This window comes from Lepidochelys olivacea, assembly GCF_965140295.1.
Source record: "Lepidochelys olivacea isolate rLepOli2 genome assembly, chromosome: 14".
NCBI lineage: Eukaryota > Metazoa > Chordata > Testudines > Cheloniidae > Lepidochelys > Lepidochelys olivacea.
The window spans coordinates 132,648-371,686 of NC_140424.1; the positions used below are offsets into that span (position 1 = coordinate 132,648).

The following is a 239,039-nucleotide window of genomic DNA, read 5'->3' on the forward strand; positions in this document are numbered from 1 at the left end:
GAGTTTGTGTGTGGGGGGTGTGTGTGAGAAAACCTGGATTTGTGCTGGAAATGGCCCACCTTGATTATCATACACATTTTAAAGAGAGTGGTCACTTTGGATGGGCTATTACTAGCAGGAGAGTGAGTTTGTGTGTGGGGGGGGGGGTGTGAGAAAACCTGGATTTGTGCTGGAAATGGCCCACCTTGATTATCATACACATTTTAAAGAGAGTGGTCACTTTGGATGGGCTATTACTAGCAGGAGAGTGAGTTTGGGCGGGGGGGGGGTGGAGGGAGAGAAAACCTGGATTTGTGCTGGAAATGGCCCAACTTGATGATCACTTTAGATAAGCTATTACCAGCAGGTGAGTGGGGTGGGAGGAGGTATTGTTTCATGGTCTCTGTGTATATAATGTCTTCTGCAATTTCCACAGTATGCATCCGATGAAGTGAGCTGTAGCTCACGAAAGCTCATGCTCAAATAAATTGGTTAGTCTCTAAGTTGCCACAAGTCCTCCTTTTCTTTTTGCAAATACAGACTAACACGGCTGTTACTCTGAAACCTGTCAATATTTCCATTGTTATTGCTGCTTGCTGTATGCTCCATAATATCTGTGAGCGTAAGGGGGAGACGTTTATGGCGGGGTGGGAGGTTGAGGCAAATTGCCTGGTGGCCGATTTTGAGCAGCCAGACACCAGGGCGATTAGAAGAGCACAGCTAGGTGCGCTGCACATCAGAGAGGCTTTGAAAAACAGTTTAATGACTGGCCAGGCTACAGTGTGACAGTTGTGTGTATTTCTCCTTGATGCAAAACTGCCCCCTCTGTTGAATTTACTTCCCTGTAAGGCAATCCCCCTCCCACCTTTGACCACAGCTGGAAAAAGAAAATAAAGTCCCTATTGTTTTGAATCTATACATTCTTTATTTTAAAAAAAGGGAGATCACTGACAAAGTAGCCCGGGTGGGGTGAGGGAGGAGGGAAAGACAAGGCCACATTGCTTATTGTAGCCACACTGCAAATCGAAGCTCTTTGAATGACAGCCTTCTGTTGCTTGGGCCATCCTCTGGCGTGGAGTGGCTGGGTGCCCAGAGCCTCCCCCGCCCCCGTGTTCTTGAGCTTGTTTTTCACTTGTGAGCCTTGTCTGAAGCCAGAACCCTTGCCGCCTGGAGCTGAAGCATGTAACTTAGCTGTGTGAGGCCCCGGGCAATTGCCCTGCTTGCTACCCCTAACGCTGGCTCTGCACTTGTGACCCCCCCCCCAACCTGTCCCATGACCTTCCTGTGGGTTGCAACCTCCAGATTGAGAAACCCTGCTCTAGATGAGTTGAGTACTCCCGGAAGACCTCTGTGTACCCCCAGGGGTATGTGCACCCCTGCTTGAGACCACTGAGCTAGTGTATGTGTGTAAGGGGGAGAAAGCAGTAGAATTGAGGAAGGGGCTGGTACTAGATTGCGGGATGGGGGTATAAAAGGAATAATATTAGGAGAGGGACATGTATGCTCATGTAATATAGAGTACTTGTGGCACCTTAGAGACTAACCAATTTATTTGAGCATAAGCTTTTGTGAGCTACAGCTCACTTCATTGGATGCAAATAAATGCTCAAATAAATTGGTTAGTCTCTAAGGTGCCACAAGTACTCCTTTTCTTTTTGCAAATACAGACTAACAAGGCTGTTACTCTGAAACCTGTAATATAGAGTGGTTTCCCAAACAGTGGGTCATGACTGTCATGATAGAGGGGTGACTGGGCTAAACCTGAGTGGCAGTGTGACCACTTGTGCCAGGTCGAAACTCCCAGAATGGGGAGCTGGGCCCAGCCCTGCAGGACAGGAGCTGCCACTGTGGGGTGAATGTGAAACAGGCTCACACTCCAACCCCTACCCTGCCCCCACTGGTCTTCCCCTCTGCACCAGGCTGGGATTAGGGTTATGGTGCTGGGATGAAGGGTGCTGCTGTGAGTGGTTTGTGCCCTCTCAGTGGTGAAGGAGGAGAAGAATCCTGGCCTATTGGCCTCCACCCACAAATCTGAACCCTGGTTAGGTCACAAAAAAAGACAACATGCAGTTGGTGCATTGCCTTACTAAACAGTTTGGGAACCAGTGATAGAGTGGAGGGGCTGATACCTGCCAAGGGGGAGGGAGAATTTGTGGAAAATGTAGGTAAAGGGGATGATACTGCATAAGAGGGGAGGAGCTAAGAGAACAGGGCTGACATCTGTTTGTTGGGGAAGAAGGGCAGGGGTGTGATGGTGATGTTTAATACTTCCTAATGAAGGTAGAGTTGGGGCAATTTTTGGGAAAGGGACTGATACTGGCTAATTGTGTGTGGAGAGAGGGCTGGTAGGAGGTAAAGGGCTTAAATTGGATAATGATGGGGGGAACAGCCAGTACTGAAAAAATGGGAGGTATGATGGCCACATGGTTCAAGAAAATGAAGGAAATTGTATGAAATTCCTATGGCAGAGCATGTTCATGGGGGCTTAGGTGATGTAGGTGAATAAGAAAATGGGACGTAGGTAAAGGATTGATAGATTCTGGGGGTTGATGAGGGATATGAATGGATAAAGCCTTGGTGTGGAATTGTTGGGGCACAGGTTGGTGAGGGGAACGGGTAGCTAGGGAGTTGGTGAGGTTGATGGGGGATGTGAGGAGTTGATTGAAGCATGGGTTGATGGTGAATGTGAGAGGATGGGTGTTAATGGGGGATATAGATGGGTGGGTTGTCAATGGGGACATTGGTGGATTATGCACTGGTGCAAGGTTGATAGGTGAATGGGGCATTGGTGGGGGTTGTTTGATAGAAGTATTGGAATGCGCTGAGCTTGACCGGATGTGGGTTGATGGGGTGAGGATGGATAGGGATTTGGTGGAGGGGCTTATGGGGTAGAGGGTTGCATAGGGTGGATAGTACATTGGTGGGGTGGTGATAGGGTGCAGCTCCCTCAGTGGGGACAGCTCAGGTCAATGGAGACATGGGATAATGGGGAGGTGTTGGTTTATGCTTTAGTGGGGGCTCAGGTTGATGAGGATAGTTACCGAAAGTGGGTAGGAGAGAGAGGCTGCAGAGGTAGGTGGACTGGGGGCTGGTGATAATCTCTGGGGATAAGGGTGGATAGTACAGTGGTGCGGTTCCTGCCACTATTTACATCACAGCAGCTGGTACAACGCCCAAGGCGCGTTTCAAAGCATTGGCAGGATGCCAGACCCCGGACAGAGGCCAAGGGCGGGCCTCAATTAGCGCGCGAGGGAAGGGGTCTGAAGCGGATCCCACGGCCGGTCCCGCTGGGGTTGGGGCCCGCGTTCCCTGGGGAGGCTTGTTCCTGGAGCACCAGCTGCAGCTACGGTTCCCATGGAGACGGGGCCTGCTCAGCAGAGACCCGCCGCCGCTTCGAGAGCAACTCGTGAGTTTCCATCGAGCCTGGGCGGCCAGTCACCCGCGCGTCCCCTCCAGCGAGTCGGGGCGCCCAGTCACCCGCGCGCGTCGTCGTCCCCTTCCGCACCCCATATCCCACCGGGTTGCTCGGTCACCCGCGCCTCCTCATCTCCTCCCCATCGAACCGGGGCACTCGGCACCCCACGCGTACCCCATCTGCTGCTCCCTGTCATCCCACCAGGGTGCCTTGTCATTGGTGTGCGTCCTGCTATCCCAGTAGGGAGCCCTGTGACGGTTGTAATCATCTAGTTTGATTTCCTGTGTAGTATAGAACATACCCAAACTAATTTCTAAAGCATATGCATGTTAGCAAAAAAATCCCATTTTGATTAAACATTGTAAGTTATGGAGAGCCTTGTACCTACTATCATTAACTTTTAGTTCTGTGATCAGTTCCTCTTCATCTGTTAGGACAAGGTCTAACAGGGAATTCAACCGTGTTGTTTGCAACAGTTTTTGAGTTAGAAAATGGTCATCTATACTATTTAGAAATTCCAAGGATGTTTTAGTACTGGCAGCATGAAACCTGTATCATATGTCACTCAAATTGAAGACCTCCATTAGCATAGTTTTCCCCCCTACCCATTATAGATAGGTACAAAGAGGGCATTGTGTTCCCTAGTATGGTTTGGTAGTCTGTAGCAGAACAATTAGTACTCCATTTTGTGCATTATCTGTTAGGACATTGATCCATAAGGATTTAAGATAATTTTTTTCTGTGTTATCTGTGACTTGGAAATAGCTAATGCCATTTTTGATGTAGAGTGCCACTCTCCCTCTCCTTATGTCCACTTGATCCTTCCTAAATACCTGATAACCATTGATTTTAACATTCCAATGGTGTGAATCATCCCGTCAGGTTTCAGTAATATCAACTAGATTGAATTTATGCTCATAGATCAGCAATTCCAGTTCCTCTTATATGTTAACCAGGCTCCTACCATTAGTGTATAGATTATTAAAGAATTTATTCTTTTCATGTTCTTTGGTTTCTTGATTAATTTGTTCTCAACATCTCTTAGTCTGCAGAAGAGAAGAGTGAGGGGGGATTTGATAGCAGCCTTCAATTACCTGAAGGGGGGTTCTAAAGAGGATGGAGCTAGGCTGTTCTCTGTGGTGGCAGATGACAGAACAAGAAGCAATGATCTCAAGTTGCAGTGGGGGAGGTCTACGTTGGATATTAGGAAACAGCCTTTCACTAGGAGGGTGGTGAAGCACTTGGAATGGGTTACCTAGGGAGTGGTGGAATCTCCATCCTTAGAGGTTTTTAAGGCCCAGCTTGACAAAGCCCTGGCTGGGATGACTTAGTTGGTGTTGGTCCTGCTTGGAGCAGGGGATTGGACTAGATGATCTCCCGAGGTCTCTTTCAACCCTAATATTCTATGATTCTATGATCTCAATTTAGTGTTAAGTGCTCATTTCTTTCCTCATTTTACCCTCCCCATTTGATACTAGTTTAATCCCCTCCTGACGACTCTAGCCAGCCTGTCCTCAAGGAGACTGCTCTCCCTTCTACTGAGTTGGAGGCCAGTCAAACTACATTGATCCAACGTCAACTGAGGGAAGGGGCTATGTTTCACTAAACCTTTACTTTAGTACTTATCTAGGTTGCCATTCGCTTCCAGAATCTTCTGACTTCCTTTACTTGTGGGACAGGAAGAATCTCAGAGAAGTTTGCGTGGACAGCCTTCTTCAGCGTGCATCGGAGTTTCTTGAAGTAATCTACTAGTTTTTGTAGTAGTTCATAAAAAGGATCAGATTTTGGATTAACATAATCTCTTCTGGTGTTCCATAGCTGAATCCTCTCAACTGAGAATACTTCATCCTTGGCTCTCATGTTCTTTGTTTTGGGCTTTGTGGTATATGTTGACTCAAAGAAAGACATATGTTTTAGCAGTTCATAGATTGAAATGCATTCTTTACATGCATGTAGCTGGTATTTAACTCCCTGTTTTGAGATTGGGACAAAGCCCTTAAAGTGGTAGTGGAACTGAATGGGGAACCAGTGGAGGACTGAAGTACGGTCTTGATGTGCTCATGACAGCCTAAACAATGGAGGACTCAGGCAGCCACTCTTTGTATCAGCTAGAGCAGGGGTAGGCAAACTACATCCCTTCAGGGCTTTGGATCTGGCCCACGGGATTGCCACCCCTGTGGTGCCACGGGCCCCGCGCCGCTCCTGAAAGCGGCCGGCACCACATCCCTGTGGCCCCTGGCAGGGGGGTAGGGAGTGGGGAGGAGGGCTCCGCGCGCTGCCCTTGCCTGCAGACACCGCCCCCCGCAGGTCCCATTGGCCAGGAATGGGGAACCGTGGCCAATGGGAGCTTTGGGGGAGGTACCCGCAGGTGAGGGCAGCGCGCGGAGCCCTCCCCCCACCCCCCGGGGCCACAGGGATGTGGTGCCGGCTGCTTCCGGGAGCGGTGCAGTGCAGGGCCAGGGCAGGCAGGGAGCCTGCCTTAGTCCCGCTGTGTGCCGTTGCCACCCCAGAGCCGCTCAAGGTAAGTGGCACCAGGCCGGAGCCCACACCCCGAACCCCCCCTGCCCCCCGCACCCCAACCCCCTGCCCTGAGCCCCCTGCTGCACCCCACACCCCTCCTGCATCCCAACCCCCTGCCCTGAGCCCCCTTGAACACCATGCACCCCTCCTGCACCCGAACCCCCTGCCCTGAGCCCCCTGCAGCACCCCACACCCCTCCTGCACCCTAACACCCTGCACTGAGCCCCCTGCCACACCCCTCCTGCACCTCAAACCCCTGCCGTGAGCCCCCTGCTGCACCCCTTCTGCACCCCAACCCCCTGCCCTGAGCCCCCTCGTACATCCCACATCCCACATCCCACACACCCCCTGCCCCAGCCCTACATTCATGGCCCTGAACGCAATTTCCCCACCCAGATGTGGCCCTTAGGCCAAAAAGTTTACCCATGCCCAAGCTAGAGCTTTGTACTGTTTTCACATTCTGCTTTAGATACACTGAAGTACAGTAATCTTGTCTGGGAGGTGACAAATGCATTGATCACTGTGGCCAGCTTCTTATCCGAGGTAGGGGTAAAGTTTCCTAGTGCATTGGAGATGGAAAAAAGGTGTTTTTAGCCACAAGTGCTACCTAGTGAGCTAAGCTTTAGTGATGATTCAAACAGGACCCCAAGGCTTTGAACCATTCTGACAAAAGGGGGCTGTCTGTCTTTGACAGAAAGGTAGAGGTGTGCAGAGTTCTAGCTAGTTCTTCAAAGTGCTTTTCCCCCTTTCAGCCAGTATCACTTGGTCTTGTCTGGGTTGGTCTGAGCTAGCTGCCATCTGATCTTTTATAGGCATTGTAATATTTTTAGTAATGGGAGTCACTGGACAGGTGACAAATGAGATAGACATTTGAGTGTCATCAGCATATTGTTGGCAGCTGAGCTCAGAGCATCTCACAATCTAAGTGGTCTCATGTAGATATTCAGTATGGATCCTAGTGAGATTCTTCATGATAGGGCCTTTGAGGAAGAGGAGCACTTACCCATCATTATTCTTTGGGTTCAACTGGAGAGAAGTGATTGGGACCATTGTAATGTTGTGATTTACCCTGGCTGTGTTATGCAGAAAGTTTAGCAGTACTTTGTTTCTTGTATCAAAAGTTGCAGATACATCCTGCAGTATGAACATGGAAATCTTGCCTATATCCATGACCATTACGAAGTAATTTTTGGTGCCACCCGGGCTGTCTCTTCCCTGTACTCTGAACTGAAGCTTGATTGTGAGACATCCAGGATGTTGTTCCAGCTGCTGTATAAAAGAATGCAGCAGTTTTCACAACACTGTATAAATACCTGTCCTAGTTTTAGTAACTCCATATTGTGAATACTGCTGCTCTCAGAAGCAAATGCTTTCTTCCCATTATTAGGTGCTGTATTTTTAAGCTTTCCTCACCCCCGTCAAAACCAAGGAAATACTGAGGGAATAGAACAAACCCAAAAAGAAATGACAATTTTTTCTGTTAATTACTATTTTCAGTTAATATTTTGTGTGAGTGAGATTTAACACTTTTTCTAAATGTAAAATGGAAGATCCTATAAAAGTAGAGATTGATTTACTCTAAGTTTCATGCTGTTCAACCTTCTTTTGAAAAATTGTGACTTCAGTTTGATAGATATTTAAGGGACGTGATAGAGTGGCAGTAAGATGGAAGATTTAATTTTTGCTCCCTTCTGACTGTTACAAAGGTCTTGTCTAAAGATTGTATGGCCAAGTTTAGCCAATGAAGCATGTGTGAGGTTTTATTTTAAAAGCACTTATGAAACTGTTTTGATACCACTTTGTTTATGGGCTGGCACAAAAGCCTCTTTTGTTTAACAGTTCAGTGAAGTCTGAAATATTTTGAGATAGTTCAGCCCACTAATGGATTTTGAACTAATGATAATATTGTTACCTTCTATGTATAAACTTGGCATTTGTTCCTTTGCATTAGAAATATTTTACTTAACATTTGGCTGTGTTAACAGCCAAATGCATTTGGAGTAGCAGCAGCAGCTAAAAGGAGTAAGAGGGAGATATAAAAGGAACAGACCTTTCTGTAATGTTGTCTGATAGGTACAAGTAGCACAAAAGAAACATTGCTCATAAATGCCCAGTAATATTGCTTTTGGTAGGAAGTATCCATCTCTACCTACTAAAGTAAAAAGAGAGATATTATAGTATTGTGAACACCTTCTCCATATATACACAACCATCAAATTTAAGTTGAAGAGAGTATTCCATTTAATTTTTCTTCCAGTAATGGAAACAGCAATGACAGTGGCAAAACTGAGCCACAGCAAATTTAAAAACCCATCCAGACCACTGATTCCTCTAACAATGGTCACAATGTGATTTATCAGAGAAAAACAGAGCTTCCTCCGAAAATTGTCATTACTGAGCAGGTGCTGATGAGTCCCTAGGTCAGACAGTCAGACAGTGAAAACTGCCACAGAGACCAAAAGTATTAGGAACATAAACTATAATTGACATTTTATGGGAGAAGGATAAGGAAGAACAGTCCAATAAAGAAGAAGAGCTCTGTGTTGCTCAAAAGCTTGTCTCTGTGTCTTCCACCAACAGAAGTTGGTCCAATAAAAGATATTATTTCACCCACCTTGTCTCAGTCCCATTAAGTAACAGGTTAATTAAAAAGAAGATCTTAAAATGGGCACTGTTAGAAATAGAAAATACTGTTGCCTCTATACATCAACGCAAGGGCCTTATCTTTACTAAAAAAAAAAAAGGTGTATTTTTAACATATGTTTCAGTTCTAATGTGGACATAAATTATAGTTCTAACATGTGTTATGTGGTCAACCAGAACTGCCTTTTGTTTTTCCACTGTACTTTTTACCCTCTCCCCAAGTCAATAAATTGCCAGTTAAATCAAGGTACTTAACATGTTTGCAAAGGCTAATGTGGACATTCCCCATGCATTTTATAAATTTGGTTTCCTGGTGCCCTACGCAGCTGCATACTTTGCATATGGTTAGGGATGGCCCTGCCCAGAGTAGTTATCAATGATTCAGAGTCAAGCTGGAAGGGCATTTTGAGTGGTGTCCCATACAGATCAGTTTTGGGTCCAGTTCTGTTCAATATCTTCATCAGTGTTTTAGATAAAGGCATAGAGTACACTATGAAATTTGCAGACCATACTAAGCGGGAAGGGGTTGCAAGTGCTTTGGAGGATAAGATTAAAATTCAGAATCATCTGGACAAACTGGAGAAATTGTCTGAAGAAAATAGGATGAAGTTCAATAAGAACAAATGCAAAGCATTCCTTCCTAAGTGGAGTAATCAGTTGCACACATACAAAATAGGAAATGACTGCTGAGGAAGGAGTACTGCAGAAAGGGATCTGGGGGTCATAGTGGATTACAAGCTAAATATGAGTCAACAGTGTAATGCAGTTGCAAAAAATGCAAACATCATTCTGGAATGTATTAGCAGGAGTGTTGTAAGCAAGACACAAGAAGTACCATAATTCTTCCGCATTGCTCTCACTAAAAATATTATTATTAATTTTTTTTAGTGAGAGCAAAAAGGTTTTTTGTACCGTTAATAAATAAATTTTAAAAATATTGTTTATTTCATCTTTATCTCATCGTTTTTAATTTCTATTTTTTGTGTATGTTTTATAATTTACACAATGTATTAGTACAGTAGCACATGTATATAATTTATACATAAATAAATATACATATTTTGGGGGTGCATGCTCAACATTTTTTTACTGATAGGGATAGATCAAAAAAATTTGGAGACCACTGGTCTACACTACAAGCACAACAGTGGCAGTGCTGCAGCCAGGCTGCTGTAGCACTGTAGTGTGGATGCTTTCTACAGGGATGGAAAGGGATGGAAAATCTACCCCTTTGAGACACGGTAGCTAAGTTGATGGAAGAATTCTTCTATCGACCTAATGGTGTCTATACTGTGGCATAGATTGGGTTAACTATGTCTCTTGGGTCTGAATTTTTGACACCACTGAGCCACATAGCTAGGTTGACCTAAGTTTTAGGTGTAGACCAAGCCTCAGTCTGGGCACATGGCTAGTGGGAGTGAGATTGTATATAAGAGGGGGTGCTCTTAGAGAAGTGGAGATCATTTAGTACCACATGCCAGAAGACCAGGCTGGAAAGAGAAAAGGAAGGCAGAAGAGAGGGACTCTGCATAGCCTGAGATACTGACTAGATCTCATATACTAGATACTGACAGATTTGCAGGAGGAGAGAAATCAAACTATAGTGTAACTGTAACTCTCTAGTGCTTTTTAAGAGTAGAGTGACTGTGGATAAGAAATTCCTTTGCTAAGTTTGTGTTCCTTGCCTTCATACCACGTTGTCCCTGAAGGGGTTAAACTAGGAGCCCAAAGTGTTCAGAACCACTGTGGAACTCTGAGGTATCATGTGGGGGGCTTAGGAGGGCTGAGGCACTGGTTCTGGGTCCTGGGGACCTCTGAACAGTGGAATCCCATATCCCAAAGAAGGGCTCAGACCAGGGGTCTGGGCCTGGAAGTATGCCTTACAGACCCAGAGCTAGGAATTGTGACTAGGTTCTGTCTAGACGTGGTGGTTTAGGAGCACGTGGGATTGAACAGTTGGGTCCACTCACAAGAGACATGTGTCCATTCAGAAGGAGACTGGACCAGGTTGTTACAGACACACCTGTAGGAATTTAACATGTTAGTTAACTAATGTTAAAAATACATCTTTTTTCCTACTGTAGACATGGCCAAGAAGTTTAAAAGCAAAAATGGATAAGATGGGATGTGTGGCATTGTGAAAAGAATCTCTGTATAGGGGTATTGCACCTGTGCAACATGGCCCTCACCTGCATAATTGTCCTTCACGGGAATTTTAACGGAGTTTGTGGGAAAATGCTGGACACCCATAATCTGAATTTAAATTTAAACACCTTCCCCCTAAGTTTCTAGCCAGTGATTTTGGTATCTTGTGGACTATTCTCATCCCAATGGACTTTTGAAATCCCAGTTAACATACAGAAAATGGAGGAAAAGAATAGATTGGTGAAGGGATGAAGTGGAACCCAGACACGAAGAATGGTCCAGTGGTTTGAGTGCTATCCTGGGATTCAGGACGCTTCAGTTAAATTTCCTGCTTCATTACAGGCTCCCCGTGTGCCATTGGGCAAGTCTCTGAGTCTCCTGTGCCTCAGTTTTCCATCTGCTTGATAGGTGATAATAGTACTTACCTATCTCACTGAAGTGTTATGAGGATAAATACATTTAAAAGATTGTGTGTGGGGGGGGTCATGTAAGATAAATAGCTTCCTGCTCTTAGCCTGACCAATATCTGCTATTTCAGAAAAAGTTAAAGTCTACTTTAAGTCCATAAGACATGTAACTAATTATGCAGTACAATAGATGCAGTGTGGAGAAGCGAATGCTTGGAGAGGAGACATTTGTCACTCATCAGGCTCCAATCAGTAACTTTCTTCTATCTTAGGCTCAACAATGTTACAAATGAAGAAAGAACTAAATGAACTTCTTGTGAGGAAAGAACAAGAATGGGAAAAGCTACAAGCTTGCCAACTCTGTTTTCAGAAGACAACGCTGCAGGATACCAGAAAGCAGCTCCAAGAAATGCATAAAAAATTCAACAGGTTAAAAGAAGATTTCACCTATAATCTGAGAGTTCTGGAAGAGAGAGACAGAGAGCTGGAGCGCTATGATGCCATGTTTACTCATTTGAAAATGGCTGAAAATGCTAAACAGGCAGAAGTTAGTGATCTTAGGATACAGCTGGATAAGCTGCAACAAACACTTGTCAAGGAAACCCGGAAACAAGAGGCTCTGCAGTACCAATATCAACAAAAACTTAAAGAACATCAGTTAGAGATGGAGCGGCTGCACAGGTAAGAGATATTTTTCATTATAGTACATTACTATCTTGGAAAAGTAGACATTCAGCCTCCCAAATAAGTGTCTGTGGATCTGATAAAGCAGTAGTTTCTTTAACACATTAAAAAGGAAGGTATGTACAAATTTTAACATATTAAAAGCTCCATTCTGGCTGAGCTATGCTTAGCACAAGAACAGAGTTGGGGTCTGCAAAGGTAGCTTTAAGTCACCTTTACAGCATCTGTATTCACTCTCTAGTGGAGAACTTCCAAACCTCTGGCATTAAGTTAGAGGAGCCCCAGTGTTGCTCTCAAATGGTGCACCATATCTCTAAGACAAAAGCTGCAAGATGTGGGAGGGAGGTTGGCATAGAGGTGGATTTCAGAGTTGATAGAGGGAAGGCTTTTCATAGAATCATAGAAGATTAGGGTTGGAAGAGACCTCAGGAGGTCATCTAGTCCAACCCCCTGCTCAAAGCAGGACCAACACCAACTAAATCATCCCCGCCAAGGCTTTGTCAAGCTGGGCCTTAAAAACCTCTAAGAATGGAGATTCCACCACTCCCTAGGTAACCCATTCCAGTGCTTCACCACCCTCCTAGTGAAATAGCTTTTCCTAATATCCAACCTAAACCTCCTGCACTGCAACTTGAGACCATTGCTCCTTGTACTGTCATCTGCCACCACAGAGAACATCCTAGCTCCATCCTCTTTGGATTCCCCCTTCAGGTAGTTGAAGGCTGCTATCAAGTCCCCCCTCATTCTTCTCTTCTGCAGGCTAAATAATCCTCGTTCCCTCAGTCTCTCCTCATAAGTCATGTGCCCCAGCCCCCTAGTCATTTTTGTTGCCCTCCGCTGGACTCTCTCCAATTTGTCTACATCCTTTCTGTAATGGGAGGCCCAAAACTGGACGCGGTACTCCAGATGTGGCCTCACCAGTGCCGAATAGAAGGGAATAATCACTTACCTCGATCTGCTGGCAGTGCTCCTACTAATGCAGCCCAATATGCCGTTAGCCTTCTTGGTAACAAGGGCACACTGTTGACTCATATCCAGCTTCTCATCCATTGTAATCCCCAGGTCCTTTTCTGCAGAACTGCTGCTTAGCCATTCGGTCCCCAGCCTGTAGCAGCGCATGGGATTCTTCCATCCTAAGTGCAGGACTCTGCATTTGTCCTTTTTGAACCTCAGATTTCTTTTGGCCCAATCCTCCAATTTGTCTAGGTCAGTCTGGACCCTACCCCTACACATATCTACCTCTCCCCCCAGCTTAGTGTCATCTGCGAATTTGCTAAGGGTGCAATCCATCCCATTATCCAGATCATTAATGAAGATGTTGAACAAAACCGGGCCCGGCACAGACCTCTGGGGCACTCCTCTTGATACTGGCTGCCAACTAGACATTGAGCCGTTGATCACTACTGTTGAGCCCGACAATCTAGCTAGCTTTCTATCCACCATTGGAAGACAGAATACTGGGCTAGATGTATCATTGGCCTGACCCAGTTACTTATGGTCTTAACTTATTAAAATCTAACAGGACAGAGAGAAGCCTCCAGTAATCAAAGTCCTTTAATTAGTCTAATCTTTTGAAACGTTTCTCTAATATTGAGACAATGAGAGAGTAATAAGAGGCTCCAGACAAGAAAACTTCCCACAGCATCCTCTCAGTAAGTTTATTCACTGATGTTTATTTGTCTGATGAAGATAGAAATAACTAAAATAGTTAAAAGTTGAAATAGTTAAAAGTGCTCTCTGATGCGTGAAACATACGTGAAAAGTACAAATGATAAAATATGCTTTAAGAAACAAAATCATTAACTAAATTTTACTTAAAACTAGATTAAAAGAAATTTTTTATAAAAACCATCACTATTTGAACAGACTCATGCAATCGCTCCAACACTAGATCACCATAACTGACTTTTCTCAACAGTATCTAGTTGGATGTTGAAGGTCTTTATTGTTTTTGTGAATCTGAATGTGTCTTGCTTAGTGGAAGATTTGAATATGAGAAGTGCTTGTTGAAGAAATGGAACAAGTAGCTAGTTCAAATGGCAAGTTGCCATGTTTTTGACTTATAAATAGTAGTGTCTGACTGCACTTGGTTCTTGGTTTCCAGTGCAAAAGATCAAGGATCCTCCAAGGACTTGGCTCTGCTTAAAAATGTGGCCTTTAGTAAGTTTGGTCAGGATTATTATTACTAACTTTAAAAATGTCACTTGAGTCGGTGATTTTCTTTCATTAATAGAAAATTTTAATAAGTAATAATAGACAACTGTGAATGTTCTGAGGCTTATAAACTTGGAGTAAGATTGTTTGTAGCAGTCTGTGACAGAGTGAGACCCTGCCCATCTTCTGCTCTGTCTACACAGACTATTCGGACACCTTCCATTGTTAAACACTACTGTGTAGTTTATGTACATGGTTTTTCCAATGACCTTGTTGGTCCATACACCACATAATTTACAGCATCAGGTTTCTCCTCAGCCCTTTGCCCAGGCGAGGGAAGAAAGCTGTTCACCCAGAGATCCTTCTTGGTTCTGGCTCCATTAGCTTGCCTCTCTCTTCATCACTTCCTTCTTGTGCCACCTTCTACCCTTTGTGGTAATGGGCTAATTAGCTCTTTAGTCCTCCTCAGTCCATTTTAATCTGTTAATTAGGCACAGTCAGGTCCACCCTGGAGTTTGGAGGAATAAATTGGTGTTTAAGTGATCAGAATGCTGGCTCAGCTTTTGGTTTCCAGCAGTCTGTCATACAGTCCCACAATTGGTCTTGGAAAGATGCCTATAACTGGATAGCTGGTTTATAGCTTTTTATAGAATTGTTGCATTTTTAGATACTTTCTATAGGGATAAATTGTACCTATAATCTTGGACCAACAGCCCGCAGTTGGATATTGGCAAGTTAAATGAAATAAAAAGACAGTAATGACTCAATATTGGAGTTTGATTTAATGGGTTAAAGAAGGGGGGACCTATGCTCTTCATGTTGCGTAAGTAATGGGGAAGAAGGATGAGCCATTCAAAACTGTTTTTCAGTAGATCATGTAAGGAACACTAGAGCAAATAACTTGGCTTTGCTATAACTAAGGTTATACGATTTTGTCATGGACATTTTTAGTAAAAGTCACAGACAGGTTACGGGTAATTAACAAAAATTCACAGAAGCCGTGACCTGTCCCTGACTTTTACTAAAAATGTCCATGACAAATAGCGGGAGGGAGGAGGGTCCAGCACCCTGCCCTGCTGTGGCTGGGAGCTGCGGGGGTTGCCTGCAGGGACTGGAGAGTTCTGGGGGATTTTCCCCACATCCGTGGTGGCTGAGGAGCTCCGGGGGTCCCCAGCACCCATGGAGCCTGGGGAGCTACAGGTCGATTCCCCACCACCGCCCGAAGTGGCTGGGGAGCTCCAGGGGATTCCCCCCACTGTCTGTGGGGACTAGGGAGCTCCGGGGGTCCCTGGCACCCATGGGGACTGGGGAAGGATTCCCCTGCTGCTGCCAGCTGAAGATCTGCCTGGGATCCCCCACCGCCCGTGCCAGCTGGGGAGCTGTGGGGGACCCCCAAACCCATGGCTGCTGGGGAGCTGTGGGGGACCCTCCCATTCCAGGTGGCAGGGGTACCCTGAAGTTCCCGGCCACCAGGGGAGGTGAGGGTAGCCTGCAGCTCCCAGCTGCCATGGGCTGAAGTCATGGAGGTTTGCTGAAGTCACAGATTCTGTGACTTCCGTGACCAAATCGTACCCTTAGCTATAACACAGAGTTGTTTTCTGTAATTAAAAGGGAGAGAAAAATGCACACTGAGCGAGACCCTCACTTGACTAGCAACAGACTTGTTTGCTGGGTGGAAGAGATGGAGAAGGAGACACTGTTACATGTAGGAATGTACTTATTTTTAATACTTTGAGGTAACAGTTTTAAGCTTTGTGATTTAAGTTTCTCACTAGTTTAGTGATATATTATAGATCCTGCTGCCCGCAGAGGTTGAGCCAGGAAGCCTGCTGCTGCCAATCTTCTGTATTATCACCTTGACTCTTTTTTTGGTGTGTCTGTGTGGGCGGCGAGACAAATAGTATCTCTGTTTTTTCATAGCCTGATCTTCAGTCACCTGTGCATAAGGATGTCCCTACCAGCAGGTAACATTGCAGGAGAATGTTAGAGAAATGTTTGCTATAGGGGGAACTCACAGCAAAAAAGTTTTTCTTTTCTGAAAAACCATTATAAAGATGATCTCCAGACATATATGCATAAATTTATACATGATTAATTATAGTTAAAATTAAATTACCGTGTACTGCTGATTTCTCATCAACATGATATCTTTTGGCAAAAAAAAGACAGAGCTAAGCTCCCTTCATAATTCAATTAATGATACTCTGTATTTTTTGCTGCTAAATAATACAATCATAGAAATGTATGGCTGAAAGGGACCTTGAGAAGTCATCAAGTGAAGCCCACTGTGCTGAGACAGGACCAAGTATACCTACACCATCCCTGACAGGTGTTTGACCACCGTGTCCTTAAAAATTTCCAATGATGGGGATTCTACAGCCCAGAGGGAAGAAAAAGCATGATAAAAGGGAGAGACGTTGGCCATGCTCTCTCTCTCTCCCACCTACATCTAAAGACACCACCACCAAGTGACTGAAGTGCTGATCAAAGAGGAGAGCCTGGCTAAAGGGCAACCAGCCAGCCTGTGGTGAGAAGCATCTAAGTTTGTAAGGGCACTGAAAGTGTTAATATCAGCTTAGAATGTGTTTTGCTTTGATTTCATTTGACCAAATCTGACTTGTGCTTTGACTTATAATCACTTAAAATCTATCTTTTGCAGTTAATAAATTTGTTTATTCTCCCTGAAGCAGTGTGTTTGGTTTGAAGCATGTCAGAGACTCCCCTTGGGATAACAAGCCTGGTACATATCAATTTCTTTGTTAAATTGACGAACTCATATAAGCTTGCTCCAGTGGGCATAACTGGACACTGCAAGACGGAGGTTCCTAGATTTGTGTCTGGGACTGGAGATATTGGCTAATATCATTCGGTTGCACAATCCAAGCAGTTTACATGCTAGAGGCTGTGTGTGAACAGTCCAGAAATGGGGGTTCTCACAGCAGAGCAAGGTAAGGCTGGTTCCCAGAGTCGAGGATTGGAGTGACCTAGCAGATCACCAGTCCGGGTAACACCAGGGGAACGTCACAACATCATGATAGGGGTCTACTATAGACCACCAAATCAGAAAAAGGAGGTGGATGAGGAACAAACAACAGAAATATCCAAAAACCACCTGAAGAAAATCTAAAACAATTGCTGTTATGTTTGCAGATGATAGAAAAATGGGTGGAGTGGTAAATAACGGTGAGGACAGCTAACTTATTTGGAGTCACCTGAATCAGTTTGTAAGTTGGGCACAAACAAAAAACATGCATTTTAGCTAGATTCAAGGTCATACATGTAGAAGCAAAGAATGTAGGTCATAGTTACAGCATGGGGAACTGTATCCTGGAGAGCAGTGACTCTGAAGAGCACTTGGGGATTCTGGTGAATGACCAGCTGAACATGAGTCCCCAGTGTGATGCTATGGCTAACGGTTTTATGTAATCCTTTGATGCATAATCAGAGGAATATCGAATAGGACCAAAGAGGTGATATTTCCTCTGTTTATGATATTGATGAGACCATTACTGCAATATTGTGCTTTAATAAGGATGTCGGAAAATTTGAGGGGGTTCATTAGAGATCCACCAGAATGAGTTAAGATCTGGAAAGCTGCCTTTCACTGACAGACTTTAGAAGCTCCATCTATTTAGCTTATTGTTGTGGGGCAAGCATGTCCCTCTTGGGTCAGGGTCGGTATAGCCCCAAGGCTGAATCCACCCATCCACCCTTAGCCTTGGGGTGGTGCGACCTAGAGACCAAAGTCAGTATGGCTGTCCTCTCCCTTAGGGTTGTGTGGCCCAATGGCCAGAGTCACTATAGTTGCCCTCTCCCACCGGGCTGCATGGCCTAATAACTAGAGTCAATATAGTTGCCCTCCCCATTGGCCATCAGACCACCCAGCCCCAAAAGAGAGAAGTGGGCTGACCCCTAGGGGTAGGTGGCTGCTGGGACCCAGGTCCCCCTGCTCCACCGGGTCCTAGCCCAGGGTCCTGTCAGTGGTGAGAGTATTTGCCACTGAGTCAGTGGGGATCTGATCAAAACACACTGCCGTCACTTGGCCCAATGGCTTGTCCTCCCCTGGGCCATTTCCTACCCTGTCTCTCGAAGCAGTTGTCTGGGCATCTCTGGGGTCTCCGGGTTCCTCGGTGTGTGTAGCTTCCGATGGCTCCAACCTCCCTTGGGCGTCTGTAGGCCTCTGGGTATCTGCCTGGGTCTCTGCATCTCTGCCTCCCGCGATTTGAGGATTCAGCAGCTACCGGACTGGAGCCTGCAATGTGCATCCTCCCTCCTTGGCAGTCAGCCCTGACTGAGGTTAGCTGCTCCCTTTTATACCTGGGTTCCAGCTGGAGCATGCCCAGCAGGGTCGAGGGGGCATGGCCTCCTCCACCCGCAGAGTAGGATTAACCCCTGCTGAACCCGTGCAGGGCATGCATGCCCCGTCTCATTTATCAAAGAGAAAGTTCAGAAATGGTTTGATCATGCTGTATAAGTACCTACACAGGAAGAAGATATCTGATGCCAGAGGGCCCTTTAACCTATCAGACAAAGGCATAATGAGATCCAATGTCTGGAAGTTGAAGCTAGCCAAATTCAAACTTGAAACTCGTCACAAATTTCTAACAATAAGAGTAATTAATCATTGGACAACTTACACGGGATGTGTTGGAGTCTCCGTCCCTGGAAGTCTTTTACGCATTAGGCCAGGTCTACACTACAGAGTTTTATCAGCCTAGCTATGTCTGTCAGAAAGTGTGAAAAATCACTCCTAACTGACATAGCTATGCTGGTAAATCCCCCCATGTAGATACTGCTTATATTGACAAAAGAGCCCTTTCAATGGCATAGCTTATGTCATTCGGGGAGGTGGTTTAAGTATACTGGCAAAAGAGTTCTTTTTGCTGGTATAGTCTGCATCTCAACTAGGAGACTTTGCTGGTATAGCTGTTTTGGCTTTGTAGTGTAGTCTAGCACGGATTAGACAGCTTTCTAAAAAATATGCTGAAGCTCAACCACAAGTTATAGCCTATGTAGGAGTTTGAATTAGATGATTATAAGGGTCCCTTCTGATCTGAATATGTATTAATTGTTAAATATTTACTTATTTGTAAGAGAATTAAAACAATTATTTTGTAATTCTATATTGTGAATAGAAAGTTAAGATGCATTTTTGTTTAAGAAATTACATATTTGCAAGTTATATTTCTATGAGTGCATTGTTGCTGGAAGAACCTTTCAGAAGCACCTATCAATAGTTCTTAATTGACCACATTTCATATACATTTGTTTGGTGTTGTTATAGTTTTAAGGTTTCTGACATTGATCATCACAGTGAGGAGTATAAGAAGCTGAAACAGGAGTTGGAGAGAAAACTCCAAGAAGTGGAAGGAGAATTGGCTTTGCAGAAACAGGTACAGAAGTCTATAGAAAACAACGTTGTATTAAACGAGCCACAGTAGGTGTAATTTCTACTTTACCGTCCATCCATTCTCATGGGAGAATTATGCATTATAGATGAATGCTCTGGGTAGGTGTAGTTATCTGATATCTGTTCAGGCAGTCCTTTTTAGCTCTAATGTTAAAATTAATGTAAAATGTGCAATGGGCAGCCCTGCATGTTGCTTTACAGGAATAGGTGTTATGTGGTATTTGCATACTTGCAGTTGCTTTACTTACTAGTCTGGCAGCCTCCCATTGGGAAGAATTGGGAAGATTATGTTTAGTAAACTGAGATGGTGTAAGATTCTTGTATATGGGGATACAGCTAGCACACTGTACTAAATTGGCTAACCTTGAAATTCCAGGAAAGGTCAGCTTCTATAAATCAGAAGCAGCTTTAGGCAGGCATATAGGCTAAATAAACACATTAACATGTGCCAGCATGCCGTACTTCTCTGATTTCACGACCTTCTCCTCCCACTTTTTATGCCATTGTTAACACACAATTGTCTGCTGCTATTAATATTCAGTCATTTCATAATGTGAGAGTACTTAGCAATGGAGTTTGTTTGAGCCCTAGTGGTGTCACCTGATTGAGGGTGTCTCACTACCCATATATTGCAAAAACAACATTTTTTAGGATAATTTATACTCATTTCACCTTTTAAAAAAAAATTTATTTAGGACGTTTTAAGTTTACAAATCATTGCCATGTAAATATCAGAAACAAAATGATGATCATTATAACAGTGAGCTTATTTTTTTAGCAAAATATGCAGTAATATAATAATCAAATCTCTCTATTTAACGGGGTTACCTTGACAGGATTATTGGCCTGCTGGATGGTGGGAAGCAGGAGATATGACATATTTTGATTTTCATAAGGCTTTTGACACAAGCCTTATGAAAATCAAAATTTATCTTATTTACTGCTTTGACACAATCCCATATTATGTTCTCATAAGAAAACTAGAGAAGTGTGGTCTAGATTCAGTTATTATACGGTGGGTGAACAACTGGCTGAAAGACTATGCTCAAAGAGTAGTTATCAATGGTTCGCTGTCAAACTGGGAGGGAGTAACTTGTGAGGTTTTGCAGTGGGTCAGTCCTGGGTCTGGTACAATTCAGTATTTTCATTAATTACTTGGATATGGAGTGGAAAGTATGCTTATAAAATTTGCAGATGACACCAAGCTGGGAGGGGTGCAAGCATTTTGGAGGACAGAATTAGAATTCAAAAAACTTTAAATTGGAGAATTGGTCTGAATTCAACAAGATGAAATTTAATAAAGATAAGTGCCAAGTACTTCACTTAAGTAGGAAAAAAATCAAATGCCCAACTACAAAATGGGGAATAACTGGCTAGGTGTGGGTCCTGCACCTGGGACCCCAGGTATGGGGCCAGGAGCAGAGCCCTGGGCATGGTGCCGGCAGTAGCCAGGACCCCAGGTGCAGGGTCAGGAGCGGAGCCCCATGCACGGGGCTGGTAGTGCTGGAACCCTGGGCGCAGGGCCAGCGGCCAGGACTCCGCACAATGCTCCCTTGGTTCCCATGCTTACCACCCCAGCCCTCTCCCAGGGCTGGCTGTAACCCTTTCAGGCCCAGAGTGGGTGACCACCCTGCTACAAGCTCCGGTTGTATTTGTGCCAAATTTTCTGAAGATTTAGATTTTTCTGGTAGTATTCGTAGCTCAAGTAACTAGAATATCATCTAATTTATTCAAGAATAGAAAAAATGGTCACACTTTAATATCAAGTTGCTTTTATAAAATATTAATAAATGATAAATATGCGTTTTAATAAATTGTTATAGATTATTATGAAGTCCAATAGGTCACTAGATTGTGTATAACCATTTGTAGCTCCTTTACTGATATGACTATAACCATCTATAACACACACTATTCATTTCTGTTAAAATTTGTAACATTTATTATCCCTTTATAAACTATTTATAAATGGAACATTAATACACAGTATGACCAAAAAAATTGTGCTGAAATAATTTATTCTGTGTTTTCACAGCTTGTAGTCTGCATGATTTATTGTCATTAGTAGTTGAGATTATTGCTTGTTTTTTGACAATTCATATGTCTAGAAGGAAAAGCCCACAATACTGGCAGAAACAGCACATTCTTAGATCCATATGAGGGTATAGTTTATTTCAGTGTTCCAGTAAGATTTAAAGCAAAATTCACATTTTCTTTTCAAAAGTGATAGGTTGCATAGTTGGATAAATATTTATTATAAAGGAATATGACTTTAATATATGTACATTTTTAGTTAAGAAATACATTTGGCAATTTCATCTTTTCTGCAACTGTGGATTGCTTTGACTTTAATACAACATGGAAGATGCCATTTTAGGTAACACAGGAGCCTTCTTTACATTGAGCTTTTTCTTTAAATTCCCCATTGTTGATATAGCATTGGCATAGCTCCACTGATGCAAGCAATGGTGAGAGAATTACTGTATACCAGACACAATGTTTAAGCCAGTATGTTGTCTAACTCTCCTCAGAGCAAACCTAGATATATATATATGATATATATATATATGATTATATATGATTAGATGAGACAGGTTTCAGAGTAGCAGCCGTGTTAGTCTGTATCCACAAAATGCTAGATGAGACGGTGGTTAAGACACAGTGGTTAAAACCCTGTGGTAGCTGACATATGGTCTATATTAGGATTCCCATTGTTGTTCCCATCCGTGGAATTGCATTAGAGGTAGCAATAATGGGAAGTTTTAAGTGTATGTCTTTCTTTATGCGCTTATTAACCCATTCCCTGTAATCCATTGCAGGAGCTGCTAGTGGAATTTGATGCAGAAATTAAAAAGAGAGAACATGCATTTCAACGTCAGGCAGATGAAATGAGTAATTTAGTTGTTTCTCATGAACTCAAGGTAATTTTGTCTTTAAGCTATACTTTCATTTTGTCTACAAAATAAATACACTTTACACAGGAAAGAATTCCGAACTGTTCCTTCCTGGGTTCTCAAGGGTTTTGGGTTTTTTTTGCACTTGGGTGGTGGCAGCATCTACCCATCCAAGGTCAGAGAGGAGCTGTGACTGTGGGAGTTTAATACCAACCTGGAGTGGCCAGTATTAATTTTTAAAATCTTGCGGGCCCCCAGCTTCTTCACTCGAAGTGCCAGAGTGGGGAATCAGCCTTGACAATGCGTAATGGTAGTACTGACCTAAATATGTGCATTTCAACATCTGTTCATGTTAAGTTTATTTTTTGAATGCCACCAGTGTGCTAAGTGCTGTGTAAATAGAGGAAGACACTCTGTCTATAGCTCAAAGATCTTTTCTAAGTAAAATATAGACAACACAATTCAGATACAAATAATATATTTGATAATGATGCAAACTTTAGGCAGTTAAGGGAGATTTTTTCATTAATGAGGCACATTGCTGAGGTAACTAGGATCATTGTTGAAAAGCTTTTCGAAGAAGGGAATTTTAAGTTGTGATCCGAAGGAAAAATGGTAGGTCATTTTAGTACACAAAAGAGGCCTAGGGTTAGCAAGGAAGATAAATGAGGGGAAAGGATACAAAATGAGTTTTTGGGAGGTGTATAAAAGGGAGAGGGTGAATGGAAAGACATGAGAGTGGAGGTTGAACTCATAGCGCGGGTTTTCAAATGAGCTCAGTGTTAGCCTGGAGTTAATCCCAATCAACGTACCAAACACTTCTGAAAATCTCACCCAGACAGATTTATTCTAGTATTTTATTGCATTGAACTATTTTATAAGTAGTTAAATTAGACCAAGCAAGTGTTTTGACTTTTTAAAAAATTCCTAACTAAAAAAAATCAAAATCAAAGAGGGGAGCATTGTGCCTGGCTGGGAAGAAAAAGAACTCTTTCTGGAGTAGGAATACATTTTCATGATCCAGTCCTGAGCCAGGAATTGTAATCTCTTCTGATTTCAAAAAGGGTAGGAGAAGAGGCGGGAGGTAGAGTTTTAGCACCCTGATATTATTTTGTTGTTCTTGAGATATTATGAGTTTATCTTGATAGGCTGATTATATGTGGTGGGGATTACAACCTCCCTGCTGTCGCCAGGAGCATAGTGAAATAGTTCTTTTATGCCCTTCATATTACTTTCTAATTTTGAGTAATTTGAGTAATTACTTTCTAATTTTGTTTCCTCCTTTGAAAGGTGAAGTTGTTGACCAGAGAACTGGAGGCTCTGAAAGAGGCTGGGATGAAAGCTGCAGAATCATTGCAAATAGCAGAAACTACTAATTTGAAGTTGGAGAAAGAGGCCAAATGCAAGGATTGGGAACTTAAAGATCTTGCAGCTGTGAAAGATGCTCAGTACTGTACAACTCTAGTTATGATTAAGAGCAACTACTTTTGGATTCACCCTTCCCTTCTTTTTCTTCCACACTCTTTTATAATCTCAGCAGCTTCATACCTCTTGTATAAACAATCACCTACTCTAATAGTACATACTGTCATATTCACAACAGAAGGAAATGTCCATTGATCTGAGTGCTCACTAGAGTGTCTCTGGGTAGTGTGGGTTTTAGACCAGTTCTGCTGCATCCTTTAATTTGTGTAAACAATTTTTAATTTTCTTCATTTTTATAAAGTATAAACACTGTGTTATGGTTCAGGCATGCAACGTATGTTTGAGCATTATCTCGGTCTCTCCTGAGGTCACCTTTTCCAAGTGACAGGTCTATACCTGCACTTCTTTCAGAGTGGAATCCTATGGTTCACCCCACTTGGTCGCCAGGTTACAGTACATCCTGTTTCACCAACTGTACTTACCTCCAACAGGCCCTTCTGGATTCAGGCCTGCTATATGCTTCCCCCACAAGGACCTCTGACCAGCTGGTAAACCCACCGATAGAAAACAGCTTACTCAAAACAGAGTATGGTTTACTTATTCATAGGAACTTCATGAACAGAGAGAACAGGATTAAAAATAACAAAAGCTTATATGCATATTGTCTTCCCTAAGCTTGGCCCTCCCTTGCCAGTTCAGGTTGGACTGCACTTATTCCTCGTGCCCCAACATCTGGGGACTGTGTTACTTTAGACCCTCCATCCTTCTTCCTCTCTCCGGACCTAGGTTTTTAACTGCTTTCAAGTTCTTTGTTGAACGTTCCTGCCTGGGCTTTCCCCCTCCCCTTTGGAGCCACCAACCTGCTTGCTGATCAGCGCATGGTGGGGGTGAATTTTCAAAGGAATCGATACTTCTGTTATATTAAGTATTGGGATTAGGGTTAGCTACATTTGTTGTCTGCCTTCCTGTAGTCCTACAGAGCCCAGTAGAACTGAGTTAACCCTTAGACTTCCATATATCTATCACCCATTCATAATCAAACAAATGGAGTTTCCTATAATCATCATAAAAATATTACAGATTGGTCCCTCATTTTTTACACACTGCTATGTAGAAACTTGGTGTAGATTATCACATTTTTACTGACATTTTTACTTTCATAAACTTCTTAAACCAGCTATTTGTCAGGGCTTCTAAACTCTGTAGGTTGTGCATGAATTTAAGAGGCAAAGTGATCTATGTACTTTGACACAGACAGGTTTACATCTGCAGGAGAGCAAATGGGGAGGAAAGATATAGGGGATCCGATACTGAAAGGACTGCATTAGCAGGTGAGGAAATGAGGAGAGGTGATGACTATTCTCTGGCTCACCTGCTGGGACATGAGTGGGGGGAAAAAGCAAGAGATTGGGCATGAGTTCTTTTATTCTCTATCTCCCTGCAGGGACACAGTTGGCTGATTAGATGCAACACTTCCCTTCCCTGGCCTTTCAGTGTACTTCTCTATAACAGGGTGGCAGTGCCCTCCATTGACCTATCCTAACAGGTGTGGATCTCTGAATGGAAATGCTGAGTGATTCCTGATGCTCATTTTGGAAGGTGTGGCTTGTTAACTCCACCCAAGCTATAGAGAGCCAGGGAAGGTCGGTGGGAGTGGCTCTATGATCAGTAGAGAGAAAGAACCAGGATCTCAGATGAGAGAGAGTAGTCTAAATCCCAAATAAAATTGCCTGTCAAGGATCTTATACCATGTCCATCACAGCTGTAGTCTTGCAAGACTCATAGTGAAGCAAGTTTGTCATGGTGCTCATGAAAACTAAGGATTCTATAGTTTTTGTCCTTTCTTTGAATTTTCTTAATCACACCGACATTAAGGATGTGCCACTGCTGTGGAGGGAAGAAAAAATGCTGCCACTTGTAAGAACCATAGAAATGTAGGGCTGGAAGGGACCTTGAGTGGTCGTCAAATGCAGCCCCCTATGCTGTGGCAGGACCAAGTAAATCTAGACCATCCCAAACAGATGTTTTTCCAGCTTGTTCTTAAAAACTACCAGTGAGGACGATTCCACACCTCCCTTGGAAGCTTATTCTACAGCTTAGCTATCCTTATAGTTAGAAAGATTTCTTTAAAATCTAATTTAAATCTCCCTGGCTGCAGATTAAGTGCATTAGTTCTTGTCTTACAGTCAATGGACAAGGAGAATAATTGCTCACAGTCCTTTTTATAACAGCCCTTAAAATATTTGAAGACTGCTATTAGGTTCCCCTCAGTCTTCTTTTCTTTAGACTAAACGTGCCCAGTTTTATAACTTTTCCTCATAGGTCAGATTTTTCTAAACCTCTTATAATTTTTATTGCTCTCTTATGGACTTTCCAATTTGTCCATCTTTCCTAAAGTGTGGTGCCCAGAACAGGGCACAGTACTCCAGCTGAAGCCTCGTCAGTGCCAAGTAGAGCGGGACAATTACCTTGCATGTCTCATATATGACACTCCAGTTAGTACAGTCTAGAATGATATTAGCCTTTTTCTCAGCTGCTGTTGATTCATATTCAATTTGTGATCCACTGTAATCTCTGATCATTTTCACCTAGCCCATTATTCCTCATTTTGTAGTTATTCATTTGATTTTTCCTGTCTGAGTGAAGTGTTTGGGACTTATCTTTACTGAATTTCATCTTGTTGAATTCAGACCAATTCTCCAGTTTGTCAAGGTTGTTTTGAATTTTAATCCTGTCCTCCAATGTGCACCCCTTCCCAGCTAAGTGTTATCTGCAAACTTTATAATCATACTTTCCATTCCATTATCTGAGTCATTAATGAAAATATTGAATAGTACCAGACCCAGGACTGATCCCTTTTGGGGCCTCAATAGATACACTGTCCCAGTTTGACAGTGAACCATTGAGTACGGTCTTTCAACCAGTTGTTCACGCACCTTATAGTAATATCATCTAGACCACATTTTCTTAGTTTGCTTATGAGAACGTCATGTGGGACTGTGTCAAAACCTTTACTAAAATCAAGATATATCATGTCTACTGCTATCCCCCATCTGCTAGCCCAGTAAACCTGTCAAAGAAGGAAATTAGGTGGGTTGGCATGATTTGTTCTTGCTTGACAATCCATGTTGGCTATTCCTTGTAAACGTATTATCCTCTAGGTGCTTACAAGTTAATTTTTTAATAATTTGTTCCAGTATCTTGCCATGTGTCAAAGTTAGGCTGACTAGTCTACAATTCCCCAGATGCTCTTTGTTCCTCTTTTTAAAGATAGGTACTATGTTTGCCCTTTTCAAGTCCTCTGAGACATCACTCGTTCTCCATGAGTAAGGCTGCGTGTCTGTCACGGAGGTCACAGAAGTCATGGATTCCGTGACTTTCTGTGATCTCCGTGACTTTTGCAGAGGCCAGTGCGGCTGACTTCGGGGCTGCTCGAGCAGATCAGGCAGCCCTGGAGCCAGCCACAATGGCCAGTGCTGGGGCAGTTTGGGTGTGGGAGGGAGCTCAGGGTTGGGGTGCAGGGTGGCATTTACTTGGGGGGGCTCCCTGGAAGCGGCCGGCATGACCCTGAAGCGCCTAGATGGAGGCGCCCACAGGCGCCGCCCCTGCAGCTCCCATTGGCTGTGGTTCCCGGCCAATGGGAGCTGCGAAGCTGGAGCTTATGGCAGGGGCAGCGCAGGGAGCTCCCTGGCCTTCCCTCCCCCTTGGAGCTGCAGGAACATGCCAGTCGGAGCTGGGTAGGGAGCTTGCCAGCCCCGCCAACCCTCCCCACCCCCGGAACCAGCGGGGGTCCTGTGCCATGTGCCGCCGCCTGCCCCCCAGCACCAGCGGGGATCCTGTGCCACCCCCACCCCTGCACCCACAGTGCCCCGTGATTCCCCCCCCCCAAACCCACGGCCCCCTGGCCCAAGTTTTAGTGAGGGGTATATAGTACAAGTCATGGACAGGTCATGGGCTGTGAATTTTTGTTTACTGCCCATGACCTGTCCATGACTTTTACTAAAAATACCTGTGACTAAAACATAGCCTTATCCATGAGTTCTTGAAGATCATTGCTAATGTTTCCGAGATTGCTTCAGCTAGTTCTTTAAGTACTCTGGAATACATTTCATGAGGCCCTGTTAACCTGAATATATCTGACTTATCTAAATATTTTTAACCTGTTCTTTCTCGACTTCGGTTTGTGCTCCTTTTCCATTGTTGTTAATATTAATTGTGTTGAGTATCTGGTCACCATTAACCTTTTTATTGAAGACCAAAGCAAAACCGACATTAAAAACTTCAGCCTTCCTGATGTCATTGGTTATTAGCTTTACTTCCCTGCTAAGCAGAGGACCTACACTTTCCTTCATCTTTCTCTGGCTTATAATGTATTTCAAGAAGCTCTTCTTATTGCCTTTTATGTCCTTGCTAGGTGTAACTAATTTTGTGCCTTAACTTTCCTGCTGTTGTCCCTACATAGAATCATAAAACTGGAAAGGACCTTGAGAGGTCACCTAGTCCAGTCCCCTGCACTCGTGGCAGGACTAATTATCTAGACCATTGCTGACAGGTGTTTGTCTAAAAAACGTCCTCTTAAAAATCTCCAATGATGGAGATTCCACAACCTTCCTAGGCAATTTATTCCAGTGCTTAACTACTCTGACAGTTAGGAAGTATTTCCTAATCTCCAACCTAAACCTCCCTTGCTGCAATTTAAGCCCATTGCTTCTTGTCCTATCCTCAGAGGTTAAGAAAAACAATTTTTCTCCCTCCTCCTTGTAACATACTTGAAAACTGTTATCATGTCCCCTTTCAGTCTTCTCTTTTCCAGACTAAACAAACCCAGTTTTTTCAATCTTCCCTCATAGGTCATGTTTTCTAGACCTTTAATCATTTTTGTTGCTCTTCTCTGGACTCTCTTCAATTTGTCCACATCCTTCCTGAAATGTGGCTCCCAGAACTGGACACAATACTCCAGTTGAGGCCTAATCAGAGCAGAGTACAGCGGAAGAATTACTTCTCGTGTCTTGCTTATAACACTCCTGCTAATACATCCCAGAATGATGTTCGCTTTTTTTGCAACAGCGTTACACTGTTGACTCATATTTAGCTTGTGGTCCACTATGACCACCAGACCCCTTTCCGCAGTACTCCTTCCTAGGCAGTCATTTCCCATTTTGTATGTGTGCAACTGATTGTTCCTTCCTAAATGGAATACTTTGCATTTGTCCTTATTAAATTTCATCCTATCTACTTCAGATCATTTCTCCAGTTTGTCCAGATCATTTTGGATTTCAATCCTATCCTCTAAAGCACTTGTAAACCCTCCCAGTTTGGTATCGTCCCCAAACTTTATAAGTGTACTCTCTGTGCCATTATCTAAAACATTGATGAAGATATTGAACAGAACTGGACCCAGAATTGATCCCTGCGGGACCCCACTCGTTTTGTCCTTCCAGCCTGATTGTGAACCACTGATAACTACTTCCTGGGAATGGTTTTCCAACCAGTTTTGCATGCACCTTATAGTAGCTCCATCTAGATTGCATTTCCCTGGTTTGTTTATGAGACGGTCATGCGAGGCAGTATCAAAAGTTTTACTAATGTCAAGATATACACGTCTACCGCTTCCCCCCATCCACAAGGCTTGTTACCCTGTCAAAGAAAGCTATCAGGTTGGTTTGACACAATTTGTTTTTGACAAATCCATGCTGACTGTTACTTATCACCTTATTATCTTCTAGATGTTTGCAGATTGATTGCTTAATTATTTGCTCCATTATCTTTCTGGGTACAGAAGTTAAGCTGACTGGTCTGTAATTCCCTGGGTTGTACTTATTTCCCTTTTTATGCTTGTACATGCTTGTATTATTCTTTTGTACTCCTCCTTACTAGTTTGTCCATGTTTCCACTTTGTGTAGGATTCTTTTTTGATTTTCAGATCATTAAAGAGCTCCTGATGGAGCCATATTGGCCTCTTACTATTCTTCCTATTTTTTCTTCACATTGGGATAGTTTGCAGTTGTGCCTTTTAATATTGTCTTCTTGAGAAACAGCCAGCTCTCCTGAATTCCTTTTTCCTTTTGAGTTTCTTCCCATTGGACTTTACCTACTCATTCTCTGAGTGTGTTAAAGTCTGCATTTTTGAAACCCATTGTCCTTATTCTGCTGCTCTCACTACTTCCTTTCTTTAGAATCATGAAAGCTATCATTTCATATTCACTTTCACCCAAATTGCCTTGCCTTCCGATTTCCTACCAATTCCTCCCTGTTAGTAAGAATCAAGTCTAAAATGGCTGTCCTCCTGGTTACTTACTCCACTTTCTGAAACAAAATATTATTCACAATACATTCCAAGATCTTATCAGAAATATTGTGTTTTGCTGTATAACTTTTCCAACATATGTCTGGGTAGTTGAAGTTCCCCATTATTATCAGGTCTTTTGTTTTAGATATTTCTCTTATTTGTTCTAGAAATGTCTCATCCACCACCTCTTCCTGACTTGGTGGTCTGTAGTAGACACCTACTATAATGTCACCCCTATTTTTTTCCCCCTTTATCTTTACCAGAGACTTTCAGTTGGTCTGTTACTCACCGCCTTCTGGACCTCTGAACAAGTGTGTTTTAGCTATCTAATACAACACTCTTCCCTTTTTATCCTGCCTGCCCTTCCTGAAGATCCCTTCTATACCAACATTTCAGTCTTGAGACTTATCCCACCATGTGTACCACTTCACATGTATGTCTGAAGATTCTGCCATCGCCTGTTCCCACTCATATTGAAAAAGGGATAGGTTGTTGTGCCTTTATTTCTGAAGGAGAAGCTCAAGAGTAGACACCCCAACTCCTTAGGGAGGAATGGGGAAGCTCTATAGCTCACAAGGACTGGAGAGGACACTGTCATTTCTCCTGCTAGAATTGCTGAGGGAGCCACTAAATCAAAAAGCAAGGGCCTCTGGGGCGTGGAGTGAGACCTGAAGATGCTGTGGCTGCTTGTTCCTCTGTAAAGGAGGAAGTGAAGGGTGCATGTGTACCAATGGCCAGTAGTAGGAGCACAAGACAGGAGCTCTGGTGGCTGGCAGCTGGTTGGGGATAATGAATACAGTTAAGTGAGGAGGCAGCTGTGGGGAGTACCATGAATAAATCTGTGTTTTAGGAGAAAGCAATCAGTTTACATTTTCAATATTTTTTTTAACAAAAAGGGCTGGGGTCTTTCCTGTACACTCGGCAAAGTGCTTAAGGCAGCCTCAATTAAAAGAATAACCAAGGGCCAGATCCTGCAAACAGTTATACATGTGTAATTTTACTCACTTTAATGGGACTACTGATGCAAGTAAAGTTTCACATGTACCGCAGAGCCTGCAGGAATGGGGCCAAATTGTGTAACTGAAAAGTTAATCACCTAACCTTACCCAAAATACTCAGAGGCACCAGTTCTTGTTAACTATAGGATAAACCAAATTTAGAGTTTCTAAGCCAAGCCATTTTTAAACAATGACATTAATTTAAAAATCATTTTACAAAAAGAGAAGTGCATCTGATTTCTTTTCAAGCTGTTGTATCTCATTAGCTCCTGTTATAATGGGCTCCCTTCACAGGGTCTGGCTCTCAAACACCTCAGTGAAGAACATGGTATAAATATATAAATAGAGAGAGACTGTATGTCCTTTTAAATTCACTGTCATTTTTTTATGGACAAGATCTCCTAAATGTACCTTTTTATTTTCTTTTTAGAAAATCATTGCTTTGACTTCAAATGGAATTGATTAAGCCAACTGCCCCAGCTTCTTTCTTGCTTCAGTTCCCATCTTAGCTACTCGTCTCACTTTATTCATAGAAAACAAATTCAAACATTCCTTTTGCTTTGCCTCACTTTTTGTCTAATTCAAGTTCTTACATATCACTATAATTCTCAGTCCCTTCTTCTTGTTACTCTCTCATTTTTACTTCTCTCTGAAAGCAATAAACTCTCGTACCACATGCCCATTCTCAAATATCTAACCACCTTTCAACCTTGTTCTAAATTCTGTCCATTGTCCACTTTCTGACTTCATCCCTCCTTTCCTGGCCATTTAATATTTGACCTTTTTCTGGTTTCATTTTCTTATTCTGAGTTGCTTAATCCCCACCATCTTCCTTCCTTGCTGTAACTAAGCATAACAATTTCAGTTACAAAATTGATACATCTTATTTCTTCCTTTCCCAATGTTTGCTAATTTAGGATACAGGATTTAGAATATAAACTTCATTTAGTATACCTGACCTGGCAAAAAGAAGAGGAAACATTTCAGAGAAAGTAAGTATTTCTGATATATAACATTGCATTTCTCAGTATTACATGTTTGTTTAAGGAAGCATTATTTCACTGTGTGACATCAGCCTGTATCAAAGTTCTATCTTAACAAATAGATTCCATGTAGATCAATGCCTGAGGGTTTCAGTATTCATTTGTAACTACTTCAGTTACTCATATGATTCCTTATTCAGTTCTGAGGTTTCCTATCATCAATAAGTACTACTGTGTAATATCTGTGGAACACCTGACTCAGCAGAATGTTTTTGCCACGTCTTTTCTCCTATATTTTAGCCAGACCTTCTCTGCCTCTCTTTAAGTGTATTCTTCTTTTGGCGTTCAAGTAGTGAAGACTGGTAAATGAAATGATGATGAAAACTTGATTATTCAGCTTGCAAGAGAAGTTCTCCTTCGAGTACTTGCTCACGTTGATTCCATTCTAGGTGTATGCATGCCCACGTGCACAGTTGTCATAGACTTTTGCTTTAGCAGTATCCGTAGGGTTGGCTGTGGTGCCCCCTTGAGTGCCGCACTCATGCATCAGTATATCAGGCGTGGCAGTTCCTACGCCCTCTTGGTTCCTTCTTACTGCCCGTGGTGGTTGGTCGGAGCACCTCTCTCCCTTGCTTTGCAAGTGGTCAGCGGTTTCTTTACTCTTCGAACTTTGTGTTCCAGCTGTAAATAGTTTTGCTTTATTGTAGATTAGTTAGTAAGTAGCTGTTAAGTACTATAGTTAGTCAGTTAGGGTCCTGGCAGGGACTTTGCCCCAGGCAGGGCTGCCCCAGTCCCTGGGTTTTAAGCCGTGTGCTGACTGTAATAGGCCTATGCCTGTTAGTGACCCGCATGGCAGCTGTCTGAAGTGCCTGGAGAGAATCCCACGTGAAAGAACGGTGTCGCATCTGTAAGAACTTTCGTCCCAGGTCACGAAAAGAACGTGACATTCGCTTGAGGGCCCTCCACATGGAGGCTGCTCTTTGCCCAGCCTCAGAGCTGGCCCAGCCGAACGCAATGCCCAGCACTTTGGTCTGGGTGCATAGCACACCCCCGGCACTGGGCTGTATCCGGCATTGGTCCCTTTCACTGGTGTCCAAGAAGAAGACCAAGAAGCGGGACCCAGCACTGAGCAAGTCGGACCAAGGGGCATTGGGCAAAGGACCCTGCTCGGGCCACCTGCCCATACCAAAGCTGCAAGGGGGCATGTCCTTGAGGGGACCTACCCTCCTAAGGGATCCACCTCCGACTCCAGGGAGTGGTAGGGGACTCAGACTGATGGCGCAGTCAACACCTTCTCAGCTCCCAGCACTCAGAGAGCAAAGAACTCTCCCACTGCAGCCGGCTCTGAGTGTGGCGATGGACCCGACAAAGGCTCCCTATGAGAACAAGCCAGCCGTGAAAGCCTCCCAGAAGGCGAGTGGGTGACGTTGGTTTCTGGAGCTGAGGCAGAGCAGTTTGTCGCCACCATAGGTGGCAGGTGGCGGACGCTTTGGGGAGGCTAGTCCACCGGCCCTGCCCCTTCTGCCCCCCCCCCCCCGCGCACACCAGAGCCCCGACCCCCGTAAAAGGAAAAGCCCTGAGGGGCCCTGTCATAAATATAAAGGAAAGGGTAACCACCTTTCTGTATACAGTGCTATAAAATCCCTCCTGGCCAGAGGCAAAATCCTTTCACATGTAAAGGGTTAAGAAGCTAAAGTAACCCCGCTGGCACCTGACCCAAAATGGCCAATGAGGGGACAAGATTCTTTCAAATCTGGAGGGGGGGAACAAAGAGTTTGGGCTGTCTGTGTGATGCTTTTGCCAGGAACAGATCAGGAATGCAAGCCTTACAACTCCTGTAAAGTTAGTAAGTAATCTAACTAGAAAATGCATTAGATTTTCTTTTGTTTAATGGCTTGTAAAATAAACTGTGCTGGAGGGAATGTGTATTCCTGTTTTTGTGTCTTTTTGTAACTTAAGGTTTTGCCTAGAGGGATTCTCTATGTTTTGAATCAGATTACCCTGTAAGGTATTTACCATCCTGATTTTACAGAGGTGATTCTTTTACCTTTTCTTTAATTAAAATTCTTCTTTTAAGAACCTGATTGATATTTCATTGTTCTTAAGATCCAAGGGTTTGAGTCTGTGTTCACCTGTACCAACTGGTGAGGATTATTATCAAGCCTTCCCCAGGAAAGAGGATGTAGGGCTTGGGGGGGATATTTTTGGGGAAGATGTCTCCAAGTGGTCTCTTTCCCAAGGCCCCAACTACACCCCAAGGAACACTCCAGACACCTTATTGTCCCACCACACCGTTCTCCAGCAACCCACCTCGCCCCAGTGACCAGTCAGCTGAGCAATGTTTTAAATGTAACAATCCAGGGCATGTAAAGGCCAACTGCCCCAAGAACCCCAACAGACTACAGATCCTTGCACCAGAATCACACTGGAGGCCCTCAGAGCAGAGGGAAACTGTGAGAGTGGGCGGGAAGAAGGTCACAGCGTGGAGGGACACTGGAGCACAAGTGTCAGCTATCCACGCTTCCTTAGTGGACCCCAATTTAATTGACCCAGAGGTCCAAGTGACGATTCAACCCTTCAAGTCAAACTCTTTTGACTTGCCTACAGCCGAGTTGCCAGTCCATTACAAGGGCTGGTCAGGAACGTGGACTTTTGCAGTCTGTGATGATTATCCCATCCCCATGCTTTTGGGGGAAGACTTGGCCAATCATGTGAAGCTAGCCAAGAGGGTGGGAATGATCACCCGCAGCCAGGCTAAGCAAGCTGTCACACCTAGCTCTGTTCCGGAAACTTCTACCAGGACCCGGTCAGAGGTGATGGAACCGGACCCCATACCAACATCTGCAACAGCAGTAGTGGATCCAGTCACAGAGACCCAGACAGAGCCAGTCCCAGAACTGGAACCGGCGGAACAACCAGCACCAGAACCATTGCCAGCACTGAATCCAGTACTTGCAACCCCAACACCTGAGGGACCCACTGAACCTGCACCAGCAGCAGCAGATAACCCTACACAAGAGGCTCAGCCGGAGCCTGAACCCCAACATAGTGCATCAGCGGAGAGCGGTTCACAGTCAACAGAAACAGCCCCATCACCTGCATCACTTCCAGAGGGACCAAGCCCAGGTCCACAATCCAATGAGGAACTGGTGTCTCCAGTATCAAGGGAACAGTTCTAGACCAAACAGGAAGCAAATTAAATCCTCCAGAGAGCTTGGATGGCATCACAGAGCAACCTACCACCTCTCAGCTCTTCTAATCGATCCAGGTTTGTTGTAGAAAGAGGACTTTTACACAAGGAAACTCTTTCTGGTGGACACCAGGAAGACTGGCATCCTCAGAGACAGTTGGTAGTTCCAACTAAGTACCGGGTAAAGCTCTTAAGCTTAGCTCATGATCATCCTAGTGGACATCCTGGGGTGAACAGAACCAAAGACCATTTGGGAAAGTCGTTCCACTGGGAGGGAATGGGCAAGGATGTTTCTACCTATGTCCGGTCTTGTGAGGTGTGCCAAAGAGTGCGAAAACCCCAAGACCAGGTCAAAATCCCTCTCCAGCCACTCCCGATCATTGAGGTTCCATCTCAGCGAGTAGCTGTGGATATTCTGGGTCCTTTTCCGAAAAAGACACCCAGAGAAAAGCAGTACATACTGACTTTCATGGATTTTGACACTCGATGGCAAGAAGCAGTAGCTCTAAGCAACGCCAGGGCTAAAAGTGTGTGCCAGGCAGTAGCAGACATTTTTGCCAGGGTAGGTTGGCCCTTTGACATCCTTACAGATGCATGAACTAATTTCCTGGCAGGAACTATGGAAAGCTTTGGGAAGCTCATGGGGTAAATCACTTGGTTGCCACCTGTTACCACCATCAAACAAATGGCCTGGTGGAGAAGTTTAATGGAACTTTAGGGGCCATGATACGTAAATTTATAAATGAGCACTCCAATGATTGGGACCTAGTGTTGCAGCAGTTGCTCTTTGCCTACAGAGCTGTACCACACCCCAGCTTAGGGTTTTCACCATTTGAGCTTGTATATGGCTGCGAGATTAAGGGGCCATTACAGTTGGTGAAGCAGCAATGGGAGGGGTTTACACCTTCTCCAGGAACTAACATTCTGGACTTTGTAATCAACCTACAAAACACCCTCCGAACCTCTTTAGCCCTTGTTAAAGAAAACCTAAAAGATGCTCAAAAAGAGCAAAAAGCCTGGTATGAGAAACATGCCAGAGAGCGGTCCTTCAAAGTAGGGGACCAGGTCATGGTCTTAAAGGTGCTCCAGGCCCATAAAATGGAAGCGTCGTGGGAAGGGCCATTCATGGTCCAAGAGCACCTGGGAGCTGTTAATTATCGCATAGCATTCCCCACCTCAAACCAAAAGCCTAAGGTGTACCACGTTAATTCTCTAAAGTCCTTTTATTCCAGAGAATTGAAGGTTTGTCGGTTTATAGCCCAGGGAGGAGATGATGCTGAGTGGCCTGAAGGTGTCTACTACGAAGGGAAAAGTGATGGTGGCATGGAAGAGGTGAACCTCTCCATGACCCTTGGGCATATGGAGCGACAGCAGATCAAGGACCTGTGCACTAGCTATGTGCCAACATTCTCAGCCACCCCAGGACTGACTGAATGGTCATACCACTCCATTGACACAGGTAATGCTCACCCAATTAAAGCCCAACGTTACCGGGTGTTTCCTTAAGCTAAAACTGCTATAGAACGGGAGATCCAGGATATGCTACAGATGGGTATAATCCGCCCCCCTGGCAGTGCATGGGCATCTCCAGTGGTTCTAGTTCCCAAACCAGATGGGGAGATACGTTTTTGCGTGGACTATCGTAAACTAAATGCTGTAACTCGCCCAGATAACTATCCAGTGCCATGCACAGATGAACTATTGGAGAAACTAGGACGGGCCCAGTTCATCTCTACCTTGGACTTAACCAAGGGGTACTGGCAGGTACTGCTAGATGAATCCGCCACGGAAAGGTCAGCCTTCATCACACATGTCAGACTGTATGAATTTAATGTGCTCCCTTTTGGGCTGCGGAATGCACCTGCCACCTTCCAAAAACTTGTAGATGGTCTCCTAGCGGGTTTGGGAGAATATGCAGTCGCCTACCTTGACAATGTGGCCATATTTTTGATTCCTGGGCAGAACACCTGGAACATCTACAAAAAGTCTTCGAGTGCATAAGGGAGGCAGGACTAACTGTTAAGGCTAAGAAGTGTCAAATAGGCCTAAACAGAGTGATTTACCTTGGACACCAGGTGGGTCAAGGAACCATCAACCCCCTACAGGCCAAAGTGGATGCTATCCAAAAGTGGCCTGTCCCAAAGTCAAAGAAACAGGTCCAATCCTTCTTAGGCCAGGCAATTTGTACTGTACTACAGCCAAATTGCCACCCTACTGACAGACCTAACCAAAAAGAAACAGCCAAATTCAGTTCAGTGAACTGAAGAGTGTCAGAAGGCCTTTAACCAACTTAAAGCGACACTCATGTCTGACCCTGTGCTAAGGGCCCCAGACTTTGACAAACCATTCCTAGTAACCACAGATGCGTCCGAGCATGGTGTGGGAGCAGTCTTAATGCAGGAAGGACCGAATCAAGAGTTCCATCCTGTCGTGATTCTCAGCAAGAAGCTGTCTGAGAGGGAAAGCCACTGGTCAATCAGTGAAAAGGAATGTTATGCCATTGTCTACACTCTGGAAAAGCTACTCTCATATGTTTGGGGACGGTGTTTCCACCTGCAAACCGATCATGCTGCGCTACCGTGGCTTCATACCACCAAAGGAAATAACAAAAAACTTATTCGGTGGAGTTTAGCTCTCCAAGATTTTGATTTCGACATACAACACATTTCAGGAGCTTCTAACAAAGTGGCTGATGCACTCTCCCGTAAAAGTTTCCCAGAATTAACTGGCCTATAATACCCGCAGCCCATGGTCGCCGCACCGCTGGTCTCCGCTTTAGCCCAGGTCACCGGTTCACCGCCACAAGTCGCTAGCACCGTGCTCCCAGTCTCTGCCCTCGTGCCAAGTCTCACCCAGAGGGAAGTGCCAGTCACCGTACAGTTGGCACTAGTCATCTTTGTGCTGATGATCACCATCACCGAGACCTCGGGGATGCTCCCCAATATGGCATCACTCCCCCTACTCCTGGCACCAGTTTGACTATTCGAGGCACTGGTCACCCACGGCGGCAGTTAGCCACCAGACTCAGGTGTCAATGGCCCTGCCCTGGTCACTGGAGGAGATTTTCTAAATGTCAGAAAAAACAGGAAGTACAAAGTTAAGGTACATGCCACCACTAGATGCAATCCAGAGGCTAGCCAGAGTTGGAGGAGGGGCCTGGCTTGGAGGAGGGGGAGACTGGTAGAAAAGGGGGGGCCCAACTGGGGGTGTGCAGTGGGGACTTGGGGTATGGTTCAGTGTGCAATAAAGTGATTCAATAAAGCACTGAAATATGTGCTTAATTTTAAGCATGAGTAGTCCCACTGTTGTCAAATGGGCTATTTTACATACTTAAGGGTAAGCACATGCTTAAGTGCTTTGCCGAATGGCTGCTAAACTCAAAATTATATAACATATTTTTGTCATTTTACTCCAGATTGCTTGGCTCCTTTGAATAGTATCGTTCTTTGTTGAAGAAAATATGTAATCTGTCCCATGGATAGATGAGTTTGATGCTAATGGTTTTAATACTTGTTCCAAGAGCTTTGACTTTTTAGTACTCCAGATATTCACAAACAGAAGTGATACAAATATTTGTCAGTCCCTCTGATACACACAAGTTTACTCTGTACTTTGTATCAGTTAGGGGTATGTGTGTCTTCATTTTAAATCTTGGACTTGAGGGAAAAACCCAAACAAACAATGGCCTTATTTTGCATATTTATGTTTCTAGACATGAGGTGCTAGATCGCTTTGCCAAGGAAAAGGATGCAGTACTGGTTTCAGTGAAAGAAGTCCATGCTGAGCAAATACAGAAGTGGGAAAATCAGATAAGAGAACTACAAATACGTCATGAAACTTTGGAAATGGAGCTGCATAGAAGGGAATGGAGGCATGCAGATTGCTTGAGAGAGAAAGACGCTGTTATTGAAAAGTGAGTGTGATTTGATTCATCTTAGTTCACTAAAATACAAGTGAAGATAGAATTCAGAATATCTTACATGAGCAGTGTTGTGTTTCATTACTTATATGAATCAAAAAGTGTACAATTATTGAATTAAGATTGCTTTAAATACTAGGTGCGGTATCTGACCAAAGGTGAATATTTATAGCATTTTGGGGAAAAAATGTTTTTGAGAGTAGAACCAGTGGAAAAAATGTATTTTTGCTATTACCAACATAAAAAGTTAAGACTTTTTTAAACCTCTCTATTGTTGAAAGTGAGAGGTTGTTGAAGGTAAAATATGGAATGGATATAGTGCTTAGGTTGGACTTCTATAGTCTGGTAAAATCTGTTTTGATTTGGCTAAATTATAACAGTTTAGAAATTGTACTACTCTCATGTGAACTAATATTTTTAAAAACAATAAGGGGTTTTAGGATTTGGGGGTTTTTTGTTTGTATTTTTAGTAATATTTTCCCAGCTTTATAATGCCAAAATGGCTGCATTGTGCATGTGTCCACAAGGATGTTTTGTTGTTACATTTAGTATGGTACTTCTAAAAACTGGAAGAAATCCTGTTTTATTGAGCAGCTAAATGAAAAGAGAATGAGCAGGGACTCTGAAGGAGCCCTCCCTTGCTGCATACCATATTAAAAGTGCCACATGAAATAAGGCAGGTCTCTGGAGGACCCCTTTCTCATTCATTGCACAAAAGTCAACAAGGTATGACTCTGCAGGATACTTTGCATTGCTGAGTTATGTGCAGGCATGCTGGAACAATTTGTACAGTGGGGGTGCTGAGAGCCATAGAACCAAACTGTAAACCCTGGATAGGATGGAAACCACTTCAAGCCAGGGGCTGCAGCAGCACCCCTAGTTCCAGCACCTATGATTATATGCATATATAGAATTACTCCTGAGGGAATTCTGCCCCCCAAAAATAAAATTTATGCACCCAATATTTTAAAATTCTGCAAAATTCAGCAAATTGTATTTGTCAATAAATAAATGTGGCTCCAGCATGCAGTGGGGAGCACAGGCCACTGGCTGCATTGAGGTGGGAAATCTTTCTGAAGCTCCCACCTCCCCTAGTACAAGGACTCAGCCGTGAGGCTGCACCTGACTCTGACACAGTGCAAGGGCTGGGCCTGCCCCAGAAACACCCCGTGGCCCTGGCCCTCTGTGCCAGGTGCACTAGGTGTGGGTGGGCAGGCTCAGGCCAGCAGGATCCAAGTGTGGAGGGGCTTAGTATGGGAGGATCCAGGTGTGGGATGAGAGGTTTCTGTGGGGGGCAGTCTGGGTGTGGATGGCTCAGTGGAGGATCTGGATGCACAGGGGCTTGTTGGGGGGGTTCCGGAGCAGGGGCAATGGGACTCTGCAGGGGATCCAGGTGAAGGTGATTGGGGCTCAGGAGGGGGGTCTGGGAGTGGGGGGCTCAGTGGGGGATTCCAGTTGCTGTGGGATTGGAGGTTGATGGGGTGGGGGTCCAGGTTCAGCTGGTTGGAGCTTAGAGGGTGGGTATCTGGGTGTGGCAGGCTTGTTGGGGGGATCCAGGTGTAGGGAGGTAGGGCTTGTCAGGGTGAGGGTTCGATGGCCTGCTTAACGGGGGAGTCCCAGCTGCTGCCGAGGGGACGCCGCATGCTGGACTCCTGCTTCCCCCCTGTGATTCCCCTATACCCTTTTCTTCCCCATCTCATCCCCCTCTCCCACTGCCTCTTCCCTCACCCCCTCGACCCCCCTTCCCTCATTTCCCCCGACCCACCTTATCCACCCCCACAGCGGGCACTTACTGTTGCATAGAAAACAGGAGGGCTCCCAGCACACAGAATGGAAACACGACTGGCACTAGGACCCAGGAGGTGGCATTCAGCTGCAGAGTCAGCGGAGGCCAGATGCAGTCCCCTTCAGTAGGGCAGCTCTGCGCTTGCAGAAATGAGGGAGGGCAGTGGCATGTAACCTCGTGTGCTCCCCTATGTCTCACCTCTGTTTAAGGGGAGAAATCCCTCTCAAAAAATTGCACCCGTGGTTGTCCCGCTGCCCCCGCATGGCTTCACTTTGCTTCCATGCCGTTTTCTGCAGGGAAGCACGGGAATTCTGCGCAGTGGGATATTTTCTGCAGGCACACAGTCGGGCAGAATTTCCTCAGGAGTAACAGAATGCATCTCTTGTCCAGGACAAAGCTTTCTAGTGATGCTTAGAAAATAGTTCAACAATATTTTCTTTATTTTTTCTGTTTTTTCTTTAGTATTTTATTTGAACTTCTTGTGTTAAAAGAACATAAAAGTTACAAATTGAAGTACTCCTGAGACAGGAGATGTCAAAGTTAAGATTGCATGTGCAACATTATTTCTGTCCTCTTGTTTGTATGCATAAGCCTGTACTGCATGTCTAAATATTGTCATGCAAAAATCATGCTGCTGCCAATCCTTTAGTATCTAAAATCTAAAGGCTTATTTATAAAAAGAAAGAAAGAAAGATGAGAGTTAAAATTGGTTAAAGGAATCAATTACATACAGTAATGGCAAAGTTCTTGGTTCAGGCTTGTAGCAGTGATGGAATAAACTGCTGGCTTGAGTCTCTGGAGTACATCCACAGCTTGGATGGGTCATTCAGTCCTTTGTTCAGAGTTTCAGTTTGTAGCAAGGTTCCTCCAGAGGTAAGAAGCAGGATTGAAGACAAAGTGGGGATGTTTCCAGGGGCTTTTATAGCTTTTGCCATGTGGAGGGCATCCCATTGTTCTTACTGTGGAAAATTACAGTAACAAGATGGAGTTTGGAGCCAAATGGGCAAGCCACATGTTCATGCCCAATTTCCCTCAGTCATTGCAGGAAGCCATTACCTACACTCCAGACAACACATGTCTCCCATGGTCCATTGTCAACCAAGTGTTTCTTGATGAGCCACTTAATTCGAATAGTCCCTCCAAAATGTGCTGGGCATTACCCTGTGAGCATTACCCCAGGAGCAAACATTTGAAATCCAAGTATAGAGCCAATACTTATAACTTCAAATACAAAAGTGATACATGCATACAGATAGCATAGTCATGACCAGCAAATCATAACCTTTTCATAGACACCTCACTTGATAACCTTTGCACAAGATTTGCTGCAAATATATAACAGTGGTTACAATGATCTATGTGGTCATATTTTAATCAGATAATGTCACACCATGTCACCCCTTTCTTTGCATCCCTCCATTGACTCTCTCCTCTCTATTGCATCAAATATAAGCTACTTGTCGTCACTTTCAAGCCCCTTAACCACTTATCCCCACCCTACCTATCATCTCTCATTCAGTATTAAAAGGTCAATGCCTGCCACAATGTCAGTCTCCATCGCCTGAAATGATAGCTCTGAGACATGTGAACTTATCTGTTCATCTCAGTGGGTATTTTCTTTCCCCTCTCCCCAGTGTCAGTGATTGAGAGCTTGGAATGTGCAAGCATTCTTAGGTCCTCACGCTGGTCTCAGCACTGGGTGTTGGTGCATGCTCCCAGCATGACTTTTTTCAGCTCTCCACCCAGAGAGGGTCATGCTGTCCTGCGAATGGCTAGACTCCATGATTAAAAATAGCTCCTGGCTCTCAGGGAGAATGGATTCCCATTCTCCTCCTCCTCCTCTTCTTCATCCAGAATGTTCCCATTGTTGCCTGAGGTGGCCCGGGACTCAGACTCATTGTAGAAGCCGCATATCTGTGGTGCAGAACCAGAACGACTGTTCGCCTCCCTTGTCTTCTGGTAAGCCTGCCGAATTTCTTTGATTTTCACATGGCACTGCTGCATGCCCCTGTTGTAGCCCTTCTCCCGCATACCCCTAGTGATCTTTTCGTAGATGTCTGTGTTTGGCTAGATCAGAGCTGTCCCTGCACAGACTCTTCTCCCCTCAGACCAATTAAATTCTGTGCACTCCAGTCTGGAGCACATTTGGAGCATGAAGTTGCCATGATCGGCTGGACTGGTGAGCTCTCCACGCTGATCAAACAGGAAATGGGAATTCAAAAGTTCCCATGGCTTTAACAGGGGAGGAACTGTTTCTTGTGTACCTGGCTGCTGTGTGGCGGAGTTGAAAATGATCTTAAGAGTGGTCATAGCAGAGCATTGTGGGCAGTGGCAGATTAGCCAATGGGGTCCATGCCCATGGGCCCCGGCCAATTGGGGGACCCCCGGAAAAATGGGCACCCCCGACCTGCTCTGCCTGCCTGGTGCTCCTGTTGGGGTGTGGGTTCGGGGTACTGGGGCTTGCCCTGCTTCACCCCCCACGCCCGGCACTCCTGCCAGGAAACAGGGGAAACCCCCATGCCCCGACCCCGCTCCCTGGCAGGAGTGCTGGAGGGGGCAGGGGGAACTGCAGGTGGAAAGGGTCCCCACGTGCTCTGGTCCAGGGCCCATAAACCCCTAATCTGCCTCTGATGTGTGGGACATAGCCTTTCAAGACATCAACATAGACTTATGTGTAGTGCTGGGGAGGAGCTGATGGCTGTGATACATGTAGGTACCAATGACATAGGGAAGGATAGGAGAGAGGTCCTGAAGGCCAAATTTAGACTGCTAGATAAGAGGACCTCTATGGTAGGATTCTCTGAAATATTTCCAGTTCCATGCGCATGGCCAGTTAGACAGGCAGAACAGCAGGGTCTCAATGCATGGATTAGATGATGGTTTAGGGAGGAGGGGGTTCGATTTATTAGTAACTGGGGAAACTTTTGGGAAAGGGGGAGCCTATACAGGAAGGATGGGCTCCACCTAAACCAAACTGGAACCAGATTGCTGGCAGTTAAAATTAAAAAGGTTGTAGAGCAGTTTTTAAACTAAGGGCTGGTGGAAAGCTGACAGGGGAGCATGTGGTTTGGACATCCTTTAGGGGAGGATCTATGAATGGAGATTCCCTATGTCTTAATAAGGAGGAGAGGATGGAAGAGGTTAAAATACAGGTAGGATCTGATGAGAAACAGTCAAATGAAAAACGTCTCATTCAATTACATCATGTAATGGCAGACAGCTAAAAAGTGACAAGTTTTTAAAGTGCTTATCAATGCTAAAAGTCTAAATAATAAGATGGGTGAACTAGAGTGCCTCATGTTAAATGAGGATATTGACATACTAGACATCACAGAAACTTGGTGGAATGAGGATAATCAATGGGACACAGTAATACCAGGATACAAAATATATTGGAAGGACAGAACAGGTCATGCTGGTGGGGGAGTGGCACTATATGTGAAAGAAAGCGTAGAATCAAATGAAGTAAAAATCTTAAATGAACCAAACTATGGATAATAATTCTCGAATAATAAGAATATAGCATTAGGAATATATTACCAACCACCTGACCAGGATGGTGATAGTGACTGTGAAATGCTTAGGGAGATTAGAGAGGCTATAAAAATAAAAAACTCAATAATAATAATAATTAATAATGGGGAATTTCAAGTATCCCCGTTTTGACTGGGTACATGTCACCTCAGGATGGGATGCAGAGATAAAGTTTCTTGACACCTTAAATGACTGCTTCTTGGAGCAGCTAGTCCTGGAACCCACAAGAGGAGAGACAATTCTTCATTTAGTCCTAAGTGGAGCACAGGATCAAGCCCAAGAGGTGAATATAGCTGGACCGCTTGATTATAGTGACCATAATATAATTAAATTTAACATCCCTTTGGCGGGGAAAACACCACAATGTCCCAACACTGTAGCATTTAATTTCAGAAAGGGGAACTACACAAAAATGAGGAGGTTAGTTAAACAGAAATTAAAAGGTATAGCACCAAAAGTAAAATCCCTGCAAGTTGCATGGAAACTTTTTAAAGACACCATAATAGAGGCTCAATTTAAATGTATACTCCAAATTAAAAAGCATAGTAAGAGAACCAAAAAAAAGGTACCAAGGCTAAACAACAAAGTAAAAGAAGCAGTGAGAGGCAAAAAGGCATCCTTTAAAAAGTGGAAGTTAAATCGTAGTGAGGGAAATAGAAAGGAGCATAAACTCTGGCAAATGAAGTATAAAAATATAATTAGGAAGGCCAAAATAGAATTTGAAGAACAGCTAACAAAGACTCAGAAAGTAATAGCAAACATTTTTAAAGTATATTAGAAGCAGAAAGCCTGCTAAACAACCAGTGGGGCCACTGGACAATTGAGATGCTAAAGGAGCACTCAAGGACGATAAGGCCATTGTGGACAAGTTAAATGAATTCTTTGCATTGGTCTTCACAGTTGAAGATGTGAGGGAGATTCCCAAACCTGAGCCATTCTTTTTAGGTGACAAATCTGAGGAAGTGTCCCAGATTGAGGTGTCATTGGAGGAGGTTTTGGAAAAAATTGATAAACTAAACAGCAATAAGTCACCAGAACCAGATGGTATTCACTCAAGAGTTCTGAAGGAACTCAAATGTGAAATTGCAGAACTACTAACTGTAGTCTGTAACCTATCATTTAAATCAGCTTCTGTTCCAAATGGCTGGAGAATAGCTAATGTGATGCCAATTTTTAAAAAGGGCTCCAGAGTAATCCCACCAATTACAGGCAAGTAAGCTTGACTTCAGTACCGGGAAAACTGGTCGAAACTATAGTAAAGAACAAAATTGTCAGACACATAGATGAACGTAACTTTCTGGGAAAGAGTCAACATGGTTTTTGTAAAGGGAAATTGTGCCTCACCAATCTACTAGAATTCTCTGAGGGGGTCAACAAGCATGTGAACAAGGGGGATCCAGTGGATATAGTGTACTTAAATGTTTAGAAAGCCTTTGACAAGGTCCCTCACCAAAGGCTCTTAAGTAATGTAAGCTGTCATGGGATAACAGGGAAGTCCTCTTATGGATTGGTAACTGGTTAAAAGATAGGAAACAATGGTCAGTTTTCAGAATGGAGAGAAGTAAATAGTGGTGTTCCCCAGGGGTCTGTACTGGGATAAGTCCTATTCAATATATTTATAAATGACCTGGAAAAAGGGGTGAACAGTGAGGTGGCAAAATTTGCAGATGATACAAAACTACTCAAAATAGTTAAATCCCAGGCAGTCTGCAAAGAACTACAAAAGGATCTCTGAGAACTGGGTGACTGGGCAAGAAAATGGCAGATGAAATTTAATGCTGATAAATGCAAAGTAATGCACATTGGAAAACATAATCCCAACTATACATATAAAACAAGGGGGTCTAAATTAGTTGTTACCACTCAAGACAGATCTTGGAGTCACTGTGGATAGTTTTCTGAAAACATCTACTCAATGTGCAGCGGCAGTCGAAAAAGCAAGCAGAATATTGGGAATCATTAAGAAAGGGATAGATAAGATAGAAAACATCATATTCCCTCTGTTTCATGGTACGCCCACATCTTGAATACTGCATGAAGATGTGGTCACCCCATTTCAAAAAATATATATTGAAATTGGAAAAGGTTCGGAAAAGGGCAACAAAAATTATTAGGGGTATGGAACTGCTTCCGTATAAGGAGAAATTAATAAGACTGGGACTTTTCATCTTGGAAAAGAGAGGACTAAGGGGGGATATGATAGAGGTCTATAAAATCATGACTGGTGTGGAGAAAGTAAATAAGGAAGTGTTTACTCCTTTTCATAACACATGAACTAAGGGTCACCAAATGAAATTAATAGGCAGCAGGCTTAAAACAAACAAAAGGAAGTATTTCTTCAAACAACATACAGTCAACCTGTGGAACTCTTTGCCAGAGGATGTTGTGAAGGCCAAGTCTATAACAGGGTTCAAAAAAAGAACTAGATAAATTCATGGAGCATAGGTCCATCAATGGCTATTAGCCAGGATGGGGTCCCTAGCCTCCGGTTGCCAGAAGCTGGGAATGAGCGACAGGGAATGGATCACTTGATGATTACCTGTTCTGTTAATTTCCTCTGGGGCACCTGGCAGTGGCCACTGTTGGAAGACTGGACACCTCCTGGAGGCCAGTTTAGTTGCCTTACACAATGCTGCATCCACATGGCCTCTCTGTCAACCCATCAACACTGAATTAAGTGCTGCACCTCTTGCAGAGCTGGATTAATTAAGTCGATGTTACCGGTAAGTTAGGTCAGTGGAAGGGACCTGGTAGAGTAGGCGCGTATGGTATTAGGTCGACATAAGATGGCTTCCGTCGACATAAGTTTGTACTATAGACCAGTATTTAATTTAAATACGATATATTTAAATTAATTAGGCTATGTCTACACCAATGTTCCCTCTATTTTTTTCCTTCCATGTGCACAATGAATTTTGTTATGTGCACCAAATTATCGAGATAATGTGCAGATGTGCATCACAGTAAAAACAAAAAACCTAGATATAATTTTTTTTTAAAGTTGCCATAGAGATAATTACTCCAGCCAGGAAAGGTTAGGCATTTTAGAACTCACTACTCAAGGAATAAAATTTAAGTGTAGAAGAGAAATAAAAATTATGAAATGCATCGATCAGTCAAAAAAAATCAAGTAACAGCACTTTGAAAGAATAAAATTACAGACAACATATGTGCATTGCAGGAAATATCAAGAAGTAACAACAACAACAATAATATAAGTATGTGTTGGGAGATGAGAGTGTGTGTGTGTGAGAGACACAGACCGAGACATACGCTGCCCTTTTAATTAGGTCGGCACTCACCAATCTGAAGCTTGCTTGTTCAGACACAGCAGCCACCAGCAAGCTCCATCCCACTTCTGAGCCTGTCGTGTTCCCTCCCAACCCGCTGTGTGGAGATGGGGTGCATCGGCAGGGTCGGGTGGGGGGAGGGGGACACTGTAAAGGCTGATTCTCCACTCTGGCACTTCGACTGCAGAAGGTGTGGGCCGGCAAGGATTCTAAAAATTAATACTGGCCACTCCAGGCTTGTATTAAACTCCCAAGGTTACAGCTTTTCTCTGACCTTGGAGGGTAGATGCTGCAAAAACCCCTTTGAGAACCTAGGAAGGTGCACTTGGGAATTCCTTCCTGTGGGGTACCTTCAAGCCCTTTCACCCCCCCCTCTGGGGAAGAACTGAGAAAGAAAACAAAGGAAATCAGCTGTTGCCACCAGCTAATTAAACAACATATGCACAAACCTCTTAGGGACACAAAAATCCAATACTGTTCTTAAAAAAGGTAAATTTTATTAAAAACAAAAAGAAAGAAAATACATCTGGAACTTAGGCTTTTTGCTAGGTTTTAAAAAAAAAAAACAGCTACAAGGATTAAGCATCAAGATAGCTTCTTGAAGTCCAGCTTAAAAGTTACAAGGAAAATGAAAGCACCTGGGGTTAGCACAGAGGAGTCCACAAGCCATAAAGAAATAAAAGAGATAAACCTAATCGCATCTTCCTATACATTTCCTGATTTACTTACATATCTGGGGTTTCAAATGAGTAGTTTCTAGATATGATCTGATGATTTTCTTACGTGGCTCAACGCTTTTTATAGCATAGTTCCAGCCCTGTCTCTACTCTCCAGGAGAACAACTCAGACAGACAAAGGAGGAAGTTTTTTCCCAATTTTAAAAAGTTCTAGCCTTCCCATTGGCTCTTTTGGTCAGGTGCCCCTCCCTTCCTTTTACCTATTGATTTTTTAACCCTTTACATTTAAAGCAAGTAGAGAACAGCTATTAACAGGGATTTTATTGCTAACTGGCTGGTTTGGTGTCCAGAAGAGGGAACTATCCCCTCCCCTTCATTTATCACAGACACCCTGACATAAGCTCCCCCCCCCCTCCCTTCCCACACTCTGCAAAGCAAGTTTGCTAGGGGTTCCAAGGCAGAGGGCAGGAGCAGTGCGGCAGTGGAGGGAGGAGCACCTGAAGAGCAGGCACTTGATAGACTGCTGGGCAGCCACACAGCTGAAAGGGGATTTAGGTCTACACTTAAAACGCTACAGCTGCAGCTGTGCTGTTGTAGCATTTCAATGTGGACACTCACTACAGCAATAGGAGGGGTTTCATGGAAGCTAGGTTGGCAGAAGGATTCTTCGTGGGCATAGGTTGGCCTAGCTATGTCTCTCTGGGGTGTGGATTTGTCACACCCCAAGAGACTTAGCTATGCCGATGTATGCTTTCATTGCAGACCAGTCCTTAGTCTTCAGGGTGGGTCTTCTCTTACACCTGAGGTTAGATGCAATTAATGTGACTCTCTTCTGAGGGAGATGGAGGCACCCATCTGTCGTCCTGACATGGCATCCCAGGAGGTATGCTGCCTGCCAGGGCCCTGTATCCGCGACATTACGGAGGGATTGTTTAGGATCATGTGGCCCTCTGACTACTATGCCATGCTACTCATCCATGTGGGCACTAATGATACTGTGAGGTATGACTCTCAGCAGATCAGCAGTGACTCTGGGAGTAAGGGTGAAGGAGTTGGGAGCGCAGGTGGTGTTCTCTTCGATCCTTCTGGTAAAGGGTAGGGGCCCAGGCAGAGACAGATGCATCCTGGAGGTGAATGCCTGGCTGTGAGGATGGTGTCACCAGGAGGGCTTTGGCTTCCTTGACCACAGAATACTGTTCTGGGAAGAAGGACTACTAAGCAGAGATGGGGTCCACGTATTGAGGAAGGGGAAGAGCATATTTGGATACAGACTAGCTAACCTCATGAGGAGGGCTTTAAACTAGGTTCAAAGGTGGCAGGTGACCAAAGCCCACAGGTAAGTCAAAAACATGGAGGCCTGAGTGAAGGATCAGAATTTGGGGGGAGCATGTGCTGTTATAGCAGGGACAAGGGAGAGATAGGACAGAACTGGGGTGGGGGTTCGGAAATCAAATCAGTATCTTAGATGTCTGGATACTAATGCGAGAAGTATGGGGAATAAGCAGGAAGAACTTGAAATGCTAGTAAATAACCACAATTTTGACATAGTTGGCATTACAGAGACTTGGTGGGATAATATGCATGACTGGAATATTGGCATAGAAGGGTACAGCTTGCTCAGGAAGGACAGGGAGGGGAAAAAAGGGAGGTGTTGCCTTATTTATTAAAAATGGACTGAGGTTAAGATGGAAATCGGAGACAGACTTGTTGAAAGTATTTGGGTAAGGATAAAAGGGTAAAAAACAAGGATGATGTCATGGTAGGGGTCTACTATGGACCACCTAACCAGGAAGAAGAGGTGGGTGAGGCTTTTTTTAGGCAACTAACAAAATCATCCAAAGCACAGGACTTGGTGGTGATGGGGCACTTCAGCTACCCAAACACCTGTTGAAAAAATAACACAGCAGGACACAGATTATCCAACAAGTTCTTGGAATGCATTGGAGACAATTTTTTATTTCAGAAGGTGGAGAAAGCTACTGGGGGAGAGGCTGTTTTAGATTTTATTTTGACAAATAGGGAGGAACTGGTTGAGAATTTGAAAGTGGAAGGCAGATTGGGTGAAAGTGATTATGAAATGGTAGAGTTAATGATTCTAAGGAATGGTAGGAGAGAGAACAGCAAAATAAAGAGAATGGATTTCAAGAAGGCAGACTTTAGCAAACTCAGGGAGTTTGTAGGTAAGATCCCATGGGAAGCCAGTCTAAGCGGAAAAACAGTTGAAGACAGTTGGCAGTTTTTCAAAGAGTCATTGTTAAGGACACAAGAGCAAGCTATCCCACTGTGTAGGAAAGATAGGAAGTATGTCAAGAGACCACCCTGGCTTAACCAGGAGATCTTCAATGATCAAAAAAGAATCCTACAAAAAGTGGAAACTAGGTCAAATTACAAAGGATGACTATAAACAACACAAGTAAGTAGGGACAAAATTAGAAAGGCCAAGGCACAAAGCGAGATCAAACTGATTAGAAAAACAATGAGGAGTCCAGTGGCACCTTAAAGACTAACAGATTTATTTGGTTTACAGAGTAACAGCCGTGTTAGTCTGTATTCGCAAAAAGAAAAGGAGTACTTGTGTCACAAGCTTTCGTCAGTAAAAAAACCCACTTCTTCAGATGCATGGAGTGAAAATTACAGATACAGGCATAAATATACTGGGACATGAAGAGAAGAGAGATACCTTACAAGTGGAGAACCGATGCTGACAAGGCCAATTCGGTCAGGGTGCATGTGGTCCACTCCCAATAATTGATGAGGAGGTGTCAATCCCAAAAGAGGGAAAATTGCTTTTGTAGTGATCCAGCCACCCCCAGTCCCTATTCAAGCCCAAATTAATGGTGTTAAGTTTGCAAATGAATTGTAGCTCTGCAGTTTCTCTTTGAAGTCTGTTTTTGAAGTTTTTTTGTTGAGGGATGGATACTTTTAAACCTGTTATTGAATGTCCAGGGAGATTGAAGTGTTCTCCTAATGGCTTTTGTATGTTACCATTCCTGGTGTCTGATTTGTGTCCATTTATTCTTTTACGTAGAGACTGTTCGGTTTGGCCAGTGTACGTGGCAGAGGGGCATTGCTGGCACATGATAATATATATCACATTAGTAGATGTGCAGGTGAATGAGCCCCTGATGGTGTGGCTGATGTGGTTGGGTCCTCTGATGGTGTCGCTAGAGTAGATATGGGGACTGGGTAGGCAACGGGGTTTGTTACAGGGATTGGTTCCTGGGTTAGTGTTTCTGTGGTGTGTAGTTGCTAGTGAGTATTTGATTTGGGTTGCGGGGTGTCAGGGTTCCCTTCCCACTCTGAACTTTAGGGTACAGATGTGGGGACCCGCATGAAAGACCCCCTAAGCTTATTTCTACCAGCTTAGGTTAAAACTTCCCCAAGGCACAAATTCTCCCTTGTACCTTGGATTAGGTAAATGCTGCCACCACCAAGTGATTTAACAAAGAATCAGGGAAAGGACCACTTGGAGACCTATTCACCCCAAATATCCCCCCAAGCCCTACACCCCCCTTTCCTGGGGAGGCTTGAGAATAAACAAGATGAGCAGAGACCAGCCTTGGTTTTTTTAGGACACTAAAAAAAATCAGATTCTTAAAAAAAACAGAACTTTATTAGAAAGAAAAAAGGTAAAAAAAGCACTTCTGTGAAATTAGAATGGGAGATAATCGCACAGGGCAATTAGATTTAAAACACAGAGAATTTCCCTCTAGGCAAAACCTTAAAAGTTACAAAAAGAAAAACCAGGAATACACCTTCCTCTCAGCACAGAGAAAATCACAAGCCAAAACAAAAGATAATCTAATGCATTTCCTTGCTAAATATTTACTAAGGAGTTGGAGTGCTTGCTTTCTTGTTCTGTCTCTGGCAAAAGCCACACAGAACAGACAAAGCCCCCGCCCCTCCCCTCAGATTTGAAAGTATCTTGTCCCTCTATTGGTCCTTTTGGTCAGGTGCCAGCCAGGTTACTTGAGCTTCTTAACCCTTTACAGGTAAGATGTTTTTTGCCTCTGGCCAGGAGGGATTTTATAGTACAGTGTACAGACAGGTAGTTACCCTTCTCTTTATTTTTATGACAGGGGCTGTCTGTAAGTAAGGACTGGACTGGCTCCCAAGGTCTGTGAGAGTGAGGGATCGTTTTCCAGGATAGGTTGTAGATCGTTGATGATGTGCTGGAGAGGTTTTAGCTGGGGGCTGTATGTGATGGTCAGTGTTGTTCTGTTATTTTCCTTGTTGGGCCTGTCCTGTAGTAGACGACTTCTGGGTACCCATCTTGCTCTGTCAATCTGTTTTCTCACTTTCCCAGGTGGGTATTGTAGTTTTAAGAATGCTTGATAAAGATCTTGTAGGTGTTTGTCTCTGTCTGAGGGATTGGAACAAATGTGATTGTATCTTAGGGCCTGGCTGTAGACAATGGATCATGTGATGTGTCCTGGATGGAAGCTGGAGGCATGTAGGTAAGTATAGCGGTCAGTAGATTTCCAATATAGGGTGGTGTTTATGGGACCATCACTTATTTGCACTGTAATGTCCAGGAAGTGGATCTCTTTTGTGGACTGGTCCAGGCTGAGGTTGATGGTGGAGTGGAAACTGTTGAAATCCAGGTGGAATTCTTCAAGGGCCTCCTTCCCTTGGGTTCATATGATGAAGATGTCATCAATGTAGTGCAAGTAGAGGAGGGGCGCTAGGGGACGAGAGCTGAGGAAGCGTTATTCTAAGTCAGCCATAAAAATGTTGGCATACTGTGGGGCCATGTGGGTACCCATAGCAGTGTTGCTGACTTGAAGGTATAAGTTGTCCCCAAATCTGAAATGATTGTGGATGAGGACAAAGTCACAAAGCTCAGCCACCAGGTGTGCCGTGGCCTCATCAGAATTCTGCGTGGACTCCTCCTGACAATCAAAATAACAGACTGGACTTCTACATAGAGTGCTTCTGCAGACATGCACAGGCTGAAATTGTGAACAAACAGCATCACTTGCCCCATAACCTCAGCCGTACAGAATGCAATGCCATCCACAGCCTCAGAAACAACTCTGACGTTATAATCAAAGGGATTGACAAAGGAGGTGCTGAAGTCATCATGAACAGGTCAGATTAAGAACAGGAGGCTGCCAGGCAACTCTCCAACACCACATTCCACAGACCACTATCCTCCTATCCCACTGAGGAGTACCAAAAGAAACCACACCAGCTGCTCGAGAAACTTCCTGCTATAGCACAGTAACAAATCTACACAGACACACCCCTAGAGCCCTGACCAGGGGTACTGTATCTGCTACCCAAGATCCATAAACCTGGAAATACTGGATGCCCTATCATCTCAGGCATTGGCACTCTTACAGTGGGATTATCTAGCTATTTGGACTCTCTCCTCAGACCCTACGCTACCAGCACTCCTAGCTATCTTCGAGATACCACCGACTTCCTGAGGAAACTACAATGCATTGGTGATCTTCCTGAAAACACCATCCTGGTCACCATGGATGGAGAAACTCTTTACACCAATATTCCACATGAGGATGGACTACAAACTGTCAGGAACAGTATCCCTGATGAGGCTATGGCACACCTTGTGGCTGAACTTTGTGACTTTGTCCTCACCCATAACCATTTCAGATTTGGGGGCAACTTATACCTTTAAGTCAGTGGCACTGCTATGGGTACCCACATGACCCCACAGTATGCCAAAATTTTTATTGCTGATTTAGAACAACACTTCCAAGAACAGGGTAGGCCCATTACTCAATGAGGAGGGGAAAAACAATAACAGAAAATATGGAAATGGCAGAGGTGCTTAATGATTTCTTTGTTTCAGTTTTCACCAAGAAGGTTGGTGGTGATTGGACGTCTAACAAAGTGAATACTAGTGAAAATGAGGTAGGATCAGAGGCTAAAATAGGGAAAGAACAAGTTAAAAATTACTTAGACAAATTAGATGTCTTCAAGTCACCAGGGCCTGATAAAATGCATCCTAGAATACTCAAGGTGCTGACTGAGGAGATATCTGAGCCATTAGTGATTATCTTTGAAAAATCGTGGAAGATGGGAGAGATTCCAGAAGACTGGAAAAGGGCAAATATAGTGCCAATCTATAAAAAGGGAAATAAGGATAACCCGGGGAATTACAGACCAGTCATCTTAACTTCTGTACTCGGAAAGATAATGGAGCAAATAATTAAGCAATCAATTTGCAAACATCTAGAAGATAATAAAGTGATAAGTAACAGTCAGCAGGGATTTGTCAAGAACAAATCGTGTCAAACCAACCTGATAGCTTTCTTTGACAGGGTAACAAGCCTTGTGGATAGGGCGGAAGCAGTAGAATCATAGAATATCAGGGTGGGAAGGGACCTCAGGAGGTCATATAGTCCAACCCGCTGCTCAAAGCAGGACCAATCCCCAATTTTTGCCTCAGATCCCTAAATGGACCCCTCAAGGATTGAACTCACAACTCTGGGTTTAGCAGGCCAATGCTCAAACCACTGAGCTATCTTTTTGAACATCTTGTCAATCTCCTCCTATGGGCACTGAGCTGTGTGTATATTGGGAGTGTGGACTGATATTGAGAAAATAATAGCTGAGATAATTCAGGGAGACAATAACTTACTGGTAGAAATGAGCCTCTTTGGCTAGGGAGTCTCTTTTAAGGCTTCCCCTGGCCTGGAAGACTGCAGCTGGAACAACATGAGCCTTTTTGTCTAGGGTGCCTCCATTTTCTGCACATTTAATAGTACACAATTTGCAAGCACACATTTCTGACTCAAAAAAGTGGGAGCTTCTGTGGTACTTAAAAAGATTTGTCATAAAACAGTGCTCAGTCCACTGAAAGTCTTCTATTAATTTCTGTGGGTTTTAGAGAAATCATCATTATTATTAATATTGCTATGCTATGTTTGCAAAATATAACTTTTAGTAGGATAATAGTTGACATGTATTTAATAGAATTGGTTGCTTTGAATAAGACTTGCTTGCTGTCTTCAAACAAAATATATTTTTTCTTTTTAACTAGTATATGTTTTTATATACTTTGTATAGGCTTCAAGAAGAGCTAACAACACTGAAAACAAGCTGGGATTCTCATCTAGCTCAGATCTCCAAAGAGACTGTTTCTAAAGACCTTCAAATTCAGTCATTGCATGAGGAGGAGGAGAAGCTGAGGGCAGAATTGGCCAGATTCCAGCAGGATATAGAAAGGTAAAGGATTCTAAGAGATTGCTAAACCTTTGACCCCTTAATGATTTTGTGTAGGGATAAATATTTAGAGTGGGTATTTTAAAAGCTCTCAGGATATGTCTACACTTTAGCTGGGAGCGAGCCTTCCAGCCCAGGTGGACAGACTTGCACTGGGGAGCTCAAGCTAGCACCCTAAAAATAGCACTGTGAATGCTGTAGCTTCAGCAAAGACATGAGCTGGCCACCCCAGCTCAGACCCAGGGGGTCAGATGGGCTTGAGACCCTGAGCTGCAGCCCAAGATGCAGCATCCACACTGCTATTTTTAGCACGCTAGCTCAAGCCCCCACTAGTGCAATTCTGTCTATCTGGACTGGGAGGCTTGCTCCCACTTGCAGTGTAGACATACCCCAAGTGATTGGACCTACCCTTGGTGCCATTTAAATCAATGGGAGTTTTGGCATTGATTTCAGTGGGAGCAGCATTTAGTCAATGCTGAGTGCTCTGGAAAATCCCACCCTTAAATTTGATTCTTTTACTTTCCCCTATCAACCATGTGTCCTGGTTCACCCGAGTGTCAATTATATTCCATTCTCAATGTGTCTCATTCTCCTTTTCTGTTATATTACAAATGGAGGAAAAATCACAGTTGATTAGTACTTCAATCATCCTGGAATTTCTCTATGTTGTTCTCTCCATTTTTGTTTAACCAGAGTCCTATTCCGTTTCCCACAACCTAGTTTGTTTCCATGGTTGTAATTTCTTCTCATTTTATTTACCCATTCAGCTAACAAATTTTTGCCATTTTTAATTCATTTCTACAAGTTGATTTACTATTCATGAATACTATACTCCTACCTTGTTATCTACAGTCCCTTTTCCCATTTCTTGTATAATACCAGTATTCATTTCAGCTGTATATATAACTATCTTCTTTAACAGGTTTCAGAGTTAACTATCTTCATGACACATTAGTCTTTCCTCTGTGCCTCCTTTGTGATACATTATCCTTTAGGATCTTCCATCCTTCATTTACTTCTTTCCCCATTAATACTTCTGTTCATGGGACCTCCAATAGTTCCCTTCATTTCTCCAGTTGTTCTTTATGGAATTGGTATAACTTTGACTAACTACTTTGTAATTTTCTTTCTCAGATTTGTAAATTTACCAATTGATTGGTATTTACTCCAAGAGTTCTCCTTTACTATCAATACCTTAATTAGCTCCCCTCCAAGTCCATATAAAATCCAAAATTGCCTCTCCTCAGATTGTCTTCCACACTCTTTGAAACAATAAGTTGCCCTCTACAGAGTTCAAAATGTTAGTTAATTACCCATTGTATGTTTCAGTAATTAAAATCTCCCTTCAGCACCAGAGCCTGAGACATAGGACATACTATGTTGTTTCCCCAGTTTGATGGTCTCTTAGTAACCAAACTAGAAATTCAGGGAACGGGAAAAAAACATTCACATTGGTCCTCTGTCATAGGTATAAGCAGCAACTGTCTCTGGCAGCAGAACGAGAGCAGATTCTGGAACGGGCTAAAGTGCAAGCAGAACTGGACTGGCAGCGGCGCTGTGAAAATGCTGAAAGAAATCAATATCACAAATCAGAGGATCTAATACAGAGCCTGTCAACAGCAAGGGACCAGGTCATTATTACATCAAATTGGCTTTCGTCTGTACTGAGTGGTTTCATCAGCACAGGGGGCTGGACTTGATGACTCTCAAAGTCCCTTCCAGCCTTACATTTCTGTGATTCTACAGACTACTCAGTTGGATTTAAAATAATAAAAAAGATACCCTGTCCAAGGCTGTAGGTACCTTAACATCATTAATAAAACAATAAATAAAATCCCAGCAGCATTAAAGTAATCATTTCAACAGGAATTCAGACAGCCAGACACCTACAAATACTCTTTTCTACTCCTTCATCATTATGGGAAGCTTACTTTCAGAACTCTCCCCTGATCCTATCGAACAGATTTATTTTGCAGTGTTTCCAGGAAGTCACCCAAATTCGGGATATTTTGGATCAATTGGGGGGAGCAAGTGCTAGGTCTCGGAGCCCTCATGGAGAACACTCTGCCAGCCACCCTTTCCTCTTTTCTAATGAAAGGGGTTCAGGTTGAACACCCCAGCTGTGTCAGTATGGCATGGAAAGAGAGGCGATTCCTCATGAACATAAACTCCACCTGGAAACCAATGGGGAGCCAGTGTAGATCTCAGAGCACTGCTGTCATATTCTTCCAGCAATATGCCCTGCTCATAAAGCAAGCCATTGGATTTTGCACCAGCTTCAGTCTCTGAATGGTTTTAAAGTGCAGTCCCATGTAGAGTAGACTACATTGCAGACACCCTTCTTGTTCAGAGATTTTACAGAATGTACTGGTGATGGTTATCAATGGCCAGTTGCCAAGTAACCACATGGGTATAATGAAATGACCTGTTTACTATTTTAAAATGTAAACAGTAATCCTGGTGTTTTATTACACCATTCTGTATCCCAAGTGTTTTATAGACATTAATGAATGTCTGTGAGGCAAATCATTATTATTGTCACTATTTCACGGGTTAGGAAGTTGAGGCACCGGGAAGTTAAGTGACTTTTTCAGGGTCACACAGGAGGTCTGTGGCAGACCCAGAAATAGCAAACATTTCAAAACACGTTTCTTGATTTCCTGTCATGTGATTGAACCAGAAGACCATTGTTCGTCCCTTCTAATAGCTCTATACAGTCTGCACTTAAGACACAGTAATTTTGTGTTTTGTAGGTTATAGCTCAGCTACAAGAGAAGGAACAGAAGCTGTGTGAAATGGAAACAGTCCTGTCTGCTTTGACCTTTGAAAGAGACCAAGCAGTGCACGCACTTCAGAAACATGGTATATTGCCTGAAGGAGAGAAACAGGTTAGACAACACTTACTGCCTTGTCTTGGGTTGAATTCATTCTGATACAACCAGCTATGTGGGGCTTGTCTTCACTAAATTTTTATACCTCAAGTTAATTGATTACATGTTAATTTGCGGTACAAACATTTGTAGCCTGGAACAAATGTATAGGGGGTGTCTACACTAGCCTTTACAAATGTGTTAAGTATGTGTACCCATGGTCAAAACAATGTATATCATAGAAGATATTTCATTTAACAGATGTAATGTATGCACTGGAAAGGACTGTTACAGACTCCAAAAATTCCATTTGGGATATTATCCTTTAAAGGAAAATGCAGTGATTAATGCTAACATCTTAGGTAACTAAGGACTAGATTATAATTGGCCTTATTCAGTCATGGAATGGACCCTCTTTTACTCTCCTGTTTGGTCCTGCTCAGATTGTGATTCTGGCCATAGGAAGGACAGAAGAGGCTACTCTTTCACTACTTTGAACAAGTGGACAGGGATGTGGAGGAGACCTGACTGCCCCAACCACTCACTGGCCAAAGTATTATGCCAGGTGTACGGGGGAGGTAAACTACCCCAAGAAAAGGGGCGAAGTAACTTTCTTCTTTCTCAGAGCAAAGGAGGAACAGAGAACGAATTGTGATTCTCTGTTCTGCTCCGGGGTTGGCACAGTGCGGATTTTAAGTTTATGTTAGTCTTAAATGAATATTTTAAAAATATATGAAATTGCAAAATCTTTTTAGAATGCCTGCTGCTTTTTGAATATCTCAGGGTATGTCTTCACTATCCGCCGGATTGGCGGGCAGCGATCAATCCACCAGGGATTGATTTATCGTGTCTAGTCTAGATGCAATAAATTGATCCTCGCACGCTCTCCCATCGATTCTTGTACTCCAGCGCCGTGAGAGGCGCAAGTGGAGTCGACGGGGCAGTGGCAGCAGTCAACTCACCACGGTGGAGACACCATGGTAAGTCGATCTAAGTACGTCGACTTCAGCTACGTTATTCATGTAGCTGAAGTTGCGTAACTTAGATCAATCCTCCCCATCAGTGTAGACCAGGGCTAAATTACTGTCTTCCGTTAAGAGCTGCCATTTTACTAAATCATCTCAGCAGGAAGTCCAATTTGCAAACATAGGGTTCAGTTGCAAATGTACTTTAGCACAATGGGACTTAGGGCAATAGTCATCATCCCATCCCGAGTCTGGGGGGTGGAGCCGCCCAAAGAGGAGAAAAATACCTGCCAACATACTTGGTGCACGGGGTTGCAGTGCCACTCAAATTTGGCCCAGATGCCCCCAATGCCACTCAAATTTGGGGTGTCCCAGTAAGTAATCTGGATCCCCTTTTCTGGTTGCACTCATGGCTTAAACATTGGTAGGGCTGGGCCTGCTTTCCAGAATATTGGTGTGTCCTTGTCCCCCATGAGCCCATATAGCCCAGCGCCTATGCACGGAAGAATGATTCTCTGCTGAGTTTTCCCTGAATCATAGAAGTATTGGACTGGAAGGGACCTCAAAAGGTCATAGTCCCATGTACTCAAGGCAGGACTATGTAATAACTAGATCATTCCTGACAGGTGTTTGTCTAATCTGTTTTTAAAAACCTCCAATGATGGAGATTCCACAACTTCCCTAGGCAATTTGTTACTGTACTTAACTACCGTTACAGGAAGCCTTTCCTAATGTTCAACCTACACCTCCCTTGCTGCAATTTAAGCCTATTGCTTCTTGTCCTATCCTCAGAGGCTAAGGAGAACAATTTTTCATCCTCTTCCTTCTAAGAACCTTTTATGTACTTCATGCCCCCCCTCAATCTTCTCTTCTCCAGACTAAACAAACCAATTTTTTTCAATATTTCCTCATAGGTCCTATTTTCTAGACATTTAATCATTTTTGTTGCTCTTCTCTGGACTTTCTCCAATTTGTCCAGACCTTTCGTGATAGGTAGCACTCAGAACTGGACATAATACTTCAGTTGAGGCCTAATCAGCACGGAGTAGAATGGAAGAATTACTTCTTGTGTCTTGAGTACAACACTCCTGCAGAATGTTTGCTTTTTTTTGCAACAGTGTGCTCCACTATGACCCCCAGATCCCTTTCCACAGTACTCCTTCCTAGCCAGTCATTTCCCATGTATGTGTACAACTGATTGATTGTTCCTTTCTAGGTGGAGTACTTTGCATTTGTCCTTATTGAATTTCATCCTATTTATATCAGATCATTTCTCCAGATTTGTCCAGATTATTTTGAATTTTAATCCTATCCTCCAAAGCACTTGCAACCCCTCCCAGCGTGGTATCATCTGCAAACTTTATAAGTATACTGTCTATCCTTGAGTGGCACTGCGACCCCATGCACCAGGTATGATGGAGGTATGGCAGGTATTTTCTCCTACTATGGGGCTTTGCCCCCGGACTTCCATTATAGAGGGCTCTGCCGCTTGTACCTCTGACCTCTGGGCCACACCAAAAATTTTACAAGGAATCATTCCTTTTGAGGATCTTAGGACGAATGTACTATATTTTCCTCAATTTATTTCTGCAGTTAGTTAGAAAAACAGATTATAAGTGAAAGTTAGTTTGTGTTTTCATTAGGTAATAATATGGTTTTAAAATTTGTTGTGGACATAGATGAAGTGGTTGCCTCCTCCCCAGTCCCTTTCTCATATCCTGTGCTTTTAATCTTATATTAATATGGCATTGTGGCTGTCCTTGAAGGACTGTATATTTCCTGTCCCTTGTTGAAGTAAAGTGGCCTTTTAGTATTTGCAAAATCATTCTTGCTGCCTTCTGTCCTTGAAGATTGTAGTCCACAGATACTTGACTCTGGCCCAGCTCATATATGACCAGAAATAGAAAGCAGGCACATAAATTGTATTTGGACAGAGATTTGGCTTCTTGTTTGAATATTTCAGTGGAAGGAATTATAATGTTCAGGGAATAATTTTTGCCTTTGAATGGCATGTGCTAAAGACCCAAAAGAAATTAAATTCTGTTGGAAATATTAAAAAATTACTATTTTATAAGTTTCATTGTGATGAGGTAGACAGAAAGATCATCCCACTGCTGGAGGTAACAGTCAAAGGACAGGCTTGTCATGTGTATTTACATAATTATGCCACCTATGACTGTATAAAAGTTTGGAAGACTGTCGAGAATCCCAGATTGAGAGAACAGAAGGAAAATGTGAAAATATTCCAGAGGAAAACATTTTTGTGGTTGCTGTACTCTAAATGGGGAAGCAGGCAATAAGGAGTCTTTCAGCAGTGCTTAATTATGCTGTAAATATTAAAATGGAATAAACTGGACACAAAAAACCATCATGTGGTGAAGAAATCTGCAGGTAGGATTTAGAACATTGGGAAGAGACTGGTCTATTAGAATATTGAAGAAGGATGGAGAACCATATCCCCAGCATATTTTTTCATAATGTAGCTGTATATCTAATACGAATAAGCAAGATAATACATATTTCCAAGATACATTCAGTTTGTGCATTAATTTTGGACTTTCATTTTTTTTTCTACTTTCACATTTTATATTGTGTTAAGGACTGCAGTGCAGTAGAATAGGATATCCCAAGCATAGTTGAATCCCTAAACACTACTTTCTGGCTATATGTGTAACTTTCAACACCTCCACCATCTGTAATACTGATCCCTGCTTTAGGTTTAAATCCTTCTAAAGAACTTGCAAATCACTGAGAAATGTGAAAAATTCCTTGGGGCTGGACAGGAGATTTCTGACTTTGCTAATATCTGTTGCTTCACCCCATTGAGATTTTGGCAGAACTGTATTCATAATAGGCCTTTCTGAAGGATGAAAGTGAAGAATGTATTGTGGTTCTAGGGGCAGATCCTCAGCTGGTGTAAATTGTCATAGCTCCATTGAAGTCAGTAGATCTATGGCAGTTTTCAGCTGCTGAGAATCTATCCCTTTAGGTTACACAAACAACCTTAACTCTGGCCCCACATCAATACTCATCGTTGCCTGTCCAACAACAACTTGTTTACACCCAACATACCACAGTGTCATAACATGTCTAATATGGACCACAAACCTTCTGCTGCAGACCACCTCTCATTCATCACATATGAGCCACAAACCCAGATGCGAGCACTCCCCAACTTCAATACTTAAATTTTACATTCTCATAACATTTCATATAAATATCATATAATAGCATAATTAAACCAAGCATTTTGTTACATTTATTAATCTTATGCTTTCTCAAAAATTCTCCTCTGGCAGAAATTTCTCTACACAAGAAATTTCAGGTGGAAGGAATTTGTTTTGAGGAAGTAGTAGGGTGAGGGGACAAAACTGGGCTGACTATGGAAAGCTAGTTACTGTGTAACCTTTCTTATAGAGTCACTTCAGCAACTTTATAAGAAAGTGCAAACTGCATAGCCATATATATCTGAAACTCACCTGACTTTCTATTCATACTGGCTGCTTTTATTTTTCCCTCATTTTAAGTTGACTGCAATAATTATTACTGAGCTATTTTCAGTGTTACATTTCTGTTTACATTTGTAATTTTTCCCTTTCTGCCTCTGAGAGACACTATACCCATCTGTGCAAAACGTTCTCTCTTGTCTCTGCTTTTGATGAAGGACCCTATTTAAATAGAAACTCCATTGAATAGAGAGGGAAAGAGGGTATTCCTGTCAGTTAAACTGATCTACGTTTTCTTTCAGTCATTTTAATAAATCTGACCACAGTTCTAACTGTTGTACTTTTCTCTCAGGTAACTCCCAGAGTTACCTGATTATTTTCCTCTTTCAGCTGTTCTCTTCCCATATGATCTTAATACTGTACTTTTTAACCTTGAGCAGATTATTATTTGCTGTGTTTGGAAGACACAAGACCCTGGTTTGTCTCCATCATTGATAACAACATGATGTCACTGTTTTATTTTTCAGACGTTTCTAGGTGATAATAAAGGAGTTCTTGGAAAAGATTTTCCTGCCAGAGAGATCCAAAGGCTAAAGGAACAGAACACCAGCCTGCGGGCTGCTGTTGCAGAAATGAGGAAAGAAATGGAGACTCTCAGTGATCAGACACCATCTTCGTTCCCCAGGAAAGAAAAGATACAATACAGACAGCAAACTGCCACTGATGCTAAGGCTTCTACAGTCATATTTACTCCTGGTAATATAGAGAACTGGGTTGAAAGTGCTACTGTGCAGCAGATGTGTATGGCATTTCACATTTTCCTCTTAAGTCACAGCTCTTGCCTTAGAATACCATTTTCATCTTATTTAACAGAAATACTAGTTATAAACAAGAAAAAATATTTTAGAATGTATCCCTTTAATTAATATTATCTGTCTATATTTTGAAACATTTTAGTATCACAGGTTACATTTTTCTTTTCCTTTTCACCTTACCTGTGAGAGGTGTATTTTAAATACTCATCACTCAGCAGGAAACCCAGAGAAGAATACATGGGTTATGAATGAACCAATACGTTACAGGGGGAACTGGTAGCAACCATTATAGTTAAGATTGGCCAGTTATTTCTGTTCGCAACCCCCAGCTCATTACTTGCTGAAAATTTAACCATTCGAGATACAGTTTTGCAGGCATAGTCCCTACCAAAAATTTTCTAAAATAAAGTTGGGCCAAAATTGTTCACTTTTTTGAGTATAAGGAGAATGAAAACTACAATTTCCCCTTCATAAAGAAATTCTTGTGACCCTTTTTGAACTTTGGGAAGGAAAGATGACTGTAATTTGATAGGGAAATAACCATCCCAAAAGAGAAGCATTTGAATGTTTTGGTGAAAATTTGACCATTTTTGAGCCTTTTAATGGCCCTTTTGCACATGCATGGTACAATTGGTATGGATTTTTTAAACACTTTTTTTTTGCCAATAATCTAAACATGTGCAGCTGAACTGCATATTGGCTCACTGCACATGCCTCACTTAGCTAAACATTCAACTTCTGAGTCCTCTGAATTACTCCAAAGCCAGCCTAGACCATTTTCTGGATCTGAGAAAACCAGACAGACCCAGCAAAGTAGATCCTCCTGCACCTGCTGCATTCCCCTCCAAAATGGCTGTTTATTCTGTCCTAACTTCGAGATTTCATTGTGAATAGTTATGAATAGTTAAGAATAGTTAACACAGTTATTTTAAACCTTGCAGTGCTAATTATTATGTGCAGAGGTGTTCATTAGACGTAAACTCTTACTTTACCTATTAATTTATACTCTGTTAGTGAAACAATTTGATTAATCAGTTCAATCAAAGATTTCTATCCATTAATTCTAAAGGACACTTCTCTCTTCAAGCTTCTATGCTCGTTCTGATATGTGCATATAGTTCTTCCCTGCTAATAGCTGAAGACAATACCATTGGGCCTTTTTGTTGATGCCATCCTCCTATATATAAAAAGTTTGCAGCTGCCAGAGCTCAGTTCTTTCTGTTTCCAGCAGTTGGAGGATATGGTACTCTTGTCAGCTGATTCAAGGTGGTACTGAGGGGTACTGAAGGAATTAGCTGAAGAAATCTTGGTGCCACTGGCAATAATATTTACGAACTTATGGATGACAGAGAGGTCCCAGAAGACTGGAGAAGGGCTAACATGGTGCCCATTTACAAAGAGGGGGAAAAGGAGAAGCCAGGGAACTACAGACCAGTCAGCCTGACTCTGATACCTGGGAAGCTATTAGAGCAATGTATAAAACATTCAATTTGCGAATACCTGGAGGATGAAGAGGTGATCACTAGCAGCCAGCATGGATTTATCAAGAACAAATCATGCCAAATCAGCTTGATTTCCTTCTTTGACAGGGCAACTGATTTGGTGGATGGGGGAATGTGGTGGACATAATATACCTGGACTTCAGCAAGGCTTTTGAGACAGTCCCATGTGCCATTCTGATAAGTAAGCTGAAGAAATGCAGGTTTGACAGAACTACCACTAAGTGGATACATAATTGGTTAAACAACTGCAAACAAAGAGTAACTATTAATGAAATGATGTTGGATTGGAAGGATATCTCAAGTAGGATTCCACAGGAATCTGTTCTGAGTCCAGTGTTGTTTAACATTTTTATTATTGAGCTGGATGTAGATATAGAGAGCACAGTGATCAAGTTTGCAGATGACACAAACCTGTGGGGGCCGCCAACACTTTGGAGGATAGAGCTAAAATTTAGAGGGATCTTGATAAATTGGAGAACTGGTCTATGGACAACAAAGTGAAATTCAACAAAGACAAATGTAAGGTGCTACGCCTCGGGAAGAAAAATCAAATGCACAAATAAAGAATGGGGAGAAACTGGCATGGCAGCAGCACTGCTAAGAAGGATCTGGGAGCTGTCGTGGATCACCACCTCAACATGAGTCAGCAATGCGATGCTGTTGCAAAAAAGCAAATACAATTTTAGGTTGCATTAACAGAGGCATAGCATGAAAGTCATGGGAGGTGATAGTACTGCTCTACTCGGCGCTGGTTAGGCCTCAGCTGGAGGACTGTGTCCAGTTTTGGTCACCAGTGTATAGAAAGGATGGAGAGAAACTGGAAAGGATCCAGAGGTGAGCAACAAAGATGATCAAAGGGATGGAATGTAACCCATATGAGCAAAGTCTGAAGGAAATGTCTCTCTTTAGTTTGAAAAAGAGGAGCTTAAGGAGGATATGTTTGCAGTCTTCAAATACTTGAAAGGCTGCAATAAAAAAGATGGCGAAACATTCTCCTTTTTCCACAAAAGGCATTGGATTCAAACTACAGCATAGCAGATTTAGATTAAATCTCAGGAAAAATTTCCTAACTGGTAAGAACAGTAGGACAATGGAACAGACTGCCTAGGGAGGCTATGGAAGCTCCTTCACTGGAGGTTTTCAAAAGGAGGCTGGATAGCCATCTGCCTTGGATGGTTTAGACACAACAAATCCTGCACTTTGGCAGGGGTTAGACTAAGATGACCCTTGCGATCCCTTCTAACTCTAGAATTGTATGATTGGATAAAAGCAAATTCTCTAGCAAGTGGTCTGCCAAACTCACTATGATTTAATTGCTTGTTTAAGTTAAAATACCTTTTCCAAGATCTTTTTTTATGTTTATAGATTATGTTCAATCCTTGGAAGAGGAAATAAGAAAGTTAAAGCACAAATGCTGGATAATGGAAGAGCAACTAGAAAAGGCATCTAAGTTTCCCAGAAAATCATCTGCTCCTTCTCATGACCCATCCAGCACTCAGCACCACTCAGCTCCACCCATCACTCAGCTCCACACCCACAATTTCAATGAAACTTATGGTAAGAGAAACATGTTTCAGCATTAATTTCCACTAGGATCCAGCTGATGCCTCCCTGCCATGTGGCCTTGGAGGAGAACTGCAAAGGAGAACCAGCCTGAGACTCCTGCTGGTAGGAGCAGAAACAGCCAAAGCATACTTTGGGCCCTCTTGACATTCCAGTTAAAACTGTTCTCAGACTTTTTCTCTGCCCTGTGCTGATTGGCTGTTTGCTCCAACCTACTGCTCCTCTATACCCTCCCTCACATCCTCCTCACTTCTGCTTCACTCCACACCTGCCCTTCCTGCCCCCTGATGTAGTCATATCATATAATTTTATTTTCCTGGAATTTAGCAGTGTTTATTTAAAATTTAATAAACAGGCAAAGAGGAGTGTAAAAAATTAACTTCACAGTTTTCTAGGTGAATATCCGGGTTAATATTGGGGAACAGGAAGAGAGAAAAAGTCAACAAATAGAGAAAAGTAAGAGTATATTGTTTATGAAATCATTATCTCCATTCCCCATTGGACAAATAAAACTTATTTTTAAAACAAAAATAGTTTACTTTTGGTGACTTTCACAGTTGCACTGAGGCCTCTTATATTAAGTATGAATTCCAAAAGTCCTAGGGAGTCCTAGGGAGTGTAGGAAAAGTGTCTTTTCCAAGGCTTGTTTTCCTGAAGTCTCGGACATGTCCCTGGGCCCAGCTACTCACACAGACTATCGCTGAGGTCTGTGGGTGGTGGGTAAGGGGTGCCCGGTGAGAAGAGGGAAGGTCCCCAATACTCATGGATCCCAAAATCATTATCTTTCCTGTTACAGAGGTGGCACAGGGGCAGGATCCCAGTCACTGACTTGCAAACAGCAGGGGGGCTGCCATTATCCTCCTCCCCACATTGTGTGCTCTGGAGCTCTGCTCCTCAGAGACACAGGGAGATTAGAACAATCTGTTCCTGGCCCAGGGGCAGGCAGGAGCTCTGCCTGGTAGGTGCAGTGGATGGGGTTTTGTGCTCTGGGGCTCCTCTCCAGATCATGACATGTCCCCAGACCGAGCTGCTCACAGGGGCTATCATAAAGGGGAAATGGGTGGGGGTGGCAGGGAGAGGGGTGTCTGGGAGGGAGAGGGGTACCTGATTTGGTGGCAGGGGGAGGAGGTGTCGGATGGGGGAAGGGGAGCCCAGCATTCATGGGGGGAAGTTGAAGAGAGAGATACCTGGTGGGTGGGGGTGGTGGATAGGGGAAGTGGACTGGTGGAGAGAGATGGGCTTCCTGGTACCCACAGAGGGAGGGGGAATAGGGGTCTGGAAGTGGGGAGGGAGATAGGGATGCGGGGAGCAGAGAGGAGTCTTTGCCCTGGGCCGTGCTGAAGGGCTGGGGTCAGGAGAGGGCCAGTACTCACCAGGTGCAGCCTTCCACTCCTTTTGGCCTATCACTGCAGCAGTCAGTGGTCTTAGCAGGCTCCCTGCCCATCTTATGCAGCTACACCGGTCACCAACTGGCAGTTACCCTCCCCTGTGCAGGTGCACTGTGCTTTCTGCTATGGAGTCTGCAAACAGGCATGGGGAGTTTGAGCAGGTACAAAATCCAGGTAGAAAATGGAAAAATCTGAATACTGGATTTTTCAAAACCTGCAGTTTTTTGGAGGGTAAAACCTGAAAACAAAGGGCACTACTTATAATGATGACACTCTCTCCATTCCAGTAGTATCTCAGGAGGATATTAAACAACTGCTACTAAAGTAGACATTTTTAAATTAGCAGGTCCAGATAACATGCATCCAGCTGATTATCCACTGAATCTTTTTCAGAGACACTGCTTCCCAGGATATATTTGGCCATATTTATAGGGTGGTCTACATTCTTTGTTCCGAGATGTATACATTTACATTTGGCCATATACAAACACGTATTGTTTGCCTCTGCCAAGTTTACCAAGCGATCCAGATCGCTCTCTATCAGTGACCTATTCTCTTTATTATTTTCCACTCCCTCAATCTTTGTGTCATCTGCAAACTTTATCAGTGATGATTTTGTTTTCTTCCAGATCACTGATGAAAATGTTTAATAGTGTAGAGTCAAGAACCAATCCCTAAGGGACACCACTAGAAGAAACACACCCGTTCAATGATGATTGTCGATTTACAGTTACATTTAGAGACCTGTCAGTTAGTTTTACTTCATTTAATGTATGCCATGTTGATTTTGTATTGTTCTAGTTTCTTAATCAAAATGTTATGCAGCACCAAGTCAAATGCCTTTAGAGAAGTCTAAAAATATTATATTTACATTATTACCTTGATCAATCACATTTGTAATCTCATCATAAAAAGATATCACATTAGCGTGACAGGATCTATTTCCCATAAACCCATATTTATTGGCATTAATTATATTACTCTCTTTTAATTCTTTATTAATTGAGTCCCATATCAGCCATTCTGTTATTTTGCCCAGGATCAATGTCAGGCTGACAGTCCTATAATTTCCTGAGTTGTCCTGTCCACCCTTTTAAAATATTGGCACAACATTAATTTTTTTCAGTCTTCTTGAAAAAGTGTTCCAAGGGTTATTGAAAATAAATATGCTGACTCTAAGGCTACCATCTCCTAATCATCCTATTTACATTTGGAACTAATTTTGGAATGTGAATACCAGGTGCCCAAGATTATTTCCACCAAAACAGCATCCTTTAAACAAAGTTATTGTGAGGTGGATGCTCATGATTTTTGAAGCATGAGCCCTGTTGTATTATCTAGAAGTATTTCTGTCTATCGAAGATAAATAATAAGCATATACTGTTAGGTTACCCTACTGTATCGGCATGTTCAAGACTGTCTACTATAAAATATTCATTACCTATGCTGGAACAATATACCTGTGTTGTAATCAGACCAGATTGTTGCTGTTTAAATCGCTCAGATAAAAGATTCTTGATCCATGGTGTAGTTCTTGTAGGTGCTAATATGTTATGGTGGGGGTTTTTTTTGCTTCATTTACCCTTTTCTTTCAGGTGCATTTTGTGCTGATGAAGTTTTCTCTGGAGCTCCTTTGAAGAACCTGGAAGCCAGAACAGCACACTCTGACTCCATGGTAACACAGCACATACAAAAGGTATGAAGAATCTTGAGCTACCCAAAGCTGTTATCCTTGCTATTTTATATATTTTTGTTATACACATTTTCTTTGCGAGCAAAATGTTCAGTATATGGAGCAAGATCTGTTGCACAGGCTGGCCTGTACAGGGGTGTCAGGGACCAGCCTACCTGTGACAGATTCCTGTAAAGGAGAATGAGCCAATTCAGATCTACCTGGAAGTAATGAAATCCCTAGGTGGCTGGTTGGCTAATGAGCCTGCTAAAGGATTACCAGGGCTCAGTTGAGGTGGTTCCTAGAGACAGGAAGCTCCTGAGGAGAAGTGCTCCCACAAGAACTAAGCAGGAGAACTCACCAAAGCAGGGGCTTGGAAGGTGTGCTGCGGGGGACAGATAACTCCTGAATAGTGGCAGGAAGCCCAGCCTGTTAGGAGCTATATGCTAAGCTGCAGCTGACAGATCTCCACAGACCTCTGGCACCAGCAAAAGATTCTCCCCACATAACAGGCAAGAGACCTGACTCCAGGGAAGGGACTGAGCCAAGAGAACCAATGTTGGAGGGGAGGGGCGGCCCCTGGTTGGAACGGATGAACTAAGACTCGCTCTGTAGCCCAGCTAGGATGCTGAGGTGAAGGTTTTCTTGTACTTTCATTAGGCCTTTCCTTAATAAACTAGACCCCTCAGAAGGGGCATTGTTCGCTATGTAAAGCCTTGTTTAACTTATTAATGATGTATGGGAAAACTGAGGCTTGGTGTGCTGGGGGTGCTATAGGGCAGGTACACCCTGTGACATCCTCCATCTGGCTAATCAGTGCTCAGTCCAAGACTGGAGAGGAAATAAAGGTGGCTTTAAGCCAACTTTATATTCCTCCAATCCTGGGGCAAGCTGGTGTCTGGTCCTGTCCCTGGTTCATGTCCTTTCCTGATGTTTATGCTTTTCAGATATTTTGTCATGCCCACCCCCTTTTGTTGTTGCTTGTCTAAGCTATGCAGATTTAGCTCTTTTAGTCTTTCCTCATAAATTGATTCTTCCATCCCGCAATAATTTTTATTGCTCTTTTCTGAACTCCCACAAATATTTCAATATCTTTACTCTAATGAGACACATAGAATTGAACGCAGTATTTTAGGTGTGATCTCACCAGAGTCCTAGAAAGAAAGCAGAACTATTATGTTGATGCTTCATAATGTGTGATGCTTTTTATGTGCAACTAAAACTACATTCACTGTTTTTTACAACTATATCACTTTGATAAACTCATGTTTGATTTGCTGTCTGCTAGAACCATAAAAATGCTGAAAAGAGTAGAAAACATGCCTTAATGGATAGACTTAAGGAGCTCATTTAGCTTAACAAAGAGAATGTTAAAGGGTGGTCTCTGTCTCTCCCTTTCTCCCCCGCTGCGGCAGCCCCCGAGCTGGGGCTGGAAAGGAGGGGGATCTCTCCCTCTCTCCTCCGCTGCAGCAGCCCCTGGGGCTGGGAAGGAGGGGGATCTCTCCCTCTCTTCTCCGCTGCGGCAGCCCCTGAGCTGGGATGGGAAGGAGGGCCGTCTCTCCCCGGCAGCCGCAGCCCTGGAGCTCGGGAAAGTCGCCCCTTTCTCTGGCCGCCGCAGCCCTGCACATCCCAAATTCGACCCACCCCCTCTTCTCACCCCACTGCCCCCTCCCTATTCTCTCCAAGGCCACCACCTCACCTTACATGTGCGTCTTCTCCAGGGTCCAGGCACCGAATTAGTGAAGCCACACCTTCATGGCTCCACTAATTAGGTGGGTGGCCCTTCAATCTCTTGTGTGCGGCAGCCCAGATGCGCACCTTAGAGGGAACTATCTGCGGACCACCTGAATGGAGCTCGGTCTGCGGACCACAGTTTGAGAACCTCTGATGTAGATTGTTTTGCTGTCAAGAACTTAGTTTTTATATGTTGAGTGGTTATGCTTGTGATAGGTTATGCCCTTTAGGAAGCCACCTGATGTGCTGAGATACCACTGACTCTTCCTGTTCTGCCAGTTTGAGCCCCCTTTAACCTGTCTTGCTGAGCCAGGCTATTAAAACCTCCTCTAACACACACACAGGCAGGGCCACACCCAGCTGCAGATCACTCTGGAAAGACTCAGTTTAAGGGACTTGCTCCAACACTCTGGTGCTCACTCCTTTTAAGGGGTACAAACTCAAAGATTTTATGAAATTCACCCCCTCCCTCAATGTGGAGAGAGGTATGCACACTTCTTGCCCCCCCAGTTAGAAATTACAGAAACTGGGTTTAATAATAAACAAAACAAATTTTATTAACTATAAGAGGCAGATTTTAAGTGGTAAAAGGGATAATAAACAGAACAAAGCAGATTACTGACCAAATGAAATCAAAAAGGCAAACTAAGCTAGTTTCACTAAAGAAATTGGTTACAAATAGTATTTCTCACCCTAGATGTTGTTGCAGGCAAGTTGCAAAGTTTCTGTGGTTCAGAGTTTCAGTTATATTCCTTTTCAGACTGGACCCCTGTCTCAGTCTGGACTCCCCCCTTGCATTCCCTTCAGGTGGCTTCTGTAGTCTTTTTTCTTGGCCTGACAACCATGGAGAGGAGGAGTCCAGTTTGCCTTCCTCCCCATCCTTAAATAGGATTTACATAAGGCGGGAATCCTTTTTTTCCCAAACTTGACCCTCTTCCCTTACAGTAGAAAGTTACAAGAAATCCCAGGTAATGTTTTAGTATCGGGTTACAAGACCACCTGACTCTGTAGTATCACAGTGTCCATGAGTCAGTGGCAGTTTGGAGTGTCTGCAGGAAGGCCAGGCTTTTCACAGTCCATTGCCATCGCTGATGGGCCAGCTGCCCTGTCTGGCTTTTCCATTGTTGTACCTGAAGTGTTAGCAGTGGGCGTCACCCAAAGTAGCATAGTTGAAATACAGATACATAGTCAATATTCCTAACTTCAGATACAGAAATGATACAGGCATACAGATTGGATAATCACATTCAGTAAATCATAACCTTTCCAATGATATCTCACATGAGCCATCTTGCATGAAGTATATCTCAGTTATGTCATATTCATATCATAAGTATATTTTCATGAAGAATATGGAATGACATGTCACAATGCTATACTTATATATAACATATTTTCCAATTGTAAGCATAAATGGGGGGGGGTCAATTTTATGGATTTGCTGAGTTGCCAGTTAGATTTTAAAGCTAAAATCTAACAGACTCAATTTGCCAATTTGATAAGTGTTTATGGTCACTATTGTGATGGAATTTAATCAGGATAACTTATTTTTATTGAGTTCAGGGAGAATTAGGGTATGTCTTCACTACGAATGTTAAAGTGCTGCCGTGGCACTAGTCCTAGGAGAGAGCTCTCCCAGCACTGTAAAAAAACCACCCCAACGAGGAGAGTAGCTACCAGTAGGTGTAGCCCCCTGAGCGAGAAAGTGTCACCCCCCGAACGAGAAAGTTTCAGCACTGTAAAGTGGCAGTGTAGACAAGGCCTTAGCTTATTAATTTTAACTCTAGGTTCTTTTCAGGTCAATTTTTACCTTGGACAGTATTTTTCAAATCAGGACATTTGGTGTTCTTAATCAACAGTTTATTCATTCATCCAAAAACACATAAGTATATACGCAGTGTATAGGTCAAGGTTACATACATCAAATTTTCTAGGTATGTACTGAACACACAAATACAGTCTCTTAAGCAATTGTCATAGGGTAAGGTTGAAGCTCGGTCATTATATGATATATCAATACAAATGATCAATATTTCTTATTACATTTTCTTATGCTTATCAATCATCAATTCTTTAACACCACTAACACATTTTTTATTCCAAGGAGTAAGGATGTTTATTTTAAAGACTCTTTTAAGAGTGAGGTCCCTGCTATGTGAATAGTTTGGTATGGAAAAACCAAGTTTAAAATGTTAAAAGCAATTGCTGAAAGTTGTTATTTAAATCGCTCTTAGGCCGCTTTGCTTGGGCTTACAAAGAGGAGGACGCATGTAACATTAATTAGCTAAAATCCAAAACATGAGGTCTCACTAAAGAGTGTGGACTCAACAAGAGAACTTTCAGTTATTTATATTCAAGAACAGAAAGAGAAATACAATCTTTGAAATGAAATCTTATAGTTTCTTCTTCGTCCTATTAACCCTGAAACTCGATCCACGTAGCTGGTCCGAGTGTTGGTAGCACTTCTGGATTCTGCAGCTTCTTTGTAAATTAATTCAGCTCTGGGGTCCACATGAGGGCAATCTTCTTATTTTCTATTGGGTACTGATTGTCAGGGCACTCTGATTTCAGCTTATTTTATCTGCTGCTTCCATTGATATCCAATAGATGGCGATAGTGTATAAGAAATTTCTTCCATATTTCTCTGAGTTGGAGGGTTTTCATGTTTGATCAGTTTCAAAAATTGCATGTCAGGATTAGCACACATTATTAATTGGAATTCCATCCCTCTCCTATTTTTAAGCAATTTCTCTTAATATTTCAAAGTTATACCCTGGTTATGTGATTATATCTTTCAATACCAGATAACCCAGGAGATCCCTTTCTGTTCTATGTAATATTCTTTTTCTCCTTGTGCTGCACAGTTCTTGCCACTTCTGTAGTGCAACAATCATATAGAAAGAAAACAAAAAATATTCCTTATAGTCTTTTAATTTAGTGGACATAGTCCATACATTCTTTGGTTGTATAAGCATTTCACATCTTTTAGGGCTTACAGTGGAACAGGACATGTTATCAACATACAGAAAGAGGGTTTAGAAAGAGGTACAGGTTCTAATTTGGGGTGAAGGACATACTGAAGAAACAAAGCACATGGTCAATACAAATGTATAGTTTATAATTTGGGGTGTAAACGTGAACTGGACTTCTTGGGACAACAAAGAAACTTTGTCCCAGTAACAAACACAGCAAGCTGTTTGTGATTGGTTTAAACTCTCAGCTTCCGGATTGCCCCTGAATTATTGTCACAGAATCAAGGCCAGGTTTCCCACCTAATCCTAAAGTCACTACCTAATGGCCTGGATGTTGGCTGACTGAGCACCATGGAAAAGAACTGTTCTTTGCATGGTCAGGAGATCTTAGAGCAGGAAATTGTCCTCAAGGAAAACCTGTTCTGCTAAGTGGAAAAGGTTCTCTATATGGGTGGCCCCAAACAGCCCAGAGCCAGTGCAGGCCTTGGTATCAAAGATTCTGGACTAACTGCAATTAAAATACACTGGACTCTTTCAGTTCAATTAAGGTCCATCTGGCAGCAATATTGGCATACTATCCACAGATACAATCACTCTCCATCTTCTCCCATCGAATGGTATACAAGTTCCTTAAGGCCTTTTGCATACATACCCATTGGTTAAGGACTCTGTTCCAGCATGGGACCGCAGTGCTATGTTTCATAGGTTTATGAAGTCCCCCTTTGGTGCAGAGTACTCCATCCATCATCCTAATCTCAAAATGGTATTCCTGGTTTCCATTGCTTCATCCAGAAGAGTTGGAGAGCTCCAAGCACTCATGGCAGAATCCCCATATACCATATTTCACTGAGATAAAGTGGTCCTGAGACATGGTGCAAAATTCCTCCCCAAGGTGGTTTTGGAATTCCACTTGGACCAATCCTTCAGCCTAAGTGTATTCTTTTCCAAAGCCACATTCCACATAAGGGGAGAAGAAAGTTCACATCCAGGGCTGTTCAATACTATATGGACAGGACCAAGCCTTTCAGAATGTGCCCATGTCTTTTGTGGTTATTGCTGGCCAGTCTAAAGGCTTTCCCTAAGGCTTTCAAAATGAACCACACTTAGCTCTCTTTGCTATCAGCTGGATGATATACGTCTCCCATTGACCTTTCAAGCTCAGTGCACCAGAGCTCAAGCGGTATCTTCGTGCTTCCACAACATACCAATATTGGAAATTTGCAAAGCTGCTTTGTGGAGCAACCCACTCTTTATTTGTCAAGCATTACACACAGGACTTGACTGGAGAGCTATATTCCAATCTTTATTCAACTGGTGCAGTGGATACATCTCTTGCCTGCCACCCTAAAGAGGATACTGCTTGCCAGTCACCTACAGTGGGAGCCACACTGTCACATACTTGAAGAAGACTGAACAGTTACTTACCCTACAATAACTGTGGTTCTTTGAGATGTTGTAGTCAGTGTGGATCCCATGACCCGCCCTCCCTCCTCATTCTTGGATTCCTCAGCTGAAATGGCTTCCAGTAGCAATGGAACTGAGTGAGGGTCGGGGGTGCACCACCCTTTATGCTCTTGCAGGGGAGCATGAGGAGTCACAGGGCAAATGTGTGACCTTTCCAGATATTGCTCGGGAAAAGATTCTGAGCTTGTGTGCATGGGATGCATACACACTTACAATGGGATCCATAATGACTACAACATCTCAAAGAACCAGAGTTGCTGTACGAAAGTAAATGTTCCTTTCAATCTAATAGGATTGAGTGATAACAATTCATAATTTACAGCCAAAAAAGGAGATTGTCAAATATCACTTGGGATAATCAGAGCCTGTTCAGTGTGATCAACAGAAACATTTGGATGTTCATTCTTCTTCAGAACCCTCAGTATCCAAGGGATATTAAACAGTGTTGTCTTTGAAATAATAGCAGTTTTCCTCAGTTTTATGGTTATAAATTGATTCACCTGTTTAGTTGCTTTAAAAGACTAAGGGCATGGCTACACTTGTGAGTTAGAGCGCATTAAAGCAGCCCAGTGCGCTCTAACTCACGATGCATCCACACTGGCAAGGCACATAGAGCGCTCCTGGTACTCCAACTCAGCCAGTGGAATAACATTTGCTGCGCCCCTGCTGGAGCGCTGTGGCGCCAGTGTGGACGCCCTGCTCTGTTAGTGCGCTCTGATCGGCCTCCAGAAGTATCCCACAATGCCTGTTCTAGCCACTCTGGTCATCACTTTGAACTCTACTGCCCTGCCCTCAGGTGACCAATCGTCAGACCCGCCCTTTAAATTCTCTGGGAATTTTGAAAATCCCCTTCCTGTTTGCTCAGCCAGGCGTGGAGTGCTCTCAGCACATCTTTCCAGGTGACCGTGCCTCCACACGCCAGGCGATCACCAGTATGGAGCAATGGCGAGGTGCTGGACCTCATCAGTGTTTGGCAGAGTTCCCCACAATCTACCAAGAATATTTGTTGACGGTAGCTATCTATTTAATTTTTATTATTTGTTGATCACTAACATTGTGCTTAGTACTGTATATAAAGCGTAGACAGTGAGGCTTCTGCTTCAAGGAGTTTACAATCCATATAGACAAACAGTAGCGATTATTTGGATACAAATAGCACAGGGTGAGTGTGACATTCCCCTCTGGTGTTATCTGGACTGGTGATCTGCTAGGTCACTCCAATCCTTGACTCTGGGAGCCAGCCTTACCCTGCTCTGCTGTGAGAACCACCACTCCTGGGCTGTTCACACACAGCCTCTGGCATGTAAGCGGCTCCTTGGATTGTGCAATCAAATTACACTAGCCAATACCTCCGGTCCCAGATACAACCCTAGGAACCTCCATCTTGCAGTGTCCAGTTATGCCCACTGGACGTTACAAGCTTATATGAGTTCATCAATTTAACAAAGAAATTGATATGTACCAGACTTGTTCTTCCAAGGGCAGTCTCTGACATGCTTCAAACCAAACGCACTGTTCCAGATAGAATAAACAAACAGATTTATTAACTATAAAGACAGATTTTAAGTGATTATAAGTCAAAGCATAACAAGTCAGATTTGGTCAAATGAAATAAAAGCAAAACGCATTCTCAGGGTATGTCTACACTACGGAATTAGGTCAAATTTATAGAAGTCGGTTTTTTAGAAATCGGTTTTATATATTCGAGTGTGTGTGTCCCCACAGAAAATGCTCTAAGTGCATTAAGTGCATTAACTCGGCGGAGTGCTTCCACAGTACCGTGGCTAGAGTTGACTTCCGGAGCGTTACACTGTGGGTGGCTATCCCACAGTTCCCGCAGTCTCCGCTGCCCATTGGAATTCTGGGTTGAGATCCCAATGCCTGATGGGGCTAAAACATTGTCGTGGGTGGTTCTGGGTACATATCGTCAGGCCCCCGTTCCCTCCCTCCCTCCATAAAAGCAAGGGCAGACAATCGTTTCGCGTCTTTTTTCCTGAGTTACCTGTGCAGACGCCATACCACGGCAAGCATGGAGCCCACTCAGGTAACCGTCACCGGATGTCTCCTGGGTGCTGGCAGACGCGGTACTGCATTGCTACAAAGTAGCAGCAACCCCTTGCCTTGTGGCAGCAGACGGTGCAATACGACTGGTAGCCGTCATCGTCATGTCCGAGGTGCTCCTGGCCACGTCGGCCAGGAGCGCCTGGGCAGACATGGGCGCAGGGACTAAATTTGGAGTGACTTGACCAGGTCATTCTCCTGCAGTCAGTCCTATTGAACTGTCTTATGGTGAGCAGGCAGGCGATACGGATTGCTAACAGACCTATTGCATCATCTTCTGCTGGGCAGCCATGAGATGTGGATGGCATGCAGTCCTTCTGCACCATCTGCTGCCAGCCAAAGATGTAAAAGATAGATGGAGTGGATCAAAACAAGAAATAGACCAGATTTGTTTTGTACTCATTTGCTTCCCCCCTCCCCCGTCTAGGGGACTCATTCCTCTAGGTCACACTGCAGTCACTCACAGAGAAGGTGCAGCAAGGTAAATCTAGCCATGTATCAATCAGAGGCCAGACTAACCTCCTTGTTCCAATAAGAACAATAACTTAGGTGCACCATTTTTAATTGGAACCCTCTGTGAACTCCTGCCTGAAATACTCCTTGATGTAAAGCCACCCCTTTTGTTGATTTTTAGCTCCCTGAAGCCAACCCTGTAAGCCGTGTCATCTGTCGCCCCTCCCTCCGTCAGAGCAACAGCAGACAATCGTTCCGCGCCTTTTTTCTGTGCGGACACCATACCAAGGCAAGCATGGAGGCCGCTCAGCTCACTTTGGCAATTAGGAGCACATTAAACACCACACACATTATCCAGCAGTATATGCAGTACCAGAACCTGGCAGAGTGATACCGGGCGAGGAGGCGACGTCAGCGCGGTCACGTGAGTGATCAGGACATAGACACAGATTTTTCTGAAAGCATGGGCCCTGCCAATGCATGCATCATGGTGCTGTGGAACTCCGATTCTGGGCTCGGGAAACAAGCACAGACTGGTGGGACCACATAGTGTTGCAGGTCTGGGATGATTCCCAGTGGGTGCGAAACTTTCGCATGCGTAAGGGCACTTTCATGGAACTTTGTGACTTGCTTTCCCCTGCCCTGAAGCGCATGAATACCAAGATGAGAGCAGCCCTCACAGTTGAGAAGCGAGTGGCGATAGCCCTGTGGAAGCTTGCAACGCCAGGCAGCTACCGGTCAGTTGGGAATCAATTTGGAGTGGGCAAATCTACTGTGGGGGCTGCTGTGATGCAAGTAGCCCACGCAATCAAAGATCTGCTGATATCAAGGGTAGTGACCCTGGGAAATGTGCAGGTCATAGTGGATGGCTTTGCTGCAATGGGATTCCCTAACTGTGGTGGGGCCATAGACGGAAACTATATCCCTATCTTGGCACCGGAGCACCAAGCCGGTGAGTACATAAACCACAAGGGGTACTTTTCAATAGTGCTGCAAGCTCTGGTGGACCACAAGGGATGTTTCACCAACATCAACGTGGGATGGCCGGGAAAGGTACATGACGCTCGCATCTTCAGGAACTCTGGTCTGTTTCAAAGCTGCAGGAAGAGACTTTATTCCCAGACCAGAAAATAACTGTTGGGAATGTTGAAATGCCTGTATGTATCCTTGGGGACCCAGCCTACCCCTTAATGCCATGGCTCATGAAGCCGTACATAGGCAGCCTGGATAGTAGTCAGGAGCTGTTCAACTACAGGCTGAGCAAGTGCAGCATGGTGGTAGAACGTGCATTTGGATGTTTAAAGGCACGCTGGCGCAGTTTACTGACTTGCTTAGACCTCAGCGAAACCAATACTCCCACTGTTATTACTGCTTGCTGTGTGCTCCACAATATCTGTGAGAGTAAGGGGGAGACATTTATGGCGGGCTGGGAGGTTGAGGCAAATCGCCTGGCTGCTGGTTACACGCAGCCAGACACCAGGGCGGTTAGAAGAGCACAGGAGGGCGCGGCACGCATCAAAGAAGCTTTGAAAACCAGTTTCATGACTGGCCAGGCTAAGGTGTGAAAGTTCTGTTTGTTTCTCCTTGATGAAACCCCCCGCCCTTTGGTTCACTCTACTTCCCTGTAAGCTAACCACCCTCCCCTCCTCCCTTCAATCATTGCTTGCAGAGGCAATAAAGTCATTGTTGCTTCACATTCATGCATTCTTTATTTATTCATCACACAAATAGGGGGATGACTACCAAGGTAGCCCAGGAGGGGTGGTAGAGGAGGGAAGGAAAATGCCACAGAGCACTTTAAAAGTTTACAACTTTAAAATTTATTGTATGCCAGCCTTCTTTTTTTTGGGCAATCCTCTGTGGTGGAGTGGCTGGTTGGCCGGTGGCCCTCCCACCGCGTTCTTGGGCTTCTCGGTGTGGAGGCTATGGAACTTGGGGAGGAGGGTGGTTGGTTACACAGGGTCTGTAGTGGCAGTCTGTGCTCCAGCTGCCTTTGCTGCAGCTCAACCATACATTGGAGCATACTGGTTTGGTCCTCCAGCAGCCTCAGCATTGAATCCTGCCTCCTCTCATCACGCTGCCACCACATTTGAGCTTCAGCCCGCCGCCTACTCTCTTCAGCCCACAACTTACTCTCTTCAGCCCGCCACCTCTCCTCCCGGTCATTTTGTGCTTTCCTGCACTCTGACATTATTTGCCTCCACGCATTCGTCTGTGCTCTGTCAGTGTGGGAGGACAGCATGAACTCAGAGAACATTTCATCATGAGTGCGTTTTTTTTCTTTCTAATCTTCACTAGCCTCTGGGAAGGAGAAGATCCTGTGATCATTGAAACACATGCAGCTGGTGGAGGAAAAAAAAGGGACAGCGGTATTTAAAAAGACACATTTTATAAAACAGTGGCTACACTCTTTCAGGGTAAACCTTGTTGTTAACATTACATACATGGCACATGTGCTTTCATTACAAGGTCGCATTTTGCCTCCCACCACCACGTGGCTACCCCCTCAACCCTCCCCTCTCCCCATGGCTAACAGCGGAAAAACATTTCTGTTCAGCCACAGGCGAACAGCCCAGCAGGAACGGGTTCCTCTGAGTGTCCCCTGAAGAAAAGCACTATTTCAACCAGGTGACCATGAATGATATCTCACTCTCCTGAGGATAACACAGAGAGATAAAGAACGGATGTTGTTTGAATGCCAGCAAACATACACTGCAATGCTTTGTTGTACAATGATTCCCAAGTACATGTTACTGGCCTGGAGTGGTAAAGCGTCCTACCATGAAGGACGCAATAAGGCTGCCCTCCCCAGAAACCTTTTGCAAAGGCTTTGGGAATACATCCAGGAGAGCCGCAAATGCCAGGGCAAAGTAATCCTTTCACATGCTTGCTTTTAAACCATGTATAGTATTTTAAAAGGTACACTCACTGGAGGTCCCTTCTCCACCTGCTGGGTCCAGGAGGCAGCCTTGGGTGGGTTCGGGGGGTACTGGCTCCAGGTCCAGAGTGAGAAACAGTTCCTGGCTGTCGGGAAAACCGGTTTCTCCGCTTGCTTGCTGTGAGCTATCTACAACCTCATCATCATCATCATCTTCTTCATCCCCAAAACCTGCTTCTGTGTTGCCTCCATCTCCGTTGAAGGAGTCAAACAACACGGCTGGGGTAGTGGTGGCTGAACCCCCTAAAATGGCATGCAGCTCATCATAGAAGCGGCATGTTTGGGGCTCTGACTCGGAGTGGCCTCTCTGGTTTTCTGGTAGGCTTGCCTCAGCTCCTTAAGTTTCACGCAGCACTGGTTCAGGTCCCTGTTATGGCCTCTGTCCTTCATGCCCTGGGAGATTTTGACAAAGGTTTTGGCATTTTGAAAACTGGAACGGAGTTCTGATAGCACGGATTCCTCTCCCCATACAGTGATCAGATCCCGTACCTCCCATTCGGTCCATGCTGGAGCTCTTTTGCGATTCTGGGACTCCATCATGGTCACCTCTGCTGATGAGCTCTGCATGGTCACCTGCAGCTTGCCACGCTGGCCAAACAGGAAATGAGATTCAAAAGTTCGCAGTTCTTTTCCTGTCTACCTGGCCAGTGCATCTGAGTTGAGAGTGCTGTCCAGAGCGGTCACAATGGAGCACTCTGGGATAGCTCCCAGAGGCCAATACCGTCGAATTGTGTCCACAGTACCCCAAATTCGACCCAGCAAGGCTGATTTAAGCGCTAATCCACTTGTCAGAGGTGGAGTAAGGAAATTGATTTTAAGAGCCCTTTAAGTCGAAATAAAGGGCTTCATCGTGTGGACGGGTGCAGGTTTACATCGATTTAACGCTGCTAAATTCGACCTAAAGTCCTAGTGTAGACCAGGGCTACGCTGATCTTAACACTGTCAATGCCCTTACAAACCTAGATGCTTCTCACCACAGGCTGGCTGATTGCCCTTCAGCCAGGCTCTCCCCTTTGATCAATGCTTCAGTTGCTGGGTGGTGATGTCTATAGATGGAGGTGGAAGAGAGAGAAAGAGCAAAGCAAACGTCTCTCCCTTTTATCATGTTGTTTCTTCCCTCTTGGCTTTGCGGCCCCCCCCCTTCAGAGTCAGGTGAGCATTACCTCATCACAGTCCCAAACTGACCAAAGAAAGGAGGGTGACTCACTCGAAAGTCCAACAGGTCCTTTGTTGTTGCCTAGGCCAGTGTCCTTTGTTCCTGTGAGGCTGGGCTGGGTTTGTCCCATACATGCCCTGATGAGGTGTGAACTGTCCCTCTGCTTCTGGAGAGTTTTTGCCTGGGCTTGCTTTAAGCCACAAGGACACATTTTCAGCCTCATAACTACATACATGAAATTTCAACCTATAACATTACCATAACAACAATGCTCAGTACATCATGAGCCTTCCGAAGACACCTGACCTGAAAACTTTGCATTATATACCGCACAATTATATTATAAGGATGAACATGGGGGTGCTGGGTGTTCCCCCGAGATACAGAATGTCACAGTGAGCAGATGTGAATTCCACACACAGTGCTACAGCAGTAATTTTTTATTTAGATTTACATTTCGCACAATTAAATAACAGCAGTTCTTGGGTGGCACACTAACAGTAATAGACTTTATGGGATAAAATGTTTTCTTCGGAGAAAGAGGAAATCCACTGCTCCAGGTTAGGATGGAGTTCCACATGTAAGAGGTATCTGCCCATCCATCTGCATACCAGTGGGTCTCTTTCCTTTGGTGGTTCTTTCTGTTTCCTTCTACCCTTGGGGTATTTTTTCCTTCATCTTTTTCATTGCCTTCTCTCATCCCACCCCCTCATTCCTCTTCTTTGGGATCTCAAAATAATGGAATTGGCATGGGTGTTAGGAGCACGGAATTTCTGAGTTCTATTCCTAACTCTCCCACTCACATGCTATGTGCAAAGCTTGAGAAAATCACTCTCTTTCTGTGTGTCAGTTCTTCGAGTACTTGCTCATGTCGATTCCAAGTAGGTGTATGTGCACTGCGTGTACAGTCGCTAGAAAGTTTTTCCCCTAACGGTACCTGTTGGGTTGGCTCAGGCGCCCCCTGGAGTCGCACCTTCATGGCACTGCATATAGAGCCCTGCCGACCTGCCGCCTCTCCGGTTCCTTCTTACCGTCAGTGATGGTCGTTGGAGTGTTCTTTTCTCTTTCGTTTTCGAACAATCCTCTAGTGTACTCGTAGTTCCTACCTGTAAATAGTTTCAATAGTTAGTTAATAGTTTTTAGTAGAGTGTAGTGTAATGTTTGAACCCCCTCCCCTTGTTAGCTGGGGATCTCTTCCCTGTTCCCTTCCCCTGCCCGGGGCCAGGGCATGCCTTGGTCCCAGGGGATTAAGCCTTATAGGGTCTGCCAAAAGCTGATGCCAAAGAGCGACCCACACACATCCTGCTAAAAGTGCCTGGGGGAATTGCAGCAGACTGATAGGTGTAAGATTTGCAGAGGATTCTGCCACTGCACTAAGAAGGAAAGAGACAACAGGCTAAAACTGTTGCTGATGGAGGCAGCCCTGTGGCTGCAGAGTCGAGCCCCATGGACCCAGCACCGGGTACTTTGGCATCAGTGCTTAGTCCACCAGCTTCAATCAGGGATGCTGTGGCACTGAGGAAGGACTCTGGGGTCAGAGACCCTCAGCATCATCACTCCCTAGCACCGAAGACTTCCTTGCATGCGGAAACCCAGCACTGCTCGCAGTTGCCGGTGCCTCTCAAAAAGCACAGGTAGACAGACAGAGGGCGCTCACCTGCTTGAATAACTGAGCATGAGCCTGCTAGCGGAGTGCGACCCAAGCCAGGCCACTCTGTCTTGTCTGTGCCTGATGCAGTACCATTGACTCCGGGCCTGCAGAAGGGTCCATTGATCCAGCACCAGTGGAAGAGGATCAAGTGGAGGACTTAGAACTCCCCTCCACGCCAGAGATCTTTGAGGCAGCCACAGACCTCATACCTCTAACGGGCCTGCGCTCTCCCGACCAACGCGAGAGGTCATCAGTCCCAAAGCCTCTGGCACAGCAAAGACCTCTGCTGCCATCAAGAGGCAAGCCAGTGATGATGCAGCACCACTCGCCTCCCCCTGGCACCAATCCCCGGCACCGTCAGGCACCCCGCCACCATGGTCTCCGCACTTGGACTCCTCAGCTTCAGAGTCAGAAGCGGAGTCTTATATATCTAGAAAGAGCCAGCACTGAGCAGAATGGCATCTTCAGAGGTCGGAAATGGGACAATCCTTCCCACCCATGCCGTGGCCAGCGCAGTGGCCCTTTTGGACCCCATGGGCATACCACCAGTCCCAGGTGTCCTTTTCACGGCAATCTCTTTCAGTCGCCCCAGATGGATGAGTCCCGTCCCAGGCCAGAGAGCTCTCTCGCGGTGCTGACGTCAGCACCGCTACCGGATCTGCAGTCGGCACCGCAGATGGCACAGTGGTTGGCACCAAGATGGGCGCAGATACCAACGACTGGGCGCTCATTGAGTCTGGGAAGCCAGACAAACAGGAAGGTCCCTTACCAGCCCAAGTCTCCTCCTCTTCCTCACCCAATGAGGCAGTGGCAGGAACATCCTTGGCGCCTGCCCCAGCTGATAGTAGAGCCCACCAGGAGCTCCTCAGAAGAGTGGCCCAGAATCTGGGGCTCCAGATGGAGGAGGTTACTGAGGTCTCAGACCCTACGGTGGACATCTTATCCCTCACGGTCCCCACCAGGGTAGCGCTTTCCCTTATTAAAACAATACAAGAGACCACTAAGACCCTGTGGCAGACTCTGGCCTCTTTAACCCCCACAGCGAAAGGGGTCAAAAGATGATTATTTGGGCCCTGGTTGAATTTACACCGTAGTCTACGTTGCTAATGGAAATACCAAAAATGGGCTCCAGTATTGGCTTCAGTTGAAAGTGTTACCATTCAACTGTTTTGTTTTGTTGTTGTTGTTTTTTTGGTGGGCAGGGACAACCAACTTCTACGTAAAATAGTTTGTATCCTACCCTTATCCTTAAATTAATGGAACTTTTATGCTGTCTCTTTCCCTTTCAGGATGCAGTGATTAAAGGGCTTCAAGAAGAGATTGTAGATCTCAGACAACAATTATCAGGGGTGGGGTCAGGCGATGGCCCCCAGCAGTGTATGAATTGCTCCACACAGGAAATGCAGAATAAACTGAAGGAAGCAGTGAGAAAGATCACTATTCTGAGCCAAGAAAAGCAGCAACTAATTGAAATGGGAAACAAACTTCGAGCAGAACTTGGTGAAGTATCAAAGAAAGGTAAATTCATTCTATATAAGGCTTTTATTCCTGATGGGAGAGTAAATCACAGGGATTTGAGACGGAGAGAGCCAGATGGGTTTGTCCATACTTACCGGTGGATCAATGAGTGACGATTGATGCATCGGTGGTCAATTTAACGGGTCTAGTGAAGACTCGCTAAATCAATGCAGATTGCTCTCCCGTCGACTCCACCGGATCAAGAAGAGTAGGGGGAGTTGATGGGAGAGCGTCTCCCATCAACATCGCATAGTGTGGACCTTGTGGTAAGTAGATCTAAGCTATGTCGATTTGAGTTACGCTATTCATGTAACTCAAATTGCATAGGTTAGATTGAATTTCCCCTGTAGTGTGGACAAGGCCTAATGTGAAAGTAAAGTGCGGGGAATAGGCTGATCCTTAAGACAGTGCATTTCTGTTCCTAATGTGAGAATTAGGTGCTAGTGCAGGGGTGGGCAAACTTTTTGGCCCAAGGGCCACATCTGGGAATAGAAATTGTATGGTGGGCCATGAATACTCAGAAAATTGGGGTTGGAGTGTGGGAGGGGATGAGGGCTCTGGCTGGGGGTGGGGGCTCTGAGGTAGGGCCAGAAATTAGGAGTTCAGGGTGCAGGAAGAGGCTCCGGGCTGGGGTGGGGGAGTCGGGTGTGGGGGGAGGGAGAGTGAGGGCTTCAGCTGGGGGGTGTGAACTCTGGGGTGGGGCTGGGGATGAGGGGTTTGGGGTGCAGGAGGATGCTCTGGGCTGGAATCGAGGGGTTTGGAGGGCAGGAGGGGGATCACGGCTGGGGCAGGGGGTTGGAGTACGGGAAGGGGTGCAGGGTCCAGCTAGGGGTGCGGGCTCTGGGGTGAGGCTGGGAATGAGGGGTTTGGGGTGCAGGAGGGTGCTCCGGGCTGGGATTGAGGGGTTTGGAGGGTGGGAGTGGGATCAGCGCTGCAGGGAGTTGGGGCATGGGGAGAGGCTCAGGGGTGCAGGCTCCGAGCAACGCTTACCTCAAGCAGCTCCCGGTAGCAGCGTCATGTCCCTTCTCTGGCTCCTACGTGGAGGCACAGCCAGGTGGCTCTGCATGCTGCCCTGTCTGCAGGCACTGCTCCTGCAGCTCCTTTTGGAGCGCCAGAGGGGGCCATTGGAGCGGGACCATTGGAGCACACAGGAGCCAGAGGGGGGCCATGCTGCGGCTTCCGGGAGCTGCATGGAGCAGCCCCCAACCCTGCTCTCCGGCTGGAGTGCCAGAGAGGGCCAAACCCCAATCCCCAGTGGGAGCTCGCAGGTCGGCTTAAAATGGCTCACGGGCCGGATCCGGCCCACAGGCCATAGTTTGCCCACCCCTGTGCTAGTGGTTGAAAACAAGTTTGTCCCTAATGCAGAAGGTGTTGGGCTAAAACATGACAAAGAGTTTGCCAGTCAGTAACTCTTGGATATGGAGATATTCAGTAAAGACCAGCCTAGTGCTAAAGTGTCAGTGGGAACTTTGTATAAGAGTGAAAATTTGTTTCTGTATTTATAAAGAGGTTATTCGTCTTATGGAATCATTGTTTGATTCTCATGGAAGAAGAGAAGAAAGCAGAATAACCTTATCATCAAATAAACTTAAGATGAATTTTGAGGTCATGTGAGAGAATTTCATTGTAGAGATTTTAATTCTACTGGAAAAAGGGTTGAAAAAAATCACCTGTAGGAAAAGATATTTCTAGGCCAGTTCTGACACGGCTTTGTGTCCCTATGCAATGAGAGGCTGACATGTTCTGTAACTAAATGAAGGGGAAATTTTCTTTTAGTTAAGAGTGACAATATAGAAAATTCCCTCTTCATAATTTATTTTCTCTCCTTTTTAGGACTTCAGCATTACATTAGCTCTAAACAGTGCCCTGTCCATACTGTCTATGGTGCTCTGTATCCTAAAGAGCTTGCCAATGAAGCACAGCATCGACTCTCAGCTTTAGAGCATCTACAGTACCAGCTTACAACACGGGTAATGATATATCCTCCATAAAACTAGGTTTTTGATCAGATTATTGAGACACTGTGCTAAACCCATATTTTCAGTTGCATATAACTTTTCCCAGAATCTTCTTGGATTGAAATTTCTCATGCTAGATCTCAGCCGAGAAGCATTTTTGGATCATTGTGAACATCCATTTGGCTGACTTTGAGTTAACTAAACCTAGAGAGGAGGGGAAATGTTTTTCACCTAAGAAACTTTCAGATTCATTTCTATATTACTATATTAAAATTTCAGTCCTAAATGAGGAGTATGTCTGTCTTTAAGAAATTTAGATTTAAAATGACAATTGTGGTCCATTTAACCTTTATTATTGGTGATATCAAAGCCAAAAAGAACCTAGTGTCACTTTCAATTTCCAGTCTGAGTTTGCAGTGTTGGCAGTTCGAAAAAAATAGTTTCTACTTGTAAACTGCATGAATTTGATGGATAATCCCTGAGAAATAACAAGTGTGGAATCTTTCAAAGCTCTTCTTACCATGTCACTTTTCTAGAATAAAACTGCACTGTAAATCCTGCCCTCTCAGCCTAAAAAATTACATGTCCTGTATTACTCTTATCCAGCACCATCTTAATCATGCTGGTTTCACTGTGGTGGATTCTGCTCACTTGTGTTTTAACACAAAACATGTTGTCACTTGCCCACTTAAAAGATACTGGACTGAATGCAAAGTCTGATCGCTACCTCTTAGCCTGAACCCTTCTATCCCCTAGCTAGCCCTACAGCGTTCTTATTTTCTCCTTAGTGGTATGTTTTTTTAAATTTGTGATCTTTAGATCACACACACAATTCAAATTTCTTGACCACTTCTTGACTTTTACCTACCAGAATAAAGTAAGTCCCCCAGAGTCCAGAAAATTTGAAGTAGCTGACTAGGGAGCTATTTCACAAGTTGTTACTAGGCTTCCTTGACGAGGGGTGAGTCCATAGGTATGTACCTCCTGGGTCGTGTCTACTTTGGCTGAGGATGTTGGCTAATACTTGTTTCTCTTCTTTCAGTGAAGAATGGGTCCTCAAGTTGTTCTCTGGATGATTCCTTGAAAGCACCCATGTGCTTTTTGCAAATACTGCAAAAAATCCAAAATGCAACATTTTTCATATTTTAAAATGCATAATGAAAATTAATTTGTTTCTGTAAGAAATTAGAATGATAAAATCATTATTTTTTGGGTTCAAGGGACATTTTGCAGTTAAGTTTCCAAAATTGGATTATTTTTGAAAATGCAAAAGTCTTGATTTTTTAAAAAATTTCCTTAATTTTTTCCCCAACAATGGGTCCTGTACTACTATGTGACAGTGACACTCCGTGACACTCTGTATGTATAGAGTCCTGCACTTAGGACGGAAGAACCCCATGTACCGCTACAGACTAGGGATCGAATGTCTCGGCAGCAGTTCTGCAGAAAAGGACCTAGGGGTGACAGTGGATGAGAAGCTGGATATGAGTCAACAGTGTGCCGTTGTTGCCAAGAAGGCCAATGGCATTTTGGGTTGTAGAAGTAGGGGCATTGCCAGCAGATCGAGGGACGTGATTGTTCCCCTCTATTGGACATTGGTGAGGCCTCATCTGGAGTACTGTGTCCAGTTTTGGGCCCCACACTACAAGAAGGATGTGGAGAAATTGGAGAGAGTCCAGTGAAGGGCAACAAAAATGATTAGGGGTCTGGAACACATGACTTATGAGGAGAAGCTGAGGGAACTGGGATTGTTTAGTCTGCGGAAGAGAAGAATGAGGGGGGATTTGATAGCTGCTTTCAACTACCTGAAAGGGGGTTCCAAAGAGGATGGATCTAGACTGTTCTCAGTGGTAGCTGATGACAGAACAAGGAGTAATCATCTCAAGTTGCAGTGGGGGAGGTTTAGATTGGATATTAGGAAAAACTTTTTCACTAGGAGGGTGGTGAAACACTGGAATGCGTTACCTAGGGAGGTGGTGGAATCTCCTTCCTTAGATATTTTTAAGGTCAGGCTTGACAAAGCCCTGGCTGGGATGATTTAGTTGGGGATCTGTCCTGCTTTGAGCAGGGGGTTGGACTAGATGACCTCCTGAGGTCCTTTCCAACCCTGATATTCTATGATTCTATGAGTCTATCTGGCCTCTCAGTCCTCATCCTCAAAGTAAACCTGCACAACACCTTCAAAAGATGAGCCTAGGAGTTTGAATTAATAACTTTGCTAGACACTAAAAATCATGGACTCAATAAGGACAGTAGATTGATGGCTCATTACAGCAATCTGTAACCCAGAAACCCCACTTTATCTTATGACTGCAGAGTTGTTGACTGCCCACTTCACCTTGAATGGTCTCTTGCAACATACATTAACTTCTTATGCTTAACAATCTGTTCAGCTTGTATTTAGCAATGACACTCTGAGTACCTTTCCCAGATCTGAGGAAGACTTCTGTTGTAAGCTTAACAGTTTGTCTCTTTCACCAACAGAAGTTGATCCCATAAAAGATATTATCTTACCCACCTTGTCTCTCTAGTTTCCCCATGTCAGAAAAACTCTTCCAGGGAATTAAAGCAACAAAACTGTCTCACTTGCCAAAAATAAATAAATAAAAATTTGAAATATTCCAAGTTTTCAGCTGCTTGGCCTAGAAGGGCAAAACATCCAAAAGCAAAGCCAAGGAAGAACAATATAGTCACATAATGGCTGCACTCATCACTCTGGCCCCAAATTACCATGCCCTCCCTCAAAGTAACAAAGATCTCTGTCATGTTTACTGACAAACTATGTTTAATTAAGGATGTAGACGGAAGACTAGAATGCAAGTGGCACAAAGTTCACTCTCAATCCATCCACCAACAGCCATATGCTTTTCCAGTAACAATCAAAGGGAATTGTCGTCATAGCTTCAAAATCATGGTTGGCAGAGCTGTTGCAAACCTATGACTGTTAGTAAGCTGCACTCCAGCTGCTTAAAGTGCTTGGGGGAAACTCATGTGAGGGACAAATGCCATATCTGTCCAGACTTCAGACCCTGCACTTAAAAGGACAGAGACATTAGGCTGAAGGTTGTCCTCATGGAAGCCGCCCTCAGATAAGTCTCAGAGCCAAGCTGCTCTGATTCAGCACTGAGTACTTTGGCATTGGTGCAAAGTGCTCCCTGGCACCGAGCTCATTCTGCAGAGGTGCTGGAACTAGGGGTGCTGGGGGTGCTGCTGTACCCCATGGCTTGAAGTGGTTTCCAGTTTGGTTCAATGGCTTTCAGCATCCTCCGCCCCCAACTATAAAAATTGTGCCAGCACCCCTGGAGGTTGTGGAAAGAGTTTGGGAGGAATTATTAGGAGTGGAGTTTTGGCCATTGACAAGGGGTGGGCATCTTGAGCACACCCCCTTGTGGCCCTACTAGTGCATTGCACTCAGCACCCCCTTGGGTTCTTTCAATCAAAAACCCGTACCTCCTTCCTGGGATCTGATTTATTACAATTTTCTACAAAGGATAACTTGCTTGTTCGTTGCCCCAGGTGACCCAGCACTGGATCCCTAGAAAAGACCTGGTCAGCTGTTCATGCTAATTCAGAAAGTTATTACCTCTCTACTTAAATAGGAGTGCTCAGCTCTCCTCCTTGGGGCTGGGTTATAATTTAGCCAGCTGAGAAGTCTTAGCCAGCTGCTTCCTCAGCTGGCTCCTTTTTCCTCAATTAATCTTCAGGCTAAGAGGATCCAGCAGGCAGCTCTCTCTTCCTGGTTTCTGCCCTGTTATGATGGAATAGCTAGCATATATGCTAGTCCCCATCTCAGATCCAGCTCATTCCCAATTGACTGGGTGTGAGGGGAGCCTGGCCACACCCTCTCTCCAAGGCTTCTGGCTCCAGGCCCCTAAAGATACAGTGATGGGATTTCATCCCAGGCACCATTCATTCCTGGGACTGCTTCCTCTCTATCTATATCCCCCTTAGGTCCTTATATGGAATATTTCAAACCTTTACAGGTCCATGTCATGTAGTGGGGTGGGCCGACCACTACATGCTACTGCGTGTGCAGGGCAAACTACCCCGTCATAGCAATACTGATCTTCTGGGTATATAACATAGTTTAATTTCCTACTTCATAATATCTCTATTTCTTGTGTATTACTGTAAGCACTAGACACATAAAACTCACCTGTAAATACAGTCTTTCCAGAGGCTCCGGAAACACATTGCAGGTTATCTGTAGATGCGTGTGTTAAATGAAATGTGCAATAATTTGGGCTGGCTTCTTTTCATAACAGGAGCTCCAGTATGCACAGCAACAACGTTTCTCAAGATTGACTTCTATGGTTGCCTTTCCCAGCTCAATAGAGAGCTTAAGTGATGAAAATGTTCCAAGTACCTGTGGTGAGAGAGCGGAATTACCCCAGATTCAGGTACAGTACAGGAATTTTTTACTAGTTTGATCTACTTTTAACCATGTGCTTTAGTTCTATATAACACTCATTTTCTATGAGATACTGAAAATTCATTACTTTACTTATTAAGTGCAAAATAGTATTTATAATACAGCTTTATTTTATAAAACATATGTTAAACAAGTTGTATCCCAACCACACTGTCCGTGTTCCAACCTCATTCTCTTTCCCCTTATGCCCTGTCTAAATTAGAAATAATAACACAGCTTGTCTCCCAGCTGCTGAAACTATCTAGCTATCTCACTGAGAAGCTCCCAGTCCTGACCCTCTCCTGTCCCCCTGCCATCTTTTGATTAAACCAATTTCCAGGTGTCATCCATCTGAAGAGTAGATATCCTCTTAAGGGGATGTTCTGATTCTTACAGGTTCAACTGGAATCTTCTGTAAGAAATTGCAGTCCAGGGCAACAAAAGGAAAGTACATCCTCAGAAACAAACCAATCACAGCAACTCAGTAGGGAAAGCCAATCCCAACAGGCCTGGATGTCATCATCTGGAGTACACAGCTCTCTGCAGGATATTTGGCAGATTCTAGATATGGGATCAAGCCCTTCTATTCTCAGCCCTCAAAGCAACATAGATCAAGGTAAGAATGACTAGGAAAGAATTCACAGTATGAGGAGTGAAGGTACAATAGTAGATTCTCTCTGTTTACACTGATTTTACTATATGAGAGGTTTCAGAGTAGCAGCCATGTTAGTCTGTATTCTCAAAAAGAAAAGGAGTACTTTTGGCACCTTAGAGACTAACAAATTTATTTGAGCATAAGCTTTTATGAGCTACAGCTCACTCCATCGGATGCATTCAGTGGAAAATACAGTGGGGAGATTTATATACATAGAGAACATGAAACAATGGGTGTTACCATACACATTGTAACGAGAGTGATCACTTAAGATGAGCTATTACCAGCAGGAGAGCGGGGGGGCGGGGAATAAACATGGGGAAATAGTTTTACTTTGTGTAATGACCCATCCACTCCCAGTCTCTATTCAAGCCTAAGTTAATTGTATCCAGTTTGCAAATTAATTCCAATTCAGCAGTCTCTCGCTGGAGTCTGGTTTTGAAGTTTTTTTGTTGAAGAATTGCCACTTTTAGGTCTCAGAGTAACAGCCGTGTTAGTCTGTATTCGCAAAAAGAAAAGGAGTACTTGTGGCACCTTAGAGACTAACCAATTTATTAGAGCATAAGCTTTCGTGAGCTACAGCTCACTTCAAGCTCACGAAAGCTTATGCTCTAATAAATTGGTTAGTCTCTAAGGTGCCACAAGTACTCCTTCACTTTTAGGTCTGTAATCGAGTGACCAGAGAGATTGAAGTGTTCTCCAACTGGTTTTTGAATGTTATAATTCTTGATGTCTGATTTGTGTCCATTTATTCTTTTACGTAGAGACTGTCCAGTTTGACCAATGTACATGGCAGAGGGGCATTGCTGGCACATAATGGCATATATCACATTGGTAGATGTGCAGGTGAACGAGCCTCTGATAGTGTGGCTGATGTGATTAGGCCCTATGATAGTGTCCCCTGAATAGATATGTGGCACAGTTGGCAACGGGCTTTGTTGCAAGGATAGGTTCCTGGGTTAGTGGTTCTGTTGTGTGGTGTGTGGTTGCTGGTGAGTATTTGTTTCAGGTTGGGGGGCTGTCTGTAAGCAAGGACTGGCCTGTCTCCCAAGATCTGTGAGAGTGATGGGTCGTCCTTTAGGATAGGTTGTAGATCCTTGATGATGCGTTGGAGAGGTTTTCGTTGGGGGAGGAAGGTGATGGCTAGTGGCGTTCTGTTATTTTCTTTGTTGGGCCTTTCCTGGAGTAGGTGGCTTCTGGGTACTCTCCTGGCTCTGTCAATCTGTTTCTTCACTTCAGCAGGTAGATATTGTAGTTGTAAGAATGCTTGATAGAGATCTTGTAGGTGTTTGCCTCTGTCTGAGGGGTTGGAGCAAATGCGGTTGTATTGTAGAGCTTGGCTGTAGACAATGGATCGTGTGGTGTGGTCTGGGTGAAAGCTGGAGGCATGTAGGTAGGAATAGCGGTCAGTAGGTTTCCGGTATAGGATGGTGTTCGTGACCATCGCTTATTAGCACCATAGTGTCCAGGTTTTCCCCCCGCCCCGCCCCTCCCCCCCGCTCTCCTGCTGGTAATAGCTCATCTTAAGTGATCACCCTTGTTACAGTGTGTATGGTAACACCTATTGTTTCATGTTCTCTATGTATATAAATCTCCCCACTGTATTTTCCACTGAATGCATCCAGTGAAGTGAGCTGTAGCTCATGAAAGCTTATGCTCAAATAAATTTGTTAGTCTCTAAGGTGCCACAAGTACTCTTTTTCTTTTTACTATATGAGAGTGGTCCTAAAGTTACAGTCACTCAATTATCCATAAACCCAGCTGTCATAGATGTTCCAAAAATTACTTAGATACTTGAATATTGGTGCTGGAAAAAACAGACAGTTAAGGGGAACACTAACCCTTCTCCCCAGTATTATCATCCTCATTAAGAATACTGTTCCCCTCTTAATAAAACGATTAACTAGAGGAATACAAATACCACTCGCCTTTATAGCAGAACTTTATTAGGAGAAGATATAAAAATGAGTCCTCAATAACTGAACAATTAATATACTGTCCTGCTGCTGTTGGAGCAGCATTGTAACTTGGTCAGTCTTTACAAAGCTATTACTGTGTGGCAGGTATACGCTCCCTTAATATTATTTATTTGTATTTTGGTAACAGATAGAGTTCCCAGATGAGATCAGGGCCCCATTGTGCAAGTTACCATACAAACATATAGTAAGGAACAGTCCCTGTCTGAAAAATGCTACAGTTTAACTAGAAAAAACAAAACAGACAAAGGGTGGAAGGAGAAATAGAGGCACAAAGAGCTAATGCAAAATGGCCAAGGTTACACAACAGGTCAGTAGCAGAGCTGGGAATAACACCCGTGTCTCCTGACTTCCAGCCCAGTCCCCTGTCCACTGGACCACACTGCCTCTCCCTAATCCTCCTATGCTAACAATTTATTGGCACAGATTTAAAGAAATCTCTCTAATTCTGGGGCACTGTGGATTAATGTTGTATAGGGTTTAAGGCCAGAAAGGTCCATTAGATCATCTTGTCTGAACTCCTGTACATAATAGGCCGGTACATTTCATCTAGATACCCCCTATATAAAAGGCAGAGACTTTGGTTAGACCAAAACATTTCAGCCCTCAGGAGACTTAACTATGTGAGAGAACATTCTGAGAACAGGAGAAACCAAGGTGGAACTAATACCCAAGGTCCTTGCAGTGGCACTGAATTGATTGAGATGATCCCAGCAGGTGAACCATGCCCTTTCCTGCAGAACAAGGTGAAAAATCCTCAAGGCCCCAGCCATTCTGACCTGAGGGAAAATTCCTTCCTGACCCCAAATCCAGTAATCAGTATGATCCTGAGCATATGAGCAAAACAAGGTGTGTGAGGTAATATATTTTATTGGACCAATTTATGTTGATGAGACAAACAAGCTTTCGAGCTTACACAGACTCTTCTTCAGGTTTGAAGAAACTAACTACCTGCAATGCATCTAGAAAGAAGATCCTCTGTAACTTCTCAGGCCACTGGTCCACTGCTTGGTGTCCCATCTCCAGCTGTAGCCCATCTCTGATGCTTCAGAGGAAGGCAAAACTGAAAACAGATTACATACAATTGTGCATCAGCAAAAAAAATTCCTTCCTGATCCCTGCAGGCAACTGGCTGAAGCCCTGAAGTATGAGATTTGATTAAAGAACTGCAAGTGTTATGAGCCTTTTGAGAGCGATGCAGGCAAACCTGTTCTCCCCATGGCCTTGAAGGAGGGGGACGACTAGGGGAGACCCAGTCACAGATTCCAAAATCAGAAGGGACCATTATGACCATCCATCCCTGCCCCCTTGCATACACAGGCCATAGAATTTCTCTTAGAAGCTTGATTAAAGTATATCTTTTAAAAAAATATCTAATTTCTTCATAAAGACTCTAAGCGATGGTGAATCCACCATCTCTCCCAGTAAGCTGTTCCAATGTTTAATCACCCTCACTGCTAGGAAATTGTCTTATTTCAATGTTGAATTTATCTAAATTCAACTTCCAGCCACTGGATCCTGTTATGCCTTTGTCAGCAATGTTGGAAAGGCTCCCCTCCCCATCAGATCTCTTTTCTAGCTGTAAGTGCCTATGTGCAGTGATTGAGTCACCTCTCAGCTGTATCGTGGATAAGCTGAGCTCACTAAACCTCACGTTTTAAGGCTTGGTTTTTCAGCCCCTGGATCATTTTTATGGCCTTCTGTTGAATTCTCTGTAGTATTTCCACATCCTTCTTGAAGAGTGGCTACCAGAACTGGACACAGTATTTCTAGTAGTGATCTTACCAATGCTATGTACAGAGTTCACTTACCTACTTCTACTGATATTCCCCTTTTTATTACATTCAAGGAGCACATTAGCCCTTTTTGTCACCGCATTGTATTGAGATCGCATGTTGAGTTGATTATCTATCATGACTCCTAAGTGCTTTACCAAGACAGAATCTTGCATCCTGTAGGTATAACCTCTGATCTTGGTTCCCAGATGTATCACCTTGCATTTGGCAGTATTAAAACACATTTTGTTGCATTGTAACCATTTAACCAGGCAATTCAGATCACCATGTAACAATAACCTGTCCTCCTCCTTATTTACTACCTCAGCAATCTGTCTCATCTGCAAATTTTATCAGCAAATGTTTTAAAATCATCATTTTATATATCATTATTATTTTATAAATTCATCTAGATTATTCATAAAAATATTAGTGTGATAGTATGATATCTCACCATTACCAACTACATTTTGAGATCTGTCAGTGAACCAGTTTTTAAACCATCTAATGTGTACCCTGTTAATTGCATATTGTGACATTCCTCAGGGTACAGTCTGGACGTTGAACAGATGCATCCCCTCAATTCTCCAGCATGGGGTGCCTTTTATACAGCTTCATTGTAAGAGCAACCACTCCTGGTCTGCTCACAAACGGCCTCCAGCATGTAAATCACTCCCAGCTATACTGTATGAGTACTATAGTCAGACACCCATGACTTACACTGCAGGGCAATACCAGGAAACTCTCAGTCCCAGACTTTCCACTCGAAATGTGGATTTTGTACTGCCCAGTACTGTCCTGGACAATACAAGCTCATTGAAGGTACATCATTTCATTAATAGAAAATATGCACAAATCCTGTTACCCCTGTCACTGGTTTAGATAAAGCAATAAAGCAAGTTTATTAACTACAGAAAGATAGATGTTTTTAAGTGATTACAAGTAGGGCTGTTGATTGATCACAGTTAACTCATGCGATTAACTCAAAAAAATTAATCGTGATTAAAAAAATGTATCACACTGTTAAACAACAGAATACCAATTGAAACGTATTACATATTTGGATGTTTTTCTACATTTTCAAATATATTCTATTACGACACAGAATACAAAGTGAAGTGTGCTCACTTTATATTTTTATTACAAATATTTGCACAGTTAAAAATGATAAACACAAGAAATAGTATTTTTCAATTCACCTCATACAAGTACTGTAGTGCAATCTCCTTATCATGAAAGTGTAACTTACAAATGTCGTGGGTTTTTTTTTTTTATATAACTGCACTCAAAACAATGTAAAATGTTAGTGCCTATAAGACCACTCAGTCCTCCTTCTTGTTCAGCCAACTGCTAAGACAAACAAGTTTGTTTACATTTACGGGAGATACTGCTACCTGCTACTTATTTACACTGTCACCTGAAAGTGAGAACAGGCGTTCGCATGGCACTTTTTTAGCTGCCATTGCAAGGTATTTACATGCCAGATATGCTAAACATTTGTATGTCCCTTCATGCTTCAGCCAACATTCCAGAGGACATGCTTCCATGCTGATGATGCTCGTTAAAATGCGGTTGTATTGTAGAGCTTGACTGTAGACAATGGACTGTAGACAGTGCGTTCATTGAAATTGTGACTGAACTCCTTGGGGGAGAACTGTATGTCTCCTGTTCTGTTTTACCTGCACTCTACCATATATTTCATGTTATAGCAGTCTCGGATGATGACCCAGCACATGTTTGTTTTAAGAACACTTTCACAGCAGATTTGACAAAATGCAAAGAAGATACCAACCTGAGATTTCTAAAAATAGCTACAACACTCAACCCAACATTTAAGAATCTGAAATGCTGTCCAAAATCTGAAAGGGATGAGGTGTGGAGCATGCTTTCAGAAGTCTTAAAAGAGCAACGCTCAGATGCGGAAACTACGGAACCCGAACCACGAAAAAAGAAAATCAACCTTCTGCTGGTGGCATCTGACTTGGATGATGAAAATGAACGTGCGTTGGTCTGTTTTGCTTTGGAACATTACTGAGTAGAACCCATCATCAGCATGGATGCTGGAATGGCGGTTGAAGCATGAATGGACATGTGAATCTTTAGCACATCTGGCACGTAAATAGCTTGCAACGCCAGCTACAACAGTGCCATGCGAACACCTGTTCTCACTTTCAGGTGACACTGTAAACAAGAAGCGGGAAGTATTATCTCCTGCAAATTGTAACCAAACTTGTTTGTCTGCGTGATTGGCTGAAGTAGGACTGAGTGGACTTGTAGGCTCTAAAGTTTTACATTGTTTTATTTTTGAATGCAGTTGTTTTTTTTACATAATTCTACATTATAGTACTTGTATGAGGTGAATTGAAAAATGCTATTTCTTTTGTTTTTTACAGTGCAAATATATTTGTAATAAAAATAAATATAAAGTGAGCACTGTATAAATAAATATAAAGTGATGCATCCGATGAAGTGAGCTGTAGCTCACGAAAGCTTATGCTCAAATAAATTGGTTAGTCTCTAAGGTGCCACAATTACTCCTTTTCTTTTTGCGAATACAGACTAACGCGGCTGCTACTCCGAAATCTCTCTACATGCTTCAGCAGTATTACTGGTTGGATCTTTCAGCCAGGATCCCTCCCCAGTCCAATGATGCTTCCTTTGTCCTTCAGGCGTTGTTGATGCTGTGAGTAGAGATGAAAAGAGAGATCATGTGGGGAGTCTGTTCCACCATTTTTATATCTTTTCCTCCTCTTTGAGAAACATCTCCAGGAGGGGTTAAGGAGACCAAGTCTGTGGGATGGGAACTTCCAGTGTTTCTTTGCCAAGATTTCTTGCTCACACTCTTTCCTGCCAAAGAATAGCTGCTTAACCAAGTGATAGTCCATTTAATTTTGTTGACACCTAGCTGAGGTGTCAATTTGCCTTTTGTTTTTGAGGAACTGGTTTGTGCCTGCTTTTCTGAACTTGGAATATGTCTCAGTAATCTTATACAGTAGAATCTTATAACTTTACATACAATGTTGTTGTCACACACATTTTACCAGCACAGTATGAGTTTTCCAATGATACCTCACAAGGCATACTTTGTAAAAAATCCATTATAGTTTTGTAAAAAGGGTGAACATAGGGATATAGACTGTCACACATATAATGCAAGTTTGTAAATCAAAATGTCATGTGGTACTAGGTCAAATACCTTGGAGAAATCCATATATATTCTATCAACACAGTTCCTTTTATCAATGCTGTCCAAAAAAGACAACAGATTTATTTGACAAGATCTACCTTCTGAGAAACCATGCAGACTGGCATCAAGTGGTTTTTTTTTTTTTTTTTTGCCTCTAATCCTATGTTGCTAGTCACAAATTAACTGTTCCATTATTTTACCCAGACTCTGTCTGGCTGATCGGTCTATGGTACCCTGGATCATCCCTTAACCTTTTTTAAATACAGTAACTCGCTTAAAGTTGTCCCGGTTAATGTTGTTACGTTGCTGATCAATTAGGGAACATGCTCGTTTAAAGTTGTGCAGTGCTTCCTTATAATGTCGTTTGGCAGCCGCCTGCTTTGTCCTCAGCTTCCAGGAAGAGCAGCCCGTTGCAGCTAGCTGGTGGGGGCTTTGAACCAGAGTGGACCGGCAGCCCCCCATCAGCTCCCCGCTCCCCTAAGTTCCCTTTGCAGCAGCTGCCCAGCAGGCTATCAATTGCTGTCCCTCCCCCCACTGCCATGTGCTGCTCCTGCCCTCTGCCTTGAAGCTGCTCCCCGAGCCTCCTGCTTGCTGTGCAGGGGCGGGGGCCGGAGGAGGGCTAATGTCAGGGTGTCTCCCTCCCCCCTGCTCCTGCACCCTGCTTACCCCATCTTCCATAGAGCAGGGGGGACACACACGACAGGGCTCAGGACGAGGGAGCTTCCTGGAAGCAGCTGTGGTCTCAGCTTGCTGATTAACTTAACAAGGCACTTAAGAGTGGGGTCAGCGTACTTAAAGGGGAAATGTGCATCTCTCTCCCTCTCACAGACACACGGTTTGTGTCTCTGTCTGCCATGCTGTCTCCTCTCCCTCAATTAGTACTGCCTTGTACAGTGTGAGGCTACATTAACAATGAGTTAACCCTTGAGGGCTCAGCCAATTGCTAGTTCATCATTTAGCAGTAAGGCATTCCCTGGGAAATATCCCACCCTCTGACTTCACCACCTCAACCAAGCTTCACAATCCTCATCGCTGTGTACAGTATTAAATTGTTTGTTTAAAACTTATACTGTATGTGTGTGTGTCTTTTGTCTGGCAAAAAAAAAAAAATTTCCCTGGAACCTAAACCCCCCCCCATTTACATTAATTTTATGGGGAAATTGGATTTGCTTAACATCGTTTCACTTAAAGTCGCATTTTTCAGGAACATAACTACACAGTTAAGTGAGGAGTTACTGTATTGGAACTATGTTGGTAATCCTCCACTCCTTTGGAATTTTCCCAATTTTTCAAGATTTTTTTAAATATTAACTTCAAGAGAGCTCCTCAGCTAGTTCCTTTACGAACGTTGGACGTAAGTTACCTGGGAGTGTTGATTTGAAAATGTTTCATTTTAGTAGGTGCCGTGTCACATCCTCCTTTGTTACAGATGGCAAACTTTCTGTTCCATCTACATCATCATATGGGTTTGATACATCTTCCTGCTTTGTTCCAAATTCTGAATAGAAATATCCATTAAACGTTTCTGCTTTTTCTACGTCACTGTTTACAATTTTACCATCTGCATCTAGATATGGTTATATACCTGACCTAGGGTTTTTCTTGTTATCTTTAACTCCTTTGGCCACTGATATTTCATTGATTCCTTTGGCTTCCCTTTTTTACGTCAGCTACATTTTTTTTAACTTATAACTTTATATTCATTGCCATTTACTTCCCTGTTTCCCATCCTTTATATATAATTGTTTTATTACAGGGGTTCTCAGACTTTTGTACTGGTGACCCCTTTCACATAGCAAGCTTCTGAGTGCAACCCCCCTTATACATTAAAAATACTTTTTTATATTTTTAATACCATTAAAAATGCTGGAGGCAAAGCGGGATTTGGGGTGGAGGCTGACAGCTCATGACCCCCCATGTAATAATTTCATGACCCCCTGAGGGGTCCCAACCCCCAGTTTGAGAACCTCTGTTTTATTACCACTTTTGCATCTTCTTTTAATCAGGTTGGCTTCTAGCCCAGAATTCCTTTTTGTCTATCTGTGGGATCATGGACATCCAGTTCTCAAACTTTAGCAACCTGAAAATCCTCATTTTGATTTAAATTTTTTTCGCGGACCCCCAAGTCTGCTGCTTAGCCCTAGGCCGCGCTCCCACTCCTCCTCTTCCCCGTCTCTTTCTGCCCCTCCCCCAAGCTCGCCTCATCCCTGCTCCTCCCTCTCCCTCCAAGCGCCTCCTGCACTCCACTGAACAGCTGTTCCCCAGCATGCTCCTGCTGGGAGCGAGGGGGAGGAGTTGATCAGCGGGGCCCTTGGACTCCCTGGAGTACCCACACGGACCCCAGTTTGAGAAACGCTGCAATAGGATATCCATGAACAAGTCCCAGTTTTCATTAACGCTTTCCATTTCAGATTTGTTTTCCCAGACAGTTATACCACTGTTTACATTAATCTTTGGGAAATTAACCCTTTTAAAGTTCTAAATATACATATTATTGATTGGTGCCATATTCTGTTTGCACAAGGTAAATGTAACAAGATCGTGATCTTTGGTACAGTGGCAACACTAATGTTTAGGTCAGTGATTAACTCTTCTTATGAGTTAATGAGGTACAACTATTGAATGTACCCATGTTGGGTGCAGGACTTCCTGTGTTAAGGAATTATCATCTATTATTTTGAGCAACTTTAGGGGAGTTTTGTAACTGGCTGCATGAGATGTCCAGCAAATGCACCTTTGTTGAAGTTACTCGTTACAACAGTTTTTCTTCTTACACTTTACAGACAGATGTTTAAGGAGCAGTTTGTCCTGTTCCCTAGTGAGATTAAGTGGTCTGTAACAGATGTCCCCCAGTACCCAATCCTTAGTATTAGTAGGTAGAACTTTTATCCATAAACATGTACTAGCCATTTAGCTCTCTAGACTTAGCTTTAAATTTGTATTGGGATTGTTGGTGTTAAATTTGTCCCTTTAGTCATTTATGTGCATTTTAAAAATACTATGCAGTTTGGCACAGAGAACAGTCTCTTTTCAAGGGAACTCCAGGACTAGGATTCATTAGTTAGTGTTTGAAAAAAGCTTTGAAAATGAAAAGTGCATCATAAATGGTACTTATTACTAGTACTTCCAATGGCAGGTATATTGCAGGATAAGATTAATGAGCATTGACAGAACTGCGGCAGAGGTGAACCCTAGGACTGGAATGGAAACAGCGCTGGTGGTTATAATTCATGTGTCTTTTTGTGGGTCCAGGGCTGGAATAGCAGGGGTACTGTAGGTCAGATCTGTATTGGCAAGATAAACAAAAACTGTGTTTGGTCATGTATAGGTCATGAAAATTTTGCTGATAATACCATGTTGTTTCATGCTGCTTAGTCTGGTGCAACACAACTGGCAACCTTACAAGGACACCAATTTCCTAACCTCTAGCAACTTCCAGCCAGAGTTGCAACACTTGCTGCAAGATTTTCAGGTGTCCAAAGCCTAGTGAAATAGAAGCAAGAGATGGGTTTCAGAGGGGTAGCCGCATTAGTCAGTATCAGCAAAAACAATGGGGAGTCCTTGTGGCACCTTAGAGACTAACGAATTTATTTGGGCATAAGCTTTCGTGGGCTATAACCCTCTTCATTAGATGCATGGAGTGGAAAATACAGTAGGGAGATATAAATACACAGCAAGAGAGACACCACTATTTCTGACAGAATTTCAGAGATGGAACAGAATGAAGCATCATTAGGTGAAGATATCCAGTTGTGATTACAGCCTGATTATCTGAGCATCTGGATTGATCCTGAGAATAGTTAACTGAGGAGGTTCTTATTCATCCCACTCAGGCTCCGAAATGAATAAGGACTGTAGAACATTGTGTTGTTTTTAAATTATTTGCTGCCTCCTTCTGAAGAAGGAGGAGGAAAATTTCTCCCTTTTGAAACTGCTTTAAGGGCCATCATGTACACTGAGAGTCATGAATAACTTGGGGTCCAGTTCACGATAGCATTTACATGGAAAAACTGAAACTTGAACAAGGAATTTGTGCTTTTGATCTGTTACTATGCTTAAATCTTTCAGGATGACAAAAGGAAGGCAAATTACTCAAAGAGCTTTTTCCATCCAAATTATCAGGAGACGAGCTAATTCAGTTCCACGCCTGCTTGAACCCATTTACAGAAATTTGTTAAAATAGTTATTTCTCTCAAATACCTCATTACAATGTGAGTTGAACAGCAGCAGCTACTAGCTATCTATATTCCTAGAATTAACAATTATTTTGCTATCATAATTAACTGGGAAATTAACAAAAGGCAGCTATGATAGCTTTCCACATGGACTCTTCCTGAGGGTCGAAATGACAGTCTGGACCTATACATAGGATGCTTCCGCCTATGTGCATATGCAGAAATGGTGGAAAAACAATATTGCTTGCCTCATAACCTAAGTCGTGCAGAACACAATGCCATCTACAGCCTCAGAAACAACCCTGGCATCAAGCATTCTTACAACTACAATACCCACCTGCGGAAGTGAAGAAACAGATTGATAGAACGAGAAGAGTTCCCAGAAGTCACCTACTACAGGACAGGCCTAACAAAGAAAATAACAGAACACCACTAGCCGTCACCTTCAACACCCAGCTAAAACCCCTCCAACGCATTATCAAGGATCTACAACCTATCCTGAGGGATGACCCAACACTCTCACAAATCTTGGAAGACAGGCCAGTCCTTCCCTACATACAGCCCCCCAACCTGAAGCGAATACTCACCAGCAACCACATACCACACAACAGAACCACTAACCCAGGAACCTATCCTTGCAACAAAGCCCGTTGCCAACTGTGCCCACATATCTATTCAGGGGACACCATCATAGGGCCTAATCACATCAGCCACACTATCAGAGGCTCGTTCACCTGCACATCTACCAATGTGATATATGCCATCATGTGCCAGCAATGCCCCCCTGCCATGTACATTGGTCAAACTGGGCAGTCTCTACGTAAAAGAATAAATGGACACAAATCAGATGTCAAGAATTATAACATTCATAAACCAGTCGGAGAACACTTCAATCTCTCTGGTCACGTGATTACAGACATGAAAGTTGCGATATTACAACAGAAAAACTTCAAAACCAGACTCCAGCGAGAGACTGCTGAATTGGAATTCATTTGCAAATTGGATACAATTAACTTAGGCTTGGATAGAGACTGGGAGTGGCTAAGTCATTATGCAAGGCAACCTATTTCCCCTTGTTTTTTCCTACGCGCCCGTCCCCGCCCCCCGCCCGTTCCTCAGACGTTCTTGTTAAACCCTGGATTTGCGCTGGAAATGGCCCACCTTGATTATCATACACATTGTAAGGAGAGTGATCACTTTAGATAAGCTATTACCAGCAGGAGAGTGGGGTGGGGGGAGAGAAAACCTTTTGTAGTGATAAACACCCATTTTTTCATGGTTTGTGTGTATAAAAACATCTTCTGTGTTTTCCACAGTATTCATCCAATGAAGTGAGCTGTAGCTTATGAAAGCTTATGCTCAAATAAATTGGTTAGTCTCTAAGGTGCCACAAGTACTCCTTTTCTTTTTGCGAATACAGACTAACACGGCTGTTACTCTGAAACCTATTATAATCAAAGAGGCTGATAAAGGAGGTGCTGTTGTCGTCATGAACAGGTCTGACTACCAAAAGGAGGCTGCCAGACAACTCTCCAATACCAAGTTCTACAGGCCACTTTCCTCAGATCCCACTGAGGAATACACTAAGAAACTGCACCATCTACTCAGGACATTCCCTACACTAACACAGGAACAAATCAACATACCCTTAGAGCCCCGACTGGGATTATTCTATCTACTACCCAAGATCCACAAACCCGGAAATCCTGGATGCCCCATCATCTCGGGCATTGGCACTCTCACTGAAGGACTGTCCAGATATGTGGACTCTCTACTCAGACCCTATGCCACCAGCACTCCCAGCTATCTCCGTGACACCACTGATTTCCTGAGAAAACTACCATGCATTGATGATCTTCCAGAAAACACCATCCTAGCCACCATGGATGTAGAGGCGCTCTATACAAACATCCCACATACAGATGGAATACAAACTGTCAGGAACAGTATCCCTGATGATGCCACAGCACAACTGGTTGCTGAGCTCTGTGACTTTATCCTCACGCACGATTATTTCAAATTTGGTCACAATATATACCTCCAGACCAGTGGCACTGCTATGGGCACCCGCATGGACCCACAATATGCCAACATTTTTATGGCTGACCTGGAACAACGCTTCCTCAGCTCTCGTCCACTCACGTCCCTTCTCTACCTACCCTACACTGATGACAACATCATCATCTGGACCCATGGGAAGGAAACCCTGGAAGAATTCCACCACGATTTTAATAGCTTCCACCCTACCATCAACCTCAGCCTGGACCAATCTACATGGGAGGTCCACTTCCTAGACACCACAGTGCAAATAAGTGACGGTCATGTTAACACCACCCTATACTGAAAACCCACCGACCGCTATGCCTACATTCATGCCTCCAGCTTCCATCCCGGACACACCACACGATCCATTGTCTACAGCCAAGCGCTGAGGTACAACTACATTTGTTCCAACCCCTCAGACAGAAACCAACACCTACAAGATCTTCACCAAGCATTCTCAAAACTACGATACCCACACGAGGAAATAAGGAAACAGATCAGCAGAGCCAGACGTGTACCCAGAAGCCTCCTGCTGCAAGACAAACCCAAGAAAGAAACCAACAGAACTCCGCTGGCCATCACATACAATCCTCAGCTAAAACCTCTCCAACGCATCATCAGTGATCTGCAACCCATCCTGGACAATGATCCCTCACTTTCACGGGCCTTGGGAGGCAGGCCAGTCCTCGTCCACAGACAACCCGCCAACCTGAAGCATATTCTCACCAGCAACTACACACCACACCATAGTAACTCTAACTCAGGAACCAATCCATGCAACAAACCTCGATGCCAACTCTGCCCACGTATCTACACCAGCAACACCATCACAGGACCTAACCAGATCAGCCACACCATCACTGGTTCATTCACCTGCAAGTCCACGAATGTAATATACGCCATCATGTGCCAGCAATGCCCCTCTGCTATGTACATCGGCCAAACTGGACAGTCCCTACGTAAAAGGATAAATGGACACAAATCAGATATTAGGAATGGCAATATACAAAAACCTGTAGGAGAACACTTCAGTATCCCTGGACACACACTAGCAGATTTAAAGGTAGCCATCCAGCAGCAAAAACTCTTCAGGACTAGACTTCAAAGAGAAACTGCTGAGCTTCAGTTCATTTACAAATTTGACACCATCAGCTCAGGATTAAACACAGACTGTGAATGGCTCGCCAACTACAAAAGCAGTTTCTCCTCCCTTGGTGTTCACATCTCAACTGCTAGAAGAGGGCCTCATCCTCCCTGATTGAACTAACCTTGTTATCCCTAGCCTGATTCTTGCTTGCATATTTATAACTGCCTCTGGAAATTTCCACTACATGCATCTGACAAAGTGGGTATTCACCCATGAAAGCTTATGCTCCAACACATCTGTAAGTCTATAAGGTGCCACAAGACTCTTTGCCATTAATTTTATTTATCACTTCCAGTGAATTAAGACTTAGTTAAAGAAAGAATAAGAACGTTAGAACTGCCATAGTGGGTCAGACCAGTGGTCCATCTAGCTCAAGATCCTGTCTCAGACAGTGGCCAATACCAGAGCTTCAGAGGGAGTGCAGAGAACAGGGCAGTTTTGGAAAGATCTTATCCCTTTCTTCCCCTCCAACTTTTGGCAGTCAGAAGTTTAGGGTTGTCCTGAGCATGGGGTTATAGTCTCTGACCATTTTGGCCAATAGCTATTGATGGATTTATCCTCCATGAACTTATCTTGTTTTTTTTTTTTAACGCAGTTATACTTTTGGCCATAACAACATCCCATGGCAATGACTTCAACAAGTTAATTGTGCATTGTCTGAAAAAATATTTCCTCAGGTTTATATTAAACCTGCTACCTATTAATTACATCAGGTGACCCCTGGTTTTTTATTGTCGAGGGAGGGAAGTAAATAACACTACTTTATTCACTTTCTCCACACCATTCATGATTTTATAGACCTCTATCACATCCCCCCTTAATTGTCTCTTTTCCAAGCTGAACAGCCATGCTCTTTTTAGTCTCTCCTTGCACAGAAGCCGTTCCATACCCTTGATCAGCTTTGTTGCACGTCTCTGAACCTTTACAGTTCCACTATATTCTGTTTGAAATGAGATGACCAGAACTGGTCACAGTATTCAAGGTGTAGATGCACCATGGATTTATATAAGAACATAAAAATGGCCCTACTGGGTCAGACCAAAGGTTCATCTAGCCCAGTATCCTGTCTTCCGACAGTGGCCAGTGCCAGGTGCCCCAGAGGGAATGAACAGAACAGGGTATCATCAAGTGATCCATCCCCTGTCACTCATTCCCAGCTTCTGGCAAACAGAGGCTAGGGACAGCATTCCTGCCCTTCCTGGCTAATAGTCATTGATGGACCTATCCTCCATGAATTTGTCTAGTTCTTTTTTGAACCCTGTTATGGTCTTGGACATCACATCTTCTAGCAAGGAGTTCCACAGGTTGAACTGTGTGTTGTGTGTGCATTATTTGTTTTAAACCTGCTGCCTAGTCATTTCATTTGATGACTCCTAGTTCTTGTGTTATGAGAAGTAGTAAACAACACTTTCTTATCTACTTTCTCTATACCAGTCATGATTTTATAGACCTCACTCATATCTCCCCTTAGCTGTCTCTTTTCCAAGCTGAAAAGTCCCAGTCTTACTAATCTCTCCTCATACGGAAGCCGTTCCATACCACTAATAATTTTTGTTGCCCTTTTCTGAACCTTTTCCAATTCCAATATATCTTTTTTGAGGTGGGGCGACCACATCTGCACACAGTATTCAAGCTGTGGTAGGGGAAATGAGGAGGAGATAGTTTGCAGGTTTATGTGTTTAGAGCAATGGGACTGAATACTGGCAGCATTTTCTATGGGCACTGGTGATTTTAGGCTATCTCACTCCTGAGGGGGACAGAGGCAGAGAACACAGATGCTGCCCAGGCTCGTATGCTGCTAGCTTGTGTATTGCAATGGTGCCTGCTGAAGTAATTACTGAGTGGCGTAGGAACAGAAGGTGTCCTACCATAGCAGAAGAAATAAGGCAGCCCTCCCCAGAAACCTTTCGCAGAGGATTGCAGAGTACCTCCATGAAAGTTTCATTGAGATGTCTACAGGATTTATGGAACATCCCGGTGCACATGAACAAACTGTTCCACATGGTCCCCTCCGCTTTTCATTCCCCTTTAGAGTTAGGCAGAGAACAAGTCTACCTCTCTTGGTTGTTTCAGTACTTTCTCTACTTTGGGGATTCCATCCTTGTAGTTTCAAGGCAAACTGCATACTCACTAGAGGTTCCTTCCTCTGTATGAGGCTTGCCCGTGCTCAACTGTTGGGACTTTTTGGACTGCAGTGAAGTCAGAAACATGTCCTGGCTCACTGTGCAGCTGGATCACCTGGTTGCCTGTCCCCCATAGTACTCTTCCTCTTCCTCTTCCTCTCCCACCTCCTTGCTGTTCATGCATGCACCTCTTTGTAAAAGCAGCAGGTCTGTTGTTCCACATTAGATGGATTGTTGGCCTCCCTGGCCTTCTGGTATGCCTGCTGCTGCTCGTTCGCTTTCATGCAGCACTTCTGCTAGCCCCTCTTGTAGCTGTTCTCCTGCATGCCACGAGCAGTCTGTCACAGATGTCCACTTTTCTATGTCTTGATTGGAGCTGTGCCTGCACAGCAGAGCCAGTCCACAACATTTTGGCAGCTGAGGCAGGGAGCTCAAATGATGCCCCCATGTCCCCTCACTTGGGCCAAAACTCTGAAAGGTCTCAATTCTGCCTTCTTCCACTTCTACTCGTCCCATGGTACTGCTCTGCTACCTACCCCAATAAAGGAGACCTAACAACTTAAAATGCCTTGTTCAAAAATTTTAAGTAACGCTTAACTTTCAAACGCCTGAACAGCTAATGTAACTGTTCTTTTCTGCATAGTAAACACTGGCATTTTTATCTGTTTGAATAATCAAAGTGGTGCTTTCCATGCCTTCTTGGTTGCAAAGATTTTAACTGCTTCCTGAAGGTCCACAGTCTGGGCCAGCCCATGCTCTATTGAGATGGTTGCAAGGCCGACCAGCCTCTCCTGTGTCATTGTGGAGCATAGATGTGTGTTTTATTAACTTCAGCTTGGAGAAGCTGCATTCTCCACTGGCAACTGTTACAGGAAGTGTTAGAAGTATGCACAGAGCAACAAAAGCATTTGGAAAGAAGGTGATCATATTATTTGTGCACATATATTCCAGAACAGCCTTTGGAGTTGATCCTGCTGAAATGTATCTTGAAAGGGCTTTCAGTTCATCACCTAAATCACTCGCATCAATATCCCGCATGTCAACATGTGTCAAACACTGTCTCTAGTGCCCAGCATTGCTGGTGTAGGTCTTCTTCAGATATAGTGAGGAGTTTTGGAATATCATACAACATCCTAAATATACTGCTGTGTTCCTTGAGCTGCATGAAACGTTCTTCAACTGACTGTATTGCACAATCTAGCACCTGTATTGCATAAAGCACCAACTTTGAATTGTTGTTTGGGGTCTCTAAGGGATTATCCCGTGTCTTGTAATCAAAATGTCGTCTTCTTCGGTGACTCTTGTATTCTTGAATGGGTGGGAAAATAGCTTCAGTGTGAAGTTCCTCTGCCAACTTCTGTGCACTCTTCAGAACGTTTTGAAATCCCTCGTCTGACCAGTAAGACTATAGGTATGACTTTGCTTTATCCAATTGTTCCATTGCTCCAGATATATCAAGGTCAACACCTTGGAGTCTCTTGCTTACAACATTTATTTCAAACAGTATGGCATGCCACAACACTAAGTCACACAGAAATTTGAAGTTATGTATGTTTCTGGTGATTCCATTTCCCTCTGCCACTGTTCTCCCATGAACAGTTCCTGTCATAGCATTATCCTCCATAATGGCAACTATGGCATCATCTATCGTCCCAATTTGGTGTTTGATAGGCTTTATCGCCTCCACTCGACTTTCCCATCGTGTGGCACTCAGTGGTTTCAGTGTCAGAGAGGATGTTCCCAGATGTTGCTTCAAAATTTGCCATTGATGAGTTGATGCAGACAAAAATACATAGACGCTTTGAATTACATTTAAAAAATTCAGCAGCCTCGCTCGAAGCTGACACTGCATCACTGACCACCCAGTTCAATGAATGAGAACTGCATGGGACAAAAAAAGCTCGAGAGTTTAACTCTTGGATCTGTGTCTGCTCTCCTCTGTTCTTGCCTCTCATGTTGGCACCATTATCGTAGCCCTGACCTCTCCTGTCAGCTATCGCAATTCCCGTATCTTCCAGCTTTTTAAGAAGCACATTTGTCATACCAGCTCCTGTAGCATCATCAATGTCAATAAATTCTAGAAAATGCTCTCTGACAGTCACCATTGCAGGGACATTGTCACTAGGTTCTGTTGTTGTTACAAAACGCACCATTAAAGTAGTTTGTTCTGTATGGCTGATGTCAGGTGTGCAGTCCAGAATAACCGAGTAATATCATGCTTTCTTCAGATCTGCCACAATCTTCTGTTTGACTTTTGTTGCCAGTAACTGTATGATTTCATTTTGAATTGTTTTTCTGAGGTAGTGGTCTGTGTACATTTCTTGGGTGGTGACTCTTAGATGCTCCTGGAGTACAGCATCAAACTCAGCCATCAGCTCCACATTTTTAAGGAAGTTTCCATACAGCTGATCTGAAGTGCCACACAGTGCTAGTTTTTGGGTAGCAAGCATTCTTACAATGGCAATGAGCCTTTTCAGAACATTTTGCCAGTAGAGAGAGACTGATGCAATCTTCTCTTGATGCTGATCATCTGTGGTGGCCTTTAACCTTATCTCAAGTTCTTTCCACCTATGGAATGCTCTCTGGTGATTTGCTGCCTTCTCATGGCATGCCAGATTTCTAGCCAGATTTTTCCAGTCGTTTGTTCTTGTAGAACCCAATGTGGCTGGAACATTAGACTGGAAGAGTTTGCAACAAAAACAGTATGCAGCATTCTGGGTTTTTGAGTACATAAGCCATGGCCTCTCCACTTTGTCACCATTGGGGATTTCACGCCAGTAATATGTTGGATGGAAACATCTATTTTCATTGTCTTTGGGGAACATGAACTTTTTCACTTGCTCTGGCCCATGCAGTACAAGGAAGTCCCTCAGGCTACTGTTCAAGTGGGTCCACAGTCCTGGATCATCTAGACTTAAGGAACTAAACTCAGCAGCAGCTGTTTCTTGCGCCTCCACCACACTCTTCTCTGATCTACACTTTTCTTCAGGAATGTGCAGGGTTCCATCTATTTGAGATGGAGATACGGATGCTGCAGTAACTGCCAGGTCACCTGCACTCTGACTAACTGGAAGATCAGGCATCTCCTCACCACTCACATCCTCACGGGGCCGGAAGGCTCACCATGAACATTTGTATCTATGTATCTCAGGAGAGCTCCTTTCTCCTTAGATAGAAAAGCTTCCTTTGCTTGCTTTCTTTTTTCTGAATGCTGCTCCAGAGGGACGTTTTCTTCTTTCACTCATGACTGCTGTTCTGTGCCAGTTATAGTGGCTCTCAAAACTCAATTGAAGGGGACAAATAAGCAGGCTGGTGGCAGGGCCTGAGTGAGAGAAGATATCAGCATCTTAAGGGCCTAACTGGCTCCTACTACTTCAGTTGACTGCCTGTTCTCCTCAAGTGGGTTCAGGGAAGCAGCAGGAAACAGGAAGCTCCCTGAGAAGCTGGTGTTAATCAGTCCAGGCTCCTCGGGTGCTAGAGAGGTACATAAGAGGCTCTTCCTCCTCCTCTCTCTCCCTGCGGCTCCTGCTGCTTTCTGTTATTCCCTCTCACCTTTTCTCCTGCCTGCCTGTTATGTCTCTTGTACCCTTCTTCCTCCAGCACAGCACTCCACCATCTCTGTGCATCAAGAGCAGAAAGAATACAGATGCACAGCAGCAGACACAATTTTCTACACTCTGAGTCCTAGTAGTGCCCCCCCAGTCTGGCACCTGAGGCAGCCGCCTCAGTTTGCCTCATGGTAAGGCAAGTCCTGCTGCACAGCCTCTACTCCCCACAGATCCAGGAGATCCAACACCTCCTGTGTGCTCCAGGAGCATGCCTGCAAGGTGTAGCCGCCATGGTCAGCTGGACAGTTGCGCACAACAATGGAGAGCTGCTAGCTGGGCAACTGGGAAAAGGAATTTCAAAAATTCACAGGGCTTTAAAGGGGAGGAGCTCCTTCCTGTTCACCTGACTTCTGGGCAGTGGAGTTCACAGCAATGACCAGAGTGGTCACTGTAAGGCATTGGAGTTCCTGGACGCCAGTAACAGTCGATGTAAGAGACACGGTATCTACACTGACACTGTTGACCTAATTACATCAACCCTGATTCTACACCGCTCAGGAAGGTGCACTTAAGTTGGTGTAGTGGGGCAGTTATATCGGCAGGAGCAAAATTTAAATGTAGACACATCCACACCTAGGTCAACGTGAGTTGCCTTCCATTGACCTAACTGTGTAGTGTAGACCAGGCCTCCAACTTCAGGCATGCGGCAGCAGCCTATCCCTGAGCAGAGCCCGAGTCAGATGACCCCCAGGCTCCCCAACCCTGCCAGAACTGCAGATCAGTCTGCACAACAGCAGTACCTAGCCAGGAACTGTCCTGCTGCCTTGCAGCATAACAGACTCTCTAGTCTCCCAGCCTGCTCTTGATCTGGTTCTTGATCCTTCCTGAGCTCTATTACTGACCTGCTCCAGCCTTGGCCTTGCCCTGCTCTGACCTAGCTCTAGCCCTGTAACTAGCCTACTCCAGCCTTGCCTCCACCTTGACCATCGGGGACTCTAACCACTCATCCTTGACCTAAACCTGGACTTGAGCTATAGTACTGATTTGGCTTGTCTACGGACTCTGATATCATTTCTGACTCCGGCCTGTCCCTGGACCCTGGTTCCAATGCTGCCCTCGGCCCAGTCCCAACCCTATGTCTGGCTTCAACCTCTGCTCCAACCACTAGGCATGACTCCTGTTACCCAGTGCTTAACATCCAGGCTCTGAGACCCAACCCTCTTCCCAGGTCTCAGAGCTTCAGGCTCCAGCCCAAGCAAGAACGTTTACACTGCTATTTAAATGTAGACACATCCACGCCTGTAGAGGCAGTTGACCCTGGCTCTGAGACTTTCTTCTCACAGGTTTGTTTTGCTGTGTAGACCTACCCTCTGGCCACAAGGGCTAATGCTTGGCTATATACAGGGAAGTCACTAGTAGGAGTAGGGAGGTTATCTTACCTTTGTATTTGGCACTGGTGTGACTGCTGCTGGAATACTGTGTCCTGTTTTGGTATTCACTAATCAAGGATGTTGACTGTGACCTAGTGGTGCTTGGGGCAGCCCTCACTGGAAATGCCAAGGTCAAGGCAGGCTGCAAAAGGGAGAGCAGATACTCTCAAGACTGGTGGGTAACACTAAAGTTAAACTCCCCAACCAGTCACAAACTGCGCTTCTGATCCCCCACACTGGTTATCAAGAAGCAAAAAGAAGAAATCACACAGCCCCCTTTATTGCATTCTAGTCTCTGGCACCCAATCAGCACCTAGGTCCAGTACAGTGAGAAGTTGTTTTAAACTCTGCTAACATATACAAAATGTTCTTCTGACCCCAAAGGGTCAGCCACGTCACCAGGTCAGTATAGGTTTGGATTTTACCCAAAATACCATGCTGCCAGCCAATCCTTTAGTGTCTAAAACTAAAGGTTTATTATAAAGAAAAAAGAACAAGAAGAAAGATGTTAAATGGTAAAACAGTCATATACATACAAAGACTTCAGAGTCCATATATCAGGTTCCTAGCAGTATCGGTGAATTTGCTGGCTTGAAAGTCCCTCTGGAACACATCCACAGCTTGGATGGGTCATTCAGTCCTTTGTTCAGAGTTTCAGTTTGTAGCAAAGTTCCTTCAGAGGTAAGAAGCAGGATTGAAGACAAAATGCAAAAGATGCAGCTGCCTTTGATAGTCTTTTGCCATGCGGCCTGTGCTTCCTTTGTTTCTAACACAAGCTGCCCAACATGTGGCTTGGAAGCCTTAGAGTTCTCTCCATAGGCATGCCCCTGCGTGCCTTGCTGAGTCACAAGGTGTATCCCTTGCCTTCTCTCAATGGGTCAGTTGTATAGCTGATGGTCCTTAATGGGCCATCAAGCAGGCTAGGCAGTGCTGAAACTGTCTGGGGGTGTCACCCAGAAACATAGCACAAGTTTTGAAATACAGACATACATACATATCTATAACCCATAATACAAAAGTGATACAAACATATAAACAAGATAATCATATTTAGCAAACTATAGCATTTTCACAGATATCTTACACGGCATATCTGGCATAACTCATTGCAATTTTACCATAGTGGTATTCATAATATCCTAAAGTGTCCCCCAGATTCCATACAGTGTCACACTGATAAATTGGAGAGGGTTCAGAGAAGAGTCACAAGAATGATTAAAGAAAGGACTTGAAAATATGCCTTTGTAGATACTGTACAGACTCAATCACAGTCTGTTTAGCTTAACATAGGGAAGGTTACGGGATAACTTGATCAGGTTTGTAAGTTCCTAAACAGGGAAAAAATATTTGATAATGGGATCTTCAGTCTAGCAGACAAAAGCATAACAACATTCAGTGGCTGGAAGTTGAAGTTAGACAACATTCAGACTTGAAATAAAGCATAAATATTAAACTGCGAGGATAATTAAACATTGGTACCATTTACCCTGGGTTGTGGGGCCGTCCCCATCATTGTGCATTTTAAAATCAAGGTTGAATGTTTTTCTAAAAGATCCTCTGTTCTTCAAATAGGAATTATTTGGGGAAAGGTCTATGGCCTGCATTATACAGGAGGTAAGACTAGGAGATGAGTGGTCCCTTCTGGTCTTGGAATCTATAAAAGCCATCTTTGATTGTCAGTAATATTGAATCTTCATTCATATACAATTCTATACATCTGAAGCCTGGGAGCCTTTAATAAGTTTAGATTTATTTGGGTATTAAGGGTGCCTGAATAATATGAAGTTGCATGGACTCAGAAACTCAAGTCACTGCTAGTACATGATTGCATGGTTTTGTGTTTCTTTATTTTTTATTTTTTTGCTGGCTAGAAAATCATTTTTTCTTTTGTTTTGTGTAAGATGAGAGAGCCTGAGCAACACTTCTTGACCTGAAGCTGAGAATAAGTTGTGAAAACAGAATATTTTGACAAGCCTAGAATTTCAAATAAAATAGTATGTTATAATAAAAGTGTTTTTTTGGGGGGAAGAGGGGTTTGAAGGAAGAGAAGTAAGACAGATGCTAAATGCAAAGGGTAAGGTACATAATTTATGTATGGTTTGTGCAAGAGGTTCCTGGCTGTGGCTGTTAACCCTGTCTGGCCACTCTCTGTACTGGTTGGAGGTCCCTGAGCTAAAACAGACTCAGAACTTGTTTTTTACACCTGGGAAAGGAAGTGGCAACTGACTTTGGGCTAAAGGAATACCAGGAAATCAAATTAATTAATCACCCAAAAGAACAAATATGGCAGCTGAGGAGCTCTAAAATGCAGGGAAGTCTGTAACACTAAACTGGCAGCTGGGGGAGGGCCTGAGTGGAATAGGAGCAGCTAAGTTTGGCATTATGTTTGAGTATGCATCGTGTGTTAAAGAGCAAAAGAACTGGAGATGCTTGGAACTTAAATCACTTTTCTGTTGCAATATTTGAACTTAGATATAGAAAACTAAAGAGCCACTTTTACCATAATCCCTTTTTTGCTGTTATTGGCTCAGCTGTCTGGCCAGAAATTCTACACTTTATGGGTCAGATGTTATCTTTTACTGTCTCATACTAGACAGAATTTCAACAGCTTTGACTTCAGACTGTTGGACTTTTAAGAGATATCCCTGTAGGTAAAAAGCCAACCATGGCAGGGATGTTGTGTAAAACTTTAACCAAGAGAGATTTCTACTTCTTTCTGGCTCTAGCCAGAAGAGGACTCACTATTTCTGATCTATGTTAAGTAAAACTTTTCATCTTCAAAGTGCTTTACAAATATTAACTAATTAGCCCTGGTTATGCTTTCTACGCTTAAACGTTCTTCCAACCTGAACTGCAGTTATTCCTGGTGGCAAGTGATTCAATGTTTCTGCAGCAGTGCTAAAACGTACATACAGGGCCAACATTTCAGCAGATTAAAAAGCCTCCTTTTTGAAGATTCAATTTGCATATACAAAACATCCACCCAGAATTCAACTGCAGGCACAAATCTCAGAATGTGGATGTGTAGCAAAGAGGCATGGCCTGCCTTGGAGATTGAATCATAGACTTTAAGGTCAGAAGAGACCAATATGATCGTCTAGTCTGACCTCCTGCACAACCCAGGCCACAGAATCTCACGCACCCACTCCTGTAACAAACCCCTAACCTATGTCTGAGCACTGAAGTCCTCAAATTGTGGTTTAAAGACTTCAAGGTGCAGAGAATCGTCCAGCAAGTGACCTGTGCCCCACACTGCAGAGGAAGGTGAAAAACCACCAGGGCCTTTGCCAATCTGCCCTGGAGGAAAATTCCTTCCCGACCCAAATATGGCGATCAGCTAAACCCTGAGCATGTGGGCAAGACTGACACCCAGGAAATAATTCTCTGTAGTAACTCAGATCCCACCCCATCTAACATCTCATCACAGGCCATTGGGCATATCTACCGCTACTAGTCAAAGATCAATTAATTGCCCCAATTAGGCTATCCTATCATACCATCCCCTCCATAAACTTATCAAGCTTAGTCTTGAAGCCAGATATGTCTTTTTCCCCCACTGCTCCCCTTGGAAGGCTGTTCCAGAACTTCTCTCCTCTGAGGGTTAGAAACCTTCATCTAATTTCAAGTCTAAACTTCCTGCTGGCCAGTTTATATCCATTTGTTCTTGTGTCCAGATTGGTACTGAGCTTAAATAATTTCTCTCCCTCCCTGGTATTTATCCCTCTGATATATTTATAGAGAGCAATCATATCTCTCTTCAGCCTTCTTTTGGTTAGGCTAAACAAGCCAAGCTCTTTGAGTCTCCTTTCATAAGACAGGTTTTCCATTCCTTGGATCATCCTAGCAGCCCTTCTCTGTACCTGTTCCAGTTTGAATTCATCCTTCTTAAACATAGGAGACCAGAAGCGCACACAATATTCCAGATGAGGTCTCACCAGTGCTTTGTATAATGGTACTAACACCTCCTTATCTCTACTGGAAATACCTCGCCTGATGCATCCCAAGACTGCATTAGCTTTTTACACAGCCATATCACATTGGCGGCTCATAGTCATCCTGTGATCAACCAATACTCTGAGGTCCTTCTCCTCCTCTGTTACTTCCAAGTGATGTGTCCCCAGTTTATAACAAAAAATTCTTGTTATTAATCCCTGAATGCATGACCTTGCACTTTTCACTGTTAAATTTCATCCTATTACTATTACTCCAGTTTACAAGGTCATCTAGATCTTCCTATATGATATCTCAGTCCTTCTCTGTATTGGCAATACCTCCCAGCTTTGTGTCATCTGCAAACTTTATGTGCCAAAGTCAGTAATAAAAAGATTAAATAAGATTGGTCCCAAAACCGATCCCTGAGGAACTCCACTAGTAACCTCCCTACAGCCTGACAGTTCACCTTTCATTGTGACCTGTTGTAGTCTCCTCTTTAACCAGTTCCTTATCCACCTTTCAATTTTCATATTGATCCCCATATTTTTCAATTTAGCTAAATGACAGTGAAGGAGGGCCAGATGCCCCCTGGTGGGCAGAACAAGGAAGGCCATGCTCACCACACTGGAAGCAGTGGGGTGGGACAGGCACAGGAAGTATAAAAAGCAGGCCCTGTACTTGCTCAGTTGCGAGGCAGCTGCCAAAGGAGATGAACGCATTCTCCCCCCTTTTCAGGCCAAGGGGCCTGTGCTTGTCTGTCTACCACCAGAGCCAGGACGACAGATTGTACCTGGGTTCCTAACCCCTGGCCAGAACCCCCTAGACTGTTTGCTGGGTGCTTGCCCCTGCCTGAGAGCTGGAACCCAAGACTGTGTTTGGTACCCTGGCCCGCTGAGGGCTTGGGTTCCCAAGACTATACCTGAGGGTTGGGCTTTAGACTGTTTGGCGCGCTTGCCCTGCCTGAGGGGTTGGGTTCCTGAACCACTCACTGCTCTACCCTGCTGGAGGGATCGAGCATTGAGACTGCTAACTTCCCCATTATCTTAGACTGTCCTACAAGGGTGTGACAGCAAAGAGGTGTGGCCTCCCTCAGAGAGTGACAGTGAGGGAGGGCCACATGTCTACAAGGTACCAATCAGATGTAGGATAAAATTTTCAAAAGAACCCAAGTGACTTAGGAGCTTATGAACCATTTTCAAAAGTGATTTAGACACTTGGCCAAAGTCCCATTGACTTTCAATGAGACTCAGGCTCTTAAGAGTCTGAGGGCTTGTCTACATTACCCACGGGATCGACGGCAGTGATCGATCCAGCAAGGGTCGATTTATTGTGTCTAGTCTACATGCGATAAATTGACCACTGAGCGCTCTCCAGTTGACTCCAGTACTCCACCGGAGCAAGAGGTGCAGGCGGAGTCTACAGGGGAGCATCACCTGTCGACTCACCACAGTGAAGACACCTGTGAGTAGATCTAAATACAGTAACTCCTCACTTAATAAGAAAAGGAATACTTGCGGCACCTTAGAGACTAACAAATTTATTTGAGCATAAGCTTTAGTGAGCTACAGCTCACTTCATCGGATGCATTCAGTGGAAAATACAGTGGGGAGATTTATATACACAGAGAACATGAAACAATGTTGTAGTTATGTTCCTGAAAAATGCAACTTTAAGCAAAACAATGTTAAGCGAATCCAGTTTCCCCATAAGAATTAATGTAAATAGGGGGGTTAGGTTCCAGGGGAAAAAAATTGTTTGCCAGACAAAAGACTATATTATATATATATGTGTGTGTGTGTGTGTGTGTGTGTATATATGTGTGTATATGTCTATACACACACACACACACATACACACAGTATAAGTTTTAAACAAACAATTTAATACTGTACACAGCGATGAGGATTGTGAAGCTTGGTTGAGGCGGTGAAGTCAGAGTGTGGGATATTTCCCAGGGAATGCCTTATTGCTAAATGATGAACTAGCAATTGGCTGAGCCCTCAAGGGTTAACTCGTTCTTAATGTAGCCTCACACTGTACAAGGCAGTACTAATGGAGGGAGAGGAGACAGCATGGCAGACAGAGACACAAACCGTGTGTCTGTGAGAGGGAGAGAGATGCACATTTCCCCTTTAAGTACGCTGACGCCACTCTTAAGTACACTGCCTTGTTAAGTTAATCAGCAAGCTGAGACCACAGCTGCTGCCAGGAAGCTCCCTCGTCCTGAGCCCTGTCGTGTGTGTCCCCCCCGCTCTATGGAAGATGGGGTAAGCGGGGTGCAGGAGCAGGGGGGAGGGAGACACCCTGACATTAGCCCTCCTCCGGCCCCCGCCCCTGCACAGCAAGCAGGAGGCTCGGGAAGCAGCTTCAAGGCAGAGGGCAGGAGAAGCACATGGCAGTGGGGGGAGGGACAGCAATTGATAGCCTGCTGGGCAGCTGCTGCAAAGGGAACTTAGGGGAGCGGGGAGCTGATGGGGGGCTGCCGGTCCACCCTGGTTCAAAGCCCCCACCAGCTAGCTGCAATGGGCTGCTCTTCCTGCAAGCAGTGGACAAAGCAGGCGGCTGCCAAACGACATTATAAAAGAGCATTGCACAACTTTAAACGAGCATGTTCCCTAATAGATCAGCAACGTAACAACGAAACAGCGTTAACTGGGATGACTTTAAGTAAGGAAAGGAGTACTTGTGGCACCTTAGAGAATAACAAATTTATTTGAGCATAAGCTTTCATTTTTCCACTGCATGCATCCAATGACGTGAGCTGTAGCTCACGAAAGCTTATGCTCACATAAATTTGTTAGTCTCTAAGGTGCCACAAACGCTCCTTTTCTTTTTGCGGATACAGACTAACACGGCTGCTACTCTGAAACCTTTAAGTAAAGAGTTACTGTACATCGATTTCAGCTACGTTATTCACGTAGCTGAAGTTGTGTAACTTAGATCAATCCTCCCCCCACCCCACCACCACCCCAGTGTAGATGAGGCCTAAATCACTTTTGAAATTGGGCCTTGAACTCCTAAGTCATTTTGGTGCTTTTGAAAGTTTTAATTGCCCAGCCTTTCTGAAAATTTACCACACATAACATATCTTCCTGGTAGTTGTATCAAAGGCCTTTCAGAGCTATGTATAGTACCAGGCAGAATCTGGCATATGGAGCTTTTCCTATCCTTACTCCACTGCCCTCGAGTAAACATTTTTGCTTTAAATAGCATATATCGATTAATGCAGACACTTTAACTGTGTTCAAAACCCACTTTTGGGAATGGGCATATAGGATTTTAAGACTGGAGGCATTCAGATTACTCCATCCCCTGCACGAAAGCAGGACAAAGTATACCTAGACCAGCCCTATTACGTGCTTATGCAACCTGTTCTTAAAAATCTCCAGTGACGGGGATTCCACAGCCTCCCTGGGTAACCTGTTCCAGTGCTTGACTATCCTTATAGTTAAAAAGTTTTTCCTAATATCTAATCAAAATCTCCCATACTGCAGCCTAACCTGAATACTCTTTGTCCTACCCTCAGTGGACAAGGAAATCGAGTGATCATTGTCCTCTTTATAACAGCCCTTAATATATGACTGTTATCAGGTCTCCCCTTAGTCTGTTTTTCTCAAGATTAAATATACCCAGGTCTTTCAGTGTTTCCTCATGGGTAATGTTTTCTCGACCTTTTATTTTTATTGCTCTCCTCTGGACTCTTTCTAATATGTACACATCTTTCTTAAAGTGTGGTGCCCCAAAATGGACACAGGACTCCAGCTGAGGCCTAACCAGTGCTGAACAGAGCAGAATTCACCTGCGCCTTACATATGACAGCTCTGTTAATACATTCCAGAACTATATTAGCATTTTTTGCAGTTGCTTCATACTGTGTAGTAATTTCATCGAGACCACATTTCCCTGCTTTACTTATGAGAATGTCCTGTGAGGCTGTGTCAAAAGCCTGGCTGAGACCAAGACACATCATGTCTGCTTTTTCCCTATCCACTAGGCCAGTAACCCTGTCAAAGAGGGAAATTAGGTTGGTCTGGCATGATCTGCTCTTGACAAATCTATGTTGGCAGTTACTTATCACCCTATCATCTACTAGGTGCTTACAAATGGATTGTTTTAATCATTTGTTCCAGTATCTTTCCAATGTCAAAATTAGACGAACTGGTCTATAAATCCCCAGGTCCTCTTTTTTCCACCCATTTGTAAAGATAGATAAAATGTTTGCCCTTCTCCAGTCTTCTGAGGCCTCACCCGCACCGTCCTCCATGGGTTCTTGAACATAACTGCTAATGGTTCTGAAATGTTCAGCTAGATCCTTAAATACTCTAGAATCATAGGGTTAGAAGGGACCGCAAAGAAGGGACTTGCCAAGATGGAAGATCTGTTGTGTTTAAACCATCCAAGGCAGATGGCTATCAAGCCTCTCTTTGAAAACCTCCAGTGAAGGAGCTTCCATAACCTCCTGAGGCAGTCTGTTCCATTGTCCCAGTGTTCTCACAGTTAGGAAGTTTTTCCTGAGATTTAATCTAAATCTCCTTTGCTGTAGTTTGAACCCATTGCCTCTTGTCCTGCTCTGTGGCAAAAGAGAACAATTTTTCTCCATCTTTTTTTATGGCGGCCTTTCAAATATCTGAAAACAATTTATTATATCCCCCTTAATCTCCTCTTTTCTGAACTAAACATAGCCAGTTCCTTCAGCCTTTGTTCATATGGCTGTATTCCATCCCTTTGATCATCTTTGTCACTCGCCTCCGGATCCTTCCTATACACTGGTGACCAAAACTGGACACAGTACTCCAGCTGAGGCCTAACCAGCGCCGAATAGAGTGGTACTATCACCACCCGTGACTTGCATGTTATGCCTCTGCTAATGCAAGCTAAAATTGCGTTTGCTTTTTTTGCAACGACATTGCATTGCTGACTCATGTTGACGTTATGATCTACCACAACTCCCAGATCCTTCTCAGCAATGCTACTGCCAAGCCAGTTTTCCCCCATTCTGTATTTGTGCATCTGTGATGCACAGGCCCTGATGACTTATATAATTTATCTAAGGCTTTGTCTACACTGGAAACTGAATGACAAAACTTTTGTCGTTCAGAGGTGTGAAAAAAACACACCCCCAAATGACAAAGTTTTGCCGAGCAAAATCACCAGTGTGAACAGCGCTTTTTCAGCAGGAGAGCTCTCCTGCCAACAAAGCTACTGCTTCTCGTTGGAGTTGGAAGTTTTTTGTCGGCAGGAGAGCTCTCTCCTGCTGACAAACAGCGACTACACTGCACACCTTTTACCAGCATGGCTGTAGCGGCACAGCTGTGTCACTAAAAGGTGTGTGGTGTAGACATAGCTTAAGTATTCTTTAAGCTCGTCTTTCCCTATTTTAGCCCGAGTTCCTTCCCCTTTGTTGTTAATATTAATTGTGTTAAAGCATTTGCTGTTCTTTCTATTAATGGACAAAAAAGAAGTGAAAGAAAGTTTCTTTCATGACACAGCCTCCACAGAACCCCAGTGTAAATATTATATGTCTAACTACGTGGCCACAGAAACATTTTTGACAGTATTTGGCTGTTAAAGGTTGTGTGCACATATACCAAGTGGCCTACATTTCATACACTGGTGTATGAATACTCCATGGCCTCTAGCAGTTTCTCTATCCATCTACTGGAACAGTCACAGAACCAACTTCTCTTTCTCCTGCATGTTTGTTTGCATAGAGTAGTTGTAAATAGTTTGTAAGCAGTTTGGATAGATATACTGTAGACTTGAGTCTTAGTTGGATTTTTTCCCCTCATTCTCATTAATTTTTTGTTGGTTTTGTGTTATCTCAGGCCTTGCCCAAGATGATGGACCTGTGTAGGAAAACAGGGTTTAAGGGGTGTTCTCCTTGCCCTACTGTTTCCCCTTTCAGCTGGGCATGAAAAGTACCTTTTAGTTCTCATTTCTCAGGCATTTAGCATAGGGCTCTGATGTATGCAAGGCCTTGCCCAAGATGACCATAAAACTCCCCTCTGGAACTTGCTCCTGCAAGAGACTGTAGTGGCACATGAGTCTGGGTGACCTTCTCCTAAAGTGTTCACCCCATGTACAAACAGTGTGGCTGCTGAGCCTCCATCAGTTCCAAAACCTGGTCCAAAATCCCAGTCCTGTTGCAAGCACTTCTCGAACCACTGAAGGATCAGTTATCCATTACCTATCAGATCTGTTTGTCCAAAGCACTAGGAGTCAACATGCTTTTAAGGCAATGGGGAAGGGGATGCTGAATGACTTGGAACTGTCGGTGCTGATGAACCCTGACTACTCCCCCTTTGGATCCATTGGATTGGTTCCTCCAAAATCTCCTCTGAAACAGTTATCTCCTCAGCATTGTGCAGATGAGCTCTTAGTGCTGAAGGAAGTTTGTTTCAAGGCTAGACTGCTGCCATCTTCTGATCTGTGGAGCCCATGGAACTGAGCTCAGTATTGTGGCCTTGGATCCAAGGTAAGTAGGTCAATCCCATTCTGTTGCAGCTCCTGATGAGGAGGAACTTAGTTCAATCAAAGAAAAATACTTGCAGCTTTGTGTCCCCTTGGACGCCTCCCAGAGTTTAAATCTTATCTAGGTTTTCTTCATGTAGATACTAAACAGCTTGGGACTACTTCTTCGAGCGCGGTCCCTGTGGGTGCTCCACTTCAGGTATCGGTGTGTCCTGGTGCTGTTGACCAGAGATTTACAGTAGCAGTGTCCACCCAGGTTGCGTGTGTGCAGGAGGTGTCTTGCGGTACCGCACGTAGCACATGCACAACCCAAGTTCCTTCTCAACTGTGCTCGGCTAAAGATGCAGCTCTGGGGCAGTGTTAGCGCTCTTCCCTAAAACCATTAGAAAAATATTTCGAATAGCTGGTTAGTCAGATAGAAAGTTATAGTTAGTGTTAGTTTTATTCTAATGAAAATTTTGGTTTTATTTCTTTAGCTACCTCCCCACGGGGTCGGTTAGCCATTAAGATGCCTGGCTCCCCAGGCTTCAAACACTGCGGCTCCTGCTACAGAGCTATGTCCATTTCAAACAGACACTCATTGTGCGTACGCTATCTGGATGAGATGCATATCCCCCAAAAATGTGCCCACTGCATCAATTTGAAAGCCAGAGCCCGACATGACCAGGATCTCAGGCTAAAAATTATTTTAATGGAGAAATCGCTACAACCCGACTCGGCCAAGCAGACTGCCTCTCCAGGCACTCCTCCAACTGAAAAAGGAGATGTACGCTCTAAAAGACCAAAAAAGAGGGCTCAGACTTCTCCTCAGAGAGCACCGCAAAAACAACGGCAGTCTCCTGCCAGGTCACTACCCCCGATGCCGACATATGCTCAGGTGAGCACCTACAATGTTCTGGGGACCTCCAGCACCGCTGAGGCCCGAGCGAAGGAGACGGAATTGAGGCACAGACAAAGACATGCCTCCTCCATGGCACCGAATTCACCCGTAAGGGACTCTGCACCGAGTGTCACATCAGACACCATGCCTCTGCTGCCGGTACTGACAATGCAGTCGGCACCAGTGGGGAAAACCAAGTTGGCACTGACCAAACAGTCACAGCATTGGTTGGCACCGACGCTGGCGAGAGTGGAACTGACAGTCCAGACATTGGCACTGACACAGTCTCTGCTGCACCCGAGAGACTTGATGATATCGTCGGCACTGCATTCCCTGATACTCAGTACTGAGGGCTCCCCTTCAGGCCATAGAGGAGATCACGATATTGAGATTTTTCTAGCAAAGATTATGATGAGATGCAGAAACAAAGCACCTTCTCATCACACCATTCCTCACCGAAAGCACATCGACCATCTTGGAGCCTTATGGGGCCAAGATACCTCCAGATGGCTCAACCATGGTGCAGACCGCCATGGATGTACACTTCAATGGCCTTCCCAATACAATGGGCATCTTACCGGGCCTCACACTAAAGGCCTCACACAGCGCATGGAGGCAAACTGAAGTCTCACTCTGCGTCTCTCACACCGCAACCCACGGAGGCTCAGGACATAGGGGATGACATGGAAACAGGCGCAGACCAGGAAACTGCATCTCCTGCACACAATTCCTCCTCCTCCACAGATGAGGCTATTATACCTCCACCACCAACTTTGGCAGATGATTTCAAGCAGTTTCAATAACTCTTTAAACGGGTTGCTCACAGCCAGGACATCCCGTTAGAGGAAGTGCAGACAAACCAGCACAAGCTGGTACAAATACTACAATCATCATCTACCTCCAAGATTGCTCTTCCTATCAATTATGCCATCTTGGAACCAGCGAAGACAGTCTGGCAGACACCGGCCTCAATTCCGTCAATGTGCAAAAGGGTGGATAGAAAGTATTATGTCCCTTCCAAAGGGGCAGACTCTCTCTTTGCACATCTGCCCCCCAACTCCTTAGTGGTCGATACTGCAAACCAGCATGGCAAGCAAACCCAGTTCAAATCGACACCACAGGAGAAAGAACACAAGAGACTCAACCTGTTTGGGCGTAAAGTTTATTCTTCAGACACCCTACAATTGAGAATCGCCAGTGATTCTGCATTGTTGGCAAAATATGACTATGATAACTACAGGAAACTTAGCTCTTTCACAGCAGAGCTCCCCGAGGAGAAACGGTCACAATTTCAAGCCATCATCAATTAGGTTCAACTCATAGCCAAAGCAGCCCTACAAGTGTCTCTAGACATCGTGGACACGGCAGCCAGGGCCACGGCCATAGTGATGCGCCAGGCATCCTGGCTACAGGCCTCGGGCATACCTAGGGAACTGCAAACACAGATAGAAGACTTACCTTTGGATCAAGAAAATCTGTTGCACTAAAATAGCTTGAGCCCTTCCTGGAGGGATACACCCAATGAATAAGGATGGGAAACTCTACTTCCACTACTCGACCTTTCATTGTAGAGTCCCACAAGATCACTTCTCTCTCTGGTTCTATTCCATATATATATGCTGCCATTAGGACAGACAACATGGACTCCAGTTCCAGCAACATGTAGATAACATATCAGCACATTCAACCATACCACTACCACTGACATGGCCCAGTGCTTGACAAGATCAGCTAATGGATGAAGAACAGCTGTTTGAAGCTGAACCTGAGCAAGACAGAGGTGATGCTGGTGGTCTGATGCATTTTGAAGAGTTTACGACCATTGTGCAATTTCTTTTGGTTGAATTTCTTTTGGTTGAAGCCACACATCCATAATTGGTCAGTTCAGTCCATAATTTATCAGTGCTCCTGGATTCCTCATTGATGCTAAGCTCTCACATAGCAGCATATGCAAGTAATGCTTTTTACTTCTTCTGTTGGCTAGGAGACTCCATCCTGTCCTAGAAGATGACATCAGTTATTCATGCCTTTGTCACCTCCCATCTGAACTACAGCAATGCAGTATACCTGGGCATTAAACCTTCCCTGCTGAGGAAATGCCAACTAGCGTAGAACACTGCAGAGCATCTCCTCAGCAACACTGGCTACTGCACACACATCACACCTGCCCTCCTCTGTCTATGCTGGCTTCCCATAGAATATTGAATCAAGTTTAAAGTCTAAATTCTTATCATCAAGGCACTCAATGGCCAGGCCCAGAGTATCTAAAAGATTGCCTAAAGTTCCAAGGTACAGACCATGGTCAACAACTCTGCTTCTCTGGCACTATGGAACATTCTACAATATAGGTAAAGCTCATCCATGCAGAAGACAGACGTTTCTCAGGGGCTGACTCAAGACTATGAAATTAATCTCTCACCAGGAACTAAGGATCATCACAACTTCACCATTTTTTGCTCCAAGTGCCAGGTGTGTTTCTTTGACCTTACCTTCTCTAACAAACACATAGAAATATGTATATTTAAAAAACAAAAAACCCCCATCAAAACAAAAAATTCCACTGTACACCCATGTCCCCCCTATAAGAGAATGAGAAAACAATACCTGACAGATATTAATCACATTGCTTCATGGATGACTGTGAGGCGCGCAGATACCATAGTGATGAGCACATTATAAGGACTTACACAGAATATAAGAAGCAGAGGACCCAGTGAGACAGTCCTAGGGGTGCCCTTCTTGTACTTCATCCCCTGATAAAGCTGTCTTGACTGCTCCCTTGTTTCCTCTAAGTGACATCAGAATCTTTTCAAAATTTGGTGGGTAGAAGAGCTACAGTTGTTGATATTTCTGTAGTATCTTTGCCCAGAGAGTCTCACAAAAATAGAAATCCTGGAATTCCCGGTTTAAAAAACAAACAAACCACAACCCTTCCCTCTGCTCCTGACAGGTATAATAATATCATAGGCAATAACCTGAGTTGAAAGGGTGCGGTTCATTACAAGTGGTCACTCAAACCCTAAGTGTTTTACCAGGTGAGAGCCTTCCATACACATACTTGTTTGCTACATATTAGAACAACCAGGGGCTAAAATTCTGCTTCAAAGTGGGCAAGGACATGCAGTGTGTATCATGTCTTTCTGATACATAGAAGGAAAGTGCTCCTTTACACCTTTCCTCCATTTCCTCTCATCCCCATAGGGCTGAGGGGGATTCAACAGGTCTGAGCCTGTGCATGACAGACCTAGTTCTTGGAACTTCTGTGCCTGTGTAAAGATTATCCGTTCAGTCTTTGTCCTTCCCTGAGTTAAGAACTGTCATCCCAGCAGGATGGTGTATTTGGACCTCAAGTCATTTTACTTGACAGCATAACTGCTAGGTTTTTAGGTCAGGATGTCCTTAATGCTTGTCTCAGGAGAACAAGGGAGCCTTCCTAGACTCCATCCACCAGGAAATATTATGCGGTAATACAGAAAACTTGTTTAAAAGTTTTGCTCAAGGTAGAAGCGTTTATTTGCTATCATCCCAATTTCAGTTACCTTAGACTTTCTTCTATCTCTCTGTTGTGGTCAAAGGTATTGTTGACAACTGCAAAGGTTTATTTTAGTCTACTATGTCCCTGCAAAACAGACGCCTCTTGATGCAGTAATTTTAAAGGGGTTCACAGATATGTACCCTCCCATCAAGAAACTACTCATCCTTTGGATTTGAGTTTGATGTTAAACTAGTTAATGGAAATGCTCTTTGAGCCCTTGGGAGCTTTCTCCTTGTATCATCTCTTACTGAAGGAATCATTCCTGGTGGTGATTTCCTCCTCATCAGAGTTCCAGGTCTGGCTGGCCAATTCTATCCTTTTCCACAATGTTAAACAGTATTTAGGTCTCCACTCCAATAGCTAACCACACTTGTGTCTTGAGTCTCATATCATAGAAGTTAACATCACTATATGTGCTTTTCCCAAAGACCCAGAGCCATGCTGGGGAGAGAGGTGGCACACCCTGAATGTCAAAACAGTAGTTGGACAGAATAGTGACTCTTGTTCACATACTGAATGGACTCCCCTCTATTACACAGCCCAAAATTAAATAGGTTTAGGACATGGAGAGGAACTGAGGGTCAAATAGATGGGGCAAAGAATTTAAACCAATCAGTCAATAGAGTGCAGGGCCCAATGGACATCTACATGCCCCCTAACTTTTTGTCTGTTACTCAAACCTGGTTACATAGCCAGGCATGCAACACCTACTGTGCGGCTCTATGAAGGCAATATAATAAATGGCCAGTTGTCAGAATGGAGAGAAGTAAATAGTGGTGTCCCCCAGGGGTCTGTTCTGGGACCAGTCCTATTCAACATATTCATAAATGATTTGGAAAAAGGGGTAAATAGTGAGGTGGTAAAATTTGCAGATGATACAAAATTACTAAAGATAGTTAAGACTGAGGCAGACTGCGAAGAACTACAAAAGGATCTCTCAGAACTGGGTGACTGGGCAACAAAATGACAGATGAAATTTAATGTTGATAAATGCAAAGTAACGCACATTGGAAAGCATAATCCCAACTATACATATAAAATGATGGGGTTAGCTGTTACCACTCAAGAAAGAGATCTTGGAGTCATTGTGGATAGTTCTCTGAAAACATCCACTCAATGTACAGCGGCAGTCAAAAAAGCTAACAGAATGCTGGGAATAATTAAGAAAGGGATAGATAATAGGACAGAAAATATCATGTTGCCTCTATATAAATCCATGGTATGCCCACATCTTGAATACTGTGTGCAGATGTGGTCGCTCCGTCTCAAAAAAGATATATTGGAATTGGAAAAGGTTCAGAAAAGGGCAACAGAAATGATTAGGGGTATGGAACGGCTTCCGTATGAGGAGAGATTAGTAAGACTGGGACTTTTCAGCTTGGAAAAGACACGGCTAAGGGGAGATATGAGTGAGGTCTATAAAATCATGACAGGTGTAGAGAAAGTAGATAAGGAAGTGTTGTTTACTACTTCTCATAACACAAGAACTAGGGGTCACCAAAGGAAATTAAAAGACTGCGGGTTTAAAACAAATAACGCACACACAACACACAGTCAACCTGTGGAACTCCTTGCCAGAGGATGTTTGATGTCCAAGACCATAACAGGGTTGAAAAAAGAATTAGATAAATTCATGGAGGATAGGTCCATCAATGGCTATTAGCTAGGGTGGGCAGGAATGGTGTCCCTAGCCTCTGTTTGCCAGAAGCTTGGAATGAGTGACAGGGGATGGATCACTTGATGATTACCTGTTCTGTTCATTCCCTCTGGGGCATCTGGCACTGGCCACTGTCAGAAGACAGGATACTGACCTAGATGGACCTTTGATCTGACCCAGTAGGGCCATTCTTATGTTCTTATGTTCTATTTTGAGAACAAAAGGTACTGACAGTAAATAACTCCGTTTTCCTCAACTCTTCAGTCTTACTCATAATTGCAAATGGAAGAACAAATAAATTCTCTCCTTTTCTTTGTGCAATAGAGTTCAAAGCTACCCACATAGCCAAGAAGTTTGAAGAGTCTCAGCAAAATATTGAAACTGGGGATCAAAAAAGAGCACCAGCTGCTGACTTGACAGTCAAAGGAACCAACTTTGAAGTTCAACCAAAGTTAATAGCCAACAAATCATCTCAGACTCACCCCATAAAGTCAAAAATCTCCCACCAGATGCAAAAAATCCGGAACTACAATGTTAAACATTGATTTCTTTGACAGTAAGTTTAGCTCTGTACAAACTCTGAGTACTGTAGTGAACTGCCCCTGCCCTTAAAGACCTTATAGTCTAAATAGAGCAGACAGCCAGAGGGTGGGGGAAGGGGTAGAACTCACTAGCAGAATAAACAAGGTGATGGCAGCAAATGTGGGGTTAGTTCCACAGTTTAATTTTTATTGTTTATTTGTTCACTCAATTATTTTGGGTGGGTTTACTTAGGAGGAGTTAGCTAAATGGAAACAGAAGGGAAGTGAGGGGGGCAGGGCAGGGTAGAAGAGGATAAGAGAGGCAAGTGTGAAATGAAGCTCAGGTGAAGGAGCTGTTGGGGAGAGGAGGGAGAGGGTTGGACAGCCAATCAGCACATAAATGAGTAAGTACAATTAAAAGTGTGGACGGTTCTCTGAATGTCCAGAGGTCCTTGTTTTGGCATCTTCAGTCCCTTTGACTCCTCTCTGCACATCTCCTCCAGGGCACAGGGAAAGGGGTGGCACACCACTTGGGTACTAGTGCCCCCAAAGTGGGGTGTCTCCCCTACACAGTTCTGGGTTCAGAAAGGTGCTGAGGGAGGAATAGCTCCAGCTAGACCCTATTTTATTTGTTTGGCTTTATTAAATGTCAGTTTATCCACCTGCTTTCTGGAGGTTAGTATAGATTCCGAGCTACTAAAGATTTAAACTCTTGTGCCTTTAGGCAGAGCTTGCAATTTTAAGCAAAATTTTGTTGAGAAACACTGGAGTGTGGGTTCGACAGGGGAAAATGTATCTCTGTGGGCTACCTTAGCATGCTATTTTCCTATGCTTACTAACACTGCACTCATTCTACATATTGTAACAATCAATTTTCTGTAGCTGCTTAACATTCATTTTAAAGCCAGGGGTATAAAGAGATTGGCCCTGATTCTGCACTAGCTTGTACTTTCTGTAGTCATTTATGCTTGTGCAAAATGGGTGTCAAATGCTACAGAAACAGAATTTTCCATTCTGGTGATGTCACTTACACTGGTGGTATTGATTGGCACAGGTGTAAGTGACATCACAAGTTTCAAGACTGTGAGAATCAGGCTGATTAATAATACTTATAATCTTTCATTGGATGAACTAAAAGCATTGTACAAATAACGCATCTTTACAACACGTTTCCAGCTGAAATTGCAGGAAAAATTTTATGTGAATTGTAATTTGACCAGCACACCACTGTACTTATGAAAAGTGTCATGACATTTGAATGATCATGAGTTTTCAGGATCGCTCTTTTGTTTCATTTTGAAAATGGCAGGATGGCACTTCCAACAGCATTGCAGGAAGATGGGTGTTGGTTTGGTACTAAGGCCTTGACTCTCCAAACACTTATTCAGGTGCTTAACTTTACTACTGTGAGTAGTCCTATTGAAAAGAATAGGACTACTCGTGGTAGTAAAGTTAATAATGTGTGTGTTTTCAGGTTAAGAGCCTAAGATGGAAGAAAGATTTACTAAATCACCTGCACTTCTTCCTGCAGCACATTGGTGCTCCTTGAAGGCCTCCTGTCCAAATTCTGTCTCTAGACAACCCTGCTCAGGTTAAGATCTGAAAGGAACACAGTACAAAGTTGTACAGCATGGCTGTAGGCAGCTCAGGAATAACTTGAAAAAAATGTTTAATGTTCTGTTCAAAAATGTTTTGCTTTAACATACAGATAATACAAATGGTAATACAAATAATATGGTATTACAAATAATAAATAATAGTAATAAGTTGCATGCTTAGTAGCCATTATTTCATTGTGTTTTGATCATGTTGTACTGGATCTGAGGTGTCCTCTGTGCCCTTTCCCAGTTTATTTTGTTTGAAGGTCCCATCATCAGATTAAATATTTTTTACATTGTTCCTTCATGGACCAGAACAACATGATGCATTCCCCTCACCCAGAGCCTGCTGTGACTGCAGCTCAAAGCACAGTGGTTTCCGACAAGCAGAGGAATTTTGGCCTGACATCATAGTTGCAGCCAACTGTTGCTATACAGTTTGCCTGAATTCAAAAGTTTTGAAATAATTATATAATATACATTCCAGCAACTTTGCAACTCTTATTTCCAATGGTTTCAATTTGAACATGAAGATTTAGAGCAGCTCAGTATGATGTGGCTCTGCATCCTGGTGAGAAGTGCAAGGCTGAAGCATTAATATGGTGATACCCTAATGAGGAAAGCAACATTCCCATTCAATGAATTGTTATAACAACATTCTGATATCTGGTTGACCCTTAGAAAATGCTTTTCCTACTAAATGGGTCTGTATGTCCTGTACACTGGGTGTTTAGCTCATGAGTTGCAGATTTCAAAAGTGGTTTTGGATTTTAAAATCTTTCACTTGGCATGCCTGTTTGTGCAGATCTCTTGCCAGGAAGGCAATTTTTGTTCATTCAGCTTTCCTGAGCAAATTCTGCTCTAGCAAACCATAGATGGTGGCAAGAGATGTTCTTGTTTGATTTCTTCATTCCATTTTCTTCTTCTGGTGGTAAGAGACAGAATTTTATTTTATTGCAGTTCCCAGGAGCTGAGAATAACTCTTAAATTGGTGTTGACCCAGCAGAATGGTACAAGAACAAACATACAAGTAGTATGACAGGTTTCAGAGTAACAGCTGTGTTAGTCTGTATTCGCAAAAAGAAAAGGAGGACTTGTGGCACCTTAGAGACTAACCAATTTATCTGAGCATAAGCTTTTGTGAACTACAGCTCACTTCATCGGATGCATACTGTGGAAAATACAGAAGATGTTTTTACACACACAAACCATGAAAAAATGGGTGTTTATCACTACAAAAGGTTTTCTCTCCCCCCACCCCACTCTCCTGCTGGTAATAGCTTATCTAAAGTGATCACTCTCCTTACAATGTGTATGATAATCAAGGTGGGCCATTTCCAGCACAAATCCAGGGTTTAACAAGAACGTCTGAGGAACAGGCTGGGGGGCGCGTAGGAAAAAACAAGGGGAAATAGGTTGCCTTGCATAATGACTTAGCCACTCCCAGTCTCTATTCAAGCCTAAGTTAATTGTATCCAATTTGCAAATGAATTCCAATTCAGCAGTCTCTCACTGAAGTCTGGTTTTGAAGTTTTTCTGTTGTAATATCACAACTTTCATGTCTGTAATCGTGTGACCAGAGAGATTGAAGTGTTCTCCGACTGGTTTATGAATGTTATAATTCTTGACATCTGATTTGTGTCCATTTATTCTTTTACGTAGAGACTGCCCAGTTTGACCAATGTGCATGGCAGGGGGGCATTGCTGGCACATGATGGCATATATCACATTGGTAGATGTGCAGGTGAACGAGCCTCTGATAGTGTGGCTGATGTGATTAGGCCCTATGATGGTGTCCCCTGAATAGATATGTGGGCACAGTTGGCAACGGGCTTTGTTGCAAGGATAGTTCCTGGGTTAGTGGTTCTGTTGTGTGGTATGTGGATGCTGGTGAGTATTCGCTTCAGGTTGGGGGGCTGTCTGTAGGCAAGGACTGGCCTGTCTCCCAAGATTTGTGAGAGTGTTGGGTCATCCTTCAGGATAGATTGTAGATCCTTGATAATGCATTGGAGGGGTTTTAGTTGGGTGCTGAAGGTGACGGCTAGTGGTGTTCTGTTATTTTCTTTGTTAGGCCTGTCCTGTAGTAGGTGACTTCTGGGAACTCTTCTGGCTCTAGCAGTCTGTTTCTTCACTTCCGCAGGTGGGTATTGTAGTTGTAAGAATGCTTGATAGAGATCTTGTAGGTGTTTGTCTCTGTCTGAGGGGTTGGAGCAAATGCGGTTGTATCGCAGAGCTTGGCTGTAGACAATGGATCGTGTGGTGTGGTCAGGGTGAAAGCTGGAGGCATGTAGGTAGGAATAGCAGTCAGTAGGTTTCCGGTATAGGGTGGTGTTTATGTGACCATCGTTTATTAGCACTGTAGTGTCCAGGAAGTGGATCTCTTGTGTGGACTGGACCAGGCTGAGGTTGATGGGATGGAAATTGTTGAAATCATGGTGGAATTCCTCAAGGGCTTCTTTTCCATGGGTCCAGATGATGAAGATCTCATGGAAGTCCATAACATCTCCATACCAGAGATTATAGAAGATAGTTATGCCATTCATTTAAAAAACCCTACCTCCACTAAGCCCTCCTCACCCTTCCCTGTTCAGGGATTCCTCTCATGAGAGTGTGTTAAGAGCTAAGATTTAGTCCCTATTACACACGGGAGATATAGGGAAAGCTCAATGCATTCACCAGTAATTTCTACATGTTGATACTGGTGTCTTATCTTCCTGTTCCACCCTAGACTGGTTTGCAGCTTTCGATTTAAAGGATGCTTATTTCCATATTTTTATCAGACTAAGTTACGGCAAGGAGTTCTGTTTTATGGTTCCATCACATCCAGCATCACTTCCAGTACAACGTACTATCTTTTGGTCTGTCTGTCTTTTGTGACAGCTCATTTAAGAAGGCTGGGCATTTTTGTCTACCCTTCTCTAGATGACTGGGTCCTCAAGATTCTCAGAACGCAATTTTTATGGACATTTGTCACACATGTTTATAAAGAGTCCTAAACTCTCAAAGAACATGGAAAAAGTCCTTGCTACATCATGTACACAGAAGCCCCTTCATAGGAGCAGTTCTTGATGCTTAAGCAGGGCTTCCCTACCTTGTGAGAAGCTTCACAGGCTTCAATCTCTTATAGACACACTTCAGCAACATTGTTCCCAAAGAGTAATATTTTCTCTAATGCTCATGGGCTTAGTGGCCTCAGCCACCTAAGCCATTTCATTGACTCAGAATGAGAACGGCTAGTGAGGGGATACACAAAGTACAGTATGTTAAAGAAATTAATCATTCCAGAAAATATTCTACTATATTTCACATGATGGACTCTAAGTGCAAATGTTCTGAAAGGGCTGTTGTTCACTCCTCCAGCTCTATCAATGACAGTTACATCAGATGCATACAAAAGGGGATGGGGAGCACATCTAAGCACTCTTATGATTCAAGGTCATAGGAGCTCTTAAGAGAAGAGAATACATATAAATATTCTGGAACTGAGAGTGATTTGTATAGCTCTCAAGTCCTTTCTTCCTCAGATTCAGGCAAGGGTACTATAGGGTCATGGACAATACAACAGCAATGTATTATATCAACAAACAGAGGCCTTCACTCTTCCCAACTGCTCAAAGTCTAGTTATGGGATTGGTGTACTGAGTACAGCCTTTATCCCACTGCTCTTCACCTGTTGGGGAAGGACAACAGCCTAGTGGATCAACTGAGCAGAGATGTGATGGAGTTATTCAAGTAGCCACTAAAGAGAGCAGTGATAAATGACATATTCAACCTGGGAGGGTTTTCGGACATACATCTGTTTGCCACCAGACGCAATACAAAGTGCCTTCCGTTCTGCTCAAGAGTGGGCACAGACAGTTTGTTCATATCAGATGCCTTTCTTGTGAATTGGGGAAAGGCCTCTTTTACACTTTCCCCTACTTTGTGCTTATTTAAAATGTGATAAAGGGGATAAGAGGAAACCAAAATAAAATTAGTGGTTCCAACATGGGCAAGACAACAGTGGTACACATTCCTCCTGGAACTTTCCAAGGGAATGTACAGACTTCTTCTAGTGTTACTGGATTGTTTTGTCCCAAGAGAAGGGCAAGATTTACCACCCAGATCCTCTATTACTGTATTCGACTGCGTAGGCTATAGGACTTTAGAAGACTATGAAAAATCTTGTGTTTTAGAGTTGTAATAGGTGTTACTTAATGCAAGAGAACAACCAACTAGAAAGTATTATGATTTCAAAGGGGCTAGATTTGTGAAGTGATGCAGAGCAAACCTGTACCTCTATTTTTAGTGCCAATTCAATTTATCCTAGAATATTTATTTCAGTTAAAAGTTTCAGCTCTCCTTATATCATCTGTAAAAGGCCACTTAGCAGCTCTTTCAACACACCACATACTTGTAGATAATAGATCTGTCTTTGCACACAATACAATCAAAAATTATGAAAGAGCTTTTCAGAATGTATCCACTGGTGAAAGATCTGGATCCAGTATGGAAACTCAATTTAGTTCTAACTCATCTCATGAAGCCTCCATTTGAGCCTATGGTGACTGCTCACTATTCCATTTGTGTATTGAAAATACTCTTAGTTGCCATAACATCAGCCAGATGAGTGAGGGAGTTATGTGCCCTAATGGCTAATCCTTCTTTCCCTATATTTCACAAAAACAAGGTGGTGCTTTGGCCTAACCCTAGATTCTTATCCAAAGTGGTTTATGATTTTCACATTAACCAAACAATACATTTGCCAGTTTTCTTTCCTAGCTCTCACAGTCAGAAGGATGAATCAAAGTTAAATACACTTGATATTAAGAGAACCCTAGCCTACTATCCAAACAAGACTAACATTTCACAAGTCCTCCACTCTTTTATTTCTTATGTGATAAGATCATAAAGGTCAGGCTGTCTCTTCACAAATGTTATCTAGGTGGATTAGAAAATTTATAGAGGAGCATTATAAACTAAGATCTATTTCTGCTCCGTTGGGATTAATTTCACACTCTACTAGAGCAATGTCTCTCTCCACTGCGTACCTGAGGCCTTGTCTACACTACCACTGAAGTCAACATAATTACATCACTCAGGTGTGTAAAAAAAACCACCCCCTGAACAACATAACTTACACTGACTTAATACAGTGTCTACACTGCACTTTGTCAGCAGGAGACACTCTCCTGTCAACATAGCTTCCGCTTCTCATTGAGGTGGATTAATTACGTCGATGGGAGAGCGCTCTTCCATCGACTCATCGCATCTTCACCAGACCTGCTAAATCGATGCTTCTGTGTGAATTGCATTGGCACTGATTTAGCGCTGTAGTGAAGACAAGCCCTTACATATACAGAGATCTTTGGGTCTGCTCTAGGTGCTCTGTACATACATTTACAAGATATGCAAAATTTAGAATAATAAAATCATAGGGTTAGATGGGACCGCACGGGTCATCTAGTCCTACCCCCTGCCAAGATGCAGGATTTGTTGTGTCTAAACCATCCAAGGCAGATGGCTATCCAGCCTCCTTTTGACAATCTCCAGTGAAGGAGCTTTCACAACCTCGCTTGGCAGACTGCTCCATTGTCCTACTGTTCATACAGTTAGGAAGTTTTTCCTGAGATTTAACCTAAATCTGTTATGCTTTAATTTGAACCCACTGCCTCTTGTCCTGCCTTTCATGGCAAAAGATAACAACTTTTCTCCATCTTTTTTATGGCAGCCTTTCAAATATCTGAAGACAGTTTATCATATCCCCCCTTTTCTGAACTAAACATAGCCAGTTCCTTCAGCCTTTGCTCATATGGGTTGCATTCCATCACTTTGATCATCTTTGTTGCTCGTCTCTGGATCCTTTCCAGTTTCTCTACATCCTTTCTATACACTGGTGACCAAAATTGGACAATTCTCCAGCTGAGGCCTAACCAGCGCCGAATAGAGCAGTACTATCACCTCCCATGACTTTTATGCTATGCCTCTGTTAATGCAACCTAAAATTGCATTTTCTTTCTTTTTCTTTTTTTTGCAACAGTATCGCATTGCTGACTCATGTTGAGGTGGTGATCCACAACAACCAGGGCTGTCCTTACCCATACGCAAAATACACCACGTTGCCCCAAATTTCCTGGTGCCCTACACAGCAGCATGCTGCTCCAGCAGCCAGCCCAATCCCCTGAAAACTGCCCCCTCTCCCGTCCCCACTCCACCCCTTCCCCATAGCCCCTGTTCTGCCCCTGCCTTACCTCTTCCCACCCCAGCCGCGCTGCCGGTGAGTACTGGGGGACAGTTCCCCCCGCCTCCCAAGGCCGTGAGCCAGGGGAGCAGAGCGGAGCAGTCTGGGGCCAGGTTACTTCACTTCCCGCCACCCCGTGAGTGCAGGGTTGGGCCTGCCCTGCAGTCACTGGGCAGCAGGAAATGGAACAACCTGGCCCCAATCCGCTCCGCTGGCTCGTGCTGGGGGGTGGTTTTCCCCCTACCCCCCAAGCCTGCTCCTGCCCCCCACAGACCTTAGGCATAGTCCCCCCACCCCGCCCGCCCCCCGTGGGGGGACTTCGTAGGGCACCACAATGTCTAGGGATGGCCCTCACTGACAACTCCCAGATCTTTCTCAGCAGTGCTGCTGCCAAGACAGTTATCCCCCATTCTATATTTGTGCATTTGTTTTTTCTTCCCTAAGTATAACACCTTACATTTGTCTTTTCTGAATTTCATTTTGTTGGCTATGGCCAAGTCCCACCAATTTATCAAGATCCCTCTGAATTTTAGCTCTATCCTCCACAAACTTTTGGCAGCCCTCCTAGCTTTGTGTCACCCGCGAATTTGATCAGTATGCTCTCTATTCCTACATCCAGGTCATTAATAAAGATGTTAAACAAAACTGGACCCAGAACAGATCCCTGTGGAACCCCACTTGAGACCTCCCTCCACTCTGACATAATTCCATTAATAGTTACCCTTTGTTTTTGGTTGTTTTAACCAATTATGTATCCCCTTAATGGTAGTTCCACTGAGCCCGCATTTCTTCAGCTTACTTATGAGAATGTCATGTGGGACCTTGTGTCCAGAGCTGACGCACAATTGATAGGGCAGTACTACAATCCTTATTCTGTTGCTGGAGCACTGTTTGCCAATCTGTCCCATGAGTGGGAATATCCAGAAGGCACTTGAAGATTAAATAAAGATTCCTTACTTGCAACTGGAATTCTTTAAGGTGGACTCTGCATACTCACATTTCCTTGTGCACTTTTTCCTTTTCCTAGGAGTCTTACTGAAATCTTTAATTGCGGTGGTGGAAGGAACTGAGGCAATGGATGGTGCTTAAGGCCCTTTTTGTACTTTCAATAGTGCCAACTCTTGTGACTTTTTTTTTTAAGCAAATGATGGGATTTTGTTTGGGTTGGAACTCTGTCTCATGATGACAAACTCCAGCCAATTTGAACCCTGCCTGGGGGGAAAACCCCCTCTGATTGGCTGCCTGCCTCACTTGCCTCTCCCCTGGGGCAAAGCAACCACTCAGAGCTGCTGCAGAAAGAGCTCTCTCCCCTTCCACATCCCCTCAACAATCTAAAGCCATTCTTCTCACAGGAGGGGAGGGTGAAGAGGGAGCAGAGCTCTGCTCCCTCTTCCCCATCCCCTCTCCCTCCATGCAACACCAGGCCTGGGAAGGGGGAATGAAGAGCCCCTGGAAAGCAGGAGAAAGGGAAAGCAGGAGAAGGGACCCTTGGTACAGCCTCTGCCAGGCCTGGTGGCGCTCCAGGAGTAGTAGTGGTGAGATTAGGAATGCTGAACTATTGAGGGACTCACTGGGTAGATGTGAGGGCCAGGGCCAGGGCCAGGCAGAAGAACTAATGTAGAGACTGGGGTAACAGAATTGAGTTGTTTCAGAGTGGCAGCCGTGTTAGTCTGTATTTGCAAAAAGAAAAGGAGTACTTGTGGCACCTTAGAGACTAACCAATTTATTTGAGCATCCGATGAAGTGAGCTGCAACTCACGAAAGCTTATGCTCAAATAAATTGGTTAGTCTCTAAGGTGCCACAAGTACTCCTTTTCTTTTTGAGAATTGAGTTGGAGGCTGGGGGGCAGAATTAATTGGTGGAAGGGGATGTGCAAATGTGGGGGATGAGAGCTCATGCAGTATGGTCCAAAATCACCTGATGCTAATTCTCTCTCACACACACAGGCGTTGGCCAGGGGGCATTCAAAAATCCAAAACACCAATATTTTTAAAATCGTGAATTTGGGGACTCTGATGTTATTTTTGATGTCTTGAGGTTGGTAATCTGTGATGCTCAGGAAGTCTGAGGAGATGGATAGGAGTGGCCTGTGACCACTCTAAGGGGGACTGCTAGGAGACAGTATACCCTCTGAATTGCACTGGTAGTGTGTCCCATGATCATGAATATGCAGAATCCATCTAAAAAAATTCTGGTTACAAGTAACCTTCATTTTCAGAGTTTGAAGCTAGGGAAGGAGTTATAGTGGGAGCCCTAAGGCCCTAGACCCAGAGACACCTGGGCTCCCTCAGTCCCTCTGCTGTGCTCCCTGACTCCCTTTGGATCAAGAGTTAGGAGCAGGTTGGAAGGAAGCAGGTGGCTGGGGGAGTTACAGCCTATGTTGGTTTTGGGAGAGGTGGAAGGAGGGGGAGGCACCTGGAAGGGAATGAGACTTCAATCTGGCCCAGGGCTCCAAAGGAGCACCTGCTTGCAGCGGGCACCGCCAGGTGTTTATGGGATCCAGGTTGCCCAAGGTAGCAGGCGCTCACTGGCTCTTAATGCTAACAGACGATCAAAAGGAAGCAAGAATTAACAAGCTCCTAGCCATGACACAGGGCTCAGTGAGAGCGAAAGTAGCTCGTCTCACCAGCCTCGTCCCTGCAGGGAGGAGAAGAAGGATGATCATTTTCAAGGAGTAACAGGCACTCTGGGCTCTGCTGCGTGGGGGCTTTAGGTCTCTCTCTAACTCCACTTTTCTCCCCATGGGGAGTACTGATCAGAGCCTTTCCTGGCTGTATACTGGGGCGAGGGGGGCGACGCCATCCCTGGCGCATGTTTCACCGCCCCAGTGCCTGTTTTCAGGTTTGAACTGTAATAACCTCCAGCGATCACACTCTGCGAGGTGAATGACCTGAAATAAGCCGCAATTCACAAGCGCTTCTTGCATCACAAGCGGCTTCATTTCCTAAACAGAGCCGTCCCCTCCGTGCATCACCACATCACCCTATCGCCTAGCAACGCCCCACAGGCCCAGGCACCGCAGGCGGCACCGTTCCCGCCCCCGCAGGGGAGGTCGCGGCCGGCGACTTCGCCCCCGAAACAGCCGCCCTCTACTTTGCAAATGGCAGAGGCCCGTGGCGGGAGAGCTCCCCCGGCCCGCCGGCGGCTGCTGCCCCGGCCCGCCTCCCCCACAGCCGCGGGGTGCCCAGCCCGGCCGGCCCCGCGGGGGCCCCGCGCGTAGAAAGCACCAGCCCCGCCCCGTGTGTGCGCGCGACAGGGGGCAGACGCTGGGGGCGCCTTTCCCCGCGCTCGCTCCGGGCTCCTGCGGCCCCACACCGTGCCGGCTGCAGCCCCTGCGGCCGGCGGGGTGCGGGGGTCTCGGAGCAGCCTGGCCGGGGGGCCGCCTGGCCTGGCCTGGCCTGGCCCCGCTCCCCTACGCGGCGCGTAGCGCGGGGAGGGAGCAGCCGGGACGGGTTCGTGAAAACCCTCCCGTGCCAATGCGGGTCCGCGGCGGCCTCCTCGCCGGGCCGTGGCCGAGCCCTTCACCCGCGGGGGCGGGGCGGGGCGGGGCGGGGGCCGCAGAACAGCCCCCGGGAGCTCGGCGCCTCGGCTTCAGCCCTGTCCCGGCGGCCTGAGGGGAGGTTCCGCTGGGCGGCGCGGGGCCGCCCCCTTTGGAGAGGCTCCTGCGGGCAGGGCTGGCATCGCCCCAGAGCCGGCTCTCGGCGCCCAGCCCCGGCTCTCATTGGACTGCGCCGCGGAGCGAAGCTGTCAGCCCATGTGGCGTGGCCGCCGGAGGTGGCGGCTGCTTAAATAGCGCTGGGAGCCGCTGGGAGGCAGCGACACGAGCACGGAGCAGGCCGGTGCGACAGCCCCGCGTCCCGGCGCCGCCCGCCCGCAGCCCGCGTGCCGCAGCCCGCCGCCCGCGTGCCGCAGCCCACCCCCCGCACAGCCGCTGAGCAGGGCTCCGGCGGCCCCCTCGAGACACGGGCCGGCTCCGCGGCAGTGCGCGCTCCGAGGCCGGGCTCCAGCCGCTCTGCCCCGCGCGGGCCCTTCGGTCACCGGCGCCGGGAGCCAGGTAGCCGCAGCGGGGTGTCGGGGTCTGGGACGGGGCCGCGTTGGGCCAGCGACCGCGCTGCCTCGGGGGAGAGGACGGGCGAAAGCGCCAGGAGCCCGCGGCTGGAGTGGAAGCGGCCGCCGGGCTCTCTCCGAGCATCGGGGCTCGGGCTGCCCGGACCAGCGAGGGGGCCAGCGCGCCTGAGCCGCCCCTTCCTCGCCCCTGCGGACAAGGGGATCCCGCCGCCGCCTCTCGGCGGGTTTGTGGCGGGGCCCGTCCCCTCGTTGGGCTCGGCTCCATCTTGCACCACTGATGACGGGGGAGTCTGTGTTAGAGGCATCAAATGCAGTTATCAGTATATTTAGTGTGTGGCTGTGTTCCTCCGTAAGCGTTCCCCAGACCCTTTCGGTAAATAGGATTGTACAAATAGGCGGCTAAACTATTCTTGTCTGAACATAAATTGGAATTTGCCAGCTGTAGATGCCGGTGAAAGCTTTGACTGTAACACGGATCTGATCTCAATCTATAGAGAGAGGCGGTGAAGCGCTGGAGTAGTCCTCTTCGGAGAGTCAGTGGTCATCTTAGAGATAATGTTCTGAATAAACACTGCACTGCCTCCTGCAGTATCCGTCCCTTTCCCCTCCCACATTAGTTGACTATTCATAGCTAGCTGAGAAGCTTTTACTTATTGAAATGTTCGTACAGTAATACAGTTTAATTTTGTTTAAAGATTTCAAAAAACGTGAAGTAAAATTAAGTGATTAGGTGCATTTGATTATCTATATTCGAAGTGAAGCTTGCTTCAGAGCTTTGATTTTGGAGCTATTCATCAAACGTGAGGTAGCAGCGGGGAAGAGGGGAGATGGAGGCTGAGCCCTTGCTGCATTGTGAATGTTCTGCATCCAGCCATTTTGATATCGGGCAGTGAAGACAGTTACACACGGTAAAGCCTGTTTCACAAGCAGATGCAGAGAGGGAAAACATTTTTTTTTTCTTTTTCTCCTTAGCTTTCTCACCCTCGAATAATTAACACCTGTACATGTATTAATACATGCAAAGGGGACTAAGAACAATATATAAATAACATTGATTAAAACAAAAAGAAAAGGAGGACTTGTGGCACCTTAGAGACTAACACATTTATTTGAGCATAAGCTGAATGCATCCGATGAAGTGAGCTGTAGCTCATGAAAGCTTATGCTCAAATAAATGTTAGTCTCTAAGGTGCCACAAGTACTCCTTTTTCTTTTTGCGGATACAGACTAACACGGCTGCTACTCTGAAACCAACCTTTGATTAAAACATACTCCCTGGCATATCCTTTGTGGCACTTCAGAGATTTTATTCATTTGGACATTGGAACTGAAATATTTAATTTCTTTTCCGATAGCCAGTAACTACAGAGAAATTTACTTAAAGTTTAGATCAATTTTTTTCCTTTCCATGTGTACTTTTGTGTGGTCTGAAAGTATAGTCTGTCATCTGCCCCACCTAATGGAGTCTTACACCCATCCCCTTTACCCCCCCCCGTAGTTATGTAATTTAGTAGTACTAATTTAGTAGTTATGTAATTCTAGCTATTTAAAACTAGCTGCATGCATGGATAATACTAAAAACAGGAAGAAGATAGGCTTTTTATTGGTGGTTTTAAAGTACCAGAGGTAGGAGTTACGGAAGCCTTAAAGCCAAGAAATTTAGGGACTCCTAGATATCACAAGGTAACTTCTGATGTTTGAGATATTATATTATAGTAGGCAGAAGGTCCCTAAAACTCAGCCCGTTTTGTTAATTCAGCCATAACCATTAGCAGATGTATTGGTTCGTCTCTCTTTATTCTAAGAATAGTAATGTTGTAAGCAAACCCCTGAGCTGGGTTTACAGAGATCCAGTCAGGTCTTCAGCCTCTCCTTGGAGTTCTAAACTTCTTGGGATATACTGAAAACTAGCAACGCTTCTTCAAGGGCTTCAGGAAATGAGACTATCTTACATGAAAGTCAGTGTCCCCAGTAAAGGATTCTGAAAACTCCCACCAAGGGTCGATTTAGCTGAAGGATGTGAGATGATGGCCTCACCTGGGAGGTAAGTGTGCAGGTACACGTTTAAAATGATGTTTATACAGTGCAATGTTTTTGGGAATTAAATCTGGACGAATTTAGGGAAGCTAGCAGCACTTCCTGATAATCTAGGCATTTACAACACTATAATCATAATGCAGACTCAAAAGCCAGTAGTGAGTATATCCATTCATGATAAAAACACTCAAAATAACAGGTTTCAGAGTAGCAGCCGCCATGTTAGCCTGTATCCGCAAAAAGAAAAGGAGTACTTGTGGCACCTTAGAGACTAACACATTTATTTGAGCATAAGCTTTCGTGAGCTACAGCTCACTTCATCGGATGCATTCATCGGAAGCTCACGAAAGCTTATGCTCAAATAAATGTGTTAGTCTCTAAGGTGCCACAAGTACTCCTTTTTCTTTTTACACTCAGAATAGTTTTTGTTTTGTTTTTTTTTCTTTTAAGATATGGAAGCACCGTGTAGTTTTTTCCATGTTTTATCAAGCAATTGTGAAGGCATCCTTCCTAAGAAAAGGAACAAATCCAGTCTCTCAACAGAGACGATAAAAATTCTGTGCAGTATTAGATTTAGCAATAACAAATCCAGTTTAACAGTGGCTGAGAAACTGAACACTAGCTAAAATAGCCCAAATACAAGTACACCTTGATTTTTAGTTTTGCTGTCTTTTACAAAGATCTTTAAGAGGTAGGCTTTTTTTAAAAAAAAAAAAACTTTTCTACAATTGAAGTTCTAGGGAAATAAATTTTAGAAATGGGATCATATATTTATTTAAAATCAAATATTGGAAAATCTGGGTTTGCATGTAGTAAAACTTGGAAGTAAAAGCAAATCTTTTGCTAATATCCCTAATGAAGTAAACTTTGGCAAAGTCACAGAGAAAATGCCACTTGTATATAGGAACCAATTCTCTACAGATTCCTATGGGAACTCCCATTGCTGCCAGTGCACCTGCCACTGATGGAATGGGAAATAGAGGAATTCATCTAGTTTTTATGTCTTTGGAGTTACACAAACTTGGCTATGAAAAGGATTATTTGTAAGGCCCTGCTCCTGCAACTGGTTCATGCAGGAGCATCCTCACTGAAGATAATGGAACTCCAATTTGGTGCAGGGGTCTGTGAGTCAATGGCAGGATCAGGGTCTTAATTTTGATGGGCTTGATCCATATAATCAGACCATAGATTACAGCTACTTTGACAGATCCCATTTTGAATGTGTATAAAAGATAGTGCATCAGGCAGAACAAGGGATTTCTGCAGTGGATTCTGTGTGCTTCCCCAGGAGACTAGCTCTGCAAGGAGTATCCCATCAAGTTTGGAAGGCCATTGAAATGCCATCTGGAGGCTTTGTAGGGGCTTCCCTCTCCCTTCACTGTACCCAAGAGGGATAATAGAACCATTAAATGAGGGTTTCCCACTGTAGCTGTATGCGGAGTGGGGAGAGCTCAGGCATCCAAGTAAGGGCTTTCTTTCACTTCCTTAAATAGCATAATAAGCTCAGTGGTCATACAAATGCATAATGCATTCTTGTAGAGAGAAACAGATTAAATGGGACTAGTGAAAAATAGACACACAGGTGCTAAACATGGAGCAAAGTAATGATTAACATTTAGTGATGAATTGGGAAGAGGTGCTAAGTGAGAGAAGTTCTTATAAGGGTCTGTTCTAGAACCAGAAGAGCTTGGTATCTTCATTTGTAACTGAGCATGTTAGTAATACTTGGCCAGTACGAAACTAGCAGGGATCAAATACATGGAGAACAAGATTAAAATATAGTATGAACTTGATATATTTGAGAAAAGGACTGAAATCAATAAAACTGTATAGAGGTTAATATGGGAAGCAAATAACCAAAGTACAAATATGAAATGATAAAATAGTGTGTACTAGTCAGTAATACCAAGAAAAAATGGTTGGTTATTATGGATGACAAGCTGAATGAGTCAGCAATACAACACTGATGCAAAAAAAATTGCGTAAATCAAGTGAGATGGTAATTCTCATCAGTGGTGAGGCTTCTATTGGACAACTGTTCAGATGAGAGTAGTGCTTTTCTAAAAATAACAGGCTGTTTGAGAAGAGTTTAGAGTAACAATGTCAGGGTCAGAGTAAAGTATGCCAAAATGTCAAAGATTGACAAAGTATGTTACGCTCACGTCTTCTAGACACCTCTTCATTGGAACAAAAGGACTGAACAAAAAGTCATAGATTTAAGATGGAAGGCGGGGAAATCAGACCCTCAATTAGACCCATCAAGATGGCATTAACAAACCTGAGAAACTGCCTAATCGTATTTGTCACCCTTGTTCTTCCCTCATCTTTCCATATTTAATTTGTTGTCTTCACTTATTATGTTTAATCTAAAGGTAAGTACAGCACTGAGGTGGGGGGAATGCACGAGGTATTCCCCCCCTATTTTACTATCCTTTGTGTCCCTTAATGTAGCTGTAGAACTAATGCATTCTCATTCCTGGCCTCTGCCCCACTCTAAACTTTTTAAATGTGGATGCACCACTTTATCCAAATTAGACTGCAAATGCTTTGGGGCAACTTGTTGTGTAAATTGCCATACATAACTATGGTGCTGTATTAATAATGTTGGGAAACTTTTCAGAACAGTAGAGTGATGGAACAAGGTGCCAAGGAAGGTTCAGAATGAGTCGTAACTGGATATAGAGGGGCATCCAAGCTAGCCTTGACTATTGGGGATGCTTTAGAGTTAATGAGATCCTTTCCAAAGCAAAATATTCTGACTCTGCATCTTGAGGAGGCTCACTTAGTTGTCTCTTCTGGGTTTGTTTGTCTTTCTGGTATGGGCCTCTTCCTTTCACCTTGTCTATCTGTGCTATAGAGTATTCAGAGAGGGATTTCCCAACCTTAAGCAGATGCTGCTCACTCTGTTGCTGGGGAAACTCAGCATTGGCTTCTCTTTCACTCATTTGGGTTTTCTGTGATTTCCAGTCCACCAGCACTGCTGATTTCTTGTCTTCTCTCAGATCTCTCCTCCTTGTCCTGTCTTCCATTGAGATGGTTGTTGATTTTTCTCCATGGTTCACTCTGCTCCACATTTAATTCTTTCCCCCCATTCTTCCATTGCATTGTCCACCCTGCCATCCCTTAGCCTTTACTTATCACTAACATCCACTTCCTCTGCTCCTACTCTTGCACTGCAAATAGTCTCTGGTGGAAACCCTGTGACCAGCCGACTTCCTCCACAACCAGTCTGTTCTTTCCTCCTTCAGTTCTGCCATCTTCTGAGCTAAAGAGCTCTACTTCTCCAATGTAATTGAATCCTATGCCTTTGATCCCAGCTGCTCTTTTGCCTCCTAACACTCCTCAAACCCTTCCTACCTCTTGCCTCCACTTCTCACTCTGCATGGAATCTCACTGGCTGCCTCCAAGCAAAGATTGACAAAATACAGTGGTGCTTCCCCCTCCCTACCTACAAATCTCTTCCCCCTCCCCCTTCACAAGTGCAGAAGTTTTTCCTCTGCTCTCCTCATCTAACTCCTCCACTTGCCCTAGTGACCCCATATTTTGACCTCCATCATGCCCACTGTCCTCTGGCTCTCTCCCCTCACAATACAAACATGCTCTACTCTCTCTCCCATCTTAAAAAAAAACTAACCCTTGACCCTATTTTCCTCTTTAACTACCACTCCTTCTCCCTTTCATCTCTAACTTCATTGAACCTTCTCTCTGCAGTGCTGCTCCTCCAGTTCCATCCTAAACTATCTACAATCCAGCTTCCGCCCCTTGCACACCACTGAAACTGCTCTTGCCAAAATCTCTAATGATCTCTTTCTAGACAAAGCTCAGAACCACTACTCCATCCTCATCCTCCTTGATCTGTCAGCCACTTTTGATACAATCCATCACACTCTTCTTATTGAAATCTTGTCCTCTCTTGGCTTCTACAACTCTGTTCTCTCCTGGTTCGCCTAGTACCCCTCTCTAATCACTCCTTTGGAGGATTCTCCTAATCCCTCCTCTTCGCTCCACAACTTTCTGTGGGGGTTACACAGGGCTCTGTCCTTTGTCTCCTTTTTGCTCCCTCTACACCTTGGTCTGGGTAACCTCATCCACAGATTCAACTAGCAACTCTGTTCAGACAGTTTGCAAATCTAGCTCTCTACTCCATACTTGTCTCCTTCTGACTAAATTAAAATTTTGACCTGTCTCTCTGATATCTCCTCATGCATGTCTAGCTGACAGGTCAGTCTCAACGTGGCCAAAACAGGGGTCTAGAGGCCTCCCCCTCCTTTTTCAATCACTGGACAACACCACCATCTGGCCTGTCCCTTCTGGCCCATAATCTGGGTGTCCTCTTTGACTCAGAGCTCTTTCTAGGTTCTCACATCCAGACTGTTTCCAAAGCTTGAAGCTTTCTGTGTAACATCTAAGATATGGCCTTTCCTACTGCAACATCCTTCTCTCTGACCTTGACAAATGCAATTTTGTCCCGCGCATATCCATTCATAATGCTACTACAAAGATTTGACCATGTCTCTTTGCATCCCCATGCTCTCCTCTGTTGCATCAAACATAAGCTGCTTGTCTTCATGTTCAAGGCCCTTCATGGCCTAGCCCTGCCTATCATTTCATTCACTATTGAGATGTCATCTCTTGCCTCCAATGGGTCAGGGATGCCAGCCAGCTTTTGTGACTGGTTAAATTTTCAAACAAACCCCTTTTGTGCTTTCTCTCTCAGTGCCACTCATGCCTAGGAGGAGCTCTCTGTCAGTGTTTCCAAAGTTACTTTATCCTCCTGAAAAGTCTTTTTCCTTGATGCCAATGAAAAAATGGATGATGTTGATTGGGCTGCTAATGGCTGAGACCACTAGATCTATCACACTGAGTGTCCTTTTTTTGGTACTTCCCTGTCTATCTGTAGTTTCTTGTGTTTATACTTAAGTTCATAGAATCATAGAATATCAGGGTTGGAAGGGACCCCTGAAGGTCATCTAGTCCAACCCCCTGCTCGAAGCAGGACCAATTCCCAGTTAAATCATCCCAGCCAGGGCTTTGTCAAGCCTGACCTTAAAAACCTCTAAGGAAGGAGATTCTACCACCTCCCTAGGTAACGCATTCCAGTGTTTCACCACCCTCTTAGTGAAAAAGTTTTTCCGAATATCCAATCTAAACCTCCCCCAAGTTGTAAACTCTCTGGGGAAGGGTCGGTCTCTTTGTTCTGTGTTTGTACGGTGCCTACCACAGTGGGGTCCTCGTCCTTGACTAGAGCTTTTAAGCACTGTGGTAATACAAATAATAAAACTGACTTGCTAGGTTTTGTGAATGGAAATAATGAAAAATCTCTTGTTGAACTTAATTCGTTGGCATATTGTCACTGGCTTTTCTCATAAAGGGCATGATACAATGCCTATTGAAGTGGGAATCCCAACTCCCTCATTACATGATCAATTAATTTGTAGTAGTGTGTTCCAGGGAAGCAGTGGAATTTCCGTTGACCGAGGCATTTTACAGTAGGCTGGAAAGTTGAAAATGTCCGGTTAGGAGCAATTCTGGTTTTTCTCCCAGAGGGGTTGGACTTGATAAGCTAATAAGCCAGTTCCATTTCTGTGGGTAAGATCTGTGCTTTGGTTACACAAATATAAGTCTGGAGTAACTTTACTGACCTCTGTGGAGTTACTGCTGACTTATGCTCATGTAAATGAGATCTGAATATGTCCGTGTGATGATGTTTGTGTGTTTGGCCAGGCATCATCAAAAACCCTGCAACCAAGAGGGCTGAGCTTTTTGTAGGAGATTAATGCTCTCTGCATCTGCTGATCAATTCCAGGATCTGCTCTAAAATAGTGTACCTATCTACAAGATTGCTTCCAGTTATTTGGAAAGTGCGGTTCTGTCTGGGCAACAGAATAAAGTGCCTGGAGAGAAGAGAAACCCATTTGAATGGCTTTGCTCAGAAGCATCAATTTCACAAAACCAGTTTGCTTAGAGGTGTCTATTTTGTAAGAGTTTCTGAAATAGTTGGCAAAGGTGTCCAAAAAATTCTGAATCAAAGGCCTTTCTGAGCTGTGTTCATATATATACCATCTTTCTGTCAATGAGGAGAAAGCGTCATCAGCAAAACCAGAATTCTCTGCTTTTTTCATAGAGAACTTCTTGGATTTCAGTCTTATTTAAAATAAGAAAACAACTCCAGGTGCAATAATAATAGGCAAGTGCAAGTGAACAAAAATGACTTTTGCCATACTGGGCAACTATTGGCACTATAACCATGGGAAGGGTGATCATCCCCTTGAGATTCAAGGTTTGGTTTTCAGTGGCCTTTGTGCTTCTAAGTCATTAGGTGTGGTGGTGTTTTTTTTGAAAATCCCACCCATTGACCCTACAGGGTATTTGTCTATAGCTATTAGTTAAATTGTTTTAAGTAGAGTTCACAGCCTTCAAGTACCTAATCTCCTGAATCCGTCTATTCCCTTAACTTCAAGGCTGACCATCCTTTCTGTCTATTAGAAGCTGTCCGGGGTGGGGGGGGGAAGCTCCTCCTTCTCTAATTTCATGTTACTACTTCAGATCAGCCTGCTAACTCCCTGTTTCTGGAGATGGGTTTTGAGCCCATTACCTAGTTATTATAGAATCATAGAATATCAGGGTTGGAAGGGACCCCAGAAGGTCATCTAGTCCAACCCCCTGCTCGAAGCAGGACCAATTCCCAGTTAAATCATCCCAGCCAGGGCTTTGTCAAGCCTGACCTTAAAAACCTCTAAGGAAGGAGATTCTACCACCTCCCTAGGTAACGCATTCCAGTGTTTCACCACCCTCTTAGTGAAAAAGTTTTTCCTAATATCCAATCTAAACCTCCCCCACTGCAACTTGAGACCATTACTCCTCGTTCTGTCATCTGCTACCATTGAGAACAGTCTAGAGCCATCCTCTTTGGAACCCCCTTTCAGGTAGTTGAAAGCAGCTATCAAATCCCCCCTCATTCTTCTCTTCTGCAGGCTAAACAATCCCAGCTCCCTCAGCCTCTCCTCATAAGTCATGTGTTCCAGTCCCCTAATCATTTTTGTTGCCCTTCGCTGGACTCTCTCCAATTTCTCCACATCCTTCTTGACGTGTGGGGCCCAAAACTGGACACAGTACTCCAGATGAGGCCTCACCAATGTCGAATAGAGGGGAACGATCACGTCCCTCGATCTGCTCGCTATGCCCCTACTTATACATCCCAAAATGCCATTGGCCTTCTTGGCAACAAGGGCACACTGCTGACTCATATCCAGCTTCTCGTCCACTGTCACCCCTAGGTCCTTTTCCACAGAACTGCTGCCTAGCCATTCGGTCCCTAGTCTGTAGCTCTGCATTGGGTTCTTCCGTCCTAAGTGCAGGACCCTGCACTTATCCTTATTGAACCTCATCAGATTTCTTTTGGCCCAATCCTCCAATTTGTCTAGGTCCTTCTGTATCCTATCCCTCCCCTCCAGCGTATCTACCACACCTCCCAGTTTAGTATCATCCGCAAATTTGCTGAGAGTGCAATCCACACCATCCTCCAGATCATTTATGAAGATATTGAACAAAACCAGCCCCAGGACCGACCCTTGGGGCACTCCACTTGATACCGGCTGCCAACTAGACATGGAGCCATTGATCACTAAATAATAGTGCATTGACAGTTTTTAACATATAATTGCACCTAAAAACCTATATTGACTGTGTCAAATACGCAGTCGGATTCCTCAGTATGATCTGTGTAGAAATACTTCATTGGTGCTCCATTCAAGCACAGCAGTCAGCTTGCATGGATCACATCCCATTTCAGGATCAGGGCCGTGGATTGTAAGCTGCTTGCGGTAGGAACCGTGTCTTCGTCAGTTTGCACACCTTGAAGCATGCTGGTAGCATTCAATAAATGACTCTTCAAAAGGGAGGGGGTATTTTCCTATCCCCTGATTGTGGCCTAGGAAGTAGAGATCATCAGAGCCTCTGTGTCTGTTGGGCAGGGAGGGAGGTAATTTTTATGTATGTATTTTTTTCTTCTTTTTGCAAATCCTGCTCTTATTTGCTTGAGAGGAGTAGTGTGCCCCCCCCCTTTTTGTGTTTTGTTTTTTTTGTACCTATGGACTCCATAGACCATTCCAATGTAGGGGAGGATCTAACTTCTTACAGTGTATATTTGGGTACTGCCTCCTCCCTTCCTCAGCATGTTGGGCAACACAATGTGTTCTTTGCATAAATGTTCACTCAGCTAGTTGATTTGTGGATCTGACTTTTGTAAATTCCTTTTCCAGAGAGAAGTTAGGAGATGGAGGACGTGGTGATTGCAGGCATGGCAGGAAAGCTGCCAGAATCAGAGAACATGCAAGAGTTCTGGGAGAATTTATTCAATGGAGTGGACATGGTCACAGAAGATGATCGGAGGTGGAAGCCAGGTGAGCCCTGAGATTGTCTGCACTTGGGGTCTGAGCTCTCCAGATGAGCTCAAGTGTTCAAGGAAAAGAGCCCTCATAAGCAGGAAAACCCTGCCAGAGTTTGAGCTCATTTCTGATGTCCCTGAATTTCATGGCTTTTATCTCCTGCTTTTATAAGATTCCAACCTATATCCACTCTATTGTGGCCTGTGTCAGAGTGATAACCAAATAAACTTCATGGTGCTGCCTTACAGAAGAAAGTATTTTAGCAGTGCAGTTTCAACACTCATGCACCAGCAATGGTGTCTAGCTGCTATTAGCATCAGGCAGCAATGAGACTGACACCGCTGTTTGCTGGGTATTGGATGGGATCTCTGTGGGATTTGGGAGTAGCAAGATCACCTCAGTCTTTTGACTTATATCCTTGTTATAATGTTCTTGGCTGTCTGGTTGTCCATTGAAAACCCTTTTTCTAACTGAATGGATATGTACATGCCAGACACAACTGAAAGCTCTTGATCTGCAGATGTGGAAAGTGGCTTCTGTGTTTCTATCTGGTGATGAACTGGCACTACTCACGAGTCACAAACTGTGTTGCAAAAGCTGCTTGTTTATTTGGCAAAACTTGCCAGAGCATGAGTTTGCTTAGCAAAGCCAGAAATAGCAGCCAGTGGGGTTTAGTATGGAGACGTTTCATCAGGAACTTTACTCTTCTTACAATTATTCTTAAAAGGGTACTGAGGAGGTGGGAAAAGTAGATACCTTGTCAATCTGGTGCTGAAATGTAGAAATAGGGCATGACGTTCAGAATACCTACAACTGGCATGTGATTCCAGATTACACTTTGTCATACGATGGTCTCCTACCTAGTAAACACATTTTACATTGAAGTTGTCTTTAGTTAAATGTTTTTTCTCTTCAGGACTTTATGGGCTGCCCAGGAGAAATGGGAAACTCAAGGACATCAGCAAATTTGATGCCTCTTTTTTTGGGGTTCACCCCAAACAAGCTCACACAATGGACCCTCAGCTCCGCTTACTATTGGAAGCGTCTTATGAAGCCATTTTGGATGGAGGTAAGCAGCTGAACAACTGAATAGGTAAAACTGGATTTTAGTGTGTCTGAGATTTTGAAGAGAGTCTTGCACATGTCTAAGTAGAACTTTCATATAGAGTCTGAGAATTCTAGGGCTTTGACGGTAGAGAGAAGAGACCTGAGAACCGGTACAGGTAATACTTCAAAATTAAGTTCTCTTCCCTGGGGTCAGGTTTAGGAAATATCTCTAAAATGGATAGAAATGTCTGTCTGGGGTCCACGTGGAGCAGCTTAATGCTTCTCTAATGCTTGAATTGCCATGTTCTCTTGATCGCAGTTTGCTGAACCCTCTGCATCCAGAAAAATTTTCCCATTGCCCTACTTCCATTATATTCTGCTAAAATGGAGATAGAGTTTCTAGGGTAGCGAAGATGATTGGGGGTGGGGAAGGGAAGGAGGAATTAATATTAATCCTCATTAAAAGTTCCAAAAGAATGGCAGAATGTACAGTGATGTGTTCGTGGGTATCTGCTTAGTTCAGAGAAAATATGTGGAATTGGATTCAACTTCCAATAATTCTCTTACTCAGGAAATTAGTTCTCAAAAATTGTTGCCTTCCCTTGTTCCATCCCTGCCAGTATCTGGAACCTTTAGAAATTTTAATGATATCTATTCTTTTAAAAAAGCTTTTTCTCTAAAATTGAATGGATTTAGTGTTTTGAAAATGATTCCCAGTGTGACACAGCCAGGAACAGTCCTCGAGACACCAGAAACTTTCCACCTGTATCTGCGGATACAGACTAACACGGCTGCTACTCTGAAACCTTTCCACCTACAGCTCTTATTATTTATTTGTATTAACACTATGCCTAAGAGCTCCAATTATGGTCCAGGACCCTATTGTGCTAGGTGCTGTACAAACACAACAAAAAGATGGTCCCTGTCCAGAGAGCGGACAAGACAACAGATGGATACAGACAGACTACAGGGGAACAATGAGACATTACTGGTCGTCGTTATAGGCATTGGTCTCTGCACACCAGCAGCCCAAATGTTGTCCGTTGTAGGTTTTACAAACAAGAGAATTATAAGGAGGACAATGAGTTAGTTTTGTGGGTATTTACAGGCAGCTCCTCCCAAACATGAGTGGCAGCATGAGAGAAAGCATGAAGGTGCCTGTTTGAAAATGTAACAAGTGGGTGATTGAGGCTGGCACCATAGGCCCAGCAGAAGAGGAGTTGGCCTTTCACTGTCAAGGCCCTTCCTGGCCTCAGTATTGAAGGAGAAAAGTAGGAGAGGAGGTGAAAGAAGGCATCTGGTTGCTCCGTCAGTGCACCTCATTCTGCAGGACTCCTGGTTCTATGTTATCAAAAGGTTTTATTTCTGTTTGTTGAGTCAAGACTTGAGGATTCTGCCATGTATGTTCTGTGGCTCTCTAGAACACTTGCAGATGTCTTGTAAAATATTAACATCTTTTTAAGGCCTTAAAGATGTTTTTGTTTTTATTTTCCTTGCTAGTGATTAGGTGTCTTTCTCCCTTTTTAAAACAACTGTACTTCAGATCCCCACACGCTCTGGCCCTTTCCTTCCTTACCCTTCAACCACATACATGTTTCAGCTCTTGTTCTCTGGGACTTACTTTTAGCCTCTTTAAGCCCTGGTCTACACTAGGACTTTAGGTCGAATTTAGCAGCATTAAATCAATGTAAACCTGCACCCGTCCACACGATGAAGCCCTTTATTTCGACTTAAACGGATCTTAAAATCGATTTCCTTACTCCACCCCTGACAAGTGGATTAGCGCTTAAATCGGCCTTGCTGGCTCGAATTTGGGGTACTGTGGACACAATTGGACGGTATTGGCCTCCGGGAGATATCCCAGAGTGCTCCATTGTGACCGCTCTGGACAGCACACTCAAGTCAGATGCACGATTGTTTGCCATTGCTCTGACGCAGGGAGGGGCGACTGAGGACACGGCTTACAGGGTTGGCTTCAGGGAGCTAAAATCAACAAAGGGGGTGGCTTTACATCAAGGAGTATTTCAGGCAGGACTTCACGGAGGATTCCAATAAGAAATGGTGCACCTAAGTTACTGTTCTTATGGGAACAAGGAGGTTAGTCTGGCCTCTGATTGATACATGGCTAGATTTACCTCGCTGCACCTTCTCTGTGAGTGACTGCAGTGTGAGCTAGAAGAATGAGTCCCCTAGACAGGGGGGGGGGAAGCAAATGAGTACAAAACAAGTCTGGTCTATTTCTTGTTTTGATCCACTCCATCTATCTTTTACATCTTTGGCTGGCAGCAGACGGTGCAGAAGGACTGCATGCCATCCACATCTCATGGCTGCTTGGCAGAAGGTGGTACAGTACGACTGCTAGCAATCCGTATCGCCTGCCTGCTCACCATAAGACGGTTCAATAGGACTGACTGCAGGACTAAAGAGAATGACCTGGTCAAGTCACTCCAAATTTAGTCCCTGCGCCCATGTCTGCCCAGGTGCTCCCAGCCGACGTGGCCAGGAGCACCTCGGACACGACGAGGACGGCTACCAGTCATATTGCACTGTCTGCTGCCAGAAGGCAATGGGTTGCTGCTACTGTGTAGCAATGCCTTACTGCGTCTGCCAGCACCCAGGAGACATACGGTGACGGTTACCTGAGCGGGCTCCATGCTTGCCGTGGTATGGCGTCTGCACAGGTAATTCAGGAAAAAAGGCGCAAAACGATTGTCTGCCCTTCCTTTCACGGAGAGAGGGAGGAAGGAAAGGGGGGCCTGACGATATGTACCCAGAACCACCCGCGACAATGTTTTAGCCCCATCAGGCATTGGGATCTCAACCCAGAATTCCAATGGGCAGCGGAGACTGCGGGAACTGTGGGATAGCCACCCACAGTGCAACGCTCCGGAAGTCGACGCTAGCCTCGGTACTGTGGAAGCACTCCGCCGAGTTAATGCACTTAGAGCATTTTCTGTGGGGACACACACACTCGAATATATAAAACTGATTTCTAAAAAAACGACTTCTATAAATTCGACCTTATTCCGTAGTGTAGACATACCCTAAGGTATGTCTTCACTGCAGAGCTAACCAGGGCTTTTTTCCTAAATTTTAGTGCAAGCCCCCTACTATCCACACACAAACCTTATTACTTGGGTTTATGTATGGTTTGAAACTAGGCTTGCTTAACTGGCTGGGGAGTATAGGTTAGCACCCTTGTTTCACTTAAACTTGGGCTTAACCTGCCCACTTTGCAGTGTGGACTCAGACTGCAATCTGGGTTATAGAACTTGGGTTCTAATAGTCCTCCAATGCCTTTCCATAATTCCTGGGCGCTAGATGTTTCTGCCCTTCTACCTACTCCCTTCTCCTGCACAGAACTCTCTTACCAGTTTATATACACCCACCTGGTCAGCATCTAAACCCCACATTCCATGCAGCCTGCTCTATTTCTACACAACACTCAAACAGTACGTGACTGATTATAGAGATGCCATCCCAGCTAGCTGCACTGAGGCTGACATCAAGTACTGGTGGACCTTTGCTGTGAAATCAGTGAGGTCCATGAGTTGAGGAGGTGTACCTGAAATAATCACCATCTGAGAATATCTCAGAGGCTGGCAGAGGAGGGAATTAAGCAGTTGGCAAATCAGTGCAGGGAGAGAATTATGCTGTTCCATAATCATGGAATAGCTGCAAAACCTCTGGTGCCAAATGCACCTAATCTTGCTAGTTTTGTCCTTCAATTTGAGGTTGTGCTTGGTGTATAATCTGCCTTCTGATGTCCTCTCAGGTATTAATCCAGCTGCCCTACGTGGCACAGACACAGGTGTGTGGATAGGCGTGAGTGGATCAGAAGCTGGTGAAGCATTTAGCCAAGACCCTGAACAGCTGCTGGGTTACAGTATGACCGGCTGCCAGCGTGCTATGTTTGCCAACAGAATTTCCTACTTCTTTGACTTAAAAGGTACGTGTTTGAGGGCTCTGTAATGCTGATGAGTAACAGCAGTTTGGCGATACTAATAGTATAGTATCCAGTGTGTGGTAGGTACTTACACAGACATGAAGACATAGCTTTCTCATCCAGGAAGGGGCCATGTATGGTACGTGGGGAAACTGGAATCCATGAATATGGTGTGACTAGGCAGCAAGGCTCAGCATGCAGACTTAGTGCTTGAGGTCTGGGTCGGAGTAGTTGGTACTCTTCTGAGAAGAGGATGATGGTGGGAAGACCTTCTGGAAAAGAGGTGTGCTACTTCGGGAGTTTTTTGCTTGTTTATACAGTCACTTGATGGAGGGCAGTTTAGAAACTGGCCCACAGATGTGTGGTTGGGGGAAGACTCACAAAGGGAGCAGTTAGCTCTGTAGCTTAGGCAAAGTAAAGGAGGTGAGGAGGGCATCAGATAGGGGTGAGGGTGAAGGAATAGGCAAGATTTGTACTGTGCACAGCCTTAAAGGCAGGGCAGAGCATGAGGAAGTCTGGGTATGGAGGTGGTGGGCAGATTATAGGAGAACAAGGCTAGGGCCAGGGAGGAGGAGGAGGCTGCAAGTGGGAGAAATAATCAAGCCAGGGACAAAGGATTTTAGCGGTGGGAATGGAGAAATGGATGAGTCCTTCCTGAGACGATGAAATGCCTGTGGCTTCTGTACATAATGCTGTTCATAAACAAAGTGGGAAAGGCACAGTTTGGCCAAACCAGCCTTTCTTGGGGTCAGCAGGCAGGGAGGGTAAAGTTGTCAATGCATTGGGATACTCTAAACTTTTATCTATCACTTGATCAACTTCTTTAAAGATCCTAAGCTCCAGTCGCTGGAGAGCAGAGATGGCAGGTCCTGAACAGCAATTATAGGAAACAAACAGAAGGAAATGATTTGACTTTGGATTTTATTTTATTTCATTTTTTTTCCCCCAAGGACCAAGCATGGCCATCGATACGGCATGTTCCTCTAGCCTCATTGCTTTGGAAAATGCTTACAAGGCAATTCATCATGGAGAGTGCAATGCAGCCCTTGTAGGAGGCGTCAACCTCCTATTGAGACCCAACACTTCTGTTCAGTTCATGAAACTTGGCATGCTTAGTCCTGACGGTGCCTGCAAGTCCTTTGATGCTTCAGGTAAGGGATTAGGTCCAAATCACATTGTGCTCTGTGAGAGGCAGCCAGTGTTCCTTCCTCCAGGGAATCTATATTGAAACAGAAAAGTGGATAAACTCTTCTGTCCTTGCTCATGTCTTTTGCTACAAACAATGGAACTGCCAAGGGTTGCACACTCAATAGGAACATAAAAAATTATAAGGATGGGAAAGGAAAACATGGTCCATTTCCCTACATTGGGGCAGGGGGCAGACAGGAATGTCATGCTGGAAAGTGTTCCAGGGCTTCATAGACCAAGAGGGAGAACCTCTTTAAGTCTGATATTTAGCTGAACTTGTCTGTCATGCCTTTCTAAAGGCATGATCATTCTTTTGAGGCTCTTCAGGAATGACACTGTAGCGCACAGTACTTCACTGTTTTGTCATATGCAGGGCTGTCTGGATTTCTCTTTGCTTTTATTTCATTCTTCCTCTGCCCACAGGGAATGGCTATTGCCGCTCTGAAGCTGTAGTGGTCATTCTCATGACCAAGAAATCCATGGCCAAACGGATTTATGCCACAATAGTCAATGCAGGGAGTAACACTGATGGTTTTAAGGAGCAAGGTAGGTCTCAAATCTCTGGGAGACCATGAGATACTAGTGTTCTTTTCAATGTTTATCCCAAGAACAGCAGGTTTGAGGCTTTTGCTAACTCTTCTGGAGTTTCCCTTTTTTGGGGTTTGGGAGATCCGTTTCTCCTGATTAGTGGAAAATTCTGACCCTCTCTTGTCATAAGTGAATCTAGTTAAATGGTTAGCACTTTATTCCATATGAAGGTAACAGGAGGATGTTCAGCTGATCAACTTTGCTCTCCCCAGGGGTATCCCAGTGATGTTACACTGGCTAAGTTGCAAATTATTGGCATTATGAGGGGAAAGGAGAGGATACAAAAAATTACTTTTCCTTCTCCCTGAGAGCTTCAGTTCCATGAGCACTGCTCAATCTAGTAGATGGTTGATGAGAAGAAGCCTAGGGTCTTTGATATTAAAGTTTAAATCCTACAACTTCAGTTTCGTTCCAGGACCAGCCTTTCCTTTTCCCCTTCCTCTCACTGAGAGATTGACTTGTTGCAGTTTTAGTGCTGGAAACGTGAGCATAAACCCTAAAAGTATATTTGGATCTCCCTCAGAAACCTAAAAAGAAAAGGAGTACTTGTGGCACCTTAGAGACTAACAAATTTATTTGAGCATAAGCTTTCGTGAGCTACAGCTCACTGCATCAGATGCATTCAGAAACCTAGTAATCCTAATTAATGAACAGGTTGCTGAAACTTTGCTCCCAGATGGGAATGGGTAATTGATAATGATTCTTGTTCCAGGCGTGACATTTCCCTCTGGAGAGATGCAGCAGGATTTGGTCAGTTCTCTATACAAAGAATCTGGGATCCTCCCTGAAGAAGTGGAGTATGTAGAAGCTCATGGTACAGGCACCAAGGTTAGCATAATTTTACCATTGTCTCCTATCTCTGTGTCTCTTCCCCTTTCCCTCCAATTTTAGCATCCTTTCCTTTTCTTTCCTTTCAATTTCCTTCCTCTCTCTCTTCTCCCGCGCACCCCCCTATTCTTTCCAATTTAACTGGAAGGAGCTAGATTTCCCATTTCTAGCTATTCCCTTCACAATCCTTGGTGGTTGTGGGGTTTGGTTTGTTTTTAGCCTAGAGACGTTGGGACAGGGGCTCTTCTGCCAACTTCTGCATGTTGTGCATGCTTAGTATAAAGTATCATTCTGACTTAATTTCCTTTTCTGTTAGGTTGGGGATCCTCAGGAAGTGAATGGCATTGCAAATATTTTCTGTCAATTAGAGCGAGAGCCATTGTTGATTGGATCAACCAAGTCAAACATGGGTCACCCAGAACCTGCCTCTGGGCTTGCTGCACTAGCCAAGGTAAGACATTGTTTCTCAACTATTACATCTATAGATATCGTGCCTTGTGCACTGACCCATTGTGGAATTTAGCTCTGGTGGAGAGAGAGAGACTAAGGAGGTTGTCTCATTAACCAGGCAGCCCATTCTGCTATTGCCTCTTGCCTCATTTGAAGGTTTTCATAAAGGCTCCAAATGCTCTACAACAAGCAGGATCTAAATTCTTAGACCGAGACCTGACTGTCTAGTCTCTCTCTAGTCCTAAAGTCTGCAGACACTTAAATTGCATTGAGAACAGAGGGTTCTTTATTAAATGGCTAATTGTCATTACTGTATTTCTTAGTGAGTTTGATAATTCAATTATTTTATGCATCACTATGAAAAGCTGTGGCATAACTTGATGAGGGTGAGTTTGGGGCACTTGGCACCTAGGAAGGATGGCAAGCAGCTTGGGTTGTTGGTGCTCAGGAAGTGGCTGGAAGTTTTTGTATTGGGTAGGGGATGCATCTTTTCCCCCTGCTCCCATGTCACTTGTGGGCAAGGGTTGAGGTGATTTCAAGTGAGGGGTGGTGGGGGAGCAGACACAGGTTTGAACTCCCAGTTGGCTCAGAGCAACCAACTGGCCCACACATGCCCCATTATCTGCTACTGTAGCCAACACTGGTGGATGAGTGTCTGCTAAACTACTCAGCAGAGTGCTAGCTAACAGTGTTGACAGTTAGCCGTGAAGCCTAGTGATGACAATTTAACATGGCCACATAAATGGAAGCAGCACAGTCTGTCAGAGTTATTGTTTCAGGCTAAGGCAAATATTGTGGTGGTTATGTTCAGGTCACGCTGAGAGGATTTTCTTTGTTGCCATATCTAGGAACTGTGGTCTTGTTTTCTAAATGAAAACTTGCATTCTTAAGCTCTATTCTGAGGCATTGGATGAGTTCTGTAGTAAGTGAAGTGGTCACAGAATCATGGAAAACATGGGAGCCTGTCCCTGCTACATTGTACTGAAGGCCTGTAAATAGCTTGGTTATCCTGGTTATACTATGGTCTCTGTTTTACCAGAGTGGATTTTTGAACTCCCTGGCACAGTTCCCTGGTCTCCAAGATACTTCTTGGTGAGGTGGAGCAGAACGTAGACTTGGTGTTGGTCTGAGAGACCTGACTTCTTCATGAGGGTCTCTCAGCCAAGTACACTATCTGTCGCTGGCCCTGTGTCCATTCCATTGCATGAGGCCATTCAGCCTCTGACAGTGACTCCATAGAAGTCCTTTGGATTTCTCCTGTGGGACTGAGCTGGGCTCCTCCAAACTCCCCAACTGATGTCGATCCGAGGTGACAGCTCCAACCTAAGAGCCCTTAGTGCTGGGCTCACTGTCTCTGTAATGGAGCTCAAGGTGTACTCCAAGGATTCTCTGATATGAGAACTCCCTCCTACACTGACCAGACCTTCAGTAGTTAAGCCAGAAGGTAGGTCTGTACCCTGTTGGTAGGGATTTCTGCCACCACTACCCCTCTGCAGCTTGTGCTTAGTGGGGATATTGTGGTTTCTTTTCAGATTATATAAATGTTTTAGTTTTGTGGTAAACCTAGAAGCTGCAGTCAGGATCAGGGCCTCATTGTGCTAGACACAGAGACAGTCCCTACCCCCAAGATCTTACAAGCTAATTAAAGATGCAACAAGTGGCTGTAGTGAACAATTGGAAGGAACATCCCATGGCAAGGACCCATTCCCATCTCTTTATGTGGTTGAGCTGTACTGCCCACCCACTTTTTACAGTATAATTACATCTGACAAATAAAATAGGACATAGAAGTTTGTAAATAATAGTAGCCCATTTAATTCCACTCCATGCTGTCCCCAGCCTCCTTCCCAATGGCTTTTAAACAATCCAGTAAAAACCCTTTGTAAGGGATTATTCCTAACAACCTCCCCTCCTCCAGCCCCATGAGTTGCCTCCTTCTAGGGAGCTGAATCTAGTACTCATTAAGTTGATAGCAAGCATCTCCCAAAGGTTCAGTTGAAATAGAAACACCATTTGGCCATCAACACTGCTTTCCTAATGGTGGAAAGTCAGAGATAAAAGCCACAATGTCTTACTTCTAAACCTCCACTTTAACTGGGCCCATATGGATAAAGTAGTTCTATGCTCATGGTCTATATTAATGAAAATGGCTTTGAATTCCATCTTACCCAGTTCAGCATGATAGTCTTCCCTAAATCACCTCCCATGGCAGCAGAATCTAGGCTGAGGAGTTCAGATACCAGTGTTTAACTAACTGCTATCCAGGGAAGACAAAATTCCGTATATAATTCCACTTACATAGTTTGTCTCTGGGGGAACCTAGTGGGTGCACACGCTAATCCTTTCTAAATTCTTCAAATATGTTTGAGTATGACCTTGCAGGTGTATAGGCATCTGGGATAAAACACTAGACCAGGTCCACAGCAGCCTTCTCAGCTTGTACAGGGAATGTTTCCATCACTGAGAGTTGGAACCCAGAAGACTTTGTAGTCTTGTTTTCTTGACTTGGCGTCCAGATCTGATACTCAATTCAGGAAAATAATCCTATTATCACTGTCTGTCTCTCATCAGAGCCACCTCCCTTGAGGGTTGTTTCTGAACAGCAGGGGGATGTTGGTTGGGGCCTGAGAACACTGCAGTAATACCAATAACTGGTGTGGTTTTGAGGCGGCAGCTGCTTGTATAATTTCTGGCCGGAACTGCCTGTGCCACAGGGGAATATTTGCACAGCCTCAATACCTGTCCTTCCCCAGGAGCTCCCGTCTTGGGGTTGAGTGCATACATAACCATGAGTTGGGAGTCGTTTTTGCTTTCAGTCTGTTTGAAACAGGTGGGTTACTTCATAACTTTTCTTTCATGCTGGCCCTGTACCTCGATCGGAAAAACATGCAGAGCAGGACAGAGACTCCTTTAGCTAGATCTGTCAGTCTGGGAATAGCTTTCTCATACAGCAGAGAAAAGGTAGAAATGGGAGATTTGGTGACGGTAAAGAAGAGGATTGGGAGGCACCATGGGAGGAAGGAAAAAATGAGCTGGGCAGTGCAGATTTTGTGGAGGGATGAGCTGAGAGTGAGGGGAGAAGGGGGGTGATATTCCTAGCACACTGGATTCACTTGTCAAGTAAGACAGCACGGTCTACTGGGTAGAGTGTGGACAGAGAGCTGTGACTTCAGAATTATCATACTAGCTCTGCTAGTGACTTCCTGTGTGGCCTTGATTTATCTAAGCTACTTAGTCTTTCTGTGCCTTAGTTTCACCATCTGTAACATGGGGACAATAGTACCTATTTACCTATTGTGAAGTGTTCTAAAATCCAATATAGTGACCAAAGGAGCCATCTAAGTGCAATTCTATCTTATATACTCAGCCATTTGTAGAACAAAACTAAAAGGTGTATGTTAAAACAAAAAAATCTAAGCCATAATTGTTCTGTTCTGCTCTATCTCTCCAGGTGATTCTCTCTCTGGAACATGGGCTGTGGGCTCCAAACATTCATTACAACACCCCAAATCCAGAAATTCCAGCCTTACAAGATGGTCGTGTCCAGGTGGTTGCTAAACCAACCCCAGTAAAAGGAGGCCTTGTCAGTATCAATTCTTTTGGCTTTGGAGGTTCTAATGTCCATGTCATTCTGAGACCAAATAAGAAGAAATTCTACCCTCCGGAGATGCACAATTTGCCACGACTGGTCCAAGTTTGTGGCAGGACACAGGAAGCAGTGGAAATGCTAATAGAGCAAAGCAGAAGCCTGAGGGAGTACAGCTCATTTGTGAGCCTGCTCAATGATATCTCTGGGATCCCTATTTCATCCATGCCCTACAGGGGCTACACCTTAATTGGCAGTCAGAGTGACATAAAGGAGGTTCAGCAGACTCAAACATCTGGGAGGCCCCTCTGGTACATCTGCTCAGGTAATTCCACTTTAAGGTGGATCAGACTCTTATCTGTTCTGTATCTTTGGAAGCTTGAGGCTGTCTGTTGATTCTATGCTCTGTTCCTTGATCTGCTTAGTTTTGTGGTATGTGCACTAAGATTTTTTTTTCAGGCTCTCCTGTTTACTGCATTGATCATGTGGACTATCTGCAGATAATCCTCCACCTAATACAATTTCCCTTCTCCTGGTAACAAATCCTAGGAGACTGAAAAACAGAGCATCATGTTCACTGTGGGGATTTGAGGTCTGCAAGATGTTCTCCTAGACTGAATTCTTCTTATATCTTCCCTGTGCTAGAGCAAATGCTCAGCTCTCCCTACCCATGGCCCTACTGCCATGAGCAAGGCTCATGTTCTCGTCTCATCCCACAGGCATGGGAACACAGTGGAAGGGGATGGGCCTTAGCCTGATGAAGCTTGAGCTGTTTCAACAGTCCATCTTGCGCTCCGATAAGGCTCTCAAGGACACTGGACTGAAGGTGTCTGACATGCTCCTGCACGCAGATGAGAACACGTTTGAAGATGCTGTTCATGCATTTGTTGGCCTTGCTGCTATTCAGGTAAGGGTGAAAGCTGAGGCCCTTTCCCAGTTTTGTTCCAAGTGTGTCTGCTTGACCACTAATACTGCCTTTGTCATTCAGCTCCTGATCCTTCTAATAGTCTTGTGTAAGCTGCTAAGGAGCACGCCTGATGTGCAAGCCAGGTTTGAGTGTGCCTTTGGCATTGTTAGGAAATGTGTATATGTGCTGTGCTTACACGGTCTTAGGGCTGAGCATACAGTGCAGTTGTGGGCAGTTCCACCTCCACCGCCCAGGAGCAGCAGCAACAGCAGTAGTGGCTTGTGGGAGTGGGAAGACAGTGGAAGGGACCTGAAGAAGAAGAAATTTCGTGGCGGGGGAGGCACTTGGATCCTTCCACTTCCTCCATTTAGGGCCAGAACTCTGTTTGGAGGTGAGGGGTAGGAAGCAGCAGTAAGATTAGGAAAGGACTTTGCTCTGAGGAGGGAAGCCTATTTTGGCATTTCTAATATGCCTATCACAACCATCCCAGATGTATGGCATCTGATGTGACGTTGGTAATACTGTTTTTCCTCATAGATTGCGCAGATCGACATGCTGAAGGCCATGGATCTGCAGCCTGATGGAATTGTTGGTCACTCAGTAGGAGAGCTGGCCTGTGGCTATGCAGATAACTCCTTAAGTCATGAAGAGGCCATTCTTGCTGCCTACTGGAGGGGGCGGTGCATCAAAGAGGCCAAACTACCCCCAGGAGGAATGGCTGCTGTTGGTAGGTAGCTAGGAGCATATCATTTCCTAGGTGGCTAATATCCCTGTACATGCATGGGTGCACGCGCGTATGCATGCGCGCTTGCTCTCTCTCTCCTGTCTTGTTTGTTAATTGTAATAAACTGATTCCATGAGAGGCTGTAAACTTGGGCTGTCTGACATGACAGTGGGGAAAGTGGGTGGGGAGAGAAATCTTTGTTTAAAGCTGTTCAGTTTTTTTAAAAAATCACCAATACTTCTAAACTCTTATAGGTCATAATTTGACAACGTGTTCATCTTCCTGGTTACATGTTGGGATGTATAAAAAACAAACCAAAAAAAGCTAGAAAATACCAGAAGTACTATAATACAAATCAGTGGTAACCCCTCACCTGCAGTACTGCCTGGTTCTTGTCACTCTCTCAAAAGCAGAAGTAGAGAGGGTTCAGAGATAGGTGGGTGACAAATAATTAGAAGCCTGGAAGAATTGGTTTGTGGAGTTTTTTGGTATGATGGAGTGAAAAGGTTAGGACAGTCTAATTTATAGAAGACACAAAAAAAGGACAGGGTGGCTTTTTTGTTATGCTTCAAGAACCAAAACAGATCTCCTAGAGAAGTTAAATTGGGCACTCAGTTTCACATAATACAAGTACAAGAAGACATTCTATGAAATCAAAAGGTAACAAATTTAAAACAAATAAAAGTAAATATATTGACGCAACACATAACTGGCCTGTGGAACTTACTACCACAAGACCTCATTTGAGGCCAAGAACTTAGTAGGATTTTAAAAAATTAACTTTTTTTTTTTTTTTTAATAATCTGGATAATGAGTTAATTTTATCCTAAGGGGTATAAACCTACCTACTCCAGGGCATAAGCCAACCTTAACTGATGCGGAGGGCAGCAGTGCTAGGAAGAAACTTCCTCTGTGGGCGTGTTGTTCCATAACTGGCCAGTCCTCAGGCCACTGTCAGACTTCATACTGGACTACACAGACTCTGGTCTGGTCTGGTCTGGCAACTTCTCTATTGGTTACAAGTAAAGCTTTTGCTATTTTTATTTTCTTGTTGTTGTTTCATGAACACCTTATTTGATAACTACGAATATTCAAGTTAGGAGCCAAAAATTATAGATTGGGGCAGCTGTGTTGGGGACTAAAGCATTTATACATTACTTGCTACAGGCATAATTCTAGTGTTTCACTTTCTATGATATTTCCACTGGGAACCAACTCATTTAGAATTCTCTTTAGCTTGCTAATGAGTATGTAAGTCATTTACTTATCACTGATCATTTCTGGGAGTCACTGCATATAATAGGTCAGATCTTTCATAACCAGAATTTGAGTTCAGATTTTGTCCATTGCCTCTTACCCATGTGACAGATCCAGGCCAAATTCTACTCTCATAGACTAGCTTAAATCCATAGTAACTTTTGACTTCAATGGCAATACCCTAATTTCACAAAGACTGTAAATGAGCAGAATTTGACCATTCTCTCCAGTTTTAAGAATGGCATTCCTTGCTCAGGACAAGGTAAACTGTTAGAGGGAGATTTTCTTTTTTAATAGGTTTTTCAGATAGTGTAAGTTTTTGTCTAAATCTGAGGTTTACATGAAAAGTATATATTAGAATTCTGTCATTTTCCCTATCACGGGGATGAAATTTTGATCCTTCTGTCTGTAATCTCAAAGCAGATAGCTGGTGGAATCTTGCGGGTTTTACATAAGCAATTCAGAGCTCTGTCTGACTTGATTCTTCATGGAGAGGGATATAATGGACTTCAAGAACTTCATCCCAAAATTTAGGGATTGATTTTTTTTCATGAAAGTCAGTTTTGCCACCTCCAGTGCGCTCAGATACTGCAGTGAGGGTCAGCATTCTAAAACCGTAAGGTCCTGACAAGACTGTAGGATTATCCGTCTCCCAAAATCTTGAATCCAGCAGGGTAGTCAGAATCCGTACTGTCAGGAGTTCTGGGGTTAACCTGGCTACATAAGCTGCTGCATAATTTTTCCTGGGAACATTTGAATCATCTTGAGGATTTTTCCTCTGCAGGTCTGACGTGGGAGGAATGTAAGCGTCGTTGTCCTCCTGGCGTGGTACCTGCCTGTCACAACTCTGAAGACACTGTCACTGTTTCAGGGCCTCAGGTGAGCAAACATATGGAAACCTGCCTTCCTAAGAGACCTTTCCTTCCAAGGCTGAAAACTGGGGCTCCATCTGGTGTGTCTTCCATTACTGGAATTACACCATGAACCCCAGGAGTGAAAGAAGGGTAGTAGGTTAAACCAAAGTAGGGGGAGGGAACTTGACTCTTGCATCTGAATTTAAACACTTAAGTGCTACTTGATGGGAATCAGAGTTGTTGCGTCTTGCAGACTAGGAACAAAAAAAACATGTGATCTTGTATTTCAGTAGTATTCTATTCACTGGGATGTTGCATCACCTTCACACGAGGAATATGAGGGGAGTGCAGTGATACCACTTAATGGGAGCATAGAGCCTCATCAAATGGCTAATGACCGAGGAAAGCTGGATGCCCAAACTCCATGAAATAATAATTCTTGCTCAATTCTATCCCATTTCCTAGGACATTGTGAATGAGTTTGTAGCCAAACTGAAAAAGGAAGGAGTGTTTGCAAAGGAGGTGCGCAGCGCTGGTGTTGCTTTTCATTCATATTACATGGCATCTATTGCACCAGTCCTACTTAATGCCCTGCAGAAGGTAATGTCCCTGAGTGATGGCTTATGCTGGGGGCTTGTGGATAAAAGGAGCCATGACTAGCATCCTACATGCTGTGGGAGAGAGGGGCTGAAAGGAGATCCTCATGTGTGAGAGTTAGAAGAGATTGGGCTGCATGCAATAACAGTTGCTGGATTTCTGTGGAACAGGTAGTTGGAAGCCCTTGGACGTCCAGCAAGAGGAAGCATGAGCTCACAAGCTGAGAAAAGTGGTTCATGCAAATGCCTGGGGCTTGGTTTTTTTAGCATTGTGGGGTGTTTTTTGTTTTGTGGTTTGTTTTTTTGTTTTTTGGTCTTGGCCTGTGACATCTATATATTTTTTTTCTTGTTGGTCTATTGTAGGTAATTCCAAATGCAAAGCCTCGTTCAGCCCGTTGGATCAGCACCTCTATCCCTGAGTCTCAGTGGCAGAGTGAGCTGGCTCAGAATTCCTCTGCCGAGTACCATGTGAACAACCTGGTGAGCCCAGTGCTGTTCCAGGAAGGTCTGAGGCATGTTCCAGACAATGCTGTTGTGGTGGAGATTGCCCCTCATGCCCTGTTACAGGTACTGCACTTGGGAAGGTTCGAAGAATCACGGAACATCTTAGCTTTTCTCGCGCTGGAAAACATCTTGCCCAGCCATTTCTAGTCTCCCTGATTTAGCATTAAAAATCAACATGTCCCAACATATTCCATACCACATCCCCACCCACACAGTCAAGTCATCCAAATACTTGCCTTTGCACATTACTTGGGGGGGCGGGGGAAGAACAACACAGGCATGTAGAATCAACTGTCTGAACTGGTGAACGAGTAGGAGAAACTAGGAGCTTGGATGATCTAACAGTGTGTGTGGGAAGTAAAGCAGTAGGGAAGAGAGCCTGAAGTCTTACTACCTTGGGTTGTAATCTTGTCAGATCTTATTAAGCTAAACACCATCAGGCTGGGCCAATACTTGAATGGGAGGCTTGCAGTGTACAGCAAGAAGCAATGCTGGAGATCAGAAAGTGTCACTCTTTTTTTGTCTAAGAGTACTTGATAGCTGTTTGGATACCATGGTGATGAGGGCCATATAAGTATCTAAATAGAGGAATTCTTCCTAGATCTTGAATCACTTCATCCACACCTGTCTCTGAATCTTCTCTATGCTTGTATCTAATTTCTCTTGGGCCTTTTATTTTAGAAAGAGTAAACTACTCTATCAAGATAATTCAACACTAATCCCTTTCATTTAATTGCTCACTTTCACAGCTGCATAGTGTTTTAAAAAAAAACAAAAACATACACAACTAAAATACACAGTGTAAGGATAGCAATGCAATACCACACCTATGTTACAAAGAATAATAATACGTAGTGCTTATGTAATGTTGCATCTTCCATATATTGTACAAATGTTAGCTAACTAAACTTCACATCGCTCTTGAGAGCGAGGAAGACAAGTACTTATTTTAATTTTTTACGGGAGGATAGCGGTTGGGATCTGAAACACTAAGGAAAAGTCTCTCACTTTCAAAAGTGTCCACTAATTTTGAGGACATCAGTTTTGGGGTAACTCTCTCATTTCAGACCTGTCAGGTCTCATTTCCTCCCCACTCGCTTCCAAGGTGCTGTGTATTCATAGCTCTGATTGACTTCAGCTTAAGTTATGGATGCTTACAACTTGTGAAAATGCCTAGGTGTCAAATTAGCTTAAAAATTGGTGGATTTTCCTGGAAATGTTATCCTAAATGGTTTGTCTAAGGCCATACAGCCAGTCCATGCCTTGTGGTTCCCATGCTGCATTTCAGCTAACATTGATATTATGAGTTTGCATTGTCTTATGTTCCTATAAACTTGAGTTTCATTATTCTGGGGCCAGATCTTGTTCACCTTACTCCTTGCAGGTAATGCTGTTGAAATCAATGAGATTTTTTTGCAGGAGAAGACAAATCGCAAATTGCAATAGAGACAAGGACTCTAAGGACTAGTCAGGTGGAAAGTTGCATCTTGAAAATACAGCCATTTTTTCTTAGGAGTGTACAAAAATATATCTACTACTTCACCCGACATAACTCAAAAATGGGCAAAACTCACTTCAGCTTTCTAAAAGTTATTGCCGTGGTGCTCAGCCCAGATGTAGAGAAATTTTAAACTAAAATGAAATATTTCAGAAAGTTAAGAGCATTTGAAAGCATTGGGTGACTCATAAATTCCAAGGTAAGAAGGAATTTAGTCTGACCACCTGTTTCACACAGGCTGTAGAACTTTCTAACCTTGATTTGAAAAGTTGCCAGTGATTGGAGAAGCCACCATGACCCTTGGTAAATTGTTCCAATGGTTAATTACTCACTGTTAAAAATTTACACTTTTATTTCCAGTTTGGAAGTTCAGTCTAGACAAATTCAGCCACTGGATTGTGTTATACCTGTGTCTGCTAGATTGAAGAGTAATATATGTTCCCCATATAGGTTCTTATAGACTGTAATCAAGTCATCCCTTAACCTTCTCTTTGTTCAGCTAAATAGACTCAAGGAGCACCATCTAACTATAAGGCATGTTTTTCTAATCCTTTAATTATTCTTGTGGGTGTTCTCTGAACCTTCCCCAAGTTATCAACGTCCTACTTGAATTGTGGGCACCAGAACCGGACACAGTATTCCATCAGTAGTCACACCATTGCTAAATACAAAGGTAAAACAACTTTTATGCTCCTACTCAAGATTCCCTTGCTTATCCATACAAGGATCGCATTAGCTCTTTTGACCCAGCGTTGTACTATGAAACCATGTTCAGTTGTTTATTCACCAAGAATAAACTTCCTCCACTGCTTCCCCAGATAGAATCCCCCATCCTGTAAGTATGGTCTATATTCTATATTTAGCCATATAAAACACATTGTTTGCTTGTGCCCAGTTTACCAAGCAATCCAGATTGCTCTTAATCCATGACCTGTCCTTCATTATTTATCACTACCCCAATTTTTGTGTCATCTGCAAACTTTATTGGTGATTTTTGTTTTCTTCTAGGTCATGGATTAAAAATGTTAAATAGTGAAGGGCCAAGAACCAATCCCTGCAGGAACTCATTAGAAATACACCCATTTGATGATGATTCCCTGGTTACAATTACATTTTTGAGACCTAACAAGCTTTTAATCCACTAAATATACGCCATGGTTAATTTTATATCTTTCTAGTTTTCTAATCTGAGACATGTGGTACCAAGTCAAATGCCCCTACAGAAGTCTAAGTGTATTGCATGAGCACTAATACTTTTATCAACCAGACCTGATTTTTTTTTAAAGGAGATTATAACTTTGTCAGAATCTATTTTCCATAAACCCATGTTGAATGGCATTAATTATATTACCCTCCATTATCTCATTAATCTCCTTGACATTGACCCTGGGCAAGATAAATCTTGCCTTTAATTACCCATGTCATCATGTTTACCCTTTTAAAATATTGGCACAACATTCGCTTTCTTCTGGAACTTCCCCAGTGTTCCAAGATTTATTGAAAACCAAACATTTAACAGTCCAGTGAGATCCTCAGGCAGCTCTTTTAAAACTCCTGGATGCAAGTTATCTGGACCCGCTGGTTTTAAAATGTCTGACTTTAATAGCTGCTGTTTAACATCCTCCTGAGATACTAGTGGAATGGAAAGATATGATATTATATGACTACATCAAAAAGCCCACCAATTATTTTGGTTTTTTCTCTCTCTTCCCTCCCCCCACATACGGGGAAAAAATATTTAGTGAACGCTTTGGCCTTTTCTGCATTATTACTGATAATTCTACCCTTTCCATCTAGTAATAGACCAATATAGTTGTTAGTATTCTTTTTGTTCCTAATATACTTGAAGTCCTCCTTGTTGTCTTTAACTCTGCTGGCCACAGACTTCTCCGTTTGTCTGCTTTCCTTATAAATTTTCTACAGTTCCTAGCTTCCAATTTCTATTTGTTAATATCAACTTCCCCTTTCTTACATTTTGTTTTATTTTTTGTAGCTGCCTTCACTTGCCCTCTAAACCTAGTGATTTTTTTTTTTAACCAGCACAGCTTTCTTCCTCAGTTGTGAGATTGTGGCTTTTTAGGGCTGTCCCAGTTCAGAGCAACTACACGTGTATTTCCCCTCAGTGCTCCAGCAAGTTCACCCACTCTCAGGCTTCCAGCTTCCCAACCGGTGCCTCTTTTGGATGGAGGACTACATCTCACCCTGGTCAGAAGGGAGTATATCCAAGCTGCACAGTTTCCTGCCTTCACTATGTATTTCCCAGCAAAGACAGGCTGCCTAAACACACATGCTTGCTTTTGCTTCAGGCTGATTAGGGTGATTGCTTCAGATCCGAATTACGACACAGTTCTTTCTAAGCAAGCCTATTTTATTCTTAAGGTAAAAAAGCATTAGAGAATCCATATTTAAAAACAATAAAACAACATACCCACATGCTAATAAACTTACCAGGAATCATCCCACCCTAGGGATTTCTTTGCAGTTACAAGTTAATCAAAGCTGCAGCTCAGAACAAGCACTCAGTCTTCTGAGGCCTCAGTAGGCCAAGTTCTTCCAACCCTCCTGTAAGTCTTGGTGCCCTCCATGGACCAGGGGTCCTATCGCTTTGTTGAATTAGGAAGAAGACCCTGCATCAGCTTAAAACCCAGGCTTTTAACCAAGTTTGTTGGTCTCTGGAGAATCCAGTTTGAACTATATGTGCATATTTCCACAGGGAGGTGGCATCAAAGGCTAATAAGAGGAAGTTCATTAGCATCACACTCCCTACTAGAGAAGGTACTAGAGAAGTGCCACAACAAAACGTACATGGCTGCATTTTTAATTCAGTGTAACCCAAAGGTATTAACACCATAATGCAGTAAAGTTCATCTTAATTCAATAAGGTTTGTTCAAGATATTACAGGACACTGTCAGTCTTTCACATGGGCATCTAGTAAAGTATTCTTAAACAACTCACAATATCCCCTTTTCCTGATTAGTCTTCACGGCTGATTTGGGTCATAATTGTTTTCAGGTGTGACAATGGATACCTCCACTTGATCTCAACTAAGCTTGCTTCCCTAAGCTTGCTTCCAGTTACATAGGCCTCCGCAGACAGATCCAGGAGTTGGCTGTCTAGCCACATAGGTACAGAGCTGGCAGTTAGGGTGGCACATGCACCATGAAGGCCAGTGTTCAACACAAAGGGGATAAATCTGCCCCCTTCAACTCTTCTTCTTTATCCTAGGTGTTCTTCTCTCAGGCTGTGGTAGTGCATGACACAGGAAGACTTTCAGTCTTAAAATCTCCCCAACTGTGAGTTGTGGTTGCTGAGCTTCCCTCTGTGCTGAAGGCTGGTGAGAAATTCAACTCAAGAGTTCTCTTGTCATAATGCCCCCACCCTCCCTCCAGAGTCTGTGGACCTAAGATCTTTAGATGGTGCAAAGGAAGGCACCTTTCATAGTTCCAGTGGCTCTTGGAAGTCCCACGAAGCAGAAAAGAAAAAGGGGCTTTCCTTTTGGGGTCTGTTCGTCTGAGGTTCTCTTGGGATCCCAGGACAACCGTTCCAAAGGGCTGCTCTCCCCTAGATTACCAGGTGCTGGTTCGAGTGTCTCTAGACTCTTTATCCCTTATGTACTATGGAAGAATGAATATTGGTGCTGCAGGAACCACGTTCCGGAGCAGTCCAGTGCTATGGTCCTCTTGATTCTGAGAAACAGGAACTAGCCCACTCTGTTATGGCTCTACTTCTTAATAACCCTAATTCAGGAATAGCAACATCTTGGGATATTCAGAGGTTCCTTTGAAAAGCTTCAGGGTTCAGTACTTAATATTTTGGGGCTTTTGACCTATGGTCCTCTGCCTCCTTTTCAAGCTGCAAGAGCAAAAAATAGAGGGCCTTCTCTAGAGAAGTTGAAAGCCCTTGCATGGATTCTTAAAAATCCCCAATGATGGAGATTCCACAACCCACCTAGGCAATTTATTCCAGTGCTTAACCACTCTGATAGGAAGTTTTTCCTAATGTCTAACCTAAACCTCCCTTGCTGCAATTTAAGCACATTGTTTCTTGTCCTATCCTCAGAGGTTAAGAAGAGCAATTTTTCTCCCTCCTTCTTGTAACAACCTTTTTTGTACTTGAAAACTGTTACCATGTCCCCTCTCAGTCTCCTCTTCTCCAGACTAAACAAACCCAGTTTTTTCAATCTTCCCTCATAGGTTATGTTTCGTAGATCTTTAATAATTTTTGTTGCTCTTCTCTGGACTTTCTCCAGTTTGTCCACATCTTTCCTGAAATGTGGCACACAGAACTGGATACAATACTGCAGTTGAGGCCTAATCAGCACGGAATAGAATGGAACAATTACTTCTCGTGTCTTGCTTACAATAGTCCTGCTAATACATCCCAGAAGGATGTTTGCTTTTTTTTTGCAACAGCGTTGCACTGCTGACTCATATTTAGCTTGTGATCCACTATCTTCCAGGGCTGATGCTAGTTTTGGTAGGGTGGTTCTGCAATCCAGAGACTTTGAGCTCTGCCTCTTGGGGTGGATACTGCTTGTGAGTAACCTAAATGGCATACATCACATCTCAAAGAACCACAGTTACAATAAGTAACCATTTCTTCTTGTGGCTTTTACTGCACCTGGAAAGTCTAAAGATAGGAAGGTGTCTTTGACCCTTGGAGAGTTAAGGATCCAATGACTGGTGTGACGGGGCAAGGCCAGATGGCTATAGAAAAGTAGTGGGAGATAGATATATTAGCTCCAGGCTAAATAAATCCCTGGTGCCAGGATAAGTGAAATGGCAGCTGTTCCAGGTCAATTAAGACACCTGGGACCAATTAAGAACTTTCCAGAAGGCAGGGAGAATGCTAGGTTGATTGGGACACCTGAAGCCAATCAGGGGCTGGCTGAAACTAGTTAAAAGCCTCCCAGCCAGTCAGATGGGTGTGCATGTCAGGAGCTGTGGGAGGAAGTTCCGCTGTTGGAGAGACTGAGCAGTACACACCATATCAGGCACAAGGAAGGAGGCCCTGAGGTAAGGGTGAAGTGGACCTTGAGGAAGTGAGGACTGCTGTGGGGGAAGTAGCCCAGGGAATTGTACATGTCATGTTTCTAAAAGGTCAGCTACCATAGCTGATACCAATAGGGTCCCTGGGCTGGAGCCCGGAGTAGAGGGTGGACCTGGGCTCTCCCTCCTCCCCCACCTTTGCCCCCTGATTGATCATTGAGACTGGGAGAGCAGAGACTGTGCAAGGAAGGATAACTTCTCCTCACCTCTCTCACTGACTTATGATGAAAATGGCTCAGTAGACTGTGACCCTTGTCTCTAGAGAGAGAAGGGTTACATGGAGGGTCACAGTGAGCCTCTGAGGCTAGCAAAATCCTCCAGGAAACATGGGACCCACAGAGGCAAGGACAGAGAGTTGTCACACTGGTTATGCTGGGAAGAAAGGTGTATTTCTCAGTAGCCTTAATTTGAGAGCTGCAACCTATAAGGAAATTGTGGCCAGATGTACCTTTAGCTATGCTCAAAAGCTCCCTTTTTTGGAATTCCTCTCCTAAGATGTTGTTGAGAGCAGTGATTTTTTTTTTTTTTTTTTTTGGCCCTCTTGAACTGGGAGCCATAGAAGTGGTGCTAGAGCCTTACCAGGAGAAAAGGTAGTTAGTCGTAAAAGAAAGAGGGTTTTATCTTTTTGGGCCTCCACATATAGGAGATTCCTAAGGGAAATGAAATTCTGGCCAGCTTCTCTAGGGAGTAAAGGGGTACTTGTGGCACCTTAGAGACTAACAAATTTATTTGAGCATAAGCTTTTGTGAGCTACAGCTCACTTCATCGGATGCATTTATGCTCAAATAAATTTGTTAGTCTCTAAGGTGCCACAAGTCCTCCTTTTCTTTTTGTGAATACAGACTAACACGGCTGCTACTCTGAAACTTCTCTAGGGAGAAGATTCCCTATTCTCAACCCTCAGGCCTGGTTCATAGCCTTTGATCTTTTGAAATGCCCACATCTCACATGTCAATAAAGCAAAAGCACAAAGTGCCTCAGGTTCCTGGTGAGGAATTACTGCTACTGGTAGAAAGGTCCTGCCTCTCAATGGAGCAGCAGTGTAGTCACTGTGAGTGCAGCATGGTAGGTTAAAGCTCATCTATGACAGCAGAAGCACGCATGTCTATCCATAACTGGATGACTACCTCATAAGAGTGTATGACGGCAGAGGAGGCGTGATACAAACTACTTCTTACATGCCGCCTTAATCCATGGATCTCCAGGTGTTTCACAAAGGAGGTCAGCTGGGAGAGATAAAGTGACTTGCCACAGATCACACAGCATGTCACTGGCAGAGTCAAGAATGGAACCCAGGCTTCCTGATTTCCAGTCCAGTGCTCTGTCTGCTAGTTCACACTGGTGTACTTCATTCCTGGCAGGAAACTACACACTCGACAAATCTCAGTGTAAGCAAAGAGAAATCTAACTTGGTCCTGAGCTTCATGGAGAGGCAGTCTATGTTCCACAAAGCTCTAGTTTACCTGTTAGGGTACAGGTCCTATGATCTCCTGCAGGCCATCCACTTAGCCAGCTCCAGGCTAAATGGCCCAGTGCATAGGTATATCTGAAAATTCAACCTAATGGAGGCTTGCATCTATCTCTGTCACTGCTTTGCAGGACAACCCTTGCAAGGGTGTTTGAAATTGATCTATGATGAAGAGCTGAGGAGGGACCCTTATGGGTGAGGGCTTATGCCTTCTGTCTGGGAATGCTGGACATGAAGAACATGTGTACATCCACAGCTTCCACAGTGTTGGCAACTTGTATGACTTTATTGCAAGTCTTGTGATATTTGGTGGTTTTTGTCAAAACTCCAACTTCCAGATTAATGCAATTACATGAGAATCTCAACTTTCATTTAAAAAATATATTTCTAACCTTCATGGTTCCAAAGAATAGCTTGAAATCATGGTTCAAGTGCACACTAAGGGGGGGGACCTAACTAACGATTGGGTTTTTTTTTGTTTGATAAATATTGAGTGTTGGCAATATTGCTTCCAGCTACTGCCCAAAAATTGTTACATAGCTACTACAACCTGGTTATGTGAGGACAGTACAAGCAGAGAAAAGGTGACGGGGGAGATAAATCACACCCTTCTTTGCTTTGGAAAGACTGCAAGAAATTCTACAATAAGCCTTGTTTACACATCCTTGTAAAAGAAAACTTCTGAAAATGTCAGAGGTTTGACTTTAACTTTCTTCTCTGCTCAAAAGCAGACAGGGTGGATTTGATTTAAATCTTGATTTTAAATCAGTTTGATTTAACCTTTAATACATATTCTTCACAACTTGGAGATGTACGTTTCATTTTTAGAAGGTACTATACATTTTTTAAGTGATTTATTTTGAAAACTTTTCAGGTTAGTTTTACAGCTATAACAGAAAATGAATGATTGGTTATTTCATTTACCAAAGGTAATTGAAGCAGATATTTATGAAGTCATTGGGAGGTGAACTATCTCCAGTTCAACAGGTTAATCACTAATATTTGGAGGATTTTCTTGCCATGCTGTATTAGATCACCAGACAAACATTTACATTTTTTTATTTAACTAAAACAACAACATTATGTAGTCTGGATTTTTTTCTTCAACAGCAAACATAATATAACAAAACAAGCATATGAATTTTGAATTTAGTTAAACATTCACGTTTTTTAAAATCAGGTTTGTTTTTGTTAAAATTGTTTTTAACGAAAAGAGTTAAATGAAATATTTTAAATACAAAAAAAATTAAATCAACTATGTCAGCCAGGTCAACATGATAAACTTAAAACATTGGCTTCTGCAGCTAACTCTGTCGTCTTCACCTTCATTTTCCTGTTTGTTCATAATCTGGAAAAGAAAAACAAGCTTTCCTGCTTTTTCAGGTCCCAAACTATTTCTCAATTTGGAATGAATTAGTCCAAAGGAAGAAACTATTCGTTCTGCACCTGCAGAAGAAGCTACTGCTGTTAAAAGTGAGATTATCACTTCAGCAGTCTCTGAATCCAAGTGCTTAAGTGACTTCCACCAGTTCACTGGTGTGACTTTCTTTAAAACATCATCAGCAAACTTACATTTCTTGAATGGTTCACCTTTAGCTCTGAAGTTTATTATGGAGGGATGATTGCTGGATGTCCATGTCGTAGCGAACTCCTCTTCTTCAGCAGGTGAAGTTTGACCCTGGTACCGAGTATTGAGAATATTTGCAAGACAATGAGCTGGAGATGGTGCTTGTCCCATTTGTTTTTTTAATGCTTGTAATTTAACTCTGTCATTGTATATTTCTCTTTTGAAGATCTCACTTAGTTCCTTCCAAATTTCAAAAGCGTCAGCAATAAAACAGCGATTTCCCTGCATTGTGTTCAAGGCTACAGAAATAGGCTCCAGGGCACTCAGCAGGTGTTCAACATTTCTCTTAAGCCCAATGTTGAGAACTTTGGCTGTGACAGTGCCATCCATTTTTTTCACAGTTTTGTTCACAAACTGTCATCAGATTAGGCCAGTTCTTGATATAGTGCTCAAAACAGTGCACTACTGAGTTCCATTGCACATCCTGTGGGCGAGTTAGCTTGGTTCCTCCCACTTTTTTTAGAGCAGCTGTTGCAAAGTGGTTACCACCGAAGTATTTTGCAATTTCAACATCATTAGCCTTTATTTCTGGAACACTGAAGTCTTTGGCTAGGAGTTGCATCAAATGACCACTGCGACTGTATGTTGTTAGCTTGGGACTCTCTTCTAAATTATTTCTTCTCATCTTGGATACATTTGCAGCATTGTCTGTGACCAAGCTGCGTACTAGACATTTGAATTTATTTTCACTGTTTGTTATAGCTTTTACTGCTACTTCTTGTAAGTATTCTGCTGTGTGTGCATTTCCTGATGTATCAATTGTTTCTGTAAGGAAGACATTCCCTTCTTCTTTTGTCACACAAGCACATACAACAGGATCATTGTGGACATTGCTCCACCCATCAAGACTGAGGTTAACAATTTTACACTCTAGACCTTTTGCACACTGCTCAATTTCTCTTTCATACACTTTATCCAGCAATTTGCCTGTGTCATCTGCTCTGTGGGTGGACTGTATCCTGGTCTTAATGAAGTCTGGGCTCTTAATCATATGGAAGGGAGAGGTTTTTTTGTTGCATAAACAAACCAAGCAATTTACCTCTTTTTGTAATCTGCTGGTTCTTACCACAAACTTATCTATGGTTGTTTCTGGATGATGGAGATTTTTGCTACAGGTGATATACTGTGGCTATATAACATACATGATGTGACTGAAACGCGATCATTGGCAACTAACTCTGAAACTATAGAAAATGATGGTGATCTTGAAGGTGGATAGTCTTCAGAATCCTGTATGTTGAGGATGCATTGACTTATTTTGTTTAGGAGAATCCAGTTATTTAATTTACTACCATATGTCTCATTTAGTATTACTCCATTGCATTCACTGACACTCAGTGCTACTTTAAAGGTGAAATTGTAAAAGGAAGATCTGCCTATTTCAGCTGTTTATTTTTTATCACAACTGCATCTAAAATGATAGTACCATAGAGTAACAGCTATTTTTTTTTTTTTTTTTTTTTTTGCTCAAACATGAGAATTCAAAAATAGTCCAGAAAGAAGACAGGCAGTCCCTAAGAAAGTATGAAATAAAAGTTTACAAACCTGAAGATCCTGCATGTTCAGACATGTTCCTTTCATCTTCAACGCAGCTTCCTCCTGAGAAGGAACACTTCTCATGATGTTTTCATTCGGGCAACCAAGCCTTACATTTCTTTGTTGCACTGTTCACATTTTGCACGCATACCTGTCTTACCCACAGGTAGAGGGACTTCATTATAATATTCCCAAACTGGGTCGCTCTTACGGCCTGTTGCCATTATAGGTTTTCCCTTCTAGTGAGAGAATGGTATGGTAGATCTCAAATAATGAAGGCTACACTCAGAAAGACCTCAAGACATCTGGAACATGCTGCTTAAACAGTTTCACTTTTGTTTCTACTGCCTGTCCCTCTCTTCTCACATTTATCTCCAGACTTCTTCTCCTTATCCAGATCTATTCCACCCCCAACAATCTTCTATTCATTGAACTTTTTGAAACTTTGCTCTTTGAGAGAGAGGTAAGGGATTGACTCTGTGTACACACATTTGCAGAGAGACGATAGGGTTGAGGTCTATTATTTCTCACCTCTATTTATTTTATTTATTTAAAAACATTTTTGGTATTAACAAGCATGTTCTCTCCGGAGACACAAATCCACAGTTTGAGAAATGCAAAACTAAGCATCTCTGATTGTATCTTCTAGACTGAGCACTGAGTCATTGGGTAGATAGCAAGATTAACCTAAATAATCTATACAGAAGCCCCTGGAACCTCATAAGATTGGGTCCCTAATCCATGAACTATTGAAACTATTTACAAAACTTTTCTTAAAGATTACGTTAATATATTGTCTCATACTATAGAATTAGCATTTATAATCCCTATTCCATGATGAGATATCTTTGAGCTATAATGTATCTTTAGATCAGATTTTTTTGATATAATGCTTTTGAGGAAAAAAAGCCTATTTTTTTATTCTTTTTAAAAATCATTGATTTGTATCCACCCTGAAAGCAGAGAAAACTTTGAAAATTTGTGTAAAATCTCTACAGCTCTGTGTAGTATGTCCCCCCATTTTTTATTTGAAATCCTAACTACCTTTTACCTATGCCTACAGCGAACACTGCTGGGGCTTAACACTTGGCCTGGACTAGTCCTCATAGAGATTTATTGCCTTTGTGTGGGAGAGTGACAAAGATATGTGACCATCTGAGGAATCAGCTGCACTATTAATGCATGCACAGCTAGTTTAAAGGGGCAGTGTTTGCCTCAAGGAACTTGCAAGCTGTTCTGGCAAAGTCAGTGGTGCTTGTAAATTCCACAAGACAAGCTCTTTCTCCTCTTAATTTAGAAAATATTTTACCAATTGTTTCTATTTCATGCTGGTGGATGGTAATTTCTGAACAAATACACTGTGATTGGTTCAGTAGATTATAACTCTTTGTAATTAAAGGTATAATATGACTAAGAGGTAGGTGGTAATTGTCAAGCAGACAAGGGAAAGGAAAAACAAGGATAGTAGCATTTTTAACATGGTGTACAATAATGTATTGATTTTAATTCCATTAGATGTAAGTAATGCAGATGTTTAGAAGGCTTGGTAAGAGGTTTTTAAAGATACAGCCACTGGGAAAGAGGCTTAATTCAACAATGTTAATGGAACATTAAGTTTCTACAGTTGAACCCAGTGAAACAATACAAAAGCTACCATATATAGTACCAGCAACACTAACTCAGTTGCATTGTTTGGATTTACTACCCTTTCTCCTTGGATAGTGTGTAGCTTTACATTACTGTTTTCTGTAAAATATATCTCATTAAAATATGCAGGTTGTGCCATGGGCAGTAGAACAGTTTTTATAGTGGGGGTGCTGAAAGCAGAAACCATGTATTTCGTTGTTGTTACTACTTCAAGCCAGGGGTGCTACCGCACCCGCAGCATGCCTGAGTTGTACAACATGACCAAGCAAATGTGGTTGTTTGGTTTGTTTGTTACCACCTTCTCTTTTGCATTTCTTGGCTTTCTTTGCCCTGGTCTACACTCTGGGGGGGGGAGTCGATGTAAGGTATGTAACTTCAGCTATGAGAATAGCATTGATGAAGTTGATGTACCTAGATTGACTTACCGCAAGCGTCTTCACAGTGGTGAGTTGACTGCCACCGCTCCCCCGTCGACTCCACTTGCGCCTCTCGTGGCGCTGGAGTTCTGGAGTCAACGGGAGAGCACTCAGGGATCGATTTATCGCGTCTAGACTAGACATGATAAATCGACCCTGATATATCGATCACTATCCCGCGGGCAGTGCACACCTATCCTTTGTGGGGTTTTAGTATGCTGGAGTGTGGGGATTGGTTGTTTTTTAGGGATATTAAATAGATTTTCTCCTTATTATGCTTTTGACCCTGCTCAAGGGAATGTGTCTTCCTCCTTTTCTTCTCTCCCTTTCCCGTGGCCAAACAAATGTACACGATCTTCAGACAAAAGACGTAATGAGACCCACCCACCCCATGGAGCAGGGCAGGGGGACCTCTCAGACCAGGAAATGAATGAATTCCTCTGACCATGATCTTTGATCTCTGCTTGATCAGGCTATTCTGAGGAGAAGTTTGAAACCAACCTGCACCATACTACCTTTGATGAAGAGAGAGCACAAAAACAATCTGGAGTTCTTCCTGACACATGTTGGAAAGATCTACCTAACTGGGTAAGGAGCTGTTGAGAGCAGAGAGTTTTGCGTCCCATCCTTTGGTATGTACCTTTTGAGAGGGATTGAGCCTGCCCCTTAGTTACCCTGTAAAAGGACTTAGGGAACATGTCTCTGCTATAGTCATGTTGTTGCTATTAAGAGATGTCCCACAGTCGGACCTAAGACTATATTGCAAAGAAAATGATACTGTTGGGGTAGATAAATTCTGAGGACTCCTGGAACTGGAGGTTAGACTACTTCCTGGATACAAGCGTTGCCTCTCGTGGACTGCTGGTGCTATAATTGCAAATCTGACTGTTGCTGGTGTACTCTGGTGCTAGGTTTGCTGTTGGCCTTTCTCTAGGAATCCCACAGACTTATAACTTCTGACCACTGTCAGTATTAAAATCACTAAATTTTCTTGACCTTTGTCTTTCCAGAATAAATGTTCTCTCAAATAATGTGTTCCCAACTGTTGAATATCCTGCCCCAGTGGGAACCCCATTAATATCTCCTTACATCTTGTGGGACCACAGCCAGACTTGGGATGTCCCAAAAGCTGAAGACTTTCCCACAGGCTCTGGGGGATCTTCATCAGCATCAGTCTATAATATTGGTGCGTACCAGTCTTCCTCACTTCTACGCCAGTTTCTCTTGTTCCCAAAATGGGAATGCAAAGTCCTCTAAGCGGCATCTCCAAAGCCTCATATGAAGAGGGTGTGCTAACTTTGTGGCTGGAACTGCTCTTGAGGTTAGAAATGAAGTGATCTGAACAAAGATCACTTTGGGGGGTTGGCCTGGTTCAGAACAATAGCAGCTTTGACACCTCTATGTGGCCAGGAGGGTTGGGAGGAAATTCCTGGAAATTCTTACCTTGCTCTGAAGTCTTCATTTCCTGGGAGTTCTAAAGGAATTTTTGTTCTTTCTTGTTTAACTGGCAGATATGGATTCTGAATCCTCCGATTATTACTTGGTTGGGCACTGCATTGATGGCAGAGTCCTGTATCCAGCAACTGGGTACCTGGTGCTAGCCTGGCGAACTCTGGCACGGTCTCTGGGGATTACCATGGAACAAATGCCTGTTATTTTTGAAGAGGTTACAATCCATCAGGCAACAATCCTTTCCAAGAAAGGTAAGGGAGAGGTTTCATCTGGGGTCTCAAGCCTGAATAGTAAAGATTGGGAAAGATGGGCAGAAGGGAAGAGTGCATGGCAGTGGGGAGGGAGAAGGAAACAAATACATTACACTTCACCTTACCCTGTTATACATCCTGAAGTGGGATATCATGTTGTCTTCTGTTCCATGTTGTGCATAGTAGGGCAGAAGGTAGTGTGAAAAGCAGGAGATTCCAGGGAATTTGGGACAATTAGTGGAGGGAGTGCATGAGGAAGAACATGGGAGGGAAGGGTCTCCCTAACACACGTTTCAGCAATCTCTGGGTTTGTTTGCAGGTTCAACACAGCTGGAGGTGAGACTCCTGCCTGCTTCCCACTGTTTTGAAGTGTCCTGGAATGGAAACCTGGCTGTAAGTGGTAAGTGGATAATTCTGGCTGTCCTGGCCTACTGTGAAGAGTCCCATGCTGTATATGTCTGAACACTGACTGCTCTTGTTCTCTATACTGTGTCTGTCAGGGAAAATTTGCCTTTTGGAAGAAACTGCTCTAAATAATTTCCGTAACCAGCAAGTTGACTTGGAGACCCAGCCAAACATGAGACCCAAATTCAGTCTGTCCAAGGCAGATATTTACAAAGCGCTTCGTCTGCGTGGTTATGATTATGGGCCAACGTTCCAGGGACTTTTAGAATCGAACAATGAAGGTGTGTCTTTCCTATAGAAAGATAATCAAGGAAGTTGTATGACTAATGGTGTGAATGAATGTTATCCGTTTGTTAAAGTGACTGTATTTAAAGTGTCATGGAGTGGGCATGCCTATATGCATGCCAGGATAAGAATATTTTAACTGTATTGATGGAGCAGTGAGGAGGCTGGTCTCTCCTGGGCAGGGCAGGCATGCAGTGGCATTCCCAGGTATAGTTGTGTGGAGCAGAGCCTGTGCAGTTGATGAACAGAGATCTTCTTTTTCTCATTTTATCTGGCTTTGAAGCAGATATTCTCTTATCTCTGCTGGGTGAAAGAGTACTGATGGGGCTTATTCTTCTCTTCCCCAGGGAACACAGGAAAAGTCCTGTGGAATGGGAACTGGGTAACTTTCCTTGACACCTTGCTACAGATGATCATCTTGGGTGAGACCGGTCACAGCCTCCGCTTACCAACTAGAATACGCTCTGTGTGCATTGATCCATCACTACACCAAGAGCGAGTGCACAAATACAAGGATGATACTGAAGGTAATGAATCCTCTTCCACAACTGGAATTTTCCCAGCTTCTTTATGGCTCTCCAAATGACCTGAAGCAGCTTCATCTGCCCAAAATAGTAAGAGAGACTTGTAAGACTTATGGGTTTCCAAGCCACTCTGCTATTCCTTCTACTGTGCACTTTGACACAGGACCTACTCTCTCTGACCATATTAAACACGGCAATGCCTCTTCATATGACACTTTCAACATTTTATCTGTATGTTCTCTTCTTGCCTTGCAGCTTTTGATGTTGTTGTTGACTGTTGCCTCAATAACATCATGGCAGGAGGTGTTCGGATCTCTGGGCTCCATGCTACTGCGGCACCTCGGCGACAGCAGGAACAGAGACCTCCAACTCTGGAAAAATTTTGCTTTGTGCCCTATATTGAGAGTGATTGTTTGTCTTCAGAGGCCCATCTTCGTGCCCATTTGGAACATTGCAAAGGTAAAGGGATTTCAGTAGCACTTTATAACATGATGGTGAGCAGGTATCAAGGGCTCCCTGTGAGGTTAGAGTATGTGCCTGCACAGCCTCTTGGAATCTTTGCCTGGAGAACAGCATGGACTTGTCTTCCTCAGTAGAAGCAGGGACAGGTCCAGATTGCTCTAGCCTTGACATGCACACTGTGACTGTGATTCATTCCACTGACAAAAGCCAGCTGTGGCCCATTGCAGCAGAAAGTCTTCCCAAAGCAGAGTCACAGTGGAACGACTGCTGGGAGACCAACCGACTGACCAACCCAGCCCTTTGGGCACCAAGGAGATGGGCTGATTCAGCATTTCTCCAAGACATCCTCAACCGGCAGGGCTTCAAAGAAGTCCCAGCTGGAATTTTATAAGATTCCCAGAGTTGGGTGGAGGTGGGGGTATACCTCCCCTTCCACAAGGTTGCATGGCAGTTGCTGCAGTTGTCCTTGAAGGTGCACAAGGGTGTATATTAACCCTCAACACCTCTGGGAGGAGTCTAGCCCAATCACTTTTCAAATATTGGCAGGTGACTTATTACAACCCATCTTAATGCAGATTTGCTTCTTGTGCCTGCAAAGAGGGTTAGGTGCGTTTATTCATACGTTCCCACCTAAAGCACAAACATACTCTTCTGACCATAACCAAGGAGGGTACAGCTCCAGGAGGTATTGAGCACATGTGTTGGAACTGTTTTTATACTTTTGTTCCTGGAGAAATCTACTGAGGATACTCCATAGCATAGCAGACTATTAAGGGGTGGGATGGAGACCCAGGGAGGACAGCCCTACCCCTTCTCCTGGAATATTTCTACAAAAGGCAAAAACCTTGTTCTTCAGGAATATTTCTGAGCCCCAGGGAAGGTGTTTCTGGCATGGCTGATCTAGCAGCGTCCAGAGACCATGATCTTTTGTCTTCTGGGCAAGGAAACTGATCTGATATTCAAATTGTTGGTGGGATTTTTAACAAGGGTCTCTGGGAGCTCGTAGAAGTTCTTGCCAGGACTTCCCTGATTTGCATCCTTCTCATCTCTCCCCTTTTCCCTTTTTTCCCCTTCCTTTTACTCTAACTTAGTCTCTTTCTCTTTGCAATCTTGAGTACCTCCCCCACACTCCAAAAGAATCTCCCAAAACACAGGAATTTAAGTAAATCATATATAAAATAAACACGTGGCACAAACATGCCACATATTTGTCATGAGCTCTACTTCTTTGTCTTAACCCCTGTCACTAAGGGGTCACATCTGTGGGGGTTTTTTGTCTCTTGGACTGTTTTACTATGTGTTTGTACAGAGCCTACCTCAATGAGCCCTATCTTGATTGGCTGCTACCACAATGCATATCAGCAATAAAAATGAGCTCCTATTTGGAAATGGTTTATGTAACTGGGTTGTATGGATTACATACTTGGACCACACAGTAACCAAGACCCATGGCTAACATTTGTGGGAAGTAATGAGTGTTGCTGTCCTCCAGCAGTTCTGCTTGCCATGCTTATTTGGAACAGGAAGCCTCTACAGGACTGGAAGAAGAAGAGGACCTGTGTAAGGAACTGATTTTTCTCCTCCTCCTGTGCTCTAGGTCTGATTTGCAAATTACAGGAGAAAGTAGCATTCCATGGAGTCAAACTGGCCATCCCAGGGCTAGAGAGAGTGGGGGCCTTTGGAGAGACTGTGTCCATGCAGAAGGGCCTCCTCCACATCCTTTCTGAAATCTGTCGTCTGGAACTGAATGGAAACCTGTATTCAGAGCTAGAACAGATTGTTACTCGGGAGAAGGTGCATCTCCAGGATGATCCCCTACTCAGTGCCTTGCTAGATTCTCCTGAGCTGAAGGCTTGTGTGGATATAGCACTGGAGAACATTACCAGTCACAGGATGAAGATAGTGGAGGTTAGTTGGGACCCCAGGATGAGAAACTATAGACTGAATCTCTAAGAGGCTTTGAAATCTCAACAATTTTTCTTCTCTCGTCATAATGTGCTAACAATATCCAGGATTTTCATCTTATTCCCTCTTTCTTTCCTTGCAGGCTCTGGCAGGAGATGGACGTCTGTTCTCTCGTGTTACTGGTCTCCTAAATACTCAGCCCATGCTACAACTGGACTACACTGCCACTGACCGAGCCCCAGAAACCCTTCCGGTCGACGAAAGCCAGCTGCAGGAAACTGGTGTTTCCATTGCCCAGTGGGATCCTATCAGCCCTCCTCCTGGACACCTGACCAGTGCTGACCTGCTGGTGTGCAACTGCTCAGTGAGCATTTTTGAGAACCCAGCAGAGATTCTCTCCAACTTAACAGCCACAGTGAAAGAAGGAGGGTTTGTTTTACTGCACACCCTTCTCAAAGGAGAAACGCTTGGAGAAATCATCAGTTTCCTTACATCTCCAGATCTTCAGCAGAGAGGCCTCTTGGCTCAGGTAAACAGTTGGCCTTTCCAAACTCTTCTGATGTTTGCTCTACAGTTAGCCCTAGAGTCCACTTTGTTGCATACAGAATCTCAGGCAGTTCATTTCATTGAATGGCTGCTCCATCCTATCTTGTCCCTTCTCAGGAATGTATAGAAATATTCCTAGTCAGCAGAGATAAGTTCTGAATCCATCTGTGCTGCACAAGTAGGGAAGTCAATTCAGGTGAGTTTAGGTCAAAATTTCTTTCATAATGTATTTCAGGTGACCAGTTTTAGTTCATATGGATCTCCATATAAAAACATACTCCATCTGAAAACTAGTTGCTCTAGTCTGTTTGCTGTATTATCATGGGGGCTCTGAGTTAAAGATGCATTTGTTCTATTTTCTTCCTGCTCTTGAAATGCTGAAGGCAATGGGTTCCGCTTCTGGGAAAGCGAGAATGTGTCTCAATGCTTTGCAGGGACTCCACTGGCTAACCTCGGGTGGTGTCTGATGGGCTCCAAAGAGAGCCATGGACAAGAAGAGTATCCTTATAGCACAGCCAGGCCTTAACGAATTACAGTAGCTGTTTACATGGTGTGTCGCTCTCCCTGTGGGGGTCCCAGAATGCTTCATAAATACAGGAAGATCCTTCATCCAGTCCTGATACTTGAATGGAACATAGCAGCAACTCAGTAGTCCTCCACAACACTTCTTTTTAGGACAGGAAGTGAAAAAGAATACTATAACCCATTGAAACGGCAAATGGAAATAAGGGAGGTAAATATAATCCCTGGAGTTGGAATGTAGCTGAGACACTGATTCTTACAGCCCAACTCTCTTGCAAAAAGTCCTCTGAGATGATTAATGAGCATGAGCTTTTGTTTTGCGTTTTACCCAAAGGATGAGGGAATGTTGCAAGCTCAGAACCTTCTTTACTAAAGATTAGACTTTATCATAGCAATGTTTTTGTCAACCAGCAATATAAAGTGTGAATCTGAGTTTATAACCCAATTCTCTCCTACAATTATGGGAGGTCTGTCTTGATAGTAACAAATTCACCGAGTAAGATCCTTCCCTCATGTATACTGTCAGTCCCACTGGAATTAACAGTGCAGCATTGGATGTAGTGAATGCAGAATTTGGCATGTTGCAATTACTAGACTTCTTCAGTAATTTTTCTCTAAGCAGTTATTAAAAGGAGGTATTATGATATCAAAGTTACTCAACTGTCCTTGTGTCTGTAAGTCGCTTTTTTCCCTGTTGATTTATAACTTCCTTTAAGTCTTTTATCCTGTCAGAACCCTAGGGTGGCAAAAGGTAAGTGCCATAGCTGAGTGACACCTGGCACCTGATACCTGTGAAAGAAAATGTGGGTTTCCCAAGTGACACTCTGCATGATTTAAAGTACTCTTGAAACTTTTGAATTATTTTTTTCTGTTTCCAGTCCCTTTCATGCTCACGTCAGAATGTGCTGTAGAACTGTACGTGCCTCTGGACCTGTCACAGCTGAAGAGCATTTCATTTTCTTCTTTTGCTGCAATGTCACTTGCTTCTAGACAATACTGAAAATGTTGCAGCCACCTCCTCCTGTTCTCTGCCAGCTTCCCTTCCAGATGGAGGGACTCAGGTTGATGTGTCCACTCTACTTTTTGTTGTTGAAGATTTAATTTACTTATAACAACCAGAAGTGCTGAAAAAAGAACTCTGTATTTCTTGGCCCCAGTCCCCTGTGGTTGGGTCCTCTGATGGTGTCACTAGAGTAGATATGGGGACAGAGTAGACAACAAGGTTTGCTACGGGGATTGGTTCCTGGGTTAGTATTTCTGTGGTGTGGTGTGTAGTTGCTGGTGAGTATTTGCTTCAGGTTGGGGGGCTGTCTGTAAGCGACACCATCAGAGGACCCAACCACATCAGCCACACCATCAGAGACTCATTCACCTGCATGTCTACTAATGTGATATATGCTATCATGTGCCAGCAATGCCCCTCTGCCATGGACATTGGCCAAACCGGACAGTCCCTATGTAAAAGAATAAATGGACACAAATCGGACATCAGGAATGCTAATACACACAAGCCAGTGGGAGAACACTTCAATCTTCCTGGACATTCTAAAAACAGATTTGAAAGTAGCTATACTTGAACAAAAAAGCTTCAGAAACAGACTTCAAAGAGAAACAGCAGAATTAAAATTCATTTGCAAATTTAACACCATTAATTTGGGCTTGAATAGGGACTGGGAGTGGCTGGCTCATTACAGAAGCAGCTTTGCTTCTCCTGCAATTGACACCACCTCATCTGTTGTTGGGAGTGGACTACATCCACCCTGATCAGATAGGCCCTCTCAGCACTGGCTCTCCACTTGTGAGGTAACTCCCTTCTCTTCATGTGTCAGTATAGTTATGTCTGCCTTTGTGATTTTCACGCCATGCATCTGAAGAAGTGAGGCTTTTACCCACAAAAGTTTATGCTGAAATAAATCTGTTTTAGTCTTTAAGGTGCCACCGGACTCCTTGTTGTTTTTGTGGATACAGACTAACACGGCTACCCCCGATACTTGACAACAAATAAAAATGAATATCTTTGACAATTTGGGGAGCTGCTGAGGTGGAAGTAGTGACTTGTTGTGACTATTAGAAGTCCTGTGTAAAACTCTATAATAGTCTTACCATAGTTAGTATTTATCAGACTGACCTGGGGAGGAAATAACCAAGTTGATTCATAGGATCTCTGGCAAAAGCTTACCCCATGTATAGAAAGAAGAGGATAGGACCAGCTGATGATCTCCACTGAGGAGATGTTGTACACAGTAGAAGTCTAGTTTGCAATTCTAATCTTTCCTGACCATTTGCCAATAATTTTCATCTTTCTTGGCTTGGCAGGCAGAATGGGAGGATTTATTTAGCAAGACCTTGTTGAATCTGGTTGCTGTGAAGAGATCGTTTTTTGGCTCAGCCATCTTCCTGTGCCGCCAGCAGGCTTCTGCCAAGATCCCTATTTTCCTACCTGTAGAGGAGACCCATTACAAGTGGGTGGAATCTTTAAAGGTGAGCGTTCCTGTGTATGGAGTTGGCTACACGTCTCTCCTATTTCCAGGCTTTTCATACAGTAGACAAGAAGCCTTGGAAACAGGGTGTCTATGCTTCACAAAGCCCTTTCCCTGTGTATAGGGAAACCAGAGAGTTTTTTTCAACCATCTCTTATGGAAATAAGAACCCTTTCCTTTTATATGAAGCCTAATCAGTCTGGCTGGGATTTCTCTCGTAGATGATCTTAGCTGATACATCTGAGCAGCCTGTGTGGCTGACTGCTACCAGCTGTGGGAATTCAGGAATTGTGGGCATGGTGAACTGTCTACGCCAGGAACCAGGGGGCCACAGGATCAGGTACAAAAATGCAATATTTAGTCACAATTGGAGAGGAGACTATCTTCCATCAGTTTCTTCAACACATGACAGGCAAGCGCAAGTAAAATGACAATTGTGGATTGAATATTTGTATTCTCTCTAGATGCCTGTTTGTTTCCAACCTGAATTCCTCCTCGGCCATCCCTCTCACAAGCCCTTCTGCCAGGGAGATGCAGAAAATCCTACAGGGAGACTTGGTGATGAATGTGTATCGTGATGGAAAGTGGGGCTCCTTCAGACACTTTCTGTTGCAGCAAGGTGACTTTTATGATCAAGGCCTGATGGTCATTTGGCAGCATTTCCTCCCACAGGTCTTAGAGTAATTTGAGGAGGTACTTTTCTTTTCTTTTACCTTTATTGGCCCAAGGATTTACTCCACTGATGTCCTGGTGGTACCTTTGGGCAATCACTATCCCAATTCCATGACAGGAGAGTGCCATGTGCCAATCTCACCACGTAGAATGAGTTATTTTGTAGTGTTCAGGTGAGATTACAGGGAGAGGAAGGTCTTGGGTGGGGCGAATGGGAGGAACTGGCTAACTACAAATGGAAAATTTCCCCTCACCCATGTGTGGCTCCTATTCCTTGTCTGTCCCATAGTATGCATGCTATTCTTGCTGCACAAGGAACCTCTTCCATCAAATGAATTGTCTTTGCCATGTTAGTGTGTAAAGCTCTCTCCCCTCAGAGAAGTCACTGGCTTTTCCTTGTTCTCCTGCAGCCCAGCCTCTGGAGTTGACAGACTATGCTTATGTGAATGTGCTGACTCGTGGGGACCTCTCATCCCTTCGCTGGATTGCCTCTCCACTTCGCCATTTCCACACCACCAATCCCAACATTCAACTCTGCAGGGTCTATTACGCATCTCTTAATTTCCGTGACGTTATGCTGGCTACAGGGAAGCTTTCTCAGGATGCTATCCCAGGTGAATGGGGAGATTGGGCAGTTTCCACAACTAAAATTATGTAAATAAGTTTCCAAGTGTGACAAGAATGTTCCAGTTTTACCATCACACTAGCTGTAAATCAGCCTTTTTTTCTTTGCTTATGCAAGGTTGATATTTGAAAATAAGAGGCATTTGTCTAAACCTAGAAATGGGTACCAAGAACTCCTGAGCACTACTGCAGTGCCAATATCATTTGGCATTTATACAGTAACTGATTTAATGCTCATGGCTCACATATGAGGTGAGTATTACCCCTTTTCATAAAAGCAGAAACTGAGTTGGAGGTGAAGTGACTTGCCCAAAACCCCAAAAGGTGTCAGTTTAAGAATTAAGATTAGAATCTGGGAGTTCCTAGCTAACAGTCCTCCACTTGTGCTATAGATAGATAGACTGCCTCTTTGGCCTTGGGCAAATCACGTCTGCGCTCTGTGCCTTGGTTTCCCCACCTATGGCAGTTGGTTGTTAGGTGACTTAACTAGAGAGTGTCCCCAACCCAGTCTAGCCACCCTAAATGTGTCTATTCTTTGCCTAAATCAGAGTCTTAGTGTGAATCCTTCTTGTCTATAGATCAAGTGACTGACTTCCAGCGTGCCCAAAGGACCTAATGTTTGAGTTGAGAGGTTTTTTCCTCAAAGATGAGGGGAAAGATCCTGCAAACAAGATGAGATTTCAGTGCAGTTTCTCAAAAGAAAGCTAGAAGCTAAAATGACAGCATTGAGAATAGAAATTGAGATTTGTGGTGGTCAGCTTTTCCTAGAGCTGTGACTGGCAGTGCTTCTCAGCTTTCTGGGGAGTTTGTGGGAAGAGAAAATAAGCCACTATGCTTAATGAGCTATGCAAGCAGGACACTAATTCCAGGATTTGGAGAGGTTTTCCATGGAGCTGGGGAGAGACCAGCATGAGGGGAACTCCAATCACAACTTCAGGGAGATCATTCTTGGTGAATATTTGACCCAGAGGATTTTACAGGAGCAATTTCACTGCAATAATTTTATCCCTTTCTCAGGTAACTGGGCTCTGCAGCAGTGCATGCTGGGAATGGAATTCTCAGGACGGGATCCCACTGGAAAACGGGTGATGGGATTGCTCCCAGCAAAAGGGCTGGCTACAGTGGTGGACTCTGACCAGAGATTTTTGTGGGAGGTGCCAGAGAACTGGTAGGTCTCTTTGTTCTGTTTTTCCCACATGTTGATAAGGCTATACCCTGCAGTTGCCTGAAAGAAACTGAAGTTTCATTTGGGGATGATTATGGGGTGAGGAAAGAGTTTAATGTAAGGAACTGTAATTGGAGATGGAATATACTCTGCTTCTTTGATGTAGCAGAACTATTGTCCTGAGCCACAGGCCTGAGCTCTTGTCTTACTGACTGTGTCTTGTATCGACTTCCTCGACTGGCCTGTGCTGTTTGCATTCTATACATCACTTTTCCCACAGACACTGGAGTCCTGTATCTTGGTATCTGTCACTACGGTAGCTAAGCACCATTATTGAACTATAGTAGATTCTGCTCTTTGCCTCTCTCTGCTGCAGTAGCTTGGGTGTATCTACACTGGGGAGAAGGTTTAGTTTTGACTATCTGTTGCTGAAAGCTTTTGCCAAAATGGTGAGACTTGCAGTATGCTCTTAAAACAGTTAAGTAAGCTGGGCTCAGTTTTACCTGCTCTGGTAGGCTGGCTTACAGTTGATGGCCCTCCACCAAGAATATTTTGTCTTTGTTGTAATGGCTTCACCCTGGGCACTGCTAGCTGCATTGTGCCAGAAGAGTCTAGCTGTATCAGTGGGTGTGAATAGAGAGATGTAGTCAGGCCCTAAACTACTTAGGACTTTTTCAAGGAACAAGAGTGGGGCCTTCAGTTGGCAGTGAAGGTTAACTGGGAGTCAATGCAGAGTATGCATGTATTCCCATTAAAGAGGCACAGTGCTGCATTTTTGTACAAATTTGGAGTCTGTGTGGTCTCCACCCTCCGTCCCAGATACAGGGAGTTGTTTCTTCCAGAACTGAAAATTCTTTATTTTCCTTTCTTTAGGACTCTGGAGGAGGCAGCCTCAGTGCCTGTGGTCTATGCCACTGCTTATTATGCTTTGGTTGTTCGAGGTGGTATGAAGAAGGGAGAGAGTGTACTCATTCACTCAGGCTCCGGGGGTGTGGGCCAGGCAGCCATTGCTATTGCGCTGAGCATGGGCTGTCGTGTCTTTGCTACTGTAGGTAAGTAATGAAGTCCCATTTCTGTGACTCACCTTCTGCATGGTATCCTACCAGTTTGTATTTCTGAGAATGCTTGGAAAAGGAGACTAATTCAGCTGCTGGCCACACGACTAAATCTGCCCCTTTCCTCCCTGCCACAAACAAATGCATACACTTGCCATGCACAAACACCCCTACCTCTGCATGGAGCATCACTATCTTCATTTAACTACTGTAAATCAAGAGTGACTCCAACAAAGTCAGTTACAAGGGTCTGAGAAGAAAATAAAGGCCCTGTATCTTTAGATATAGTAGCTTCTCTGAAATGTGACCAAAGAAAGTGTATGACTTGGTTTGTCCCTCGCTGTAATAAAGCCATCATTAACTTGCTAACAGGAACAAGACAGTATCTATAAAACTACCCTTGTTCAAAGGATCTCCTGGTGTCAAGTCCCAGAGCTCTGTTACAGATGTCTTAGAGTTCCTCGGAGTTGCATCCTAGCGCTGTCCTGTTAGCAGAGATTTTAGCAGAGGGCAGGGGAATGTATGATGTATGAGCCAAGGAGTGCTTGTGTCTCAGGAAAATAAAATGCTCCTTTGTTGTCAGGTTCTGTTGAGAAACGCGAGTATCTCCAAACAAGATTCCCTCAGCTGGATGCTAACAGCTTTGCTAGCTCCAGAAATACCTCTTTTGAGCAACATGTACTGCGTGTCACCAATGGGAAAGGTGAGTCCAAGGAATGGTGGATGGCAGAAGGGTTGCAGAGTTAGAAAGATCATGGCTAGAACTGGTTGTATAGATAAGGAAAAGTCCCTGAGAGTGTCAGGTTCTCTGCCAGGAATGAGCATGCTAAATGCTGTTACTGCTTTCTTGTAGGGGTCAACCTGGTATTAAACTCCTTGGCAGAAGAAAAGCTCCAGGCCAGTCTACGTTGCCTTGCTAGACATGGACGCTTCTTGGAAATAGGCAAATATGATCTGTCTAACAACAGCCCACTTGGTAAGATATATTGCATCAGGAAACATCTAGCCTTAGCTGGACTATATCCATATCCCACAATATGAACGTTGTCAGAGCTTTAAAAGGCATGTGTACCAAGCAAAACCATTAACTTTGCAATGATACATTCATCACTGATCATTTATCAATTTTTTCCAACAAGTACCTTCATGCAAACTCCTGTGCCGTGATTCTTGCATGGGAGAAGCTCCCCATAAATATGTGTAAAGCCACAAAGTTATCCTTCTTAAAGTCCTCTTTTTAAAACCAACCTGTGCCATAATGCCTACAAAACACTTGACAGTGGTTAGGCCACTGGTGTGATATGACCATTGCTTATTACACAATCCTAATTATCTCTGTACAGTGTAGCTCCCCTGTATGTTTGTATCCATTTATTTCTCATCATTTATATTTGGATTTTAAGCTCTTTAGGGCAGGGATTTTCTATTCATCAGATGTTTGTACAGGGCCTACCACAGTGAGCCCCAATCAGGGCCCTCTAGGCATTACTGCAATACGAACAATAAAAAACAGGTTTATAACTATGACGGAGTTGGCGTATATGTGTTAGGTCAAGTCTTAACATCATCCTTAATCTTGAAGATCATTTATAAACTGTAAATAAAATGTTAATGAAACTTACCAATGATGTTAAATTAGGAGGCGCTGCAAACACAAGTGAGGACAGAAATGATCCAAAGGGACCTAGAGACATTAGAAACATGGCAGAAAATAACAATATAATTCAGCTTGGAAAAATGAAGCTAATACATCTGGGGTGAGTGGGAATCAAAATCCTGGGAAGCTGTAATGCAAAAAGAGACTTGACATGGGTTAGCAATATGATATGGCAACAAAAAGATGATGAAATTTTGGGCTGCATTGCAAAGACTTCACAGAGCAAGGAAATGATGGAGGTGTTGTGTTGATCACACCTGGAATATTCTATTCAGTTCTGGGCATCTCATTGCTACAAAGATAAGGCCAAATTGGCTGGATCTCCAAGAACAGCAACTGAAGTGGTCATGGGGCTGTAGGGACTGACGTGAGGAAAAAAAGGTCTGTTTAGCTTGGTTAAATGATTTACACTGTCCATGTGAGTCAGGGATAGAACTAAGGATAGAGAGGAATTACTTAAGGCTATAGCATAGGGTATACCCATTAGGAAAAGGGAAACCTAGACTAACTAACTATTAGGAAAAACTTCCTGGTGACGGGCTGTAGCAGGCTGTGGAATAGTTGCTTACGGGAAGTGGTGACAGCCCCATTGTTTGGATCTTTTAAAACTTGTCAAGATAAAGAACTAGAAAGTGTCCAACAGGGAAGAATCCACTGTAGAGATGGACAGGAAGATTAAAAGTGCTTTTACTTCTGTACATTCTATGATTCAGCTCTCATTAGTTGCTTCTGCTCTCAGGATAACTGATCAGCCATTTATAGTTTGTCCTGATAAAATAATGTTTGTAACTAATATCCTTGCTAGTGACTTGTGTGGGTGGAGCTTCTGGTGAACTAGTCTCTCTTCCTTACAGAGCACCCTTGCTCATGTAGTGTTAATTAAGTTGAGTAGATTTTTAGTTCTTAGGGCTTGTCTTCACCATGGGGAGATCGATGCAGCAAGGTCAATTTAGCGGGTTTAGTGAAGACCCACTAAATCGATGGCAGAACGCTCTCTGGTCGACCTTGGTACTCCACCTCTCCGAGAGGAGTAAGGGAAGTCTTGACCAGAGAGCATCTCCTGTCAACGCAGCGCAGTGAAGATACCAGGGTAAGTCGATCTAAGCTATGTCTACTCCAGCTACATGAATAATGTAGCTGGAGTAGCATAACTTAGGTCAGCTTACCTCAGTAGTGAAGACAAGCCTTTAGAAAAATAACTGCTTTATTAACTTTTTCCCTAGAATCATAGAATATCAGGGTTGGAAGGGACCTCAGGAGGTCATCTAGTCCAACCCCCTGCTCAAAGCAGGACCGATCCCAACTAAATCATCCCAGCCAGGGCTTTGTCAAGCCTGACCTTAAAAACGTCTAAGGAAGGAGATTCCACCACTTCCCTAGGTAACGCATTCCAGTGTTTCACCACCCTCCTAGTGAAAGTTTTTCCTAATATCCAAGCTAAATCTCCCCCACTGCAACTTGAGACCATTACTCCTTGTCCTGTCATCCGCTACCATTGAGAATAGTCTAGATCCATCCTCTTTGGAACCCCCTTTCAGGTAGTTGAAAGCATCCATCAAATCCCCCCTCATTCGTCTGTAGACTAAACAATCCCAGTTCCCTCAGCCTCTCCTCATAAGTCATGTGTTCCAGTCCCCTAATCATTTTTGTTGCTCTCTTCTGGATGTTTTCCAATTTTTCCACATCCTTCTTGTAGTGTGGGGCCCAAAACTGGACACAGTACTCCAGATGAGGCCTCACCAATGTCGAATAGAGGGGAACGATCACGTCCCTCGATCTGCTGGCAGTGCCCCTACTTCTACATCCCAAAATGCCATTGGCCTTCTTGGCAACAAGGGCACACTGTTGACTCATATCCAGCTTCTCGTCCACTGTAACCCCTAGGTCCTTTTCTGCAGAACTGCTGCCTAGCCATGCAGTCCCTAGTCTGTAGCAGTGCATTGGATTCTTCCATCCTAAGTGCAGGACTCTGCACTTGTCCTTGTTGAACCTCATCAGATTTCTTTTGGCCCAATCCTCCAATTTGTCTAGGTCCCTCTGTATCCTATCCCTACCCTCCAACGTATCTACCACTCCTCCCAGTTTAGTTTGTCTGCAAACTTGTTGAGGGTGCAATCCACACCATCCTCCAGATCATTTATGAAGATATTGAACAAAACCGGCCCCAGGACTGACCCTTGGGGCACTCCACTTGATACTGGCTGCCAACTAGACATGAAGCCATTGATCACTACCCGTTGAGCCCGACAATCTAGCCAACTTTCTACCCACTTTATAGTGCATTCATCCAGCCCATACTTCTTTAACTTGCTGACAAGAATACTGTGGGAGACAGTGTCAAAAGCTTTGCTAAAGTCAAGGAACAACACGTCCACTGCTTTCCCTTCATCCACAGAGCCAGTTATCTCGTCATAGAAGGCAATTAGATTAGTCAGGCATGACTTGCCCTTGGTGAATCCATGCTGACTGTTCTTGATCACTTTCCTCTCCTATAAGTGCTTCAGAATTGATTCTTTGAGGACCTGCTCCATGATTTTGCTTTGTGACTGTCCCTGTTGCTTTGTAACTGTTATGCCCTATACTCACACATCTCTGACTAGCATGGAGACAAGCAAATGGTTTTGGAAGCTAAGAAATTTAATTTGACAAGAAACTGCAGCAGTATGGTGTGCTAACCATGTTTCTTCCTCTAGGAATGGCCCTTTTCCTGAAGAATGTAGCATTTCATGGAATCCTGCTAGATGCCATATTTGAAGAGGGAAACCAGGAGTGGGAGGAAGTGTCAGACCTGCTGAAGACCGGTATAAGAGATGGTGTGGTAAAACCCCTGAGGACTACGATCTTCAACAGAGAGGAGGTAGAAGCTGCCTTCAGGTTCATGGCACAAGGAAAACACATTGGCAAAGTTATGATCAAGGTAATGACACCTGTAGGCCTTGGCTTCTCTTCTACATCTGTCATCCTGACCCAGGAATCCTGTGTGTATGAACTGCATACAGAAAAATGGGCTATGTGTAGTGAGGTTGAAATTCCCTAACTAGAGCAGCATAGCTGGGAAGGAGAGAGAGAAGGAATCCATTAACCCCATAGCTCACAATATTGCCAACTCAGCCAGTTGACACATCTAATGCTCTAGAGCCCTTGGTTCTGGATCCAAAGAGGTGTGACCTATTTCCTCTTCTACTTAATTGTTGTTGTCTGACTGTTGGAAGGTCCAAGAGGAAGAGAAGGAATTTTCTGTGAGGGAGATTGAGCCTGTCAGACTCGCCGCCATCTCCCGAACTTCCTGCCCACCTACAAAGTCCTACATCATTACAGGAGGCCTAGGTGGCTTTGGTCTGGAATTGGCTCAGTGGCTGGTTGAAAGAGGCGCTCAGAAGCTTGTACTGACATCTCGTTCTGGCATACGATCTGGTAAGAGGATAACCTAAAATAAGGGGTGGGGAGAATGGAGACCAGGAGTTGTGGTCTCATGATTGTGCCCATAGTTAATGTTTCAGATTGTAGTCCGCTAACGAAAATTTGAGGCACAAAGTAGAGCTCACTTCCCATGTCCCTCTGATCATCCAGTTTCCTGGACCACCACACTGTCCCATCTGTTTCCTTTCCCTCTCCCTTTAAACATGCTATAGTCTCCAGTATTCCAAGATAAATCTCTTGACCCGGCCTCCTCTTCCATCTTGTACATCATCTCTTGCGTTTCCTTTGCCTTTGAATTTCTTCAGTGGACTTTCTCCTTTTGCTGCCTATGCTTCTTTGTTAATACATGCTCTCAGCCTCACATATTACATAAAAACAGCCATACTGGGTCAGACCAAAAGTCCATCTAGCCCAGTATCCTGTCTTCCGACAGTGGCCAATGCCAGGTGCCCCAGAGGGAATGAACAGGTAAATCATCAAGTGATCCATTCCCTGTTGCCCATTCCCAACTTCGGCAAACAGAGGCTAGGGACACCATCCTTGCCCATCCTGGCTAATAGCCATTGAATTTATCTAGTTCTTTTTTGAACTCTGTTATAGTCTTGACCTTCACAACATCCTCTGGCAGAGTTCTACAGGTTGACTGTGCATTGTGTGAAGAAATACTTCCTTTTGTTTGTTTGTTAAACCTGCTGCCTATTAATTTCATTTGGTAACCCCTAGTTCTTGTGTTATGAGAAGGAATAAATAACACTTATTTATTTTTTTTTTCTCCACACCAGTCATGATTTTATAGACCTCAATCATATCCCCCCTTAGTCGTCTCTTTTTCAAGATGAAAAGTCCCAGTCTTATTAATCTCTTCCCATACGGAAGCCGTTCCATATCCCTAAATCATTTTTGTTGCCCTTTTCTAATTCCTATTATTATTATTTTTGAGATGAGGCTACCGCACCTGCATGCAGTATTCAAGATGTGGGCATACCATGGATTTATATAAAGGCAATATGAGATTTTCTGTCTTATTTATCCCTTTCTTAAGTATTCCCAACATTCTGTTTTCTTTTTTGACTGCCGCTGCACATTGAGTGGAGGTTTTCAGAAAACTATCCACAATGACTCCAAGATCTCTTTCTTGAGTGGTAACAGCTAATTTGGACCTCATCATTTTATATGTATAGTTGGGATTATGTTTTCCAATGTGCATTACTTTGCATTTATCAACATTGAATTTCATCTGCCATTTTGTTGCCCCGTCATCCAGTTTTGAGAGATCCTTTTGTAGCTCTTTGCAGTCTGCATGGGACTTAACTATCTTGAGTAGTTTTGTATCATCTGCAAATTTTGACACCTCACTGTTTTTACCCCTTTTTTCCAGACCATTTATGAATATGTTGAATAGGACTTGTCCCAGTACAGAGCCCTGGGAGACACCACTATTTACCTCTCCCCGTTCTGAAAACTGACCATTTATTCCTACCCTTTGTTTCCTGTCTTTTAACCAGTTACCAGTCCATGAGAGGACCTTCCCTCTTATCCCATGACCGCTTACTTTGCTTAAGAGCCTTTGGTGAGGGACCTTGTCAAAGGCTTTCTGAAAATTTAAGTACACTGTATCCACTGGATCCACGTGCTTGTTGACCCCCCTCAAAGAATTCTAGCAGATTGGTGAGGCATGATTTCCCTTTACAAAAACTCTGTTGATTCTTCCCCAACAAGTTCTATTCATCGATGTGTCTGACAATTTTGTTCTTTACTATAGTTTCAACCAGTTTGCCTGGTACTGAAGTCACGCTTACCGGCCTGTAATTACCAGGATCGCCTCTGGAGCCGTTTTTAAAAATTGGCGTCACATTAGCTATCCTTCAGTTATTTGGAACAGAAGCTGATTTAAATGATAGGTTACAGACTACAGTTAGTAGTTTTGCAATTTCACATTTGAGTTCCTTCAGAACTCTTGGATGAATATCATCTGGTCCTGGTGATTTATTACTGTTTAGTTTATCAATTTGTTCTAAAACCTCCTCTAATGACACCTCAGTCTGGGACAGTTCCTCAGATTTGTCACCTAAAAAGAATGGCTCAGGTTTGGGAATCTTCCTCACATCCTCAACCATGAAGACCGATACAAAGAATTCATTTAGCTTCTCCGCAATGGGCTTATCGTCCTCGAGTGCTCCTTTAGCATCTCGATTGTCCTGTGGCCCTCTGGTTGTTTAGCAGAAAGCCTGCTTCTGATATACTTAAAAGGGTGCCCTGTACAATCTGGCTTCTACCTTTCCACTCTACTGAAACTGTCTTTACTCAAGTCCCCAATGACTCCTTCCTTTACAAAGTCTCCCTGTCCTCCATCTAGAGATTCTCATGAAAGTAGATGGGAATCTGGGAGGCAGTGACCATGAGTTAGTTGAGTTCAGGATCCTGACACAGTGAAGAAAGGTAAGCAGCAGGATTCGGACCCTGGACTTCAGGAAAGCAGACTTCGACTCCCTCAGGGAACAGATGGGTAGGATCCCCTGGGGGACTAACATGAAGGGGAAAGGAGTCCAGGAGAGCTGGCTGTATTTCAAGGAATCCCTGTTGAGGTTACAGGGACAAACCATCCCGATGTGTCGAAAGAATAGTAAATATGGCAGGCGACCAGCTTGGCTTAACGGTGAAATCCTAGCGGATCTTAAACATAAAAAAGAAGCTTACAAGAAGTGGAAGGTTAGACATACGACCAGGGAGGAGTATAAAAATATTACTCGGGCATGTAGGAATGAAATCAGGAGGGCCAAATCGTACCTGGAGCTGCAGCTAGCGAGTGATGTCAAGAGTAACAAGAAGGGTTTCTTCAGGTATGTTGGCAACAAGAAGAAAGCCAAGGAAAGTGTGGGCCCCTTAATGAATGAGGGAGGCAACCTAGTGACAGAGGATGTGGAAAAAGCTAATGTACTCAATGCTTTTTTTGCCTCTGTCTTCACAAATAAGGTCAGCTCCCAGACTGCTGCGCTGGGCATCACAACATGGGGAATAGATGGCCAGCCCTCTGTGGAGAAAGAGGTGGTATGGGACTATTTAGAAAAGCTGGACGTGCACAAGTCCATGGGGCCGGACGAGTTGCATCCGAGAGTGCTAAAGGAATTGGCGGCTGTGATTGCAGAGCCATTGGCCATTATCTTTGAAAACTCGTGGCGAACGGGGGAAGTCCCAGGTGACTGGAAAAAGGCTAATGTAGTGCCAATCTTTAAAAAAGGGAAGAAGGAGGATCCTGGGAACTACAGGCCAGTCAGCCACACCTCAGTCCCCGGAAAAATCATGGAGCAGGTCCTCAAAGAATCAATCCTGAAGCACTTACATGAGAGGAAAGTGATCAGGAACAGTCAGCATGGATTCACCAAGGGAAGGTCATGCCTGACTAATCTAATCTAATCACCTTCTGTGATGAGATTACTGGTTCTGTGGATGAAGGGAAAGCAGTGGATGTATTGTTTCTTGACTTTAGCAAAGCTTTTGACACGATCTCCCACAGTATTCTTGTCAGCAAGTTAAAGTGTGGGCTGGATGAATGCACTATAAGGTGGGTAGAAAGTTGGCTAGATTGTCGGGCTCAACGGGTAGTGATCAATGGCTCCATGTCTAGTTGGCAGCCGGTGTCAAGTGGAGTGCCCCAGGGGTCGGTCCTGGGGCCGGTTTTGTTCAATATCTTCATAAATGATCTGGAGGATGGTGTGGATTGCACACTCAGCAAATTTGCGGATGATACTAAACTGGGAGGAGTGGTAAATACGTTGGAGGGCAGGGATAGGATACAGAGGGACCTAGACAAATTGGAGGATTGGGCCAAAAGAAATCTGATGAGGTTCAATAAGGATAAGTGCAGGGTCCTGCACTTAGGACGGAAGAACCCAATGCAGAGCTACAGACTAGGGACCGAATGGCTAGGCAGCAGTTCTGTGGAAAAGGACCTAGGGGTGACAGTGGACGAGAAGCTGGATATGAGTCAGCAGTGTGCCCTTGTTGCCAAGAAGGCCAATGGCATTTTGGGATGTAGAAGTAGGGGGGCATAGCGAGCAGATCGAGGGACGTGATCGTCCCCCTCTATTCGACATTGGTGAGGCCTCATCTGGAGTACTGTCTCCAGTTTTGGGCCCCACACTACAAGAAGGATGTGGAGAAATTGGAGAGAGAGTCCAGCGAAGGGCAACAAAAATGATTAGGGGTCTGGAACACATGACTTATGAGGAGAGGCTGAGGGAACTGGGATTGTTTAGTCTGCAGAAGAGAAGAATGAGGGGGGATTTGATAGCTGCTTTCAACTACCTGAGAGGTGGTTCCAAAGAGGATGGTTCTAGACTATTCTCAGTGGTAGAAGGGGACAGGACAAGGAGTAATGGTCTCAAGTTGCAGTGGGGGAGGTTTAGGTTGGATATTAGGAAAAACTTTTTCACTAGGAGGGTGGTGAAACACTGGAATGTGTTGCCTAGGGAGGTGGTAGAATCTCCTTCCTTAGAAGTTTTTAAGGTCAGGCTTGACAAAGCCCTGGCTGGGATGATTTAATTGGGGATTGGTCCTGCTTTGAGCAGGGGGTTGGACTAGATGACCTCCTGAGGTCCCTTCCAACCCAGATATTCTATGATTCATTCTCTTAGTTTCAAAGACTGTACATCTTCCCTATCCAACCATTATACAGGGGTAGTAACCCTCAAGCTCTTGTCCCCTCCCCAGAGATCTGTCATTTGTCTTTTTTTTTTCCCTCTTGCTCATATCCCTGAGTGACATTACCCAATAATTAAATGATTCAGATCTGCCTCATCCACACCTGTCTTTGTCTTGTGTTCCTCTGTCCTGACACCGACTCAGGCTCAACATGGGAAAAACTACTACTTTTTCTATTTCCATTGACAAACCCACGACTCTGCATGTTCTGCAGGCATGCAAAACTTGGTGGCATTTGACTCCCCAACTCAGTCCTCCAACTTCAATGTTGCTAACTCCTGCCAACTTCTCCATTCCAAAATCTATCCATTCCTTTCTATCCCACTGCCTTAAATCTTGTCCAACTTTTCATCTCTCACCTTAGTTACTGCACCCTTTTTCTTTCTTCCACCTCCTTCACTCTTGCCTTCCTTGTCCAAAGTGCTGCTGTGAAAATTAATCCACCCTGCCTGCTGATCTTATCATGTCCGTCCCCTCTTCAAATCCCTTCACTGCTGCAGCAGACTTTGTCCCCACTTTCAAGATCATATATAACTCTGTTCCTGCCTACCTCTCTTCTCATCCTCTGTTCACAACTCCTTCTTCATTTCCTTCCCTCACTGTCCTCTCCATGTAATGTCCTCTTTCGTATGGCTCCCTCTGCCTATCCAGTAGAACACTCCTTCCTGACTTGTTTCAGAGTAGCAGCCGTGTTAGTCTGTATTCGCAAAAAGAAAAGGAGTACTTGTGGCACCGTAGAGACTAACCAATTTATTTGAGCATAAGCTTTCCTGAGCTACAGCTCACTTCATTGGATGCCGATGAAGTGAGCTGTAGCTCAGGAAAGCTTATGCTCAAATAAATTGGTTAGTCTCTACGGTGCCACAAGTACTCCTTTTCTTTCTTCCTGACTTGTTACCCCTGGCCTTCATTCTTTCCTTTTCAAAGCTTCGCCTTTATGGAACCATATCATCCTATGTCTGCAAAGCACAAGGCATGTTTTTGGCTCTGTATAAAGTAAAATCTACAGCCTTGCCCAGAGAGAGAGCACACACTGTTACCAGAGGGTGTATGTGGTGGGACCTGAAACATGGAAGAGCTTTCGTGCAAAGGCCACAATGAAAGTTGCTAGATTCCTTTTCAGGGAGCTTATTTCCTGTGAGCTATGGCTACACTATAGCACAAGGAAAGCATTCCACATTTTAAATAGCATCTCCATCCAATATGCTCAGCATTTAGAAGAGGGAGTATTGTCTTCATCTTAAAGATAGGGATACAGGAGCACCAAGTTACATGTCTTGGATCACACTGTGAACTGATGGCAGTTGGGGAAAAGAACGCTGAATCTGTCGTCTGTCTAACCGTTAGTGAACACTGAATCAGTCTGCAACCATAAGACAGAGTTCTAATGCTTTAGTTTAAATGCTCCTGTTTGTCTTAGACAGGGTAAGTATGACCTGAGAAGTGCAGGAAGCAGAGCTTCACCAGGGCATAGAGCAGAGGTGGGCAAACCTTTTTTGGCCTGAGGGCCACATCGGGGTTCCAAAACTGTATGGAAGGCTGGGAAGGGAAGGCTGTACCTCCCCAAACAGCCTGGCCCCTGCCCCCTATTGCCCCCCTCAGAATCCCTGACCCATCCAAAGCCCCCTGCTCCTTGTCCCCTGACCACCCCCTCCTGGGACCCCCCCCTCCACTAACCGCCCCTCCGGGACCCCACCTCCTATCCAACCTCCCCCATGCTCCCTGTCCCCTGACTGCCCTGACACCTATCCACACCCCCGTCCCCTGGCAGGCCCCCCGGGACTCCCACACCTATCCAACCGCTCCCTGTCCCCTGACTGCCCCAGGGATCCCCTGTCCCTTATCCAACCCCCCCACTCCTTTCCCCCTTACCATGTCGCTCAGCAGTAGGACTGGCAGCCGCGCCGCCTGGCAGGAGCTCGCAGCCGCGCCGCCCAGAGAGCTGGCAGCATAGCAAGCTGAGGCTGCGGGGGAGGGGAGACAGCAGGGGCGGGGCCAGGGGCTAGCCTCCCCTGCAGGGAGCTCAAGGGCCAGGCAGAATGGTCCTGTGGGCTGGATGTGGCCCATGGGCCGTAGTTTGCCGACCTCTGGCCTAGTGTGTCTGGAATGATGAATCTCAAACTAGCCTTTTTTTTTTTTTTTTTTTTTTTTTTTTTGCAGGTTATCAAGCTAAACGAGTCAGAGAGTGGAAGGAGATGGGCGTCCAGGTCCTGGTGTCCACCAGTGATGTTGGGACTTTAGAAGGAACGCAGCACTTGATAGAAAAAGCTTTACAGCTTGGACCAGTTGGGGGCATCTTCAATTTGGCGATGGTGAGTGACAAAAATGCTTGGAACTCAGAAAGGACAGAACAGCTGCAAAAGTGCTTTCTGCATTGATCATACAGGGCCAAGTCAACAGGAGGACAGCTCAGGCAACCTTTCTGTCTTTCAAAGTGCAGTTGGCTGGAATAGGCTTGATAACATGAAGTTGTTGTTCTTTCACTTCCTCAGTCTGGGTCTTGTTTCCCTCGGGTAGTTGCACTACAGAGACCGTATGTTCAGCTCCTAGTGACCCTTGGGGCCGAAAAAAGGCCTATCCTGCACTTTCTAGTTAAGGAAGACCATCACAGTAGGAGTCCTGGAGAGACCAGGACAACATGAAGCCTTTTTGTTGAGGCTGGTAGGGCCTTACCATCTTCAGCTAAGAGATTCTCTTGTTCTTAGTAATATTTCAGCTTAAACGTGTAAAACTTACGTGGTATTACCTTTCTGTGCCTCTCCAGCATCTCTGTACAGAGCAACATTCAGAACACATTTCTGGGAGATCTTGGCTGGATCTTTTGTTCCAGAACTTAATGTAGAATCTGCTTGTGCATATTTTTGAGGTTGAAATTGCAGCAGGGTTAGACTCAACCTGAGCAGAGACCGGAGAGATATTGATGTTACTTCTTCTGTCTCCTGCAGGTCCTTAAAGATGCCATGCTAGAGAATCAGTCTCCAGAATTCTTCCATGATGTCAGCAAACCCAAGTTTGCAGGCACCCTTCATCTGGACTGGTAGGTGTCATAGGAGGAATAAATGTGGGGTGCTTGAATGGGGCCAGAGGCCAATAACATTCAGAAAGGTCTCAACTTGTTACTGTCACGAGAGGGGAACAATCCTTTTAAAACAAGTTGTTAATTTAATATAATTTTTTCTATTCCATTCATAGGGTGAGTCGTGAAAAGTGTCCAGACTTGGACTATTTTGTTGCTTTCTCCTCTATAAGCTGTGGAAGAGGAAATGTTGGGCAGAGTAACTATGGTTTTGCCAACTCTACTATGGAGCGCATCTGTGAGCAGCGACGGCATGATGGGCTGCCAGGTAACATTGCAGGGCCTCTTCTACAGATAATGCCCACTCCATCAACAACCAGAAGAAAATAAGATATCTCATGCACTTCTCTGGAGCAAATGTGAATGCTCAGAGCTCCTTCCCCCCTCGTTCTCTGGCTCATGCACACACTCTTTGTACTCTGTGGATTGTCAATCAGCATAGAATCCTAGAAACATAGGACTGGAAGGGTCTTTGATAGGTCATCTAGACCAGAGGTGGGCAAACTACGGCCTGCGGGCCACATCCGGCCCACGGGACGGTCCTGCCTGGTCCCTGAGCTCCCAGCCGGGGAGGCTCGTCCCTGGCCCCTCCCCCACAGCCTCAGCCTGCTGTGCCGCGCCGCCAGTGCTCTGGCCTGCTGCTCCTGCCAGGCAGTGAGCCTGGCTCTGGCATGGTAAGAGGGCAGGGGGTCCCTGGGGACAGGCAGGGGGCGGTTGGATGGGGTGGAGATTCAGGGGGAGAGGGCGTGGTCAGGTAACAGGGGGTGCTGGATAGGGCATGGGAGTCCCGGGGGGCCTGTCGGCGCGGGGGTGTGGATAGGGGTCGGGACAGAGAGAAGGGGAGGTTGGATAGGGGGTGGGGTCCCAGGTGGGCAGTTAGGGGCGGGGGTTCTGGGGGGAAGATCGGGGACAAGGAGCAGGGGGGGTTGGATGGTTCAGGAATTCTGAGGGCAGCAGTCAGGGGGTGGGAAGTGGGAATGGGGCAGATAGGGGATGGGGGCCAGGCTGTTTGGGGAGCACAGCCTTCCCTACCCGGCCCTCCATAGAATCATAGAATATCAGGGTTGGAAGGGACCTCAGGAGGTCATCTAGTCCAACCCCCTGCTCAAAGCAGGACCGATCCCCAACTAAATCATCCCAGCCAGGGCTTTGTCAAGCCTGACCTTAAAAACTTCTAAGGAAGGAGATTCCACCACCTCCCTAGGTAACGCATTCCAGTGTTTCACCACCCTCCTAGTGAAAAAGTTTTTCCTAATATCCAACCCACTGCAACTTGAGACCATTACTCCTTGTCCTGTCCTCTTCTACCACTGAGAATAGTCTAGAACCATCCTCTCTGGAACCACCTCTCAGGTAGTTGAAAGCAGCTATCAAATCCCCCCTCATTCTTCTCTTCTGCAGACTAAACAATCCCAGTTCCCTCAGCCTCTCCTCATAAGTCATGTGTTCCAGACCCCTAATCATTTTTGTTGCCCTTCGCTGGACTCTCTCTCCAATTTATCCACATCCTTCTTGTAGTGTGGGGCCCAAAACTGGACACAGTACTCCAGATGAGGCCTCACCAATGTCAAATAGAGGGGGACGATCACGGTCACGATCCATATAGTTTTGCAACCCCGATGTGGCCCGCGGGCCAAAAAGTTTGCCCACCCCTGATCTAGACCTATCCCCTGCACTGAGACAGGATTAAATATTATCCGCACCATTCCTGAAAGGTGTTTGTCTAACCTGTTCTTAAAAACCTCCAATGTTAGGGATTCTGTAACCTCACTATGTAATTTGTTCCAGTGCTTAACTGCTGTTACAGTTAAATCTCCCTTGCTGCAATTGAAGCCCAGTACTTGAAGACTGTTCTCATATCCCTCTTCAGTCTTTTCTTCTCCAGACTAAACCAACCCAAATTTTTAAATCTTTTTTATCATAGATCATGTTTTCTAGACCTTTAATCAGTTTTGTTACTCTACTCTGGACTTTCTCCAGTTTGTCTACATATTTCCCAAAGTCTGGTACCAGAACTGGACACAGTACTCCATCTGAGGCCCGATGAATGCGGAGTAGAGTGGAAGAATTACTTTTTGTGTCTGGCCTACAACACTCCTGTTAATACATCCCAGAATTATGTTCACTTTTTTCCTACAGTATTACATTGTTGACTAATATTTAGTTTGTGATCCACAATAACTCCCCGATCCCTTTTCACAGTACTATTTCTTAGTCAGTCATTTTCCCTTTTTATCTTCTGTGCAATTGATTATTCCTTCCTAAGTGTAGTACATTGCCCATATTGAATTTCATCCTATTTCTTTCAGTCCATTTTCCCATTTTGTCAATCATTTTGAATTTTAATCCTGTCCTCCAAAGCACTTGCAACTCCTCCCAGCTTGGTATCATCCAGAGAGTTTATAAGCATACTTTCTATGCCATTATCTAAATCATTGATCAAGATATTGAATAGAACCAGATACAGGACAGATACTTTTGGGACGCACTTAGTATGCCCTTACAGCTTGACTGTGAACCATTTATAACTACGCTGGACCTTAAAGCAGGTTCATCTAGGCTATCTTTCCCTAGTTTGTTTATGAGAAGATCATGTAATACAGTATCAAAAGCCTTACTAAAGTTGAGAAATACCACATCTACTGATTTCCCCCTATGCACAAGGGTTGTCAGAGAAGGATATTAGGTTGGTTTGATATGATTTGTTCTTGATGACAAATTCATGTTGACTGTTACTTTTCACCTTATCTTCTAGGTGCTTACAAATTAATTTTTTTATTTTATTTTTATTTTATTTTATTTTTGCACCATTATCTTTTCTGATTCCCAAGTTAAACTGATTTTCCTTCCTCATTGAGGAATGGACCTGCCTTGTCCTCATCTCCCTCTTGCTTCTAATGTATTTGTAAAATATTTCCTTGTTACGCTTTATGTCCCTAGCTAGTTTAATCTCATTTTGTGCCCTGGCCTTTCTAATGGTCTCTTCATGGTTGTGTGTGGTGTTTTTGTTTATATAGATATATATATATCTATATATATATCTCCTTTGTAATCTGACTTTGCTTCCACTTCTTGTATGACTCTTATTTGAGTTTCAGGTTGTTGAAGATCTCCAGTTTAAGTCAGGGTGGTCTCTTACCATAATTTCTCTTTCCTACGCATTGGAATAGTTTGTTCTTGTGCCCTCAATAATGTCACCTACCAATTCTCTGAGTTTGGTAAAGTCTGCCTTCTTGAAGTCCATTGTCATAGAATATCAGGATTGGAAGGGACCTCAGGAGGTCATCTAGTCCAACCCCCTGCTCAAAGCAGGACCATCCCCAACTAAATCATCCCAGCCAGGGCTTTGTCAAGCCTGACCTTAAAAACTTCTAAGGAAGGAGATTCCACCACCTCCCTAGGTAACACATTCCAGTGTTTCACCACCCTCCTAGTGAAAAAATTTTTCCTAATATCCAACCTAAACCACCCCCACTGCAACTTGAGACCATTACTCCTTGTTCTGTCATCTGCTACCACTGAGAACAGTCTAGATCCATCCTCTTTGGAACCCTCTTTCAGGTAGTTGAAAGCAGCTATCAAATTCCCCCTCATTCTTCTCTTCCGTAGACTAAACAATCCCAGTACCCTCAGCCTCTCCTCATAAACCATGTGTTCCAGTCCCCTAATAATTTTTGTTGCCCTCCGCTGGACGTTTTCCAGTTTTTCCACATCCTCCTTGTAGTGTGGGGCCCAAAACTGGACACAGTACTCCAGATGAGGCCTCACCAATGTCGAATAGAGGGAAACGATCACGTCCCTCGATCTGCTGGCAGTGCCCCTACTTATACATCCCAAAATGCCATTGGCCTTCTTGGCAACAAGGGCACACTGTTGACTCATAGCTAGCTTCTCGTCCACTGTAACCCTTAGGTCCTTTTCTGAAGAACTGCTGCCGAGCCATTTGGTCCCTAGTCTGTAGCGGTGCATGGGGTTCTTCCCTCCTAAGTGCAGCACTCTGCACTTGTCCTTGTTGAACCTCATCAGATTTATTTTGGCCCAATCCTCTAAATTGTCCAGGGCCCTCCGTATCCTATCCCTACTCTCCAGCGTATCTATCTCTCCTCCCAGTTTAGTGTCATCTGCAAACTTGCTGAGGGTGCAATGCACACAATCCTCCAGATCATTTATGAAGATATTGAACAAAACCTGCCCAAGGACCGACCTTTGGGGCACTCCACTTGATACCGGCTGCCAACTAGACATGGAGCCATTGATCACTATCTGTTGAGCCCAACAATCTAGCCAGCTTTCTATCCACCTTATAGTCCATTCATCCAGCCCATACTTCTTTAACTTGCTGGCAAGAATACTGTGGGAGACCGTGTCAAAAGCTTTGCTAAAGTCAAGGAACAACACGTCCACTGCTTTCCCCTCATCCACAGAGCCAATTATCTCGTCATAGAAGGCAATTAGATTAGTCAGGCATGACTTGCCCTTGGTGAATCCATGCTGACTGTTCCTGATCACTTTCTTCTCCTCTAAGTGCTTCAGAATGGATTCCTTGAGGACCTGCTCCATGATTTTTCCAGGGACTGAGGTGTGGCTGACTGTCCTGTAGTTCCCAGGATCCTCCTTCTTCCCTTTTTTAAAGATGGGCACTACGTTAGCCTTTTTCCAGTCATCCGGGACCTCCCCCGATCGCCATGAGTTTTCGAAGATAATGGCCAATGGCTCTGCAATCACATCCGCCAACTCCTTTAGCACTCTCAGATGCAGCGCATCCGGCCCCATGGACTAGTGCTCGTCCAGCTTTTCTAAATAGTCCCGAACCACTTCTTTCTCCACAGAGGGCTGGTCACCTCCTCCCCATGCTGTGCTGCCCAGTGCAGTAGTCTGGGAGCTGACCTTGTTTGTGAAGACAGAGGCAAAAAAAGCATTGAGTACGTTAGCTTTTTCCACATCCTCTGTCACTAGGTTGCCTCCCTCATTCAGTAAGGGGCCCACACTTTCCTTGACTTTCTTCTTGTTGCTAACATACCTGAAGAAACCCTGTCTTTTGCTTTTTTTTCCTCCTCCTACCATTCATTAAAATCATGAGCTCTTATTTCATGATCACTTTCACCCAAGCTGCCTTCAAATTCTAAACCAGAATTTGTCAGAATCAAATCTAGAACAGCCTCTTCCCCCCCCAATTGCTTTCTCCACCCTCTGCAATAAAAAAGTTGTCTCCAATGAATTCCAATAGCTTGTTGGACAATATGTGCCTTTCTGTATTCTTTTCCCAGCAGATATCTGCGTAGTTGAAGTCCCCACCCCCACCATCAAGTCCTGTGCTTTGGATGATTTCTTGTTTTGTTTTTGTTTGTTTGTTAAGCCTTATCCGCCTCTTCTTCCTGGTTAGACATTCTATAATAGACCCCTGTCATGACATCATCTTTGCTTTTTACCCCTTTTATCCTTACCCAGAGGCTTTCAACAGGTCTACCTCCCACTTCTATTTCAACCTCCAGGAAAGTGTATCTATCTTTGATATACATGGCAACAAGTTCTCCTATTTTTTTCCCTGCCTATCCTTACTGGACAAACTGTATACTTCTATATCAATATTCCAGTCATGAATTATCCCACCAGGTCTCTGCAATGCCAATTATGTCATAACTGTGGTTGTTCGCTGGAATTTCTGGTTCTTCCTGTTTTATTCCCCATACTTTTATGATGTTCATTAGACTTTCCTCTCTATATTCCCTCCTGTCCCTCCTTTGTCTCTGCTACAATTGCTCACATTCCTCCCAGATTCTGACCCTTCACCCAGATTTTCAAGTGAATGAAGACACCTGCTCTGTTTTCTTTAGCTTTCCCCTCTTCCTGCTGCCATGTGCTCCAGTTAGTCATTTAATGTGTTCTCTCTTCTGTCTTCTTTTGCAGGCCTGGCTGTGCAGTGGGGTGCCATTGGTGATGTGGGTGTTGTCTTGGAGACCATGGGCAGTAACGACACTGTGGTTGGTGGAACTCTTCCCCAGCGACTCAGCTCATGCCTGGAGGTTCTGGACCGCTTCCTGAATCAGGCTCATCCTGTCATGTCTAGTTTTGTTCTGGCAGAGAAGGTCTCAGTGAAGAGTGAGGGAAGCAGCCAGCGGGACCTTGTGGAGGCTGTTGCCCACATCCTGGGTAAATCAGATCATTAATAATTACAAATATTCTGTGATCAGAATTCTAGAAGCATCTTACTCTAGAATCTGCTATAGGACATATTGGTGCCAGCCACTATCTGTAGGAAATTGAGTGCAGGTGTGCAGCTTGCTGTGGTCCAAGAGTGTCTATTGACTCTTCAGAAGTATCTCTTTCTTCTACAGCCGTGGGAGTGCTGCTTGTATCACTATTTTTATAGCACTGTGCATGTGCCCAGAATTCTCAATAGGAAAGAATGCACAGATTGAAGGCTAGACCTTAGATCCCAAGATTTCACAATATTGAGATACATGCCGATACATTAGCCGCCCAGGCAGCGGTCAGAGCTGACCTCACAGAACAGGTGGTGGTTTGTTTTGTTTTTTTGGGGGGGGTTTTAGGAGTGGTTTGAAGTGTGAGTATTTGACAAGTGACTGGAAAGCTGCACTAGGTAGTGCAGGAGTTGTGGAAGAAAGCATTGGGTTGGGAATGTATGAAGACAACAAAAGGAGAGGCTAGAAGAGAAGCGTGGGTGGAACATGATACTCTTGGGGAAATTCTGTGCAACTGTAGCACAGCAGAAAAATATCCTCCGCCCCCCAATCGCTTTGCTTCCTCTTAGCAACTCAGACATGTCTATTCAGGCAGCCGGGGGGAGAGGTAAATCATTGGGGGGGAGGGAGGTCTGGGGATGCCCTGGCCACCCAGGGACATTAGTCCCAACTGGAGGTGTGGTGGGGAGGAGGACGGAGACTAAGTTCCCACTTCCCTGCACGGAGCAGCCGGGGCAGGGTCAGATCAAGCCCCAGAAACTTCCCCTGGCTGCAAGAAGCTCTGCACTGCAGGGGGTGGGCAGGTGAGGCTCGGGGGGGGGGGATGGTGCGGGGGGTCCAAATGCACAGGGGTTGGGCAGACAGAGGGAGCAGCTCCCTATCCAGTGACACCCCCCCCACCAGGCACCTAGAACACCCCACACCAAGCCCTTTTTGCATCAGGAGCCCCCCACCAAGTCCCCCAAACCTCTACCCTACTGAGCCTCATCACCTGCATCAGGAGCCCCCCATACCTGGATCCTCGCCCCACTGAGCCCCAACCAGCTGCACCCTGACCCTCCCCCCACTGAGCACTAACCACCTTCACCTCACCCCCCCCCCTTGCAGATTCCCATTCTCCCTGCACCCAGATTCCCCCCTGCACCCAGACCCCCCACCAAGCTACCCATATGCAGATTGCACCACACAGTACCCTGGTACTCTTGAGGGAATTCTGCACCGAAAAATTTTAAAAATTAAAATTCTGCAAAGTTCTGCATATTTTAATTGTCAAAATAACACAAACACAATAACAATATAATCACACCAAAAGGATTGAAAATGGTAACGTATTTCAAAATACTTGTCAGCAAATAATTGAAAATGGTGTGACTATATTGTGGTGTTTTGACAAATAAAATATGCAGAATTTTAAAATATTGTGCCCAGAATATTTAATATTTTTTTGGCACAGAGTATTTAATTTTTTGGTGCAGAATTCCCTCAGGAGTAACACAGGGAGCAGGATTTGGTGTAGGAGGAAATGAGGTCAGACATATAGAGAGGAGTGTTTTTGAAAAGCCTTAAGGGTGAGCAGCTTTAACTAAATGCAAAAGAGTAGTCATTAGTGCAAAAATTCAAGGGAGAGGGAACATGGTTGGAGAGGAGGATCTCTGTGACAGACTGAAAGGGAGACCAATGGAGTTGAGTCAGGGGAGGCCAGAGAGAAGGAAGATCAGACCAGTTTGAGCCATGGGGACAAAGAAAAGGTTTTACGTTAGAGTATTTAGGGTGGTAGGAGGAATTAGCAAGAGTCCAGATGCACAAGGGGAAGATGACACCAAGGTTATAATTATGCAGAATTTGGAGGAAGAGGTGGTGGGATTGGCAGTGGGGAACAAGATTTAGAGTTCAGTGTTTCATTTTAACTCTCTGATGCCTTGTTTTTCTGTATCCTGATTTTTCATTAACTGATCCTTAATGATCTGTATAACTAGTTGATTCAATATTTATTTTGCTTTATCATCTTGTTAGGATGCCAATCACATTTGCCCTGTGCTGCCTTGTTCCATCCTCTTCTGTCCTGTCTTTCCATCTTTTTATTATTGTAGTAGCGCTGAGGAGCCCCTGTCATGGACCAGGACCCTATTGTTCTAGGTGTTGTACAAACAGAATAAAAAACAGTCCCTGCCCCTGAGAATTTACAAACTAAGTATAAGGCAAGAGACTATAAATGAATGCAAACAGACTGAAAGGGTGTATAAGGAATTAATAAGACAGTACTGGTCAGCATGATAGGCAGAGGTCTCGGTACACCAGCAGTCTTACCCATCCCCTCCACCTTTTTTCCTCTTCCCTCCACCTCCTGGCTCTCAAAGGAACCTGGATCTCACCATCTGACATGGTACTTCTACCACTCCACTTTTGTATGCCAAGCTCCTAATTCTCTTGCATATGCTACATCCAGCATCATCCATAAAGGACTATGACAGGGATGTTGGACTCCTCTTCCTCCCAGTCTAACTTGTAATTTCTTCTGCATTGTCTACAACTAAATCTAAAATCTTGCTGTTCTCCTTTCCTTGACCTCTGATTACCTGTCTTTCTGTCCATTCTTGGACTGCAAGCTCCTCAGGACAGGAACTCTCCCTCCTTGAACATCTGTTTGGAAAACCTCTAGTCCATACTGTTCTATCTAGGTTCTTATGGTGCCCTCATTGGTGTAACTGAGCACCTTCCAGTAGTGCATTAAGTGATATGACTAACTTCCGTTGAGCAATTCGATCTCTCTTATCCTCTCTTTAGGGGGAGAATTTTGTGTGCACTGTAGTGTTTTGGTAGGATATTTTTTTAAATGTCCATGCTGCTCTGTTTGTATTACAGAAGGCAAGTCAAAAGTGTGCCTTGCACATGGAATGGAAGGGAGTGAGGTTTGTGATGGTCCTTAGCTCTTATAGGAGTTTGTTCCCCAAGTCTGACTGGTCCCTGAGAAAGCTCTGTCTCCTGCACAGGTGAGCTTATTCTTATAGTCAAAAGTTCCACTGTGCCTGAGGAGTAGAGTTTTTTCACCACAACTACGGTTATGGAGCTTTAGGCAGACTTTTAGGTATGCCGGATCCAGGCTATTGAACACCTTGAAGATAAGCACTGAGACCTTAAACTTATTATATGGAAGTCAGTGTAGAGAGTGGAGGACAAGATCTGATGGACTCCTGGTAACCCATGTTTCTGAGAAGACATGCTAGTGTTCTTTATTAACTGGAGTTTCCTAAGGGTTCACTGCTTCATATCCAGTTATTGCATTGCTGTAGTCCAGACAGGAGCTGACAAAGGTAGGTATAAAAGAGGCAAGGTCATCATCCACCAGGATGGGATGGAGTCCTCTAGCCAACTGGAGGTGGTAGAAACCATTACTTGCAGATGCTGCTGTGCAAAACTGTAGCATCTGTTAGGATTCCAGGAGCACTCCTAAACTACGCACTGAATTGACCCAATGATTGTGGGGGGGTGACTTTTTTAACCAAAAGAAACTGAATGGTGACCATGAACTCTTCAAAGTTTTTTTTTCCTCTGGCTTGCTTGGATTAGAATCATAGATTATCAGGGTTGGAAGGGACCTCAGAAGGTCATCTAGTCCAACCCCCTGCTCAAAGCAGGACATCCCCAAATAAATCATCCCAGCCAGGGCTTTGTAAAGCCTGACCTTAAAAACTTCTAAGGAAGGAGATTCCACCACCACCTAGGTAACGCATTCCAGTATTTCACCACCCTCCTAGTGAAAAAGTTTTTTCCTAATATCCAACCTAAACCTCCCCCACTGCAACTTGAGACCATTATTCCTTGTTCTGTCATCAGCTACCACTGAGAACAGTCTAGATCCATCCTCTTTGGAAGCCCCTTTCAGGTAGTTAAAAGCAGCTATCAAATCCCCCCTCATTCTTCTCTTCTGCAGACTAAACAATCCGAGTTCCCTCAGCCTCTCCTCATAAATCATGTGTTCCAGTCCCCTAATCATTTTTGTTGCCCTCTGCTGGACATTTTCCAATTTTTCCACATCCTTCTTATAGTGTGGGGCCCAAAACTGGACACAGTACTCCAGATTTCAGAGTAGCAGAGTACTCCAGATGAGGCCTCACCAATGTCAAATAGAGGGGAACGATCACGTCCCTCGATCTGCTGGCAGTGCCCCTACTTATACATCCCAAAATGCCATTGGCCTTCTTGGAACAAAGGCACACTGTTGACTCATATCCAGCTTCTCGTCCACTGTAACCCCTAGGTCCTTTTCTGCAGAACTGCTGCCAAGCCATTCGGTCTCTAGTCTGTAGTGGTGCATGGGATTCTTCCGTCCTAAGTGCAGCACTCTGCACTTGTTGAACCTCATCAGATTTCTTTTGGCCCAATCCTCCAATTTGTCTAGGGCCCTCTGTATCCTATCCCTACTCTCCAGCGTATCTACCTCTCCTCCCAGTTTAGTGTCATCTGCAAACTTGCTGAGGGTGCAATCCACACCATCCTCCAGATCATTAATAAAGATATTGAACAAAACCGGCCGAGGGACCGACCCTTGAGGCACTCCACTTGATACCGGCTGCCAACTAGACATGGAGCCATTGATCACTACCTGTTGAGCCCGACACTCTAGCCAGCTTTCTGTCCACCTTATAGTCCATTCATTCAGCCCATACTTCTTTAACTTGCTGGCAAGAACACTGTGGGAGACCGTGTCAAAAGCTTTGCTAAAGTCAAGGAACAACACGTCCACTGCTTTCCCTTCATCCACAGAGCCAGTTATCTCGTCACAGAAGGCAATTAGATTAGTCAGGCATGACTTGCCCTTGGTGAATCCATGCTGACTGTTCCTGATCACTTTCCTCTCCTCTAAGTGCTTCAAAATGGATTCCTTGAGGACCTGCTCCATGATTTTTCCAGGGACTGAGGTGTGGCTGACTGGCCTGTAGTTCCCAGGATCATTCTCCTTCCCTTTTTTAAAGATGGGCACTACATTAGCCTTTTTCCAGTCATCCGGGACTTCCCCCGATCGCCATGAGTTTTCAAAGATAATGGCCAATGGCCCTGCACTCACATCCGCCAACTCCTTTAGCACTCTCAGATGCAGCGCATCCGGCCCCATGGACTTGTGCTCGTCCAGCTTTTCTAAATAGTCCCAAACCACTTCTTTGTCCACAGAGGGCTGGTCACCTCCTCCCCATGCTGTGCTGCCCAGTGCAGTAGTCTGGGAGCTGACCTTGTTCGTGAAGACAGAGGCAAAAAAAGCATTGAGTACATTAGCTTTTTCCACATCCTCTGTCACTAGGTTGCCTCCCTCATTCAGTAAGGGGCCCACACTTTCCTTGACTTTCTTCTTGTTGCTAACATACCTGAAGAAACCCTTCTTGTTACTCTTAACATTTTGCTAGCTGCAACTTCAGGTGTGATTTGGCCTTCCTGATTTCACTCCTGCATGCCCGAGCAATATTTTTATACTCTTCCCTGGTCATTTGTCCAATCTTCCACTTCTTGTTAGCTTCTTTTTAGTATTTAAGATCAGCAAGGATTTCACTGTTAAGCCAAGCTAGTCGCCTGCCATATTTACTATTCTTTCTACACATCGGGATGGTTTGTCCCTGTAACCTCAATAAGGATTCTTTAAAATACAGCCAGCTCTCCTGGACTCCTTTGCCCCTCATGTTATTCTCCCAGGGGATCCTGCCCATCAGTTCCCTGAGGGAGTCAAAGTCTGCTTTTCTGAAGTCCAGGGTCCATATTCTGCTGCTCTCCTTTCTTCCCTGTGTCAGGATCCTGAACTCGACCATCTCATGTTCATTGCCTCCCAGGTTCCCATCCACTTTTGCTTCCCTTACTAATTCTTCCCGGTTTGTGAGCAGCAGGTCAAGAAGAGCTCTGCCCCAGTTGGTTCCTCCAGCACTTGCACCAGGAAACTGTCCCCTACACTTCCCAAAAACTTCCTGGATTGTCTGTGCACCGCTGTATTGGTCTCCCAGCAGATATCAGGGTGATTGAAGTCTCCTATGAGAACCAGGGCCTGCGATCTAGTAACTTCCGTGAGTTGCTGGAAGAAAGCCTCGTCCACCTCATCCCCCTGGTCCGGTGGTCTATAGCAGACTCCTACCACGACATCACCCTTGTTGCTCACACTTCTAAACTTAATCCAGAGACTCTCAGGTTTTTCTGCAGTTTCATACTTGAGCTCACGAGCAGTCATACTGCTCCCTTACATACAATGCAACTCCCCCACCTTTTCTGCCCTGCCTGTCCTTCCTGAACAGTTTATATCCATCCATGACAGTACTCCAGTCATGTGAGTTATTCCAATCACATCATAATTCCTGGACTGTGCCAGGACTTCAAGTTCTCCCTGCTTGTTTCCCAGGCTTAGAATCATAGAATATCAGGGTTGGAAGGGACCCCAGAAGGTCATCTAGTCCAACCCCCTGCTCAAAGCAGGACCAATTCCCAGTTAAATCATCCCAGCCAGGGCTTTGTCAAGCCTGACCTTAAAAACCTCTAAGGAAGGAGATTCTACCACCTCCCTAGGTAACGCATTCCAGTGTTTCACCACCCTCATAGTGAAAAAGTTTTTCCTAATATCCAATCTAAACCTCCCCCACTGCAACTTGAGACCATTACTCCTCGTTCTGTCATCTGCTACCATTGAGAACAGTCTAGAGCCATCCTCTTTGGAACCCCCTTTCAGGTAGTTGAAAGCAGCTATCAAATCCCCCCTCATTCTTCTCTTCTGCAGACTAAACAATCCCAGTTCCCTCAGCCTCTCCTCATAAGTCATGTGTTCTAGACCCCTAATCATTTTTGTTGCCCTTCGCTGGACTCTCTCCAATTTATCCACATCCTTCTTGTAGTGTGGGGCCCAAAACTGGACACAGTACTCCAGATGAACAGGAACAGCCAGCATGGATTCACCAAGGGAAGGTCATGCCTGACTAATCTAATCGCCTTTTATGATGAGATTACTGGTTCTGTGGATGAAGGGAAAGCAGTGGATGTATTGTTTCTTGACTTTAGCAAAGCTTTTGACACGGTCTCCCACAGTATTCTTGTCAGCAAGTTAAGGAAGTATGGGCTAGATGAATGCACTATAAGGTGGGTAGAAAGCTGGCTAGATTGTCGGGCTCAACGGGTAGTGATCAATGGCTCCATGTTACCAGTTGGCAGCTGGTATCAAGTGGAGTGCCCCAGGGGTCAGTCCTGGGGCTGGTTTTGTTCAATATCTTCATAAATGATCTGGAGGATGGTGTAGATTGCACTCTCAGCAAATTTGCGGACGATACTAAACTGGGAGGAGTGGTAGATACGCTGGAGGGGAGGGATAGGATACAGAAGGACCTAGACAAATTGGAGGATTGGGCCAAAAGAAATCTGATGAGGTTCAATAAGGATAAGTGCAGGGTCCTGCACTTAGGACGGAAGAACCCAATGCACCGCTACAGACTAGGGGCCGAATGGCTAGGCAGCAGTTCTGCGGAAAAGGACCTAGGGGTGACAGTGGATGAGAAGCTGGATATGCGTCAGCAGTGTGCCCTTGTTGCCAAGAAGGCCAATGGCATTTTGGGATGTATAAGTAGGGGCATAGCGAGCAGATCGAGGGACGTGATCGTCCCCCTCTATTCGACATTGGTGAGGCCTCATCTGGAGTACTGTGTCCAGTTTTGGGCCCCACACTACAAGAAGGATGTGGAGAAATTGGAGAGAGAGTCCAGCGAAGGGCAACAAAAATGATTAGGGGTCTAGAACACATGACTTATGAGGAGAGGCTGAGGGAGCTGGGATTGTTTAGTCTGCAGAAGAGAAGAATGAGGGGGGATTTGTTAGCTGCTTTCAACTACCTGAATGGGGGTTCCAAAGAGGATGGCTCTAGACTGTTCTCAATGGTAGCAGATGACAGAACGAGGAGTAATGGTCTCAAGTTGCAGTGGGGGAGGTTTAGATTGGATATTAGGAAAAACTTTTTCACTGAGGGTGGTGAAACACTGGAATGCGTTACCTAGGGAGGTGGTAGAATCTCCTTCCTTAGAGGTTTTTAAGGTCAGGCTTGACAAAGCCCTGGCTGGGATGATTTAACTGGGAATTGGTCCTGCTTCGAGCAGGGGGTTGGACTAGATGACCTTCTGGGGTCCCTTCCAACCCTGATATTCTATGATTCTATGATCACTTTCCTCTCATGCAAGTGCTTCAGGATTGATTCTTTGAGGACCTGCTCCATGATTTTTCCAGGGACTGAGGTGAGGCTGACTGGCCTGTAGTTCCCAGGATCCTCCTTCTTCCCTTTTTTAAAGATTGGCACTACATTAGCCTTTTTCCAGTCATCCGGGACTTCCCCCGTTCGCCACGAGTTTTCAAAGATAATGGCCAATGGCTCTGCAATCACAGCCGCCAATTCCTTCAGCACTCTCGGATGCAACTCGTCTGGCCCCATGGACTTGTGCACGTCCAGCTTTTCTAAATAGTCCCTAACCACCTCTATCTCCACAGAGGGCTGGCCATCTCTTCCCCATTTTGTGATGCCCAGCGCAGCAGTCTGGGAGCTGACCTTGTTAGTGAAGACAGAGGCAAAAAAAGCATTGAGTACATTAGCTTCTTGCATTTGTGTATAGGCACTTGAGATAACTCGCTGATCGTCCCTCTTTCTCTGTATGAGGCAGGAGCCCTCCCCTCTCGCGCGCTCCTGCTCGTGCTTCCTCCCGGTATCTCACTTCCCCACTTACCTCAGGGCTTTGGTCTCCTTCCCCTGGTGAACCTAGTTTAAAGCCCTCCTCACTAGGTTAGCCAGCCTGCTTGGGAAGATGCTCTTCCCTCTCTTCGTTAGGTGGAGCCAGTCTCTGCCTAGCACTCCTCCTTCTTGGAACACCATCCTATGGTCAGAGAATCCAAAGCCTTCTCTCCGACACTACCTGCGTAGCCATTCGTTGACTTCCACGATTTGACGGGGTCTACCCAGGCCTTTTCCTTCCACGGGGAGGATGGATGAGAAGTCCACTTGCACCTCAAACTCCTTTATCCTTCATCCCAGAGCCACGTAGTCTGCAGTGATCCGCTCAAGGTCATTCTTGGCAGTATCATTGGTGCCCACGTGGAGAAGCAGGAAGGGGTAGCAATCCAAGGGCTTGATGAGTCTCGGCAGTCTCTCCATCACATTGTCAATCCTAGCTCCTGGCAAGCAGCAGACTTCTTGATTTTCCCGGTTTGGGGGGGGCAAATAGATGACTCAGTCCCCCTGAGGAGAGAGTCCCCGACCACCACCACCTGCCTCGTTCTCTTGGGAGCGGTGGTTGTGGAACCCCCATCCCTAGGACAGTGCATCTCATGCCTTCCAATCGGCGGAGTCTCCTTCTGTTCCCTTCCCTCAGATGTATCATCTAGTCCACTCTCCGCATTAGTACCTGTGGAGAGAACATGAAAACGGTTACTTACCTGTATCTGCGTTGCTGGTACATGGACGCACCCCTTTCTTCTGGAGGTCACATGTTGCCAGATTTCTTCACCGTCCTCCTGTCCCCCCCAGTGCAGCCTGCTCTGAATCTTCAGAACGTTGCATCTGTAGAAGCATATCCTGAGTCTGTCCAGGAAATCTTCAGTTTCTCTTATGCAACGCATGGTTGCATAAGATTCACCTTCAAACTGCTGTTTTTATCCATGAGCTGATTTCGTAAGGTATTGTCACGTGTGGTGAAGGATAAGAGATATGTATCCAGTTGCACATTGCTGGCATGAGTCCATGTTGACTGACCAGTTTACTTAGTGGCTGCATGTATATATATTGAATAGAACTGGAAAGAGAATTGATACTTGTGGAGTCCCACTGTGTGCAAACAAACATGTTAATATGCCTAAATGTAAATGTACACATCTAGGAACAAAAATTGTCGACCATACTTACAGGATGGGGGACTTTATCCTGGGAAGCTGTGATTCTGAAAAAGATATGGGAGTCATAGTGGGTAGTCAGCCAAATGTGAGGTGCCAGTGTCATGCTGTGGATAAAAAGAGCTAATGTGATCCTGAGGTGCATAAATGGGAATTTCCAGTAGGAGTAGGACGGTTATTTTATCTCTGAACTTGGCACTGGTGCGACCACTGCTGGAATATGGCATCCAGTTCTGGTGCCCACAATTCAAGAAGAATGTTGGTAAATTGGAGAGGAGTTCAGAGAAGAGCCATGAGCATAATTAAAGGATTAGAAAACCTGCCTTATAATGATAAATAGATTAAGCTCTTTTAGTCTAGCATAACAAAGAGAAGGTTAAGGGGTGACTTGAGCCATCAGTAAGTATCTACATGGGGAACAATATTTAATAATGGGCTCTTCAATCTAGTAGAGAATTAACACAATCCACTGTCTGGAAGTTAAAGCTAGACATTTTCAGACTAGAAATAAGGTGTAAATTTTCAGTGGTGAGAGTAATTAACCATTAGAATTTACCAAGGTTCGTTATAGATTCTCCATCATGATTTTGGGAAAGTTCTTTGGCCTATGTTATAAAGAGGTCAGACTACATGATCCAATGGTGCATCCTAGTCTTGGAATCTGTGAATGCTCAGCGGTGTTGAACGTTGTGTTTAAAAAAAAAAAAAAAAATTCAGGAGGATTAGAATGGGTGTCTGCCCTCTGGCCATTGACAGCGGAATGATATCCATCAGTGCCACTAATGGATTTCAGTCCCATGTCTTAGCTTGAATCCAGATTATGCTGGGTCTAGGATATTAGCATCAATTAGATGAGCTTGAAGTTGGCCTTTGGCTATTGTTTCTGTGAGCTTGCCCAGGAACACAGTGTTTGATACTGGATGCTATTGGCAAGAACTGATAGATCTATAGTGGCTTGCACTATTATGTAAATTGACAACTAATCCAAACACCAGGTCCAGGGTGTGACCCAGATATGGGGGATGGACTGGAGGTGATTTGGGAAAGTTGTAGGGAGCCAGTGAGGATATGATTTGGGGAACAGGGGTGTTGCATCTGCAATGACTAGGATATTTTACCAACATGCTGGCAAGGTATGAGGTGAGTTCCTCTAATGAATGCTTTAGTTTCTCTGGTGGTCTGTAAAATAGCATAAAATCTGTTTAGCTTTGGCTCTGTTTTCTATCTTAAATTAATTAAAATTAACTTGTTTTAACTGAGGTATCTCTTTTGGCACCTAGCACATCATGGGTGCTGCCATAAACAAATACTACCACCCTCTGCTCAAAATTTTTGTGAACTATCCATGAAGGTATAAGAACTTTGACAAAAGTGTGAAGTACATTTGAGAAAAGTTTGCCCAGAGGTAATGATGGGTGAACCTAAGGAAGTGGATGGGGCTACCCAAGAAGCGAGGTTTGAGAGAGAAAGTCATGGTACAGAGGGTGGAGCCCTGGAAGATGCTAAATGGGGAAAGGAGGAGAAGGACAAGAGAAATTGCTGCAAGATGTTGAAGGGGCAGGAGCAGGGTCCTAAGGTCCTTTGGACATTCATAAGACTTTCTACGGTTTTGATGGGATTTTTTCTGCCCTGTGCTGATTGGCTGTTTGCTCCATCCTTCCCCCTCCCTCACCATTTCTTCACCTCAGCTTCATTCCACACTTGCCCCTCACCCACTCTTCCTCTCCCTTTTCTTTCCACTTAGCTGATCTCCTCTTAAGTAAACCTACAAATTAATAATAATTAAAAATCGTGGCACCAACATGTCATTTGCTGCCATGACATTATTCATTCTGCTGGTGTGTTATACCCCATCCCCTATCCTGTGTCTGTCTTGTCTATTTAGATTGAGTTCTTCAGAGAAGGGATCATCTGCTGCTCTCTTTTTGTATGGTGCTTAGCACAATGATATCCTACTCTTGCTTGGTCTTTGGGCATTATCATAATATCCATGTTAAATAATAATTGCAGGAACAGTCCAAAAGGTAGAAGGACATCAGTCTGTTTTTCAAACATCTGGTTCTTTTCATCAGGTGTCCGTGATGTGAGCAGTCTGAATGCTGAGAGCTCTTTGGCAGATCTAGGCTTGGACTCCCTGATGGGAGTGGAAGTGCGTCAGACCCTGGAGAGGGACTACGATATTGTCATGACTATGAGAGAGATTCGGCTGCTTACAATTAATAAACTGCGAGAACTTTCCTCCAAGTCTAGAACAGCAGAGGGTACGTCATCTGAATTTGGCCTTGGGGGAGACTAGGGTTGCTAGAATAGCCGTTGGGGGTCCATATACCTTTAAAATAATAAACAGGCTCCCATGCTGTCTCTTTCAATAAGTAATGGTGAGAGCCTCTTAGTGACAGGTGATGGAATGGGGCCTGGTGTGAACTGATAGTATTGTAAATAACAAGTGGGCATAGCACTACCACTTATTGCTGTGCTGCCCCAGTGGATTGGTCCAGCCAGTTATTGGGGGGGCAGGAAAGTCCTTAATTGAGGACCCAAGGCCAGGAGAAAGAAGCTTATTTAGTCTCCCATCTCCATTTCTCTGCTGCCTGATCTCCAGCACAGCTCAGACAGCTCTCCAGTGGTCCCTAGATCGCGTCAGCAATGCAGGTGCAGAGAGCTAGCGTCAAATAGCCTGAACCATGAACTAGCCATTAGCAGCAGTATCAGTTTGGACAGGGAAATGACAAAGGCAGAAATTCAGAGGAAACAGCAAAATCCAAAGCCAGGCTTGTGGGGGAAGAGGTAGTGTCCTTTCTGAGTCCCCCTTCCTCAAGATACTGGCAGAACATCCCCTCTGAGGCACCAAGCCTGAATTTCTATATGGATTAAACTCACTGCCATTTAATGATCTAGTGAGCAAGAGGGCTAGTCCAGACAAGCCTCCACTTCTCTGTGGGCTGTTCTGCCTGTCCCACTAATCTGATCCTGACACTAACTGGCTTTTCCTGATCTGCTCTCCTTTAAAGAACTGAAACCATCCCTTCTGATGAAAGTTGGCCAGGCTCAGCACCCTGAATTGGACTTGAACAACCTGCTGGTGAATCCAGAAGGGCCAACAATCACCCGGCTCAATGAGGTACAGAGCACAGAACGCCCTCTTTTCCTCATTCACCCCATCGAAGGATCCATCACAGTTTTCCACACACTTGCCTCCAGACTCAGTATGCCCAGCTATGGACTCCAGTGCACAAAAGGTATCTGCATCCTTTATTCATCTTGACTTTCTAAACCTCACTTGGTAGCTTTCACCATCGCATAGAGGGCTCAGTTGCTGACCTCTGCATGCAGAGCTCCAAGCTTCAGTGACCCATGACTGAGTCCACTTAGAAAAGTCACAAACATCCCCAGTTAAATGGGAAAGAGAAATGTCAGTGTAAACAGAAGATGCTTAAATGTGGAAGTGTGTTCTCACACAGGGAGGGCCGTATGCCAGAGTGATGGACAAGACTCTGCTCATCACTGATGCTCCTGGGGCACAATTACTAGTTTGGTCAGAAATATGGATTTAACCCGTGTCATAATCTGTATAGAAATACACTTTTAAAAGCAGCTGAGTGTTTCTAACTTCATCTCTCACTCTGATTTCAACCTGTTCTTAACTCCCATATTTGCTTCCTCTTTCTAGCTGCTCCCCTGGACAGTATACAGAACCTGGCAGCCTATTACATTGACTGTATAAAGCAGGTGCAGCCTGAGGGACCCTATCGCATTGCAGGATACTCCTTTGGAGCCTGTGTAGCCTTTGAAATGTGCTCCCAGCTGCAAGATCAGCAGAACCCCTCCCATTCACTCAACAGCCTCTTCCTGTTTGATGGGTCCCACTCCTATGTGGCAGCATACACTAAGGTAAGAGATTCCAGGGGAATCTTCGGAGACCATCCTATGTCTCACCAATGCTCATGATTTGGGAGCCTTCCATGTGACTTGAGCCATTTTAAAAAATTGACAGACCCATCTTCCAGGAAAAAAAAATAGCTGGCAAGGAGGTGTAGATGACTGTAAAACAGCAGCTGTGCTCCATGAGCTGAGTGGGACTGGGATGCAAGTGCTGATTCAGATATCCTATAATAAATGGTTGAATTAGCCTGCTTGTTTCAAGGTTCTGAAGCCTCCAACATGTTCTTGTGCTGAAAGCAAGGGTCCTAACTTGGTCTTGTGCTGAAAGCAAGGGTCCTAACTTGGCTTTGTCCTAACCTGGCTAGGCCTCCTAGCACGCCCATATCCAATGCACCGCTACAGACTAGGGACCGAATGGCTAGGCAGCAGTTCTGCGGAGAAGGACCTAGGGGTGACAGTGGACAAGAAGCTGGATATGAGTCAACAGTGTGCCCTTGTTGCCAAGAAGGCTAATGGCATTTTGGGGTGTATAAGTAGGGGTATTGCCAGCAGATAGGGGAACGATCACGTCCCTCACTATTCGACATTGGTGAGGCCTCATCTGGAGTCTGTGTCCAGTTTTGGGCCCCACACTACAAGAAGGATGTGGAGAAATTGGAGGGAGTCCAGCGAAGGGCAACAAAAATGATTAGGGGTCTGGAACACGTGACTTATGAGGAGAGGCTGAGGGAATTGGGATTGTTTAGTCTACGGAAGAGAAGAATGAGATGGGATTTGATAGCTGCTTTTAACTACCTGAAAGGTGGAGCCAAAGAGGATGGATCTAGACTATTCTCAGTAATAGCAGATGACAGGACAAGGAGTAATGGTCTCAAATTGCAGTGGGGGAGGTTTAGGTTGGATATTAAGAAAAACTTTTTCACTAGGAGGGTGGTGAAACACTGGAATGCGTTACCTAGGGAGGTGGTGGAATCCCCTTCCTTAGAAGTTTTTAAGGTCAGGCTTGACAAAGCCCTGGCTGGGATGATTTAATTGGGGATTGGTCCTGCTATGGGCAGCGGGTTGGACTAGATGATTTCCAGAGGTCCCTTCCAACTTTTGATTATTCTATGATATCCTCCCTTCTGGCTGGCGTAAAGCTCTCTAAAGGACCCCAAAATCTTGACAATTGGTCAGTCTCCCAGTAGCATCCACGTGGTGATCACCTGTATTCTCTTTGTATGGTTTCTGGGTTTGTTGTCCTGTTCGGATTCTCCCAAGCTTTTCAGTCACTTGCTGTCAAGTACAGAGCACCGTACTATGGTATCTTATCTAACAAGCAAGAGAGAGCTTCCCTTTTTGTATTAGTGACACTTTCTCTCTTCCAGAGCTACCGAGCCAAGCTGACCCCAGGAAATGAGGCTGAGGCAGAGACTGAAGCATTGTGTGCCTTCATTCAACAGTTCACAGGCACTGAATACAATAAGGTAATGTTCCTCCACTTATAGCTACAGGAAAATGTCTCTTGCACACAAGAAGAAGCTGGTAGCTGCACCTCACTTAGCAATAAATTGTTCTTTACCATCTACAGTTGCTGGAGATTCTTCTGCCTCTGCAAAACCTGGAAGCTCGTGTCAAAGCTGCTGTGGATCTGATAACGCTGAGCCACAAAAACATCAATCGTGAAGCTCTCAGTTTTGCTGCTGCTTCCTTTTACTACAAACTGAAGGCTGCTGACAAGTATGTGCCGGAGTCTAAGTATCATGGGAATGTGACGCTACTGAGGGCAAAGACCCACAACGAGTATGAAGAAGGCCTGGGTGGAGATTACAAGCTCTCAGAGGTTAGTTTAAGGAACAGCTCCAATTATGAAGCTGCACTTTCCTAGTTGGAGGGCAGGAAGAAAGTGGCAGGAAGCCATATTCTTGCCCTCCCCAAAAGATGTTTGCCTTCGGGGGCAATAATTATGCAACTGTCTCTTCCTGAGAACTGAAGAGTCCCCAGAAAAAAACATGAAGAGGAGGCTGCATGGTTCTAGGCCACTGTCAGCCTCAGAGGAGGCTGAGGTCTAGGAGAAGGTCTCACTCCAATTTTGAAGCAGTTCCTAACAGCAACCTACAGTTGTTTCCATTAATTCCTATAGTTCCCAAAATGCACTCCGTGCTCTGAAGAGCAACTAGTCTGCAAACAAGTTAGTAGGGGCAGGGTTGAAGCAGAGACCAGTTAAAACACCTCTGTGCTTTTTAACCTTTGTGCACTCATTTTTTTAAAATTCTTCCCCCTTGATATAATATAGGACAGCAGGGAGGGGAAGAGAATTTCTAGATCTTCTATAAAAATAAACTTGTTACAGCCAGATGCTCTTCCCTTTTGGAACTTCTCATTTATTCCCCTTCCCACCGTGTGTTGTGTGATATGATTTTTATCATGCACTTAAGGAAAGTTCATTGGGTGTGTTCCCACCCACCAAGAGACTATCCTTTAAAACTGCCATCTTTCTGAAAGTGTTTACATTCCCAATCCAGCCAACTACACCAGCTTATTCCTTGCTGTGATGGGGAAAATGGATTCGCTTCTACTGGGGCTCAAGGTAGAGGTGCTGGCCCCCTATGCCCTGCCCTCAACAGTGCATACATTGAAGCATTTAAATGAAAAAGTTTTAGAGTCAGAACAGAGAATGGAACAGGTGTGAGAATCAGGAGACCTTCAACCTCACTCTTCTGTCTCAGGCTTTCATGTCTTATAGCTAAGGCAGCAAGAATGTGGAACTAAAATGCTTTAGAATTCTGGATATAAAATTTTCTTCTTTTGTCTTTTTGCCATGTGTAGGTCTGTGAGGGGAAAGTATCTGTCCATGTCATTGAAGGGGATCACCGTACCTTCTTGGAGGGAGCTGGTGTTGAGTCAATTATTGGGATCATCCACAGTTCACTAGCAGAGCCCCGGGTCAGCGTCCGAGAGGGTTAGCCCCTTTCTGCTCACCTTATATCACTGGCCGAGAGAATTCCAGCAATATATCCCTTGTTACGACAGACCCCAAGAAACTCTTCTTGTAATCCAACATCCCATCTGCTCTGCAATCAGGTCTAGGAAGTCCTGCTGATGGATGTCTCTCTCCAGTGTTGTGACACTCTCACTCTACACTGCTACATGGACCTACATCCATGGCTACTTCCTACCCCTTTGGCAGCATGAAAAACAAACTTAGGAGTAGACTTCTTTTCTTGTGCTATGTATCGTTTTGTTGTCTTAACAGTATTCCAAAGGATAAGTGATGCACTTATTAACCAAGCCCAGTTAGCAAGGAGGGGAGCTGCAGCTGATTTTGGAGACTTCTTTTGATCTGTGAAGAATCAGTCTGTAGTTAAGTTAGATAGAATTCCATTGAGGCTCTTGTAACTTTTTTTTATTTGAAATATTTTACGTATTTATTGCATCAACTTCCCAGTTTTAATTTATCATTAATTTAAACAAAACAAAACATACCTTGGAAGTTTGTATTCCTTCTACCAGGTGAAGTTGCCAATTTTGTTAAACCAAAATGCATCTTTGCAGCAGTCTCTCCCCTCCTTGCTTCACAAAGAGAGAGAGAGAAGGGAAGGAAGGTCAGGGAGGGTCTCAAGATGCTGCTGTGCTAGGCACCTTAAGTAACTTGGGTTGATATACTCGCACGGCTGACCATAGGCACATACCAAGTGTGGGCTGCACGGGCCTTGTACTGGGGTCCCTGCAACTTCACCTTCTCCCAGCATACACCTACCACTTCACCTTGTTTCTGACCCACCATTATCCTCTCCATTCAACCATACACACTATGAAAAAATTAACTTTGGGACTTTCACCCTCCCTAGTTCCTCATTGACAAGCACCATTATCTAATCCTCATGACCCCCTGCTTTCCCAGAACCAAAGCTCTGCAGTGGTTACAGCTGTCTGCCTAACACCCCTGCATATCTTATTTAGCACCAGGGCCAGCTAAGCCTAGGGCCATCACTGTGTGCACGCATCCTCTTCTCACTGAGACTGGAAATCCTACATGTTCGCCAAGTAATCAGTTCAGTGGCAAATTACTTTAAAAGATTTGATACCTTTTTAAAAGACATTTACACTTTAGAATCCAATACGCCTTTTTCTTGCTATTGCTATGCTGGACCTGTCTTTAGGAAAACCCAGTGAATTCATGCTGTACCTATGATACAGAGGAAACATGGGGAGTAAACACGATCAACTAGATTGGAGCCGTTGTGCCTCTCAGAACTGCATTATAATCCAGCTCTCCGACTAGATTATCCTGTCGGTATTGGTGCAGTCCAATGACAGGAATGTCCCTGACTGCCACAGGTTCTGAGGTGGGTGCTTGGTTGGTTAAACCACCCTCTGTGGATGGCGGCTGAATAACTGGTTTTAGTTTAATAAAATATTTGTGTGGAAATTTGAAATGCAAACACAGTGTTGACTTAAAACGTTTCCAAGTCAGTCTTGTTCTGTTTTTTCATTTTTTACATACCTTTGGTAAAAATGCTGCTCTTGAGAGTGTCCTTTCCTTGTTGGCTCTCCTAAAATTAAATGAGAATTAATCTCGGGCTGGATGGCTTTTCTTTCTCTCTCCTCTTCCTCCCCCTGCCTTCTTATTTGTTAGTCATCCTGAATCTTCCATTTCTTGGTATAAAAATCCCTCCAAAACTTCTGCTGGCAAATATTGTTGGAAGGCTGTAAAGAAGATGCATGGTATTTTGGAACATCAAAACCAGTAGCCATGATCTTAGTACCTCAGACAGGTGTAACCAAACTAAGAGTGGGCATTGGACACAAGTCCTAATCTTAGCTCTGACTCTGTTTTGGACAAATCATTAAGCTTTCTGCCTCAGTTCCCCCATCTGTAAAATGGGGCTCATAGCACCTGCTTCACAGGTCTGTTGTGAGGATTTATTAGACAATGTGTGTAAAGCACTTGGTCCATGCAAAATGCTGTTAAGTATTCGTTTCCTTATTAGGTGGGGTATGTTACTAGGGGGGGGGGGGGCGGGTGTAATTGCCAAGGCCCTGACCCTACAATGAAAAGGAGAGTGGGTCGATCACATAGTCACCTGTGTGGGACTAGAATGCCATAGTATTTCTGAGCACCATTCTTGCAAATCCAGGTGCTAGGTAAAACACAAAATGAGAGAAATTTCAGTGGAAAATGTTTCAAAATTACTGGCAGTTGCAGTGATCCAGGGAGGGGGGAATTCTCACTGACATGGCCTATACTGAAGATCTGGAAGAAGGAAGGTGATAAAACTTGAACTAACTTCGTAAATAAACAGTCTTACTGCTAAATTAACAGGAGTCTGAGCCAGAGTCTGTGTTGAAGGCAAGTGCTGCTCTTGTACAACTGCAATTTAAATGCATAGTTCTGAATGACTGGACAAGAAGCAGGAGCTGTGTGCTAATTATTTTTAAAGTGACATAAATGTGCATGGCCTCTCAGACTGCTTGCAGCTACTGATTTAGTAATAAGTACATCAAGAATGACCTATCAAACAATGCCACACATGATCTTGTAGGGGAGAAATGGAAAAGTTTTTGCATTTGTAATCCCAAAACAGTATTTTTTTTCACATCGAAACTTCAGCGGCTGCTATATAACCCATTATCTTATTGGCTGCTGAATAGTCTGCCAAAAATAACTTAATAGAGCTTGTATTATTGCCTAATGGTTCTCAATGAGCTACTGTGACGGATATGTCTATTGTATTTTATTTGTCCAAAATCAAGTACTACTATCACACTTGCTTCTTTGAGAGAGGAAAGTTCTGCCAGAGCCAAGTCTCCAAGGGGAGAGTGACAAACTTGCAAAAAAGAAGTTAATTGGATTCCAGTGCTTTCTCCCTGTACTATTCTGTGGACCCAGGACATGAAAGGTTGGGAAGTCAGAACTGTTGTCTGGTTATCTGAACTACGTGGAGAACAGTGCAGTAGTTGAGGCTGAGGCAGTTGGAAAAAATTGCTACTGAAACCAGCTATGAAATTCCCCCTTTCCTCTAGCACATGGGGAGAGCGAGGTTCTGAGCTGGCCTTCTCACAACTGACATGGTCTGTGGAACTCTATCTTAAGAAGATAGAAGGGGGAAAAGCCATTATTGCAAATAATCATTGCTGAAAATAACCATCAACAAATCTTACCAATGAGTATTTCAATTATGAGCCTAAGTCACGTGCTGGGGGAGGAGGAAAGGGACTGAAAGATAGTTCAGCGAGAACACATTGCAGCAGAATTTATTTGTTGCTGTGAAATTTGGTCATATTGTGCCATGGAGTACACAGGAGCCCAGGTACAGAGAGAAAAAGAGAGGGCTATCACCTAGTACTTAATGTGACATGGGACAGTCTGGGAGGGAAAGGTTCCCAAGAGATGCTGAAGGAGCAGCTAGAGAACTAAAATGAAACAACTATGTCAGCAATTCAAAGAAGGGAGAGTATAGAGCAAGTGTGATTTATTATGCCAGGTATCAAGAATGGGAATAAAGGGGCATGCATTGGGTGTGGTTTTCACATGCAGAAGAATACAAGACCCTCTTTTGTGGTTGGAGTATGGGCCTCCATATGACCATAATCTTTATAAGATCAGGTTCTTTTAATTGCCACAAGTGTTGCTGTTATGTACCAAAATATAATTATGTTGCTTAGTGCGCTAGGTTAATGTGAGACACCACAGTATGGCAGACTGCTATTGCATACCCACATACGTAGCAGGAGGAAGTGACAATTCAACAACTCTTACCTACTCTGTAAGTATTATAAATACTTTAGACTGGACGACTGCAATACAATGGGGCTACATTTTAAATCCATTTAGAAACTAAGGCTAGTGCAGAATATGGCATCCTATACAACAATGACTTACCCACGAGCATGTGACAGCAGCACTCTGGGAACTGCACTAGCCATACAGTGGCTTCTGGATAGAATTTAAGGTGGTGATTCTGACACACAAAGCCCTAAATTACCTGGGATCCTCTCAGAAAAGAGACACTCTCCCTGGTCCATACAGCTGAAGCTGATGGCAACAAGAGGAACACAATTAACCTTTCCCTATCTAGTATAAAAGAGGGGGCTGCTAGCAGAGTTGGTTTTTTTTTTTTTTTGTGATGTCACCTTTTTGGAAGATGTTCTCCTTGGTCTCAAATAACTAGAATATATTGATAGACACTAGATAAATTCAGGACAGAAATACAGTACAGATTTTGTTTAATAGTGGAATTAACCACTGGAACAATTTACAAAAGGGTGTAGTGGATTCTCCTTCACTTTTGAGTCAAAACTGGGTGTCTTTTAAAAACAGAGGTTCTCAAACTTTTTTTGTTGATGGACCCCTTTTCAAATGCAATGTTAATCACGGACCCCCAACTGAGAAACTGGCTGACAAAAGTATAGGTGTACTTCATATAAAGATGTACTGTTAGTAATGCTTTAAGACAGCGGTTCTCAAACTGGGTCAGGATCCCAAAGTGGGTCACGACGGCTGCTATTAGACTTCCTGGGGCCAAAGCCGAAGGGCTTTAGTCCTGGGTGGCAGAGCTCAGGTTATAGGCCCCCCTGCCTGGCGCTGAAACCCTTTGGCTTTGCCCCCCCGCCTGGGGCAGCAGGGCTTGGGCTTTGCCTCCCCCCACCACCCGGGGTTGTGTAGTAATTTGTTGTTAGAAGGGGGTTGCAGTGCAATGAAGTTTGAGAATCCCCGCTTTAAGAAAAAGAGTATAAGAGTAATTACAGATATCAGTGACATGGGTGTGCATGTCTTACTGCAGAGTCTGTCTATCCTTGGTGTGATGGTTGACAAGCAAACTCATAAATCATTCTCCACTTTCAGTCCGGACCTGAACTTTGTCTTCATAGGTTTCAGAGTAACAGCCGTGTTAGTCTGTATTCGCAAAAAGAAAAGGAGTACTTGTGGCACCTTAGAGACTAACCAATTTATTTGAGCATGAGCTTGTAGCTCACGAAAGCTCATGCTCAAATAAATTGGTTAGTCTCTAAGGTGCCACAAGTACTCCTTTTCTTTTTGTCTTCATAGCTGTCATGGCAGAGAATGATTTGTCACATATATATGTTGTTGGGAAAGGTAGCAACACTTTCATTGCTTCTGTAACTAAAACTGTAGTCCACAGCAACAGTTAGCCAAAACTGGCAAGGTGTTTGTTCCTGAAACTTAATTTTCACAATAGGTCGAGCAGCTCCTGTTCTGCTTTTCTACTCAAATGGCAAGATGACATAGCAAAAGTTGAGAACACAGCCCGAATCCAATCATACTTCTCCATGTTTATATTTTTAAAGCAAACACTGAAGTATTCTGCTAAAGTTGAAAGATGAGCAACAATTCTGTCCTTTCACACAGTCAATTGTCATGCTGTTAGGATCCAGATATGCTGTCAATAGCGGAAACATAACTGAGATTCCACGGCTCAGTTTAGTTTTCTAAATCTTTATTTTCTTCTGAAATCCTGCAATCTTGTCACTTACCTCAAGTATGGTTGTATCACCCCCTTGTGGGGACAAGTTCAGTGCATTCAGCAAGTTAAAAACATCCGTGAAGTATGCAAGCATCACGAGTCATATTCGGCCAGTCAGTTTGTGGTGATTGTGGGATTGTGCACAGAAAACAAACCCAGCAGCTCTTTGCCAAGCTCAAAAACTCACTCTGCTGCAAAATAGCCAATGCACTTTCATATGAAACACTAATTTGTCATGTCCTGCACCCATTTCTAAATGCAGCTTTGCAAAAAGGTGTGAATCAAAAGCCAGGACTTTACAAAATTCACAAAGGTCAGTGCTGAATTTAGCACATCATGTAATTTGGGTTCCATTTTCTTTGACACAAGGGCCTGGCAATGCAACATACACTATGTTACAATTACCTGCAGGTTTATGGCTCGTATTCTTGTTACAACACCACTCCTATTGTCTGTAATAGCAGCAGCACTGTCCATGAAAACAGCAACACACTTCAGCGATTCAGCTTTCATTAAATCAACTAATAATTTGAATATTTCCTGACCTGTTGTCTGTTTTGTTAACGCCTGACAAAAAAGAAAATCTTCCAAAATTTTCCCCCAGCCAAACATAAACAAAAACTAATAATTGTTCTGCATAACCAATATTGGTTGTCTCTTCAAGCTGAACTGCAAAACATTCACATGTATGTAGCCTTTCAATTTGTTGGCCTTTTACATCATTTGAAAGTTCATTTCTCCTACTAACTGTGTTGTTAGAAAGTGGTATGGCCTTAAGAATCTTCGCTTATCAGCATGTCACACATTTCTAAAGCAGCTGGAAGAATCAGTTCTTCTCCAGTGGTATGGGATTTTTTATTCTTTGCAATCCGAAGTGCAGTTAAGAAAGATGCTTTCAGAGCCTTTTCCAGAACCGATGATATGTTTGTCATTTGAGTTTTTTTATTCTTTCCTTTGTTGAAAAAAGTCTCTAGATTTATCTTTATACTCCAGGTGCCTTGTTCTGAGGTCCAGTTTCAACTTTGCTTATTTAATTGCTTTGATAGGATTTGTAAGCATACAATGCCCTGTGGTCATCCATCACTAAATTCAATAAAATCAATATAACTTTTATCAACTCTCTGTTCTTTGTTTCTTGCTACTTAACTCTGGATTGTCCATGGCTTCCTTCAGTGCAACCAGCAATACTACTATGAGGACTTTTTAAAAACTTACCCATTTTCAATGTAATTTGCTCACTGTAAAAATATATTCCACTTCCACCTGCCAAAGAAATCTCAGCCATCAAAAAAACAGAGGTCACTTCTAATTTGCTGTCACAAAGCAGTGATTTTTTTTTTGTGTTGATGCTTACACAGTGTGAGTATTTCGGCATTGTTCATGCACCATGGCATATGTTTTGTGTAAACAGAAATAATAGATTTGTCTGTTTTAATAGATGAGGAAGACATGCAGTGAGATTTTATTTTTTCATACTATTTTGTGGACCCTCTGTGCAGTCTCTAAGGATCCCCTAGGGTCCTTGGACCCCAGTTTGAGAATCACTGTTCTAAAAGATAATGCTCTACTGCAGCCACAAGAGCTAGGTTTGATTACAGGAGGATGTTCTCTGACCTATGTTATGCAAAAGATCAGACTTGATGGTCTCTTCTTGCCTTAAAAGCTAGAAAACCATCCTCCTCTACAAGAGTTAAGTCTGGAGCCAGGTCCCATACATGCTCTGAAGTTAAGTACACCAGTTAAGACAAACCCTATAGAAACACTACACATGCAGTGCTGCAGTCAAATATTATATGTGGTTAGGGACTTCTGAACAACTGCAGAGCACGATTAGGGCCGTATCTCCTAATCAATAAGAAAAAGAATATTCAGCTTCTGATGCTCTCTCAACAAAATATGCAAACACCCCACTCTCCAAAGCACTGGAGAGTGAAAATAAAACCAACAGACACATCAAAAAGAAAGCAATAACCAGCTGATCCTACATAATACCACCTTTCCCCAAAAGGGCAATATGCCAGGTTCAATTACCTGGGACTTGATGCACCTGCTGGGTGAAGCTCTGCTGAGACCCTGTGCTTGACAACTCATCTGCCTCTCAATCTCAGCAATAGCAGTTGGTGGTGGCTGTCAGAGGGCAAGTGCCATCAGCACTGGTGCTAGGCATAAGCCGACTAAGCAATTGCTTAGGTCCCCGAGCAGCTCAAGAGGGCCCCTATTTGCTTTTTCAGTACGTGGTGGGGGTG

The 239,039-nt window shown here is 44.1% G+C and overlaps 1 protein-coding gene across 1 annotated transcript; it reads left to right on the forward strand.

Moving 5' to 3' along the window:
- Positions 1-3,270: 3,270 nt before the first annotated feature.
- FASN (fatty acid synthase) lies at positions 3,271-233,623 on the forward strand. Its single transcript, XM_084646886.1, is given in 60 exon segments — positions 3,271-3,385; positions 11,382-11,790; positions 19,232-19,340; positions 22,177-22,278; positions 23,542-23,699; positions 31,881-31,955; positions 38,849-39,049; positions 55,381-55,539; positions 57,005-57,167; positions 58,290-58,424; positions 63,345-63,573; positions 66,500-66,691; positions 69,681-69,781; positions 85,476-85,704; positions 87,538-87,674; positions 91,928-92,062; positions 92,470-92,689; positions 153,315-153,322; positions 153,326-153,455; positions 154,357-154,509; positions 158,263-158,436; positions 159,384-159,584; positions 160,045-160,167; positions 160,922-161,037; positions 161,354-161,488; positions 164,939-165,398; positions 165,793-165,980; positions 166,518-166,707; positions 168,746-168,840; positions 169,281-169,415; positions 169,775-169,978; positions 183,629-183,744; positions 184,167-184,342; positions 184,668-184,859; positions 185,179-185,259; positions 185,360-185,545; positions 185,897-186,076; positions 186,329-186,532; positions 188,133-188,443; positions 188,583-188,969; positions 191,825-191,989; positions 192,210-192,328; positions 192,453-192,607; positions 193,071-193,274; positions 194,302-194,452; positions 195,323-195,501; positions 196,088-196,207; positions 196,358-196,480; positions 199,855-200,078; positions 200,374-200,575; positions 207,443-207,594; positions 208,228-208,319; positions 208,475-208,626; positions 214,266-214,508; positions 226,516-226,704; positions 227,455-227,682; positions 228,114-228,334; positions 229,693-229,791; positions 229,896-230,147; positions 231,134-233,623. Coding segments are annotated over 60 exon segments (10,359 nt in total). The 5' UTR covers positions 3,271-3,333; the 3' UTR covers positions 231,272-233,623.
- The last annotated feature ends 5,416 nt before the right edge of the window (positions 233,624-239,039 follow it).